The sequence below is a fragment of the Lissotriton vulgaris genome, chromosome 1_1, assembly GCF_964263255.1.
Source record: "Lissotriton vulgaris chromosome 1_1, aLisVul1.2, whole genome shotgun sequence".
In the NCBI taxonomy this organism is placed as follows: domain Eukaryota; kingdom Metazoa; phylum Chordata; class Amphibia; order Caudata; family Salamandridae; genus Lissotriton; species Lissotriton vulgaris.
The window spans coordinates 25,398,064-25,686,421 of NC_141685.1; the positions used below are offsets into that span (position 1 = coordinate 25,398,064).

At 46.7% G+C, this 288,358-nt stretch overlaps 1 protein-coding gene and 1 long non-coding RNA gene across 18 annotated transcripts; both read right to left on the bottom strand.

The window, feature by feature from the left end:
- Positions 1–89,973: 89,973 nt before the first annotated feature.
- On the bottom strand, positions 89,974–92,373 carry LOC147737024 (uncharacterized). Of its 16 annotated transcripts, none has more exons than XM_086959153.1 (4): positions 92,198–92,373; positions 91,749–92,113; positions 91,249–91,580; positions 90,211–91,077 (listed from the first exon to the last, which is right to left on the bottom strand). In XM_086959153.1, exons 1-4 carry the CDS (start codon positions 92,326–92,328, stop codon positions 90,211–90,213), a joined length of 1,695 nt encoding a protein of 564 aa, XP_086815279.1. In that variant the 5' UTR covers positions 92,329–92,373. The 16 variants fall into 16 exon arrangements, with proteins under 16 accessions (XP_086815228.1, XP_086815108.1, XP_086815279.1 ...); XM_086959119.1 differs by having other exon boundaries at positions 90,211–90,908; positions 91,161–91,851; positions 91,936–92,113; positions 92,198–92,328; XM_086959102.1 differs by having other exon boundaries at positions 89,974–90,212; positions 90,381–91,939; positions 92,198–92,328.
- Positions 92,374–92,962: 589 nt separating this feature from the next.
- Positions 92,963–199,699, bottom strand: LOC147737025 (uncharacterized). Of its 2 annotated transcripts, XR_015309172.1 has the most exons (4): positions 199,358–199,699; positions 168,667–168,845; positions 159,228–159,346; positions 92,963–93,601 (listed from the first exon to the last, which is right to left on the bottom strand). It is a non-coding gene; the product is annotated as an uncharacterized LOC147737025 (long non-coding RNA). The 2 variants fall into 2 exon arrangements; XR_015309177.1 differs by lacking the exons at positions 159,228–159,346; positions 199,358–199,699 and having other exon boundaries at positions 93,476–93,601; positions 168,667–168,815.
- Between the last annotated feature and the right edge of the window lie 88,659 nt (positions 199,700–288,358).

Below are 288,358 nucleotides of genomic sequence, written 5' to 3' on the forward strand. Positions count from 1 at the left end.
GATCATTTCTAATGCAGTGGCAGATATGAACCGCTGGAGGCAGCTCCCATTGACACTTCTGGGAAGGGCGGCCATGTACAAGATGATCATCCTGCCGAAATTCCTTTACGCCCTACAAAATGAATACTACCCAATACCGGTGGCGGTCTTCACCAGGATCCATGCGTATCTGAGATCCTTCCTTTGGCTCGGTAAACAGGCCAGGGTGGCCCTGTCCACGCTTCAGAGGCATCAATATAGTGGAGGGATCTCACTCCCAAATTTGGAGACTTACTATTGGGCGGAACATCTGATTCCGATCAATGACTGGCTCCATGCACCGGCAGATCACCCAACCTATGCGTTAGAAAGAACTAAACTGGCGGCCAACAATATATTAAGATATCTTTACGGGAGCACTGGAAGGGCCCCCCTTCTCCCGGCCACATCTATAACGCTCGTGGACGAGAGCTACGCGCTGCACGGGCTGGGAAAATAAACCCACACGGCCGACACCGTTGTGGCACTGCCAATGGTTGACTGAGTTACATAAACTACGCGGATTTCAGAGATGGGACGACATCGGCATCTCCACTATAGGAGATGTAATAGCCAGGGGAGGGTAAACAACGTTTACCACGAAGTTTTTAGCACGCGGTACCTTTACCACGCGGCCGTTACAACGCAAGTCGTTACCACGACTTGCGCTGGAGGGCGCTGTGGGATAAGGTATTTTATAAATTTATATTCCAACACCTTCCCTACTGTTACGGGGACTGGTGTTGGAATATAAAATGATAAAAACCCTAAATCCGCGCCCTCCAACGCAAGTCATGGTAACGACTTGCGTTGTAGCGGCCGCGTGGTAAAGGTACGCGTTGTTACAACCTGCGTTGTAACAACGTACATCCCAGGGGAGAGTTGAAATCGTTCCAAGTCCTCCAATCAGAGTTCGGGCTAAATAATACACAAGATTTTAAATATGTTCAACTGCGGCACGCTTGGATAGTCCAAAATATCACGCTTACGGACATCCCTGAATACGTGCCACTGGAGGGGAGGCTCCTTCAAGAACAGATGGTGGGAAAGGCGGTCTCCCTAACTTACAAAACACTGACTAACCATATGCTGGGCGACTTAACAAGACTTAGACACACCTGGGAGGCGGAGGTGGGGGAGATGGAGGACCTGGATTGGGAGATAGTCCTGATGCATCCCCGGGAGGTGGCAATCAAATCTAGACTATGTCTTATTCAATTTAACTTTCTCCATAGAACATACTTTGACAGAGTGCGTCTGTGCAAGATGGGAAAGATAGAGGACCCACGATGCCTTCGATGCCTCCAAGGGGAGGGAGATTTTTTTCACATTATATGGACTTGTGATGTAATACAGAGGTACTGGACCCAGATATTTGGGGTACTGGAGGAGGTCCTCGAGGCTCCGATCCCTCGGGACCCCAAGCTAGCACTGCTTGGGATGACGAACGAGGTTGATCTGACCCGCCCACTGCTTACTTTTTTAGTCCTTGCATTGGTGGTTGCCAAACGCGATATCGCAAAACACTAGGGAGCACCGGAACCCCCAGACCTGGAGGAGTGGAGAAGAGGTTTAGACCTATATATGGCAGCAGAGAGGGTCACGTATAAGGTTAGGGGTTGCCCAAAAAAATTCCGTAGAGTTTAGTCAAAATGGAGACATTACCATGGGTAGGACGGGGGGCTGTAGGAGGGTGTAACGGGAGGGACTGTGGGACGTAACGCTGAGACCAAAAGGGGTATGCGTTTACGATCACGACGAACAAGGCTGTTCCCGTAGGGAGCCGTGAGCCACCCGCTGCCGCGGGCCTTGAACAATTGAGTGTCCTTGGTTGGTGCCGGGAGGGAGGGAGAGGAGCGAGGAGGCGAGACTGATGCATTCTTCGTGTATGTACTCTTTGAAGGACCTTAACTTGGGTTTTCTATTGTTAACCAGGGGGGTAGGGGGGGGTGGGGGGGTTGTTTGCGTTTTAAATCAAAAAAAGCAGAAACTTGGAACGCCTATGACAGTTTGCAGCTGGGTAATTCCTGGTAATTATACTGCACTAATCATGCTTGCCGCCCGACCTCAGGGGTGTGGGCTAAATGGCTGTGTATCCATTCCTGGCAGTGAGTAGCCCCAACGGTGATGCATTACTGTAATCTCGGACAGAATGTTTATTGGCTCCTTGTGTATCTGCAATAAAAATGTATTTAAAAAAAAAAAAAGAGCATGATAAGATGTTAGGGGTTCATAAGTTAACAGTATGTGCACTTCACTTCGGGAGTGCGTGTGTCATAGGTGCAAAAAGGAGCACATGCACAATTAAGTCATTTATAGGATTGTAGGTAACCAAAGAACAATCTCTCTGAACTAGACGAGTGATGTGCTAGAATGTGGATGTTCCTAAACAAGCATTGGCAAAGGCAATAGGTCGCTCCTATGCAAGATCTATTGGCTGTGTAAATGTGTTTTAGCAATGTTGGACACCAGAGTGGGTGTTGTTCGGCATGGCTAAAAGTTAGTAGGGTAGGGGAGACGGAGCTTGCCGGCAACCAAGATGGCCGCCTGAGCCACTAGCTCTGTCTCGTTGTTGTAATCATCCTTAAATTATCCTGCATCAGCGCATAGCTTGGCCGTGATTGAAGCTCCCCTTGTGACTGTGGGCGGCTGGAGCTGGCAGCAGCGGTCCTGTGCTCGAGTTTAAACGCTGTGCACCCAAAGAAAAACGCAGCGGCGGCATTGAAGGCCTCGCACCCGGGCTGCGGTACTGTGCGTTAGGACTGTGAGTAGTGTGACCCCGGGGGACTCCTTGACACGAGGCTAGGGGACTTTGACCAATACGCGCTCCCTGGCGCCGAACCCTGAACGAGGAGCTGTGAGGCCCCGAGCGGTACCCTCCCCTCATCCCACCCTATTGCCGGCTACAGCGGAGCTGAGATGAAGTCCGCAGACCACCATTGCGGCCCTGCGCAACGAAGCTACGCACGGCGCCCGTTTTTGGCACCCGGCGATCCCGGCGCGGAGGCGCCTGAGCTCACAGGCGGACGGTGGCTGCGCCAGGCCGATCGCAGCAGTCCCCACGGAGGAGGACTTCATAGACATTGAGCGGGGGCGCCCTGTATGACGCGTGTGGCCAGTCGGGGCTGCAGCTGGGCTGTGTGAGAATCGGGGGGGCCATCGATGGCCCTACGCCGGGATTCTCCAGAATGGGGCCCTGTGCGATGCGTGAAGCCAGTTGGGGCTGCAGCTGGGCTGTGAGAGAATCAGAAGGGGAGCCGTCGCTGGACTTACGCCGAGATTCTCCAGATTGGCGTGGTGGCCACACCCCTCAGCCCTAGACTATGAGCAGCCAGGAGAGACCTCATTCTGGCCTATCAAGCCAGTGTGGAACCGAAGTTGAGTCCAAACTAACGCCGGGCGAGGCGTCTGTGCCCCCCCTCTCCCACTACCCGCGGTGCAAGCACAAACAGCACTAAAGTAGGGAGTGCCGTGGGAAACAGTGCCCTCGTCTGCAGTGCAGGTAATACTATCAATAGCCAGGAGACGTACTTCTGTCCACCCCAAACTTGAACTCTTTTGGCGCAGCTTAAAAACACTGCTGTGCCGAACCATAATATGTAAACCATTACAAAACAAACATTGGTGCATACGCCTTTGGGGGGTTGGCTGAGCATGTACCTTATCCTCATAGTCTTTCAGTTCTGCGCTGCCGGCTCAACGGGCCCGCCAGGGAAGCTTTGGTAGCATTAATACTTATCTGCCTCCGGGAGGGGGAGGAGGAGGAGAGGGGGGGCCCCACCGGCTATCATAGGGTCGCCTGAACCTACTGTAGTCCATTTTGGTAGAGTCTCAGCTCGTACCCACTCAGAGGGAGGTACATAACATTATAGCCCACGTTCGGCCACTAGGCGTCCCAGAGCAAGCAAACAGAGGGCATCTCTCAATAACTGAGAGGACTCGCACCCCCACCCCCCACACCCCAGCCACATTCAGAACACCATTAAAGGATATCAATAGGACACTGAAGCCCAGATTACTTTGTATTGGACAGTCACGCTTGGCCATTGCTCAGTAGTTCATCCGCCGCCCTCGGAGTCACAGTCGGGAATAGGACCATGCTATTTTCGGAGTCTGAGTGCATTGTGCTGTCCTCCGTGTCCGTATTGATTGTAACATGTTCGTCCTGAAGGAGCCCACCATGTCCACAGCTACCATCTGGTCCTCCTTTTGCTGCGCCGCAGAGGGCTTGCGCCGTCTCGACTGCGCAGACTGCGTAGGGGAGGTTCTGCCCGCGTGCTCTGAGTCTTTCCTGGAACTGTTGGATGTCGCTCCTTGGGTCGCCTCGACGTCCATCACCTCAAGCCATTCCTCTACGTCCATAGGACTCTAGAAAAAATGGGTCTTATTGTCATATATTATCTTGAGACGAGCCAGGAACAGCAGGGCGTACCAAAGGTTTGCCTTCTGGAGCCTCTTCTTGACCGCAAAGTAGGAGGATATCTGCCTCTGCACTTGATTAGTGTAGTCTGGGTATAGCGAGATTCGTTGATTTTCATATTCTATAAGCGATTTCTCCCGGGCCTTTTGGAGTAACATGTCTCTATCCCGATAGTTAAGGATCTTGACGATCAGCGGTCGTGGTGGTTGTCCTGGTCTAGGCCTTCCTGTGGGGATTCGGTGTGCTCTTTCAACACAAAAGAGCGGCGACAGACCCTCCGCAGTGACATGATCTCGGAACCATTGTTCCATGAACTCCGTTGCGCGGGACCCCTCACTGCGTTCCGGAAGCACAATGACGCGGATGGTATTGTGTCGATTGCGGCCTTCGGCATCCTCCATGCGCTCCATTAGGGTCGTCACCTGTACTTGTAGTTGCTTGATAGAGGTAGTCTGGTCGGCCACTTTTGGGGTTATCTCCGCCAACACCACTCCCTCATCTTTCACCTTGTCAGCCAACTTGCAGTCGTCCGCTTTTAGTAGAGAGAGGTTAGTGGTAAGGGTTCCCATTTGTTCCTCCATGGCGAGCCTGGAGTCTCTGATCTCTAGTAGGATCAAGTCTAGCTTGTCCACTGGTAGGTCCCCAGCAGGAGTTTGGTCCATTGGTTTCGGTATGGGCCCCTCCAATAGGGCCCCTGGGGCTTGTCCCGCAGCCATCAGGCCGTCTTTCCCATCTGGGATCCTAGTCCCCTTCCGGACCATGGTAGTTTCAGCCAGGCATGCCCAAGGTCTAGGTGCGGGTTTCTCCTAGGGCGGCACTCCGCGACTCTCCTCAGCTCTGCCGGCCGTTAGTCTCTGGTCAGGTCCTCAAGCTCTCTCAATGGGGCTCACCACGTGGCACAGGGGGGGACTCTTGGACCCTCTCTCGGTGGCCTCTTCCGGCCGTGCAGGCCTTCACGCAGGGGGCTGGCTGGGGAGGGGGGTGTTCCCCCTCGCAAGAGAAACGAGTTTGGTGGCGCCGTCTTAGCACTACCCCCGGAGTCCCTCCACGGGAGGCCAGGCAGATCCGATGTTTCCCGGGGCGTCCGTAAGCACCGTCTATTCCATCGGGCCCGGCCCCTTGGTGTTGTAGTGCCGCCCGCAGCGGTCGGTGGCAGCTCCGTTTCTGGGTGTCCACAGTAACGGTAAGGCCAGGATATGCTGTGAGGGGGAAAGAAAGAAGGGTGGGGGGGGAGGCCCAGGCCCAGCAGCAGGGTTCAGCTCCGGGTGTTGGCTGCTCCACCCCCCGTCCCCAGGCGTCAGGCCGCTCAGGTCCACAGGGCTCCCGGTGTCCTCACACCCCTCAGGATCTTCCGGTCTGGTTCTGGGCAGGGCAGCAGTCCCCCATCCCGCAGCCTGCAAGGTATTGTGTCCCCGGGGCCGGCCCCGTCTCCGTCGCCCCTCCTTACTGCCAGTAGCAGTGTAGGCAGGTCTCGAGCGGTCCGCTCAGGAACAGCTTCAGCGTCCCCCGTCTTAGGTGCCCTGCAGTCCGGGCGCGCCTTCTACTTTAGACCATGGTCGCCTCTCAGGGGATTCGGCCGCATTCACGGTAGGCTCCTCCTCGTGGTCCCCCGGGCCATCAGGATCGCCGAGGCCGTCCGGATTCGCCAAAGTGTGTGCTCGGGGCGTCCAGATCCGCCCTCCTCCGTATGTCGGACAGCCCCGCAGAGGCCTTCCAGGGGTGTTTTTGGTCCGGGTGCGTCTCACCCTCCAGGCCCCGGCCGTCGTCAGAGAAACAGGCCGCAGCACCGCCAGGCTTCGCTGTGCAGCCCCCTCGGCCGTCACAGAAATCTGAGCTCAACCAGAGTGGTCAGGGAGTCCAGCGTCATGAGGTCCGTCCTTTCTACGGTGTCTAGCGGTCCCGTAGAGGCTTATCCAGGATATTTGCTTCCCGGCGGCACCGGAGCTCTAGCAGACTCCGTCCGCCATCATGGCCTGCTAGCCAGACCCCTCCCCCCCCGGCTCGAGGACTCATGTCTGATTCCTCCGGTTATTGGCCCCATTGCCTTTAATGAGGCATGGATGCGATGCACGAAGAAAGATGGTGTTTTACAGTGGCCACAAAATGGTAGCTTCGAGCCTGATATATTAGATAATTTGGAAGCAATTTTGTTCAAAAGAAAAGCCCGGCCGGCAATGTTTGACTCTTTCCGCCTTTGGCGTAAAGAAGCCAAACAGAGAGAAATTAAGCAGGCAAAAAGAGATAGAAAAGCGAGGTATATGACGATCATACAGGCTGCCTAGCAGTTTAGGGACAATGAGACTGATCGAGCGATTGAAGTCTCAGACAGACAGCATCGTATGGCGATAGATAGATTCTACCCTGTGTTGCCTACTTCTCCACGGAATAAGGATCTTGACGAAGATCCCTTAATGTCCCATTTGTTGAGATTGCCTCCGCTTTATGTAGCAGGAGCTAATACACCTGTATTGTTGCCACCTGTCCAGCAACCTGTTGTTCAGCCATTTGGTCCGGCTCTTCCGCAGTTGCCCCTTCCTGCATTGCCACCTGCACCTACTTTGCCACCAACTTCTGTACCTCAGTCCCCTTCACTTTCGGTCCCTCTTGTGATGGATAGTCCTTCTCTTCCTTTGCTTAATACCGCGTCTCCAGTTTTACTGTCTGCTTCTTCCCCGACTCGTAATCGGTTGGTCGATACTGTTTCTGGTCTTTTCTCTCCCCTTTTTGGGCCTTTTAATCGGACTCCTGCTTTTTCTCGAAGGCAATCCCGTAGTCAAATCCCAGATTCTGATGAACGAGTTGCATTGGACTCTCATGCTCATAAATGGATCATGAGTGGTCCACAGTATAGTGTACCTGATATTCTGAGTACCTTTCTCCAGTGGAATGCGCCAATGCAGAGATATGTTTTTAATGTCATGTGTGACGCTCTTGTCAAAGGATGGGAGAGAATGGAGTTGTTTTTAGCCCCTCAGGGTCTGTTAGATATACAGGATAAGTTTGATAAAGGACTTATTGTGGGTTTCGAAGTTGAGGACGCTGTAAAGACACTTGTCACTTTCAGGTCTTTATTTTCTTCTCAGACTATTCTTGAACCTGATCCTGCAGTTAGACAGAAAATGAAACATTATCCTATTAGAGAAGTTCCTCCAGTATGGAGGGAAACGGTTCCACAGGCAGGCAATATTCCGGGTGTCCCTGCTCATTTCCAGCTTATTTGGGTACATGTCCCCTGGGAACGATCTGAAGTTTTGGCACTCAAACAGTCTCTACCGGACCCTCGTAAAAATCCTGCTGGGTATTATAAGGAGCTGTCCCAGACTGTTGATGCGTATATTATGAATTTGGCCGATATTGACATGCTGATGGGGAATGTAGTTCCACAAGCATTGTGGGCTCGGATTCGTAGGGAAGACCATGACCAAGCTTTAGGTGGTAATTGGGCAGCTATAGCTGCCGCAGATGCAGTACAAGTGGGTAGTGCTAAGCCAGATGATTTGATTACATAATTGCCTGGTAGAATCATCGCTTTAACGTGTTAACTGGGATAAGTTAGCTGCGTGTAAGCAGAAGAAGGATGAGAGTGTCTCCGATTTCTTTACTCGTTTTGAGGAGACGTTTATCGATCACAGTGGTCAGGATATGAGTACTGAAGTGAGGAAATATAAATTTTATGGTCGAGAAATGTTCCCTAACGTGTACCCCACCGTCTCCATGTACGAGCTTAAAGTGCATGTAACTTCCCTCCTGCACCAGTTATGAAGACGCAAATACATTTGCGTCCAACGTTAACATGTCCTCTTTCAGATCCGCCCTGAACGGGTTGAATATTCCGTTCCTAAGTATGCCTTGCCAACGTCTTTTTATGGTATACTTTACACGTTTTCCAGCCCAGGCGAAGTAGGCCCTGAATTCTGCCATTGAGCCTTTTCCTGCCTTCAGACTCTGAATGCCTCAGCCTAGGTCTGCCTCTGTACCCGTGACCTCTGCCTTACTCCCTGCGCGGCTCACGGCGCTTAGCTCAGCCTGTTGCCTGCCAAGACTGTATTCAACCTTCGAATTATCTGCTCCGCTCCTCGAAAATGCATTCCTGCCTACTAGTTCAAGTAAACATCCTTCCAGCTGCAGAGCAAAGGGCCCGGCCTTACTGTCTCCGTGCAAGTAATTCATAGCCCTGTTACCATGGTAGGCCCATGCCCCCTCGCATCTCATGCAGACACTTAGACACTTATACACGCACTCACAGTCAGTATAGAATAGCCTCTGTCCGAGAGACCTTTCCCTCTAGATAACATGGTTCCCAAACATCAGATATCAGATATGATATAGGTACGAGTTGATCTGACATGCCAGACTTCTGTCTCTTTCCTCAAGTGTAAATGTCAAGTCCCCTGCACCCTCCAGTTTCACGTCAATCACACGTCATGCAGCTGCGCGCGCATCCAGAACTCCGATTTCTGCTGACATTGCAAAGATTCTGCTATGTACCCACCCACTTGTGACACTTTCTTGTGACGTTTCTAGCACACACCCCTATGTTCACGCCTTCTGATTACGTATTGCTAACACGTGTGTGCTCTTATCTTGTTTCTCTCAGCTGTTACGCCTACTGTATTGGTTTGCATTATATGATTTAAGTATAAAAGCTATGTATTGTCAATAAAGCATTGCTCTATCCCTTCCTGACCCCCAGTGGTGTCAGGAATCCGATATCCGGTTCTAGAACCATTCCTTTAAGGAATAAACCCCTAAGAACTCTAACACCACGGACTCTGCGTCTTTCTTTCCGATTGAGTTATTTTTGTTTAAGTACTTACCTGCATAGAAATTAGGACGGTAAATCAAATATTTACCACATTATTTTGGCGCCCGAATAGGGACCCCTCCCCCACCCCACGCGCCGGATGGTGCGTTGCAGCCTTGGCCCCCTGCCATAAGTCAAGACGGACAATTACGCGTACCCGCAGGATTTCCTGTATCTCCCTCTGGCCCACGGAGGTGACGGAGACTGCGATCAGCACCCAGACGAGGCGGTGAGGAGTGCGGAGGATCCCGACCAGAGCCTAGCCGAAAGAAGCAAGGTCCGAGGTGTCAAGAGGCCCACCAGTTCCGAAGTATTCACGTGTCGAGTCCAGTCCAGTCCGGTCCAGTCCAGTCGAGTTTTCCGAGGCCTTCTGTTCCGTGCTTCCCGGTGAGTACCGTTGCTGGGGACGCATCTAGACAGGTGCATTATTATGTATCCGGTAAAGACGGGTTTGGGTACACAAACACGGTCTGCACTGTTTTAGACAGTGTATCTGTGCTGTTTAGCAGTACATCAAGCATTCAAGTTTTTGCACTGTTTTAGACAGTGTATCTGTGCTGTTGAGCAGTACATCTAGTATCAAGGGTAGTCATATGTGTTCAAACTGTTTCATGTGATTAATGTCGTGGTATGAGTGACTGTTTGATGTACATTACTGTGTTCTTGTGTACATAGCTGTGTTCAAAGTAAGTAACAAGTATCGAGTATCCAGTACTAAGTAACAAGATGCCGTTTTTCAATAAATTAAGACAGATAGGAACTAGGAAAGGGATACTAGAAGAAGAAATTCCTGTCCCCCCTAGGGACACTCCTGGAAATTTTATGTACCATAAGCATGGCTTAGACGCCATACTGTACCTAGATTTATGGGCCGATTACACCAAGCACCTAGAAGAAAGACACAGGTGGCCCGTCACAGGAACATGGGATGCCGAGTGCATTATGAGGGTAGAAGAAGCGTTATGGAAAAAGAAAGCCAGACAATCCCAGAAAGATGCCATAGAATTGTGGCGTAAAGAATCACATAAACGTGCCGAAAAGGCACTCCGAAAAGAAGATAAACGTAGAGAAGAGTCAGATGAGGTCCGAGAAAACGAATTAGTTGCTGAAGGTATCCGTGTAAAAACAGAACAAGTAGACCGTATGCGAAACACTCTTGCAAAGGGCATGTATATAGTGGCCGAGGGTTCGCCTAAAGCCACTTCAGAAATACCGAAAGATTTGCCACCACCATTGGTTCCGACTAAAGTAAGCCACAAGACCACAAAAGACATATTCCTTGCTTCCTATCTAGACGATGTAGCACCCGCTTACACCAGTCCAAGTGCCCACGTACCGCCTGCCGACGGTGACGGAGGCGGCAACCCACTCCAAGACAATGTCCCACCAGTACCGCAACAAAGTTCACCCGTTCGACAGCATGCTCCACTTTTGCCTCCACCTCCACCACTTCCCGCATCTAAGATTAATATACTAAATCCGTTTGCGCCTGATCAGAATAAGAGACAAGTTCAGGTACACATACAGACTCCACAGAGAAATAATGCTCAAGCCTCTGCCTCAGGAGGTGCGACAGGAGGTCTTCAGACCCCGCCATCGACACACAGATTAAACATTAGGGATTTAATGAGGCAACGTACACCTCAATCACCAGGTTTTGACATGCTTAAAGAACCCCTTCCAATTTGCAGATACGATCCAGTACCTGGTAAAGACGATAGAATGTTGATAGCATCACTACGCTTACGACAAGCTACAGATTACCTAGTGTTATTCCCAGGGATGGATGATCACCTAGATAGAATATATCATTTTGTCCAGACTGGGGAAGATCCTGAAAGTATTAAAGAGGCCCTGGCTCACCAGAAAGTTGACACTCAAGGTTGTATATTACGTTTTTTCATAAATTGCTTAATAAGAGACCGAGACAGGCCTGGAGCAGACAAGGAAGAGATGGAAGCACTAAACAGGTGGGGTCAAAATATAGCCGAGGGAAATCATGATAAACTGAATTGTATAGCGAGCATGTACAAGAAAACAAGAAAAGCAGTAATAGAAATACACAGAAGAGAACAAGAAAAGGAAAAAGAGAATGACAGGAACGACTCCTCCTCTGAGGAAGACGGGCCTGAAGAACCCGGAACGACTAAAGAAATGATAGCGTATGTAGGTAAGGGAAATTACCTCAAGAAAGGCATTCGTCCAAAAGTTTTTCTCTCTGGCATATCAAAGCCGAGTTCTCCCGAATATCTGTTTCAGGTTACTGATAAAAGACTTCAAGAACGAATGGGGTACCATGTACTCAATTCTATGGATGAACAAGAACTAGCCCGGTCAGCAGTACTATGGGCTGACAATCCTAACACATACAATGATGATACAGTAGCACAGACATTTCTGAACCTTTCCCCAGACGAGCAGAAATTAGCTGGTGTATACATGATTCAGCATCTCCTCACGTTATACAGAGATCAACATTCTGATCCAGGTCCCTTACCTGATACATTAGAAGCACTACTTATGAATAGATGGAGAGGCCTAAGTACCAAATTGATTCAAATAATTCTAGAACAACGGCACCGATATAACGCTTTCTTAGGCCCACATTATGTTTCAGCTCCTCCCCCAGAAAGAAAAATGTTCCATTTTGACAGGCAGAATCCTTTGCGAGAAGTACACCCAGTTATGAATGCCAATAATACCTTGGAACGTGTGTTTGTGTACACACCTTTGACAAAGTTAGAATTGTTAGAAATGAAGAAACTAGTACCCTGTCACGATAAAGACCCTGCAGGTTTTCACAGAGAACTTAAGGATATGTTACTCATGGGAGATTACACGTATACGGATATTATGAAATTGTTAAAGGTACTGCTGCCCACGGGCATTTACGAGAAACTCAAGGAAAAAGAATGGGAGGTGGGAGATAAAAAGATTATTTGGACTGAAATAGAAGACGAGGAAAAAGGTCGCACTCCAGGGCTAGGCCTTGGGGACAAAGCTAAAGCATTACCAGGTTTAATAGTACAGGTTTTGCCAAGATTATTGACAACTAAAAAGGAAGACTGGGACGCAATCTCAGCCTGTAAACAGAAACACGATGAAGATACTAGTGACTTCTATTCAAGATTCGAAAAATGTTTCATTATTAATAGTGGTCTGAAACCAGGTAGCGAGTCATACCCCCATCTTTTTGTAACAAAATTAGTAGAGAATTCCCTGACATCAGTTAAGAACCGTGTATATAAAGTTGAAAGTACATGGCAAGCAAACACGCCATCCCAGATGTTACAAATGTTACAATATCACCAGAACAGAATTAGAGAAGAACAAGATCACGAACAGAGACGTATGAAAGACACGAAAATGAAAATGTTAGTGGCCCAGTCGGTTCCAGCCGACGGTCAGAAAAAGGGTGCGACACAGACCGGTAATTCAGCAGCTCCCGTTAAAGGGACATGCAACTATTGTAAGCAGCCAGGTCACTACGTAAATGAGTGTGCAGTCCTGAAACACAATATATCAACAGGTAAAACTAAAGAAAGACCACGTCAGCCTAGACAGGACCAGGTCCAACAACAGACTTCACAGAATATGCAGCCTATGCATGCTCCACCACATACAGTACAGACCGTAGCGGTATCACAGCCACAGCCCATTGCCGCGACTCAGCAAGTTTCACAGCAAATGTACCAGTATGCCCAATCTGATTACCCCGATTATCACCGATACACATGAAACAGCCTAGAGAGGGAGGTTGGCTTGCCTCTTATTGAAATTCCTGTAGATCAAGAGGGTCCTTATGTACATAGTCAAGTATTGGGAAAAGACAGAAAGTTTTTAATTGACACAGGGGCAAGCCGCACAACAATCAGTCATGATGAAGTCCCAGGGGCACCCCTCTCAGGCTCACAGAATGTTTCGCTTGGTTTTTCAGGACAGCCTATTGTAAATGAAGTATCGAAACCTGTTCCACTAGCAGTAGGTCCATTATCACGTGTTACAGACTTGTTACTCACGAAATCATGTCCAGAAAACTTGTTAGGAATCAAGACGCTGAAGGCTCTAGGAGCTGTGATATGTTGTTCTCCGGAGGGAGTTAGACTTTTTCTACGTGACTTTAAGGGTCACTATGTCATTCGGGAGTTTGATGTCAGATTAAAAAATTTACCGAAACACCTGTGGGCACAAGGCCCAACCGATGTAGGTTGCATGCACATCACACCATACCGTGTTACACTCAAACAAGGAGTTGTTTTACCCCGAATCAGACAATACAAGTTACCACCCGATGCTGTAGTGGCTTTACTGAAAATCATTGAAGAGCTCATTGCCCAAGGAGTAGTTGTAGAAACCGACTCCAACATCTGCAATTCCCCTATCATTCCGATTCTTAAACGTACTGATCCCAATGCACCGCCAGTATATCGGCTGGTGATTGATTTACGAGAACTGAATAAATGTATTGTTCCACAGTATCCTGTGGTTCCCGATATCTCATCCTTATTGACTGCTATTGATTCAGAAGCGACGTTCTTTACTGTAATAGACCTCAAGAACGCCTTCTTCAGTGTACCCATTGATCCAGAGAGCCAATATCTCTTCGGATTCAGTTTAAATGGACGAAGTTTCAAATTTTCACGCGCACCTCAAGGATTCACAGAAAGCCCCAGCATCTATAGCCAAGCACTGAAAAGACAACTGGATTGCATCCAAATGCCAGTTAATACTGCCTTGCTACAGTACGTCGATGATCTGCTGATCACCGCACGAAGTGAACCCGAATGTGAACAAGCATCACTGACAGTTTTACATTTTCTGGCCGACAGGGGACACAAGGTGTCTCCTTCGAAATTACAATTCTGTGTTCAGCAAGTTGTGTACTTGGGTCACTTGCTGTCCAAAGTGGGGAGACAGCTCACTCCTGACCGCATCCAGTTAATTGTAAACATGCCACAGCCCCAGACACAAAAGGAAGTGCGGGCCTTTATAGGCCTCACCTCGTACTGCAGACAATGGATTCCTCAGTATGCATTTCTAGCTAAACCACTCATTCAGTTGACAACACAGGAGGCAGCGACTTCGACTGTCCTCCCTTGGACTCGGGAACATACACAGGCTTTTGAGGAATTAAAGAAAGCTTTATGTCAAGCACCAGTTTTAGCGACACCATGTTACGGCAAACCTTTTACACTTTTTGTTACAGAACGTGATGGTACAGCGTTGTCTGTCCTCACACAAGATCAAGCAGGTTCACATAAGCCTTGTGCTTATTTTTCAAGTACATTGGATTCAGTGGCCCAGGCACTCCCTGCGTGCTTAAAATCAGTTGCAGCGACAGCCCTAGCAATCAGACAGAGCGACTCAATAGTATTGGGACATCCATTGACAGTACAAGTTCCACATTCTGTAGAAGTCCTTCTAAACCGAACCCAGACTCAACACTTGACTATAGCACGACTGACAGGTTATGAATTGACGCTATTCCAGCCACACATAGAAATCAGACGCTGTAACATTCTAAATCCCGCAACATTGTTACCTTCGATTATGACAGATTCAGCCCCGCATGATTGTATAGAGATCATTAATGCAGTAACAAAGCCCCGACGAGACTTAACAGATGTTGCACTGACAAACCCAGACCTGACACTTTACGTGGACGGTTCATGCATGAGAACAAGTACAGGAGAATTAGTGGCCGCATATGCAGTGACCACTGAAACTGAAGTCAAAGAAACACACCGTATCGATACACTGTCCGCTCAAGCAGCAGAGCTTATCGCTCTGACCCGAGCCTGTATACTAGCCAAGAACAGAAATGTTAACATATACACTGATTCACGTTATGCTTTCGGAGTCGTACACGACTTCGGAGTGTTATGGCAAGAACGAGGTTTCTTGACCTCTCACGGTGCCAAGATCCAACACGGTCCTCTCATTCAAGCACTGTTAGAAGCAATACACTTGCCTTCAGGCATATCCATCATGAAGTGTAAAGCACATACTAAGGTTACAGACTCTATTTCCCAGGGTAACGACCTGGCAGACCAAACAGCAAAACATACAGCATTGACTCACACCCAGCCAACTGATGTAACAAAGATCATAGTGCCGACACATTGTATGACAGTTAAAGATCCCACACTAGATGTAATCGATATTCAGACACATGCCACCTCAGATGAAATCAAGAAATGGACTGAACTAGGAGGGATCCAGACAGATCAGGGATGGGTGACGAAGGGAAAATCTACATGGTTTCTCCCCGACTCTATGGTTCAAGTCATGATAAATACTGCACATAGTCCAGCACACCTAGGGGAAAAAGCTATGTTAGACAGTTTACAGAATCTCTGGTACAACAAACATTTACGAGCAGCAGCAAAACAGAAAGTGCGTACTTGCATGATCTGTTGTCAGTTCAATCCAGGTAAAAGCGTCCCTGTAGAGCAAGGTGGATTTCAGCCTCCCGATCACCCTTTTGAAGTTCTCCAGATGGATTATATCCAGATGGACAGATGTCGAGGATTCAAGTATGTCCTCGTAGTTGTTTGTGCACTTTCCCGTTGGACCGAAGCATATCCAGTCCCAGATTACACTGCCCCGACCACTGCCAGGCAGCTGGTTTGAGAATTCTTCCCACGGTACGGTTTGCCTCGTATCGTGTACTCAGATAACGGACAGCCCTTCTCGTCCGAGCTCATGAAGCAGGTTTCACTCCTGCTAGGCTACCAGTGGAAATTCCATTGCGTCCGACATCCCGAGGCAGCTGGCCTTGTAGAAAGACATAATCAGACACTAAAAACACGTCTAGCAAAAATATGTAAGGAGAAAGGGGTCGACTGGATAGTCGCCCTGCCCGTTGCACTATTCTATATGAGAATGGTCGCACATTCGAGATCAGGACTATCCCCGTATGAGGTGGTCTTTGGCCGACCACCAAATATGTGGGGGACGCCCATGCCTAAGAAAATAACCGATGTTGATTGTAACATGCTGACAGATTACCTTGCCTCCTTGATGTCTGCACTCCAATCATGTCGTTCACAGGTTGTCGCAGCTTTTCCCGACAACACTGATGTAAAGCCACACGATGTTCGTCCAGGTGACACTGTACTGATCCGCAACTTCGATAGGAGGAGTCCGCTGGAGCCCCGCTGGCAGGAGCCGAAGCTCGTCCTTCTAACCACGAGGACCGCAATCAAGGTGGAAGGCAGAAAGGGGTGGATTCATACGAGTCATATTAAAAGGTGTAATGAACTGTTGCCAGAAACCGACTCTTCCACCCCCTCAAAGGACTGCCCCGATTCTAGTGACTTTAAAGTTCCCAAGAGAGAGAAAACTCCGCAAGAGGAGTACAAATCCAAGTTACGGTCTAGCAAGTCAGACAGTTTAATTGTTTAAGTCCTCCCCTAGGTGAATCGGTTAAATTAGTTTCTGACATGTATCCCCTAGATCGAGATAGAGAGAGAGAGAGACAACTCAAGAAACATGCATATTGTAAATCACTTCGTAGTCACTGTATAGTGACGTTGTTGGTTATGTTTTTTCTGAGCCTTCTGATTATTGCTGCCAGTATATTGCTGCATGTATATTACCCTATCTTCAAGCATACACAATCTGCTTACAATGTCTCTACCGAACATTCTTTTAGTGAATTACCCTTACACGAGTTATCTTACAGACTTGCGCTGCGCAACAATACATTCATTAGTATGTTACATCACTCCCATCAGACCAATAATGCTACAAATTGTTGGATATGTGGCCGACTCCCTCCCTACCAGAAATACAAGGGAGTTCTGCCTCTCTTCCCATACCCGTTCACTCACAATGGCTCACGTGGTGCATGGTTTAGATTGATTAATTCCTTAGATTCTGATATTGCTGTTTTCGAAGGAAATTGGGTTTGGGGAAACCTGAACTTAGTTCTGCTTAACGCCTGTTACCCAGACAAGAAGGGACTTCCCATTAGGACAGGAACTGATCTAGAAAATGAAGTATATGGATTAGGTAATTATACAATTAACCTCATGATTCTTACTGTTGAATCCGAAGCTGCACCAGTTCTCCCTGCTATGTCAGTACTACCAGTTACTGGTGATTTATGTGTCAGAAAGAAGGGTTCCGTACACTTAGGTCATAGTAAATGTACTACTGTGGTCGAATTCAGTGATCAAGGCAAGTCTACATTTAGAGCTACTCGTCATTCCTACTTTGTTTGTGGCCATACCGCATACACACGCTTACCTCCAGATTGGGATGGTACCTGTTACATTGCATTCCTTCTGCCCCCTGTATTCCTAGCCCCTCCTGACTATCACAGAAATACAAATCTAGTAAACAATAGACTCCGAAGAGATCTCCCGATTGTCGACTACACTGAAACGGCATGGGAGCAATATACAGACTTCAATAAAGGTTTCTTCCCCTATCTAGGCACTGTATCAAATAGTAAATTGATAAGGAAACTAACTAGAACCCTCGAAGCAGTAGTGAATGAAACTACTTCCGCTCTAGGCAACTTAACAGAGGAGCAGTCCGCCATGCGGGTTGTTGTTCTTCAAAATCGTCTTGTTATTGACGTCATCCTAGCAGATCGGGGCGGAGCCTGTAAGGTCATCGGGTCAAGTTGCTGTGTTTTCATTCCAGAAAACGCGCCGACAGTATATAAAGCTATCACACGTCTTCATAAAATTGCAAGTTTGATACATCAGAATCCAGGCACCGGGACTTGGTCCGGTTGGTTCTGGACAACGTTGACCGCTTGGGGATGGAAGATCCTATCCTTCCTAGGCATTGCCCTTGTCATAGTATTTAGTTGCTGCCTGTGCCTACAATGTGGGCCAGCGATTTGTGGTCTGTGCGCCACTTCATGCATCCCGCATTCCAGTTTTCATTCAAAACGCGAAAAGAAGAAAGAAGAGCAAATGATATTACGTGAACAGACTGATCGATTCATGAGGATCGATATATCATGAAGGGTCCGTAGGGAACAAGGAGGGAATGAGGAAATATAAATTTTATGGTCGAGAAATGTTCCCTAACGTGTACCCCACCGTCTCCATGTACGAGCTTAAAGTGCATGTAACTTCCCTCCTGCACCAGTTATGAAGACGCAAATACATTTGCGTCCAACGTTAACATGTCCTCTTTCAGATCCGCCCTGAACGGGTTGAATATTCCGTTCCTAAGTATGCCTTGCCAACGTCTTTTTATGGTATACTTTACACGTTTTCCAGCCCAGGCGAAGTAGGCCCTGAATTCTGCCATCGAGCCTTTTCCTGCCTTCAGACTCTGAATGCCTCAGCCTAGGTCTGCCTCTGTACCCGTGACCTCTGCCTTACTCCCTGCGCGGCTCACGGCGCTTAGCTCAGCCTGTTGCCTGCCAAGACTGTATTCAACCTTCGAATTATCTGCTCCGCTCCTCGAAAATGCATTCCTGCCTACTAGTTCAAGTAAACATCCTTCCAGCTGCAGAGCAAAGGGCCCGGCCTTACTGTCTCCGTGCAAGTAATTCATAGCCCTGTTACCATGGTAGGCCCATGCCCCCTCGCATCTCATGCAGACACTTAGACGCTTATACACGCACTCACAGTCAGTATAGAATAGCCTCTGTCCGAGAGACCTTTCCCTCTAGATAACATGGTTCCCAAACATCAGATATCAGATATGATATAGGTACGAGTTGATCTGACATGCCAGACTTCTGTCTCTTTCCTCAAGTGTAAATGTCAAGTCCCCTGCACCCTCCAGTTTCACGTCAATCACACGTCATGCAGCTGCGCGCGCATCCAGAACTCCGATTTCTGCTGACATTGCAAAGATTCTGCTATGTACCCACCCACTTGTGACACTTTCTTGTGACGTTTCTAGCACACACCCCTATGTTCACGCCTTCTGATTACGTATTGCTAACACGTGTGTGCTCTTATCTTGTTTCTCTCAGCTGTTACGCCTACTGTATTGGTTTGCATTATATGATTTAAGTATAAAAGCTATGTATTGTCAATAAAGCATTGCTCTATCCCTTCCTGACCCCCAGTGGTGTCAGGAATCCGATATCCGGTTCTAGAACCATTCCTTTAAGGAATAAACCCCTAAGAACTCTAACACCACGGACTCTGCGTCTTTCTTTCCGATTGAGTTATTTTTGTTTAAGTACTTACCTGCATAGAAATTAGGACGGTAAATCAAATATTTACCACAGAAGGTGGACAGCGATTATTTGTGGATAAATTTGTATTTAATTTACTTCCTGAATTATTGCATGAATTGAAAGACTCCGAAGGTTCATGGGCTGTTTCTTCGTCTGCACAGATATTAGCCACTGCTCAGTATTATGAGAATCGGGATAAAGAAGAGAAAGATAAGATTGAGAAGACTAAAGAATTAAAAACGAAGGTTCTTTTGCAACAGGCTTATCCTCCTTGTTCTGCTCAGCGCCAGTTTCAACAGCCTCCCCAGCTTCAACAGCCTCCCCAGCTTCAACAGCCTCCCCAGCTTCAACAGCCTCCCCAGCTTCAGAGGTTGTTACAAAAACCTGAACCTAACCTTTTGTTCCACGACCTTTGCTTGGTCCTAATCAATGTGCCTATTGTAAAGAGGGAGGTCATTTTAAGAATAGCTGTCCAGTTTTATTGCAGCGTAATGGTGGATTCCCAGGGCCGCGAGGCCGTGGTGGGTTTCAATCAGCACCTAGAGGTAGAGGGCGAGGTGCGTTGCCTCAAGGACGGCGTTCCTTTCCCCCTCCGAATTCTTTCAATTATTTTGATCAGCAGAATACTCAGTCTGCGCAATAATATATTGACGATTATTTTGTTGAGGGTGAGGTTCGGGATTTTCATTCTAGTTAGGACAGCCATGGACAAATTAAGGGAGTCGTATCAGTTCCAGTGGATCAGAATGGGCCTTATGTTGAAGTTGTTGCATTGGGTGTTGCAGAGCCATTTCTTTTGGATACTGGTGCAATGAGAAGTTCTATCATTCATTCCAAACTCCCTGGGGCACCTTTGTCTGGCTTAACGAACGTTTCTGTAGGATTTTCTGGCGCCCCAGTTGCTAACCCGATTTCTGGTCCTTTGCCTCTTTCGATTGGTCCTTACGATTTGGAAGCTCCGCTTATTTTAACGACTGGTTGCGGAGAGAACTTGTTGGGTTTGGACTTGTTTAAACGTCTTCATGCAACGTTGTATTGTTCCCCTTCTGGTGTGCATCTTACCTTGGGTGAGAAATTGGTTTCTCCTATGTATTTATCTAAAGATCGATTCCCGCCTAAATTGCAGTCTCTTCCTGCTACACTTTGGGCTACGGGTCCGAATGATGTTGGTCTGATCCAGATTCCACCTTACGTGGTTACTATTAAGTCTAATGTTAAATTACCACGCATTCCCCAGTATAAGATTTCCAATGATGGTGAATGACCTTTGTTGGCTATTATATATGATCTGGTTCAGAAGGGTGTGGTTGAAGAGACGAGAGGTAATGTTTGCAACAGTCCTGTTCTACCTGTTCTTAAACGCACTGATCCTTCTCAGCCTCCTGTATATCGCTTTGCGATCGATATTCGGGAGGTCAACAAGATTGTTGTCCCCCAGTTTCCTGTTGTCCCAGATACCACTGCCTTGCTTACTATGATACCCGCTTCAGCAGCATGGTTCTCGGTTATTGATCTCAAAATTGCTTTCTTTAGAATTCTTATTGCTGAGGAAAGTAGGGATATTTTTGGCTTCTCTCTTGGAAGCCGAAGTTTCCGGTGTAAGCGTGTACCTCAAGGCTACTGTGAGAGTCCCTCCATTTACAATCAGGCTTTGAAATCTCAGCTTGACGCTTTCACTTTGCCCCCAGGTGCTACCCTGAATCAGTATGTGGACAATTTGTTAGTTGCTGCTGATTCAGAGGATGTTTGTAAGGATGTGACTGTTTCACTGTTGCGTCATTTGTCTGACCTGCACCACAAGGTGTCCCCCACTAAGTTGCAATATTGCCGCCAAGAGGTTACCTACTTAGGTCATATCTTATCGAAGGAGGGAAGACGATTGACCCTAGAACGAATTCAAGCAATTGCGCAAATGTCTGTACCATCCACACAAAGGGAGGTGCGTGCCTTTTTGGGCATTACCTCTTACTGTAGACAGTGGATTCTGAATTTTTCCTTGTTGGCTAAACCTCTGTTGGCACTCACATTGAAAGATACACCCCAACCTCTTCCTTGGACTGATGAATGTCAGAAGAGTTTTTCTGACTTACGTACTGCCTTGTGTTCTGCCCCCGTGTTAGGTACTCCAGATTACAGTAAGCCTTTCACACTCTACGTTCACGAAAGAGAAGGTTGCGCAATTTGGAGACAGACAACGGCCATGTGCCTATTTTTCGACTACGTTGGATCCAGTAGCCAAGGCATTGCCTAGTTGTCTCAGAGCTACAGCAGCGGCAGCGATCTCTATTCGTCAATCTGCTGGATTGGTACTAGATAACACTCGTGTTGTTATGGTACCACATGCAGTGGATACTTTTTTAAACAGAACTAAAACACAACACCTCACAAGTGCTCGCTTGTCCGGATATGAGCTGATGCTCTTGGCTAGCCATATACACATCAAGCGGTGTAATACTTTGAATCCAGCAACATTGTTCCCATCCTGGACGAGAAAGGCATTCAAGAACAGCATGATTGTTTTCTTCGAACAGAGGAGGAGACGAAAGGCAGAAAAGACTTAAAAGACACACCACTTGTGGACCCGGATGGAATCCTATGGGTGGATGGGTCTTGTTTCTAACTTCCAAATGGCGAGATGACTGCAGCTTATGCTGTTACCACCTTGTATACGGTAGTGGAGACAGCACGCATTGCACAGAATTCAGCCCCAGCAGCTGAATTAATTGCCCTGACGAGAGCGTGTGTGTTGGCTAAGCTAAAGAGAGTGAATGTTTACACTGATAGCCAATACGCCTTTGGTGTGGCTCATAGCTTCGGTCGTTTGTGGAGGGAACGAGGATTCTTTACTTCTCATGGGACTAAGATACAGCATGGTCAGTTGGTAACTGACCTTCTCGAATCACTTGCTTTGCCTACCCAAATAGCAATAGTGAAGTGTAGTGCTCATAAGAAGATTACTGATGATGTGGGTCGCGGTAATGCTTTTGCAGATGAGGTAGCGAAAGAAACAGCGAGAGATGCTACGAGTCGCATGTGTGTTGCAGACCCTGCAAGATGGGTCAGAGAGGGAGGAATGTGTGAGGACACAATAGAAAGTGTGAGAACAATTATAGAAGACGCTACTGAGAAGGAATTGAGTAAGTGGAGAGAAAGTAGGGGAATGTTGGACGCGACAGGGTGTTGGACGGAATTGTCAGAACATCAGCGTTGGCGTTACCAGACGCCTACGTACTACCTGTAGTTACTATGGCGCATGGTCCAGCCCACATTAGTGCAAAAGGCATATGTAAACTTATGGCTCCAGTATGGCAGAATGAAGGAATTCCTAAATGTGCGGAGAATGTCGCGAAGCATTGCATTGTTTGTTTAATGCATAATCCAGGAAAAGGAACCCAACTCCAGCAGGTCATTTTGCTCCCCCTACTTACCCTTTTGAGGTATTACAAATTGATTACATTCATATGGATCGTTGTAATAACCTCAAGTATGTTCTGGTGGTGGTGTGTGCCTTTTCCAGATGGATAGAGGCCTACCCCCTAAAGGACAATACTGCTTTGTCTACTGCCAAAGTCCTTTTGAATGAGTTTTTCTCGAGGTTTTTTTGCCGCGAATTGTCTGGAGGGACAATGGGAGTGAATTCGTAGGCCAAATCATGAGGAAGGTCATGGTATTAGGCAGAAATTCCATGCGGCAAACCACCCTCAGTCAGCAGGTTTGGTAGAGTGCTATAATGGCACCCTCAAGCTTAAATTGGCAAAGATTCAGGCCAGCATGGATCAAACGAACCCTGAGAAAGAAGACGACGACGTGTTGCAAGAAGCTGTACCATCACATCTGCGATTGAACACAGTGAATCCAGAGACTTTGTTTCAAGAACAAACGATCCCTAATAAGACTCGGTACAACTTAAGATCCAGATCAACGAAAGACAATTGAACTTTTTTTTCCTTTTTCTGATTACGTTTTTTTAATGAGAGACATTTCTTTTTTCCACTATCCATCAAGTTGCAGGGTCACGGTAGGAGTCATAAGCTGTGACCTGAGTAGTGACAGTAGGTCTGCAGGACTTGCAGTGTCATAGGACGGCTAATAATCACAGCTAAGTGATCTAGGAAGATTGCCGTGGGCAACGCTTTAGAGTATGGATACTAAAGTGGAAATCAGTGATAAGAACGAACTAATGAAAAGTAAATGTAAAAGATTATTGGTTAGTTCATGTGGCATAACCTTATGTATTTTAATATGTTCATATATTTTATTGGCGTGTGTAAGTTGGGTTGTTTACACTATGAAGCAAGCACCTGTTCCAACTTTTGTTTCCTTGTCTTTCCCTACTACTGCCTCCCCACATCAGTTTCATACACTCCCAGAACATGAGCAGATTAGGAGAACAGAATACTTTAATAATTCATTTATTCAGTTATTGCATCAGCATCAACTGGTAATCAACACCACTGATTGTTGGGTCTGTGGGCTTATGCCCCATAATACAGAGAGAGGGATGCCATATTTAGTCCTTCCATTTTCCTACGAAGGTTCCGCTTGGGCCTATTTGGCTATGTTTTCTAATGTATATCAGAACCAACTTCGACATCCTCCTGGTAGTCCATATGGTGGTGGAGCAGATTTTAGTCACAGTTCTTTGATAAAGGGAATAGTGGCCATGGCTAGAATTGCTGAGATTAGTAAGATTCCCGTGGATGAGAAAGGAGCATATGATGGCTGGAATGTAACCCGTTATGTTACTAGCCTTACATATAAGGCTAGGCGAATGAGATCCCCACCAATTTGGACTGTACCTCATTGAGGTAATTTCTGTCTACAGATCAATGGCCAGAATGTTAAAAATCAACAGGAGAAGAGTGTCTGTTCCCATACTTATGTCTATTCAACTCAGATTTCTTCGCCGTTAGTACCATCACAAGGCACATATTTTATCTGCCATGATAGAGCCTATACGTGGCTTCCTACCTACTTTTCAGGAACTTGCTATGTGACTTTTCTTATTCCTCCTACATACACTGCTCCTTCAGGTCATCATAGAAAGAGATGTGGCAGAGGGGTTATTGATTCGAAAGACACAGCAGGACAAGAAGGAGGTGACTTTATTAAAGGGTTACTTCCTTTCTGGGGCCCAATGGCCAACAGCAGAGACATCAGACAACTAGTTTGTGTTGTTGAGGCTACCATAAATGTAACTTCTGGAGCCTTGAGTAATCTGACAGCCGAACTTCAGGCGGATCGCCTCATGACTTTGCAGAACCGAATGGTTCTAGACATTGTCCTTGCAGATCGTGGAGGAGTCTGTAAATTGATCGGGTCTAGTTGCTGCATTTACATTCCTGATAATGCCCCTACGGTATACCAAGCCATCTCTAAGTTGCATATCATTTCCGAGTCTATACACCAGGACACAGGAGATTGGTCTGTGATGGGATGGTGTCACGAAGGCCAGAAACCACAGGAGTCGACGTAGGTCCCAACGCCCCTCCACCCCAAGGTCCACCCGAAAGATATTCAAGGTAACCCCTGAAGCAGGGGGGAAAGGGGAAGTGGATAAGAGAGAGAGAGAGCCCGCTCTAGACAGCGGGTGGCAACCTTCTGAACTTCGTCGTCGTCACCTTGGTTCTTGCGGGCGTGGTAGTAACACCTGCAGACAAACAGAACATGTAACCACAGTTCCACTAAATGCCCAGTTACTTTAACTTTAAGTTAGAAATCTCTTACCCTCTGAACCTGGGCTAAAACCTCTTCCTCGTAATATTGGTTGTAAGGTAATTCGCCTGAACCTGTATAACAAGGTATCATTAAAACACTATCCAACAGCTATAATGGACTCTTATGCATACTATGTATCTCTTGTTACCTTTTGAAATTCAACTGTTGGAAAAATTAATTCTCCTATACTTCAGATTTCTGTACACCTAACTATGTGTAAACTAAGGAGGCTTGGAAGAACACGGATAGTTACTCCACTAAGGAATTCTCCAAGTACAATAAATTAGTCTCTGAACAAGAGTGCGAGACGCACCAAAAGTCACACAGAATTCGCAACCATTGAACATTATTCAATGTCAAATCACTCATCTCAGTTAGACATCTTTTGACAAACAATGAAGTGACTCGATGGTTTCTCCGCCACTGCGGATATTTGGACTTGATTCTGAATAGTCGATTTTTCTTGCTTGATTTCCTGAATGAGCTTACAATGGAGACGGAGGTCTTGACAGTACCTCCCTCTAAAGGGGTTCCTCCCAACTTGGGCTTCTTAGGATGTACTTTATGGAAATTCGGAACCAATCTTGGGGCATGAACATGAGAGGAAGGCTCCCAAGATCTTTCCTCTGGGCCAAACCCCTTCCACTCGACCAAATAGTACAGTTTGTTTTTTGTCACTCTAGAATCCAAGATTCTACTGATCTCAAATTCCTTTCCTGACTCTACCATTCTGGTTGAGGGGTTGGCTTGAGTCTAACATTCTCTGGATTCTTCTTTAGTAGGGACACATGAAAGGTGGGATGGATTTTTAATGAGTTTGGCAAGTGGATTTTAACTACCACAGGCTTCATGATCTTCAAGATTTTAAACGGGCCAATGAATTTAGGTTGGAATTTCCTATTCCCTTTTAACCGTAAATGTTTGGTGGACAACCACACCTGCTCACCTACTTTATACTCAACCACTTTTCTTCTTTTCTTGTCTGCCTGGACCTTGTATGATGCCTTAGCCTTACTTAGATTGTTTAAATCCTTCTCATAAGACTTACTCAATTCATTTAGTTTGCTTCTAACAGCAGGTACATCGTTATTCTGGTTACCCATAATCATTTTTGGATGACGGCCTGAATTCAAATAAAAAGGGGTGTAACCAGTGGAATTATGCACCGTATTATTATAAGAAAATTCTGCGGTCCACAATAAGTCAGACCAGTTACCATCCTGTTCTAACAAATAGAGGCGCAAATATTGCTCCAACTCTTGATTCAGCCTCTCTGTCTGACCATCGGTTTCAGGATGATAAATGGTTGAATATCGCGAATCGACCCCTAAATTGTGCATGAAAGTTTGCCAAAACTTTGACATAAATTGGGTGCCACTGTCAGATATGATTACCTGAGGGATCCCATGAATCCGAATGATGTGTTGGTTAAATGCTTGTACTAACTGCATGGCTGTGGGTACTGATTTAAAAGGAATAAAATGGCCCATTTTTGAAAATGAATCCACCAGTACTAAAATCACTGTGTTACCCTGACTGGATGGCAAGTCGACAATTCAATCTAGGGATACTGTGTGCCAGGGATAAGGGGCGTTTGGCATGGGTTGTAGCAAACCTTGAGGGGCTTGACGACTCGGCTTTCCCTTAATGCATAACTCACATGTCGATACATACTGTCCTATATGAGCTGCCTGGCCAGGCCACCAAAAATGCCTCTTGATTAAATCAGTGGTTTTCTTCACTCCCTTATGACCAGCCAAACGGTCGTCATGAAAACCTCTCATTGCCTTCTCTTGCATTGCTTTAGTTGGCAGGTACAGTTTTCCTTCGTAGTAAGGCAAACCATTAACAAGAGTCTTTTCATTCCCTGAGTCCGTCCACGCCTTAAAGTCATCCGATGAACAAGTGTTTTGTATTTCTTTTGCAAATTCTTCCAAATTAATAGTTCCTATGATATTATTCAAAGGCACAATAGGCTCGGGGGCTGGTGCACGGACTTCATCAAAAGAGTTCATTCGTGACAGAGCATCGGCCCTGTCATTTTTCGCACCAGGTTTGTAGGTTATCACAAAGTCAAACTCTGAAAAGTACAGCGACCATCTTAATTGTCGTGGGGTCAGGGTTTTTGCAGATTTCAAAAATTGCAAGTTGCGATGATCCGTGAATACGGTTACTGTATGTTTCGCCCCAAGAAGATAATGTCGCCAGTCCTGAAAAGCTTCCTTGACCGCTAACAGTTCTTTGTCTGCAATGGAATAGTTGTATTTAGGGTCCGACAGTTTCCTGGACCAGTACGCGACAGGGTGGAGTTGGCCAGTTTGTTTGTCTCGCTGAGATAACACTCCACCAGTTGCAAAATCTGAGGCATCAGTTTCCACATAGAATGGTTGGTCTGGGTGCATTAGAATGGGTGCAGTGATGAAGGCCTTTTTCAAAGTTCGAAAGGACAACTCTGCTTCGAAGACCACTCAAACTTTTTCCCTTTCTTTAACAACTGAGTGATAGGCGCAACCTTGGTGGAAAAGTCAGGAATGAATCTTCGATAAAAATTGGCGAAGCCAATAAAACTTTGAATTTCACGCTTCTAGGGGACGGCCAATCCTGTATGGCTTGCACCTTAGAATTATCCATCGATACTCCATCGGCAGACAGAACGAAACCCAGAAACTCCACCTTCTCAAGCTTAACAAAAAGGTGTTTTTCCAGTAACCTCTGCAGAATGGCCCTCACATGCTCGACATGATCTTCCACGCAATCTGAATATATCAATATGTCATCGATATACACCACGGCTATGCGGTCCAGAAACTCCCGAAGGACATCGTTGACAACATTCTGGAACGCTACTGGAGCGTTGCTCAACCCATAGGGCATTACTTGATATTCAAATTAGCCATACTTTGTCCGTAAGGCTGTTTTCTACTTGTCTCCCTCTGCAACTCTTACCAAATGGTAGGCCCCGCGTAAGTCCAACTTCGTATAGATTTTGGCCCCTTTTACCTGGTCCAACAGTTGAGAGATAAGCGGCAAAGGGTACCGGTTCTTAACAGTGACCTGGTTTAATGCTCTGTAATCAATGCAGGTACGCAAGGTTCCATCCTTCTTGGGTCGGAAAAATAGAGGCGACAACTCAGGTGACTGAGACGGACATATAAATCCTATCTTCGTGTATTCATCCAAATATTCTTTCAAATATGTGTTCTCGGCCTCTGTTAGCGCATGTATGCGGCTGCAAGGTAAGACTGCTCCCGCCACCAACTCAACTGTGAGGTGGAAGCCTTTCCGCATTCTTCTTGTCGAACACACTCGCAAGGTCCTGATACTCCTCAGGAATTACCTGCGAATCGACAATGCAAATGTTTACTGGAGGCTGAGCCGATTCTGTAGCTGGAGACCCTTCAGACTTGATTTTTAACTTGGAACAACAATTCTTTCGACAGTACTCTGAGGTCATTTTAACAGTTCTTCTCTCCCAGTCAATGAAAGGATTATGTTCCGTCAACCACGGTAACCCCAAAATCAATTGGAATTGTGGTGCATCGATTAGATTAAATCTAATATATTCTCGATGTCCCTGTAGACCTTCCAATTCCAAGGTTTCAGTTTCCTCAACGATAGGGCCGGAAGTCAAATTGGTGCCATCAAGAGCCTTCACCACCTCTATGTGTTTCTTCCGAATGGCCTTGATTCCAACCTCTTGAGCGTACTTCATGTCGCAAAAGTTACCAGTAGCACCGGAGTCAATCATAACGGAGACTTCCTTGATTTCTTGCATTCCGAACCTTACAGAGAAAGAAACAGTCAAATGTGGCGCTGCTGACTGAAGTGTGTTGATCAACTGCTGTTGTCCTTGAGTAGATTCTTCAGAACATCCCATCAGGGCAACTCCGTTCACTGATGGGATCTGTCTTTTAACCCTTGATTCATCTTTGTTTTTTTCGGACATTCTCTTACAAAGTGACCAGAACCACCACAGTACAAACACAAATTGTTGGTCCTCCGCTTCTCTTTCTTTTCTTTAGAGAGTGGCCCTCGAATAGAACCAATTTGCATGGGTTCGTCCCCGGAACTAACTTCCAGTTTGCTTCCTTCAGACTTGATTCAATCAAGACGGGGTACGAATGTTCTGTATTCTTTCTTCTTCTTTGACCGCCTCTCGAACTACCGATGTTCGATCTGCAGAACCAAATCAATCAACTCTGAAATATCCTGCGGTTGCTTAGGAATCTGCTCTAATGCATCTTTTAATTCATCCTTTAAGCCCCGATAGAATATTGCAGAGCGTTTACTATTGGGCGAATCAGTCTCTACGATTAATTTATTGCATTGAGCAATGTAGGCTACTAATTCTCGGTTCCCTTGTTTAAGGTCCAATAATTCGTTATCGGTGGCTTGATTAGCGGTTCTTCTGTCAAATATTCTTAAGAACTCTTTCTTGAACAGTTCAAAATCGTACAAGGCAGCATCATTACGGGAGACTAATTGTCGGGATTGAAAGCAGCGCAAGAATACGCAAGCGCCACTAACCTCACTCTGATGGCCAGCAGAGACGATAGACGATAGTCCTCCCAACTCCGCACTGCACAAACCCCAACAATGGAATATACCCACTATTCGAGCCTGTACTGAAAGGGGCCGGGAGGTGGATTGGCATGGGGGAATGGTACTTCTGGTATCGTCTGGTCATTACACCACGAGGTTACTGGTACTGGGACACTGCAGGTAAAGAAGGGGACAGAGAGCAAGAGATTAATGCCACAACGGTAACTGTATGAACTTTGGTTCCCCCCCTTTTATTCAACACTCACCAGTTTCTAAACCCCATGTATCCGAGAAGGAATCCAAGAATACGCACTGCGCACTAGCGAAAAGATTACCAGAAGTACGGAGAAGTTAGCTTCACTTCTCGACCTACAACAAGTTATAGGTAACAAAGGTATATAAGGAGGGCTAATTGTAATAAGCGTTTAAAAGCCACGCTTTGTAAGAACCGCAATACACCTTGTGGAACGGTGTAGCCCAAGTAGCAGGTAGTGTCAGTAAAACCCGGACAGGGAAAACGGGAATCCCCAGTATATAAACAATAATGGCAGATGCACTTGAATCAAACTAAACAATAGCAAATAAACGAAAGAACAGGAGGCGAGCCCGCACTCCTCAAGTATACTTGCACGACAGGATACGGCTTGCAACAAGAATTCTACTGGAGTCCTGACCACGCTGGCTCTTCGTCGGCGTTGATTGCTCCAACGAGGACTGACCACGCTGGCTCTTCGTCGGCGTCGTGCAGATCAGATTTATGACCACGCAGGCTCTTCGTCGGCGTCGTGTTGAACAAGATTTATGACCAAGCAGGCTTTTCATCAGCGTAGTTCACGGTACATCAACTCCGAGAGAATACGGAACAAGATTGACAAGCCCCGTTGTGTTCCGGAGGTGGAGTTTATATAAGGTCCTCCCATTGATTCAACCCCCATCGCCGGATGGCCTTCTGGGACTTGTAGTATTTCCGTAAGGGACGGTCAGTACGGAATCTTTTGCTTTTGGCTGTGTCGGTGGTAGCGATCGCTACAGAACCCCCTCTCGTGGACCGCCGTCCCGGCGGACGTCCTGGCTTCCCGGGATACTGCTCATGGAATTGTTCCACCAAATCGGGACAATGTAGATGGTCCACAGGCTCCTAGGTTCTGTCTTCGGGGCCAAATCCTTTCCAATCGACCGGGTATTGAATCCTGCCACGGACCAAGCGAGAGTCCAGGATGGACAGTACCTCATATTCCTCATGTCCTTCGATTTCCACAGGACGAGGACGTTCAGGCAACCTCACGCTTGGAAGACAAGGATGTAGGAGCGATACATGAAACACAGGATGAATCGTCCACGACACTGGCAACGAGAGTTTCATGGCTACAGCATTTATTACTTCACAAATACCATAGGGACCAACATAGTTAGGTTTCATCTTCGTAAGTCCCTTAATATGCAGGTTGCACGTAGAAAGCCAGACTTTGTCTCCAGCCTTATACTCAGGTTCCGGGGTCCGTCTCTTATCAGCAAAACGCTTCTGGGCTGTTTGGGCTTTTTCCAAATTGTTCTGAGCCTCGATCAGAATAGCTCGAAGATGAGCATGATGTTCATGAATGGCAGGAACCAAGAATTCCGCCGGCCATTCAAATGGAAGCATGTTAGGGTGGAATCCATAAAGGCAAAAGAACGGAGAACAACCCAGGGTGGTATGCACCGCGTTATTGTAGGCGAATTCCGCTAACCACAAAAGGATGGTCCAATCCGTGGTGTTTTGTAATGTAAAACATCGCAGGTATTGTTCAAGCATCTGATTCAGACGTTCCGTTTTACCATCCGTTTGCGGATGGTAACTGGACGAGAGACGAGCATCTATCTGCAGAATGGTACATAGAGCTTTCCAAAAACGAGAGGTGAATTGTGTTCCCCGATCCGTAATTAACACACTCGGCAATCCGTGTGGTCGTACGATGTGTTGCAGGAAGACTTTGGCTAAGTCACTGGAGGAAGGCAGACCAGGTAAAGAGATAACATGTCCCATTTTTGTAAGATGGTCAACTACCACCAGAACGACCGTTTGTTTCTCACAAGGGGGCATTTCCATAATAAAATCCATGGACAAGGTATGCCATGGCTTGGGTGGAATCGGCAATGGCTGCAACAGTCCTGGTGGTTTGATATGACTGGCTTTTCCCTGTGCACAGATCGCACAGTTTTTTACATATTCCTTAGAATCAGCTCTGACACCAGGCCACCAAAAGGATCGCTCCACATTAGCGGTGCTCTTGTGAATGCCCATGTGTCCCCCTAAAGCAGAATCATGTGCCCATTCCAAAACTTTGCGTTGCAACATAGTTAGGGGTATATATAAGGCATGGAAATGATATGCTAACTGATCCTTTTCGCATCGATTGTCAGGCTCTTCTTGTACCCAAGCTGCTATGTCCTGGTCAGTTAGAGCGACTCTAACGTCTTCTAGGAAATCTTCGGAAGTGATTAAGGCAATGGACAGTTCCGAATGTTCGGTCCCCTTAAGAATGAAAGGGGGATTCATAGGAACTACTACTTCTTCATCTTCCAACCTGGAGAGTGCATCTGCTTTTCTGTTACGGGTCCCAGGTCTATATTTGATCACGAAATCAAAGTCTGAGAAGAAGAGGGTCCACCTCAGTTGACGAGGAGTCAAAGCCTTAGCTGTTTTCAAGAACAACAGGTTACGATGATCTGTAATGATTTCGACAGTATGTAATGCCCCTAGGAGGTAGTGTCTCCATTCTTCACACGCTCTTTTGATGGCTAAGAGCTCTTTGTCAGTGATGGTATAATTGACTTCACATGGGGTGAGCTTCTTAGAGTAATATGCCACAGGGTGAAGCTGACCTGTGGTAGGGTGGCGTTGGGACAGGACTCCCCCAAGAGCATACTGTGATGCGTCAGTTTCCAACACAAATGGCATCTTAGGGTCTGGATGTCGAAGAATGGGTGCTTGCGTAAACTTCTCTTTCAGAAGTTGAAATGAGTTCTCGGCTTCCTCTCCCCATCTGAAAGGGACATTTTTCCTCAAGAGGGCAGTGATGGGATGGATGACCTTAGAAAAATCTTGAATGAAACGCCGATAATAGTTGGCAAAACCAAGAAAGCTCTGTACTGACTTGACGTTTCGTGGCGTTTTCCACGTTAGGATGGCCTTAACCTTACTCATGTCCATTCGAAACCCTTGAGCATCGATAACATAACCTAAGAAGGCAACTTGTTGAACATGAAAAAGGCATTTTTCCAGCTTGGCATACAGTAAGTTTTGTTGTAACCGTTCCAACACAGTTCTTACATGTGTGACGTGGTCTAACAGAGATGCAGAATAGATTAAAATATCATCAATGTAAACCACACAAAATGACTCCAAACACCCCCTTAACACCTTGTCCATAAAGAACTGGAAGGCGGCTGGGGCGTTGCATAGGCCAAAAGGCATCACCCGATATTCATAGAGACCAAACTTAGTTCTAAACGCAGTCTTCCACTCGTCCCCCTTCATTACGCGTACGAGATGGTAAGCCCCGCGGAGATCGAGTTTGGTGAAATAGCGAGCTCCCTTCAACTGATCCATCAACACAGGAATTAGGGGCAGAGGATAACGGTTCTTGATAGTTACTTTGTTGATGGCTCGATAGTCAATACAAGGTCGCACCTCCTCGCAGTCCTTCTTGGGTATAAAGAACATGGGCGACGATGCAGGAGAGGTGGAGTGTCTTATGAACCCAGATGCCAGATTGTCCTCTATATAGGTTTTTAGATATAGCGTCTCCTTTTCTGTCAGGGCATACACCCTGCTGCAAGGGATATCCGCACCCGGAATGAGGTCTATCCTACAATCGTAGGTGCGATGGGGAGGCTATTGGGTGGCTTTTTGCTTGTCGAACAAGGCGTGAAAATCACTGTACTCATTGGGAAATGCTGTGGCACAGCAAAAGGAATCAACTGAACATGCACTTGCTAGGAAAGTAGCGGGTGATGGATCAGGTGGGAAGTCATGGTTTATCCCGTCCTGACAATGTTCCTTACAATACTCGGAAGTCATACAGACTGTACGAGACGCCCAGCTTACCAAAGGATTATGCAGCGTCAGCCAGGGCATACCTAGAATGAGACGGAACTGTGGGGCATCAATAAGGTCGAACTGGATGTACTCACAATGATTTTCTCCGAATCTCATTAACAAGGCAAGCGTATGGTACGTGACAGGGCCTGAAGTTAGTACAGTACCATCCACTGTTTTAACGGTTTCAGGTATATGTTTCTTTTCACAGGGGATACCCATGCGGAATGCATAGTCTTGATCGATATAGTTCCCTGTAGCCCCGAGTCTAACAAGGCATCAATCTTAAAGGGTCCTGATTAGCTACCCATAAAGAAACACTCACGTTCATATGGGCGACTGCGGGGTGTAGGGTATTTGCGACATAAGGGGAGACCCTATCAGGTGGTCGTCTCAAATCAGAGGTCTCTATCTGATCTGAGACCTTCAGTTTTCCGCCGGCTCACTTGAGCTAAGAGCAGCCTGTACTCGAGGAAGGGGATTTTTCCCTGGAACGTAATTCCTGGCTCTACATTCATTGATGAAGTGCCCTCCTTTGCCACAACATAGGCAAAGTTTGAGCCTCCGTCGCCTGTCCCTTTCCTCCCTGGTGAGAGGACCACGTATTCCCCCAATTTGCATGGGTTCCGGTCCTTCTGGTGTCTTTACTTTTTCTTCCCCCCCCCCCTGCCGGGGTTTAACCATGGGGTATGAGTATCGATTGTCTCCCCTGTTTCTGTCCCCTTTTCGTTCCAGCAACCGGTGATCTAGTTGGACGGTCAAATCTATTAATTCCTCACAGGTGGAAGGCAATTGCCCCACCTGTGCTAATACGTCCTTCAATTCTCCCCGGAGCCCCTGATAAAACAAGGAAATCCGCTTCTGAGCCGGCCAATCCGTTTCTACGATAAGGCGATTAAAGGTGGTTATGTAGGACAACAGATCCTGGGATACTTGTCTTAAGGTCATTAATTCGTGATCTAGGGACAACATATGGGATTTTCTGTCAAATAATTTACGTAGATCTAGGCAAAAATCGGAAAAATTATGCAAAACAGGGTCATTCCTTTCCAGTAAAGAAATGGTCCAACTGGACGCATTCCCTCCCATGTAGGACATCATGAAGGCTGTTTTGGAAGCCTCATCCTGAAAAACCATAGGCTTGCATAGGAAATGTAGACGGCATTGATTCAAGAACGTCTCAAATTTTCGCGGGTCTCCATAAAACCTTTCGGGGGGAGCTAGAGGTATTCCATGATTTTGGATTATATGGACCGTGGGAGTGGTCTCGGTAGAAGTGGATGGGGCTGCAAACGAACCCCCTGTTTGGAAGGAAGAAGGCGGCTGCAAGGTAGCTGGCCTAATCAACGGTTTCACCACCGGCTCTTTATGTGCAAGGTCGGACATGTCTTTGCGTAAATCAGAGACCTCTTTATATAAAGCCTGGTTCTCTGCACGGGAGGTTTGAACCTCTTGTTGAAGTTCTGTAAAGCTCTCCAACAAGGAAGTGAGAATAGTATTAGTATCCATCGTCTAGGCTGGGCTGTACTCTTGGGCTTGTCAATCTGTCGGGATTGAAAGCAGCCCAAGAATACGCAAGCACCACTAACCTCACTCTGATGGCCAGCAGAGACGATAGACAATAGTCCTCCCAACTCCGCACCGCACAAACCCCAACAATGGAATATACCCACTATTCGAGCCTGTACTGAAAGGGGCCGGGAGGTGGATTAGCATCGGGGGAATGGTACTTCTGGTATCGTCTGGTCGTTACACCACGAGGTTACTGGTACTGGGACACTGCAGGTAGAGGAGGGGACAGAGAGCAAGAGATTATTGCCACAACGGTAACTGTATGAACTTTGGTTCCCCCCCTTTGATTCAGCACTCACCTGTTTCTCAACCCCATGTATCCGAGAAGGAATCCAAGAATACGCACTGCGCACTAGCGAAAAGATTACCAGAAGTACGGAGAAGTTAGCTTCACTTCTCGACCTACAACAAGTTATAGGTAACAAAGGTATATAAGGAGGGCTAATTGTACTAAGCGTTAAAAAGCCACGCTTTGTAAGAACCACAATACACCTTGTGGAACGGTGTAGCCCAAGTAGCAGGTAGTGTCAGTAAAACCCGGACAGGGAAAACGGGAATCCCCAGTATATAAACAATAATGGCAGATGCACTTGAATCAAACTAAACAAAAGCAAATAAACGAAAGAACAGGAGGCAAGCCCGCACTCCTCAAGTATACTTGCACGACAGGATACGGCTTGCAACAAGAATTCTACTGGAGTCCTGACCACGCTGGCTCTTCGTCGGCGTTGATTGCTCCAACGAGGACTGACCACGCTGGCTCTTCGTCGGCGTCGTGCAGATCAGATTTATGACCACGCAGGCTCTTCGTCGGCGTCGTGTTGAACAAGATTTATGACCACGCAGGCTTTTCATCAGCGTAGTTCACGGTAAATCAACTCCGAGAGAGAACACCCAATACTGCTACGAGAGAATACGGAACAAGATTGACAAGCCCCGTTGTGTTCCGGAGGTGGAGTTTATATAAGGTCCTCCCATTGATTCAACCCCCATCACCGGATGGCCTTCTGGGACTTGTAGTATTTCCGTAAGGGACGGTCAGTACGGAATCTTTTGCTTTTGGCTGTGTCGATGGTAGCGATCGCTACACTAATGGCATGGACCAGGCGGCAGCATCACCACTCAAATAGGACAGCATGAATGCGACTTTGGCTTGGTCCTCCTTAAAGACCACTGGTCGACACAGAAAATGTAAAGCACACTGGGTGATAAAAATCTGAGCCTTATGAGGATCCCCATTAAATCGCTCTGGATTAGCTAAGGGAAGGATGGGAGCTACCGAAAGCACTACCTGGGTTGCTACCTTGGTAGCCGAACTAGGTGTAAGATCCTGAGCTGGCAAAGGAGTAGTTCCTGTGAGAATTTGTTCCATTTTATGTTGCAAATGTTGCGTTTGTTGCTGGGATTTTTTCACCTGGTCTCTAAGGACTCTATTCTCCTCCACTGCTTGTGTGAGTTGGTTCTGTAACCCATCTAAGATTCCCGCTAAGGATTTGAGATCTATATCCTCGGCCATGTCGACTCAGGTGGTTAAGGGCACTTCAATCTGTCACGAAGGCCAGGAACCACAGGAGTCGACGTAGGTCCCAACGCACCTCCACCCCAAGGGCCACCCGAAAGATATTCAAGGTAACCCCTGAAGCAGGGGGGAAAGGGGTAGTGGATAAGAGAGAGAGAGCCCGCTCTAGACAGCGGGTGACAACCTTCTGAACTTCGTCGTCGTCACCTTGGTTCTTGCGGACGTGGTAGTAACACCTGCAGACAAACAGAACATGTACCCACAGTTCCACTAAATGCCCAGTTATTTTAACTTTAAGTTAGAAATCTCTTACCCTCTGAACCTGGGTTAAAACTTCTCCCTCGTAATATTGGTTGTAAGGTAATTCGCCTGAACCTGTATAACAAGGTATCATTAAAACACTATCCAACAGCTATAATGGACTCTTATGCATACTATGTATCTCTTGTTACCTTTTGACTGACAGGCGATAGCTGGAATGAAATTCAACTGTTGGAAACATTAATTCTCTTATACTTCAGATTTCTGTACACCTAACTATGTGTAAACTAAGGAGGCTTGGAAGAACACTGATAGTTACTCCACTAAGGAATTCTCCAAGTACAATAAATTAGTCTCTGAACAAGAGTGCGAGACGCACCAAAAGTCACACAGAATTCGCAACCGGTGTGTCTAGCAGCCGCTAAACAGAACACCGGAATACCTCGCTTGCTTCTCCCTCGTCGCGCCTGCGTTTATTCTTCACCGGCAAGAGTCTAGAACAAGAATTTTCAGCGTGACTGAAGTCGTCAGGAAAAACGTGGCGCTCGCTGGAACTTGACAGTTGAAGTGCGCAGTTCGTTAATTGAGCGCGCGCTTTCTTACAGCCACTGTGCGCGCGATCAAAAAGACTGGACTGGCTTTTCGTTTCTAGCCGTGTCCATCTTTGACCGCCATTATTCAATGTCAAACCACTTATCTCAGTTAGACATCTTTTGACAAACAATGAAGTGACTCGATGGTTTCTCCGCCACTGCGGATATTTGGACTTGATTCTGAATAGTCAATTTTTCTTGCTTGATTTCCTGAATGAGCTTACAATGGAGACGGAGGTCTTGACAGATGGTTTTGGGGACTACTGTTCACATGGGGATGGAAGATACTAACCTTCTTTGGAATGGTCTTGGCCATTATTTTCTCTTGTTGTCTCTGTGTACAGTGTGGCCCTGCCATCTGTGGTCTTTGTGCCACTATGTGAGTCCCAAGGCCTGTGTCACAGAAAACAGAGAACATTAGAATGATGTTGCAGCAACAGCTCGATGACCTCATGGCATTTACATCGACTCAGACTAACTTGAGTCCTTTTATGTCTTGCCTGAGTAATGGCAAAAGGAGGGTCTGAGGTTCTTCGGTTTCTGACTTCGTCCCGTATTTAGCCGCCATTTTGTGTCTCGTCGCCATTCTGTGTTGCCCTCACTCAGGCAGCACGGCGAACGTAGTGTTTTTGCTTTTCTCAGCTGCTACGTGTCTTTTCTGTTAAAGAGTAACCCCCTACCCTTGCTTACGAAACCGATGTCGTCTGGCCGAGTTTGCTAATCCATGTCTGGGTTGATTGATCCCTGTCTCGACTGACTATTTGCCATCTCCTATTCTTTCCTTACATTATCTTATCCGACTGGCCTTCGCTATTCTTTCCTTGTATTCTCTTGTTACACAACTACCTTTTAAGACACACAAATACGTCCTGTCACCTACAAGTTGGATTGTCGGTACTAGCACTGATTAATTTGTTGGGAGGGGTAACACACAGGGTCTCAGAGAGGGGCGTATTTGAGACACCTGATAGCTTGTTTTCCAACTTTTCTTATTGGCTTGTTTTGTATGTGTAGGGAGTAAACTTTGTAAATATGTTTACTATAAAAGATTGTGCGCCACGGATTGAAGTGGCAGTCTCCTCAGAACCTACCTTGTATGTAACTTCTGGGATAACTGTGCTTGGCTGCAGCTAATAAACCTGGCTTTCTACGCTCAACAGAGTGTCTCGTGTCTCTGTTCGACAAGGCAGGTGAACTCGGGGATTTAAGGCGTGCCCTGCGCCTCCACGCCCATAAGGCCCGGTTCTCCAACGGTGGCCCACGTCGCCAGGTACAGCCTTGGAACCCACCGACCACGCACCCAACCTGGGGGTCATCCTCGACTCTGCCCTCTCCATGACCAAGCAAGTCAACGCCGTCTCCGCGTCCTGCTCCAACACCCTCCGAATGCTCTGAAGGATCTTCAAATGGATCCCCTCTGACACGAGAAAAACCGTCACCCAGGCCCTCATCACCAGCAGACTCAACTACAGGAACGCCCTCTACTCAGGAACAACAACCAAGCACCTGAGACGACTACAACAAATCCAACAAAACCAGAACGCCTCGGCACGACTGATCCTCAATGTCCCCCGACGCAGCCACATCACACGCCACCTGAGAGGCCTGTACTGGCTCCCTGTCAACAAGAGGATCTCCTTCAAACTCCTCATCCACGCACACAAAGCCCTTCTCAACGCCGGACCAGCATACCTCAACGACCGACTCAGCTTCTACACCCCCACCCGCAGCCTCCGCTCTGCCAACCTCGCCCTCGCCAGTTCCTCGTATCCCGAAAACCACCACCGGCAGCAGATCCTTCTCCTACCTCACTGCCAAGACATGGAATACTCTCCCTACCAACGACAGACCCAGGACCTGCTGGCCTTCAGAAGACTTCTCAAGACCAGGCTCTTCGATCAGTAGCAGCTCCCTCCGCCAGCGCCTTGAGACCTTCACAGGTATGTAGCACGTTTTAGAAATGCATTGATTGATTGATTGATTGATTGAAGCATCTAATAATTTAGACTCCTTGTCCGGAGGTGGTGCCTCACCAGAGGTCTGAGAATTAGCCTGTTTTCTAGCGTTAGCTACCAACAGGGAACCTAAAGTGAGTTGACCTTTGATGTAGGCGGGATCATTGAGAGGAGGTTTGTATTTTTGGGCAATTCTCGAATTGAGAATTCTAGCACTAACAGGGTCTTTAAATATGTCAGAGGCATGTTTAATGACACCTTTTAACATTGGCAGGGTTTGTAAAGTCTTTAGTGACTGCTCAAAAGTGTCTATTAGAAAGTCCTCCTCTGCAGGGTTTGAATGCATTGAAACACCACGGTATGTAGCTGTCCTATTTAGCAACTGACTAAAGCCAATATTGTCATCTGGGGGAGATGGCTTTGTTGGGTGTGCCTGGGGATCAGCGAGGTCTGGAGGGTCTACCGGGTCATCATAATTGTCCCAGTCGTCCTGTGGTATGTCTGTGTCGGTATCAGGGTCTATAAAAGTGTCATTGTTGCCTCCCCCATCCCCTAAATCATCATCAACATGTGGTAATGTTGAATTTGGTGAAAGTATAGGAGAGTGTGGAGGAGAGATAGGCTTAGTAGGAAGAATAGGAGAAGAGGGTTGTATAAGTTAAGTAGCAAAGTCTTTTTTCTTAATAGGCCCTGCAGGAATGCCTGGTATATCCAGTTTCCACTTCTTGGGTGGAACAGTAGACACATGTCCGGTTTTAGGGTCTATGTGGAGTGTTTTTTTATTTGGATCCATAGGATCTGGTCAAAAAAGTTCTTCCTCTTCGGTAGACGCTTTCAGTGCCGATCTGCTCGGGAGCCTTGGAAGGTGTTTTTGGATCCTTCGGCTTCCATGTGGAGGCGGAAATATTTTTCGGTTCTGAATGTGTTGGTTTCGGATCCGATGCCTTTTAATTCGGTGCCAGGGTGGTCGGTGCATATTTCTTTTTTTGGAGTAGGCTGCGCTCCCAACTTCGGTGCTGATGGCGTCTGTGGGACAATGACATGCGGCTTGCTCGGTCCCGAGCTGCCTGAAGGCTTGTCCTTTGTCTTCGGAGCCGAGCCGAGAACGGGGCTTCTAAATATTGTTTTCGGTCACGACTGAGGCCAACAGGCGAAGTCTTGACTAGGGCCTTCTTTTTTGCAGGTGGGTTTGGGGTTGGGGCAGTTGTACTCACTCATTGACCTGGAGTGATGATGGTGGTCTGAGTCGGAGTTGTCTGCTTAGAACAAGATTTACATATCCTGAGAATCTTCCCCCGGGACATCGGGACCTTCATCGAAGATACCGGTACCGGTACCGGAACTGTTTGCTGCGCCATGATGTGTCATCGGTCCCGGCGATCACGGATGGTCTTTTTGGATCAAAAGGAGGCGCAGGCCTGGCAATTATTCTCGTCGTGCTCTGTCGAGAGGTCCATGTTACAGACCATGTGGTGGTCACTGTGTGGGAATTTAGCTCCACACTGGGGGCATTTTTTAAACAGAGTCCTTTCCATGAGCCGTTGGCCCGAATGGCGTCGATAGGCCCAGAGGCCCGCGTCGACGACCGAAATTGTATATGTGAGGAGCGCGTCGAAGATCACGCGATCGAGAAACAACACCGTCGAGTTTTATGATGGTTGCCGCGTCGAAAAGGTTTGGAGACATGGTGCCGAACTGGAGCGCAGAATTTACATCCGAACCCGATGGCGAAAAAATACAAACTGAGGATGGAGTTGATGCTCATTCGCACTATCGTCCAAGGGAGGAATCACTTATCTTGTGACTACAAAAGACTTCTTCCAAGACAACAACAAGGTGCAAGCATCTAAACCCAAAACCAGATGGCAATCTATGCACAGATTGTGAATTCTGCAGCTCATATGCCTTGAACAGTGGGTTTCTGTTGCAGTAACCCCCCACTTTTTGCCAGACTACTGATGCACTTTTGGTGTGCCCTGGGTCCCTGCCAATCAGGTTCCCAGGGCCTGTGTTCTTTCCCCTAAACTAACCCAATTGACATCTCTGGCCACATGTCAGCCCGTGGTAAATGGTACCACAGGTACCCAGGGCACTGTGACCAGAGAAGGCCTCTAAGGGCTGCAGCACTTATTGTGCCACCCTAAGAGGCCCTGTACCCTGACACTCCCACACTGCCTTTGCAGGCTGCGTGTCTTGGTGCACAACAAAGTAAAGACTCAACATGGCACATCCCTGTGTGCCATGCCCACAAACCACTGCCCTGGCATACATCAGTCACCCCTCTAGCTGGGTGCCCTATGCCAGTGGTGAGGGTACAGGTGCATGAGCCCTCTATCCCTACAGTGCCAAAGTCTATTCCTGGGCACTGTGAGAGCAGTGCTGCCATTAAGAGTATATGGTGCTGTGAGTTTGTCATTACGAACTCCACAGCATCATTCTGGCTACACTGAAGACTGGGAAGTTTGGTATCAAACTTCTCAGCACATTAAACCCACACTGATGCTAGTGTGGGATTTAATGTAAAATGCATAACAGAGGGCATCTTAGAGATGCCCCTTGGAACTCGACCAACTCTTAGTGACCTGACTGAGTGGCTGCTTAGACTGCCACCACCAGACATGTTTCTGGACCTCTGCATCAAGAGCTTGCTTCTCTCGGGGGCCTGAAACAATGCACATCCTGGGAAGAGGTGCTAAGCCTCAAACCCAAGGATGGGCAACTCCACCCCTAAGGTGGGGGAGGCGAGGAGAAGCACAACTTTGAGTCCCCAACATCTTGAGGTTGGGGGACCCAGCCAACCAGGGACAGGCTCCTGCCACCCTCCTACTGGAGAGTGGCAGAATAGGGGATGTACCCACCCCAGGGAAGCGAACCATTGGTCCCTGCCCTTTACCTACCTGTAACGCCCCTAAATTTAGTATTCAGGGGCAGCCTGAACCTTCCTTCCTCAGATCCAGCAAGAACAAGAAAGGAAGAGAAGAAGGACGAGAAGCTGCGCAGAGCTAACAAGAGGACGCCGCCCACTGACTTGGCGTCAGCACTACAGGCCTGTCTCCCATCGAACGCACTCCTGGGAAACCCCGGCGCGACCAGCAGCCAGCAACCTCACAAACCCCGGAGGACCTGCCTGCCTTCACTTTCAATACTGTTTCTCCTGTGAACACCGGACGTGTTTAAACTGCAGTCTCTGGTGCCAGCCAGAATCTGAGAATCCAGCCCACTCCGCACCCACCGAACCCGGCCCGAGCTCGAGTGGAAAAACACCACAAGGTAGTCACTCGGCGATCCTGACCCGAGATCCGGCGACCCCTGACCTGCCTCAAGCCTCCAGATGACGCCTGCAGCCTCAATCCAGAAGACCCCCCCTACCGCGACCAAAGAGTGCAAGAAAATCTGACGTCCAGAGGCACCCCTACACCCGACGCCCCAGTGCCTTGTGTGCCCAACCCAGCGGTGCCTAACCAACTCTCAACATCCCAACTTACCCCTATAAGTGGTGGTCGTACCTGGAAAATCCTTGTCCACGAGCCTGCAGTTTTTCTTTGTCCTGGAGAATCTCCATTTAAATCAACAGGGCACCCGACCTCAAAACAGCACCCTGCGTCCGGCCACCCTAGTGCCGCTGAGGGTGCACCTTTGGTCCCCAACTTGCCCTGATCGAAACCATAGGAGCTTTGCTCCCACAATCCCGTGGCCTGCTTGCCAGCCGCCACCAACCGGAGCCCCCCTATCCTCTATAGGATAACATTGGGCCTCACCACTCTGCACACAGCCATCCTAGTGCCGCTGAGGGTGCAACAACAGTGCATCACTGACCCTAGTGGACATCTGAGTCTAACCCCAGAACCTTAACTCCGATAGTTGATTACTTAGCTGAGAATCGTTAACCTGTTTTCCCTCCATACCATGGACACCTTTTATCCAAAATGTTTCCAAGTGTGGAGTTTTGAAACCTAAAAATATTTGTTTAAATCGCACTAATAGCCAAAACGTGTTTACTTCCCTGTTACGAGGGAATGTCCCAGTGATGAATCTAGGTATCCAGCACGGAGTTAGAAAAGTAAGGTGAAAAGTAACTTACCTGAAATTTATTGTAGAAGCCCATTCATTTCAATGTACTGCTCCAAAAAGTTTCCAAGTGTGGAGTTTTGAAAACTGAAAATATTCTTTAAAAATCATGCGAATAACCAAATTGTAATTACTTACCTGTTTCTAAGAAGTGTACCAGTGCTGAATCTAGGTATCCAGCACTGAGTTAGAAAAGTAATGTAAAAAGTAACTTATCTGCAATTTACTGAAAAAGCCTATTCATTTCAATGTACTGTATTTGCTAACATCTGCTGGTGATTTTAACATGCTTCTTATCAACAATGAGCAAGGCACTGACCTCTCTTATGAATTAGACACAGCATGGGGCGTGCCGCCGCAAGGTCGAACAAAAAATAACAACTTAACGAAACATTCAAAAAACCTTCTTTGGCAATTGAATATCCATAACTTGAGGGCCCTAAATGGACGTTATACTGAAGACGATCCACCGGCAGCCACTTTCCACTCTAGCACACAATCCTCGCATTTGGATTAGATGTTCATGTCCTTAGACATGTTCAGCTGGATAACTTCATTCAAAATAGACGTGAATGATTTCAGCGACCACCTGCCCTTGGTGGCTGAGATAAAATCCAATTCGGCAGAGCAAAAAGAACGCTACATTGGCCCAGAAACAGAAGTCAGTGCAAACTTAAAACGGATACGGTGCAATCTTGACAACATCGACCTTATTGGTTCAAACGCGAAAACCCTCTTCCACCAAATTCATTGCTCATCTAAGTTGGCGAATGTCTGGCATGACTTCATCACCACCATCGGGGAACAACTGGGCAGTACCAGGCCTACCAATTCTCGCCTTGTGAGGGGACCCTCAAGCACGAGACAGATGCGGTTGGAAATGAAAACACAAAAACGCTTGATTAACCAAACACTGAGGCGGATACGAAAGGATCAGGGAAACCCTAGTTTGCAAGTAGTGCTGAGAGAAGCAAAAAAGCAACTCAAACGGCTGAAATGGGTAAGCCAAAAACAAAGGAACGAAGAACTTTGGGGGAAACTTGTCCACGAAGGAAAGCAGAAAAACAGTTCTAGGTTCTGGCAAATGGTGAAAAGAATCCAGAACCCTGACCATCTGGGGCAAAATTCGCACATAGCAGAGGAAGTATGGACCAAATACTTATTGTCACACTTCAATAATATAGGAGACACCACAACAAAGTCTCCCTGCATGGAAATCACAAAGCTTGGTCGTGATGGTAACCCCAGCAATCAAAGGGGGACAAGCATGCATGGATTGGGATACACCCCAGCAGACATCGAGCGGCGAATCACCAAGGGACGACCGAATGGGGCCCCGGGACTGAATGGAACCCCCCCCCATGTTTTACAAATCTGACGTAGCCTTTTGGAGTGCATCAGGTCTTTAACGAGGCCAGACTTACTTTATCCCTTCTGGACTCCTGGCATGGGTCTGTCATTAGTCCGATATATAAACATGGGAGCAAGAGCAATCCGAACAGCGACCGTCTCATTGCTTTGCTTGACATAGAAGCAAAATATTTCAGCAGGCTCATTCTGGAAGAACTATCGGCGTGGGCGTCCGAAAAAGCCATTATCCCTCCCAACCAAACAGGTTTCCGTAAAGGCCAATAGACAACAACCAACATCATGGCCCTGTCCCTACTGATGGGCGAAGCAAAAACCATCAAGCTACCGCTATTCCTCTAATTTATTGATTATACATTGGCCTTCGACCATGTGGACCGAAACAAACTTTGGGAAAAACTATTCAATTGGGGCATTCCGAAACATCTCCTAGACGTCCTAATACTGCTTCACTCTAACACCTGGGTTAAAATTAAACTTGGAACTGGCCAGCACCTCTCGAAGCAGATTAGGACAACTAAAGGTCTAAAGCAGGGTTTCTTATTAGCGCCAATTCTATTCAATCTGTTTATTTCGGACTTACTGGAAGAACTTGACAAATGCCGCAATCATGCGCCCAAGCTAGGAAAAGTCACCCTCCCTAGTCTGTTATATGCGGACGATTTAGTGCTGATAAGCCGGTCGCCAATAGGCCTTCAGCATCTTTTGAATTGTACCCATGCCTTTTCGGTAAAGAATGCCCTAGAAATAAACCTCAACAAATCTAAGGTCATGACGGTGAACTACAGGAAGAAAAGGATCCCTTGTTGGTACCTGAACGGAGTAAAGCTCGAACGAGTAGCCACATACAAGTACCTGGGCGCGGTGCTGGATTCTAAGAACACGTCTAGGCCTCAGCTCCAGTCCATCCGATGTAAGGCAACAATGACCCACCTCACACTGAAATCACTAAAGACTAAACTCCCTGACCTCACCCTTAAACCCTTCCTTGAAATCCTCCGAGCGAAACTTCAACCAACGCTCACCTATGGGAGTGAATCGCTGCATGTGAAGGACGCTGCATTGTTAGACACCATCATAGCCAATTGTTACAGGGCCATTTTCAATCTTCCCAAATACGCGTCTCCGGCCCAAATTTGTTTAGAATTTAGGGTGGTCAAACAAACACTAGAAAGACGGAGCGCATATGTAACTAACTGGCGCAAGATCCGCGATGCAGATCCTGACTCCTTAAATGCCAGCGTTTGGGAAGAGCTACTTAGATGTCGCACTACACTGCCTAGGGACTACCTATTTGGATCTCTTGATGTGCTAGGCTTATCCGATATTTGGGAAACCGCCATAGACCACCAGGCCTTCAAAAAGTTGGCAAAAAAATCTGCCCGAATAATTTCGGCAATAGAAGATAAGAAAGACCTAGCCAACAGGGCGCATGGATGGATAACGGTGGGAGATTACGGTAAAATACGGCCACAAGCATATCTTAATATCGGGATGAAAATAAAAATCAAAGAAAAGTTCCTGAAACTGCGCCTTGGAGCTATCCCGATATTACTGCACCTGCCACCATGGGAGAGAACTCACGCCTCGGCCCTATGTCGCCTGTGTGAGTCTGGCAAGCAGGACATCATTCATGTGATATGCATTTGCCCGTGACTAATGGACCTGAGGCATAAGCTGTTGCTACCATTTTTTAGATCACATGCCGTTCTGACCTGTAGGCAGGCAGTTAAACTGTGTTTTTCCTCCAGCAATATTAAACTGAATTGTCAGCTTGTAAAGTTATTTGATATAATGAAGGAAAGATTCAAGCAAACTTGAAAGACTCATTGGGACTTAATAACAACCTTGAATTGACAATAGTAACTGCTGTATTTTAAATCATTTGTACTGTCAAATGGCGTTTTATATTTTTGTAAAGATTTTAATTAATCATATACAAATAAAATATTACCTTACCGTATTTGCTAAGTGTGCATACTACTGCTCCCCTGTAAATCCAACAAAGTACAATTTCTACTGCATACTTGAACTGTGTTCATACAAGTAAATTATTACTGTAAACTATTTTTATGCTTACCTGTGCCAGGCTTGCTTGATTCTAGAAATAAAACAACAGTATATTTTTTCATACAAAAACAATTGGCCTAGAGTTCAGTTCTTGCGTGTGTGAATTCATTTGCTGACTGAGTGTGTACATCAAATGCTTAACACTGTCCTCTGATACAGCCTTACTGCTCGACCAAGCTACCACTTTAGAGAGTAAGGTTCTATCTAACGTTAACCTCTGCCTGTTTTCTATCTGGAAATAATGCTAATTTACTGGATGCCCATATCACAGAGGACGATTGGGTACATCATTTTGAGGGTATCTTCCAGTCGGATACCCCGCCAACTGAGGGGCAGGAAAGGGTGGAAGGCAAGTCGGAACTTATTTTCACCACACAAGGTCTGTCTAAGAAGAAGGCCCCCCCTGCCAAATGCGATCCCGCCAGATCTCTACATCGCACATGTAGAAACCTGGTTGCCTGTCCTCACAGCTGTTAGCAATGCTGCAGTCCAGGTTGCCGCCCAGATTCTTGAGCTTTATCGATTATAGTCCCAGTATTTAAAAAGGGAGATCGGGACAGGACCTACTGTTATAGGCTCATTTCTCTTCTGGACTCTGTGGTGAAGGTGGTGGGCCGCATGGTACTTGACACACTTGTATCCTGGGATGATGAAAACAACTTTTTATCCGATATCCAAAATGGCTTTCTTTCAGGTCGTTCCACTGTGGAACAGTGTTTAAACTTGTACATGGTTCTGAACAAATACACTGTGGCTTGTTCCAGCCCCATATACCTAGCCTTCATGGACCTGTCCTCAGCATTCCACTGGGTCAATAGGTCCAAGCTGTAGCAGTTGATGTCCTCCATTGGCATTGACAGTAATATTGTTTTATTTCTGAGGGATCTTCACCGTGATTCAACCGCGGTTGTCCGCTATTCAAAGGTTCTGAAAGTGTCCAGTCAGCTTCACTTCAAGAGAGGGGTGTGTCAGGGGTGCATTTTAGCACCCTTTTTTAACCTATATATTAATTCCTTAAAAAAAGGCCCTTTTGACCACAAATGCTGATTGTCCCCAGGTAGACGAGCGTAGCCTGCCAGTCCTATAGGAGGGCAGCTAGGGGCCTACAACTTCTTCTGAATTATTTTGCCCTTTTTATGGGGGACCTGGACCTTTCGTTTAATCATGCCAAGTTGTTCATTATGCAGGTAGGACATCGTAAAGCTAAGCAGTTCACTTTTAAACTCGGACTTTCGTCAATGCCGAAGACCAATGTTTTCGACTATTTGGGAGTTGTGTTTGACGATTCCCTCAGTTGGTGCCCTTTGCTTACTTGGAAGAAAGGGGATGTAGTGAAAGCTTTTGTAGCTGTTTTTAACTTTGCCAGCATAGTGGGAGGGAAGCCAATAGGGGCTCTTTTGAAGGTATACAAAGCCAAAAATATCTCAAAGGTTAGTTATAGGCGTGAGATATTGGGTCACATTGGGGTAGGGGCAGTGCAAAGTGCTGAAAACTCCTTCCTGCGATGGCCCTTTCTGTCCCACAAAGCACCTTGATCATAATGTAGAATATAGAATTGGGGATGTCTTTCCTCTCAGATTTACTGGCTTTCCGTCCCCTGGAATTGTGGCTTAATATTTGGGCTAAGAAAATACACTTAGCAAAGACGTCCTATGGGAATGCCTTTCACTTGACCATGTCCCAGGCATCCAATGGCTCCAGTGTGTAAGAGTTGGCCTCTCTAGGGTAGGTAGGAACTATTTGTTAACCCTAAGCGCATATGTAAGAGTTCCCTTTCTCTGGTCAAAGAGTGTTTTTTAAGAATGAGCCGCTGTGTTAGAGAGGGAAATGAGCTGTGTAAGCCTGGTGTGCATAAGTACATTATGTTAAAAACTGTACCAACCACCGAACCTTATCGTCTAGGGATTAAAAGCATCCATGATCGTTTACTATTGACCCGGTTTCGGCTCAACCTCTTCCATTACCTCTTGGCACACCCTCGAGGCTCCCACAGAGGCCTGTGCCTCATGCCCTGTGGCTGCAACGGTGAGTCTCCTCAGGACATGATGCACTTTATAATGTTTTGTAGTTTTTATGCTGTCCCTAGAAAGTTATTTATTATTCCCATTCACAAAAAAGTGGGTTTTAGGCGGGTGAGACCAGCTCTTATCTTTTTACAACTCCTCTCTAATGACATGGTTTTGCATATGCTTAACTTTTAACTTGTCGCTGTTAGACTCACGTCAAGCTGCAATTAACTTCTTATTAAATTCATGAATTTTTATCTTGTGTTTTGATTAACTTGGACATTTTATATTTGTCAATCTGTAACTTGGAAGATGTTTTATCATTTTATGTATGACTTTTAGGGTTTCCTTTTATAAAAACCGAATAAAGTCTGTTGATAATAATCACTAGGAGATTCATTTACAAGGTAGCATGATATCCGTCACAATAACTCCAGGAGTCACAGTCCACACAATGTACATGCTTTGTTCCCCCTACTCCACCCTTACATATACTCCCAATCACCTGCCAAAACCTCTTTCTGCTGATGCCAATGTGGTCCTCCGTCAACCCGCAGACCATATTTTTGGCCCCTTTGAAAGTGCCCATACAATAAAAATACTGCAGTTGTAAATAAATATCAACTACCATTTGTTGTGTTTGAAACATTTTATTGAATAATAAGACCTAATAAACAAAAGCTGATTATTAAAGCAAAACAAAACAGTTGCTATACACATAAGAGACAAAGGTTGTACATAAAAATCAACATACTGTAACACAGCAAAGTTATGTAGAGCACAAATCTTAATTTCGGGCAATCTTTAAAGTTCAACAATAGAAACGTTCATAAAGAACAGGAAAGTAAGAAAGAAGGTGGGATACAGTGATTTCATTAATGTAATGCTTCCTACATATAGAATAACAAATGCTAATTATTTTCCTTAAGCAATACAGTCCGCACATTAAAATAATAAGAGAAATATATTGAACAATGAACATTTCATGGGTAATTAGAATTCAATTTGAATATTTTAACCTCCTCAGCATTATTTGACTCATGATTACAACCTGAATGTTTTCTGGAAAGAAACCGCCTCATGGGGTTCAAAATCACATCTTTTCCAACAATAGGATTCAAATGATAAACTTGAATTTCAATTCAATTTATTGATTTAGGCCTTCTTAGAGATCAACAATTTTAAATATATACAAAATCCATACACTTTTGTGAAATTGTCACCTAAACTTTAATTCAATCCATCTTTTGATTAAACACTTTCCATTCCAGCAAGCATCACAGGATCACTTGGTGTCATCTTCCTAATTAGTGATAATTTTTCGTATGGCAACAACAATAAATATGTTTAGAATTTTACCTCCAGAAAGGCAATAACATACCATTTCTGAATCATGGTGCACAATTAAATGTAGGAACAGAAGGGCATTGTTTGATGTAACCAGGTTTGAAACTAGAATTCCTGAACTTTTGGACATTTCAATGTCATATTTTAAAAGAGTTCAAACAGACCCAGCACGAGCTCTGCGAAAAATAGAAGATGACTGAATTGTACTTAGAGAAAATGTCCTGACAAGTAATCTATTGATGTAAAATACAGTGGTCAGGCAATGCATGTGGATCTAATCTATTCAGATTTTCACTCCATAGTTTGTTCAATAAATTGTTGAGCATAATACTTGAAGGTCCATCTCTCAGATGAGTTGTATTACAGTTTTATTTGCGATAACACTAGGAGAGATCATTGATAAATAGATTTTAAAAGCCATGGGTGGAATTGATCCTTGCTCTGAATCTAGATTATTGTCTGCAATAGAAACCAGTACAAACAGATCAAATCTAAAAGGATTGAATATGTTTATTATAGTGGTTCAGAGTAAACCCAGAAGACACACATTGTTCCTGTAACTCAGAAAATGTATCTAAACATTATGATTACATCCTATTTTATGTCCAGAGACTGTTTTGGCTGCTTTCCTGTTTAAGTAACAACATTTGCAAATTTATTTAACAAAACATTAAAGCTGGATATCAGAAATTCTGTCTTTAAGTATTGTGTATGAATTATGTGTGATGGTCTTTATTTGATCTGAAGCAACATTAACACTAAATAGGTACGTGCACAGGTTATCGTTCAACTAACATTATTAGCAAACTTAATTTGGATGGAATTGAGAAAAATGGCCTCATGTACCAAGGGTTTTATTGTTTAAAAAATCCACTGGTTCGGTAATTCACAGACTTTGCAAATGCTAAACCCCTTTTTGAAATGTACTAAGCTCATTTAACAATTCAGAATTTGGAAGGGGAAAGTTAATAGTTTCCCTTCTGAATATTTAATACATCCTTAAGGTATGTATTAAGCTTTGAAACCATATGTGGGCTGAAAAACAGTGACAGGAGGTAGTAACCCAGGGGGAGATTTGTGAATCTGAAAGTAAAATGGGGTGCATTAAAAATGCCTTTATTTAAAAGCAATCACAGACACAGTAGTGTGTTGACTCGACAAGCAACCACTTTTTACCAAAAGGATTATTAGTACATGAACCTCAGTATTTCCTATATTGCTAAAATGTAGTCTCTAATATTTTTGTAATGTCCTGTAAATATTAGTTCCTGTTATTTCCCATTTCAATATTGTCATGAAATGTACCTATTCTTTTAGTCAAACATATTGAAATATCTTTATCACATTTTTTGGGAGTATTCTAAAAAGTGTTTTCACTCTTTAACTTGAAGCTTCCTAAGAAAAATACTGACGCGCAGTTCCTGGTGTCTCCAAGATCATTTAGCTTTCTCACTAAACCAAGCACAATATTGATTTGAGAGCAGTGGTTATTGTAGTCATACGCACTGGGGTTAGTTTAGAAAAGATACATATAGAACTTCCTTTATCTTTAGAAATAATAATTGCAAAAGTTTATGTTCAATAATTTCAGATAATTTACTGATAAAGATATCAGATAAAGATCCCCTAATTTCTTATACCTTGTGGTATCAAAAATCTGCTAGAATTAACACTTCTCTTCTAGATAAATCCAGGTTTGAGAAGGTATTAAATGTGATTATCAACTTTGTTATTTTAACACATTTTCTCAGTGTACAGAGTATTTTCCCTACATAGATCACAACATTTCATGCAATGGTCTGTGCTTGAACGTACAATGAAGAGGTAAAAATGTATTTTTACCACAATCAAGAAACCCTTGGGTCTCTGAGGATTACTGTTCCAAATGAAGACCTAGCTAAGATAAAATATCCCTTTAAATGGACGATTTCCGTCACCCACCATAGTTGGCATGCTTCCTTATTGGGAATCTGCTTGCACAGTGATACAACCCCCTCACGGAAAGGGAGGAGTTCAGGCATGTTTTGTTATAGAGAAAGGTATACTAAATACCACAATAATGAGCTCAGGGTAGTGGGGGCAGCAGAGTAAAAGTTAAAACTTGCTAAAGGGTATGTGGTTTCCATTATTTGTACACCCCTGGGCCAGGATTAAAAACAGGGCACTGTGGGAGAAATATATATGCACTGTTAGAGTCAATAAGAGGTCAACATGTTTCAGCCTACTAACCCTCCAAAGAGGTCTTTGCGGCATTCTTCAGGACTTAATCAAACGTTCTGCTGCTCAATGTACTCAATCACTAACAAGCATTGGCACCCCTGGGCCAGGATTAAAAACAGGGCACTGTGGGAGAAATATATATGCACTGTTAGAGTCAATAAGAGGTCAACATGTTTCAGCCTATTAACCCTCCAAAGAGGTGTTTGCGGCATTCTACAGGACTTAATCAAAGGTTCTGCTGCTCAATGTACTCAATCACTGCTCGCCACCCCCTCACTACCCTTGTGACCGCCCGGACTCGTTCCTGACCGGTTGCTCCCTCCTCGCTCCTCTCCCATTGCTGCTGCTGCCTACCTCCCATTGCTTCTGCTGCCTGCCTGCCCTGGTGATCATCGCAGCCCTCACAGCACTATACGGTATCGCCTGCGATCAGCTACATTAGCGTAGTGTCATCTCAGAAGCTGCTTATAATTACGTAGGCTCCGCAATTTATCAGACCGACTCTCATAGCGCTTGAAATTGTAGCGCCGCCCGCCCTGCGTTATATTTGAGTGTGTTTGCTCTCTTCTAACAGCAACTGCATTACACCGATTTCTCTCTCTGTGACTCAGGCTATTTACTGCCCCTGCCTCGCCTCCCCTTTGACCTCCATTTTGTATTCCGTGTTGTTGTTTCCAGGCTCGCCCCTCCTCCCCGCTACCGCCTCCCAGCTGCTGACCCTCCCACGCTCCGCCCCCCCACCATCCTTTAAATGTCAGATGTCCCAACGCGCAGCGTCCACGCGCTACGTACACGCCGAAGGTGCGCCAAAGGTAAGCCCGTCTACGCCCGTCCGCGCCCAGCGCCAGAGCCCCTGGTCCTCGCTTTGCCCAGCCCTCCCGCGTTACCTACGATGCCACCACCCTCCTAGCCCTTAACCCCGGCCGCTCCCCCAACTGCGTCCTAGCCGCTCCTGGACACACCCATGGACCTTTCTCATGCAACTCCTGCAAATTCATCGGCACCAACAACAACTCCGCTACGACCACACCACAGATTCCCGACCCCAACCACCTACAATGCATCTTGCTCAACACCCGATCGGTCCACAGACACTCCATTGACCTCTGGAATCTACTAGACACAATCTCTCCGGACGTCGCCTTCCTAACAGAAACATGGATGAACGCCTCCTCCGCCCCAGACATCACCATTGCCATCCCAGAAGATTATAAGATCATACGCAAGGACCGCACCGGCCACACAGGAGGAGGAATCGCTATCGTCCATAAGAAATCCATCCACATCTCAACCAGCTCTGACGTCAATCTCGGCAACTCTGAACACCTTCACTTCCAGATCCACATCAACCCCAAGACCACACTCAGAGGCACCCTCCTCTACAGGCCACCAGGACCCCGGGCACAATTCAGTGAGGACATCACAGACTTCATCACCCCACACGCGCTCCCCTCCAAAGACTACATCCTTCTGGGAGACCTCAATTTCCACCTTGAAAAGAACAACGACCACAACTCCACCACCCTCCTGGACAACCTCGCCAACCTCGGACTTAAACAACTGGTCACTTCCCCCACCCATATCGCAGGTCACACACTCGACCCAATCTTCACCTCCAGCAATCATGTCTCCTTCAGACACACTACGGCTCTCCTCTGGACCGACCACAGCTGCGTTCACTTCACCTACACCAAGCCCAAACCCAACAACCACCCCCAACCAACTCTGCAAAGAAACTGGAACAAAATCACCATCGACCAGATCTCCTCAACGCTTCTTCTAAACCCCCCAGCCCACTCCTCAAACGCCGACCAAGCCGCCACCAACCTCACACTATGGCTATCCAACAGCGCCGACGTCCTAGCACCACTGAAAAAACGACAAATCAAACTTGGCAGCAAGAAGGCCTCCTGGTTCAACGATGATCTTAAGAAATCCAAGAAACTCTGCCGCTCCCTAGAGAAGGCCTGGAAAAAAGACCCAACCACCAGCACCAAGGACGCCTTCAAAAACGCCACCCGCATACACCACCAACTGATCCGAAACGCCAAGAAAACCGCCTTCAAGGACCGACTAGATAGCAACGCCAACAACAGCAAGGAACTTTTCAACATCGTCAAGGAATTTACCAATCCCTCGGCCAACTCTAACGACATCACCCCCTCTCAAGCCCTCTGCGACTCCCTAGCCTCATTCTTCCACAACAAAATTGCAGACATCCACAACAGCTTCGACAACCAACCCGGAGACCAACCCACCCATCCACATGCTGGACCTTCACCCCCCTCGAACATCCTTAACGACTGGAACCCAATCTCCACTGAGGACACCATCCGCCTGATGAACTCCATCCACTCAGGATCCCCCACAGACCCATGCCCTCACCACATCTTCAACAAAGCAGACTCCATCATAGCACCGCACCTCCGAGACGCCATCAACTGCTCCCTCAACTCCGCCACCTTCCCGGAAAGCTGGAAACACGCTGAACTCAGCGCCCTTCTGAAAAAACCCACAGCGGACCCCACCGAACTCAAAAACTACCGTCCCATCTCGCTCCTTCCATTCCCGGCCAAAGTCATCGAGAAAGCTGTCAACCACCAACTCGCCGCCTTCCTCGAAGCCAACAAATCCCTCGACTCCTCACAGTCTGGCTTCCGAGCAAAACACAGCACGGAGACCGCCCTCATCGCAGCAACAGACGACATTCGAACTCTACTGGATAATGGAGACACAGTCGCCCTCATCCTCCTCGACCTCTCCGCAGCCTTCGACACAGTCTGCCACAGCACCCTTCTACAGCGCCTCAGAAACATCGGAATCCAAGGAAAAGCACTAGAATGGATAACCTCGTTCCTCACCGGAAGAACCCAGAGAGTCCGCCTTCCACCCTTCAAGTCAGAGGCCACTGAAGTCATCTGCGGCGTACCACAAGGATCTTCACTCAGCCCCACCCTTTTCAACGTATACATGAGCCCCCTCGCGGCCATCGCACGCCAACACAACCTCAACATCATCTCCTACGCGGACGACACTCAACTGATCCTATCACTCACCAATGACCCTAGCACCGCCAAAACTAACCTACACGAAGGAATGAAAGAAGTAGCCGAATGGATGAAACACAGCCGTCTGAAACTGAACTCAGATAAAACAGAAGTCCTCATCTTAGGCACCTCCCCCTCGGCATGGGACGACTCGTGGTGGCCAGAAGCCCTTGAAAAAGCACCCATCCCGACAGACCACGCACGGAACCTGGGCCTCATCCTGGATTCCTCACTTTCAATGAACAGACAAGTCAACGCCGTCTCTTCATCCTGCTTCAACATTCTTCGCATGCTCAAAAAAACATTTCGCTGGATCCCCACCGAAACTAGGAAAACGGTCACCCACGCTCTGGTCACGAGCCGACTGGACTATGGAAACACCCTCTACGCCGGTACTACTGCTAAACTACAGAAAAAACTCCAACGAATCCAAAACGCCTCAGCCAGGCTCATATTAGACATCCCACGTAAAGAACATATCTCTGGTCACCTGAAAAACCTCCACTGGGTTCCCGTCAATAGGAGGATCACTTTCCGGCTCCTAACCCACGCACACAAAGCACTCTACGAAATCGGACCAGAATGCCTCAACACACGACTGTCCTTCTATACCCCCTCCCGCCAGCTACGATCATCCAACCAAGCCCTTGCCACGATACCTCGCATCAACAAAACCACCATGGGAGGCAGATCCTTCTCCTTTCTGGCAGCCAAAACCTGGAACTCACTTCCCACTTACCTTCGCCTTACCCAGAACCACCTAGCATTCAGAAAGCAACTTAAAACGTGGATATTTGACAAGTAACTCCCCACCCCTCCTCAAGCGCCTTGAGACCCTCTGGGTATGTAGCGCGCTATAGGGCGGTGAGTGAGCAGTGGCAGGGCTCACAGCTGCTTTGCGCGCTGTTAATGTGTTTTTAATTGTGCTTACGTAGTGTTTTTACGGACTGTGCTGCACAGCATACTTCATTTTAAAACTTCTCTTCTGCATGGAAAACGGATGCACTTTTAGCGGTGTTTCCGCTGAAATCAAGCCCTTAGCGGGCTTAGGCTTCTTGAATCCCCCCCGGACTCCCTGACTCACCAGACGCATTGGGGTGCCTGTCTTGTCTTCCCTCCTCCACGCCTCGGTCCGACAGGGTGGCTAGCACCGTTGAGCGGAGGGCGTGGAGGTGAGAGACAGTCACTTCCGCTTCCGCCTGCGAGTGACCGGTTAGCGGTCTAGTCGCGGTGAGGCAGACGGGCTGAGGGCTTTAAAAGGAGCATGTCATTCCGGAAGCGCAGCGGACGAGCGCAGCGGGCGCGACGAAGGCGCGCCGAAGTGTCGCCAAAGTCGAGCCCGTCTGCGCCCGTCCGCGGCCGACAGCGGGCTAGGGCGATAACCCCTGGTCGTAAGATCCGCTGGTCTAAGGAGCTTCTCCTTGGCTTCCGTCCTCGCACTGCATCCATTTGTATGCATGGCATGACGAGTGACGATAGGGAATGTCCTCACTGCGGCTACCGTTTTACTACCCTGCTGCGGGATACCACGGAGCAAGCACTTTCCTGTGGCCTCCTCAATGTAAGATCACTACGTAAACATAGACTCGATGTTTATGAGATGATTCTAGATAAAAAGTTTGACCTACTGTTTCTTACGGAAACTTGGTTAGACCAGTTTTCCGACTCGGATATTATCGAGGCCACGCCGGAGAACTATTCTTGGGTTAGGCAGGATAGGCCTGAGGGGGTGGGAGGGGGGATTGCTATTATTTTTAGGAAAACTTTGGGCTGTTGCCTAGAGCGCACGATGATTATGGAGAGTGAGGCGGGAGTTTTCACGATTCAAATCAACGGGGGCACGACGATCAAAGGCTGTCTGGTATATCGGCCACCAGGGGCCTGCACAAAGTTCAGAGAGAGCCTGCTAGAAAGCCTTATGGAGGCTACCCTACGCAGGGATACATTTCTCCTTTTAGGAGACCTGAACCTGCATTTAAACTGCCCAGAGGATACAGGGGTTAAGGACTTCTGCCGGGATATGCTAGCTCTTCAACTGGAATTGAAGCTATCGGTCCCCACGCACCGCCAGGGACACCTTCTGGACCCGGTTTATGCTAACTGGGGGGGTGTGGAGGTGTCCGGAATAGAGCCTATCCCCTGGACAGACCACTTTCTGGTGGCATTTTCCATACAGAGCCTAAAATCCAACAAAGCCAGTCAGGCACCCCCTAACTACCTCAGGAGGAAGTGGGCTAAATTCTCGGTGGAGGATTTCAACCAAGCCTTAAGTAAGGGTGGTCAGCCTGGTGGCGAAGATATAGAAACAGCGGTCTCAAACCTGAATCAGCGCATTACTGAAGCGCTTGACCAGACAGCTCCACTCTGCCGCACATCCATAGGTGCTCGGAAAGAACGTTCTGCCCCATGGTACAGTGGTGAGCTGAGGTTAACAAAGGCAGATTGCAGGCGCGCCGAAAGAGTCTGGAGGGTGTCTTATGACAATCAGGCTAGAGAACTGTTCTTGGAAAAAAGGCGCCTACATCATAGGCTGATCAAAAAGTCTAAGGCAGCCTACTATGCAGGACAAATCCTGGGGTCGGAGAATTCGGCCAAAGAACTCTTCGGTATTTACAAGTCTCTGACCACGGTAAATTCACCTACTGAGCCGGAGAATTTCTCTACGGAGTCATGTGACCGAATTGCCGAATATTTTTCAACTAAAGTCGAGAAGATCTACTCGACTTTCCCCTATCCGCCGACAGGGATTGACTTCGAGGCAGCATTTGTGGACACGGAGTTGGCAGGGCACCTTACTAACTTCCACACCCCTCCATCTGAGGATTTAGTAGTGGTGTGTCGCTCTGTTAAATCAGGGTCCCCGTGGGACCCAGTGTCACCCAAACGCCTGGCGGACAGCCTTGAAGTTCTGGAGCCTTATATGAGGCACGTCCTAGATATCTCCTTCAGATCGGGGAAGCTGCCTGAGGGGTGGAAACAGGCGGTGGTGCTCCCGCTCCGGAAGAAACCCCACTTAGGCTTCGAGGTATTAGAGAATCTGAGGCCCATCTCCCTCCTGCCTTTTCTGTCCAAAGTGGCAGAAAAGGTGGTTAATACCCAAATCATGAAGCACGTGGAAGAGACGGGACTGCTCCACGCGACGCAGTTTGGCTTCAGGCCACGCCATTCCACCGAGTCTGCCCTCCTTATGGCTACGGAACATCTGAGGGAGGGGGTGGATGCAGGCCAAACTATGGCTCTGATCCTGTTGGACCTCAGCGCGGCGTTCGACACTGTAGCTCACAACATCTTGCTACAGTGTCTGAACAGAGGTGGCATCTCTGGCACCGCGCTGAGATGGATCCAGGACTTCCTCAAGGGGAGAAGCTTTCGAGTTAGGCAGGGAGACTGCTATTCAAAAGGGGTTCCCCTGGGCCAAGGCGTGCCGCAGGGTTCGTCATTGAGCCCGACCCTTTTTAATATGTATGTCGCGCCAGTTGCCTCGATTGTGGAGAGTCATGGTCTCCAATTGGTTTCGTACGCCGACGATACGCAGCTGGTGATCTCCCTATCGCACGCGCCCTGTCTTGCTGCCGATGGCTTCCGTTCGTGCATGAAAGATCTTGCTGAGTGGATGGCTATCAATTGTTTGAAGCTTAATGGCAGCAAGACAGAGGTGCTGGTGGTGGGGAGAGCCCAGTCTGCCTGGTCGTCGGCATGGTGGCCACCCTGTCTTGGACCAACCCCAACCCCCTGTCAAGAGGCACGCAACCTGGGGGTGTGGTTTGATGCGGGTCTTACTTTTGGCCCCCAGATCAACCGGGTGGTAGGAGTCTGCTTCGGGATTTTGAAGAAGCTGAGAAAGGTCCTTGACTTACTCCCGATCGGTGCCCGTCAAACCCTGGTCCACGCCCTGGTGACAGCTAGGTCGGACTATGGGAACCTGTTGTACCTGGGGGCTCCGGAAAAAAGCATGGCACGCCTGCAAGTGCTGCAGAATGCGGCAGCTCGTTTGATTCTCAGGCTGCCCAAAAGGGCGCCTTCCAAGGCGGCCCTCCAGAAGTTACACTGGCCCCCCGTGAGGAGAAGAGTGGAATACAAAGCCCTCTGCACCTGTCATCGAATCTTGAACGGCAGGGCGCCCGACCCTCTGAATAAATTGATCGAAGTGTATCAACCAACACGAGCGCTCCGATCCGCAGGGGGCGGTCTTCTCAAGATCCCCAGAGTTAAGAAAGCCCGCATGGGAGGCAGGTCCTTCAGATGCTTAGCGGCTAATAACTGGAACAAACTACCAGTGGACCTGCGCTTGGAACCGGAGGAAGCCAGATTCCGAGCGAGATTGAAAACTTTCCTCTACACAAAATAATTGTTCGCTCTGTCTTTGTGCTCCCTGCTCGCTGCCTCTCCCTCTTTTAGCGCGTGGACACGCCGGTGTGCGTAACGCAGCGCTCTACAAATGTCCCAATAATAATAATAATAATAATAATAATAATAATAATAATAATAATAATAATAATAATATATAAATTCTTTGACTTGACTTGACTAACAAGCATTGGCATAGCCAATAGGTCTCGCCTTTGAGACCTTATAAGTGTTTAGCTATGCAGATCCAGTAACAATGTGAAATAAATTCTATTAAAAAAAAAGAAGACTATAAACTAACTAATCTAGACTTTATAACTGGTTAATCAAACGTTTCTGGAGGTTTAGTATATATAAACAAATCCTTTTTTCTATGGTGTGTCATAAAATTGATGCTCTAAATTTTGGTAAGAGTACACAATATCCAAAAATTCAATACTGCTTTTATATCAATTTACTTTTGAAAGCTTGAAGTGAAAGACAATTCTAAGTGGCATTTGCTTATGAGTAGGCGCTAATGACTATTTCGGATGACAATGTAATTAGCATTTTTTGTATAAGATGTGTTAAAAGTATGGGTAGGGAAAATGGCTATTTTGGCCAAAGGCTCCCCTTTCTATATGCATGCTAGTTCTAATTTGTACACAGAATCACAATTTTTTATGTGGTACACTGTAATGTTAGATGAATCTATTTTATCCTTCTGATAAGCAAAGGATGACGATCAACCGTTTTTTCGTCCCTGGTTTTGAAAGGATTCAGGTTGGAACAGACGAGGTGTTGGTTGACTTTGCCTCAGAAAATGGTTGTTTCCCGCATGCTGCTTTCATGCGACTTAAATCCCTTCAGTGGAAGAGGCGGCTGCATCCCTGCAGATATGACCAGAGCAGTACTTGGTTGTTCGGTTCTCCAGTTGGGCTAGGACAGAAGCTGTTAAGGGCAGGGGCATAGCTTCCTATTGGTGCAGCAGGAGCAGTGACATCAGGTTCCAGATGCCTTAAAGGCCCACTGAACCCTGATAACTGCTGTTTGTCACAGTTCAAACAGAGGCCTGAGGGGCCGACAGAACAATGATTATTGCTGTTTTTCACAGTCCAAGCAGAGGCCAAGGGTCACATTTCCTTTCTTGCCTTCGGGCCCAGGGCACACTGGTTAGGCCACTGGTTAAGGATGCAGTGGGGAAGAGGTGGAGAGACAGATGGATTATTTAAACAGCTCGACAATGACTTCTTACCTGGGTATTAAAGTATTCATCGCAATTAAAGACTGAAGCAGGAATAGATCTCATAATATAGGAAGGCCTACTTACAAATGCCGATCAGACAGGTCAGGAACGTCTAATGGCGTTGAACTTGATAAAGCCACATTAATCACTGGTCTTGAAATGCAAATGGCAGCATTAGGCATGCAGAGGTGTAATCTACGTAATCTCATTATGTTCAGGGTACGGGAGAATGTTTAGGCCATAAAGCACTTTGACAAAAACATTTCCGCCACCTTAGAAATTCAATCTTCCTTGTCCTACCCTAGGATACAAGTAGTACCACATTCCTTGTATACCTGAATTAAATAGGCACAGAAAAGTTACCGTATTTAAAGACCCAGTTCCGAATTACATGGAAGGTGCACTGTCCCAGACTACACAATGTTGCAGTCTTCGGTGGGTGCTCTCATCCCACACAGGGGGAGTACACCAGATTATGCTGGAAAAAACATGTGGTGCCCCAACATAAGCGCAGTTGTAAACCACCAGTCTGCTTATATAGTAAAGCGTCTGGCAGCTATTAAATGAGGTGGCACGTTTCCCCTGCAGGTGGCTGGGGACTGTCACCATCCTGTCAGGTGGGGGTTATACAATCAGTGCGCCTCCTGACTGCTTGTTTGCCTTTTCGCCCCTGTCAATAATACAGTGCAGTCCTTGGAGGAGTAGTCAATTTGTATTCATGAAAGAAACTTGTGTTTCTCGGATGTGTAATTCCCAGATGATGCCTGAACTGGTCCCTAATGGGCTATTTGTACATCGTATTGAATTGTATGTTCTTACGAGCAGTTAATAATAAAAAGATAAAAACAAAAAAATACAGTGCAGTCGCAAGACAAAAGGTTTTCCCAAATTTGAATGTGGCCATGCCCAATACAAAGGAAAGCATGCCCGCTTAGAACCTCTTCTACGTGATCCACACTACATAAAGGGCTATGGAAGTGTCTGCAGCCTCTTCTGTAGAACAAAAGCCAAAAAGCCCATTGGACGCAGAAAAAGGGTGCACCCGATGCTTCATTATGTACGAGGGTCTTTGGTATTCGTCTGTACTAAGCGAGTGAGAGCGTAAGTGGAGTGTTTATTGCCCTCTATGTCACTCTACTTCTAAGCACCTAATACAGCTTGTACAGTGGTTACTGTCATCTGTTCACCTACATTATGCTTAATATAAATAGTGCATAATTTAGGCGTTTGTGTCTGCCTACAACGTGGACCTGATACAAATAGCTGTACCTACAAGGTGGATGGTACAATTCAACAAGAGTCTAAGTTATTTCAGCACAACTGACTTTGCATCAACATGACAGGGCATCAGTCTTGCTGGCAAGCCAACTTAAAACGTATCAGTATTGTATACATTATTATCAGAGACTATACTTTCGTACAGTTGTGTGTATATAATAAAACAACCTACCGACCATAATTGATCTATTTATTCATCTTTTTGGGTTCTGGAGTAGCAGGCTACTCGCCGAAAAGCACATTAACCCTTCATCTGGGGTAGCAAGCGCTATATAAAAGCAAACCCTTCCCTCTTCTATCTCTCCACTACCTTTTTCAACCGAACTAACAGACCAACATGTCCAGCTCTCAAATTAATTTTATATTTCCCTATACTAATTCATCACTAACCATTTTTGGATCCTGGAGTAGCGTGCTACTTGCCGAAAAAACGCTTCAATGTTCGTCAGGGGTAGTAAACGTTATATAAATGCCAATACATTACATTACATTGTGCTGCACTAACACGAGGATAGAAGTAAAGTGGGGGGTTAGACCTGATCTGCCCAAAACGAAGCATACTACAGAAAGTGTGTGAACAGTCTATATGTTGTTCGCCTGGCAGAGACAAACACAGCATACAATATCTATCAAAGAGTCTAATGGCTCAGTCGAGGCTTGTATTTTTAATACAATTCATGTTCGCAAGCACAAGGATAGGAAAAAAGCTTTCTAAATATACAAAAGAAAATTGGATGATTTTGAAAAACGCTCTGGCCCACACCCATCTCTAACGTAGTAGGAAGGATACACTGTGAATGCGATATCCTCTGTGGAAATGTGCGCCTCTACAGGAGTTACATTTGAATTATCAAAAACATACCTCCTCCCAAAAAGAAAATGTTACTGGGCCAACTGGAAAGTAAATGTAAAGGAATAAATAGGCACTGTATCAATACTGAAGGCATTTTTGGACGGGGTTAAATGTTTCAGAAGGCAACAATTCGATGATCCAGGCTACCAAAGCAAAGGTATGCGGCGGGAGCCTCCACCTCGGGGTCGGATTCCTGGAATGATGCCCCAGCCGCAGGGAACAGATGCAAGGGGCACGCATCGTTCTAGTAAACTACCTTGACTTATATGGTGCAAAAATCTAGGCGTTTTCATTACTTGGAATTAAAACGCATAGCTATAGAAGACAGACCCAAAGCTCTGGACCTCAAAAGAATGGATTTTAGGCATTCAGAAATTTTTTGTGCAAGGAGGGATTTAAAATTAACTACGTCTCCTGCAAAAGGTAGGAGAGCATGGCGTGCTCTGGAGTGTGCATAATTTGGTTCCCAGAACTCCTTGCAAGAAGGAGCTCGAGAATATGAGTCTCTACAGAGCTGCCGCAGGATCTCTGACAGTCAGTTCATCTCTCCAAGCTATTACGCAATTCATTTCTCCTTGGTCAATGCACAGAAACCGGCAGACGAGGTCCAGTTTTCATGGGTTTGTCGTACTCCAATCTGCCATAACTTCCAGGCACAGGGTGATAAAAAATGCCTTATTAAAAGAACAACGATCGGTCAGCAGGTTTTACAGCTTTTTGTTAAACATTGAAAAGGTCCCAAAGCAAGAGGGAAAGGCAGAAAAGGAGAAGGGGATAAAGAGAAACAGTAGGGATGAACAAGCAAGGCCGCCGCACGTGACAGGTCGGCGGCGAAAGTGAACGTGCCGCATTTGGAGCAAAAGTGCACCAGGGCCAGCGCGACCGCCATCTGTTTCCAATTAATGCGACAGCGAGACGCGGGTGCGATAATTGGAAACAGATGGCGCTGATGCTCGCTCCTAAGATCCATAGGCCAGGGGAGAGCGAAGGTCGGACAGGCACCCGCCTTTGGCCAATTGCATGCTGTCTTTATTAGAAAAACGCATGCAAAGGCCAATAGCGGGTGATGAAAAAAAAAGCACACGAACGAGCGTGCGTTCAGAGTTTAAAGCCCTTACTAAAAGCCTCGCAGGCGGGACCTAAAAATGGTGTACGAACCGATATAAGTATAAAGAAGGGTTTTAATATACAAAACCATCCAGTGATCATATTAATCGTTATATAGAGAGGTGAATTCACTGGTGGTACCTAAAAGAACACATACATAGGAAATATAAGACTGGTTTGAAAAAAATCTAGGTCATACATATGAACAACTATGATAGCGTTACATTTCAAAGCTATTCAGTCCAGGACATAAGAAACCGTCCGAACGGGACACAACCATATACTGTATAGTCAATGTCTGGTATTCTTAGTATAAGTGAAAAATAAAATAATTTTTAGACAACAAGGTTCGCTACAATAACAATATACTGTAGTACTGTAGAAAGGTTAATCCGCTGATGTAGGGAAATGTGCCTCAACTCACAGTGGCATGCGGCTATCCGCCCTATAAAAGAATTATTGGAATGGGAGCATGATAAGAAAATAAGTCTTCTGGAAGGTTGTAACAGTTCTAGGCATTTCACAAACAAGTGTAATAAAAAAGTGTGCCCATGTAGATTAAAAACCATCCAAATACTCATAGGCGGTATCTGCAATAGTGATTGAGGTATTTTTGTATGGCTGTGAAGTCCCTAATAGTTTCCCCAAGCATGTATTCAGATGTCACTAAGGTCTATTGAGACAAGCGGGCAGTGTAATGGTGTTTAACACCAGGGGGAGACACGCCAAGACCGTGGAGGCAGTTGTGTGTCTGCCTTGAAGTTTGTGTATCAATGCTTTTGATGGCTCGTGCCTCACAACAAGTGTGTGTTAAGACAGCACAGGGTGAACAAAGGCAGAACCTAGTACAGTAACTTCCATAGCAAACATGTGGTGTTATGGGGAAAAAAAAGTATCTTAGAGCTAGTTGGCCTAACACACAAGTACAGTGTGCTTAGATTTCAGAAGAAACTGCCCGATCAAAATATGCAGCGGTAAAGCCCATGATAACACTGCCTAGTTTAAACATAAATGCAGCATTCTTAAAGTTGAAAACAGCAGACGTGTTTGATGTGCACTGCAATTACAAGGCTGCGATGCAATGGAGGAAATGCGCTTAAAATAGTTGATCTCATAGTGGGTGCATCGTGCTTTTTTATCAAAACACAACACCTGACACTTTGCACTGAGAACTTTCCTACAACATGAGAGTCTGCTTTGAAACTTCCAAATCTTTAACACAAATGCAATATTCTTTACGTTTTCATAACAAAACAAAAAAGAAAAGACGCGCTTAGTGCACAAAAGATTCAAGTCAAATAAAAAGGTATGATCAGGGACCCATTCCTGTATACATAGAACACGCGGCCTCGAAACAATTACAGATATAACAAACGTAGGGTCAGAGACCCATACCTGTACATGGGGAGCCAGCAATCCGTTATACCACAGCAGATGGAGGATGGTGTCCAGAGCAATTGCTGTTGCTTGTATAGAGGATCCGGGTCTCGCTAAAGCCGAATTTGGTGTGTGTCTACTCACTCAGGTTGTATAATCGCATCACTCTGATGCAGTCACGTGACCACAAGTACTTGGGAAATGTAGTACCATGCCAGCAGCATGAATCTGAATGAACGTGCACTAAATGCTGAAGGCTTTCTTGCCTCTGTGACACACATAGCCACTTTTTCACGTGGAATAGAATCACTAAAGACGGGCCTCCATCGATGTTAAATGCAAACACCACAACGTACTGGTATGTGTTTTTAAAGGGTCAGAGGTGTATTCCCAAAGGGCAGAAGACCCATTAGGAAAATAAGCACACACCTGAAAACCAGATTGCCCATAGTAGACATGAGTGATTTGTGTGTAAACCTTGTCCCTTGTACTACGCATGTATCCTGTTGCAAGCGGTCAGCCCCATATGTCTAAGGGTATAGAGAAGTCAGTGCACCCGAATCAGAGAGCCCAATCTTGTATGGATAAGTGTAGGTTGTTTGGACCATGTCCAACGGACAGTCTGTTACAGGTATCTGGTGGTGGTAATCTACTCCTGAGCTTAAGAGAGGAAAATAAAAAAAGAGATATATTTGAAAATATAGAGAAGAACAGGCAGTGTCCCTCGCACACATTCTAAGGCACCTGGTTATCAAGAGCCATAGTTCTATATGGTTAGCCATACGTATTCTCTTGTATGTTAGGTGACTGGTGGCACTTCAACACATACCCTGAAAAATCGCTCACGTGGAAAAGGTCAAGTCTAATGGGGATCCCGTCAGAGAAGGGACAACTCCCTTGTTCCTATTGCAACCAATGGAGATTTGGGACTATCCTATATGGACAAGGGAAAATGGTGTTCAGGCCCGGTCCGATCCCAATCACTGCTTTTGTTCCCATGGTTTGTCTGTGCCAATTGGGATTTCAGTTATATGTGTGTATCAATGATATTTTAATCATCTGGCGAGGTGAAGCTCAATCTATCACTACCTTCGGGAAATCGATTTGCAAGAACTAAGAGTGTGGCATGCCAATGACTGCTTCCACAACAACTTCAAGAAAATATTGCCTTACCTTATAGTCCCTATTAACGGCCACAAACTGAATTTTCATAAAGTAAACAATTGGTGTAATAAGGAATTCAGACTTTCACATAGATATCCTTCACAAAGGACATCTCAGAAATCAGTCTGGGTGGAGAGAGGTACAAAAGGGCCCAGGATCGGGCTAAGAAAGAATGGGAGGAAGAAAGATGGCAGGAACTCAAATTGGCTTGCTCTCTTATGAACGCCACCAGGTTTTGGGCTCTTGTACAGTGGAGGGGAGAAAGGTCTCTGCTTCACCTCTGCAAAATAACATTCCTTCCCAGACCAGGGTTGATCATTTCTCCAATCTTTATTCAGTCACTCCTTTTAACGAGCCGGACACTGTGCTGGGGACTGTGTAAACAGACAACTCTATAGCTGTACTTGGCCCTTTCCTTGACCTGGCCGACATCCTCAGCTCTGGATGCAATAACCAGAGGTAGAGCTAATGCCATAATCAGTGGTGCCCCAGTACCAGACTCTTGGAAGGGAGCGGACGTCGTCCATATATATAAGAAGGGGGATAGCTTCCATCCGGCCAATTACAGGCAGATCAGCTTGATCAACTGTGCGAAGAAAATGTCTGCCGTATTGGTCTTGAGTGAAGATTGAGGAATGTACTGCTGCTAAAGCCATCGTGTCGTATCCCCCTTTCAGACAGGCTTTCGGAAGAAGATATCCACATTTTATCAGGTTTTCCGCTTCCTTTTATTCTATTGGAAGATCGTTGTGGTCGGCAGGGCAACTTGTATGTTGCCTTCACCAACCTTAAATCTGCTTTTGACCTGGTTCCACGAAGCAGGCTATGGCAGGTTTTGGGTGATATGGGCCATCCCAGGAGGCTCTTGAGCCTATAGATCCATCTACATGAGGGTAATTATGCCCAGGTTCGATGGAGAACCCAGGGCCAAGTGACTGAACGATTTCCTATCAATTAAGGTGTTCGCCAAGCTGTACACTAGCACCCACCTAGTTTTCTTTATTTCTTAATGTTGTTCATTATCTGCCCTCTTTCTCAATTGATGCACCATCCCTGGCTGGCACAAAACAAACAAGTTACTTATCTCATTTATTTATTTATGTGATTTGTAAAGCACGCCTCAGGGCTACCGACGTGGAAACCGTTGTACCCAGCGAGTCAGCGGTAACCAGCATACACCGGATGGTTAACTTTGCTGCGTCTCGACCCTCAACTGGACTGGAAACAAGCATCCTGTGATTCAAGCTAGCCTGGCTGATGAGGGGTGTTACCCCGAAACCGGTCCCAGGAGATGCTTGTTTCCGTTCCAAGGAAAACCTAGCTTGGCAGTACGGTCTGGACTGTTCCCATGAGCCACAGGGTCAAGGCTGATTTGCATATGGCTGGGTCTGAAGTGGGGTGGCGAAGTGAGGTAAAGAACGATGCTGGACCCAATCCAAGATCTGTGGCTGGGGATGAGTGTCTGAAAAGTTTCAGCACTCTGTCCATCATCTCCTTGAATTTGTTGGTAAAACTTATTTCCAAAAGCAACTAAGTCTGCTTTAAAAAAAAATAAAAAGCAACAGAAATTAAATCACAATAGAAAACTTTATATTTTTTCAAATGAGGTTGCATAAACACAGATAAATGAAAACAATGGCAAGATCAACCTACTGCAAAGAAACGGAAACCAAAAATGTTTGAAGCAAATTTGTACAAACCAAATTTAAATATAGGTGCATAGTCCAGTGCAGTCAGAAAAAAATAAACAGAATAAGATCAAGTGACAAGGGGAAGATGAATTTCAAATACAAAGTCTGCTGTACGGTAACCCAACGTGATTAGGAAAAAGTGAGAGTAAAAGTGCGTAACTAAAATCCGATTTCATACCAAAATCACCCTCAGCAAAAAAGAAAAATAAATAGGGAAACCTATGCACTATGCAACACTGGTGGTGCCAAAGAATGGAAAAAATTAAGTTTGCAAAAAATCCACAAAGGAGGGTGAAAACATATGGACTGAGAGAGAAAAAATGAAACCTCGTCAATTCAAGTTCTTAGAAAAGGTTTTTAAAAACACCAAAAAAAGGAATACAGTTTAAACAGGACTACAGTGGACGCATAAGAACTCAAGATGTAAAAAGGATGAAACATGAATGTATGGGCTAAAAATCACAACAGAGCCCTCCCCCAATACAACAAAAACTTAAATATTTGGAATGGCTTTTGGCCGAATTTTATAAAATGTAAAGAAGGTGTCTTCCACCAGTCGATCGCGAGCTACCAGCAGCTCCCAGACACCACTGGATTAACTCACAGGTTTGAATTAATTTGTAAATAAGAACAAGGTCATATTTTCCTTTTTAAGTTAGGGGAAGGCTGTGTTTATTTTATATTATTATCATCAAACTGCAGCTAGCAGAGTCTGATAATGTAAATGTTAATTTTTTTATCAAGCGCACGATTACCAAAAAGGCATCTTGGCACTAGTGTCATTTGACACCTGACATCAGGAGGTAGCAGATGCCCTATCAACGAGCAAGGGAGGGAAAGCACCGGGCCCGACGGGGTTCCGGTTGACTTGTTCAAACACAATCCGGACCTATCGTCGCCCATCTTGACCAAAGTGCTTGAAGCAGCTTGCGCCATTGGATGAGTTGACTCATGGTCAGATTCAATCCTCGTTCCCATTTTCAAAAAAGGTGACCACCACAATCCATCATGCTACTGTCCCATTTCCCTCGATTCCCTTGGTAAGGTAGCGGGCCGCATCCTCCTGGAACGAATGCAAGATTGGGCGGACACCACAACACACTTTCTGACTTACTATATGGTTTCAGGGAGGGGATGGGTACCGTGGATCAAGTACTTAACTTGTCCCTTATAATGGGGAAATATGTTGCAGCAAAAGGTGGCAAACTATATATGATGTATGTCGATTTAACAGCGGCATTCGACTGCTTAAACAATTCTAAGTTATGGATGATCCGTTTAGAAATGGGAATCGAGCTACCACTCATCAACTTTCTTCGCAAGCTCTATTCAGGGGCAAAGGCAAGAGTGAGATACAGGTTTCAGGGTGAACTCACAGCGTCGTTTGGGGTGGGCAGGGGGTTTAGGCAGGGCTGTGTCCTAGCCCCCTTCCTGTTTACCCTCTATACAAACGGGCTGGAAACAGCTATGCTGAAAGGGGGTTTGGACCTCCCCTACATTGGTTCTCGGCCAATACCAGCCCTCCTCTACGCCGACGATGCTGTGATTTTGGCCAGAACACCCTTACAGCTTCAACGCAGCGTAGAAAGATACCGCAAATTTATGGACACCCTGGACCTCAAGATTAATATTTAAAAAACATACGTGATGTATTCAGGTACGGGATCCAAGAAAACAAGGAATATTTTTATTAATAATGTAAAGCTGGAAAGGACAAGTACATACCCATATTTGGGGATTTTAATTGATAGTAAGTCTTTGTGGAAACAGGCAATTGAGGCAAGGAAACTAATGTTTTTGAGGACTACGACTGCCCTCACACCATTTGCACAAAGATTCGATAAAAGGCCAGCGCCTGAAATGATTAAGATACATAAAGCAAAGTGCATTAGTGTTGCATGTTATGGGGCAGGAGTCTGGGGGCATACAAACGCAGATGTCCTTCAGAAAATTTAAAACAGTTTTCTGAAGCATCTGCTTGCTCTTCCACAAAGCTCTTCAAACTGTTGACATTTAGAATTAGGTATGGCGTATATTTCAGATTCTATTAGACTCCAACCATTCCTTCTATGGCACCGCATTTGGACGTCCCCAAAAAGTGAATTATCTCGAAATCTTTTTCGAGACTGCCTTTTGCTTGAAAATAAGTTTAAGATTAAATGGCTCGCTTATGTTAAAAACGTCACTTCTTTTATGACCTGGGCTTGGAGAAATATTATCTGCTCCCTCTAACTTTGCTGGAAGTGTCCAGAAGCTCACTAAAAAAGATCTGCAGGTCACATTTGGAAGAGCTGAGACTAAACTTGGAGATAGGAAAAAGTTCATTACAACACATTTTAACTATTCAAACTTCCTTTTCCATGCAGCCTTGCCTAATGTATAAGCTGAGCAACTACGAGAAACTACTATTGACACATTTTAGGCTTAATATTTTTCACCGATTAGTGACATTTCCACACCCTAACGACTGGTCCAAGACTCTCCCGCCTTGCCCTTGCGATGAAGTTTTCCCTCAGTCACTGATACACACTGTTTTATTTTGTAAATTTCACACTGAGCACAGGAAAATCTGGTTATTGCCAATTTTAAAAATACTGGGCTTACGTAGGTGCCGTCCTGCTTTCCTCATTCTACAACTCTTGGAAGAGGATCTTTTTGCAAAACTTATAGCACGCTACCTTAAGTTCTGTATCAGACACCGAGCAAATCTTGGGTAAAATCACTATGGACCCTTCCTCCTTGATTATATACTTTCCTAACTTTGATTTACTGAATTTTTATTGTATTTTTATTGTATCTTATTCTGTTTTAATACTGTTTCATGTATATTGTCCTGACTTATATACTCATTTACTCTCGTGAACTTTTATGATTTTCTATGGAAACTTGGAAACCGAATAAAGGAACTTTGATTTGATTTGACACCTGACAGTACGGGATATAAAATACCTAAACATTTGCTAAGCAGTTAGATGAGAACATTAAACTATGAGCTGAAAAGAAAAGTCTTAAGTTCCTTCCTGAACTTCAATAGTTCAGGCTGACCTTAAATGATTGGATAGAGTTCCACCATCTGGAGGTGGAGTAGGAGAAACGTCTTCCTCCCCAATGGACACTTTTTATTCTGGGTACACATACCTGCCTAGTATTGCTGGACCATAAAGTACGAGAAGGGGAATATCATTTGAGCATCTTGTAGGAAGCGAGGGCCAACCTGATGCAGTGCCTTATGGGCACAGCATGAGGCTTTGAATTTAATTGGCAGCCGAAGGAGGTCTTAAATGGCTTTAAAGGCTGAGCAGAATTTGGGGATGTTCTTCAGCACTCTTGCTGCCACATTTTGGACTGTTTGCAACTTATTAAGAAGACAACTGGGAGCCCATATAAAGATCAATAAAATAATCCATTTTAAATAGGACAAGGGCCAGGATAACATTTTCCCTAAGCTCCATGTAAAGGAAGGCCAAGATTTTCTTTGAATGTTTTAACATAAGGAAACAGGAAGAGGTCACCTGATTGGAGTGGTCAATAAAAGTGAGTTTTGAGTCAAAGACGACTACCCACATTTCTAGTCTTCTGGATTGGGAGTGGAAGGGGCTCGAGACTGTGTGGCTACCAAAAGGTGTTCCAGAAGGAGGAATCCTTACCAAATAGCACTAACTCTGTTTTTTTCTGCATCCAATTTTAAGAAATTCTTCTGCATCCAATTAGCGATGCTTGACATACTCGTACTAAAATCTTTTGCCTCTTTTTCAGGTTCTGCAGTAAACAATACCACTATTTGGGTATCACTGGCATAAAAGAATGCAGAGAACTAGCATGATCAAACAAGTTCAATTAATGGTTTTAGGCATTAGGCAAAGTCAGACTTATTGAAGGTCCCCGAGACCCCACAATAAGTGAAAATGGGCAGACGTAAAATCTTCCAAAGACATCAATTGCTCTCTGTTTGATAAAAAGAACCTGGTTAGTTTGAGAACAGTACCTTTGATGCTTATACTTTCTAAACGGCTTACCAAAGAGAAATGGTAACCGTATCAAATATGGTCGAAAGATCCAATAATATCAAGGCCGCATTAATCTCCTCTATGCACAATGGATCTGATCTCTTCAGTTACTGCTGATAAGGTTGAGTCTGTACAGTAGTAGGGTCTAAACCCATGTTGAACAGGATCCAGACAGTCCGTATTTTCAAAGAAGGCGGTGATCTCCTGATTCATGGCCTTTTCAAAAATTTTAGCAGGAAGTGGAAGGACCAATTTGGATCTGTAGCTCTTTACATCTGAGGGATCGAGGGAAAGAGTCTTTAGAAGTGGCAAAATAGATGCTTTTTTCCAAGCATCTGGAAAAAAGACGGACTTGAGCACCATTGTAATAACAAAGTGAGATGAGCAGAAATGGTACCTCAAACCTGATGGAGGGCAAGAATTTGCAGGGCTCCACATTTCACAGTGTTGATAAGATTAGAGACTTTCTCTTCAGAAAGTGGGTGAATGTACTCATTACCAGGAAATGGTAAGTTAGTTTAATCACCGTACGTTACTCCACTGCATCTGTCCCTAAAGATTATCTGGTGTTATCTTAAAATCCAGGAATATTTTATTTACTTTGGAACAAAGAATTCGCCTGGTTCATTACAGCTTTTTGGCTGGGAGTTGCTAAATTTGTATTGCCAAAGGATGCAAGTGATTTAACTGTGTTGAACAATAGGCTGTAACTCTTCCTCCAAAATTGTTATTGGTGCCTACATTTTCTTTTACATTTCTTGAGATCATAGGAGTACCATGGCGCGGAAGGCGCAGACAGATGGTTAGTCTTCAATCTAACAGGCCCTACTTGACAAACTGTCTGGTAACAATGTGCAAGATGTTTAGTAAGCATGGGCGGAAAATCCGTTCCGCTCGCAGATTTTGCGGATTTTCAGTAAGTTCGCAATCTGCGAGATTCACGAATTTCCCGCAAAATCCGCGAGCAGAACGGATTGGGTCAAAAGTTCAAGCTGACTTTTTGTAACTATTTTAGAATGGCGCCGGCAAGCTGCCAGAGCCTCTAAAATAGTTACAAAAGTCAGCTTCAACAGGAAGCACTAATAGATAAAGTAAAGCAGGTGCTAGAGTTGAAGCTCAAATTCAGTTACACAATCATTAATCACCCCAAACTTGGGGTGATTAATGACTGTGTAACTTAATTTGACCTTCAACTCCAGCACCTGCTTTACTTTATCTATTAGTGCTTCATGTTGAAGCTGACTTATGGCTGAGGGCAAGAGGGCACAAAGTGGGACAGAGGGCATGAGTTAGGCAGAGGGCAGAAGGGCACAGAAACCAGTGGGGCAGAGGGCAAAAGGGCACAAACAAGAGTGGGGCAGAGGGCAGAAAGGCACAAAAACAAGTGGTACAGAGAGCAGAAGGGCATAAAAAACGAGAGGGTGGCAGTGATGAACCAGGCAAAAAAAAAACCGCGAACACTCAAAGCGCCCCGCGAACACGCAAAGCTCCCCGCGACCACGCAAAGATAAAAAATGTGCAAATTCGCACGAATTCGCAAAATTTGCAGATTGCGAATTCGCAAATCCGCAAATTTGCGGATCGCGAATTCGCAAAATTCGCCCATACTTAATGTTTAGCCTTAAGTAGTTCAAGATTATCACTGATCAGAAGTAGCTCTCACTTCAGAAAAGGTTGAAGACCCCTGTTGTAAACACTTAATGTTCCCAAAATCAAATAATTGGAAAAATGCAAAAAAAAAACAGATATGTGCTACAAAACAAAGGTTCTCCATTGGGCCAGTCCAGTGAAAGGAGGCCCGTTTTTACAATTCCAACGGTTGTCTAGGATAGATAGGACAGGCATGATGCAAATTGTGAAAGGGAGATGGACACACATGTTACCTCCACCCTTTTCAAGTGGGAGTTCAAAAATATGAATCCAGCCCACAAGGTTCTGAGTTTCCCAAAGTGTACTGAACCCCAGACCGACAGGAGCCTTGAAGCAGCAAGAGTATATTGTAGTTACCAGACAGCCCAAGAGCTCTAGAAGGATTAGTTACTTACCTGTAAACCTAGTTCTCTTCCAGGGGTATCCTCATCAAAGTCATAAGCATTAGAATATTCCCGCCCATGCGTGGGACCCCGGAAACACTATATTATATGTGCCCCACATATATATACTCATATATATATACATATATATATATATATCAACTACGCCTCCTCTTCAGGAATGAAAACGCACTCGCAGGGTCTCTTCTGTTCAAATTATTTATTTCTCCATAGTTTCCAATATAACAATACCGAAGCGTTTCGCTGCCAACAGACGGCTTGCTTACAGGGGTTGAAGAAAGTATACCCCCCTGTTAGAAACCCTTCTCCTCCGTGGGAATCAAACCTAGTGTTGTCTAAGTTGATGGGCCCCCCTTTGAACCCATCCACAGAGCTTCCTTGCAACACCTATCGTGGAAGGCCGCTTTTCTAGTTGCAATTACATCAGCGTGCAGAGTAAGTGAGATACAAGCGCTGTGTACAAATCAACCCTACACTGTTTTCCATCACAACAGAGTAGTCTTAAGGGCACATCCATCCTTTTTACCTAAGGTTGTCTCAGATTTTCATATAAATCAGTCTATTTCTCTTCCTTCTTTTTTTCCAAACCCTACGACCCCGGTTGAGCGGTTGCTGCACTCTTTAGATCTCAAAAGAGTCCTTAAATTTTATTTGGAAAAGACCAAAGAGAGTAGGAATACGGACCAATTGTTTATCAACTATGGTCCACTGAGAACGGGCTTTCCAGCTGCCAAGAGATCCATCTCCAGATGGATTGTCTCCTGTATTAAATTGGCTTATCAGCTTGCAGGCAAGCCCTTATTTTTGTCACCTAAAGCACACTCTACTACGGGGAAAGCGGCCACAGTAGCTTTCCTGCATGATGTCCCTATGTCAGAGATTTGCAAGGCTGCAACCTGGAGATCAGTTCATACCTTTACAAGGCATTACTGTCTAGAATCTAATTCCAGGGCTGATACTCAAGTAGGACAAGCCTCTTTCAGGAATCTTTTTGGGTAGCCTGCGGCCTGTACAAGCATAGTTTTTCTAGGCCTAGTAATGTTTATTACTGTATTGTTACTCCTTTGCCCGCAGGGAGATGAGGTGAGGCTCGCTATTCTATTCTAATGCTTATGACTATTGATGAGGATCCCCTGGAAGAGAAGGATTAGTTACTTACCTGTAATCCTATTTCTCTTCCAGGGGTATCCTCATCAAAGTTATAAGCAACCCTACCGCCTCCCTGGGCAAAGGGTCTTTATTAATTTGGAGATATTGTTAACCTATTTGTTTCCATGGTTTTTCAGTCTCCGAAAAGAACAACTGACCCAACTGTCACCCCTGAGGCATGATGGGATACTGGGGGTCATGAGTGCCTTAAAGGCACGGTGTCAGTTTTTTGTAGCATGCAGCTACAGGTTAGCTTTTCAGTCTTTTAAGACTGTGTGTTTGCAATGCAGCCTGTGAGCTTTCTATGCTTTCAGGATATAATAAGAATATCTACTGCTTTTTCAGCATTAAAACAGTTTCAAAACAATCTTTGGTGTTGTTTTTCTTGTTTCTAATGCATATGTTTGACACTGACGAAGCTAGAGTAGCGAAACGCGTCTGTCGGGGGTGAAGGGGGGTTTGCAAAATAAAATTTCTTAATCGGATTCCAGTGTGCTCGCCTGTTTTCTACTAGGAGAAGTGGAAAGTGACGTGATGTATATATATATATATATATATATATATAATTCGAACCACCTTTACCTAGCCGGAAAGATGAGAGGGACAACGGAGCAATTTCAAGCAGCATTTATTTTCTTACTGGCATGACGCGTTTCGGAAATCCAATTCCTTTTTCAAATGCCAATGTTCAGGAGCCAAGATGATATGCAGTCTTTACAGGTGAGCCCAGCTTCTCCTTTTAAATCCTTAACCCTCTTGACCTTTGCATAGATGACACCGCCCCTTCCGTTTGCACTTTCAAAACTGCATGTTCCACAATGCAGTGTACTTGTTGCGTGTCGGATATATATATATATATATGTATTACCTACCGGCGGTCGCCAGTAGGTAGTTATAGTTAGGATTTTTTTCAATGTTAAATCTCAAAATTCTATTTGGAATAACTTTGGCGCCGGTAACGAATCTGCCTGAAAATTTCCTCAAAATGGCCTCGTCGAGCTCCGGTCCTTCCCTGAAAGTTTGGGGGGGATGCGTCAAGCGGGGGCCGAGATAAAAGGGGGGTCCCAAAAAGCGTTTTCCCCATGTTAATTTCCATAGGGCGGTCGACCTCACTTTTAGCCCGAACGGCAGAATGGATTTACACCAAACTTGGCAAAATTGTAGGGACTGGTAGCCCGATGTGCCTTTGCTATGTCTCAAGATATGTGCTCCAGTGGATTTTGAGTAATTTAGGTTAAAAAAAAAATATATATATATCTGTAGCAGCGCTCCGGTACGCGCACCGGGGCGCGTACCAGGCGCGACACGCGACTTGCGAGCAGAAAGCTGATTGGCTCTCGGGTGTCTGTAAACATTCTAAACAGTCCGGAGCGGCCGCCATCTTGTCTCTCGGTAAAATCGAGACACAAGAGGTGGCAAAAATAAAGGGGGGAATTGACCATAAGGGGGCAGGGTAGACCCCCCCTGACCCCCTAGGTTTGATGTGGGGGCCATAAAAGGGCCTCCCGGGGCAATACATTTATTTATTTATTTTAGATTTGCGCAGGGGGAGCGCCCGGTACGCGCACCGGGGAGCGGACCGGGGAGCGTACCATGGGAAAAAAAGAATGACAGAGTTTTCAAAAAATGTAGCATTTTTTTTATAAATTGGAGGTAGTTCTAAAAAGAACTGTTTTGTTGCTTCTTTTTTAGTTTTTAAATTATTTTTTACTTTTTCCGAACGTTTTTAAATTTTTTGGGTATTTTTTTCACAACAAAAACAAAACTAGGGAATGCAAAACTGCTCAACAGGAGCAAACAAAAAAAATGGGAAAAATTAGGGCTGAGGGGCGCAGCGGTGTTCCTCCCTCTTTCGAACAATCAGGTCAACGCTCTGCTCTCCATAACATAGCATTTGGTCACACTGCTTACAACAAAATGTAATATCAGCAAAAACAGGCTGAATATTTTGGGTCATCACTGCTGGTCTTCCTCTCACCGATGATGTTGATGCTCCGGTGGAAGTGGAGGGGCAATCGGGTGGTGGATTGCGAGCCAGGGCGCTGGTTCTCTCCCGTGCAAAATTAATCGGGTGCTTCCTCTCAACATGCCTGAGTAATGTTGCATTGCCAAAACTATATTTCCGGGTGGGATTTCCACGTGAGAGAACAGTGTCACAAATTTTACACGTGACTTCGCTGCATTGCATTTTTTCTCCCCCTCCGGAAAAGAGAAAAACTTCCAAATGAAGTGGTCCTTCACTTTTCTCTGTGGGGGGACCTCAGGCAGGAATCCATCTGAAGAGTCCTGGGAAGGGTTCTGGGAAACAGACATGGTTACATTTGTTTTTTTGGAAGGAACAGACAAGAGGTGTTGTCTCAGCAAAAACAATCAGGTTGTGAGGGAAATGGGTGGGGTGTTTCCCTACTTGTGAAAAAAAACTGTTATTAACCAATGAAAAGTGTTATTTTCAGGTCACATGACCCAACGCGCTTACGCAACGCGCCCAGGGGCGCGTCGCGTAAGCGCGTTGCGCGATCGTATTCGCTCAAGTGCTTCAGGGTGCGCTTACGCCGCGATACGTCACGATCATGAGATTGGCGCTTACGGGACGCTCTCCGGTGCGCACCCCGGGGCGATTCATAGAACTACGCTTTCCGGGGCGCTCACCGGGGCATGCACCGGGAGCGCTCCAAGGCAAAAAAAAATATACAAAAAAAAATTTGGGCAAAATTGTAGGGACTGGTAGCTTGATCTGCCTTTGCTAAGTCTCAAGATATATGCACAAGTGGTTTTTACAAATGTAGCCCAATGTAGCCCAAAGATGGCCTCCAGAGACAAAAAAAATCAAATGTAGCCCAAATATCAGCCAGATGTAGCCCAAATATAGCCCAATGACAGAATGTCCCAGAGTCTTCTAAAGAACAACTAGAGCGCTAACAGTCTTACATATAAACTGAGACTTATAGTTAGGAATTAGCATTTAAAAAACCTTTGAAATTCACTGAAAAAACCATAGGTTTCACACCAGTTATAGTTAGGAATTAGCATTTAAAAAACCTATTAAATTCACAGAAAAAACCATAGGTTTCACACCAGTTATAGTTAGCTGGAAATTTTACTGACATAAAACCATTGAAATTCCCACGTTATAGTTAGTTGGACTCACTATAACTTGCGCGTGTAATGCACTGCTGATGACATCACATATTACATGAACCTATGGTTTTTTCTGTGAATTTAATAGGTTTTTTAAATGCTAATTCCTAACTATAACTGGTGTGAAACCTATGGTTTTTTCAGTGAATATATATATGAGTATATATATGTGGGGCACATATAATATAGTGTTTCCGGGGTCCCGCGCGTGGGCGGGAATATTCTAATGCTTATGACTATTGATGAGGATCGCCTGGAAGAGAACCAGCAGAATCTACCCTCCAAGACTCTACACAAGAACAAAAAGAAGTTAGAATAGCCTAGCCCGTTTCCATGTCACCCTACCCCACAGCACTGCCACCAACCCCACCACAATAACCTTGAAAACCATAGCCCCTTACCCCAAAACATTGCCATCATCCGTTCCCACAAAACACTTGCCCTTTCTGCTTGCCCTAAAACTACTCCTCCACACTGACACCTATCCTCAAAATACTACATGGCTACACTGTCTGCTTCTGCCATAACACTGCCCTCTATCCTGCCACCCCCACCCAAACTGACCCCTACCCAACCATTGTCCTTATTGCCAAATACTACCCTCTACACTCACCATTGTATCCTGAACACACTGGACCCCCAGCACCAAAACACTAGTGAAGGAGAGCTGGATGAGAAAGGGCGAGGAGCCACCAAAGAAAGGCCAGAGGGCTCAACCATATTTTTTTCTTCAAGCAGTGGACGGGGCACTGGCGCGTTTGGTGGGCACCTTTAGAAAAATATTGGCCCACTGAGCCCGGTGTTCCACTACATTTAAATCTTGCCTTGTCCAAGGTTCCACCACATCCCCCATGGGAGGTGGAACCCTGCATTGATATACTGCCCCCTTTCAGGGGCCACCATGCTGGTATGCCCATGCCCCTTCCATTTCCTTGCCTAGGGCACCCACAGCCCTGGGTGAGGATAAGGAAGAACGGGCAAGCTGTAGGAGTGGAGGTTGCTGCAGCATGCCAGTATAACCTACCTGATCTTTTTGGTGCCCCTTTCTCCGACGTACAGTCTGTTCTATCCTCTGGCTGCAGAAGAGTCCAGGCTGCAGCTAGGAAGGTCCTCCAGTCCGGCAGTAATGGTGGAGTCCGAAGCCCTCCAGATGAATGAAAAACAGCAGGCAGGCCGGTGAGGAGTAAATAAAAAAAGAACACCTCACCTGTCTGCTGCTGAGACTCCTCCTTTTATTGGCCCATTGGCAAGCGCTGGCTCAATGCAAGGACGAGGTAGCATTCACTTGCATTTTTAAGAAAAGTGCAGGCTTGTTATTAAACTGGCGATTTTTCTTGCACATCGCTAAATCCTGGAGGGTCTGAATGACAATGCTCCCGAATATAATCATACCCTGTTGGAAACAATGGCCTAAACTCTGCCGGCGAACACAAGCTATTCAGATAGATGTGTTGCAGCAAAGTTTATAATATGTTGTGACTTGGACACAGCCAATTGCTGTGGTCAGGCGATTGGCATGATTGTGGAACTTCGGTGCATTGCCTGGATTAGGTCTATATGCTTCTCTAAAGATACCCAAGCATCGTTAATGGACAAGTTATTCGATGGCTCTCGCCTTTTAAGCACGAAAGCGGACTTGGCCCCAGACAGATTCCTTGGGTCTGTCTGCCTCCGCCACGCAATTTCATCACAAATCTCGTCCCCTTTTGGCTACTGTAGGGTTTTTCAACTCTGCCAGCGCCAGACCCTGCTGCAAACCCAACAGGTCTCCCAATTCTTTCATGGCCATGGCACATAAAGGCAATGTCCAGGACATCATGCCACTGAGTGACCTACTGCTACAGCTGGCACAGCCGCAAAACCTCTTTGTGTCCTTCCAGACACTGACTATTGTAGGCAGTATCCAACATTTTCTTTAGTGAATTAGATTATGCCAGTGGCAGACCCCTCTCCCTATTCCACACAGACTTAACAGTGGTGACGGATGTATCACGTCTGGGATGGGAAGGCCATATGGGAGACAGAGATTAGGGAATCCTCGTCAGCCGCAGAGACCCAACTCCACATCAAGCTGTTGGAGTTGCGAGCATTTCACTTGGCGGTGAAGGTCTTCTGGCCCACCATCACAGGAGCTGGTGCAGCTTCTCACAGACAAGACAGTCAATGGCGGTGGTCTCACCAGGAAGTATCACACTTGAACTTGTTTGACAGCGAGCCGATGATTCACTGGCTGCAGTTGTTTGGTCCGACGAACGGGTGCTGGAACTGCTTAGTTGAATGCGAGTTCCTGGAAGGTACGCTGCCCCGAGATGCAGAAGAATCCGTACTGGGTTGTATTGAATATAGTTGAGAAGCATATTGGAGAGGCGGCGATCAACAGTCCTGATGAGACCACGGTAATTAACTGGAACTATTCGAAACGTTTGACTATACAGGGGCTATTTCATATAAAGTATGTCTCCTAAGAATTGCCTTTGCTTAATTTGTATTGTACAAAAGTATTTACAGCCCTGTTTTTGTGAACAAAATTTGGATCGCACGGTTTTATCATCATATCACTTTCAACTTGAGCACTGCGCAGTCATCACTCAACGCTTTATATATACACTTGCTGCAGAGAACACAATTAGAATTTTTGGAAATGAAAAGGCCTCATCTGAATTCTAATCATGATAAAAATGGTGAATTAATATCTGGCCAGGGCCTGAATATGTGATACAGACCTGTGAGATAATGAACTCATAGGCCTCTGTAGTTGTTCACAGTGCGCATGGGAAGTGCTTCCATGCGTCTACGCTTGTCACTTCTGTAGCAGAATGACGTCGACGCTGAGCTGCATGATGTCTCCTACTGCGTGCAGCAGGACTGCTTTAAAGTTGGAGGACCCGGTCTGGTGTGTGGGGAATATTCACAAGGTGAGGAATCTGCAGGTAAAGGAGTATCGACCAGTAAGAGCGTTACCAAAGACAAGTAACTGATTTGTTATGTTTTCCTGCTGTTGTATATTGTCTAATTCTGGGTGGTGGTCTCAGCTGGCGGAGTTTTCCGAACTCCGCTCCGTGGAGCGTAGCTAGGTTTTTTTCAATGCTCACGCTCATCAACGCCATGTGCTGGAGCGAGGAAAATCCACCTCCTGATGAGATTTTTCCTTGCTTGCACTCGCCAAGGTCTAGTTGGCGAGCAAAATCAACCTCCTGGCGATATTTCTCAAAGCGGGTCGTCAAATTTCTCAATGCAAGTGGTTGTGGCAGGTCACAACCACTCGGTTGTGAAACCTTCCTTCACATTGACAAAGCTGCCACTCGAGTAAAAGCAACTGCACCCTCTTGTGCTGAGTATGGTGCCTTTCGTGATTATTTTTAAAGGGCGGGACAAACACCAGGAGATCAAAATCACCACCAACGGCATGACCCTCATGCACTCCTCTGCTCGCGGAACTCTTAGTAGAGCGCCTGAGTTTTTTTGTCACTTCGCGGAGTTCTTCATTGAGGAACTCCACCTAGGCTTAATCTTATCATGAAAATATAGATTTCAGTCAGTTACGAAACAAGGGTGAGTAGATACCTTTTGGGAGGAGTAAAATTTAAGACATTATTATTGTGATTTTTTTGGTAATCAGTTGATTTTTGCAAGCACTAACACTTCTCTGTGTAAAGTAAAGACCTTGAGAGTTTTGTAACTTTCAGATACTCAAATTGTGGATTTTGTTGCAATTAAAAAAATTTCAAGGCCTGAAATTTCTTTGGAAGTTGCATGCGGGCAGCCTAAGTTATCCTGCAAGAGTTTCTTGATTAATCCTATTACAACTACAATATGTGCTCTCTCATGTAAAGTCAGGTTGAAAGAAGCTTTTCTGCAACTCAAGATACGCCTTACTTTTCACCGCATGTGGATGCATTTCTCATGTTTAGTGAGATCTCCTTTCTGGGTATAACGTTTCTGGCTTTCCCCAACTGTATAAGGCTTTAGTCCAGTGTGAATTCTCTCACGTGAAGAAAACAAGTTACTTACCTGTAACTTTAGTTCCCCAGTATTGGTAACTTTCATAGATTCCCATGCTTTGTATCATTCCCCGTCGTCGGAATGGGAGTCTCGGTAACAAAAATACCATAGCTGTAGGTACAAAAGACAATGGAAAAAGGCCTAGGCCTCATTTCCTTTTGTAGCATATCACCCTCTTTGTGTAAAAGAGACCAAACTTTGGCCTCAGCCAATCAGAAGTGCCTCACCACTTAGAACCTTCCTGAAGGAACCTCAGAGCCTCAGATTTTCGTAGCCGTTGTGTACTAGACACCATATCTGTTGTAGGCTGAGCTTTCCCCGGGGAGGTGGGTGGGCGCATGGGAATCTATGAAAGTTACCAATACTGGGGAACTAAAGTTACAGGTAAGTAACTTGTTTTCTTACCCCAGTATTGGAACTTTCATAGATTCCCATGCTTTGTAACAGAGTAGCAAGCAATTGGCAAGATAATCACATTTTGCATTGTAAATAATAGCAATAGACAACATGACATTAGATACAAAATGTGAAAAAATGGAAGGTGGGAAAGAAAGGAAAGCTCACCATTAGTGGAAGAGGTTCCTCAGGACAGCCTGTCCTACTGCTGCATCATCTTGTTGCAGAGCTTCCAAGCAGTAATGCTTGGTAAAGGTGTGGACGCTGCTCCAGGTAGCAGCTCTGCAGATATCCTTAATTTGCACCCCCGCGAAGAGGGCTGTTGAAGAAGCCACAGATCTTGTGGAATGCGCTCGTATCTTTCCAGTCACAGGTTTACCAGCAGCCTTGTGACAATGTAATAGAGCGCTTGTGATCCATCTTGAAACACCCTGTTTGGACAGTGGAAGGCCTTTACTCGGTCCCCCGAAGGCCACAAACAGTTGAGAAGATTTTCGAAAATCTTTAGTACGTTCCAAATAAAATTTTAAGCATCGCTGCACATCCAAAGAATGCAAAGCTTTCTCCGCTGGCGTAGAAGGTTGAGGGAAGAACGTCTTCAGAATGACCGGTTCATTCAAGTGGAAATCCGAGGGAACCTTTGGCATGAACCTAGAGTTAGTCCTCATGATGACAGTGTTCCTCTTGAATTGAAGGAAAGGTTCTTGGATGGTCAAAACGTGTAATTCTCCTACACGCCGAGCCGACGTGAGAGCAAGGAGAAGAGCCAATTTCCACGAAAGATATTTGATGTCAGAACGATGGACTGGTTCAAATGGCCCCTTCATAAGTTGAGAAAGGACCAGATTCAAATGCCATGTTGGAGGAGGCGGTCTCACCGGTGGATAGACCCTGAACAAGCCCTTAAGAAATTGCTTGATTATTCTGGAAGACCATAATGAAGGCCCAGAGTCCGTCCTTCTGAATCGTGACAAAGCAGCCAAATGGACCTTAATTGATGAATGGGCTAGACCAGATTTGGCCAAAGACAGCAGGTAAGGTAGGATCTGATGAGGCTTGGAATTGAATGGATCAATGTTTTGTTTTCGACACCAACAACAGAATCCTTTCCACTTAAGGCTGTAAGTTTTGTTAGTTGAAGGAGCCCTTGCTTGGGACAGAACTTCCCTAACCTCCCTTGACAATGGCAGGTTCATAAATTCTCGCTGTTCAGGAGCCATGCAGTCAGGTGTAACGACTGAGGGTCTGGATGCAAAATCTGTCCTTCTGATATCGTGAGAAGATCCGGCAGAATCCTTAGAGGCAAGGGAGGAGCTATCGACAACAGATGGAGCTCCATGAACCAGAACTGCCTCGGCCAAGCCGGGGCTATCAGGATCATCCTGCACTGTTCCACCTTGAGTTTCTTGATTAGTCGTGGTATCAGAGGAATGGGAGGAAAAGCGTAGACAAATGTCTTCGACCAGGCTATCGAAAGGGCATTTCCCAGTGAATCTTGATGGGGAAGCCTGCTTGCGTAAGACCGGCATTTCTTGTTGGTCGGAGTGGCAAAAAGGTCGATGTCCGGCCTGCCCCACAGGCTGAAGACTTGTTCCAAGACTTCCTGATTCAACTCCCATTCGTGGCTGACCGAGGATGATCTGCTCAGTCTGTCGGCGTTTTCGTTTAGGACGCCAGGCAAGTGTTCTGCCATCAGTGACATCTTGTGCTGGATCGCCCATTCCCAGACCTGCTGAGCTTCTTGTGACAATGGGCGCGATCTGGTCCCTCCTTCCTTGTTCACATAGTGCATGGCCGTGGTGTTGTCCGTCCTGATAAGCACTTGTGAACCTTCCCGGCGAGGAAGAAACGCTTGCAGAGCCAGTCGTATCGCCCTGAGTTCCAACAGGTTGATGTGGAGGCTTTTTTCCTGGGGTGACCAATGACCACTGACATGTAGGTCCTGCATCACTGCTCCCCAACCCTCCAATGACGCGTCCGTCATAATCACTTGTGGAGACGGGTCGCTTGCGAAGGATAGGCCTTGGGACAAGTTGTTTTGATCTGTCCACCATAAGGCCGTGTCCCTCATCTCCGGAGTGATAGTCACCCTGTCGTCGAAAGAACCGTGGACCTGCTTCCATTGATTGTCCAGTTGTTCCTGCAAGGGACGTATCCTCAGTCTGCAATGGGGGTTTAGTGGGATACACGATGATATCACTCCCAGCAGAGACTTGTAGCGGCGTACTGAAAGAGACTTTCTTGTTTGCAAGTCTTGGGCCATGGTTTGTAATTTCTGCCTCCTTTCCGGAGTAGGAAAAGCTCGTGATAGCTTCGAATCCAAGATGGCTCTCAGAAACCGAGCCCTTCTGGACGGGATCTGGCAAGATTTCTCGTTGTTTAGAGTGAGTCCCAGGTTCTGAAATAAATTGGTACATGCCTGAACCGTCTGTAGCGCTATTTTTCTGGACGGAGCTTTCAGTAACCAGTCGTCCAGATAGGGGAAGACCTGAAACTTGTGTTTTCGCAGGAAAGCTGCTACTGGCGCCAGCACCTTTGTGAATATTCTTGGGGCTGAGCGGAGTCCAAAGGGTAAAACCCTGAATTAGTAATGGCTCTTGGCTACTGTGAATCGCAGAAACCTTCTGTGCGCTGGGTGAATCGGAACGTGGAAATAGGCATCCTCGAGATCAAGTGTGGCCATGAAATCCCCGGGCTGATCAGCTTCAAGATGTCCTGGAGGGACACCATCCGGAAGGACAGAGAAATGAGATAGGTGTTTAGCCTCCTGAGGTCTAAAATGGGGCGCCACTTGTCGAGCGTCTTCTTCACCAGGAAGAACCTGGAATAAAATCCTTGACCTCTTTGGTTTGATGGAACTGGCTCTATCGCCCCTTTTCGGAGCATCTGTTGAACTTCGAGCCGAAGGAGACGCTGGTGTTTTGAAGGAGTGGCTGCCGGGGGCTTGGGTGGAGGGACTTGTGTGAATTCTAAGGTATGCCCTTTCCGAATGATGTTGAGCACCCAACGGTCCGATGTTATCTTGGACCAGTTGTGAAGGTATTTGTTGACCCTGCCTCCAACTGATGACTTCCTGAAGGAGGGTCCAGTAGTAAGAGCCAGGAGGCCGCTATTGGCGCTTGGACGAATCTCGTCCTCGTGCCCCCTGCTTTCCTTTACCGTAAGGCCTGGAGTAATTGGAAGACTGGCCCTGCCGCTGCTGCTAAGGCTGACGGTGTTGCTGGGAACCTGATCCTGTGTTGGAGTAGCGTTGTTGTTGGAAGGATCCTCTGTAATTACCACCCCTGCCTCTGGATCCCTTGAAAGGCGACTTCCTGTATTGAAGTGTCCCTAAAGACCTAGCAGTCTCTGTGTCCTTTTTTATATCTTGCAGGGTGTCGTCAATGAGTTTGCCGAACAACGCTTCCCCATCAAAGGGGAGATCCAATACTTTATTCTGGATCTCAGGCCGGAACCAGGTAGCTTTAAGCCATCCTTGGCGACGGAGTACTGCCGCTCCAGCCAGTGAACGGAATGCAGTAGTTGCAATATCCATTGCACAATCGATGATTTCCATCGACGTCGCCTCTCCCTCCTGCAAAATCTTCTTTGCCTCAGACGTAGATTCGGGAGGCAGCTGGTCAAGGTACGGGGCGACATCGCACCAGAGTTGGCGGTCGTACCTACCCAGGATCGCTATGGCATTAGCCGCTCGCACCAGCAAACTTGCCATTGATGAGAATCGCTTTCCCACGTTATCTAACCTCCGGCCTTCCTTGTCCGGAGGAGTTGTTAGTGGTGCAGAAGGGTTGCGTGATTTCCTCTGCGCCGCCTGCGAGATCACAGAGTCTGGTCTTGGATGACCTGTCAAAGCCGCAGGAGCATCATCGGTCGCTTTGTACTTTTTATCAAGACGCGGTAGCACCGGGACCACCGTCGCCGGGTGTGTCATAGCCTTTAAGCCCTCTTTCCATAGGTGATCCACAATAGGAATGGACCTGGCAGATTTCCGAAAGGGTTCCTTAAAATCATATAAGAAACAATCTGTGGTAACCTTAGGCATGGCCAATTTGAATCTCGCCGCAGCTCTCTCCATCAGCTGATGGAAGCCCCCAATGTCCGCTGGTGGGGAGTCCGCCGGGTCCGGAACTGGTGATGCGGGATTGTCAACAACATATTCATCATAATCCGTGTCGGGATTAGAGTCATGATCTGACTGCTGGTCCTCATCCGAGGATTCCTGAACATCCTGAGTCCCTGGCACTGCAGAGGAATCCTGTTGGAAGGACGCCCGAGGCTGAGGAGAAGTTGGGGCCGTTAAAGTAGGTGGCACCAAAGAAGCCGTAGTCCCTGAAGTCGTAGCCGGCGTTGACGTAACTGACAGAGGCCTACTGGCCTTGGATTTATAATCTTGGAGCATCTTATGCAGATCTTGCAGGAAAGACGTTGGCACTGAAACCATTTCCTGTTCGGGTTGCTGCTGCTGCAGCTGAAGATGAGCACTTTCCTCGTGGCCGTATTCGCCGTCCGAGTCAGTGTCCTGGCATTTGACAAATAGTTGTGAAGGACTATTGGCATAACTATATGCATCTTGGTCATCCTCTTCTGATTCTTCCTCCTGAAGGAGCATGGTAGGTAACAGAGGGGACACAGTCCTTGGAGAAGTCATCTCTGGCGTGATCTGCGTCACAGAAATGGTAATCCGCTTTTCTGTGGAAAGTATTGTAGGTTCCGTAGTCGACGGTTGTATGTACGCCGTCGAGATAGGCGTCGTGGACGTCGTCGACGATGAAACTGTCGACACGCCAGCCGTTGACATAGTCACTGTAGTAGTCGTCGACGCCCTCGTCGACGAGACCGTAGTCGTCGACATCGTCGTCATCGTCGCCGACGGTAACATTGTCGTCGGCACCATCACAGCCTTCGTCGTCGACGGGACTTTTGTCGTCGACAGGACCTTCGTCGTCGACTGGGTTTTCGACGTCGACGAAGCTCTCGACGTCGACGGGGCTCTCGACGTCGACGGGGCTTTAGTCGTCGACGGGGCTCTCGACGTCGACGGGGCTTTAGTCGTCGACGACTCCTTTGTCGTCACTCTTGTAGCTGGTACCTTTGTCGTCGGCGTCTTCGGTTTCTCAGTCGACGGCGAGGACTCAGCCGTCGACGGTAGCGTTGTGGACGAACCTGCTGTCGACAACGTCGAAACCGATTTAGTTGTCCTCGTCGACAGGCCTTCCGCTGTCGACGCCTTCGTCGTCAAGGACTTAGAGCTCCTCTCAGAAGACTGGCCTGAAGGTGTTTTGAAGGCTGTAGCAGTCTTCTCACCTGTAGAAGGCGTAGAAGGTCCATCCCTCTCCTTTACACTTCCGTGAGGAGATTTGCTGGGACCTGGGCTCTCAGACTCACTGGGGGTCTTTTTTGAGGCCTTTGAAGATCTTCCCGAAGAAGTAAAAGGGGAACCCCTACCCCTTTTCACTGACCTTCTAGTAGAAGACATCGATCCTGCATCCTCACTGTCACTGGAGACAGTGTCCTTCCTTGATTTAAGCTTTTGAAGCCATGTGAGGAGCCTACCCTCACGGTCCCGGAGGGTTTTGGTGGAAACGGTGCGACAGATCTTACAGTCAGCAGCCTGGTGGTCAGGATAGAGGCAATAAATGCAGTCCTTATGCTTATCCTCCACAAAAAGCCTTTTCTTGCCACAGGTGGAACAAGGCTTGAAAAGGGCTTTTTTCTTCTCAATTTCCGACACCTTGGAAGGCAGCAACAATCCTGAAGAGAATCTGAAAGATTCTGAAGAAAATCCTGTAGAAAAATCCTGAAGTAATCCTTTTGAAGAGTAGAAGTTGAGCAGAGCTCAAAGGAGACTCCCTAGCACAACGTGCGGTAGAAAATCTGAGGCTCTGAGGTTCCTTCAGGAAGGTTCTAAGTGGTGAGGCACTTCTGATTGGCTGAGGCCAAAGTTTGGTCTCTTTTACACAAAGAGGGTGATATGCTACAAAAGGAAATGAGGCCTAGGCCTTTTTCCATGGTCTTTTGTACCTACAGCTATGGTATTTTTGTTACCGAGACTCCCATTCCGACGACGGGGAATGATACAAAGCATGGGAATCTATGAAAGTTCCAATACTGGGTTAAGTGACATTGTATTCGTGATTAAACCTTATCTGAGATTCAGAGCACACATAAGGCTTTTTTCTCCCATGTGAGTTCGCTCATGACAAGTGAGAAGTAATTTGTAACCAAAACATTGCTTGCACTTTGAGCACTCATAAGGTTTTTCCCCAGAGTGGGATCTCTCATGAAGCATAACACTGTCTTTCAGATCCATCCTTTCATGGTATAAGGATTTTCTCCAGTGTGGGGTTTCTCATGGTGAGATAGCGTTTTTCTCTGCAGCTTTTCTGGCATTCAGAGCACTCATAAGGTTTTTCATCAGTATGGAGTCGCTTATTGTTAGTGAGGCTGTGCCAATCAAATAGGAATTTCTGGCATTCACAGCATTGGTAATGTTTTTCCACTCTGTGCGTCTGCTCGTGTCGAGTGAGATTGCGTTTAAAATTGATGCTTTTCTGGCATTCTGAGCACTGAATTATTTTGATGGTGTGTTTTCTTATGGCGCTTGTAACCATCTCTACCTCTGAATCTTTTCCGACATTTAGAGCACTGATAATTTTATTCACCAGTGTGGATTGTCACATGTTCAGTGAGATGAGATTTTTGGCTGAAACATTTTTGGCATTCAGAGCACTGATAAGGTTTTTTCCCAGTGTGGATTCTTATATGCTGAGCGAGACTGCTTTTTTCATTGAAACATTTCTGGCATTCAGAGCACTGATAAGGCTTTTCCCCAGTGTGGATTCTTATATGCTGAGTGAGACTGCTTTTTTCACTGAAACATTTGTGGCATTCAGAGCACTGATAAGGTTTTTCCCCAGTGTGGATTCTTATATGCTGAGTGAGACTGATTTTTTCACTGAAACATCTGTGGCATTCAGAGCACTGGTAAGGTTTTTCCCCAGTGTGGGTTCTTATATGTTGAGTGAGTCCGCTTTTTTCACTGAAACATTTGTGGCATTCACAGCACTGATAAGGCTTTTCCCCAGTGTGGATTCTTATATGCTGAGTGAGACTGCTTTTTTCACTGAAACATTTGTAGCATTCAGAGCACTGATAAGGTTTTTCCCCAGTGTGAGTTCTTATATGCTGAGTGAGGATGATTTTTTCACTGAAACATCTGTGGCATTCAGAGCACTGATAAGGTTTTTCCCCAGTGTGGGTTCTTATATGCTTAGTGAGATTGCTTTTTACACTGAAACATTTGTGGCATTCAGAGCACTGGTAAGGTTTTTCGCCAGTGTGGGTTGGTATATGTTGAGTGAGTCTTATTCTGTCACTGAAACATTTCTGGCATTCAGGGCACTGAAAAGGTTTTTCCCCAGTGTGGAATCTCACATGTGCAGTTAGAAGTGATTTAAGTTTGAAATCTTTTGGACATTCAGAGCACTGATAAGGTTTTTCCCCAGTGTGGGTTCTTATATGCTGAATGAGACTGCTTTTGTAACTGAAACATTTCTCACATTCAGAGCATGGATAAGGTTTTTTCCCTGTGTGGGTTATTGTATGTTGAAAAAGACTTCTTTTATTTCGGAAATTTTTCTGGCATTCAGAGCACTGAAAAGGTTTTTCCCCAGTGTGGGTTTTTATATGCACCGTGAGTAAGCGTTTTTCACTGAAACATTTCTGGCATTCAGAGCACTGATAAGGTTTTTCCCCAGTGTGGGTTCTTGTATGCCGATTGAGACAGTTTTTTTCACTGAAACTTTTGTGGCATTCAGTGCACTGATAACGTTTTTCCCCAGCGTGGATCTTTCTGTGCCGTGTGAGACTACTTTTTATACTGAAACATTTCTGGCATTCAGAGCACTGATAAGGTTGTTCCACAGAATGGGTTATTGCATGTCGAGAAAGACTTTGTTTGTTCCAAAACCTTTCCTGGCAATCAGAGCACTGATAAGGTTTTCCCCCAGTGTGGAATCTTAAATGTGCAGTTAGAAGTGATTTAAGTTTGAAATGTTTTGGGCATTCAGAGCACTGATAAGGGTTTTCCCCAGTGTGGATTCTTATATGTTCAGTGAGTCTGATTTTGTAACTGAAACATTTCTGGCATTCAGAGCACTGAAAAGGTTTATTCCCAGTGTGGATTCTTGTATGCCGAGTGAGCCTGTTTTTGTCAATGAAACATTTCTGGCATTCAGAGCATTGAAAAGGTTTATTCCCAGTGTGGGTTCTTGTATGTCGAATGAGACTACTTTGCTCACTGAAACATTTCTGGCATTCAGAGCACTGGTAAGGTTTTTCCCCAGTGTGGGTTCTTGTATGTAGAGTGAGTCCTCTTTTGTCACTAAAATATTTCTGGCATTCATCGCACTGATAAGGTTTTTCCACAGAGTGGGTTATTACATGTCGAGAAAGACTTTGTTTATTACAAAACCTTTCCTGGCATTCAGCACACTGATAAGGTTTTTCCCCAGAGTGGATTCTAATATGCTCAGTGAGATAAGATTTACGGCTGAAACTTTTTGGGCATTCAAGGCACTGGTAAGGTTTTTCCACAGAGTGGGTTAATGCATGTCGAGATAGGCTCGGTTTATTACAAAACCTTTTCTGGCATTCAGAGCACTGATAAGGTTTTTCCCCAGTGTGGCTTCTCATATGCTCAGTGAGATAAGATTTACGGCTGAAACTTTTTTGGCATACTTTGCACTGAGAGAGGTTTTTCCCAGAGTGCATTCTGTCAAATTCTGTGAGATGGGATTTATGGATGTATCTTTTTAGGCACAGGTAACTTTTTTCCCCAACTTCGGTTATTTTGCCTTGATTGAGGCGGTCTTGAACACTGAATTTGTTCTCACAGTCCGTGTTTTTGTAAGGTGTATTACTAGAGTTATTATCTCTACGTTTAGTTTTCTCATGCTTATATGCCAGGGCTTGTTTAGATAATGTTCAGCATTTATTTCTAAAAGAAATTGTGTGTAATCTTCTTAACGCTTGAATAGAGCAAAATATGTCGGGAAACAGCCCTGTAACACCTGTCGAAATGTTTCTAGCAGATAATAGTCTTTAGGTTATAGCCTATCCGGCAGCAACTTATTTTGTGACTGAAGTTTTTCTCAAATCTATTTGTATAGGTTCTTAGTAATGCATTGATAAGGTGTTAGTCTGATATTTAATGATTAAACTGATAAGTACCTTTTTGAACTGACGTAATGGCAGTAACTGAGGGTGTTCGAAAGTGCACAGTACTATTGTGGATCATCAGTCGCAGAGCATCAGTTCCTTTTACCCTTTCTATATTTGATGTAAGGTTAAGGTTTGTTGTTCTGAAGACGATGATTTATTTACATTACCTATAGCGCAACGGTGCTCATTTAATTCATTTTTATATTTAACAGTTTAACATATCACTCATGCACAGTAGATAATGTTGAGGCGATTTACATAGAATTACAGAACAGTACACAATAAAAAGGAAACAATCTGAGATGGTCATGAACACAATAAAGTGAATTTTTAAGGTTTTCGCAAGAGTGAACAGAGTGGGTCTTTGTATTCTATCCAGAGGCAGATAGTCTCAAACTTGCGTAATTGGTAAAAAAAGGTTGTTGAACAATGGCGATTTTCCAACCTTTCGGTTGTTAACGTGTCAGCTTCGGAGTCTTCTCTCAGCGAATTTTCTTTGATGGTTTGCAGAAGAAACCTTTTGTTATAACTTTATTTTATGCAGTGTGTGCTTCCTCTCTGGAATTACATGATGCGTTAGATGAACGTTATTCTGTGCACAGATATGGCTTTGCTCTGAGTTAATGAAATGCTAAATTAGAGACTTCACTTACAGGTATAGTACTTTCCTATGCTCCCACTTCCTCGCCACACCTAGATTTTGGAAATTGTTTAAACGTAGAATGCTGGATGTCCTTCAGTTTTTCAAAATAATCCTTCTTATGGCACTGACTTTAGTTGGCTGGTGCTAAATCTTGCTTTCTTCGTCAGTAATTTCAATCACCTATAGTATTAAAATTATATAGTTAACACAAAAATATAATTTACAAGCCAAATCAATGCAGAATTTTGAAAATATTGAGCTGTTTTTCAGACAGAGCAGAGTGTAGAATGGGAGCATGCGAGTACTTGGATGTAGGAGTGAGGATTTGTAGAATTTCCAACATTTCATTAAGCTCACAAAGGATACATGCACCCTATGGACTTGTAACATTGAATCCCAAAGGCAGATATTAAAGTCATATGCACTGGCACCAAACAGATATTAAAAATATATATACTATTAATTAATTGGTAATGTAGATTTCTGGAACGGGAATTTCCCCTCCATGGACAATAGGCGTTTTCCCCTGCCCTGAGTTACCACCGACTTGTATCTGGTATCCTGACTTTTGAGCTTTGGCCTCGGCCGCACACAAATCTATTATGTGCTGCGAGGACTATGCCTAGACCTATCCCTCAACTATCGTTCAGAGTATGAATCGAGGGCAATGAAATTAAGGCGTACTTTCATGTGTTCATTTTATTCCACCTGATTATCAGTTGTTAGGTTTTTCTGCATCTAGATTTACTGGGTGCAGAAAAACAGGACACAATTTTTTTCCAGACAGAAAAATTAGACTGAAAAGTCGCACTATACTCTGGGTGCAGCAGAAGCAGCAAGACTAACACACAATTTTCCCTCTGTTAGAAATTTCTTTCCCCTTCCCTCCCCTGCTTAAAACTAGTGGTAGATAAAAGCAGAAATACACTATGAAATAGTGAATGGCATGTGGTTTGACAGGCAGATGAATCTGTTCCTCGAGCAACTCCCCAGTCAATGGCGTCAAACTTGTGACTGCAAGTTACTGGGGTAAATCTACCACAAAGTAAAAAAAAACAATTACATGAGATTTTTCTGCCACACCAGACTATGCAACTTCTAACAAGGGACTATGAGAGATCTTGGACTGGTCCTGTGACCTGGAGGTTAACACCAAGTGTGCCCCTATTTAAGGCAGAGGCTGTCATTGGTTTACCAGATAGAGCGGTGGTGGCAATGCCTGATGAGATCTTTGCATCATGGTCAGTGGAGTGGCGACCTATTTCTATACCTGTGCCCAGACTTTGCACTAACATCAAGTGCATGTTTAGGGTGTTGGTGAGTGTAGCATAAAAGCAATGTGAGAGTGCGACAGAGTAAACCGCATCTCCTGCCTGCTAGTTGTGTATACAAGTGGGACAATCTATCTCTCTTTTACACCCCAGTTCAAAGTCCTCTATTACGAAGGAATAATGTGCTCTACAAAGTACTCAGGTGCCTGCTGTGCCACCAGGGACGGTGTCAGCCTGACAGTCTATCTAAGTTGAAGGGACATCACCTGCAGGCTGAATTACTTAATGGAGAAGCTGTGTACCTGTCCTGAAGACCCTAGAAGTCTGCCTAGAAGCCTGCCTGTCTGGTAAGAAAGGGAAGGGAGTTTGACTATCCAGTAGGAGGACAAGGCTGTCCTGGAAGAAGCAAGGTTCGACACATCCTCGTTATCTGTAGGGAGGGGCGGAAAGCCATCCAGCAGGACCAGCGAGTCTGAGGGACATCCCCCCACAAGACTCTCGCAACAGTTCAAGGCAGAAAATGATACTCTACGACAACGTGATTGTAGAGGCCCAGTTGGACGATCGTGTGCTGCCAACCGGCCAGTTCAAGGTTGCATTTGCCAAATTCCGAACACAACAGAGTCTAAATCTACCGACTTCCTGGAGAGCCTGAGTTGGGCTTTTAGCTGCTGAATTTCTGACTACTCTGTGTCAGAGGTCCATGAGGGACTACAACTACTCCAGTGTCGAACACCCTGTCTGAGCTTACGCCTGTGGTCCAACCGGCCACAGTGTGGGCTCAATTGCTGATGGTCGGGCCTCCAGAGGGGCTGCGCTTACAGACAGGCCAGGTGTGACTGCTATCTTGGGACTGCTGATATTCAGGCAACTGCAAAGAAAAGACAGAGTGGGTGGCCTACTGAATGCAGCCCTACACCCAGGACCAAAGCGCTCCACAAAAGCCTGCTGGTGGGTCACTGCTCTCTCGAGTGTTCGGTGTGCCATTTAAGTGCCGGGAAACAGGAAAGAGACCCAGACAAGACTGACTCATCCTGTGGAAGGATAAGACGCTTACGAACTGCACCTATACTATATTCAGATACTCCCAAATGCCCCTAGAGGGGAGGAGGGTATCGGAATCAGACGCACCTGTCTGCAGCACATGGTAGTCTGGCATGCCTGCACCATCCTTTCACCCAGACTGTCCATAAAGTTGATTTTAGAGCTGCTACGCACATAGCAGGGGAATCTCAGACCATTCACTGGTGGCGGTGCAACTCGATGGTCTGGTTTGTGGACTTCCTCCTACCCTCAAGGGTTGATCAGTGATATTTAAAAGACGCTCAAAGCTCGTATGAGAGATCGAGCAGACTTGTATTTTAAGGAGAACAGGCTGCCTGCTGAATCAGCTTGCGTGCTATAGGATGAATTCAAGCCAGTGATCCTTGAGGACACTGACAACAAGGGGATGGAAATACTGGGAGAGACTTCCTGAAAGACCTGACCCTGCCAATGCTAACGAATGAGGACCGAGACGCACTAGAGCAAGACCTGACAGTAGACTAAATAAATAAGACAATAGGAGCCTTGCAAACAGGGCAAGCAACAGGGCCTAATGAGCTTCCCTTAGAATTATATAAAAGCATGATGGATAAAATCAGGGAGTGCCTCCAGAGTAGCCTGCCTGAAAATAAGGGCGTCTCCCAGAGGTCAAAGAATGTCTGAGGTGGTGGTCATCCCAAAAAAGGACGAACCAGCAACTGAGTGTGGGTCTTATAGACCTCTCTCCCCGCTTAACTTTGAGACTAAGGTCCTTGCGTAGGCCCTGGCGATCTGCGTGCGGCCAGTAATTGCAACAATGGATCATCCTGATCAATCAGGCTTTATGCCACACCAGGGAACGCGCTTAAATCTCCGACATCTTAATGGAGTACCACATGCAATAGGGGATTCCTTTGCTGAATCAGTGCCGCTGCTGTTAACTCTTGTTTGTGGCCCCTCTAGCGCGCATGTGCGTCAATAATACAGTCTCCCGAGTCTTTGCCGTCTGACAGGGATGTTCCTTGTCTCCTATGCTCTTCACACATGTTTGGGTTTGCCAGGACCTCTCATATGGGGTATTCCAGTTGATCAGGAGTGAGAATATCCCTCTACGCTGAAGTTTTGCTATATGAGATGTAGCCAGCCTTCTCGAGTGAACGAATCCTACAAATTTTTCACACATTTGGAGATTATTCAGGATGTAGATCAACTGGAAGAAGTCCTTAATATTCCTGATGGAGGCAGGGACACTGAGGCTGCACTCTAGGTGCACAGTTCGGGTGGCAGTACATGGCTTTAAATATTTGAGCGTGTTTATTACAAGAGAGCACAGGCCGGAACATACTCCCGAAATTAGACCGGCTTCACTGGGATGCCCCACACTTGCGGGCGCTCCCGCTCTCCTTACTGGGCCGGGTGGCCCTATTTAAAGTGATGACCCTCCAGGGTCTCCGGTATATCGTGCGGAAAATGTCCTTTAAGATCCCACCAGACATGGCGGTCCGGAGCATTCGCAAGTATTACTGGGCCACGCAGCTGGTGGCAGTCAACAACTGGGTTTTTGCGGACCATGAGGATCCTGCTTACCGGGTAGATAGATTGGCCATGGACAAGAGAGATTACCCCACCCTGGTGCTGTATCGAAGAAAGTATGAGTGCACCCTACCTACTCATACCCAAACCATTGGTAAGAGTGTGGAGAGAGGCAACCAAGTATTTAGGCTGGGAAGGTAAGCTGACTGAAATTACTCCACTTGCACTGAGGAAGTTGCCGTATTTGTTTTGCCTGATCACCCTTCGCTACTGGAGTAGCTGACGGAGTTCCCTACCTGCTGCTGGACTGAATCAAAAGTCAACACCAACTCCGTGGCCGCAGAGGAGGGAGAGGCGCCGGCCCCGGGACTGCGAGGACCAGCATTCACCATCTACAGCTGGGTCCTCTTCCCACGTGAGCCGCGCCCCCTCCCAGTACCACGCCCCCAGCCAATTGCCGATAACTTCTCGCGGCCCCCGCTTCGCGGGAGCCGCTCGCACTGAGGAAGTTGCCGTATTTGTTTTGCCCTGATCACCCTTCGCTACTGGAGTAGCTGACGGAGTTCCCTACCTGCTGCTGGACTGAATCAAAAGTCAACACCAACTCCGTGGCCGCAGAGGAGGGAGAGGCGCCGGCCCCAGGACTGCGAGGACCAGCATTCACCATATACAGCTGGGTCCTCTTCCCGCGTGAGCTGCGCCCCCTCCCAGTGCCACGCCCCCAGCCAATTGCCGATAACTTCTCGCGGCCCCCGCTTCGCGGGGGCCTATCGCACTGAGGAAGTTGCCGTATTTGTTTTGCCCTGATCACCCTTTGCTACTGGAGTAGCTGACGGAGTTCCCTACCTGCTGCTGGACTGAATCAAAAGTCAACACCAACTCCGTGGCCGCAGAGGAGGGAGAGGCGCCGGCCCCGGGACTGCGAGGACCAGCATTCACCATCTACAGCTGGGTCCTCTTCCCGCGTGAGCCGCGCCCCCTCCCAGTGCCACGCCCCCAGCCAATTGCTGATAACTTCTTGCGGCCCCCGCTTCGCGGGGGCCGCTCGCACTGAGGAAGTTGCCGTATTTGTTTTGCCCTGATCACCCTTCGCTACTGGAGTAGCTGACGGAGTTCCCTACCTGCTGCTGGACTGAATCAAAAGTCAACACCAACTCCGTGGCTGCAGGGGAGGGAGAGGCGCCGGCCCCGGGACTGCGAGGACCAGCATTCACCATCTACAGCTGGGTCCTCTTCCCGCGTGAGCCGCGCCCCCTCTCAGTGCCACGCCCCTACAACTTAATACAGTATTTAAATTAACATCGTAACGCGCATCGCGGGACGCGCGCGGGCGAGCCGGGCGAAGCCCGGGCAAAGGGCGGGCCGTCTGTGACCGTCCGGGGACGTTCCAGGACGGGACGGGCCACCCTATTTTCATTTTCATCTCCAACTGTGATCTACCAGTTCTTGGTATCCAGGGGTCGAGTAACAACTTTTATCATTGTGGTAAGTGTAACATCTGATTACTCGAGTCAACAGAAGGGGAGACGACTTTATGCGTAGTTTGCTCTACAAACATCAATAGAGAAAGAAGTATTACCTATACTACGCAAGTTTCCACCAGGAAAGTAATATGGCTTTTAAAAAGCTAAGATCTCGCACAATATTTATGAAGCGAATGGGTACTGAGGAAGCAGTCAGAAAATCCTCGGATAAAGCAATCAAACATGGCCGGATAACTAGAACCCCGGCAATCAGTAATTATTTTTCAGCTGTATCACCAAAAAAGCAAGTTCCCACACATGTAGGGGAAATCCCAACAAATCTTGACATTTCCAAAACTAAGGAGGTAAAAGAGTTGCCCCTCTCGGACCATCAAACTATTCTCAATTCTAGTGTTTCGGATCTTGAATCTAATCAAAAGATATTATTTTCAACACAGGAACCACAAATCCCGAATCATGAAATCTTACACTTAACATCCTTAACACCCATCAAACGAATAGGCAGTCCTTCTCGAATTGAGGATCCTTATGGAAATGACATGATGTCGTTGGAAAATAATTTAGACCTACAGTCAAATCCAGACAAGTCATTCACTAGGTTCCAGGAAAAACCATTAGAACATGATCCTGCTCTTGATTCTTCTTTGGATCTATTTCTTCCTAAAAACATCAATTCTACAAACACTGCAACACCAATGTCAAAGGCTCTTTATTCCCTACAGGAAATTTTGGAATCGGTCCTTTCTTTTTTAGGTCACATCCTGGAAAACTCGGATCAAACTTTAGATGTCCAAATTGGCATACTAAAATTTCTCGTAGAAGAAAAAAGGAAAAAAGAACCCGCTGATGCAACAAAAAATCTACAATTATCTGATGCGATGCAGGTTAACAACAATAATTCTACAAATATCTTCAAAAGTACAGTGCCTCAAACAAAATGTGACATTAGTACTCAAACATCTGACGTAATAATACTAGAAAAACCAGATAAAAAAATCCAGAAAAATCAAAAGGATGTTAAAATATACTCTCTGAAGAAATTATTTAGAGAAGAGCCCTTACACACCGTCAAACAGTACTCCATTTTTTCGGCTCCAAATAAAATAAATATACAAAAAACTGGGACTGATAAGGAAGAACAAGGAAATCCCACCAAATCCACTCCTGACGATGATGGAGGAGAGAAGTTTCCCCAAATAAAAAGCACTCAAGAAAAAAAGGGAAAATGTAGGAGAAGGAAGCCGTTAGGAGAATCAACAAAAAGAAAAATCGTAAGCTAAAATTTAAAAATATAATCACTCCTCAAAAAAACCAAGAGGGACAAGAAGATAATATAACACCAAATATTCCCATAATAGAGGCAACAAGTGTCAGAGAAAATACACAATCAGTAAAGTTATTGAATCATAGAGCAAATGAATATATACCTGCCATATTTACCGAAAGAGCTGGACAGATAAATAAGGGATTAGGCGAAAAATATAATAAGATTTCTCTAGGTGGAGAACAAATCTCATCCAATCATTTGCTATTTGAAGATCTCTTTCCCATTGATAATATGCCTTTAAACCGAGGAAGGATAATTAACCTATTACAGCAAATACCCCCTTTACAATCTCTAACCAGCAAAGAAATAGACCTGGTGAATTTTCCCATAAAAGAAAACTGTAAAATAGCGGAGGTATCATTTTGGTCATCAGTACTCCCCGGGATTATACTAAATGAAAAAGAAACATTGCACAAATGTGGTTATGACGTTATCGAAAGAGCTGTACCAAAGAAAATTAATTGTAATAAAAGGATCACTGGACTCTTTGGCACAAATATGGATACGCCAAATGATAATTGTTACAAAAAAACCTCATTCTAGATGATTTAGGATCAACCCACTTAAGGAAGGACACGTTGATAATTCACGTGAACAAAGGTGAAAGAAAAGTCTGGAGTCAAGACCCAGTAGCAACAGAGGATAAAAAATCAAGAAAGTCTTGGGCCTGGGTCTCGGAGATATTAAACAGTAATAAATTATCTTACAATTAACAACCTACTGTTTAACAATGGTTTGGAGATCACTTCATGGAACATGGCCGGAAAAACTATAAATAAAATGATTGAAGCTATCAAAAATCAACCTGACATCCTGGCTTTGCAGGAAACCTGGGCAACAAAATCTTTCCGTCAGAAGGGCTATTATGTCTATGATATTCCTGCTAAAGCTACAAACCGGGGCCATGCAAAGGGTGGATTGGCAATCTTGTTAAGCGAGGAATACTTATGGGACCAAGAAGTTGTCGAGTCTTATTCTGAAAATTTTCAGTGTATTAAGGTTTCACTGAAAACACATAATCTGGATCCAAAAAAGGCTTTTCTACTCTTTAACATGTATGCCCCACCCGGCGCCAATCAAGATGCCATTTTTGCGGACACCATGGAACCAATTGCTCAGATAATCGAAGACCGAGCAAATATGTCTTATCTAATTATAGGTGATCTGAACGGAAAAATTTCAAACGCCGAGATCAGAAAATGGGCAAATCTATACGAAGAAGAAAAACTGGAATTGTCCATTCCAAAATTTCCCAAAGGAAAAGCTTCAGATAAGAGAGGAAAACTGTTATTATCATGTCTGCCAAATAGAAATGGGATAATTTTGAATGGCAACATGGAAGGAGACATACCGGCGTCTTATACAAGACGAGAAAACGGAACTCTATCAATAATTGACTATATAATCTGTGGCATGGAGCTGGTGGAGACAGTATCACATTTGAGTATTAACTTTTCAGATGAAAGTGATCACGCTCTCTTACACTTAAATACTGGTTGGTCGGTTTATCCCTCCTCGACAAACCATATTATGTTCCATAAAAGTACTATTGAAGTTAACAACAATCAGAGGCGGATTTTTTGGAACTCAGCAACTTTGGACAATATTACCACAATGATTACATATACTCAACTTTTAACTAGCATTCATTCTGGCGACCTAATAACAAATTTTGAATGTATTATCAATAAACTCAAGAGTGCTCTCACAGATATGTTAAGACAAAACACAAACAGAAATAACAAGAAGAACAACAATCAGGAAAAATCCGATTAGGAAAAAGCTCAACAAACTCATTCGAGCGCAATACCTGAAATTTTCTTCCATAATCCAACAAGAAATTAATAAACTAAAAAATCAATTGAGAAGAGAAAAGCACAGTCATAAAAGAATGTTGCAGGATAATAATTGGGTAGATATCCAAATTGCTGCAAAAAAATACAATCAACGAAAATACTGGTCCTTAATTGCCAAAATGACAGGAACAAAAAAGAAACTACATGCCATACCAGTCCCACCGCAGGAATGGGAAAACTATCTGACTAAACTATATAAGGCAAATTCAAATAAATCAGACAGAAAAGACCCGGACACTAGTATGGAAAAGAAAACTTCTCTGATAGCATATACCACAGCATTTTCCATAGAAATGCACATCAGAAAAGCAAGAAGTACCGCTGCGTCAGGTCCAGACCAAATACCCATCAAGGTCTTGCAAGCAAATCCTAAGGAGTGGAGCCAGATGTTACTACCTCTCTTTAATCATATCTTCAAAACCAGGAGAATACCAAAGTCATGGCAGGGGAGTATTATAATTCCTATCTACAAAAAGGGGAGCAAAACTGCTGCTTGCAATTACCGCCAAATAGCGTTGATGGACGCTACAGGGAAAATCTTTGCCGCAGAGGTACTGGATAGACTAAAAGATTGGGCCGTCTCGCAGGGTTTAATACCTATGCACCAAGCATGTTTTCGACCAAACCATTCTGTAATTGACAATATTTCAATTCTTCAGACTATTTTAGACAAATATATCGTACGAAATTCACAGCCAGTGTATGCTGCATTTATTGACTATTCTAAGGCTTTTGATCGCGTAGACAGACCTACATTGTGGAAAAAGTTAAGGAGATTGGGAATTCCTGAATATTTGCTGCAGATTATAATTAATCTCCATACCAACATTTGGTCCCAAGTGCAAATGGGTAGTAAAAAAGGATTAACTAAATCAATCGGAACGGCTAACGGGCTCAAACAGGGGTGCCTTTTAGCACCGATATTATTTTCACTATATCTTAGCGATTTACCATACCATTCGCAACAAAGTTCGAGCTTGCCTCCTAAGATTGCCTCACAAAGTGTACATGCCCTGTTATACGCAGATGACATTGTAATGCTGGACCTTACGCCCTTTGGCTTACAAAAGCTCCTAGACATTTTAAATGAATACTCAAAGGCCCACTTCCTAATTCCAAACTTAACAAAAACCAAAGTGGTAGCTTTTACTGGTAAGAAACAAAGAGTTAAATACCGTTGGAAGCTTGGCGGGGTAATAGTAGAAGAAGTAGACGAATATACCTACCTCGGCAGGATCTTCTCAAAGAACCTACAAAACACAAAACAGATAAATAACTTAATGAGAAAATCAGATATACACGCCGGGGCTCTTTCCAGATTGTACTCTGCTACAGGAAACAGGCACTTCTCTACATTGTTAAAAGTGTATAGAGTAAAAATTCCTCCGGTTTTATCTTATGCTACTGAGCACATTCCAATCAAACAATGGGCTTTTATGGACCTAAATGAAGGGAAAATTTTGAAAAAAATCCTGAAGGTCTCAAAATCAACACCAGTTCAAGCCCTAAGACTTGAATTTTCATTAACAAGCTCTTATGCTACAGCTGTCGCCAATGTCATCAGATGGGCTTATAATATTTTACATGCAAAGGAAGGAACACTGCGTTCTTTGCTAAAGACTGAGACCTTTGAACTTGATGCAACAAAGCTTAATTTTTATAGGAATATGACAGCGGCATTCGAAATTGCTAAACTTAGCAAAGATATTTTGCTCACCTGGTCTACTTCTCAATTGAAACTTTTTCTAAAATGTTTTACACCTAGATTGAGCTTTGATCTTGATTTTGCACATTGTAGTAAGTTATCTTCATATAAACTCTATACCGAAACATTGGAATACAAGCAAGTTCAGCCATATAAAGGGTTTTCCCTTACGCATGGTGCAAGAAGGGCAATATCAATGTTGCGCTTAGGTATTTTACCTGTATTATCCTTTACTTCTAGATGGTCACCAGACGGATCCCCGAAATGCAAATCCTGTCAAGGAGTCGATCAGAACATTGAGCATATTTTATTTGTATGTCCTTACCCAAACATTGTTACAGCACGGTCAAGATATCTTGACCCTATATATAGTAAATGTAGAATCACTAAAGTAAAAAATCTGTTACTAGTGTGTAAACAACCACCCAACGAATGGGTATGTTACACTTTTTATAAATTTCTAAAGTCTTTTCTAACGTTATATTAATTTCTGTTGATTTGTCTTCATGGAAACTGTTTTATATTTGTGGTCCTCAGTAGAGTACCAAAACAAATAAAATGTATTTGATTTGATTTGATTTGATTTGATTTGAAATTACTCCACTGTATGGTGGTGATCTCTTAAGTGCAGCGGGAGGATTGCGGGGCTTCACAAAATGGGGATTGATTAGCTTAGAGCGGCCGGGCAATGTGTGTAGGTGACAGGCGCTTGTGTCTTTCACGATCATACAACAAAAGTATAAATTAGGTGACTAAAACGGTTCTGACATTTGCAGGAGAATCATGCTCTGCAAAGTCACATCCGGTAAGGGGGGCAGTTGCCTGAAGCATCCCCACTGGAGGACCAGCTGCTAACTAATCCCCGACCGAAAAAGCAATCTCAACCATGTATAAGAAGTTGATTGACAATTCTCTGGATGCCTTGGGGACACGGAGAGCTGTGTGGGAGAGGGATCTAGGATCTAGGCACGCTTTGTGATGACTATTGGGTTGAGGCCATTCAGGGTGTAAGGGAGTTGACAATTAGAACTCATTTTTGTCTAATTTAACTACAGATACTGATACTGCCAAATCAATTACCCTGTTTACATAAAAGGGCAGCTTGAACTCGGAGCTCAACAACAGACTCCATTGAATAAGTGACCAGCACACTGAATCTCTTGCCAAGACACAGGTACTTTGTAAAACTCTTTTTATTGAACTAGTGCTCAATCGATAGTGTTGACACCGAAAATACAGTGCACATTAGTGAGAGTGATTAGACAAAAAACACAAAGTCTGCAAATATAGAGTGAGTAACATAGCTTGTCTTGTCCTGACACTACCTGGCCAAATCCCACTACATTAAACTAGATTGCCCTTTTGTCGACGGCAGGTAGTCCTCCCAAGGTTCTGGAGGTCGCTGGGCTGCAAGACGACTTGCCTTTTGGTTCAGGATCATCCAGGGATGCAGACAGGTCAGTAGGACTGGGATCAAGTCCATAGTTCTCCACAGATCCTCACCAGCAGAGAAGGCTGCAGTGCCCTTAGGTCGCCAAGAACTTAAATTCAGGCTCTGGGGATGCCACCTAAAATCTCGATTTAAGGGTGTTACAAGGGAGTGACAGGTAGAGGCTAATGGGCCCCTTTCCTGGGGTGTCTACACCCTCTATCATGCCCACCTCCTGTGGGAAGGGGATGTAGTCCTAGCCCTGATTGGATAAGTCCCATCATCTTCAAGATGGTGGGCACTACAAAGTGTACTTGACCTCGCCTCCAGCACAGGAGGGGTGGAGTTGACAGAGGGGGCGGGGGGCACACCTCCTGTTCTATCTAATGTTTCCCACCTGTCCTTGCACCTAAAAGGGGGTGAGGACAGGAAGATCGCTTGCTCCCTCTAACAGGAGAGGCTGGGGTCGCATTACCAAGGCGGCAAGGCCTTTGAAAATCCCTGCCAAAGATGGCTCTTCCTGACCATGGGGAGGTGCGAGCACCTCCAACCAGGAAAGGCATTGTTATCGACCTCAAAGTGCACAGGCACTCTTCCCCATGAGGACAGGGTACTGTCTGGTAGTAGAAGGCTAGCTCAGGCCAGTCGATGACCACACTAAGGATTGGTAGATCTTAGGGGACCCCTCTAAGGCGCCCTCTGTGTGCAATGTTTAATAAATCGGACACTGCAATCAGAGCAGGTTTATTATGCTGAGATGTTTGGTACCAAATATCCCATATTTCAGAGAAACCTTCATGAGGCTGGGGAACTCGTAATGTCAAGTGATCCGCCAATGTACTTACTATAGAACTTCGCTGGTCACTTACAATATCCAGGAATCGACAAGGATATTGTAGGGGCATATCTGTTCATGTAGCTATGCCCTCACAGGAGATATCCCTAAAGCAGCGTGCACTATAAGGCCTGCTAGAGGCGTGTCTTACCTATATCTCAGACAGCCCCTATGGGCATCGCATACAGGGATGTGTGGCATGTCGTCTCTTCAGTTTTCTCTGCACCAAGACACACAGGCTGCAGTGGCAGTATGTATGTATGTATGTATGTATATATGTATGTATGAATGTATGTGCTTGGTGAGGGTCCCTTAGGGTGGCATAATTTGTGCTGCAGCCTTTAGGGACCCTCTGTAACAACAAGGCCCTTGGTCCCAGAGGTATCTTTTACAAGGGACTTATATGTGAGCTAATGCGGTGCCAATCGTGGAAACGACAAGTACACTTAAGGAAAGGAGATCGGGCTCAGGGGCCCTGGTTGGCAGGGACCCTGTGCACTTCCAGTAAAAACTATATCATTTTCCAGGTAAAAAAACAAATAGAATCGCGTTGTTTGTGGTAAGTAGGAACACCCGTGAAGTGGAAACCAACACAGAAGGGGTAGGAATAGGAAAACGTTTTGGTGATTTTTAGCAGTTGCTGTAGTTTATTAACAAGGAGTAGATATAAGTGCCTAGTGTCAGGGATAGAACCAATGTGTTGTGACTTTCGGTGCAATCAGGGTAAAAGTAGGTCAATAACAAGATATACGTTACATAATTGAAAAGGTGCAATTGTGCAGTGAGGCAAATTGTTTCTGTTTTTGGCATTGAATGAGGTTTGTTAACACAATCTAATGAATCAATTAATTTGTAGCATAGGTGGTCCTATTTTGACAAATGTCTCATATTTAATACTATAGATACAGTGACATATAATAGAACTGGAAGTCAATCTATCGGTTATTAAAGGGTATCATATCCAAAATAAAAGCTTAGTTGGAGACGTGGGAGTTAATTGATAATTGCCTGTAGTCAGGTTAAAGGGTACTCATTAGAGATATAGGAGTTAATTAAACTTGTCTCTTACTTACTAACAATTGATACATATTATCCAGTTTTTTTAAATGTAAGTTTTACATTTTCACAATTTAATAAGCATCAATAATCAACTTGAAAGAACATTTTAGCTCTGCATGAATTTAGTCTATGTATTTAAACTGGAAACCAAAATACATGTTTAGACGGGAATTATCACTTAATCATTATGCACCTAAAAGTGCCCAAGTGCTCGTATAAAAAGGACCGATACTGTTGTGTCACCGCAAGAGCGAACAAGGAGAAATACGGTATTGTCAATGTACATAGAGATAATAGTTTCAAGCCTAGAAACATTACAGCACAGCCGTGTGAACAAAAGAAACATCACTATTGCGTTTAACCAAAACAGATAGAGAATACGATTTCAAAACCATTTCAAAATCATCAAAATGCCGTGTCACTAAAAGAACCAACAATTTCGGAATTATCGAGTGTCGGGGTAACTTTGGGGTTTTGAACCAATATTAACAAAAGAAATGCGCAGCCGTGAAATCGGGTGAGAAAAGGAAATTTAATAAACCGGAAAGCATGGGTAAGAAAAATTCTTTACCTGATATAAATAATCAAGGGCGGGGTCTGCAAAAAGTGAAAAGAATAAAAGGGGAACAGTGACGTTAAACTCTCTTTTTACAAGCTTATTTTAAGGACAACAATGAGAACAGTCGCTGAAAAGTAGGGAGTGAACACTCACTGGTGAACCGGTGATAATTCCAACCCGGTCCTAATCGGGTGGTTTTAAAGTTACGGGCGGCACCAATCGGATTGCCGGTGCCGATCTGTAGGTAAAGAATTTGTTAAGTATACAAATTCTGAGGAGCTGAGGCTGAAAAGTAAAATGGAATATTTATGAGGGACGTCCGTTGGATTTTTGGCAATGGGTTATGCCCGATAGTTAATGAAAACCTAGAATCCTACAGTGTTGAGCCTGAGTAGTAGAGTCAACGTCAATCGGTTTCCGAGTGCGGGAACACCGAATGCGGTTGAACCCGCCCCTTTTGAAGGAAAAATAATAAAAAAGGCTAGACCCCTCACAAAGGAGAAAGGTCAAAAAGGGAAGAGTTACTTGTAAAAAGGGAAAAGAGACTAACTCCGAATTTGATGACGTAGGTCATGTGAGGTTTACTCATTCCACAGCTGCTCATTTCAATTTTAATCATGAAGTAAAAAGTTACTGTAAAAGCGTGTCTAGTAAGGAGCAAATAATTGCGAGGGGTCAATAGTTATCCCATTAGTAAGCATTACAGTACAAAAGACCACAATGTGGTTATCCAGGCTAAGTCAAGTGAACAAGCTAGTAGGAGGAAATTGAGCACACAACCCCCTGTAATAGGAAGGAAAAGGAGGGTTCTAAATTCTCAGTATATTAAAACCCAAATTCATATGTATAGGAAGAAAATAGGCAGAAAAGTCATGTCATAACCTTAATTACGGTTGTGTATGTAACGTTATTTACACTGTATCTGCGACATGTATTAACAACACCATCGTTATGGTTACTCATTTGAACATGCAATTTAGAAAACAAAAGGTCGAAGATGCTTGTCTGAGGAGAGACACTTGATGTCCCAGTCTCCGGCCTATTATTTACAGAGTACAGTTTAGTAAAATTGTATTGGGATTGTACAGTGGGCGTCGTTCTTCAGGTATCAGGGCCCAGGAAGAAATGTAGTTTATCATCAGTGTTCTGGCCTGTCTTAGTCGTATCTAGACGCATGATCCAAAGTGCTTCCTCCCTTCTAAGGTGTAGTTCTCTATTCCCACCTCTCACAGTTGCTTGTACAACGTCAATGCCATAGAAGGTAAACGTTTTGATATTTCCTTGTGATGGACATGAAGCCATATGTATTGCCATGGGGTATCTTAGATCTTTCGTGGCATATGCTCTTGCGTGTTCCCTTATGCGCTCTGTGAGAGGTCTGATGGAACTGCCCACATATCTGCTTTTGCAGGCACATTTAATGATGTACACTGTGAATTTCGTATCACAATTGATATTCATGTTGATGTTGTGCCGTTTGGATCTATGGTCGGTAAAAGACTTGATTCCATGGTGTGCCCATCTGCACATTGAGCACATCCCACATTTGAAAAAACCTTTAGATTTTTGGGTCAACCAATCACATGTTCTTGTGCCTTTGAGCACGGTCGGACTTAGTCTGTTCTTCAAGTTCCGACCTCTGCGGAAGGTTATTTGTGGATGAGTTCCTATTATGGTGGTTAAAGTTTTTTCAGCACTTAGGATCCCCCAGTGTTTATTGAAACTTTTGCGTATCACAGGACTCAGTTCGTTGAAGTCTGTTATGAGTCTTACTGGTTGTCGTTGTTCCAACCTAGGAACTTTAGGCATTAAAGTTGACTCTCTGCTTATGTTTTTAATTCTTTTGTCTGCTTTCAAAATGATCTGAGGTTTGTAACCTCTTCTGATAAACCTGGACTGCATTTCCATAATGCAGGTTTCAAATTCTTGTTGTTCACTGCAGTTTCTTATGGCTCTGATGAATTCCCCATATGGGATTCCGTTAATCTGATGGATAGGATGAGAGCTGTTGCTATGGAGAACTGCATTGCAAGCCGTTGTTTTGCGGAACAGTTTACTGTGGAGTGTATCGTTTTTTACATATAGTTCTATGTCAAGGAAAGTTGCATTAGTGGTGCTAATATTTGAAGTAAATCGCATGTTCATGTCATTATCATTCAGATATGCACAGAAATCCACAAGTGTTTCTTCTGATCCTGACCATATTAGAAGGCAATCGTCTATATAGCGACCCCAGTAAACTATATTATCAATCCATTTGGTGCCTTTGATGCTCCAGATCATATCTGCCTCGAGAGCACACATGTAGAGGTTCGCAAATGAAGGGGAGAACCTTGAGCCCATGGCTACACCCCTTATCTGTTTATACCATCTTTTGTCAAATAGAAAAAAGTTCTGGTTTAGTATGATGTCCATCATTATCACCAGCATTTTGGTGTGTTCTAACAGTGTGATAGGTCTTGTATTCAATGCTCTGGTGACCGCTGCTAATCCCAGATCCGGTTCAATGGAGGTATATAATGATACCACATCCAGGGTCGCCATTACCAATCCAGGTTGCCAAGTGATATCCGCTAGGATACTCAGAATATGTTTAGTATCGTGTATGTATGATGGCATGTTTTTTACCATCGGATTCAGGAATTTGTCCACATATTGTGAGAGTCTCTCGGTGGGATCCCCAATCCCGGACACAATCGGTCTCCCTGGAGGGAAGACAGCAGGTTTATGGATTTTAGGAAGAGTATATAACCAGGGGTACGATGGGCGTGTCACCTTTAAGTACAGATATTCACCATCATTTATCTGGCCCGCATCCTTCCAATCCCTCAGGTGATTATTGATCAACATCGTCAGAGGACCCATGGGATTGCTTGCTATTGCTTCATAGCATGAGTTATCAGAGAGTTGCGAGAGTATTTCCGAATTGTAGTCAGTTCTGTTCATGACCACTACATTCCCTCCTTTATCGGCTTCACTGATAATTAAATCCTGGTTTTCACTCAGTGTCTTTAACGCTATTCTTTCGTCTCTGGTTAAATTGTCTTTTTTTGTATGTCTGTTGTTTGTTGATTTGGTCTCATATTTTCTTATGTCTTCTAGCACCAATTTGTAGAATGTGCCGATAGTATTGCCACTAGGTAATGTAGGAGACCATTTCGATTTGTTTTTTAAACGACAATCTATGGTACTGTTTGTTTTTATTTCTAAGTCAGTGAGTAGATCATTGAAGGAAATTGGAGGGTCATCAAAGTCCGTGATGGATAACAGCAGGTGGGAAGCCAGGACCTCTTGGATGCTGATAGGGTTAGTAGATATATCTACTTGATTGTCATTACTGGAGGTACTCTCTATGGGTGTATCCCAGAAGTGTTTTTTCAGTTTAAGGCCCCTGATAAGTTTGAAAAGATCCACCTTCATCCTGCAAGGATCTCCTTGTTCTGCAGGATTGAAGCTGAGTCATTTACTCAGTAAGGAAATCATGTGTTTGTCCAGGTTTATGGATGAGAGATTAATCACCTGTACATCTTGTTCAGTCACAGTGCTCACTTCTTGTTGCCGGACCTCAGTCTCTCTCTGTAGTCGAATTTGTCCTCCCCTCTGGCCTCTGCGGGTTTTACGTATGTTTTGTTTGTTCTTCTCATTGTCCTGATTTCCCGAAAAAAAGTATTGGTGGTTCCTGATGTTGATGGCAAGGATCTAGGATCTTGGTTACCGTTTGTAATCTCCTCTGCTTCACTCTCGGTTTCAGGAACGCTGCTCAGGGAGGTATTGCTCGAGGAAATGTTGTAGGCACTGGATTTAGTAGCTTGTTGGTTGCTGGTAGGTTTCTGGAATTGTTGATCATATTTTTTGGCAAAAGGTAACACCCTGCCTTCACGATAGTCTGCTTCGTCTCTGCGTATTTGTCTTGATTTACGATCTTTTATGTCATTCTGATGTTTACTTAGGATGTCTTCCAGGATTTTATAGTTTTTTTCTGTTGCATCTTTGAGATTGAGATTGAGGGCTTCTATCTCCTTCTCTAGTTCTGCAATTTCCACCTGCAATTTCTCCCCTTTCCGGTCTGCATTGTCTATTAGAATTCTCATCAGGTTTGTAGAGTTCATAGTTACTGATTCCTCCCATTTTGCTAAGAGGTCATCGTCCAGATCGTCAAAGGTTGGAAAAGTCTGTGATCGAAGACCTCTCGGTATTCCCTACTATCACTACTCTAAGACAAACCAGTCTATTGATACATAGTGTGTGCTCTGGCCCTTTTGCCTAAAGTGCAGGAAGCATGACGCAAGTTGCTGGAGTAAAAAAGAAGCTTCAAACTCAGAAAATCCCATCCGCCATGCTATATCCTGCCAAACTAAAAATCACACACCGTGGGAAACAACATTTTTTTAACACCCCTACATCAAACGTCATAAGTGTAGAAGTGTGGCTCACTGGTTAGAGGAGGCAGACCCTGATGCATAGGTCAGACCCGGGACCAGGGTTCAATTCCCGACGCGGCAGGGTCTTGAGCTCAAAATGTCCACGGACTCGATAATTCTTGCCTCGGTGCCTACTCGAATCATGGGTTCACACTCTGCAACTCTGGGCAATAGCTTGCCTTATCTCCACTACGGCCCTACAGCGATGGGATGCCTGGTCTTCACCTTGGGGATGCCCAGTAGGGGTTATCTCGCAGGGAAGGCCAGGACGGGTTCCCAAAGCAAGCGCTAAGAGACCTGTCGGTGATTTGGCGCTATATAAATCGAAATTAACATAACATAACATAACAAGAGAGCATCCTCCAGAGAAGAAGCCGCTCCAGATCACATTCTCTGCTATCCCAGCTGGACTGATACACAATAAAGGAGGTGACCCGGCAGAGTGACCTGACACTTCTTCCCGATGGGGTGAACTGATCCTTATTGGTGATGTATATGAATGACTTAACATGCTTAAATATGCGAACAGTACCCTGCTCGGCTAAACACCTCCGTCCCACATTCGGCTGTGAAGCTGAGGAGCCGGTGGGTGAAAGTATGGAGGTGACTGGGCGGGTCGAGTGCCCCTAGTGGTTCTTTCTCCCTACAGGGTGAACCCCCTGACCCCCCCTTTGGGGGGGAATTTACGTTCTCTGCGATGTGGTTTATTTTGAAGGGTAGGGATTTAATACCCGGCAAGTTGGGGATGCCGGAGTGGGAGGTGAGACACTGTGTTGTACAAATCCTATTTTTTTGTTGTTGTTAAATTTGTACTTTATTACACCTTTAAAATGTGCACACAGCCTTTATCGCCTACAACCCGGAGGCCGGCGGCAACAGAAGTTCACACCCAGATCCCTGAGTAGAGGCCACACACACAGCCACGACGCCAACATCCCGGAGGCCTGGCGGCGCACCAAAAGAAAAGAAAGACATGTGAGATAATATCGAATTATGAAAGCAGCTGATGCCTGACACTCCATATCGCAATTCGGTGTGCAAAGGTAATGCAGTCTGTATACATATATTAAACCAACTTCTCGAAAACCTGAGGATAAAGTCTCCTGGTGGGGAGAAATGAAAAGGTGTAGTAAACCACAAAAAAACCCACCCCAAAAAAACCAAACCCCCGCCCTACGAACTAGCCAGTCTACCTATACCCGTGTCCACTCGCCCACCCGCACCAACTACCACGTCTATAGTCGAACTCAGGATCCATAGCAACTGACCCAAGGGCCCAATAGAACGGAGCAAAGTCCTAGAGGGACTATGCGAACCACAACCCAGTACGGCCGTCATAAGTATTCACCCGGCACACTGCACAGGCAAGGCTCAGGCGGGATCCCCCACCCACCTTCGGCATGGAAACACTCAACCACAATTCTCATCAAAGTCAACCATCGCCACCCCACCTTCCTGCAGCTCATCCAACTCCTCCCCCTCAGGATCTGACTCACTGTCCCCTTGCGCGCTCTGGTATTCCTTAAATAACCCCCAGAAGTTCTTGGGGCGACTTTTTGGGGGAAGCAGTTCACTGTACACCTCCGACTGCTTGCAGCAGTAAAGCAAATCCGCCTCCCAGCGCTTCTTAGTAGGAACCGGCCCCCTCATCCAGCACAACGCAACCAGACGCTTGGCCGTCAGCAACGCCATGTCAGCAAGTCGCCTCAATGCCACTGGCAACGGTTTAGAGAAACCCAGCAAAGCCAGCGCCGGGCAGGGCAAAATCTCCACACCCAGGATAGCGCTAAGTTCCGTGAAGACCTCTCCCCAAAACTTATGGATACTAGGGCAAGTCCAGGACATATGTAGAAAATCAGCCGTAGGGAAATGGCAACGTTCGCACTCCGCTGACTCCCGCAGCCCATACCTGTGTAGCCTATCCGGCGTGTAATATACCCGCTGCAGGTACTTAAAGTGAATTAGGCGGTGCCTACTATTAAGTGAAATTTTCCTAGTGTTCGCGCAGCAATAGTGCCACATCTCGTCCGAGATGGGAGACTGAAGGTCGGCCTGCCAGGCCAATCGGGCCCTGGAGGGGGGGCACTGCCGGTGCCCATCACCAACTTTCTTAAGAGCAATGATCAATTTACGGGAAGAGGGGGTCTTAATTACATACGTGAGCTCAGGCACTTCCTGCGGCTCTGCCAATTCCGGGCCCAGTGATACCAGCGCCGCTTTACGAACCCTATGGTATTGGAAGCTATGCAATAGCGTCGCCCCAGGGTAGGACTGGAGAGCCTGCTGCGACATCTTCATAGTGCCATTTAAGAAGAGATCCCCCACCATGTCGATGCCCAACTCCCGCAACGCCTTCAGTACGCCCTTCTCCGTTAGCGGGGCCAGCCATACTGCCCACTCCACTCGCAGTAGGGGAGAGTACAACAGCTCACTCTCTCGGGACCGGACCATTGCATGCCAAGCGTGGTTTGTGGCAGCAATGGAATCCAAGTTACCGACCCTTCGATCGGCTGGATAGCATATCGTGGCCGGGAGAGGTGTAGGGTCTGCAAAGAGGCGTTCCAATTTCACATGAGGGATGCCAGGATCCCCGTGAATCCATGTGTGAAGATGTGCCCCCTGCGCAATCCTATAGTACCGTTCCAGGTCCGGGGCCCCAAGACCCCCATGTTCATAGGGTAGAAGGAGCGTTTGCCATTGAACCCTTGGCTGTTTGCCCCCCCACGCCAGTCGTATAAGCGTTTGGGTAAGCTGCCGAAAAAAGGCCTTAGAGAGGACCACAGGTATGTTTGTGAAGAGAAAGAGGAATCTGGGGAGCACCACCATTTTCATGAGCGCTATCCTACCCATAAGGGACAGCGGGAGCCTGCACCACACCTCAACATCATCCACCAGTTTGGAATAGGCAACCCCGTAGTTCTCTCGTATCACGACCTCAGGGTCAGTATGTATGCGGATCCCCAAATAGCGTATGGAGCCCGTGGTCCATTGCAATGGGTACTCCGAGTCGAATGGGAGCGTTACTAGAGTCAAAGGCAACGCCACTGATTTATTCCAATTGACCCGAAGGCCCGATAAGGCCACAACCTCACCACTTCCCGCAGTACCGCCGAAAGGTTTGCTTTCGGGTCACGGACATACAGCAGAGTGTCGTCCGCATAAGTCGAGATACCAATCTGGTATGATGGAAAGTTGATGCCCTTGAACCTGTGATATTCTCTTATAGCGCAGGCCAGGGGTTCCGCCACCATGGCATACAACAGCTGGGAGAGGGGACAGCCCTGTCGAGTGCCCCTGCTGATCTCGATTGGGGCAGTGACCAAATTCCCTATCTTTAGCCGTGCAGTGGGTTTGTAGTACAGGGCTCCCAGCATCTGCAGAAATGGTTCTCCGAGCCCATACTTACGAAGGACTCTGAGCATGAACGACCACTCTACAGAGTCAAAGGCCTTTTCCATATCTAGGAAAATGGCCACAGCCTTATTTTCTTGCCGGACATGTTGAATAGTGCCCAACACCATGCGGATGTTATAGGTTAGGTTACGCGTCGGGACAAACCCAGCTTGCTCTGGGGCGACCAAGTCCGGGACCAGAAGAGCCAAACGTGTCGCCAGAACCTTCGCATACAGCTTCGCGTCCACGTTAATCAACGAAAGCGGCCTGTAAGAGCCACATTTATTGGGGGTTTTGCCTGGCTTCGGGATGGTTATGAGCAGCGCCTCCCTCATAGATTTCGTCATGCTGCCTTGTTGACAAATATCGTCTAAAAGGAGCATCAGGTACGGGACCAGCTTATCCTGAAAGGCCTTGTAAAAGGCCACCGTGAGGCCATCCGACCCAGGAGCGCTACCCGACCTCATTCCCTCTAGAGCCTCCGTTATTTCCTCTTTCTGGAACGGGGCCATTAGAAACTCTCTCTGCCAGTTGGCCAAGAAGGGCAATTGTATGTAACTCAAGTAGTCGTCGATTTCCTCCTCAAGGTGGCCGGACTTCGACGAGTACAGTGCCGTATAATAAGTATGGAATTCCGCCAGGATATCCTGCTCCTCCGTCACCACGTCACCAGTAGCCGTCACCAACTCCCCGATCACTAAGGGCGGCCTGCTGTTGCGCATCAGTTTGGCAAGAAGGGAGCCAGGGCGGTCTCGTTCCCCATACGCGCGCGCTGTGGCATATTTACCCATGTGTTATCTCCCTGTCCGCCTCATCATGAAATTCCTCTAACAGGGGTTTAAGTTTGTCCGCGACGCCAGCAGAACCCGTACCTCCCGCCTGCCGTTCCAGATCAGCCAGCTGTGTTTCAAGCAGTTTCAACCGTTGCCTGATGGCCTTGAGCACCCCTGAGTGTTTAGCTATCGTGATCCCTCTGATATATACCTTAAATGCATCCCAGAGCACCTGGACACTATCCACCGACCCCACATTAGTTGAGAAAAACACCTCTATGTCCTCAGCCAGCTCCCCTCTGAAGGCTTCGTCTAGGAGGGAATATGGGGGGAATCTCCAGGTAAACGGGGGAATCCTCCTAGCTGGGGCTACCAGGAGCAAAAGTAGAGGGGAATGATCAGACAGTGTGCGAGGCAACACAGTGCACCCCTTCACCGAATCAAGCAGGGACCGGGAGATGAACCAATAATCAATCCTCGTATGGAGGTTATGGTAGGCTGAGTAATGGGTGAACCCGCCCTGCCCCGAGTGCCTATGGCGCCACACATCCAGCAGGTCAAGCTTCACTAGTTCCGTTAGCAGTAGCAATGCCGAGGCAGCCGGGGACCTGGGGGGACCAGCCGACCTGTCTAATTCTGGGTTCAAAACTAAATTGAAGTCCCCCCCCACAGCATCCTAGAGCCCACATATAATCTACAGCTGTCTGCTAGCGAGGCATAGAAAATAGGAGAGTCATAATTGGGGCCATACACATTCACAAGCAACAAATCATGTCCTTTCCCCACACAACGAGCAATCACATACCGACCCTCCGCGTCTACAGCTACCTGCTGAAGCGACAACTGAGACGTAGGATTAGCACAGGTGATCACCCCTCGTGCATGTGTGGTGAACCCTGCAGCAACGCATGCGTTCCCAAGACCCCTCGTCTGCAACATGGGACTGGACAAAGGCAGGTGGGTTTCCTGCAGCAAGGCGAGATCAATCTGGTGTCGCTGCAAGTAGGCCAGGACCTTCCTAAGTTTCCGAAAATCGTTGAGCCCTCTCACATTCCATGATAGCAGTCGCAGAGAGCCGGGGCCGCTCTCCGGCCCTAGAGACTCAACATTCGCCATTGTAAGACAGTGAGCTTATCAGAGTAGAGCAGACGGTACAGTAGACACACTCCAGTAGCTGGCTCAAACAGACCCACCCCCCCAACAGTCCCCGAACTTCCCACAATGCATGAGCAACAATAGCAGAATAGGACAAACGTCTACCCACCCACAGCCGACCAACCCCAACCCGGTCAGACAGAGCACGTCACCACCCACCCTGAACCCTCCCCAACACAACACACTACAAACCCAAAGACCCTCTAGAGAGTCAAGAGCCGAAAGCGTAGGGGCAGAGGTTCCCAGCCAGACAGCAATTTAATCAAGCAAGAACCAGATACCTCGGTAGCCCCCTCACCTTACCCCCCAGTATCGTTCGGCACCCCCCCCCAGCCCCAGCACAAGCAGTGTGACAAATAACAAGCCCCTCAGTCATAGGGTAGCACCCCCCAATATGAAGGTAATCAGTAAACCATAGTAATATCACATCCCTGCAGCATGTCCCAAGCAGCAAAAACCACACTCCACAAAGTCAAAGAAATAGGTTCATAGGACCTGTAGTCGTGACACGACATGCACTGGAGACCTAGCCAGGCCGAGTACAGGGTCGTAGGGTGGATCACCCCCGGCCGTCCATAGTGGCGGCCTCCTCCTCATCTTCACGTTGACCCCTCTGGCTGTTGCGTTGTTCCTTGGCCCATTCCTTGAGAGATTTTTTCAAGTCCGCTGGGTCCGTAAAAAAATGCGAGTGCCCCTGCTTATTGATCCTGAGTCTCGCTGGGTACAACATGGCGTAGTCTAGCCCCATGTCTCTCATCTGCTTTTTATACGGGGCAAAGCGCTTTCTTTCCTCCTGTACTCTCGCCGTGAAGTCAGGGTAGAGGGAGATGTTCATGCCCTCAAACTGTAGATTCCCTTTCTCCCTCGCCAGCCGCAGTGCCAAGTCACGGTCCCTGTAATTCAAGAGTTTTGCGATGATCGGCCGCGGTGGAAGGCCAGGTTGCGGCTTCGGTCCCAGGGTGCGGTGGGCCCTTTCGACGATGAACATAGGGGAGAAGACGTCCTCCCCTAGCAGCGTGTGGAGTAACTTCTCCACAAACAGCTCCATCTTGCCAGTATTGGTAGACTCCGCCACTCCCGTGATGCGGACGTTGGAGCGCCGTGAGCGTGCTTCCAGGTCCTCCGTCTTGTCTTGTATGACCTGGAGTAGGCGGCTGAACTGCTTTCGATCTTTATCCCATTCCGTCTGGGCCTCCTCCGCCTCCGTCAGCCGCCGCTCCGCCATATCCAGCCGCTCAGCATGTTTGTCCACCCTCTCAGACATGCGGTCCATCCTGAAGGACAGAGCGTCAATTTTCGAGCCGATCGCCGTGATACTGTCCTGTAAGCCCTTCTCCATGGTGCAAAGCATTTCGCGAATGTCCGCACACAGCGAGCTATCAGCAGTCGCAGGTTGCGTTGAGGTCTCCGGAGGGGCCCCTTCAGCACCCTTCGGCTTCCGCTGATCGAACGATAGTTTCGGTTGGTTCCTATCCCCCTTCCCCATAGCGTCGCTTATGGGTCGTTAGCAAGGCACCCCAGCCAGTGCCGGCGTGGTGTGATAGGGGCGCCGGGGGAGCGAACTCCGTTGAGCAGGCTGTTGCGTAGCAAAAAATGAAGCCAAAATGGCGGCCGCAGGCCGTTAGTTTCGGGCGGGCCCAGGGGACGACGAAGCCCGCCACCGGGCGCGCACAACAGTGCAGATCTCACTGATGACAAGGGAATAACACCAACTCACTCCAGCACACGTCCAGGCCACTGTGCCACGATGGCCCCTGAGTCGTCCCAGGTGGAGGTGTCCGCCGACAAATGTCTTCGGGAGGATATAGCTTCCCGCCGAGGGGTGCCCGCGCCGTGCCGACACCACCAGGCAACAGCAGTTGGGCCACGGTTAACGCACCCCCGTGAGCAGTTCGACCACGTCCACTCTCCAAAGCTCAGGTTGAAGTCACTCAGAAGAAACCACAGGATAGTCGCCAATCCGATAGACCGAGTCCACTTCGGCACCTCACGCCGCACGCAGCGTGACGCAGGCCGGGCAGCCCCTCAGGATAGTCCGTGGATTGCGGCCTGGTCCGTCACTTCGCCCTCCGTCGACCTGTGGAGCGAAACCACAACCGATTCCGACCGGGGAAGGTGCCCCCACCAGCACCGGGGGCAGCTGAAGCGATACCCACAGTGTCTAGGGCCAGCCAGGTGCCAAAAGGATAGCTTTGTCGGATATTAACGGGGCTCAGGCGAGGAGCTCAGCGCTCACACGTCTTTCATGGACGCCGGCAAGCTCCGCCCCCCCCACAAATCCTATTATTATGTGCTGAAGGGAAGACAGTTTTTAATCTACACATGATGTTTAGCATTTATTGTCATGGTATCAGTAGGTGAGGCACAAGCACTCCAAACCTTCAAAGTGTCTTCATGGAATGTCCGGGGCCTCAATGACCCTAGGAAGCGCAGACAGATCTTAGGGTACCTAGAACGACATGGGATAAACATTGCCCTCCTGCAGGAAACACATTTAGCGCCCAGTGGCACCCCTCAATTCGCGTCTCGATGGGCCTCATGTTGTAGTTTTTGGTCCTACTCTACTTACTCTAAGGGAGTGACCATCTTGATTAAACGTGGGGTGGCTTTCACGCCCAAAGGTATGGAATTTGACACAGGGGGCAGGTTTAGCCTGCTATGGGGGTGACTGTACTCTCATGAAGTTTAATGTGGCAGTTACTATCGCCCTAACACTGATATGATACTATGGGGCAAGATTCAAACACTTGGCATCACATATGTCATTCTGTGGGGGAGATTACAATACTGCCTTACAGCCTCCGATGGACAGATCCCGAACACTACCAGCACACTACACTAACACACAGCGGACACTAGGCGATATTGTAGGCACTAACTAGCTGATAGACGCTTAGAGATACATGCATCCTGAGCTCAGGGAGGGCACCTACTACTCGGCAGTTCACTCCACCTTGCCTTGACTAGATTATGTGTTTGTGTCGACAGGGATGGCGAATTGGCTGACCCAGGCAACTCATTTGCCCCGCACTTTCTCAGACCACTCCCCAGTCACTGTGGAACTTTGAATTCCCCTGGACTGCTCCCCATATTTGAGCTGGCGTCGTAACCCCTCTCACCTCTGCGACACTGTGTCTAAGGCTAAATTAGAGCAAGACATCCAGGACTTTTTTGACCGCAACTTGACTTCCGTATCTAGTATTAGAACGGTATGGGAGGCCTTTAGGTTTACTGTAAGGGGGTGGTGCATTGCCAAGGGGGGTGGAATTCTCAAGTCCCTGCGTGGTGATCTCCTCAAGTTAGAAACTGAATTGCGAGAGTTAGAACACACACTTACTCATGGTTCGAATGATGAAGTGACCAAGGCCCACATGCGGGACAAACTCACTGAATATGAGACAATTGCAGACAGGGAATGTAAATTTCGTGGAAATCTGCATGCAGCGCGCATCTATGGGGAGGGTGACCGCCCCGGGAAGGCGCTAGCGATCGTAATCAAGCCCCCTAAATTTGCTAATTATATTACCGCAATACAGGATGCCCAGGGGAACACACACAGGAATCTTCCAGACCAACTCCGAACTTTTCACAATTACTATAAGACAATATACTCCTCACAGAGGTGCGCCGCTTGACTTAACTACTTATTTTGACGACGTCGCGCTCGCCTGGTTAGGAGATATCCAACAAAAGTACCTGGACCTGGAATTGGAGCTAGATGAGATTACGGAGGCCATTATGAAGATGAATTCTGGCCGGGCCCCAGGCTCAGATGGCCTCCCGATTGAATTCTTTAAAGCCAATGCTCCCCTGCTAGCTCCCATATTAAAAAGAGTTTTTTATGCTGCATTGGGAGAAGGGCGTCTCCCCTGCACTATGCGGCAAACCCTAATAACCTCACTGCTTAAGTCTGGTAAAACTCCCACGCAGTGTGATTCTCACCGCCCTTTGTCCTTACTAAACGGTAACACAAAATATTGGTGAAAGTCTTGGCCACGCGTCTCAATCTCTTGATGGAGCGCCTGGTTCTCCCGGACCAGACCGGGTTTGTTCCAAATCGTGCAACGTCACATAACTTACGCACCCTTCATGCAGTACTGCAGGATATTGACCCAAACTGCGAAGCTGTGGCGGTATTTCTTGATGCCACAAAGGCGTTTGATTCGCTGGAGTGGGACTATTTGCTGGGCACACTAGAACGTATAGGCATGCCTTTCAGTTTCCTAAATGGGGTACAGTTATTATATAGCAAAGCGACAGCTGCGGTATTACTAAATGGATCCAGGTCTTCCCATATAATATTCATAGGGGCACAAGCCAAGGATGCCCACTATCCCCCATCCTTTTTGCGATAGCTATTGAGCCTGTAGCAGCGAAGCTACGGCAACATCATAATCACCGAGCACTCATCTACCCTGCCCGACAGTTACTCATTTCACTCTACACTGACAACATGACACTATACATTCAGAAACCCCAAGAAAATCTCAATCCCGTACTGCGTGAAATCACGACATTTGGAGGCATCATTGGGGTACAGAGTAATTGGGCCAAATCTGCAGTCTTCCCCCTTACAGAAAAAAAACGCAACCGCACCAGTTAGACTACCCCCTCGTATGGGAACTAGACAAACTGAAATACCTGGGCATACGAATTACACGCAGAGGGAAGCTTTAATGAGAGCTAACTATGGGACAACAATAGAGAAAATTACAAACCATATCATCAAATGGATACGTCGCCCACTTTCCATGGCAGGCCGCATCTCCCTCATTAAGATGGTGCTATTGCCGAAATTATTGTACCTCTTTACCAATATCCCATACAACCCTGGAAGATTCTTCTTCCGCACACTTAAGACCCAATTAACGCAACTTATTTGAGGTGGGAAACAGGCACGGCTTATTCTTAGTACAATGATGCTGCCATACCACCAGGGGGGGTTTTGAGGTCCCCAACTTCGAGCGTTAATATGATTGTGCGCAGGCCCATTTCGCTGCATATTGGTTTCACCCACACCATATATGGCACACTTGGCGGTGGAAGATGGCCACATGACCCTACAAACATATCTAGTTATATATTTACATGTGTGGGAGCAAGGGAGCGTGATCCGTCGACGGTGGATTGTACAGCTGCGGCATGGAAACGCATTGCCCAGGCTACGGGGAGTCCACTCCTATACACACCTCGGCTGCCCTTGCTCAACGATTCCCGGCTGCAGGTGACTTGTGAAGCGATTTGCCGTAAGATGTTACTAGGTCTCACATACTGCACATGGGGGGACATGTATGTACATGGCCAGTTCCGTACCATGGACCAATTCTTTGGGGAGCTTTCACCTTCAACAATGGACACCTTCTTATACACCCGGCTTCGGCAAAGTGTCTGTGCTATTGCCCCCTCCTTTCCAGATGAGCCCGACATGCACTGCTACAGACAGAGGCCCCGCATCATGTAATATCATTACTTTATAAACATGTGCAAAACACACCACAGACATCCTCCTTACGTGCTCGGCTTAAATGGGATAAAGACTTCGAAATACCATTAACGGACGAGCAATGGGAAGCTAGCTCAACACAAACAAATGCCATCACAAGCAATAATACATTGCGCTTCATACATTTCAAATTCTTACATCGCCTCTACCATACCCTTGTTAGATTACATAGGTTCCGCCTGCGGGAAACCGATCGCTGTGCCCGGTGTGGCGCAGGAGGAGCGGATTTCGCACACCTGGCGAGGACATGCCCCAAGGTTGCAGAGCACTGGACGCTAGTCTTTACAGGACTTTCTGATATGTTAGGAATTACAATAGTTCCATGTCCACTCCTGGCCCTGCTGGGTCTGACGCAGAGCATTTTAACTGTACATAAAGAGTTTTGGGCAATGAGTTTATTATTGGCTAAACGACAAGTGGCATGCAGGTGGGGGAGGGGACGTGCCCCCAAGTTCAAAGCCTGGATCTTGACCATGTCCACATGGAGGGACCAGCTACATTCATATGCGGAGCTACTGCCACTCAGATCACGCCCGAAAAACCTATGGAGCCGGCTAACGTCCTATCTCCTCCGGCAACAAGCAAACAAGGAGGAGGAACTGGAAGGTGTAGGGAGTACACACGGCGGGAACCCCCAGATAATGACTTAATGCTGCAACATTACGACTAAACGTACGCAAGCATATATCGCAGGTGACCTGATTATACTAAACATGCTAAAGATGTCCCCCTCTGAATCTATAGACCTGAGATAAGGCTGGACGTTATAGCCCCACTGAGTTGTAATATGAATCTCCAAAATGCTATTGTAATCTCATATATTCTGGATTATGCGTGCTCTACATGGTGAAGGGACTATGTTACAACAGGATCACTGAAATAATATAGACTGCCAAAATATCGACCTGCAAAAATATCGTTGACAAAATATCGACAGACAAAATATCGACTTTCTATCTACAAACAGGTAAGTACAAAAATATCGAGTACAAAATATCGTTAACAATAATATAGATGTAAAAAATATCGACTTTATTAAAAACAGTGTTAAATTAAATTAATATTAAATTTTAATGACTAAAATATACTTAAAAATACTTAAATTAAATTATAATAATTAAATAATAAATGAAAATAATAAAATAAAAATTTACAATCTTATTTGTTGACCCTGAACCCTAAAATATACCCCTTTACCCAAAAACCCAAAACTGACCCTGAACCCTAAAAATACCCCTTTACCCAAAAACTAAAAACTGACCCTGAACCCTAAAAATGCCCCTTTACCCAAAAACTGAAAACTGACCCTGAACCCTAAAAATGCCCCTTTACCCAAAAACTGAAAACTGACCCTGAACCCTAAAAATGCCCCTTTACCCAAAAACTGAAAACTGACCTTGAACCCTAAAAATGCCCCTTTACCCAAAAAACTGAAAACTGACCCTGAACCCTAAAAATGCCCCTTTACCCAAAAACTAAAAACTGACCCTGAACCCCAAAAATACTCCTTTACCCAAAAACTGAAAACTGACCGTGAACCCTAAAAATGCCCCTTTACCCAAAAACTGAAAACTGACCCTGAACCCTAAAAATGCCCCTTTACCCAAAAACTAAAAACTGACCCTGAACCCTAAAAATACTCCTTTACCCAAAATTTATCAATATTATTTAATTACCAATTAATTATTAATTAACAATAACAATAAAGTAAATATATTAGCACATTAGCTGTAATTATTTAATTAATAAATATTATTTTTCCCAATTAATTACTTAACAATAACACAAAATTATATATATTAAAATGTACTCTAATTAATGTAATTAACTAATTACAATTAATCAATTACCAATTAATTACTAATTCAAAATATGTACACAATTATATTAATTAATTAACTAATTATTATTAATTATCAATTGATTATTAATTATAAATATTTACAAACATATATTAATTAATTAATTATTATTAAATTACTTCCCACCCTATTCCCCTATAAACCCACAACCCGCTACAGAATTACATAACGCAATTATTAAAAAAACAAATTCCATTTAATAAAATATTTTATTACATTAATACACACTTTTCACACATATTATTACATAAAAATACACTATAAAATATTATATATTATTAAAAATTCGATATTTTTGCTATCTATATTTTAAACAGTCGATATTACTTCACTTACCTGAAAAACGATATTTTTGTAGTCGATATTATGTCCAGTCGATATTTTGTCCAGTCTATATTTAAAACTCGATATTATGTCCAGTCGATATTTTGGAGTCGATATTTTGTCTGTTCACCGTTACAACAAACTTATTTTTATTTCTCTATTGACATCTGATGTCTTCAATTACCTTCAGCACTGTGCGCACATTTGTTTATGGGGAGGGAGTTCGGGAGTTCTTTTACAGATTGATTCCTAACTGACGAATTGCTTGTTGATATGCACGGGAAGGTGCTGTATATGTGCATGATCATTTGACATTGTATTGGTCGATTTCATTGTGCTTCTATACAATAAAGGTTTTTGAAAAATCTAAAAAAAATGCTTAAACTGGAATACTGTGGATTTGCTTCCAAGAGAAGGAGACAATAATACACTTTTACGGGAACTAGCCGTGGAGCAGGAGACACAGACCTGATCTAGTCTGGGCTATATAAACAACTGTAGCCAAATACATCTCCCTTCTGGCACGCGATGAGTGGGTTTCATACACACGACAATAATGAATGAAAAATACACAGCAGCATAGACAAGGTTTGCTATTTAACCTCTGGACTCCTGTAAACCTAAACAAACACCTGTAATCAGACACTAGGGACATCACCTGAAGCTCCTAAGAATCTCCTTTTGTTTGGTATCTTGTTTTTGGAAGGTGTGTTTTTAGGATTAGCTATTTTTGGTGTCTTCTTTTATTCCAGGATGGGCACTAGTTTTAGCATTGTCAGCTTTTATACTCTTCATATCAGTACATAAAAAACAGCCTGTATACCACAATCCATGGCAGTATCCCATAAAACATCTTTACCTTTTAACAACAAGGACCCAAGACCTTCGGGACTTTATTCAGTTAACCAGACGCATCTCCCAGTCGATTGACATTAGTTATAGGACTCAGTGTGAAGGAACAATTGGTCAAATGCCTCACAGTAGCCAACAATCTAGCACCTAAAAAAAGAGCGCAACAAAGGTGTCTGGTCTCTGTCGCAAGGGTTGGTAGTTAAATGCCACTCTAGATTTTTACATAGTGACTTTTCCGGGCTCAGCTCTGTAGGATACGAAAGGGCGCGAGTCCTGTGTTTATTATTAGAATGCGTTCTAAAAGGAGCAATGTTTTCAAAGGCAGAATTTAAAGCCTTACACTAGTCCGCCAAGGTGTGGTTTATGTCGTGTTCCTTTGAGGTTACAGAGAAATCCAATTTTTCAGCGATAGGAGTAATGCGCTGCCATTGACAAGAGACTCTTTTGCTCAGGTCTTGTTTCTCAGGCAACCCAGGTTTAGGTATTTGAAAGAAGAGTAATGAGTGGTCAGTCCACGTCAAAGGCATGGGCTTCACAAGTCAGTGCAGTAGAGGTGGTGAAGAGTAATGAGTGGTCAGTCCACGTCAAAGGCATGGGCTTCACAAGTCAGTGCAGTAGAGGTGGTGAAGATTAATGAGTGGTCAGTCCACGTCAAGACATGGGCTTCACAAGTCAGTGCAGTAGAGGTGGTGAAGATTAATGAGAGGTCAGTCCAAGTCAAAGGCGTGGGCTTCACAAGTCAGTGCAGTAGAGGTGGTGAAGAGTAATGAGTGGTCAGTCCACGTCAAAGGCATGGGCTTCACAAGTTAGTGCAATAGAGGTGAAGATTAATGAGTGGTCAGTCCACGTCAAAGGCATGGGCTTCACAAGTCAGTGCAGTAGAGGTGGTGAAGATTAACGAGAGGTCAGTCCACGTCAAAGGCATGGGCTTCACAAGTCAGTGCAGTAGAGGTGGTGAAGAGTAATGAGTGGTCAGTCCAGGTCAAAGGCATGGGCTTCACAAGTCAGTGCAGTAGAGGTGGTGAAGATTAATGAGTGGTCAGTCCACGTCAAAGGCATGGGCTTCACAAGTCAGTGCAGTAGAGGTGGTGAAGAGTAATGAGTGGTCAGTCCACGTCAAAGGCATGGGCTTCACAAGTTAGTGCAATAGAGGTGAAGATTAATGAGTGGTCAGTCCACGTCAAAGGCATGGGCTTCACAAGTCAGTGCAGTAGAGGTGGTGAAGAGTAATGAGTGGTCAGTCCACGTCAAAGGCATGGGCTTCACAAGTCAGTGCAGTAGAGGTGGTGAAGAGTAATGAGTGGTCAGTCCACGTCAAAGGCATGGGCTTCACAAGTTAGTGCAATAGAGGTGAAGATTAACGAGAGGTCAGTCCACGTCAAAGGCATGGGCTACACAAGTCAGTGTAGTAGACGGGGTGAAGATTAATGAGAGGTCAGTCCACGTCAAAGGCATGGGCTTCACAAGTCAGTGCAGTAGAGGTGTTAAAGATTAACGAGAGGTCAGTCCATGTCAAAGGCATGGGCTTCACAAGTCAGTGCAGTAGAGGTGGTGAAGAGTAATGAGAGGTCAGTCCACGTCAAAGGCATGGGCTTCACAAGTCAGTGCAGTAGAGGAGGTGAAGATTAATGAGTGGTCAGCAGGCCCGGACTGGCCGTTGCCGGCCCCCACCCCGGTGCGCCGCAAGGGTGGGGGCCGGTTTTGGGCCGTGGGGGCCGTTTTTGTTACAGGGTCGTTTTTGCAGCATAGCTGCAAAATCGTCCCTGTAACAAAAACGGCCGAAAACCGGCCCCGGCAAAGAGCTCGGTCGCACCCCCAGGGGACTGGCGAGCACTTTGCCAGGGCCAGTTTTGGTTCTCAGTCTGACCCTGGAGGTCAGTCCACGTCAAAGGCATGGGCTTCACAAGTCAGTGCAGTAGAGGTGGTGAAGAGTAATGAGTGGTCAGTCCACGTCAAAGGCATGGGCTTCACAAGTTAGTGCAGTAGAGGTGGTGAAGATTAAGTCCAAGATTATGGCCGACCGAGTGAGTAGGGCCTGTAATCTTTTGTTGAGTCCTCAAGTCTTTAAGTCTGATAACAGTTTTGCTACTTTCATGTCTAAAAAATATTTTAAAATCCCCAAGCAGGAGAAATGTTTGTGATGACAACACATAAGTCGCTAAATATTCAGTCGGGCTCGGACTAAAATCTTTTTTTGGGCCTGGAGTCCGATAAATCAGGGCACCCTTCCACCAATCTTTAGAATTAAATTCCAATGTTAAAAAACAGATTCCTATCCATAGAACACTCGAGTCTATAATAGAGGCCTTGATTGATTGTTGAAAGACGATAGGAACGTCTCCCCTGACTTTACCTAATCTGTCTACTTTCAGCAGTCCATATTTTTCGGGGAGAGGCAATGTTATGGCTGGTAATAAGGTAGGACATAGCCAAGTTTCTGTTATAAAGCCTATTTCTGGTAAGAGAGAACCAAAAAGATCCCAACACTCCAATGACTGTTCATGTAGGGATCTAATATTACATTAAAAACTATTAAATAAGTGTGTGCTTTGGAAGGGCATCCGCACTATGGTTACTGGAAAACGAGACTATAGTGGGGGCACACACCTTAGTTCTTAACAAATTATTCCCTTTAACATCTTTACAATAGTCAACTATACAATTGAATTTGCAGTTTATACAGCTTACAGGGCCCATCAAAACTTCTGACAAGCTATGCATACAACATTGCTTCAGGGACGAAGAGCAATGACGCTGCTCGTAAATGTTGTGAAGAGTTGCAAAAGATTATGCGAGTATAATACAACTTACATCTGGTGGAGTCTGAGCAGGGCTCTTGGCATCTGTGTGGTACTGAAAATTCTGGACCCGTGTCATATACATCGTCGTATCATGACGATTTTGGTATCGGCAGACCGGTAATGGTTCGAATACTATGCACAAGCATTTCCGTCATGTTCGAGTGACGGAATCACCCTAAAATCGTCTTTTTCGTCCGGAACCCACGGGTTCCATTTTGTGATCGGCAGCCATTTTGTGATTGCCCTCACATAAGGCAATGACTAAGGGCCGAAACCAACCTGAAGGACACGTACACCTTTGCTGACTCCGCTGTGACCTGGGCAGGCCGACTCCACTGACTGAAGCCAAACCTGTTCGGGCAGTTCCTTTCCCAGTGGCCGAGCGAGATCAGAATCAAGGCACAACATGTCATAAACCGATCACCGCACACAAACCATGCCTAATCTCACACACACCTGTCCCTGTTTCTTCTTTATGACCTGTTTTACGAGGAGGAGGTGCACGTTTTTATTGGGGGTCCGTCAATATCTGATGAAAGTTCTGGGCCTTGCCGGGTAATTGATTATGGACTGGACAAACTGAAATGTGGGCTTGTCATCATGACTCTGCTTTTCCTTTGTGGCGAAAATATGTGAATGGTTTACCGTAAAATAAGGAATGTTTGCCTGAAGCATATTATTTTGTATATAAGGAGAAGTCTGGCTTTGTAATTTTGAGCAGTCTCCTGAGAACATACATGCTGTTGTACTTCTAGGATACCTGTTACTGGTTGCAGCCAATAAATACGATCTTTGACTTCACCAAGAAGACTCTGTGTTTCTGTAGTCTGAAACAGGAAGGACTCGAAGTCTTTGAGTGTTCTCCCTGGCACCGCTGGCTTCTTAAAAACCCGGTACTTCATCTGGCGGACAGGTACGGACAGGCGCAGAGAAGGTTGCCTTAGGTGCGCCCACTGCGCATCTGTGCAGGCATCTGTTTAAATAGTCAGGTTCCGGGGGCGTGGCCAAGATGGCGGCGGAGTAGGATGTGCCTTTTAGTCCCTCCGGCGCCGCATGTGCTATAGCTTTGTATATCGCCCTTAAAGGCGCCCATCCTCGCAAGAATCAAAGGTGCCTGTGCCCTGGAGCTGTCCGGCAGTGGTTAGCAACCCGATTTTACAAATCAGAGCTGGAAAGTAGAGGTGTGGCAAAGTGCGGCCCAGGCGAGCGGTGAGCTAGGAGGGCCTCGTGGCCAGCGGAGCGTGGCGGCCTGTAAACCCCAGAGCAGAACGGCCTGCCTTGCAGAGGCGGTGTGGCTGGGGAGGACGTTGCTGGAGACAGCATCTGGGCGTCCCTAGCCAAGAGCAGAGAGGGGGACTGTCGCGGGCAAAGTGCGGAGGAGCCCCGCTGAGACCCCGAGGCAGAGGTGGCAGCGGTGACCGGGACTGCTGAGAAGCGAGCACGGGCCCCAGAGCTGTCTGGCACCCATCGGAGGCACTGATTCCCTCTTCCTCGCACCAGTACGGCCTTCAGAGGTGAGGAGTGGGAGAGGGACTCCTCGGGTCGCCTGAGATTCAGTCCACAGACCGGCAGACAGCATCGGAGGTCGGCAGCCAGCCAGCATTGGAGGGCGGAGCGGTGTTCCTGGCCCGGAGGGGGGCTGTGCGGCTGAGACTGGCGCGTGATCCCTCGACTGCAGCCTGGGGATTTCAGTGGGCCCGCGGCCCGGGGAGCAAGGAGGAAGCCTAGAGTTGGTGGCAGGGCCATTTCCCGACCCCAAGCACTGATCACAGCGGCGCGCGGCGCCCAGAGGAGAGACAGTGGGCCCTCAGTAATCTCACTGCTTCCCGCCTAGACCGCAGTCTTTTCCCGCTTGGGGTGCAGAGGTGATTGTGCTGGACTTTGCTCACTGGGGCCTAGTGACTAGGCTGTGGAGAGCGCTTTGGCCGGCCCTCGCTGTCTTGAGTAACCATCTGAACGACAGTGGGGCTGCTGATGGAGGGTGCCTCTTGTCCCCGTCTGGACTTAGTGAGGTGGGGGCCACGGGAGTCTATGGGTCCCTGGCTGGCCCCTTGAAGCGCGAGGAAGTTTGCGGACTGCTTTCTGAGGCCTACCACCTGTGCACCTGGGACGAGACAACCTGGCCCTCTCTGGCTCCTGAGTGAGTGCATCTTAAGTGGCGGTGGGTCTGAACGTGGGGATAAGACTTTGGCTGGCGCTCCCCCCATAGCTTTTGCACCTTACTTGTGGGCCCCCTCAGGAGAGGAAATGGCGGCGGCCAGGCTCAAGAAGGACAAACCCTCGAAAGACGGAATCCAGAAAGTAGCCCTACAGCCTGCCTCGCCGACTGCTGACAAGTCTCCGCGGCGCGATGACAACGATGTGCCAGCAACCAAGGCTTTCATGCTAGAGTTGTTTTCTGCTATTAAGGAGGACATTGCAGAGCTGCGTTCCCAGCTAGCGTCGGATTTGAGAGAGGCGGGACGTGTGGGAGAGCGAGTTGCAACGCTGGAGGAGCATAATGTGGGGACGGCGGAGGACATACATCGGCTTCCACAAGACATGATACGCCTATTGGAGCAGAAATTAGACCTACAAGCCCATGCCGAAGATTTGGAGAACAGATCTTTGCGAAATAACATTAGGATTCGGGTGGTCCCGTGGAAAGGTGAGGGAGCGGACATGAGGGAGTATGTGGAAGCTCTTTTTTGGCACATCCTAAACGAGGAGGACCTGCAAGAGATTCAGTTGGATCGAGTGCACTGTGTGGGTCTTTCGTGGGGGCCCAAGGCCCAAGGCCCCGCCTCGTGACATATTAGTGTGTGTGCATGATTTTCAGCTCAAAGAAAGGATTCAGAGGAAGGCACGCGACCTCACACTCCTTCAATTTTGCAACCACTGCCCTATTCTGTTTCAGGACCTTGCGGCCTTTACCCTGATCAAACGGAGGGAATTTAAGCCTGTCACTAACTACCAGAGGGAGCAGGGTGTTCCCTATTCCGGGGACACCCATTTAGGCTTATTTTCAAATGGAAGACCAAGCTGATCCAGGTCCGGTCGCTGGACGCAGCCCTCGACATCTTAGGATTGGAACGACACACTACCCCGTCTGAAGCCGGCGACTCTCCCAACAGACGACAGTGGCGCTCCGCAGATTGGCAGAGGGTCGGCAGGCCGGCTCCCGCGGCGAAACCTGACTTGTCAGTAAGCTTGCTGGAAAAGGGAGCTGCAGTTGCATCTGTGGCTCTGGTGACGGATGCTTCAGCGGGCACATGAGGCACAGATCTTTAGTTAGGCCCTGCCAGGGCCTGTAGCTGGCGCCGGAGGAGACTGTTCACATGAGTAGCATTTCTGTGTCCTTGTCTGGGGAGGAGTCCTGTTTCAGGAAATGGGTAAAGGGTTGGTTGGCGCAATATTCCCCTGCTTTTGGGGCCTGTTTAACGGACTATCGTTTACTCCCTTTCGCTGTATTGTTGGGTCCTGTGTTTTTGGGGTTTTCCTTGTCTGGGGGAGGGGGGGTGAGGGAGGGTGGGGGAGTTGGGGGTGGTTTTGGGGGCTCCGCATCAGCTAGGGGTGGTGTCAGGGGTCTTGGGGGTTCCGCATCAGTCCCCAGCGGTGCTGGGGGAGATTCCCGGAAGTTTGGCTCCATCCTGTTGTGCTTTGTTGGCCTAGATGCAGCAATGGGTGTTAGCTCTGTCCTTTTTCCTAGTGAAGGATGGCCAGGGATCTGAAAGTGGTGAGCCTTAATGTTTGAGGGCTAAATAGCCCGGTGAAGCGTGCTGCAATCCTGTCCCTCTTGGAGAATGTGGATGGTGATGTGTGCCTATTACAAGAAATGCATCTCCTTTCTAAAGATGTCCGGCGCATGACGGACAAGCGCTTTCCAATGCAGCTTTGGTCCTCGGGCCCCAATAAGAAGCATGGGGTTGCGCTGCTGTTTAGTGCCCGTATGCATTCTAAAGTGCTCTCCTAGGTAGTGGACATCAGAGGGAGGTTCCTGGCTGTGCGGTTTCAATGGGGCAAGTCGCTATTCACAATAGGGTCTATTTATGCCCCCAATGTACAGCAGAAATCCTTTCTGCGTGCAGTCCTTGCGCATATACTGGTGTCTCCAGATGCACTGATTCTGGTGGGTGGGGATCTCAATCTTGTGATGGAGGGAGGGATAGATAGGTCGGAGCAGCGGTCAAACCAAACTGGCGCATGGTCGCAAGGAGGAAAACAGTGGCTTGCAGAGGGTGGGTTGCATGATGTGTGGCGCGTCCAGCACCCCCAAGAGCGCGATTACACCTACTTTTCAGCTGCTCACAAGACGTATGCGCGCCTCGATCACTTCCTGGCCTCCTCCTCCTTTCTGCCTCACTTATCTGCTGCGGATATCACGCCGCGCTCCCTTTCTGATCATGCGCTCATATCTGTAGTTGTTTCGTTCAGTGGTGCCCGGCAGCCTCCGACCGGTTGGCGCCTTGGAGACTCCATGATGCACTCCGACTCTGTGGTGGCGAAGATTCGGGACACTATCACTCATTACCTAGCAGACAATATGGTGGAGGACACTCCGCTGACCTCGATCTGGGAAGCTCTGAAGTTAGTTGTAAGGGGAGATTTTATAGCGCTCGCTGCAACGTATTCTAGGCTGCGCAGAGAGAAACGTGCGGAGTTGGAGGGGGTCCACAAGAGAACGGGAGCTCCAAGGGTGTGGAGAGAACTGGAGACGAAGAGACATATGCTCAAGCACCTTGACCTCGATAGAGTGGCACAAGCCCTACTGCGCTTGCGACACAAATTCTACCTATGCGGGGATAAAGGGTGTAGGATACTGGCGCACAGGCTGCGCGCGCGTATGCAGTTACACACTATTCAAGCTATCAAGGATCCGCAGGCGACGGTCCACACCACTGACGCTGCCATTGTTGGCACCTTTCACCACTTTTATCAATCGCTCTATCGGAAGGAGGAGACGGCGCCTGAGAGCATAAGGGAGTATCTTGCATTGTCTGGTATCACACCCCTCTATCGGGAATCGGCGGAAGAGCTGGACTCGGAGATAAGAGTAGAAGAGGTTATATCCGCCATCGCGCGGCTGAAGTTAGCTAAATCACCTGGACCAGACGGATTTTCTGCTATCTTTTATAAAACATATTGTAAGGAGCCGGCTCCCCTTTTGACTCACCTTTTTAATTCCTTCCTCGACACTGGTGTGGTGACTCCCTCTATGACTGAAGCAGCCATAACGGTCATTCTCAAACCAGGGAAGGACCCTATGGAATGCGGCTCTTATAGGCCGATATCACTCCTCAACATTGATGCTAAGTTATTTGCGGGAGTGTTAGCGGCGAGGCTTAGCCCTCTCATGGACGGAGTGATCAACCAAGCAGGGGTCATGTCGACTAGGCAGGGGGTGATAACACTAAAAGACTGCTTCATCTCTTGGACCTGGTACACCGCTCTAAGACGCAGGCCTTTCTGCTTTCTATCGACGCGGAGAAGGCATTCAACCGTGTTGACTGGGGCTATATGTTTGAGGTGCTGAGGGCTTTCGGTATAGACGCTAACTTCTTGCGGTGGATTCAGTGCCTCTATATAGCTCCCCCAGCGGTGGTGCGGGTGATTGGGTGTCGGTCTGCCTCCTTTCCCATTACAAGGGGGACGCGGCAGGGGTGTCCCCTCTCCCCGTTACTTTTTGCGCTCTATATGGAGCCTTTCGCCCAGCGCGTTGGGTCTCATGCCGATATATCAGGGATCCGTTTCGGAGCTGATGTCCATAAAGTTAGTCTGTATGCAGACGATGTCATCTTGGCTCTGACTAACCCCCACTCCTCTTTGCGGTGTCTGTCCGCGGAACTCCTTGCCTTCTAAAGAGCGGCAGGGTTTAGAGTTAATTTTTCTAAATCGCAAATTCTCAACATCTCGGTCCCGGACAGTAATATCGTGGACCTGCAGAGGGACTTTACCTTCCAATGGGTACAATCAGATATCACTTACTTGGGCATACGACTAGCCCTGACCCTAGCTAAAACCCTATCCATAAACTATGCCTTCCTAACTGAGCATGTTACCAAGGCCCTCTCCGACTGGTCCCGCCTTAAATTGGCTTGGTTTGGGAGATTGGCTGCAATTAAAATGACTGTGCTTCCCCGTATACTCTATCTTTTTCAGATGTTACCCTAGAGACCGCCGCCGGGCATGCTGCTGAGACTTCAGGGTCTGCTCAACAAGTTCTTTTGGAACAACAAGAGACTGCGCTTTGCGTTTACAGTGACTCCTACCCCGAAGGCGGCTGGTAGCCTGGGCTTCCCTCTGCTTGCTGCGTATTTCCAGGCGTCCTGTCTTCGGTACATAGTAGAGTGGAATAGGCCTCAGTCCAGTAAACACTGGAACTTTATGGACCAGACGGTGGCCGGATGTAATATTTGGCGAGAGTTATAGCTGCCGCGCAAGCGTAGAGCATGGGGACTGTATTCCTCCCCAGTGACCTCTCCGACGTTAAAAGCTTGGGACCAGTTGGCACTGCGTAAAGGCTGGACTTCCTTCCCCTCCCCAATGACACCCATAGTAGACAATCCCGTCTTCCCGCCGGGCTGCGCATCACCGGTCTTCCATCGCTGGCGAGAGGAAGGCTGCAAAAGGGTGGGCTCGCTCTTCGACCTGGACGGTCTGATCCCGTTTACCACATTGCGTACAGAGTATTTTCAGTTGCACGAAGGAGACGCGTTCCACCACTCGCAAGTAGCGCACTGGGTGACCCAACCGGTCAACGTAGCCCTCATGTCACGGCCGCTAACGACCTTTGAACGTTGGCTGGTATGCAAATAAGATGACCGGAGCCTCATTTCAGAGCTTTACGCAATGATTCTGCGTTGCTCACGGAAGCAACGTACAAAAGCTCAAGTCCGTTGAGAAGCGGAGTTAGGGCGTCCTCTGATGGCCAAAGAATGGGAGCAGGTGTTCTTTAGGGCGCACCACAAGACTTCTAACACTGCAGGCACTGAATTAGCCTACAAAACAGCGACATATTGGTATTATACCCCTGCGCGCATCAAGGTGTGGGAAACTGCAAAGTCAGGCCTCTGTTGGAGGGGATGTGGGATGTTGGGGACTCTGATCCACTTGCTATAGCGCTGCCCGAAGTTGGAACGTTACTGGGCCGCAGTCCTTGACGAGATAGCTACTGCTTTTCAGATTACACTTCCACGGCTACCTGAACATACGTTGCTGGGGCTTCCCCATCTTAATTTTTTCCCTTTGCGCTCACTCAAGGGCAGACAAATTGCATTGGCTTTGCTAGCTGCGAGGCAGGTTCTTTTGGCACAGTGGGGTTCTCTGGCAATATCTGACCCCCGGGATTGGATCCAACGATTGTGGCACACCCTCGCTATGGAGCGACTCTCTCTGGGTATAGATGGGAATGGCTCTGAGAATGCTAAGCTCTGGGATCTGTTTTTGCAGCTATTGTCCAAGGACCTTCGGGAAGTGACATGCCCGAAATATTTGCAAATCTTACAACTCATACCTTTGGAGCCTGTAGGTGCCACGCTGATTATTTGAAGGGCCGTTGATTGCAGGTAGTCAGAGTGAGCGGATCCTTAGGGGAAAGTGGTGTTTAGAGAAGCTGATGCGGAGCGGGGTGGGTGTGGGAGGGTGGGTGGAGGGGTGTTTCGGGAGGGTGCAGGGCTAGGGAGGGGCGGGTCTTTTTTCTCTTGTTACTTTTTTTGACTTTTCCTTTATAAAAGCGGTGGGTGCAACTCAGGTGGGGTGACGGAGCCTCTTCATTTACGCGGGGTCGCCCTTCGGGGTGTAGACCCAAACGCTGTGTCTTTACTGTGTGAATTCGCCCTGCCGGCAAGTTGATGTAGGTAGCTGGGCTGTGTTCTGTGATGTCCTATCCGCATAATAAAAATGATTGATTCTAAATAGTCAGGTTCCAAACAATTAGTCTGCTGATTTGCCCCTACAGCTCTGGATGTGGGGCTTGAAAGACTTGCTCTGCTCAATCAGTGAAGTCCTGCTGCAGACCGGGATGTCAAAAAGATACAGCACAGTCTATAAAAAAACATAAAGGTGGTGTATACAATAAAAACAGAAGCAGCCACGTTTTTGTCTTTAGGAGTATTAAGAAGTACTAATGCTCTGTTTTCACTTGCCTGCAAGGTCCGCTGTGTATTCCTTATATATTTCTCTGAGAGAAAGCACGAGTGACTGAGCGAAAGGGCTATAGATTTGTTACCACAATTCCTGGAGGGAGACGAGGTAGTCATGTTTGGTGGCTGCCAAAACCATTTTCTACCTTTCTAGGTTTAGGGATGCTTATAGTTTTGTTGCTTGCTGTTGCATTATTTTTCTGCTTTACTGAGTGTGTTATACTCATTTTTTTCCTGCACTTGTAGTTTGCGGACCTGTTCCTGCCCGGGTGGCCATTTTGTTCGGCCACACTCTCCATCCGGGCAGCGCTCTAGTCGCTGCAAGCGTCCTGCCTAACCCCTACTCAATGGCCCCAGATCGGACGCGTGCACCTTGCTTAATCTTCCCAATGGCCCCCAGCGCCGGGATGCCTCCAGGTAGCTGTGCGCTTTACAAATACTGGATTTACTAGATACTATTTATTTTACACAATGTTTCTTACTGAAACATGGCTGCACATGAGCTCTGGCCCTGATGTGGCTGCAGCTTTACTGTTTAACTATGCTATAGCCAGGAAAGACAGGGACTCCAAGACAGGTGGTGATATTGCTATAATTTATAAAAATTCCTACATGTGCAAATTTGAAGACCTGCCATTTACGAGCTGTGAGGCAGCTTTATTTAAGCTTGCCCTGACCCCTAAGTTCACCTTCTCAGGCATACTAGTTTATCGTACGACCGGGCCATCAGGGCCATGGGCTTCATCCTTTCCTGACCTAATAACCCCTTTTCTCTTAAATGCCGCCAACTTCTTCATCTTGGGCGACCTTAACTTACGCTTGGATGACTCCGCATGTACTAATAGTGCTACTTTTATCTGGCAGCATTGAATATTGCACTTTGCAACTCCGGTCCCATTCATGTGGCGGCCACCTACTGGACCCTATTTTCTCCAGTTTATCCAACATTCAAAGTCCACCAGCTCTTCCCTTATGTTGGTCTGATCACTTTGCGATCGGCTTGCGTTTCGAGATCTCCGTGAATTCACCTGTAGCCGCACCTAGCATCAGGAAACCAACTATGAACTGGGGAAAACTGGACATTGAAGCTCTCAATAAGATTCTGTCTTCCAACGCTGCTATCACAAAACAAATATCTGTCTCTCTTTCTGGTGTCGTCCAAAAGTGGCTTTTACATGCCATTGATATCTGTCTTCCACCCTCTATTAAGAAGGTGAACAACCACCGCCCCCCTGCCCCTTGGTTCACTGAGAATTTAAAAACAGAGAAAATCAAATGCAAAGCTTTGGAAGGATGCTGAAGGAGGAACTATGCACCTGACAACAAACTCGCATATAAAAGGGAAAAAAGAGAATACCACACTCTCTATAAGTCAGCTCGTGCTGAATATGTCTCCTCGACCATCTCTAGTGCGCTGAATTGTTCCAAGACATTATTTAAAATGGTCAAAGAACTTTCTGGATCTGAAATTCAATCTACTTCCCCTTCCCTGAATGGTTTACAATGTGAAGACGTGGAGAAATTCTTCCTCCATAAAGTGGAGAAAATATACTCTGAAATGAAGGGCATAAAAGCAGGTCCCCCCTTCAGCAAGCACCTACATCCCCTCAAGCAGCCAGAACCATCTCTCACAGAGACAACAGGATCACTGAATCCATGAATAAACTGGAAATGTGGGCTCCATTCGATATGAACTCCCTTATACGACTCATAGCCAGTATTAAATCTGGCTCACCCTGTGACCCTCTTCCGATCTCGGTGCTCCAGCAGCTTGAGACGCTTTCACTCACAATAATCATGGAACTCTTGAATGCCTCCTTACAGGAGGCAATGGTTCCCTCAGAGTGGAAACACGCAATGGTGCTTCCTCTTCTGAAGAAGGTTAACTACCTGCCTATTTCATTGTTCCCTGCAAAAAGAACAATGGATGGACAGAATGCAGAACAATGTCATACATTCACCCCAGTACAGCGATCAGATAGTTTTTTTGCTCACCATGCCATTCCAGTTTGGACACAGCCATATGCAAATCCGTCTTGACCATGCAACCAATGGGAACAGTCCAGCCCGAACTGCCAGGCCAGGTCCTCCCTTTGCCCTTCTTGCACCGCCACAGCCATTAAATAGCCACACCGTAGTAGACTCAAGCACACACAGCGGGAGTCAGCATCACAACCAGGTAACATAAGATATGATTTGTCATAGCTTTCACTTTTAGATGGTGGAATTATTTTAAATATAGAGTGCCTCTGCTTTGTCATTTGAATAATCACATTTGAATTTATAATTATGTTTTGTGCAAGACATCCTTGCAGGGTCTGTGTATTGGTGGCCTAAAGACCGTGAGAGAGTGGATGCGACTTGGCGGGCACATGGTCTAGGAGGGGGAGAAGGACTGACATTGGCGTCTGTTAAGGGGAGCTTTAGTTTATCAGCATGTCAGAAGTGGTGGGATAGCTTGCGTACAGGTAATAGAATGTGGATACTGATGAGGCTGCATTTTAGTCAAACATCTGTTTTGTACAGAGGCAAACACTTGATGGAACAACACATGTTTAGGTTTGTCTCGATTTGTAGTGGTTATGTTCTCTGTTGGCTTTGGCCAGATAATTACTCGCTTTGTGAAGTGTATTGCATTCCATGTTCCTCTCAGACTTCAGTTTTGGAGATTTTGTTGATTATGAGTAGAATTATGTGGCAGGAGACAACCAAATTATGCAGCATGGTTGACTAAATTAGCCGGCAAGAAAAGACAACTATGGATAGTATTACTTCATTTTGTCACACTTGTTAACAATTTCTGATCACAGGTGAGAAGTATGAAAGATTGTCACCGACACTGCCCAAGTTCATACGATTAAGCAGTAGAGAGTGGACCCACTATCAATAATTCTTCTCTCACTAAGTCCCAAAGTCTTTTTTTTCTGGTGCTCTAGTCCGATAAAGTTGCCAGTGGCATACTTCATCATCAAATCTTCGTCCATTCACCAACTGTATTTGAAGAGGCTCAATCTGGAGACTCAAGGGAACACGTTGATTTGGGGAATGTAGTAAGCTGGACAAAAACGAGACACTGCAAAATATTAATTTTTACAGGTATGTAAATAGTCTCCTTAAATGCGTCTTTACGCATCAAAGCTTCCCTATGGGACTTCTTCCTGCCAAAATGCCCTGGTTTACCTCCATCATTTCATTGTATCCCTTTCTCAGAGCCGGTCTCAGTTATTTATGCACAAACATGTGCTTGTGGTCACTGTCAGCATCATTTAAGGTGAAGTGCATGCCTGGTCGGGCTGCTGCGCTTCAACGGAAACACCTTCTAAAATCTTTATCAAATCATCTACAACAAATACCTTCTGCGCCATAGGATCTTGCCACCACACGTAGAAGTAACATTTATGGGAGCAGGGGAAAAAATTAAAATAGGAGACCAAATGGGAAACAAGAAAATAAAAGCTTGTGGGCAGCCACAGCATTGGTTGGGGCTTCAATAGCTGGTCCTAGACTGCTTTGGATGAAGTCATGAAAACTAGACTCCACTCAGAGAGATCTACTTAAAAAATTACATTTTTGAGGATCAAAACTATTTGGGAATGAACTTGATGACATGGTGCAAGAAGGAGCTGAGGAGTAAAACATTCTTAAACCTTTTACGCTGGGGTCTAGAAAATAATCCTTTATCTTCAAGCGTTCTCTCCAAAGTCTTCAGGACAAGATTGCCTTGCTATGTTGGCTCAAGTCGACCTATGAGGACTGGACCAGGTAGGTAAGAGCTGACCGCCCTATGCAGTCTGTCTGACTTATTTGGATCAGTCACTACGATCACTACAAGCATGCACCTAGCGTGAGTGAGGAAGAGGTGTCCTGCCTCGCGGATCCAGGAGGCAGTGGTGCATACATCGGCACTAGAACACCCCAAGGGGATAGCTCCCTCCTATGAGGTTAGGGCTGGAGCTGTGCTTCTGTAGAGCTACAAACACTTTAAACATCCCTATTTCTAAGTGGAATACTCTGCTAAAACAGTTGCCATTGATTTCAGGCTACAAACAAATGATTATGAACCACATAAAGTACCGCAAAATTGCCGCTAAATTTCCATATTTGTGCCGCTAAATTTGCTAATCGATTCCACAATATCCTGGGAGGTCTGCATAATGACTGATATGTTATAGAAGTGAAAAGTTTTCTATCTATAAAAACTCTTTGTTTTTTTCTTTCTTGTGTATTATATATATATATATATATATATTCACTGAAAAAACCATAGGTTATAGACCATATTTAGTTAGGAATTAACATTTACAAAACCTTATTTTACTCACACAAAACCATTGGAATTCGCATATATAGTTAGTTGCACTAACTATATATCGCGCACCCGCAATCCACTGCTGATCATGTCACATATTACATCATTCATGACATGGTCAGGGACATCACTGATGACATCTCAAATGACATCACTGATGACATCACTGATGACATCTCAAATGACATTACGGATTACATCACTGATGACATCATTCATGTGATAATACGATGAACCTCTTCAGACTCTAATATAACCTTAACCGCTTAAGTGCTGCTGACGGCCAACGGTTGCAGCAGCGCTACCTCCCCAGTGCTGCGCACGACCATTGGACGTCCATTCAGCACTGGTTCCAATGGACAGCGCAGCACTGGGGAGGGATGTTTACACGCAGCTAAGGTGTTAAATACACTCAGTGTAAACAGACACTCACAGACTGTCACTCATCCATGGAGTTACTCACACACCTAGTCAGTCATCCAAAGAATCAATCACACCTCCATTTCTTCAACTATACAGTTATACACGCTTTACTTTTTCAAACATATACTAACACATATTTACTCTCTTATACAATCCCTGATACAAGTTCACAATGATCCATACAGCCACTCACACATTCACTGGCTCTTATACACAGTTATTTATATATGTCAACTCTCACATGTACTGTGTTTTACATATGTACTTACTTTGACATGTAGCACTGAGATATCCATTCACTCACCAATACACTCATGCACACAGTCAACCGCCCATACAGCTGTTTCCACATGCACTTTTGAACCCATACATCTAGTGAATCAACTGCTCACACATCTATGCACAGAGTCATACACCTCTCAGCCACCCACACACACACTCAGTCTCCCATACAAATACTTGGGCAACCAATCACTAACCCATATAGTTACTCATATAGCTACTGATCAACACATGCAGCAGTTTACAGAACAACAGACATAATGATGCACAAATTAAGACAGTTTAGTCACTAACCCATGCACTCAGTGAGACACATTTAATCACTCACTCATACAGTCAGTCATGCACCTACTAAATCCTTCATCCAGACACTTATACATCCACTCATTCTTCAATATGTAAGACTTATTTTAACTTTACAGAAACATACAGTCACTGGATGTTGACATCAGTGATGTCATCAGTGATGTCACTGACCATGTCATGAATGATGTAATATGTGACATGATCAGCAGTGGATTGCGGGTGCGCGATATATAGTTAGTGCAACTAACTATATATGCGAATTTCAATGGTTTTGTGTGAGTAAAATAAGGTTTTGTAAATGCTAATTCCTAACTATGTATAGTCTATAACCTATGGTTTTTTCAGTGAATTTCAATGTTTTTTTATAGCAAATATCAAAAGCTGTAAAATGTATTCTTCTTTTAAAGGAAAAATATATTTTATATGTATTTAATATAATTTTTTTATGTATATAAATTTTTTGAGGGAACGAATTTATCAACTATCATGCTGAAGAAGAGTGTGGGGAAAAAAAAACAAAGAGGAGGACTAAGAGGAAAGAACAATCAGTTCAAAAATACAATTGCTTTAAAGCATGAAGTGCTTTTCCACACATTTACATTTAAATAACCCGTATTAGAACATACAAAATATCTACAGAGGAGACGGTGTACATTGAATTTTAGACTCTTCATTGGTACCTACATGTTGGTACTTACATCACCCACACAACACAACAGCTCTATTCAGAGCTACCCTACCTCAAAGCACTCTAAAATATTATTTTACTATTTCCCTTGGTTTTCCCCTTGTTACGCTTTCCGGAACGCTACCCGGTGCGCAGACCGGGCGCTAACCGTGCGAAAATTTGAAAAAAAAGGTTTTTTTTTTACATATATGGGCCTCCTCAGCCACCCTCAGAAAACCTAGGGGGTCAGGATATGTCTCCCGTGCCCCCTTATACCCATTCCCAACATTTTTTATCCTCCATCTTGTGACTAAATTCGTCCGAAACACCAGATGGCGGACTCCCGTTACGCTACCGGTGAGCTACCCGGTTCGCGTACCGAGTAGCGCTTCCACCGCGAAAAATCGAAAAAAATGTATTTTATTTTTTTGCCCCGCGGGGCCCTTTAATAGTCCCCACATCAATCCTAGGGGGTCAGGAGGGGTCTACCTTGCCCCTTTCATTCATTTCCCCCTTCGTTTATTTCCACCTCTTGTCTCTCGATCCTACCGAGAGACAAGATGGCGGCTGCTCCGGACTGTTTAGAATGTTGAGAGTCACCGGAGAGCCAATCCGCTTCTCCTCGCGAAGTTCCGTTATGTGTCTGGTACGCAAACCGGGGCGCTAACCAGGACACTGTCACAGATATATATATTTTTTTGAAAGTTAATTTCTCAAAATCCACTGGAGCACATATCTTGAGACCTAGCAAAGGCACATCGGGCAAACAGTCTCTACAATTTTGCCAAGTTTCATAGAAATCCATTCAGCCGTTCGAGCTAAAAGTGAGTCCAACCGCCCTATGGAAAACTCAATGTTAAAAACACGTTTTGGGACTCCCCTTTTTTCTCGGCCCCTGCTTGACGAAACCCCCCCCCAAACTCTCAGGGGACGCTCAGAAACAAAATGTGCCATTTTCCTGAAAATTTCAGCCAATTCCGTCCATCAACGCCAAAGTTATTCAACATAGAATTTTCAGAAATCCCTATTCAAAAAAATCCTAACTATATATACCTACTGGCGACCGCCAGTAGGTAATATATATATATATATACATATATAACATTTCTATGGCAAAAGGAAACCCTCATTTTGTTCCTTTGCAAATTAAATGTTTTAAGTGTTAACACTTTATTCCAATCAAGATGACTTCAGGTTGCCATACTTTTGGCATAAGTAAGACTGTTAGCGCTCTAGTTGTTCTTTAGAACACTCTGGGACATTTTGTCACTGGGCTATAGTTGGGCTACATCTGGCTGATATTTGGGCTACATTTATTTTTTTTTGTCTCTGGTGGCCATCTTTGAGCTACATTGGGCTACATTGGGCTACATTGGGCTACATTTGGGCTCCTACATATATATAGCCCAATGTAGCCCAATATATATTTTTCAAAGTTAATTGTCGTAAAAACCACTGGAGCATATATCTTGAGACCTAGCAAAGGCACATCGGGCTACCAGTCCCTACAATTTTGCCAAGTTTTGTGGAAATCCATTCAGCCGTTCGAGCTAAAAGTGAGTCCAACCGCCCTATGGAAAACTCAATGTTAAAAACACGTTTTGGGACCCCCCTTTTTTATCGGCCCCCGCTTGACGAAACCCCCCCAAACTTTCAGGGGACACTCAAACACAAAATGTGCCATTTTCCTGAAAATTTCAGCCAATTCCGTCCATCAACGCCAAAGTTATTCAACATAGCATTTTCAGAAATCCCTATTCAAAAAAATCCTAACTATATATACCTACTGGCGACCGCCAGTAGGTAATATATATATATACTTATCAGGAATATTCAAGCATGTGAATCTATGAAAGTCACCCCAATACTGGAGAAGATTGTATCTGTGAAGACTCAGGGTAAGACTTTGGAAAGCTGACCGTGAAACCCAATTGCTGGAGTAGGTGTAGTGTGGTCTGAGTGTTTTGTAAACACATGTGGTGTGTGCTTGGATTTGATGAGCCAGTCATCTAGGTAAGGGAAGACATGAATTTGTCTTCTTCTGAGATGAGCTGTTACTACTGCAAAGCATTTAGTAAATACGCTGGGACCAGTAGTTACTCCAAATGAAAGTAATTTGAACTGATCAGGTTTGCCTGCTATCACAAATCTAAAATATCTGCGATGAGCTGGATGAAGGGGAATGTGAAAATATGCGTCTTTTAAGTCCAGTGTTGACAAAAAAAAATTGCCTTGCTATAGGAGAGGAAGAACCTGCTGAAGCATTCCCATAGGGAAATGTTCTGACAGTATGTACTGGTTTAACTCTCTGAGATCCAAAATTGGTCTTAAGGAATCGTCCTTTTTGGGAATTAGAAAATAAAGAGAGTAAACCCTTAAAACTGAACTGGTTCTAAGGCTCCCTTTAGTAAGAGAGATTGCACCTCTTGTTTGAGTAACTGCAAATGGTCTGACGACAGTTTGTGAACTCGAGGTGGAATGTCTGGTGGATTGGAGTTGAGCTCCAGTCAATAACCATGTTCGATAAGGTCTCGTACCCATTTGTCGGATTTTATAGATTACCAGATGGGGAGAAACTGTTGAAGGCTTCCCCCAACAGGTGTTGATTGATCTGGGGGTGTTGGCAAGTCACTGTTTATTAGGGGAAGGGGTGTTACGTGGTGTGGCGCCTTTACCCCTGCCTTTGGAATTGTTTCATCTATAGCCTCCTCTGTAGAAACCTCTAGAGGAAAAGGATTCAATGTTACCTTTGTAAGAGGAAGCATTTGAGTCGGAGGATGTTGTTTTGGACCCTCTATGTAAAAGGAGCGGTGAAAAGAGCCTCTATTGGATGGGGACTGGACTGCTTCAATGGATTTTGCTACTTCAGTATCCTTCTTAGGTCTCGCATTGTGATGCAAACCATGAGCTGCTCGCCTTAGCGAGATCTATTGTTGTGGGTTTTGCGTCCGAAGGGGGGCAGGAGATGTGCACTTGGCCGGACAGCCAATGTGCACGTTCACGGCGTGTCTTCTCTGGCGATCTCCGGACAGCAAATGTGCATGCTCACGGCGTGTTCTGATGGGCGCTTGCCCGGACAACCGATGTGCACGCTCACAACGTGTCTGTCTTTGGCTACTGTAACACGTGCTCTGCGCTGGGGAGAAGGCTTTGCCTCGCTTCAAAGGTGCAGATGTCTCTCCTCTGCACCGTGCGAAGGATCCCTCTAGCTTGCCTCCCCAGGGCCCAAAAGAGGCAGCGTCAACTCGGCCTTAAGGAGAGGATCTCTCCTTAGCTAGTCGCATCAGGGGGACCTGCTATGATTTGGAGTACGGAGTAGGGGGGAGGCACAGACTGTCTTTCGCTACTGTAATGCCTGCTCTGCACTGGGGAGATGGCCTTGCCTCGCTTCAAAGGTGCAGATGTCTCTCCTCGGCACCAGAGCGAGGGATCACTCTAGCTTTATCCACAGCTCACAATGACTCTGGTTAAAGGCAAATACAGAACTGTGACGGGCGCCTAGACTCCGAAAGTGCCACAGAACGCTGCATGTGGTAGAAATATGCTCTGTCTACTGAAATAACTCAATGGACTGAGAGCACCTGGGCACGAGAGACCCCCGGTAGTGGCAGGGCTCACCTTTGGAAGGCAGTGAGTAGGGGAGAGAATTATCCAAACCCTGACTAACACCGAGGCATGCACCCCTCTACCCATGAAGCTGAGCCGGGTTACAAGGTGCCAAGTGCTCCGATAAGGCGATGTGTTAGACATAAGTCGCGAAGTCCCTCCTCCCCCACGTCTCGGCCTCCCTTCCCTTGGTGATACAGAGACAGGCTTGTCCTATTTAAACCCCAAATATACTCCTTTTTACCTACTTATATTTTCATTTTATACAATGAAAACATAGCTGAAATAACACCTGTACTTCACTTGATGACTTATACCTGATTCTTCAGCACGTAGAAGCATGATCACAGAGCACGCGCTCTTCAGCCGTCACCATCACTGTGCAGAGATCGGCTCAACCAATCAGCATGGTTAGAATGCTGCCACTAATAGTGTTATTTGCCTGCATTGTAGGCCCTGTGAGAGTGAGAAGCATGGACATCGACCGGAAAGTAAGAGTGTGCCTATCTAGGTGTGGTATGAGGAGGGAGAAAGGATATACACTTGTTTTTAACATGCTGTCTGGCATTAACAGTTATTAATTGTCTGTTCCCTCGCTGCATTCCCTCGCCTTTGGCTCTTTCACTTAACAGCAGTTAACATCCTTTGCAGGGAGTTAATCTTGTATGTTAACGCCCTCAGAAGCAGGCGATAAGGCGTAAGGGATAAACTGTGATAAAAGCAAATCGAAAGTCCCCCCAAGAGGCTTGATACTATAGTCGGTTCTTTTCTGCCGTACGGCATATTCATTCACACATTCAATGTACACTTACATCACTCGAGCCTTCAGTCATTCCAAGGGGCCCTCGAAGGTAAGCTTTGTATCGCTTCTACATGGTACAGGAATGTATGCCAATAATTTCTTGGATATTTAAAAGGGCCAAAGTATCAGAGGGTTAGGTGATTCTTGTCACACCTACACACCCATATCTAGGTGCTTCCAGGCACTACAGCAGGGTCCAGTTATTTTATTTAGCCCTTAATACTGGCCTTCAGACAACAGTTCTCTGCATTCTGACAAATAAAGATGCTAAGACACAGGGAATAAATGCCAATTGCACGATATTCACAAGATATTCATCAAGTTATAGTAACAACTGATCTTTAAACAGCGCTTCACAGCACATCAGTCGTTGCTAAGCACTGCCAAGAACAGGTATAACCACTACCACATGTACACAATTTACCAACATGGGAATGATAAAATCCTAAATTGACCTTGCCCACGTTCAAACTTTTGGCCTACAGATCACAGTAGATCTCAGAGTCAATCGCTCCGGCTGGCTTAGGAGGGGGAAGAGAATTGGTCAAAGGAAGCCCATCTTCACTGCTTAATTTGAACTGTGGTTTCCTGTGCATGGCACCAGCACTTAAAGGTCAGCACCTACTCTACAACCACGTTTTCTTGGTTAAAAAATCCTGTGAAAACTGAATAATGGAAAGCTGGACCCCGTTGCTGTCGGTCTGTAAACCAATGAAAACAAAACAAGACCTATATCAAGTAGGCATAGGGATTTCAATATATTAATGGTTTACCATCAACAGCAAAAACTTTTTTTTTGCACAATACTCCTCTCTTTTGATTATTGAGGTAGGAGGTACAACCAAAATATGCCAAACAATAAAACCTTGCCCAACCCTTGAAGAAACAAAAGACAGTTGTGAGACAACCAATAAGACACACCGATGTGTCCAAATAGACCCACATGTGTCTATTTGGACACATCGGTGTGTGTTATTGGTTGTCTCACAACTGTCTTTTGTTTCTTCAAGGGTTGGGCAAGGTTTTTATTGTTTGGCATATTTTGGTTGTACCTCCTACCTCAATAATCAAAAGAGAGGAGTATTGTGCAAAAAGTTTTTGCTGTTGATGGTAAATCATTAATATATTGAAATCCCTATGCCTATTTGATCTAGGTCTTGTTTTGTATTCATATAACTGAGTGGAGGGTGACCTATGATCAATTCTTTTTCCCTCTAAGCTCCTCTTTGTTTACTACTGGTCTGTAAACCAAGCCAACTGTTCACCATCTTTAATGAGAGCTCACTACAGTACTTTTTAGGTCGAGGACCAAAGGCTGCGCTTGTGCAGTCTGCAGGAGAAGATTTAATGTTTTGGAGTATGGGGGCTTGAACCCGCCTCTCTCCTCCATTGGCTGGCTTCCTAAACGGAGGCCAGCCATTGGATGAGAGAGGCATCACTCAGTTCAAGCCCCGTCTCTTTCAGATTCAGGGGCGTGTTTTTTTGCGTTCTTTCGACTGTGACGTCATCTGTCATTCAGAACGCCAAAAACATGACCCCGAACCCGAAATTTTCGGAGGTTTGTGGCCGCCATTTTTGTTGTTGTTGTTGTGCCGGCCCGCAGCTCTCCTTCGTCTCTCCTCGCCCCCCCTTCCCTCTGCCCGCAGCTCTCCTTTGTCCCGCTCTGCCCCCCCCCCCCTCTGCCCGCAGCTCTCCTTCGTCTCTCCTCGCCTGTGCTGGTTCTCCAGTAAACCCAGGCTCAGTTGTGGACTTCACTTCAAGAGAATGGGGCAAAAAAACGGAGTGCCATTTCCAAGGGCGGGGTCCATTTAAAAAAAAAAAAAAAGAATAACTTACACCAGGGTGGCGACATCCCTACCAACGCAGGTGGTCATGGTTTCATTCTTAACTAACAATGGAGTCGAAAAGAAACAAGATTAAAATGCTGCTTTTTGGGCCAGGAGATGTAGTGCTTTCCACGCTGTGTGATCCTGGGCGAATCGCTTAACCGCCCACTTCCTCAGTGCCCTCCTCTGCTAAAACCGGGAATGTTAAAAATGAGACAATACGAGGTGTTGAGCAATATCTGAAAATAATTAACATTTACAGAGACTTGTCTCCAAACTCCTTTCTAACAACATACCATGCGAAAATGAAGTTTTCCCTTAGAGGGCGCAAGCAGTGTTTGAACACCACACGCAGTGCTTTATAATGAACAATTCCCTGCAAGGGGGGTGGTCCTCCTAATGCAGTCTGAGTGGTTATAAAATAGCTTTATTATCACCTGACAAGTGTTGACATTTTAGACGGAGGGCAGACATATGGGGAAAGTGTGAGATTTCGAAACAGGAGCGAATGACAAAATCCTGCTGGAGGGGGGTAGTCCGACTAACCAACCCCCGGCCCTCCCGGCGTATCAGAAGCTCATTCCAATAGGGACTCCCCCATGATGCGTCAACCCATTTTAAGAACATTTCTCAGAAAGTGCGCCAAGTGTGAAGTGGTGGGCGCCTGCCAGGCGAGGCGTGAGGCACCAACAGTCAGTGCAGTTAATTGGCGTGTACACACCGTGGACCCAAACACCCGGCTGGGCCCTGTGGGGCAGAGTGGCCTGTGCCATATGTTCTAAACCCGCAAGGGGTAACGCATTCCCATGCTCGTTCACGGGATGGAAATCTCCCCCCTGCTAGACTTAGTGGTAAATTGTATTTTTCGATTGAGGCCAAACAACAACAGCAGCTTTTCCTGGTATGGGAGAGGATGCGGAGACGACTCGCGCTGGTCCCAGCCCCAAACTTGCAAATGCTCACTTTAGCGCTTTGAAGTGGATCATTAAGCGCTTTACGGGTGTGCCATGAGGCACGCTAAGGCGAGTGGGGACCGCCTGGCGGTATAGGAGAGTGGCCGTGTCCTCTTGTGTAGGGTGTACCCTCTTGAAGCCAATCCACCAGGTAGAAGCCCAAACTTCTCTTTGGCAGAGGCACGCTCCAGCTACCAAGAGACAGGCTTCTATAATAGAAGTTCTATTTGAACTCGGATCGGGAACATTGGCATGGATTGGGTGAGAGTTCATGGAAATTCCCCAAGATGATAAGCCACGCCCTGAAAACGACCCAACAATCTGGAATTATATATCCCTGTTATAAGTCCCTTCAGGAATCCGGATGAATCACGACCACAGGCTGACGTCATCACAAAGCTCCGCGGGGTCAGTCACGGTTGGCAACTCTCTTGGACAAAATACAGACCATGTTTCGTCCTTGCAGATTCAGGGTACCCGCGGCCACACTCTCTCCCTTGATTACTCAACTATTTAATAAATCCCTAAAAACTGCAGCCTTCCCGGACACTTGGAAACACGCGTCAGTGGTACTCCTCCTAAAGAAAGCTGGGTCGGACATTTCAAACCCTGAAAACTATCGACCCATCTCCCAGCACCCCTACCTTTCCAAAGTTCTAGAGAAGCTGGTCAATGGACAACTGACCAGATATCTAGAAACAAACCTCCTCCTAGACCCTTCACAGACAGGTTTCAGGGCCAATAATAGCACGGAGGCAACGCTGCTGGCAGTGTCGGACAGTATCAGATCTTCCACCGACCAAGGTGGGGCGGTGGCGCTGATACCGCTTGACCTGTCAGCGGCGTTCGACATGGTCTCCCATAACTGCCTGCTGAACATTCTTCGCAGCAAGGGAGTCAAATCCATTGCATTAAACTGGCTACAATCTTTTCTGAGCAATCGTACCCAGGCAGTACACATGGGATAATTCCAATCCAATTCGAGCCCCATCAGTTGCGGAGTGCCCCAAGGTGTCTCATTAAGCCCCACTCTCTTCAATGTCTATATGTCATCTCTTGCCAATATTGGAAGGAAGTGGGGCATTGGCATCTGCTCTTACGCAGACGACACGCAACTGATGGTGGCTCTGGATGAAAAACCGGAGATTATTAAATTCAAATTGCACAATTGTCTCTCAGAAATGGCCCAGTGGATGCACTCACACTGCCTAAAACTAAACAACAGGAAATCCGAGATCCTACTGTTTGGCGGCGCCAAACGTGTGTGGGATATTACATGTTGGCCAGCCTCATTAGGAACGCCACCCACTCCGAAACAACACTCAAGGAACCTAGGCGTCATTATGGATGACGCCCTGTCCATGAAAGAGCATGTGCGAGTCCTCTGCGGGAAAGGTTTCGCAATCTTGAAACTCCTAGCCAGACTGTTTCCCTGGATCCCCCTGGACTGCAGACGCGCTGTCACACAGGCTTTGCTGATCAGTCGTCTGGACTATGGTAATGCGCTCTTCGTGGGGATGAATGAGCACCTGTTTACACGTCTGCAAGTACTGCAAAACTCTGCAGCTAAACTCATATGCAATAAAGGCAAGCTCGATTCCGCCTCGGACTGCCTGAGAAAACTTCACTGGTTACCTATGCGCCAAAGGGCGGTCTTTAAGCTGCTCTGTCATACCCACAAGGCCCTCTATAAAACTGGTCCCATTATCCTCCAGGGAGGAAAGATTGAATTCTACGTCCCCACTCGGAACCTACGCTCTCTCTAGTCCGCCCTGGCAAGAACCAAGCGCATATATAAAGCTAGGACTGGTGGACGCTCATTCTCCCATTTGGCTGCAAAGAAATGGAATGAGCTCCCCCCTGACTTAAGGCTTACCACTAAACACCTCCTGTTTCGAAAGAAATTAAAGACCCTCCTCTTCTCTAAACTTTAATGTTCACCTTAGTACAGCTCGCAGTAGCCTCAGTACTGGTATAAGCGCCTTGATATCCCTTGGGATGAGTGTTGCGCTCTACAAATACAACAAATAAAATTAAAATAAATAGATTGAGAACTGTGAAGTTGAGGCCGAAGGCACTTTGATTTTCTCAGTGTCGTATAATTCAGGGGTTCAGTATGCGTGCTCATCCAGTCCTTGACCTCTCTGCAGAGCGCACAGAGCACTAACCGGGTATGCCAGTTGTGATTCTGTGTGCGAGAGTGTGAATGAGGCATACAGCTGCGGCAATAGTGTGCGTGTGTGAGGGGGCAGTGAAGGGAAAGAGAGGCAATTGAGTGAAAGGAGGCAAGGGATGAAGTGTGGGATATGCAGGTGGAAGATTCCAGAAAGAAGGCCAGTGGAAAAGATTGTAAGCATCTAACCGGAGGGCTGCAGGAGAGAGCGGTGTGAGGAGGAGGAGAAAGGGGGTTGATGGACTGCTTAAAATATTTGTAACTCTGTATGTGCGTGTGTGTACACTTGCTACACGCGTGTGCACAACCTGGCCCCTTGTGTGCTCCCCTTCCCTAAAAACACTTCTAGAGATACCACCGGTCACACGGCGACCCTGGGTCCAAGTGATCGGTGAGCGCTGCACCATACGAACACAGGGTAACGCGTCACTTTCACACTTCTCACAAGCGCACCGAATGCTGTGCACTGCCCGCTTGTGAATGTAGTGCCCCTCCTACAGCCCCATGGGCATGGGCCCAGCGCACAGCGGGCCAGGGCCACGCCTCGGGTCGCATCTGCATCAGATTTAGTGTGGGTAAAAGGGGCTGCCGGGTGGCGCGGAGATGTGAAGCCCTTGATGTGGAACATGCACACCGCCCAGACAGTGTGGGCTTCTTGGCACTGAAAGGACAGACACGGCGCATGCGCAGCTCACCGCCTGGCACAGTATGGATGCGAGCGTAGGCGCCGGTGCCAAGGTAAAGGCAGTTCTGCCGCACACATACAAACAACTTTTGAGTACACTTTAAACATTTTACCCACGAGCACACGTGTTGCACATGTAAGACACATAGGAGCAATTAAACATCCTTGCATACATGCGCTGGATGTTTCCTCCCATTGTCTGCTAGACAAATAGCAGCGCCAGATTCTCACACCAACCACGCACGAGGCAGCGCGAGAGGTGCAAGCTTCCCTTGCACACTTACAACATGAAGTGCAGCAGTGCAAGCTTCTACCACCTTGAAGAGACACAGCATACAAGGTGCAGGCTTCTTTTGAACAGAGCACACATGCAGGGTGGACAGCAGCAGCGCAAGCTTCACTCACTTGCAAGAGGCACAGCATGAGAGGTGCAAGCTTCTGTTACATGGAGCACGTGTACAGCACGGACTGTAGAAGTGTAAGCTTCACTCACTTGCAAGAGCACACAGTGTGGGATGGTGAGAGCACAGCATGAGATGTCGGGGCTTCACACACACACGTGCAACTTGAAGTTTAGTAGTGCACGCTTCTATCACCTGCAAGAGGCAGACGTCGGTTCAGCAAGCACATGAGCTGTAACAGTGCAAGCTTACATCACTTGCAAGAGCACAGCATAGGATCGGGCGAGCACATCATAGGTTGTGGAGAGCACAGCATAGGTTGAGGCAAGCACAACATAGTATGTGGAGGCTTCTCTCACACGTACACCATGAAGTGCAGCAGTGCTTCCACAGCACCATCCTTCTACAGCACCACTGCGCCATCCTTCTATAGCACCACAGCGCCATCCTTCTACAGCACCACCGCGCCAGCCTGCTACAGCACCACTGCGCCATCCTTCTACAGCACCACTCCCCCATGCATCCACAGCACCACTCCCCCATAATTCCACAGCACCACCACTCCATGCTTCAATAGCACCACCACTCTATCCTTCCACAGCACCATCCTTCCACAGCACCACCTCTTCATCCGTCCACAGCACCACCTCTTCATCCTTCCACAGCATCACCTCTCCATCCTTCCACAGCACCACTGCGCCATCCTTCCACAGCACCACCTTGCCATCCTTCCACAGCACCACCGCGCCATCCTTCCACAGCACCACTTCTCCATCCTTCCACAGCACCGCTGTGCCATCCTTCCACAGCACCACCGCGCCATCCTTCCACAGCACCACCACGCCATCCTTCTACAGCACCACTGCGCCATCCTTCCACAGCACCACTGCGCCATCCTTCCACAGCACCACCGCGCCATCCTTCCACAGCACCACCACGCCATCCTTCTACAGCACCACTGCGCCATCCTTCTACAGCACCACTGCGCCATCCTGCTACAGCACAACTGCACCATCCTTCTACAGCACCACTCCCCCATGCATCCACAGCACCACTCCCCCATAATTCCACAGCACCACCACTCCATGCTTCCATAGCACCACCACTCTATCCTTCCACAGCACCATCCTTCCACAGCACCACCTCTCCATCCTTCCACAGCCCCACCACTCCATCCTTCCACAGCACCACCACACCATCCTTCCACAGCACCACCTCTCCATCCTTCCACAGCCCCACCACTCTATCCTTCCACAGCACCATCCTTCCACAGCACCACCTCTCTATCCTTCCACAGCCCCACCACTCTATCCTTCCACAGCACCACCTCTCCATCCTTCCACAGCACCACTACGCCATCCTTCCACAGCACCACCGCGCCATCCTTCCACAGCACCACCACGCCATCCTTCCACAGCACCACTGCGCCATCCTTCCACAGCACCACCGCGCCATCCTACCACAGCACCACTGCGCCGTCCTACCACAGTCTGTGTGTGTGCATGGCTCTGTGTGTGTGCGTGGCTCTGTCTGTGTGTGTGCGTGGCTCTGTCTGTGTGTGTGCATGGCTCTGTCTGTGTGTGTGTGGGGCTCTGTGTGTGTGTGGGGCTCTGTGTGCGTGGGTAGGGCTCTGTGTGCGTGGGTAGGGCTCTGTGTGCGTGGGTAGGGCTCTGTGTGTGTGGGTAGGGCTCTGTGTGTGGGTAGGGCTCTGTGTGTGGGTGGGTGGCTCTGTGTGTGTGTGGGTGACTGTGTGCGTTTGTGGGTGACTTTCTGTGTGTGGTTCTGTGCCCGCGAATAATCTCTACTCTTCTCTAATGCTCACCTATTGCCATTGTAAATGACAATACCATTTATTTATGTTTAAAAAAATGTCATGATCAATGCCAATAGCTCTACCTTTAATAATGCAGAGACCATTGCATTGTAAATGCTTGTTAAAACCTTTGCCCAGCAAAACACTCCAGCATCCTTCAAAATCTTTATTAGCATGTTTCTTTCTTATCTCTAGCCAAATGCTTCACTGTTTTATTTCACACCTCGCCTCACACCCTCATTTGGTGTGGATGCAGCTCTGAGTGGGTGTTTACAAATTCACCGCCCCCTCTGATGTTTCTTTGCTGTCTTTTTGTAATAAAGTTTTAAGAAGTCTTTTTTGTAACCAGAAACGGCGAGTCTATACCCACTGGTCAGTGAAGATATCTGGTGGCAGGCTCTGGTAAGGCCCTTTAAGAAACCCATCCGCTCACTGAAGCTTTGGGAACCTGAAAGTTGGGTCATTTAAATTAGTGGTAAGTGTTGACAAATTGTACAGAATTTCACTTTTCTTTATAGTTGTCTTGGTTAATCAGGTTAAAAATAATTCGAGTTTACAGCCCTCTTGATCCAGCTAGACCAGTCTTGTAGTGAACAGACTTGCCTACTCACATGCTGCCACCGCGTGACACATGATTAGAGCCCCCTTCACACATTCACCCAGTGTGGAGCTGAGATCACACGGTGGTATGGAAGAAAAAGCACTGCACGAAGTAGTTTTCCAGCTCGTCTTTGGAGGTTTTAAGCAGCCGATGTTCGTTAAGGGGAGTGAAAACAACCAAGGACATTTGGGACACCCTCAGGTACCCTTTGTTTTTAGTTCGAGCCTAGCGGCAGTGCACAAGCACTGCTCGCTCTGCCAGGCATGCAGTAGTCGAGTATGCTGTGTGAACCTCGCCTTCTCTCCACCGATATTTTTGAGTGACTGGTGTCATTGTCCTAGGTAAATGCTGGCTTCCGATTCATTATGAGGCTTATTAGTCCCTCCTTGTAAACTATCTCCATTTGTGACCGCCCATGATGACTGGATATTTTACTTGACTCCGTACACTGTCTTTATCCAGGGGTGAGCACTCTTTTGTGTATGGCCACTTTTGGGGACAACTACAGCTGCTACTTATTTTTAATTTGTATCCTGAACGTGGGCCTGCTTTAAGTACACTGCGCTCAGTTTATTTATTTTATTATAATACGGAGTGTGACTTCCACTTCTGAGACACTGCGCTCTGTTTAATTATTTTTTTGACTGTATAACTGAGTGCGCCGCAACTGCAAGGACACCGCGCTCGGTTTCTTTATTTATTTTTTTCACTTTAACACTGAGCGTGGTGCCCGCTTCAAGAACACGCGCTCAGCGTTAAGAGTTAAAAAAAAAAAAAAAAAAACGAAACCGAGCGCGGTGTCTTTGCAGCGGTGCTGCGCTCAGTTTTACACAAAAACAAGTATTTACAATGCAATAGGTCTCGCATTTACGCAAGTTTAAGGTATTTGCATTGTAACAAATGGATGCCCAACTGTAGACCCCCACGTGGGCACAGCTGGACCCGGTCTTTTGTTGACTCTGTGACTCTGCTATTAGAGGAACGGCATAACTCTACTTCTTGGATACTTGGCGTGGCACCAAGGACAGAAATGGAATGGAGCCCATTCCATTTGCAGGTGGCTGGCCCTATGCGACATGGCCCGACGGTTGCCCACAAGGTTTTCTATAAAAAATGGAGAGTTTGTTGATCGATCTGAAATGCTGAGAACAGGGAAACGAGCACTAAAACAATACCGTCGAGGGTAGAGTGGACTGCGCAGTGAGGGGAACCAGAAGAACGGTTTCCGAGCACAGCAATACATGTCCAAACCTGTTGGGGATGGAGAACAATCTAACAATGGAATCGATGCCCATGCGCACTATCACGAAAGGAGGAGTCACCTTACCTTGTGACTGGAAAGACTTCTTCGAAGAAAAACAACTTGCAATCATCCGGACCCAACACAAGATGCCAGGAGTATGCAAAGCATGTGCATCTACAGCACACATGCCTCGAACAGAGGATTAATAGCCCCAAATCCCTGCTGTGGTATCTTGTCATGTTGTCGCTGAGTGTGTCATGTGATGTGGCAGGGCATAGTGCTTGGTGTGATTTGGTCATTTTTGACAAGGTGGAGTGCTAAATGGTTAGGCAATTTTTGATTTTCTTTGCTTTTGGGATTGTGTGATTAATTGCGGTACCTACCGTATGATGTAAGTAAATAAATTACATTGCTAATATACCATAAGGATATGGAGTGAGTGTTATTAAGGCCGAAGCCTTGCTGATTATATGCAGAATAACAGGTCTGGGAGGTCACTACTGACTAGAGGAGGTTAGCAGCTGCACAGGCCTTGGGCATTGATCCTATTGAGGATAATATGTGACGGGCACTGGTGACTGGAGCTGGCTAGCAACAACGCTGGCCTCTGGTATTCATTACAGGCAGGGTAACAATACATGTCAATATTGACTGGAACTGGTTGGCAGTAGAGTTTACCTCTGGTTTTGAATATTTGCAGGATTTAAGGTACAGGGGTCACTACTGACTGGAGTTACTTAGCAGGATAATAGGTCTCAGGGAGCCAATACTGACTGAAGCTGGTTAGTATGATCACTAGTCCCAAGGTGCTACTAATGACTCAAGTTGGCTAGAATGATAACAGGTCCCAGGGGCCAGTACTAACAGGAGCTGGCTAGTAGGCTTTCATACAGGTCCAAGGGGCCACTACTGACTGGAGCTGGCTAAAAAAATAACAGGCCCAAGGGTGGTGGGGGTGCGAGTGGCACCAGTGACCGGAGTTGGCTAGAAGCTTTGATAACCTTTGGTATTGATTAAATGCAGGATTCCAGGTCACAGGAGGCACCGTGAATACAGCTGGATAGCAGCAGTGGTGGCCTCTAGGAAGAAGGAATTGAGAAAGCATAACTGAATATAATGGATATTTAATACCGATAATTGGTTACACATGAATTTTATAACATGCATTGATATATTTTATTACCAAATTACAATATTCTTATATTAATTTGATGTGCCTGTTCGCCTTAATTTGCCTGCAAAGTTATATGATTCTATTAGGGCCCAGAACTATTTTATTTAGTGATATCCATCTGCACACTGTCCTGCATCTCGTAGTAAATTGAATATTGACAAACAGAAGTGTTATTTCCAGAAACAGTGAATTCTGCAGCTTGTCTGTGTATCTTTTATCTGCACCTCACGGGCTCCTCACATTCCTCTCGAGAGAAGATCCTGCCTCCTACTCATTAGTGTCGTTTCAGTAACTGTTTCTATCACGTGTTCATGTTTCATTGACTTGTATTAGGAGAAAAGTGTATAAAAATACATTGTGTAGCATTAGCTTTATATACTCCAACTTGCTTTAGGGTGGATGCTCTCGTCCATTGCAAAGACAATCGTCACTTGTCAGTTTGCTTGGCCTTTTGCTATTTTTGCATTAAATGTATGATAGGTGTGTTGGCCTCCCGGTGTGATGTGTTTTATTTTACATATCATAAGAAATGCTGAGGAAAATGACAGTCCGGTATACACATTCTTCATATAAATCAACTCACAGTATACTGTTCTGGAGGTTCAGTCCCACAGACATTATCTCTAACTGAACACCCTAGGAAGCATGTGCTTTTCAAACCAGTTGCCCTCTGATGCGGCGTCCTCGCTATTGGATAAGTCAATATGTCCTGAATTTTTGGAGGGTTACCGTAACTAGTGTACTATGTTAGAGAGTGCTCACCTGTGGTAGTAAGATGTTAATAGGCACCTTATCACCTATGCACGGTGCAGGGCTTTGAGTTACAGAGCTCCTCACGCTGTACCGCCGACCTGGTGGAGTATAGCCCAATGATGAAGCATGTTTTAAAACCACCTCTTTACCGTGCAACTCGTTTTTATCCCTCCCTCAGGATTGCAGATAGCGCCAGGACACCCACGGGTAACAGATGCGCTCTATAAATTAATTAACATAACATTAACATGTCACCTTCAGGTGAGTGAACGCAACTTGACTTAAAAGCACATGCTTCCTAGGGTGACTGTGTTCAGTTACAGATAATGTCTCTGGGACGAACCTCCGGAACAGTATACTGTGATTTGACTGTTTTATTTTAACAAATGTACAAAGCAGATATTGTCCCTTCCTTGTTTCACAAAAATGATGGGATACCTGCCTCGGAGCGCACTTCTTACAGACGAGTATGGGGTTATCATGTTGCTGCTACAAGGTCCTTACCTGTGCGAGTTATCGGGAACGACGCAGGGGCAGACCCAAACCAGCCACACGTGGAGATCAATGACAAATACTGAAGAATTAGCTGAGCTTCCAAGCTGGTGACTATTACTTAATTGACCCTGAAAATAAAAGACACATTTTTAGTATTCTGGTGACTCATGACCATAAAAAACAAAAGTTATAAATTCAATATTGTGTCAAATTCTTAAAAAATGGAACTGGATGTGCTGAATCAGATGTTGCCCCAGGTCATGCGTGACACCTTTCACCACTATTGCTTATGGGGCTTGTAGTTTTGTTTTTCTCATTAAAAGGATGGGCTCTAAAGGCCCAGTGTTCTAAGCGATGTTGGTCAAAATCAGAGGCCTGACGGAGGATGAAGCATGACATGGCTCTGCTTAGCAGTGAGATGAATGACAGTTCCCCAGCCCTTCCATTCTTTGACCTACAGAGGCTCGTCGGCCATTCATATTTTTTTGCAATGACTCAGAAACTTTTATTGCACCTTGTGTCATTGAAGAGATAAACCGCTAGAAGTGTTTAATTAACTGCTGACAAACATGAATAATCAAGAACATGAGTTTCTGGAAAACTATCAAGCACCCAATCAGAATCAGCCGCCCTTCACACTCAGGAATTCTTGAGGCTTTGGAGAGGATGAATTGCACGTGGTATAAGAGGAACACTACATCGACTCAAAGCTCACTTCTCAGGGATGTACTGAACTGCCAGCCTTATGGCACACTTAGCCAGCTCTTCACCTCCTCCTCCTCAAACTGTTGACCAGCTATCAGGGGAAATGAGCCTGTAGCAAAGCATCGCTGGCTTGGTTCCACACCGGACCAGGCAAGGTGGTCAACTCCATACTCCTCCAAGTCAGCAAGCACTCTGGTCGAGCTAGTCCTAACCCCATATGAATGTTCCCCATCACAACTATTTTAATGGTAATAAGTTATGTTTCTGCTAAATGTAGGAGTCAAAAAGTAAAATATTTTACTAGGAAATGCTGAAAGAGAAATCATGAAGTTTTTCAATATTTCTGAGTCTGCCACAGTACACAGGAACATTATTTCTCTACAGCAGCAAATCATGTATGTGCCCTGTAGAAAGCATGTTTGAACGAAACATGGAATGCATTGCAGCCAACAATCTATGCAACATCATAGCAGAGTGCAAGATAACTTGTGCTATTATTCCAGCAGAACGAAATGCCATTCCTAATGTGTACGTAATTTTAAAGACAAACCCAGAAAAATGTATGGTCAGTGTTGTGCTTCTGCCAGTTAAAAGACTAGCACTATTAATATACCAGGAAATAGAATACTATGAGAAATCCTACTTGTTGGCAGGGTGCTGCCTGCCACTATATTGCAGTTTACTTCCAGCATAATCTGATGTATACATACATACTCCAGGGTGCTGCCAGCTATCGGGTCTGCACACAGCAGCCTTTGTAGTGTAGTTCCTATATCCCTAATAGGCTCAGCGCATTGGAATAATATACACTATAGTTTTGACATAGGACTGAGGTTAGTATGTCTTTATCAAGTACATTAAAATTAATTACTTGTGTGTGCTAGCTAACTCAGAGGTCACTAGAAACTTTCTTGAATGAACATGACAACTTTGTTTCCCTTAGAGTCGGAACAATATCTTCAGAGTCGTGGAAACAATAGATAACCGTTTCACTCAGTCAATCGTGCATGCTTCGTTTCTACAGAGTTGCACAGAAATAGAGAGACAGGCGTTTCAATAATAAGGGTTTATTGAATAGTCTTCTTTCTCATGCAAGAGATATGAACTGCTACAATCGTAAGACAGAATGCGAAGCATAATGCGTACAGCGTACAGCGTAAACAGTAATATAAAATAATACTGTAATAGCATGGTCTGTTGCTGTGACATATATAAAAATAAATACATAAATAACATAGGCTAAAATACTCAACGGGTGCTTCTAAAATAATCCTACTCCAGCGTACCTAACCTAAGTCTAGTACGAGGGAAGAAGTAGGTACTGTTTTAGCTATAGTTTAGTTTAGTTTTGCCAATAATTGCCAAAGTTTTCTCTAGGTTCTAATCAGCTCCATTCCTTAGAATGAAAGAGGTTGGTATATCTTTACCGACACTTGATTCTCTAACACCCCGCAAGAGGAATCAGAAACACTGAAGCTGGATTCTCGGAGAGGAGAATGACAGCGTCTGGTCAGTGGGTCAGTTCGGGAGATGACTTCCTTCGGGACTTGCTGTGGTAAGCCGCGCCGTGCAAGTAGGTAGCCGAACCTCACCCAACAGTGCCTTGCCATAGAAAGTGATGGTATATTTATACCTTGAAGGTTTTTAGGAATGCCAGTATTGACGTAGAAGTCGGCATCTGAACGTCATGAGTGAACCCCTAAGGAATAGATGTTCATGCATAATAAATGAGTTCTTGGAGAAATCAATATCCAAGCAAGGGGAAGTCTTAAAGGCTTAATAGTCTGGTTTTCCAGGAACTCGTTGTGACGTAGATGAACGGATGTAAGTAGCCATGCCTGTATTTGGGTAGCATGGACTATGCCTAAATAAGGACTGGATTTCTATGCCTAAATAAGGGCAATATGAAATGTACCTGTATAAGGGCATGAATCGAGAAATTCATACAGAATCTAAATCAATACAGAACACCCACTACACTTTCGTATGTACTAAATTCTAAACATGTTTCTCCCCTAGAAAGGTCCCAGATGTTGCAAGCTACACTGAGCAATATTTACGCAAATATTCAGCGCCGAGACGCCTGCGGGTATTTGTCGCGCTTTATAAATGGCAACAAATAAATAAATAAATGTTAACATATATAAAATATATCTATACATGAAGTGCTAAAAACATGTCCAAAATACATTGAAAAAATCCATTAGATAAAAATGCATTGGTGCTGTACACATTAAAGCAATGTTTTGTTCTAAGTATATGTTTACATTTGAATGCTAAATGAATGAATCAAGAAAATATACATTTATAAAATGGCTCGTAAATACAGAAGAAAAGGGCCAAAATCATTTCATGCCAGATTACATAAAACTGTTTGTTTCTGTACAAGGTCATATATTGTCTCTGAAAGTATTCTAAGAATTATTGTTGTCTATGAATAGTTCTACTATAAGCTGATTACTTGTGCCAAAAAGTGAAAAATACAAATTTGGAAAAAAAATAATCATAGAAAAAGTTTCCAAAGTTAGTTTCTTGTTTTGAAAAATGAAGGTCACATTCAAAGTCTCTCAGAACACTGTGTGCCAAAATCAAAGTCAGTGTTAGGGCTGGGAGAAAACATGAAATCTTCTATGTCTGGCGAAAGTTTGATTACCTCATTTAGAAGATTAACTGCACATAGTTATGAAGCATCGCAATCAGCATTGGTCGCATCAGAATGTTCGAATTAGTTGTTACCTGTGCGCCTGTTGTTTCCTCTCGTACCTCATCCTCAGCATTTTGCGTCTGTGAGATCTTAATGAATGCTGTCATCAGAATTGGTAGCCACTGGGGAAAACACAGAGCATAGGCCATTACGGGGTCCAGCAAAGTATCAATAGCCGTTGGCATGACTGATGGGAATGTTATACAGATGTCTAGCATGCATTCTTCACCGCATAGCAGGCAGCGTAGAAAAGGTAAGATGCAATCTTGCCAGATTGGTGTGAATGATAGAAACCATGTGGTATTTAATTCTCGTAAACGAGGTTATACCTAGAATTCGGATGATGCGCTCTCAACACTTCATCGCCAGTAGAGTTGTCTCCATGGAGAACTGGGTGTTGCTGGTGATTTGGCTTGCCATATCGTAGCAGAAGGTGCAAGAACAGTATCCCTGCAACGAGTCTCAAAAGGAGGGACAGTCCACCAAACACAGAGTGCACGAAGTTTGGAATGATTCCGAGGACTGCTTGAAAAGGTGCTAACAGTCCGAAAAACACGGTCTTAAACACATGTACAATACCGCTAGTATCAGACATGTTTAAGATACGACTTAACATTTCTGAGAAAATGTATAGGACAGTTTGTATTCAAAAGGGCATTTATCTCGGCAGAAGTCCTTGCGACTTGTAGATCATAGGTTTCTCTGGCCGAGGTCAGTGGCACAGTTTTGTGCAAAAGAATGGCTTTCATTCTGCTTAGAGTATCAAATCGTATCGAAGAGATGTTCAGTGAAGGCCATAGAGGCGACTCCCTGGCTGTCATGGCTGTCTTGGTTTGTGGAAACAATACTTGCATACATCAAGTGACCCTGGATGACTCAGTTACTAGATATGGAATACTTGGCAACATGCCACAGCAGCTGTGAGCGTTCAACATGGGGTAACTTCCATTTGAAAGTTGTCCAAAAATTGGATCAATCACTACAGCTGGTGAACCTTGCAGGTGACAGGATAAGTTGTTAGAGGAACCATCGCAGGCCCGTGTAAATTAATACCCTGGCCAAGGAGAGAACCGCTTAGTGCGTTTTCACAGTTTGAACCAATAAGAAACACTTCACGTCCCCCACTCCATCTGCGTGTGTATGGTAAATCCCAGGATGTCTCGATGTATTCTTTACCCAACCTTTCATATTTGGCTGCTGGTATGTGTTTTAGGCAATACTGAAAATGGAAAATTGTAACTGGCAGAGTGATCCATGTATTATCAATTCAGTAGCCGGATTCTGCCACTGTAAATTGTAATCTTTCCAGTTTTTCAATGTTCATCACTGTATAGTCTACTCCCCTTTGTGCCGGTTTGATCAGTGAGATTGAATTCTGAAAACAGTGAAGTAGTATTGATTGAACGCCATGGTACATAGCCTGAACGCAAATTTTGCAGTGTCCAACCCAATAGCATGATAGAACGTAGTTGAGACTGACCATGTTGCAACATGACCAAGTCTTATTACATAATGTCTATGGCAAAAGACACTATGCTGTCCAATGAATATATCCTGAACTACAGTCGTTAACCCATTGTCAACTACAGAGAGAGATTTCTTTAAATAAATACGATCAATTTCTCGTATTGGTTCTGCAGTCTCTGCTTGCGTGATCTTCCATATTTCATTATATGCAGCATATATACCTGCATATATGAAACGTTTTTGACGTTATAGTTAGTATAATGGTGAATTTCAATGGTTTTGTACGAGTGAAATGTCCAACTAACTATAACACCCCTAAAACCTATGTTTTTTCAGTGAATTTCTAAGGTTTTTTAAATGCAAATTCCTAACTATAACATGTCTGAAACCTATAGTTTTTTCAGTGAATTTCAAAGGTTTTTAAATGCTAATTCCTAACTATAACATGTCTGAAACCTATGTATTTTTCAGTGAATTTCAAAGGTTTTGTAAATGACAATTTTAAAATGTATTAATTCTTATATTTATTTTTTTGATACAGATTTGCTACATTTTTTTAACTATTTAGTTTTAGATATTTTATTTTTTAAACGACATTATAATTACATTAGACGTTACATTAGAAAATATACTTTCTCAGAATGAATTACTTTAGTTTAAATACTTTGCAAATAGGCAATAGAGTTTTAAGTACAGTAGTTACAGTTGGTACAATGGGCAACAACAAATTTGGATCCTAGATTCAGTCCTGGGACATCTCCTGTAAACAGTTGACTAAAAATTTTTTGGTCACAGTAGTGATTTTTAAGGAATATTATTGTATTTTAAAAGTTGACACTTAGAAACTTTTTAACATAGAATCACCAATGTTATCCTATAGGAGGAAATTCATTTAGCAAGTAAGTAGTGTTATTGTTACTTTTTCTTACTCAGTGGTGGATCCTGGATCCAGCACTGGTGCATCTCCTGTAAACAGTTGAAAGAATGCGTTTAAGTCATACGAGCGATTTTTAAGAAATATTTGTAGTTTGTGAAAATAGTCACTTAAAAACTTTTCTAGTGAAACCAGTCAATGTTAGCCTATTGAAGGAAATTCAAGTTACTGGTAAGTATGGTTAGAATTACTTTTCAGGATCAGTACTGGGCTCAAAGATGCAGCACTGATGTCTCTCCTGATAACAGGTTAGTAAATCGGAATTCGTTGTTCGGCTGATTTTAGGTGAATATTTTAAAGTTCCAAAACTCCACACTAAGAAGAATTTCCAAGTGAAATCAGTCAATGTTAGCCTATGGAAGGAAATTCAAGTTAATGGTAAGTATGGTTAGAATTACTTTTTAGGATCAGCACTGGGCTCAAAGATGCTGCACTGAGGTCTCTCCTGATAACAGGTGAGTAAATCAGAACTTGTAGTACATCCAGTAAGCGCCACAGAGCTGCATAGCAGAAACATGTTAAAAGGGGCAGGGCCTGCACCACCTCTCTGCAACATACCCCATGGTCCCTCAGGTTTGAAGTGGAATTTTTTCGCCAACTTAAAATGCGCCACAGGGCATGTTTGCACACATCACGTCAGGCTTCTCCCCTCCTTTCACCACTGTGTAAACGTGCCCTGTCACCGTTCTAAGTTGAGAGAGTAAGTCCTCTTCAATCCTAAGGGTCTGTAGGGTCAAACTAGCCCACTAGGTACCTCCAGTAAGCGCCACAGAGCTGCGTTGCAACAAGATGTAAAAATGGAAGTGGCCTCTGCATAGCCCCCCTCCGCAGGCCACTTCAAGGCCCAGGGAACCCCATCCCCCGGGCAGGGCTTTTTAAAAAAAATGTATTTCTAAATGGGGAGGGGGGCCACTGGTAGCCCCGGGGACCCCATCCCCCGGGGCTTGCCCTCACCATTGGGGACAGTGAGGGGTCCCCAATTCCCCCACGGTCCCGCCGGCTCCCCGCCTCCTGCGGGAGCCGGCATTGCTTTTCCATATGGGGAGCAGCTAACATGCTGCTCCCCATATGGAAAAGCAATCTGTTTTGCTTCAATGAAGCAAAGCAGTTTGCAATAGCACGACGGGAGCCGCGAGGCTCCCGCCTGCCATTGCAAACAGCAGTGTCCCAGGGGTGGGCACCCCGGGACACTGCAGGAGCCAGCCCTGGGGGGTGACGGTCCCCTGGGCCATCGAGGGCTCCAGGAGGGGGGCCAATCAGCACACCTCCTACATTTTTCAGAAGCCCCGGGGATGGCGGTCCCCAGGGCTGGTTTCAAATGTTTTTAAGCCCCGGGGGTGGCCCCCCACATACATTAAATTCGAGCCCTGGGGGGTGGCAGTCCTCTGGGCTGGGGGGAGCCTGAGAGCCCCCCATCCATTTCTAAGAAGCCCTAGGGGGTGGCGGTTCTCGGGGCTGCGGGGGGCCCATGAGTTCCCCGCATACATTAAATTCGAGCCCCGGGAGTGGCGGTCCCCGGGGCCGGGGGGCTTGAGAGCCCCCCACCCATTTCAGAGAAGCCCCGGGGGGTGGCGGTCCCCGGGGCTTCCGGGTTCCCGTGAGCCCCCTGCATACATTAAATGCGAGCCCCAGAGGTGGCGGTCCCCGGGGCTGGGGGGGATGTGAGAGCCCCCCGCATACATTAAATTGAACCCCCAGGGTGTGGTGGTCCGCGGGGCTGAGGGGGCCCCGTGAGCCCCCCGCATACATTAAATTTGAGGCCCGGGGTGGTGGTTCCCAGGGCTGGGGGGCTTAGAGCCCCCCACCCATTTCTGAGAAGCCCCAGGGGGTGGCGGTCCCCAGGGCTGGGGGGGCCTTAGAGCCCCCACACCCATTTCTAAGATACCCAGGGGTGGCGGTCCCCAGGGCTGCAGGGGGGGTCCCGTGAGCCTCCCGCATACATTAAATTAGAGCCCCAGGGGTGGCGGTCCCTGGGGCTGGGGGGGCCTCAGAGCCCCCCCCAGCTAATGTAGTAAAGCCCTGGGGAGTGGTGGTCGCTGGGGGGCCTGAGAGCCCCCTCACCCATTTTGAACAAGCCCCGGGGTGGCGGTCCCCGGGGTAGTGTGGGGGGGATTGGGACCCCCCCTACACTATTTTTAATAATGCCCCCGGGAATTGGCCCCCCCCTGGGGCAAATTACAATATTTAGCAAGGGAGACCGTGTTTCTTTTTTTTATCAGTAGGATGCGCGGATCCTACGCGCATCCGTGGGTTACGAACCCACGCGAGCACCGTCCCCAGATGTTCTTACGGCTGTACTTTGGGCACCGCAGGTTCTGTAGCCCTTCTGTGCTCTTCAGCGCTATTTGCTGGCTTTTGCTCTGATGGGCTGTCCCCATGTGCATCTTGGATGCTCTGTCGCTCTAATATATGCCCAGTGGGTCAAGTCTCTCATAAAAAGTCAATTAAGTCCTTTCCCCGCACCGCTGTTTGCACAATATTGTAATGCTTAGTAATCCGTAGTGACCTGTACCCTTTACATTGCAGCTTCCTCTTGGATTTGTAGGTGGGTCCCAGGTGATGCTCATTCTCTCCTGCCTCCGATAGACGACCTAGGCCGCAGCAATGATGCTGGTCTTAATCAAAGTTGGGTTCCTGGTAGGTGTAGACTTCCTCCTCCGCACGAGTGCCCTGGCTGCAGCTATCAGACTAGTCTTTATTCGCAGACGGGTGCCGCCCATAGTCTCATGAAGGTCCAGGGCAGCAGCAGTGATGCCAGCCTTCACACTCGATGGGTGGGCCCCTTGGGTAACGCTCACCCGCCTTTCATCTCAGGTCAGTGGTCAGGGCCCACATTAATGATTTCAATCCACTGCCTCTCTTGACACGATCACCCCTTGCCCAACCATTTGCTCAAGCCAGATGCTCCATGAGTACTCTCCTTAAGCTGCCCTGGGTTGCGGCAGCGACTCTGTTGATCTTCTTCTTTGACAAAGGAACGGCTTCACTCTGATTGGCTGCCAACACTCCAAACCAGAAAGTTTGGCAGCCGGAAAAAGGGTGAAAAAAAGATGAACAACAAGAAAATGGGGCAGAGTAGAAACACCCTGACCCCCTATGCCTGCTCAGGGGTCCCACAGAGACCTCTCCGGGGCTTCAATAATTAAAATTTGTGTGGTGGGGATCCTCCACCTGCCCACACTGCCCCGGGGACCACCACCTCCCCAGGCAAAGTTTAATTACTGATGGGGGTTCATTGCGGACCCCTGTGTTACGAGAAAACTAAATGCAGCCATGATTGAATCAAAGGAATATGCTCTTTTGAGTTAAGAATGTAATACTCAACTTCTGTCTCAACTTCTGTCTCATCCGTAGTATGCCAAGATTGCAGGAGTTGTTACTGTGTTTAATATATGTTTACTGTTTATGTGCCATAAAGTAGTAAGAATTGTTGAAGCCAATGCTTGTTTAGTTTTGGTGCTCATTTATTAACAGAACTGGCTTTCTAGACATTAGGCAAATGAGCAAATATTTCCTTCAGGCATTTCCAGCATGTGTAAATCACCTTCACATGCACACGTGAGAAAACCTGAGACCCAAAGCTATTTAAACCCCACCCACTTGGTTCCCGATGCTTCGCTTCGTGCCTAAACACTTACCTGACTCCGGACCTGGGTGGCAGATCATCCGAAGCTCTTCAGCGCTCCACCCTGCTTCCTTCCCTGTCTTCACTCGGTGTCTTCGGCTGTGTTCTTTCTGCCCGGAGCACATTTCAGATGTCCCTTCCTGTTTCTGAATTTCTGGCTCCAAATCCTCTCCCGGCACGGTTTCCGATTTCCTGCAAAAGAGAAAAGAAAAGAGAATCAACAAAGGGTTGCCAAGCAACACCTGGCTCTGAATGGTAAAGCGTTAGCAGGCTTGAACACATACCGGTAAGAATGTAAAATTTATGAAAACTGGGGCAGACCTCTTGACCTTCTATAAATCAAGAGAACACAATCCAAGGACTGTAAGGACACTGAGTAAGTGAAGAATGTTAAAGTAAAACTGGCATTTGTGTCAATACCTTGAGTCTGATTAGAAGACTGAAAGGGAACAAAGAGCTTGATTGTTATTATTATTTATATATATTTAATGTAAAATTACGGAGCAAATATTGCAAAGGAAATCAGTAACTCTTGGAATAATTTGAGCAATCACAGATTATTAGTGCACTTTTAGTGTTTTTTTGGTTTATTCTTTCTTTTAGTTTTAAGAATCCTTTTGAGGAAAGGTCAAAGGTAATTCAGGTATACCCAATGAAGAGTTCCAAAGCAGATGTTTGACCGAAAGAAGTGATTTAGGGTGTTCAGAATAATTGGGTACATTTATCAGAATATATACGAGCTGAAAATTGAAACCCAATAACACTTTGCCTTTCTCGAGAGACATTCTACATGACTGAATAGTCAAGTCGGTCTATTGAATCCAGTGTGTCTTCTCTTGTCTCTTGTCTCTATTACCCCTTCACCCGAGGTTCGATCAGGGTGGCAAGTGAATCCTATCCTTACCTCTCTGCTGGAGTTCAGAGGGAGTTGGGTAATACCAGCATCAAGGAGGGAACAAACCGGAGTACAGGTGGGTGAATTTGTGATAGAAAGCGAAGCTTCACTACACCTTTTGTTCCTTCTTTTATTCTGAAATAATGGACTTGGGGCCGAACTGTTGTGTGGCGTTTTAGGCTCCAATTGAATTTTCCTTATTCATGCCCTTATATAGGTACAATTCATATTGCCCTTATATAGGCATAGAAATCAAGCCCTTATTTAGGCATAGCCCAAGCTACCCAAATACAGGCATGGCTACTTCCACCCGTACCAAACGTCACAACGATTTCTTGGAAAACCGGCTTAGGGAGTTAGTGAACTTCCCCTTGCTTGAATATTGATTTCTCCAAGAACTCAGTTACTTACAATGAACAACTATTCCCCAGGGGTTCATTATGACCCCCTGGGGAGACGCCTTGAGACCCTCACGGGTGAGTAGCGCGCTCTATAAATGTACTGATTGATTGATTGACAGATGACGTTCATATGCCAGACTTTACGTCAAACTATGGCATTCCTAAACACCTTCAAGGTATAAATATACCTTCACTTGCTGTGGCAAACTACAGTGGTTCGGAGCAGTTTGACTATCTACTTTCCCGACGCAGCTCGCTACAGCAAGGGCCGAAGGAAGCCCACTCTCCAGCTGACGCACTGATTAGGACTCTGCCCTTCTCCTGCCGAGAATCCAGTTCTAGTGTTTCCGGCTCCCCTTGCGGGGTGTTGGGAAAGCGAGTCCCGAGACTGAGATACCAGACCTCCTTCATTCTAACCAAGGTATGGAGCTGATTAAAACCTAGAGAAAACTTTGGTAGATTCTTGGCAAAGAAAACCTATGCTACACAATACTTATTACTTCCCGCGTACTAGACTTAGGTTAGGTACATTGGGGTAGGCGTATTTTAGAAGCACCAGTTGAGTATTTTAGCCTGTGTATTTATGTATGTATTTTTATATGGCTTGGAAACCATATAATGCCCTATTATTTCATATTACTGTTTACACTGTACAAATTATATTTTGCAGTCTGCCTAACGATTGTAGCCGTTCACTTATCTTGCCTGAGAAATAAGACTGTTCAATAAACCTTTTATTGAAAACCCCTGTCTCTCTATTTCTCTGCAGCTCTGTAGAAACTAAGCATGCACGATTGACTGAGTGAAATACTTATCATTTGTTTCCGCGTCTCTGAGAGATATATTGTTATTCTTGGGAAACAAAGTTGTCATGTTTATGCGGTTTTCAGAAACTAACCCCTTCTTGTGTATTTGAGAAAGTTTCAAGTGACCTCTGAGCTAGCTGGCACACACACAATTAAGTTTAGTATATTCGATAGAGACCCAGTTGACCTCAGTCCTACGTCAAATCTATAGGATATATTATTTCAATGCGCAGAGCCTTTTGGGAATATAGGAACTAAGCTACATGGCGCCCAATGTTTGGAAAGGCACTAATTTAATGCTGGATACTAAAGTAACTTAGTCGTGCTTTTCTCAGAGACCCTTTTTTCCGTAATACTCCAATAGACGACTGGAGTGGGTAAAGGGATAAAATATCCGTCATAGCTGAGTAGGACGAAAAACTCCTATGTATTAGTTTTTGGTTTGTTCAACGTTGAAGGAAACAGTGTTCCAAAATATTGTGCACCTTATCTTTGTTTCTTTGAAACTTGCTCTGCAAACTTTCATTAAACAGTGTCGAATAACAGCGACAACACCGTAAACGGTGGAGCTGCTGCCGATCCAGTAGTTGCAGCTTTAATGAAGCCGACGATGATGCTGTAAGCATTCCTGAAAACTTAAGGAAAGCCATCACTATAAAACTTATACGAAATGGTCTATCTTCAAGGGGTGGTAGGGTAGTTTTTGTGATAGAGGCACATGAAGATCACCAGATAGAGGTATTCTATTCATGGATTATCTTCCTTGAAGCAAACCCAGTAACTAAAGTGTTTCACTTCTACAAAGAAAATGATCCACCAACGGAATACATTCCTTTCGAGGAATTCCATTAACATACCAAGAGCATGCGATTTGGTTTAAAGGCGCCCTAAAACATATAAGGTACACAAAAGTGAGCAACCCAATATACTCTTGAGGGTTTGGGCAATAGATATGTTATGGTAATTGAACCTTCAAGGGTTTTAATTGTCTTAATGTTTCAAATATTATTTTAAATATCTACAATTGTACGACCTGATATACTTGATGCCGTTAATGCAAAACAACTGTGACAAATGTCTTTTTAAGTTAATTTCTGTTTGTCACTGAACAGTGATCTTTTTGAGACAAAAGAGAGCAAAAGAAAGGGTGTATATGAAAGAGTATTCGGATGTAATGTTTGTTACAAGGGTACATGATAGATATACAACGTTGTAAGAGAACATACAAATAAATTGATCTACAAAAATTCTCTATACAACAATTGCAGAAGCTTTTCTACCTATTTACAATCTAATTTATTATCCGGTAGAAAGCAATCGTCGACGTTTCGGTCTCTATTCTTGCGTTTCCAAGACCATCCTCAGGACATAAAAAATTATATCTTGGGAGACCCTCAATCACGAAAATTCTGAATATAGTGGTAATGTGCGACACAGCATGAATCAAAATGATTGTATCTCTCTAAGTAGAATAACCTACAACCTACCCTAACCTACAATTGTAGATATTTAAAATAATATTTGAAACATTAAGACAATTAAAACCCTTGAAGGTTCAATTACCATAACCTAAAACATATAAATCACATTACCAGGCTCAGTCCACTAGGTTGACCAGGAGCAACATGGCTAGCTTTAGCCAATTACAGACCTGACCCTGACATTGAAGCAATGTCGGATGAATAATTACTTAGTAATATACAAAATTTAATTGAATTACACAGTTGAAGGTTTTTATTAAAAACACTCCTGCTCCTCCTAAAAAGAAGTGGGAGAACACTAAACAAACTTCTAAAGAGAAGCGTTCTCAATCCAGAGGTAGGTCTCCTCACAAGGAGCCCTCTGAAAGGAGATATAACCTCAGGAACAGGGATAATTTGAGAAAACCGGATAGATATCAAGATACTGATACATGTTCCTCTCGTACCTTTCAGACTTCGTCACAGAAATCCAAAAGAAGAGGGCGGTCAGAACACAGGGAAGAACGCATGAAGTGCAAAGACGAGCAACACGTTCAGAAAAATAGGAAAACTCAATTCAACAAAAAGAAGGTAGCAGGTCTAAAAATCAGACATGCCGAGGATCTTGAGGATACAACTCAAGAATGGGGAATGGGCTCAAATGATGTTGGACAGCGCAGCAGAAGTCACCATATTGTGCAAGAACTTGAAGGATCATCTGGAGACAGTGGACTTGAATGAGAATATCCAGGTTGAAACTGCAGATACCGGGGTAAGTGTCCCACACAAGTTACATGAAGCAACAGTCCGGATGGAGGGGGACATAACAAGAAAAATAAGAGCACTCATTTGGGAACGACTCTCTCAGGGTTATGACATTCTTCTAGCTGAACAAGACTGGCCACCTGAATTTGTCAGGGAATGCCTACATGGCAAATAAATCATTATGCCTATCATATACCAATTCATTTAAAATATACTTATGCCAGGAAATGGGTAGTAGCCCAGGCTCCTGCATTATACAAAAATCATGTAGGATGGGATGAGGATTGTTCTCGCTATAAAATCCAACTGAAAACTCAACCAACTGCACCAAGGCAGTATCCAGTTAAGCAAGAAGTTAAAAAACAGGTCAGGGATATCTTAGATCAACTTGAATACCAAGGGGTGATTGAAACATGCACTTCGTCCATGAACAATCTTTTGTTTCCTGTCTCCAAACCAGACAATACAGATCGTCTAGTATTGGATTACAGACATTTAAACTCTTGTTGCAAAACATGTGCTGTACAAAATGCACACAGTGCAGCACTAATGAATAACAATGTGCGTAAAAAATATAAAATCACATTAGATATTTCTAACGGTTTCTTTTGCCAAAACACTGCATATGAAAGCAGGTATCTGACCGCTTTCTCAATTATGGGGACACAGCGTCACTTCTGTTGTTTCCCACAGGGATTCAAGAATAGTCCAGGGTTATTTTCGGCCAGGGTAACAGAGTTACTACAAACATATGATGACGAAGCTTTACCATATGTGGATGACATCTATCTAACAGATAATGACTTGGACGGGCACTTGAACAGAGTGAATACCATTATACCTGGCTTCGCCTCTGAAGGGTATAAATTCAATTTTAAGAAATTGAGAATTGCCCACCTCAACATCCTGTTTCTGGGATACGAGTTATCAAGTTAAGGCAAAAGCCTGGCAGCAAACTTTTTAGAAAAATGTGCGCTGCTCCAACCACCAAAAACGCTAAAAAACTTACAGTTGATTCTAGGTTTCCTGAACTTCGGAAGAACTTACATTCTAAATTACTCAGAAAGGGTTAAACCTCTCTACAAACTAATCAAACCTGATTTTAAAACGGTTAATTAGACACAAAAACATACAGAAATTGTGCGTTCTTTGCAAACAGACATGTTTGCAACAAAACATTTACAGGCACGCTTAAACGTACACAACTTAGTGATCCGAATCATTCCAGGAAGATGTGGATACAAGTACTTAACCTTTAATGATGGAGAAAAAGTACCAATAGCTTACAAATCACACTTGTACACACAAGCAGAAATGAAATTCACTTCTACAGAAAAAATTCTGACAGCAGTTCGAACAGCAGTAGCAAAAGAGAGAGCCCTCACACAAGATAAACGCATTATGATCATTACACCTGTACCTGCCCTAGAGGCAGTGACAAAAGCAAGCATTCAGAATGCTAAAGCTTTACATCCAAGATGGATACAAAGGGGTTAATTCTCTTGCTGCAACAGACGTTGAATACGTTTTTTTTTTAAACCTTTAGTTTAGCATTCAGTAGAAATACAAGCATGGGCCTACAACCGCGGGGGCCGGCCGCTAGACAAATTAAAATCGCTGATATCACAATACGACATAGCTCATCAGCCGACAACCCAGAGGTCCGGCAGCGATTCAGGATAAAACTTGTATTAGAATGCATAACTGGATTTCAGGATGAGACAGAGGTTTCATTTTATAGTATATAAGAGAGGATCAGGTGCCATACAATCAAACAGGAGAATGCGGGGGACAGGGTAAGAAACAGGATATGCGTGTAATGACCACTATAACAGAGAATTGGCGCCAGAGCATATAGGTCAGTTCAAAAGAACACACAATATACATTCCATGTTGCGCCAATACTCAGGGCCTGCCCACCCAGAAATCAGGATATCATAAAACCATAAGCACGAAATACAAGCATACGATAAGAATAAGAATGATTCGTAGCTATACTGATCTTTTGAGAAAAGAAAGAGAAGGAAAGAAAGGCCATAGAAAATAAAAAAGGCAAAATTAAAAAACAAAACTCCAGCCCTCCACCCTGCACCCCTGCAAATGGCTACAGCCTAACCCCACTAGCAGCGTGCCTGTCGCCCCTAATAACTAAAACCCCAAAGGTAGGAAAAAGAACGGAGCAGGGCATATCCATGTGGGCTCCCAGCCCTTTAGACCCCCCGCCGGAAACAGCCACCCCCTAACACTAAAAGACAAACTTATGACAGCAATATGGAGAAATTAGAGGGTACCGTGAGACACCGCCCTGCCTCTTAGAGCAAACAGTTGCCGGTCCAACACTTGTGAAAGCCACGCCAACCCTTCCCGACCCAGTCGATCTTAACCTTGGCCCTTCCGAACAAGAACACAAACCCCTCCCAGCGAGACCCAAAGGCACACAAAGAAGCAATAAAGAAGAAGAGAGCCATCAGAAATCAGCCCATGGCTACCAGCAGGCAGTGAGTCCTCAGGAACTGTAGATGCAAACAAACTCTCCCTCCTAGATGAACAGTCCCAATGTGTCTTGCACAGGAGTCGTAGCGTCACCAGGAAAGGAGAAGATGACCACAAAATGGATGGAAAGTCACAAACAAAAGTCTCCGGGAGGGGAACGCCTGACGATATCTCCAAAGCTGGTAGTGGTGGAAGGTTCAGTAATACCATGACATCCTCGGGCACACCGTCTACCAGGGCACCATCCGATGGTTCCAATACTTGTTTCCTCACGGGGTTCTCGCACGGAGTCAAAATGGCCATGGGTTGAATGGCTGCAAATTCCTGTTCCAACAATAAGGCCGGGCCCAGTTCCACCAGGAGCATTTCAGATAGGCGCGTGTCCAATTTGCTCAACAAAGTATCCACATGTGAGCGAAATGCCCAAAGTTCTGCCAGTATTAACCTCAGAGATGGCTCATGCACTGTTCGATCCATATTCTCATGCTCGATATCAATCACTATCACCTCCCCGGGTGAATCTGGCATCCTCGGGGGCGACAGACAGGATCACGAACTTGCAAATGCGAAGGGTGACCAGTCTTTGTTCGCAGCCACGGTCAACCCAGTTAAGGCCGCAGGCCAGAGACCCCGAACCACCGAACCCCGGCAGGCGCAAACCGGGTCCGCGGGACGGGGGCCCCCGCCCGCAGCCAGCAGCAAGCAGACTCACTCCTCCGTCGATACTGAGCAATGAAAACGATCGCCGCCAAAATTCGGGCTGAAACAAAGCCTCCACTCCGGTCGACTGGACCCAGCCTGATTCTCCTGGCCGATGTTTTTGCACTACAGCCCGGCTGTGAAAGTACTCCAGGCCCCGGCTTCACCGCTGGAGTAGGCCGCAAACTTAAACTCGATGGAACTTCGTCAAACAAGCCGATAAAAGTTTCCGGATTTCACCATCGGAGTGCGGAACAGTTCATACACACAGAGACTAGGCATAAAGTCAGGATAACGTGCAGGATATTGTGGCGGGTTACGGAGGTCGGCGGAGCCGGGAGCCTAAGCAGCCATCTTGCTTGCTGACGAAGCTCCTCCTCTGTTGAATACGTTTTTTTTTTTTTTTTTAAATTTTGAAAACCTTTATTGTGCATGAAGTAAATAACAAATACGGGCCTACAACCTTCCGGCCGGCCACGAACTCTCATATAGCACTATAGCATGCAATATGGCGACACAGTAATGCAGCAGAACAGGTTATTAAGCAGAAACCAAACTGGAGAACGCCGCAATACCGTGACACAGGAGGAATGAAGGTTAAATTTTAATTTTTTTTTGTGCAACTATTGAGTTCAGGTCGTGGTGTTCCGTACTCATAAAATAGGAAGTAAGAGCAAGGCCCATGCAGGTGGGACACAACATAGTCTACAGTGTCTAATCAATTCACTTATCGATAAGCAAGTCCCGACCAGGCAGGATGGCCTCACATTATCCACGCTACCGGGTAGCACTCTACATCCCCTTCGTATCTCCGCAGCCACCCATCACCCAGTATGCCTGAACATGGGCCAAGAGAGGTAAAATTATAAAAGAAACAAAAAATAGGTCCCATAGAAACTAACAAAAATGAAATATAACCCCCCCTCCTACACACATGCAGAGGCTATGGCCTACCCCCCCCCCCCTTAGCAGTGTGCCTGTCGCCCTATAAACCCGAAATACAGCAAGAGAAGAGAAGACGGAAGAAAAAGGGAAGAAACAGCAAGAGAAATGTAGAAAAAGGAAAAAAGAAAGCGATGAGAAATGAAATTTTCACTCTTGAGTATAGGGAGGAAGAAAAGAACAAGCTGATCTACCACTCCTCAAAGAAGGAGGCGGGGAGGAGCCCACACAGTAACCGATCTCCCGGACTCCCAGCCACTTGCAACCCCTACGCCGTGCGAAACAATTGGTCAGCGCCATGCGGAAGGGGAGGAACAATTCTAATGGAACAAGCAGAGAAAGCCAGGAGCAGTCCCAACCTAGTCCCCACCCGCCCAAGCATCCATCACACTAAGTAAGACCTAGCCCTGGCCCGATCTGGGACGTCCCCCTGCGCCCGCCCCTCCAGGGAAGCCAGCAATTACGAGAAGAAAGGGAGAGCCCACCCCCACAAGAACAAAGGGACAAAATGGCCACACTCGGCAATAGAGAAAAGACCGAGGACTGAGTAAAAGTCGCCAGTCCCAACCAGAGTCAACACTTAAAGAAATCAGCATGACGAAAGCCACAGTACCACATATCACGGAAGATAGCAATGTCCCCAAAAGATAGGCACAGTCAGGCAGGATAGGCAAATACTGCATCATCAGCCCCTGGAACTCCGTGGGCGAGGTTGCGCTCCGTGTTGGGGAGAGAGACATTGTAGCAGTACACAGGCGGGAATAATGCAGCTCGCTCTTCCTGACACCGCGAAGCTGCTGATTAGTTCCACACGGATCACTGAAATAATATCGAGGGACAAAATATCGACTTGCCAAAATATCGTGGACAAAATATCGACAGTCAAAATATCGAGTTTGTATCTACAAACAGGTAAGTACAAAAATATTGAGTACAAAATATCGTTAACAATAATATAGATGTAAAAAATATCGACTTTATTAAAAACAGTGTTAAATTAAATTAATATTAAATGTTAATTACTAAAATATACTTAAAAATACTTAAATTAAATTATAATAATTAAATAATACATGAAAATAATAAAAATAATTTTTTACAATCTTATTTGTTGACCCTGAACCCTAAAAATACCCCTTTACCCAAAAACCCAAAACTGACCCTTAACCCTAAAAATACCCCTTTACCCAAAAACTGAAAACTGACCCTGAACCCTAAAAATGCCCCTTTACCCAAAAACTGAAAACTGACCCTGAACCCTAAAAATACCCCTTTACCCAAGAACTGAAAACTGACCCTGAACCCTAAAAATACCCCTTTACCCATGAACTGAAAACTGACCCTGAACCCTAAAAATACCCCTTTACCCATGAACTGAAAACTGACCCTGAACCCTAAAAATACCCCTTTACACAAGAACTGAAAACTGACCCTGAACCCTAAAAATACCCCTTTACCCATGAACTGAAAACTGACCCTGAACCCTAAAAATACCCCTTTACCCTAAAACTGAAAACTGACCCTGAACCCTAAAAATGCCCCTTTACCCAAAAACTGAAAACTGACCCTGAACCCCAAAAATACCCCTTTACCCTAAAACTGAAAACTGACCCTGAACCCTAAAAATGCTCCTTCACCCAAAATGTATCAATATTATTTAATTACCAATTAATTATTAATTAACAATAACAATAAAGTAAATATATTAGCACATTAGCTGTAATTATTTTAATAATTAATAATATTTTTTCCCAATTAATTACTTAAAAATAACACAAAATTATATATATTAACAATTTACTCTAATTAATGTAATTAACTAATTACAATTAATTAATTACCAATTAATTACTAATACAAAATATGTTCAAAATTATATTAATTAATTAACTAATTAATATTAATTAATTATCAATTAATTATTAATTAAAAATATTAACAAACATATATTAATTAATTAATTATTATTAAATTACTTCCCACCCTATTCCCCTATAAACCCACAACCCGCTACAGAATTACATTACGCAATTATTATAAAAACAAAATTCATTTAATAAAATATTTTATAACATTAATACACACTTTTCACACATATTATTACATAAAAATACACTATAAAATATTATATATTATTAAAAATTCGATATTTTTGCTATCTATATTTTATACAGTCGATATTACTTCACTTACCTGAAAAACGATATTTTTGTAGTCGATATTATGTCCAGTCGATATTTTGTCCAGTCTATATTTAAAACTCGATATTATGTCCAGTTGATATTTTGGAGTCGATATTTTGTCTGTATACCGCTCCACACGTCCCCGGCAACAATGTTTCACTGACCGGGATTAGCGGAGGCTGTTTAGTAGAGCAGGGAGAGAGGATGGGCAGAGTGTATTCCGAACCAGACAGGCAGCCATCAATCTTCTCCTCCAGCTGCAGCAAACACGAGCGCCATTCACCCCGCAGTCTAGTTAGAGCCAGGAAGACAGAGGCAAGGGTAATTTGAGCTTGTTCCTCCAGTACCTCCGTGGTATGAGACGTTTCAGTCAAGTCAGCTCCCCAACTAGGCGCAAGCCGGAGAGTTCGAGCAGGAGCCAGGGCGCCATCCGCCATTATCACAGACGAGCCGGCCGTCATGGACCCACCACCAGAGCAAACAGTGATTCCAGGCAGAGCCGGCGCCAGGAGGAAATGGTCCGCTCTCTCGAAGCAGGATAGGTCCGCAGTCGCAGGCGGCATGCAGTGGGGGGGGCTCTCCGCCGATCGGCACAGGAGAGGCGAGGCAGTGAGGGAGTCACGGCTGCTGAGGCGCCCCCGGCATACGATAAACAATGGGTGGTTACCCTGCCGCGTTTCGCCGTGGAAAGGAGCAAGTCAGGCTTACAATCGGCCGGCAGTCCCAGTCACCCGAGTGCCCAACGTAGTGGCCAGTTTTCCAGTCGGTCAGCCCAGGATGACGGCGCCGCTCCGAGGTAATCGGCCCCTGTAGCCACGGCAGTCCCAGGCGGCGCTGTGTGTAGCAGGTCCCGGGTCCAGGGCTAGGGTCGTCCCCTGCGTGGCTCTCGACATTTCTCAGGCTGCCGGGCAGGTAGAGACACCGGAGGGACACCTCCGGAATCAGGAAACTTCCCCAGTCACTCCGCCGGTACGCAGGTACAGGATAGGAAGCAGGATTATTGTGCGGGAGACAAGGGCTCAGGGAGCCGGGAGATCACACGTCCGTCTCCGCGGCCATCTTGGCTCCTCCCCTGTTGAATACGTTTTTGACCCTTATTTGAAAACACAAGAATTTCTACAATATGAACACGACTGTCCTCTGCCTACTGAAATTCTGCCTCTAGAGAAGTATGAATGTATAATTTATACTGACGGATCAGCACAGCCAGCAATTGGGGGTAAAGAAGCTTATAGTGCTACGCCGGCGATCGTTAAGGGTCACTGGCACAATGGTAAATTCCAACCGATGGTCACTAAAACTCAATCTCTAGGAGATTGTACAGCTCAGCGAGCTGAATTACAAGCATTCAAGATGGCGCTTGAAAATACTGATTGCGAATTCCACACACTTATAGTGTGCGATTCGTATTATTGTGTTCAATCTTACAATGAATACTTGCAGAACTGGATTCAAAACGGTTTCAAAGATGCAAAAGGTGGCACAATCAAGCATAAGTTGCTTTGGGAACAAGTAGTTCAGTTACGACAAGAACTACAAAAGGCTCACGTGATACATACACTGAGTCATCAACGTGGTGGCGTTCACGTTGCTGGGAATTCATTGGCCGATGAAGCCGCAAAAGGCAGCTGTGCAAACGGCTTCCGTAGCTGCAATCACTTGTTCAAAAACGAAAAAAGACAGTGAAATAATGCTAGCTGTCAATGCTTCATACAAAGGCAGCGGTGCAGCGTTACCTTATAAATTTCCACTCAAATACTCATACATAATTGATGCAAACACTGTTCCTTTTGCTCGAATCCCTGGAGTGGGGGGTAGTGTGATTCCAAACAGGAAACGTAAAGTGGGATTGATATACGAAGCACATTTTGGAGAGGGTCCGATACATCAAGGGATCTCTAAAACAATAGTAAAGGTAAAAGAGACGTACTGGTGGCCAGGAATGAATGCTCACATTCATATGTTTGTAATTGACTGCATAGGCTGCAATAGAGATCACAGCACAGATACCGGACTATAGCATAGCCAGCCCAGTACAGACACCATTGTTAGACAGCATTAGACTTTCAACACGCAGACGTCCCTGTGGACAAATGCGATCCCGCAAATATAAAGACAAGATTAATTTGGATGTAGGTTCAGCGCTCGGCTGACGCTCGAACTGGTATAAAAGATTTGCGAGTCTTTATCAGCCCATACGCAGTCGGCACGCTACATTCTGACCAGGGTCCTGCGTTTAGCTCTGAAGCTTACAAGGAGGCCATGGCCAATCTGAGCGTTGCATTGTGGTACTCTAGCCCCTTCCATCCTGAGGGAAATTCGGTATGTGGAGAGAAAAAAACGGGACATAACGTAATCTATTACAGCTAGGGTATTAGGTTCGGGTGACTGGTGGGTCAAACATCTAATAAATGTCCAACGTTGTCTTAACAATCTGCCAAGAAGTTCTCTAGGGGGTATCACTCCATACGAAATCCTTTTTGGAACAAGAATGAATATTTTGGATTTCGATTGTCACACTTCAGTGGTAGAACAAAAACCCTTTGATATCAAAGATCATTTGGCTGTTTGGCAGGACTTAAATGAAATAAGATCAAGCCAAAGTAACGTACTCCTGAAGACAACACTCACTGAAGAGAAACCGATCATCCCAGCAAGGCCTGTCTGGATTCCAAAGATTGGGGATCCAGTCAGAGAAAAGATCGCAGACAAGAAGGAATTTGGGCCTTCCTACAGACAACCAGTACCTGTCCTAGCCATCCACGGACCAAGAACAGTATTACTGCCGCCCCTTGCTGGTAAAAAGGAGAACAGGTTTGTGTATACCGACCTGGTCAAACTACATCATTTGGCCGATCATAAGCAGTAGGCCAAGTGGACTCCAAAGATGTAGCATACACCCTAATCTGGCTACTATCCAAGAGGTTCAAACTAAGAGACTCATCACCTTTGAAGAATCTGCAGTGCGAATTGAAGGACTAAGCAACAAAGCTATGGAACTTGTACCTCTTGAAATCCAAATAACAGTTTGTCAAGAAACACCTGTCTACAATGAAATAGCATCTGACTATACAAATGTAACAAGTGATCAAGTGGTTACAGCAATTTAAACGAATCCTGATGCAATCCCAACAATTGACAGAACTGCCTCTGGCTATTTCATCAACTTTGATACGTTTTCCGAGGTGCCCAGCGAACCTGAAACAACGCCAGCTAAAAAACTTTTAAAGAACAAGCAACATAACTTTTTTATACATGGAAAAGACTTATCTGGTTTCACCATGGATTGAACTTTGGATTGTATTGGGTGTACTTTTTCTTGTACTTTGGTTGACTCTGGTGATAACTTTGGAAATGCTGATAAATGGAAAATATGTTAAAAAGGACACAGCAAAGAAGATCATCAACTTATTCCTCAAGCTACACAAATCATCTCATCGTGAACAAGGAGACTTGTCATCAGTGAACATCACAGCCGTTCCTATAACAGGGGGTATAGTTTGGGACAGAACTGATTATGACATTTTTGGACCGTCGGAGCTGTTGAAGATTCCACACCAGTTCAAGATTTCCTTGGGTGACTTTGTTTCATCTGGTACCTTTTCTGATGATTGGGACTTCGAGACTGTTAATAATATGATGTCAGATGTAGAAATGTCTGCAAAATTCACAAATCATAAATATTTAGAAGGTTCATCGGATTATCAACAAATGTATTGTTATAATCACTATAGTCATCATTTCTTGCATAAATCTGCAAATCCTAGAAATGTATTAACTTATAACCAATGGGAACATTGTCCTACGCCACCAAAGGGTAGCTCAAAAACATTTAATGGAAAATTTCCATACTTTTCAGGTTTTAATGTTTCAAATCCCGAATCATTTTACTTTAAAAATGTTAATAAGACAGGAATGAAAAGTATGTTGACAAATACCAAGCAAATGTATTCTGCAGCCTTTTATGCTCAACTGTCTTCACTAGGTTTTGACTTTTGGAAAGACAACATTGAGACAAAAACTGTCTGGGTCACAAAAGACTGGCAAAAGCAGGGATTGGAAGCCTTATTTAGAGCCTGCATCATCCCAGAGCAAATAATGTTTTTGAATGACACTGTCCAACAAACGTCTTGTCTTGGGTTAGCCAAGATTTGAACAAACCGTCCATACCTACACCTACACCTGATAGTAACAACACTACAGTGGGGGAGGTCGACGTACATACTATTTTGCTTCAAGACAGAACAGATCCTGATTGGAAAAAAGGGTTAACCTGGCCCACAGACACAAACACCTGTCAAGATAGATTCCTGAAAAAGACACAAGGGTTCACATTCACTAGGCAAGATCTGAGATATGTGAAGAAGGTGGTTGTAATCATTTAAAACCGCCGAAACACGTCAACGCTTTGATACAAGTTTAAATTTGGATTTGTCAACATTAATGAGGGGACAAGGAATGAATCCCAACTCCATGTTGTACCAAATGTTTCTGAATTAACAACCATAAGACAGAGTTGATTATCTTTGCTCGCTTTTTCTCCTGTACAACTGTATGAATTGTAATGTTTTTTAAGATGAGATATTGATTTTATGCATATGTATATTTTACTACAGATTCAATAGAGTGTTTTTAAATTTATAATAAACAGTCTATTTTTTTATATAGTTTGGTATACTTTTTCCTTTGCAAGTGTTTCACTATAGTTTGACAAGTGTGTTTCAGAAGTTGAATGGGTGATGAATCCGTATGTTGGTTGTTTTTAAAGATACACCATTTACCCTAAGGGAAAAATCTTGTTTTTACTGATTCTTGGCAAAGATAACTAAAACCTATGCTACACAATAGTTATTACTTACCTCATACTAGTTAGTAAATTCTCTCTCTCTCAATCTATGCAGCCTTCATTTGTAACTGCTTCGCCTGCCTACTCTTTGGAGTGTAGCAAGTTTGCAAATTCTTGTATAGATCATGATTACTGGACTTTTTATACTTCACAGATGTGCATGCAATTACTCTGTGGCATACTTTTTCCCTAAAACAGCTGTCAACAGACAGTATTTCCTTGTGAGAACTAGTTGGCACTGAAAGTCGATGCACCATTCTATTATGAGTTAACTTCAAAACTGTTTATCCTGAATTTTTTTAATGGATCAATATTGCTGATTTTTCTTTATTCCCACCACCTACAAGTGGTGTCATTGTTTTGATTTTCATTAGTAAATCCCCTTACAAAGACATTGCTACCTGCGCCTTGTTATAGTATTTATGAAAAGTACGGGCAATTTATGAGAAAAAACATTTACCGTCACAAATTTCTTCTCTGCTGCCTTTCTTCTCAGTCAACTTTACTTTTTCTCCTTACATGTCTCTCCCAAATGTGGTCCCTCTTCTATGCTTTTTAGCCTCTCATCCCCTCACTCAAGTGGACCTTCATGGTCTTTATCTCTTACTGTCTCTTTCTAGCTTCTCACTTTCTTTTTCCTGTATTATCTCACTATTTTCTTTTAACTCTCTTCCTCTTTTTTAACAGCCTTTTTTTCTTTCAATTTTGTTTTTTTCTCACTCATTTGAATCTTGCTTTTACTTTTTATGTCTCACTGTCTGTTGTATGTTCGCTCCCTTGATCTTGTTCTCTTCTGCTAGCTCTGCTGCTCTTTTTCTCCCTCTGTTCTTCTCTCATCCTCATCTTTGCCTCCTTTTATCTCTCTCTTTATTTTTGCCTTATTTGCTCTTCTCAACCATTGTCTGCATCACCCTCTTTCTTTCCTCTTTTTCACTCTGTTCTCTGATACCTTTGGGTTTCCTCTTGATTTCCATTCACATCTTTCTCACTCTCCACCCTACTTGCAGAGTGTGCACCTTTAAGCACTCTGAATAAGGGGGACATCATATCTGACAATCTCTAGCTGATATCCATCATCTCACAAATTCTAAATGCTAGCCTTTGACTTTTTCACTCTATTCTATAATTCCCTTGATTTTGCAGTCACTTTCATGTTAATTTGTTTCTCTTTTGCTCTGGTTCTTACCCTTTTTCATTCTCTCATGCTATTTCTCACTTAGTTTTCACATTCTCTTAGTCTATCTTTCGGTCTCTTTTGCTATTTTGGTCACACATAAGACTACCAGATTTTGAAAACAACAAAACAACTGTACATTTCAAAAACTAAAAGAAGGACGACTATTTTACATCAACTGAGGGGTGTGGGATGACAGTGCTTATCAACATCGAAATGCCAAGGAAATAAATAAAATGCCATTTTAAACACCGCTTCATACCTGCTAATTAAATTGCTTTCTGATGACAGAAACTAGTCAGTCCTCTTTTGGAATACATAAACATGTGCCTCTTTCAGTTAGCCCTCTACGGAAACAGGGACACAAGACACATTTCTTGAAATTTGAAAAACTGGGGTTGTCCTGGTAAATCCGGGGCACCTGGTCACCTGGTTACCCTATTCACACACGCCCTTCATAACCTTTGTTTCTCCTTTGCTGTTTCTCGTTCTGTTTTTCTACAACATTCACTATTTTTTATATCCCCATTTTCTCTCTTGCTTTGTTTTCTTCTATCTATTCTCTGCATATCAGGTTTCAGAGAGGCCCTTCCGGATCGCAGAGTTGAAAGGGTCTTATCTAATGTATGGCTCATATGAGGGGTGCAGTCCAGCAGATGGAGTCCCATCAGGGCACAAAAATGTAAACAGCCCGGTGCAACCAACTCCCAGGGCACCGAAGGTTAGGGGTCAAAATGCTAAATTCTCCTAGGACAGAGCACATGGGCACAACGATTGTTAGTGCAGCAGGCAAAGTGGCACCAGGGCTGGAGAAGGGGTAAGAGCTGGGAGCGTGGCCAAGCCGCAGACCAAGATGGTCGATCGGCTTTGAAGCTCCACCGGCAGTCGTTACAACAACTTGATTTCCCGCTATCTAGCGAGGCTACCATGCAGGGAAAAGACGCCTAAATGCAACTGAAGGGATGTGATAAAAAGCCTCCCTGCGGCGCTGCGAGAAAACCACCGTAACAGCAGAAATCGCCGACTCCAGGCGGACGGACGATTTTCAAGATGGCGGCATTGACAATATGAGGAGACTCCGGGTGCTGCGGCAGAGGGAATGAGCCAGCAGCTGGGGTGCTGTGAGTCACTGGGCCGCCGGGCCGGAGCGTTGAGTGGCCACATTCTGGGCAAAGTGGCGCTCAGTACTGGCGGGAGGTCCGTTTGACCTCCGGAGGTCCGAGCGAGGCACTCTTATGTCTGCGCTGATCGCGGGGGCACACAGGGACGGTGCCTGTGATTGCTCCCCCGTCGACACCTGGTACAGCATTTCCAAAGCGCCCTTGGGGATCTCCTCCCCGCATATGCATTTGCTCGGCCGCGGCCCACACTGTTCTCGCCACCACTTCCCCCGCAAGGTTCCATTGTTGTAACGCTGCCTGGCGTGGCTGCGCTGCTCCCAGAGCGATTAACGGAATACAAATCTCAGCAGTGTCTCCGCCCCAGCCACCAATATATGCTGCAGTAAACTTGAAACATTAACTGCCCACTGCACATTGCCTTGTCTCCAAACAACCTGCTCCGTGGAAGTACTGTGTCTGGACCACTGCTGCGCCAAACGCTCCATTGTGGGAAACAATAGTGAAATACCCAAAACCTCCCCTGTTGCCAGGAAAATACAAACACAGTTGGATGCCCATTCCTTGCTGATCAGTTCTGCTTGCCTTATCTTTCTTCGCCAGATACTTGCACCTGCTCTGCGGCCATAACCAGAAGACTCTGGCATTGGGCCTAATCAACACTAGGCGGGTGGAACTGCAGTATGGGCCACAAAGACCCCAAACAGCGCCTTCTCCCCTTCAAAAAGGTCACCGAAGTAGCCCAAGAAGCCCCTGACAGCATGGCGGAAGGTAGCCAGAAAGACATAACACCAGAGGGTGATACCAACCAATTAGGCTCCCTGCTACAAGAGATGAGAGCGGGGTTCAGAGCCCTAGATGTGCGCTTTGATGCCTTAGATAAGCACATGGCGGATCTGGGATCGAAGGTCCAAGTTCACGACAGACGTCTGGACGTGGTGGAATCGCATACATCAGATCTAGAAGATGGAACGGCGCAATCCTTGAAAAGGCTCACCCGAATGGAATGTTACCTCAAAGACCTCGCGGTCAAGAAAGAGGACTTGGAAGCGTGCAGTCGCCTAAATAACGTGCGCATTTTGGGCATTCCAGAATCGACAGCAGCTGGTCGCATGAACACCTTGGTAGAAACAATCCTGATAGACTTGTTTAGTAGAGAAGTCTTCACTAAGGGCGTTGTGATAGGACGCGCTCATAGATCACTATGTCCAAGGCCCAATCTTGGATGCCCGCCCAGACCCATCATTGCCCGTGTCATGAACTTTAGGGATCGAGACACGGCCCTGCGCCTGGCACGAGAACAGGGTGAAACGGTATGGCAGGGCTCCAAGCTGTCCCTATGCCCACACTTTACAATCATGGTACAGGAGGCCAGGCGGAAATACACTGGGCAACACTCCGAAATCTAGGACTGAAATATGGTATGCTCTATCCAGCTCAGTTACGTGTTGAGATCAATGGGAGAGCCCGTGTCTTTGACAATCCTACAGAGGTGCAGGAGTTCTGTCACACTTACAAACTTAACATCAAACGCCAAGCTGAGGACAACAAACTTTCCCCTCTGCAGAGTGGTTCAGACGCCAGCATGGAACTATTCTCAGGATCTGGGCACGGCTGAACTGTTAATATGGCCTTCCTTTACACGGAGACTTTAATAAGCTGGGATTTCATTCAATCACTTTATAGTATCATTTTCTTATTGCCACGTAGCCGTAGGGGCGCTGCCACCACACCTAATGGTGTTCACCTTACAATTGTTGTGTGAATTTAGTAAGTACTATTTATGGTTGTTTATCAGCGATGCAGAGGAACTATTGGTACTGCACTGTTTTTGGATAGTAATGGTTTTGCCTCTCTAGTTGGGTTGGGAGGCTGGGTGGAGGGAGAGGCTGGGACATTATTTAGCTACACTGGGACGTTCTTAGGTACACACGTGGATGTAACTGGCAAGTACGCACGGTTGATTTTCATTAAGCACTCATTTTTACCACTGCCATGGCGCAGTAGGGGCGTAATTCTGGCCCCTCGGAGGTGGTTTTGGCGACATGGAACGTCCGCGGCCTGAACAACACTCATAATAATAAGTATTTACTATGTCACAGGGTAGATGTAGCTTTCTTACAGGAAACTCATCTGCCTCCTAGTGATCAGGCCCGCTTTGCCGCAAATTGGGGAACACAGATATTGCGAACTTCAGCAATTTCGCAAGGGGCACTGCCATTCTTATACATAAACGACTCCCCTTCCATTTGCATTCTGTAATACGTGACAGCAAAGGCAGGTATACCATTGTCCTGGGCACGTTAATGGGTCACAGGGTGGCATTGGTCTGTGTGTATGGCCCCAATAGCGACTCCCTGGACTTTATTATACCCTACTCTCTAAACTGGTGCAGCTATGCCCGGTTCCCCTTTTACTGGGGGGTGATTTTAAAATAGTCCAGGACCAGTCACTTGACACCACTTCAAGAGCACCAGATCCTAAACCGTGAGCGCGAAAGGCATTGAGCTCTCTTTGAGATCAATTTTTCTTAATTGACATAGGTCGTACGCAAAACCCGCATAGCACTGACTATACTCACTACACTGGCAGTCATAACACATTGACGAGGCTCGACTATTGGCTGGCATCCCCAGAACTTATCAGCTGGTGTCATGTGATCCAGAGGCTTCCTCGCACATATTCTGCTCACTCCCCGGTATTATTAACATTGAAGGTCCCGCGACCCGACGGTTTTGAACGGCAGTGGCGATTCCCCAGCCGCACATTAGATGATGACGTTTTTAGACAGGAATTACAAGAAGTGATAGAGGACTACGTTAGCCCGCCTGGAAAGGACCGAGGGCCGTTAGACTCTGAACAACGCCAGGCAACAGGTCCTGAATTAGACAAGCGACGGTTGTCCCTGCTCACAGAATTCAAAGATACCGCTGGAGAAATACTACAACGCCCGGAAATACGGCGAAGGCAAGCGTCCGGGACGAGTCGAGTCCTAGCACAGATGATTAGACCTCCATATTGTAAGGCATACATCCCGAGTTGAGACCTTTGTCGGGACAGCAGATCACTGACCCACTGGATATCCAGGGGAAATTTATGTCCTATTTAAAAACATTATACACCACTAGATTGGGTCAAGACAGGGCGGAGCAGGAGAGTTATTTGTCTGAGTTCGCTTTAGTGTATCTCGAGAAGTTTATGCAGGACTTACTCGCTGAGCCTATCTCCGAGGAGAGCATGTTCCTCGGCCCCAGGGCTCGACGGTTTCACAGCGGATTTTTATAAGGCCTATAAAGATTTATTGATTCCCCATCTCCTTAAAGTATATACAGAAGCTCTGGAGAGGCAGATAATACCTCCCACCCTGCGTGAGGCAGTCATCATTCTTCTCCCCAAACCTGGCAAGGACCTCCTGCTGTGCGGTTCCTATCGACCATTATCACTCTTAAACCTAGACTACAAAATACTGGCAAAGGCTCTGGCATGTCGCCTGTCTCTCTTAATAGAATCTATCATTTCCCCGGCCCAGTCTGGTTTTATACCCCATCGCTCGACAGCCTTCATTATTTAACCCTCTGCATAGAATTAACCCGGAAATCCCTGCTGCGGCAATCGTATTGGATACAGAAAAGGCATTTGACTCCCTTGAATGGCCTTTTATTTTACCCATCATGGAGCGCATTGGGATGATGTTTGGTTTTGTTGCCACGACTGCCCTGCTATACAGTCAACCGATGGCCCGACTCCAACTAAATGGTACATTGATGGCTCCCTTCTCACTTTCACGCAGCACGAGACAGGGCTGCCTGTTGTTGCCTCTGTTGTTCATTTTAGCCACGGACCCACTAATACGGCACTTCCAAGAGAAACACCTTCATAAGTGTTTACAGTTCACCACCGGCCTATTGTTAGTATCATTGTATGCAGATGACACAATTTTATTTGTACGGAACCCCCAGACTAATTTGGATCCCCTTATCCGGAAAATTCTGTGCTTCGGCAGACATTCCGGACTGAGAATCAATTGGAACAAATCTGTAATTTTTCCACTCACTGCCAGCACAGACAAGTGGGACTTGGAGTTCCCCCTGGAATGGAATACTGACTCGGATGAATACCTGGGCATACATATACACTTAGAAACAGAGCAGATCATCCGCCGCAATTACGGGAAAGCTATTTCCAAATTAGAGACTCAAATAGAGAAATGGCTAAAGCTCCCACTATCCATGGCTGGACGAGTTTCCCTCATTAAGATAGTCGTGCTTCCTAAATTTTTATATCTATTTCAAAACATCTGTATCCTTCTCACGAATAAATTATTTTCGACCCTTCGATCACACTTAATAAGATTAGTATGGGGTGGCGGAAACGCCAGGGTAAACTGGCGGGTTATGAAACTCCCCTGCGATTGAGGTGGGTTCGGGGTCCCTGATTTACCACTGCACTATTTAGCTGCACAGTGCAGTTTTTCAGACATGGTACCACCCTGACGCCAGAATTCTATACCTCCGACCAGTGTCTGACTTAGTCCTCCCGGGCATTTTAGCGGCGATATTACCGAAGGGTTTCCCCAAAGATATCCAACGCCCACTAGTTGGGCATGGGAGAAATTGTGTTGCATAATACACACACAATTGCTTTATTCTTCTGATCTCCCACTCCCCAACCCTAAATGGATACCTATAACTAGCAAAAAGCTCATACAGAAGACATGCGCTAAATTTGACATTGCTAAGATAGGCGATCTATTTCCAGACATATTTTTGATCCCGATGATGAGTCCTTGTTCGCTCGCTCCACATTTATGGACAGATTTGTCCTTCTACGAATCTGTTCTGCCTGAAAGCTACTTTCCCGGACTACCCTCTGGAACCTCCTTCCTTCCCCCCCACGCACAACAGTGCTAGGCAGTGAGAGAGGGGTACATCTAATATCCCAGCCCTATAAGGCATGGGCTGCCATCATACCGTTCTATGATGACAGAGTACGTACTGCCTGGGAGACCGACTTGGGTATTCCGATCAGAGACGAATAGTGGGCTGCCTGCTGTGCAGTTACGAAAAATGTCTCCCTTAGTAGCTGACACAAACTAATACACTAAGTTTCTTTGTAGGATATACATTACCCCCTCCAGACTTCACAGGATAGACCCTGCCAGACCGCACCATTGTGCAAGATGCAACGCTTCAAAGGCAGACTTCGCCCACCTCGCCTGGACCTGTCCACGCAAACACTCATACTGGGTAGGAATACATAAGATAGTGAGTGGCTTGGTTAAGGTACCGATGACCCCCTTGCCCTAGATTGCCCTGTTGGGATATGTAAAGCAGTTCCCACCGGCAATTTGCAATTTTGTTGCCATCAGCTTACTACTGGCCAAAAGGGAGGTATCCATTCATTGGGGTGGCAGAACAGCACCCTCGGTGAAGACATGGCTGAAGAGCATGGCATCCTGTTCCACAAACAGCGACCTATACACAATAACGGTCCCCTCCCACCTCCAGGCCCAGAGATATCTGGGGAACTTTCAGAACATACCTAGAGGCGCAGCGACAAGACCTCCCCTACCCAGAAAGAACAGGGCATAGTCCCAACAGGAGTGGGTTAGACTGTCCCGAGATACATGTCAATAATCAACTACACCGGATGCTAAACTCCTTTTTTGATGTCGGTACAGTTGATGTATTCCCATGCCATGATTGTAAACACCGTTTATGTGAATCAGAGTCAAGAACCATTGTAACAGAAAATATGTTAGCAGCCGAGGGACTTGCTTATGTAACATATCATCACTCTGCGGCATTGATTGAGCCCTTGACAGTGTGTATTATGTCTACCTGTACTTGTAAAGGATTTTACTTGTCCTAGTGTACTTTTTTACTCATACATAAATGCAAAATAAAGTTTTTAAAAAAATAAGGGGTAAGAGCTCACTGAAGCCTACCCTACGCCCACACAGGAGCAACAATCATTAGTGAAGCAGGTGCAAGGAAGCTCACCAAGGTGCAATTTCTGTAATCAGATGTAGGATAGATATATAGCCAATCACCGTTGCATGCAAGACGGTCTGTCTATCAGATCGGATAGATGGCTTTGCATACCCGACGAGACCACACGCTAGTACTTATCAAAGGCAATAATCCTTTCATGATTTTATCTGACTGGATGCAATGGTGATTACCAGCTTATTGATATTGCATCTCTTAATAAGAATAAGCGACTTGGTGTTCTTCAATAAGACTATTTCAATATGGATCGAAGGCATTAAATCAATCATAAATGTACCAAACTGATGCTACGGTGATTGCCTATATATCTATACTACATCTGATTACAGAAATAGCACCTTGGTGAGCTTCTATAAAAGACTATTCCAACCCTGATGAAGTCCATGTTGGACGAAACGCGATGGCTGGGCTGATGCATTTGAGTACAAATTAAGACTACATTGAAAAAAGAAATCTCAAAACTATGCGCTGCATTTTCTGATTTGGTGGATCTTATAATATTTTGTATAGTTTGCAAATTAAATGAGGTTTAATTACATGCTTTTGTATAATTGATGAAAGAATCTAGTTATAACTGTATGCTCCTTTTCAGAATTTGACAATCCTAGTCAGGATAAGGCACAAGCAAACCCTAAATTAAACTGTGGTCAACCCCCGGTAGCTTGGCACAGAGCTGTCAGGCTTAATTTAGAGGCAATATGTAAATATTTGTGCAACACTTCAAACAGTAAAACAGCATAAACAGGACACAAAATCAACACCATGTTAGAAAAATAGAGCTCAGTTTAATTAACAAATTGAAACCCAAAAGACAAAAATCCAATCAGTAGAACCGGAGATATGAATTTTTAAAGTATAAACCTCTATATAGCACCTAAAAACATAAAGCGCCAACAAGGCAATCTGTTCATGCTGGACCAGGTCAAAGTAAAACGTTCAAGCTGATCACGATCGAGCGCGAATTAGATATAGCCCCAGATTAGTTCAGCTGAAGGTTTACCTTCTCAAGTTTTGAGCCAAGAGCCCCGTTCGCATTGCAGAGGGTCGCAGGGTCTAAGGAGAGAGTTGATGGCAGTGGTGGACGTGGAACAAAGAGCAGGCCGGGTGTCGCAGACGGTCGGGCTGGAGCTTTGCGTTGGTGGTCTTCCAAATCGATTGATGCTTTCCGTGCAAGAAGATAGGAGGCAGGGGCTCGCGCTGAAATTCCGTGCAAGCAGTGGGATTCCGGAGCAAATGCGCAAATTTGTACTCATGAAGAGTTCCAAAGCTTGATTGTTGATTGTAAATGCAAGAGCATGGCTTTAACCTGTTTACGTACGGGCGTTCGAATGCGCGAGCGGAACTGTGTCGGCCAACGGACGTGCAAGCCCATCGAGGTTGTGATCGCGACGGCCTTTGGCACTTACGCAACGGGTTAAAAAAAAATATTTGCTGCAAGTCCCAGATCAGCCAAATTAAAAGATGCTCATGTGGACACACTCGTGTCAAAAATATCATTCATAGATGCGGTCAGCAAATGGGGAAACTCTGTGGTTGCAGTGGCCAAGGAGAAAGGTAATAATGTGCAACTTGAGATTCGGCGACTGCGGAGGCATTCAGAATCATGCCTGAAGCCTCCAAAAGCAACCAGCCGGGGCCTGAGGAATCGACAGTTCTGAGTTGCAAGCTGCAACCGTCTTTAGTCTACAGATTTGAGGACTTGTGACTGGGAGCCCCAAGGCCACGACGAGTCTCCAACAACCAGGTCGCAGCGCATTGGATTTATTTAAGCATTTTTCGATAGCGCATATTTACCCAGAGGTGTCAGAGCGCTTTAAAATAGAGCAAAGTATATAGGATTAGATATTATGGTAACATATTTGCAGAGTATAAATCTGCTAAAAATTATACCATCAAACTAAAGATGGAGCGATTAGGATTCCAGAAGAACATATTCCATAGTTGGAGTGTAAGAACAAAATAGTTCTCCAGTGAGGAACACGAAACAGTCAGAGTTATTGGTCGCCGTGTCTTTGGAAGAGAAGAGTTTTAAGGTCCTTTCGGAAGATGTTGAAAGAGGTGGCGGTGCGGAGGTACGGAGGGGGCGAGCTCCAAACTCTGGCCGCACAGGCACAGGCGGCGTGCACGAGAACCATACGCCCAGTGGTCGAAGTGGGGAAAAAAAAGTAGGGGAACTGTGGGTGGAGAATCAGGGGGCGGGAACAACCGAAGATTGAATCAGTGGGCGGAGTCAGGGGTGTGGCTAGAAATAGCAAAACATACCAATTTTTAGTACGTTTAGCATTTCACTGACCAGTTACAGCTTATAACGTTATTTAATTAAAAGAATGGATATGTTTATTTGAGGTTTAATTCAGGAAAAAGCAAACACTCATAGGGAATACAGGTTTATGTAAAGCTTGCGAAATATAAGCAGGAACAACATGTTACCTTAATGCTTTTACTCTCATTGTTCAGAAATCCATGATTATTTTTTGTCTCAAACATTGAGGTCATGAATGCAGGGCTCCTCCTATACACATGTGTTAAGCAGGGCTCAGAAGAGAAAGGGACTCTTCAGGAGAATCTAGACTCACAGAAACCCACAAAGGCTCCTTCATATTCATGTCAGCCAGCTGGCTGCTCAATCATAATATAGTAAAAAGAACAACTGGCGGGCAGAATGCAGAGCTATATCATACATTCACCCCAGTGAAGAGAGATGGGACTAAATCCATTGTTTCTTTGCTCACATGCGATTTCAGTTTGGACCCAGCCATATGCAAATCAGTCTTGATCCTGTGCCCAATGAGAACAGTGTAGCCCGAACTGCCAGGCCAGGTCCTCCCTGAACTGGAAACAAGCATCCTAGGACCGGTTTCGGGCTTTCAGCCCTCATCAGCCAGGATAGCTTGATTCCATTGGCATGGAGAGCACAGGACTCATGTCTGAGCATACCTGTCCCACTAGGGGTGACAAATGCAAAAAGAACAATTGATGGACAGAATGCAGAACAAGGTCATACATTCACCCCAGTTCAGAGAGCGGGGCTTAAATCCATAGTTTTTTGCTCACCATGCCATTCCAGTTTGGACCCAGCCATATGCAAATCAGTCTTGATCCTGCGCCCAATGTGAACAGTCCAGCCCGAACTGCCAGGCCATATGTATTCAAGTGTCCTTTCATTCGGGAAGTGAACACAAAGCAGTACCCACTGAACTATACACATAATATATTGCTCTTTGATATGCATGGTACATGTTCTTTGCAGCAGGCATATTACCCCTCTGCACTACCTTAGATGAGTAAAATAGCCACTAGACAAAACATGCTCCCATCTCCCTCCAGCAGGTACATTGATCACCAAAGTTATCTTGGCACTTGTATTGTTGACCGAAACCTGCTGAATATACAAATAACTTTGCAGTGTTTTTAAAACTCCTGCACTTGTACAAAACCGGTCCCCCCAAACTAAACTGGCCCCCTACCCTTCCAGTCGCCCTGGGAAACGCCTACTCCTGCCCTTTCACTGCTCCTGTCCAGTCAGTACTCCTGCTCATGCTCGATCAACACTCCTGCTTCGTCAATTCCCCCGACCCCTCCCTTCTCCTGGCCCGTCACTTCTACTGGCCCGTCACTTCTCCTGCCCGTCACTGCTCCTGCCCTGTTCACCGCTCCTGCCCTGTTCACCGCTCCTGCCCTGTTAACCGCTCCTGCCCCGCTCACCTCTCCTGCCCCGTTCACTGCTCCTGTCCTGTTCACTGCTCCTGTCCTGTTCACTGTTCCTGCCCCGTCACCTCTCCTGCCCCGTCACCTCTCCTGCCCCGTCACCTCTCCTGCCCCGTCACCTCTCCTGCCCATCACCTCACCTGCCCGTCGCATCCCCTGCCTGTCATGTCACCTGCCTGTCACTTCTTGTCCCCGGTCACCTCTCCTGCCCTGTTGCCTCTCCTTCCACGTCTCCTCTCCTGCCCTGTCGCCTCTCCTGCCCCATCACTGCTCCTGCTCCGACACTGCTCCTGCCCCCCTCACTGCTCCTGCCCCGTTTGCTGCTCCTGCCCCGTTCGCACCACCTGCCTCGTTCACTGCTCCTGCCTCGTTCACTGCTCCTGTCCTTTCATTGCTCCTGTCCTTTCTCCGCTCCTGTCTTTTCACCGCTCACACCCGGTTACTGCTCTAGCTCATGCCCCATCACCTCTCCTGCCCCGTCACCTCTCCTGCCCCGTCACCTCTCCTGCCCAGTCACCTCTCCTGCCCGTCACCTCTCCTGCCCCGTCACCTCTCCTGCCCCGTCACCTCTTCTGCCCCGTCACCTCTCATGCCCCGTCACCTCTCCTGCCCATCACCGCACCTGCCCATCCCATCACCTGCCTGTCATGTCACCTGCCCGTGACTTCTTGTGCCCGGTCACCACTCCTGCCCTGTTGCCTCTCCTTCCACGTCTCCTCTCCTGCCCTGTCACTTCTCCTGCCCTGTCGCTGCTCCTGCCCTATCACTGCTCCTGCCTCGTTCACTGCTCCTGCCCTGTTTACTGCTCCTGCCCCGTTCACTGCTCCTGCCCCGTTCATTTCTGCTGCCCCGTTCATTTCTGCTACCCCGTTCACTGCTCCTGCCCCGTTCACTGCTCCTGCCCCGTTCACTTCTCCTGTCCTTTCACCGCTCACACCTGGTTACTGCTCTAGCTCATGCCCCGTCACCTCTCCTGCCCTGTTCACCGCTCCTGCCCTGTTCACCGCTCCTGCCCCGCTCACCGCTCCTGCCCTGTTCTACGCTCCTGCCCCGCTCACCGCTCCTGCCCCGTTCACTGCTCCTGCCCCGTTCACTGCTCCTGTCCTGTTCACTGCTCCTGTCCTGTTCACTGCTCCTGTCCCGTCACCTCTCCTGCCCCGTCACCTCTCCTGCCCCGTCACCTCTCCTGCCCGTCACCTCACCTGCCCGTCACCTCACCTGCCCGTCACATCACCTGCCTGTCATGTCACCTGCCCGTCACTTCTTGTGCCCGGTCACCTCTCCTGCCCTGTTGCCTCTCCTTCCACGTCTCCTCTCCTGCCCTGTTGCTTCTCCTGCCCTGTCGCTGCTCCTGCCCTATCACTGCTCCTGCCCCGTTCACTGCTCCTGCCCCGTTTACTGCTCCTGCCCCGTTCACTGCTCCTGCCCCGTTAATTTCTGCTGCCCTGTTCATTTCTGCTGCCCCGTTCACTGCTCCTGCCCCGTTCACTGCTCCTGCCCCGTTCACTTCTCCTGTCCTTTCCCCGCTGCTGTCCTTTCACCGCTCACACCCGGTTACTGCTCTAGCTCAAGCCCCGTCACCTCTCCTGCCCCGTCACCTCTCCTGCCCATCACCTCACCTGCCCGTCACATCACCTGCCTGTCATGTCACCTGCCCGTCACTTCTTGTGCCCGGTCACCTCTCCTGCCCTATTGCCTCTTCTTCCACGTCTCCTCTCCTGCCCTGTCGCCTCTCCTGCCCCATCACTGCTCCTGCCCCATCACTGCTCCTGCCCTTCATCATCCCCATAAGGTCACCAATCATAGACTTCAGAACATTGGAATATTTTCTTAAATCACTAACAGACTCCTAAATACTGGGGTCAAACGCCGGGGCTGTCATTGCTTGAGTTGGAAAAGATTTGTCTGCACAGATGGCATCATTATCAATGGGGCTTTGCAGGGGGGCGAAACTGTTAGTACATGCAATTATTAAATCTGCCAAATCATGTGCACATGGGTCAGGAGGTGGTGTAAATACTGCTTCCAAATATGAGCTTACTCGTTTGGTTATGGGTGCAAAACCACTCTTGCCCTTGGGTTTCTCAAACATCTTTGGAATGGTGTGTGTTACACCGGGGCCTGTATGGGGAGGACAACTGTCAACAGAACTAGAAGTGGCGTGAAAACGGCCCCGGTGCACCTCCGGACCGAGATTGCCGGGAAACAGTCTGGTAGGCATTGATGAACGTTGCTTCAGCAGGTAAACACTGTGAATATCACTGCCACAAAACCCAACTAATAGCAGCTTTAAATTGGCATGTAAATTTGCTGGCAGCGTCCTCACAAATGAGGTGTGATCACTGGCTCACAGCAGCTGCAGGGCCATCAGAGTAGCCGTTTTCGCACTATGCTACACGGATGGCCCTTTCAGTCTCACTTTGCAGGCCCATTAGACCCAGCGGGGAAGGGGAGGAAGTAGGGCGCAGTGCAGAGGCCTTCTGAATATTCACGTTGCACCACTCATGCGTGAAAAAGAAAAAAAGGTGTACTTTAAGGTATGGCATTTTTACAGTCCCCGGCACGCTCTTTCAAAACTAAGAAGTAGGGGAACGGACTGACATAATTTTAAGAAGTAAGGGCACGCCGTGCCCTTCCGTCCCCGCCCACTTCTAACGCTGCATACGCCGCCCGCTCACAACCTAACTGTCGTGGGTAGTAAGAATGCCGCCGCGGACCCGCCCCCGGCAGAGGAGGAGCATTCACACCACAGGCCCCGCCCCACCCACAGGACCCACCCCTGGCAGAGGAGCATTCACACACACAGGCCACGCCCACACACACAGGCCCCGCCCCACCCACAGGACCCACCCCGGCAGAGGAGGAGCATTCAAACCCACAGGCCCCGCCCACACCCACAGGCCCCGCCCCACAGGCCCCGCCTCTGGCAGAGGAGGATCATTCACACCACAAGCCCCGCCCCCACCCACAGGCCCACCCCACAGGCCCCGCCCCCACATTCACTGACCCCGCCCCCGGCAAAGGAGGGCATTCACACCACAGGCCCCGCCCCCACAGACCCCGCCCCCGGCAGGGGAGGGACATTCACATGCACCCTGGAAAGAATCACTCAATGCCCCCAGACTGGGCCCTCATATCCAGAGACCCCGCCCACTGACTCCGCCCCCACATTCACTGGCCCCGCCCTCGAGGCCATGTCGTACCTTCGCTGTGAGAGGCGGGGGAGACCGAGAGCAGCACGAGAGCCACGCTGAGATCCACCGCTGCGCATGCGCAGCACACACGGGCTGACAAGGGCGCATGCGCAGGATTCCCTTCCTTTATGACTTCGCACGCGCGGAGTGCGTGACACGCATGAAACAGTGAGAGAGTGTCACTGAGCATTGCGCAGCCTCGCAGGGAGAGCACGGCCTGTACAGAGCCCAACCGAGCGGGGACACAACAGGGACCGTCCACACTGTCTTCCAAGACACACAAGCAAGCCCCAGGAATAAACTACGAGCCCGGGTTAAAGAGGGCACGATGGGTTACAACTGCGCATGCGCGGACGGCAGACACTGCATCCTGCACGGAGCGCGGGTCAAAGACGGCCCTGTATGAATAACTGCGCATGCGCGGAGGACAGACACTGCATCTTGCATGGAGCGCGGTCAAAGACGGCCCTGTATGAATAACTGCGCATGCGCGGAGGACAGACACTGCATCTTGCATGGAGCGCGGTCAAAGACGGCCCTGTATGAATAACTGCGCATGCGCGGAGGACAGACACTGCCTCCCCAAAGGAGTACGAGGCGCCTCGCGCTTCATCAATCAGTGGCGGCTTGTATCCGAGGGCGTCGGCGCTCTGCCTTACTTACACTCAACAATAAGGGCTCAGCTCATATAAAGAAACAAAACCTTCATTGCAGTCTAGTACTACTCCTCTCATTATGTATCATGCTGCTAGAAGGACAGGGGCGCTGTCTGCCCCACGCACGTCACGTCACAGGCTCTCTCTTTGTTTGCACCCCGGGTGGGCCCAAAGAAGCCGATATGTTTGCCAGTCTAACAACCTTGCAGCGCCGGTTCTAGCGGGTGGCCAGACCCACCCAAACATGAACCGTGGCCCTGACGTCAGGGGGGCAAAAGCAAATAGCCACGGCAATTAAAACGTTTATTTTTCTAGGAGTTGCGCGATTGGGCCTGGGCTTTTTCTCACAGGCACCCCCAATCACGCATCTCCTTTTAGGAAGGTGGGTTGTGTCCCCGCCCACTTGGGCAGGTACAGGGGCATGGCGAAGGGGAGATATGTATGTATGTATGTATGTATGTATAGGCATTTATATAGTGCACTACTTACCCGTAGGGTCCCAAGGCGCTTCGACCGCTGCGAAACCCTTCCTGGCTTCCCTGAGAGATGGTCCCTTAATGGGTATCTCCAGGGTGAGACCAGGCATCCCCGGCGGTCTGGTGGGGCCGTTAGTGAAGATGAGGCAAGCTAATGCCCAGAGTTGCCGAGTGTGATTGCTGATCAGAGTGGGCACCTCTTTGGCACCGGGTAATGTGTGCGCACGGTCCTACTGCGTGGATATTTCAGCGCTGGAGAACGGAGTTTGTTGATCCAGATTCACCTTTCCTGACTCCTTCAGCTGTTTGAGATCCAGCTGTGACACAGAGTTTGAACGGAGCAGTTAAGAGAATGCGTGGCTATTGTTCCGTTTTTTTTTTTTATCTGCCAAAGGCCCAGCTAGATACATACTTTGTGTATGCTTCCAGGAGGTGTGTATATTTTAATTTTTGATATCTATGAGGGCCCAGCATGACACATGCTTCGTGTAGGCTGTGTATATTTTATATTGTTGTATCATTATCATGACAAATGCAAGACACAACTACTAAAATGTCCAGAAAACTCTGGTGATTAATGATCCTGCTGGAGAGCAATATTTTGTCTGGTACTAATTTTTAAATGCAGATGAACTGTATTTATGTGGATAGCTCAGTGGGTTACTTGCAGTACAGAAGTTACAATCCTAAAATAGGACTGCGACCTATGAACTGACATCAAAGAGCTGCATACAAACCTGAATGGTATAATTAGAACTTATTTTTGGGGTGTTACAATAAGGTTAGAATTTACCCCGTCTTTCATTACTCTAATGTTGCTATAAAGAGTTTGTTTTGGCAGATATACATTTTAATCAGTAAAGCCAACCCCGCAACCGCTGGGGTATGCTTTAAGTCCTGTGTTTGTGCTTCTCCAGACCAAACCCTCTTAAAACATGCTGCACACCAGTATGGATGACATGTAATACCTACACCTTGCAATCCTCATAGACTTATGTGGCATTCCCTATAGAATGATTTACATACTTGTATGATTCAATGTCTCTGCATGATGTAAGTACTGTGACACCCTACACTATGAGTAGCGCTATACAACAAATGAAATCGAATATGAGAGAGGGGCTACAGAGAGATTAAGGACACTGTTTAAGGGTGACAATTAGGGAATCCGAGGAGGAGGTCATGGGGGGCTACTGAAAGATGAAGTGTACTGTTGGAGGGTGGTAGTGAGGACGTCTGAGGAGGAGGTGATGAGGGGGAGAGGCTATGGAGCTATGAGGGGCACTGGTGGAGGGTGGCAGTGAGGGAATCCAAGGAGTATGTCATGGGGGGCTACGGAGAGGTAAAGTGCACTGTTAGAGGGTGGTAGTGAGGACGTCTGAGGAGGAGGTGATGAGGGGGAGAGGCTATGGCACTATGAGGGGCACTGGTGGAGGGTGGCAGTGAGGGAATCCAAGGAGTATGTCATGGGGGGCTACGGAGAGGTAAAGTGCACTGTTAGAGGGTGGTAGTGAGGAAGTCTGAGGAGGATGTGATGAGGGGGAGAGGCTATGGAGAGATTGTGAGGGGCACTGTTGGAGGGTGGCAGTGAAGGCATAGGAGGAGGTCATGAGGGGGAGGGTCTTTGGGCCAATAAGGGTCACTGTTGGAGGGTGGAAGTGAGGGAGTCAGAGTAGGAAGTCATTGGGGGAGGGGCTACGGAGGGATGAGGGGCACTGTTGAAGGGTGGCACTGAGGGAATCCATGGAGGAGGTCATAAGGAGGAGGGCCTTTGGAGAGAGGAGGGTGCAGTTGGAGGGTGGTACTGAGGGGATTCGAGGACAAAGTCATGAGGGGGAAGGGCTTTAGAGAGATGAAGGGCACTGTTGGAGGGTAGCAGTGAGGGAATCCGAGGAGGAGGTCATTGGGGGAGGGTGGGAGATATAGAGAGATGAGGGGCACTGGTGGAGGGTGGTAGTGAGGGAGTCTGAGGAGGAGGTCATGAGGGGGAGGGGCTACAGAGAGATGGAGTGCACTGTTGGAGTATGGTAGTAAAGGTATCTACAGAGAAAGAGGTTAGTGGTGTAGCGCCAATAAATAACTCTCCACATGCTCTGTATACACACAGAAGCAATCCTTGTATCTTGGTGACTGTTTGCAAGTATATATGATGCAAGGGCGGCTCTAGGCTCATGGCGGCCCTGGGCAGGGAGCGTAGGTAGGGGGCCCCGGAAGAGGGGGGTCCTAGTGGGGCGGAGCTCATAGGCCAGTGAAGAGGGGGGGGGGGGGTCAGGGTGTTTGGAAGTGGAACAGAGCCGGAGGCCGCCAAATCCCTGCCAGGGGCCGTCACGCAAATATGTATCCATCCTCGGAGGATTATTATATTAAGGATATATATTGGCATGGTGGCCCCTCGGGTTTGGCGGCCCTGTGCAGATGCACAGCTTGCACATGCCTAAGGCCGCCCCTGTATGATGTAATCTATGGCTTGTAGACTACCTCCAGAAGCGACAAATTGGGCCGGTAGTGGCCCACCCGAAAGCACCCTTGGCCCACCCAAATAAAAATTCCTGGAGCCGGGCCCGTTTGCGGTGAATTGTGTTTTGGGATGTCTACTTATTTGTAGTTTGCATATATGTTTGTATGTCCAAAAAGATTATATAAAAATGAAAAAGATAATATCGAAATATTGATGACTAAAAAATCATTACGATAACTAAAAAAGATAACAAAAAGTTCGTAACAAATATGTCTGGTATGTCATTTAAAAAAAAAATAAGAAATATGAACTAACAACAGGACTATGTACTGTTAATAGGGCAATAATAAGGTCCCTATGTTTAAGTAGCTTTACACATATCTTTTCCTCCTTGCCGGACGTTTTCTCTTTTCCTTTGTGCAGTACTTTGCCCACGTAGAGGAGGGTCATTTGGGTAAACCCCTACATATGTTCTGAATAATGTAATAAAGCCATTGGATCCTACTAACTTTCTCCAGAGTGACGCAGTCCCTAATCTGATGGTTCAATGTTAAGTCTAGATTAAGCCAGGTCTTGAGACAACAGACTACCAGGGCCAACCTCATCAAATCTGACACATAACTAAACCCCAATTATTGATGGATAACAAAAATTGAAGTTAATTGGGGGACCGATAAGAGGGTATGCAAAAATGTATTTTCAACTTTCTGGACCCCCTCCATATACTTATAACTCCAGATCGGTAATGTGACTGCTATAAAAAACGTGTGCCATGCAGACAGTGGCGCCTCCCCCATTGGGGCGTGGGGGCGTTGCCCCCCTGCTTTCTCGCCGTGCGAGAAGGCAGAAACATAATGGTATTAACTATCGTTTTATGTTTCTGCCTTATGGTTGTATAAATCAATAATATAGATGAACACACTTCCAAAGGGTCAGGAATGGGGGCTGCAGCTTCTTGGCCTTGACAGGCGTAGTAATGCTTTCCTTTTTCTCTCCACAGGTTTCTCGAGGGATGGTGCCACTGGCAGTCTCCTCCCAAAAAAATAGGGGCAATGCGAGGTGTAAGCTACACTATTATATTACTATTTTCTCCCGTCACCAGGTCACCCACGATGAAGGATTCTAAACACTCTGTGTCTCTTTTCTCTCTGGTAGGAGTGTCATGGTGGACCGGAGGGAGTGCCCAAGGTTATTAAGAAGTTCACAGATAAGAGCAAAAGGAGAAGGTAGGGAAGGAAATAAAGAGAAAAGAAATGGAAGCTTTGGATCGCTCAGTTTCTGTGCCCAACTTAAGGGAGAGTTTCATATTATCCTCCCCCTACTTGTATACTGGCACTTTCTAAGACACATGCATGGGCCGCCAGTGTTTCTCCTTTCCCCTTCATGCAGGTACTGCCCCTACTCACAATGATTCGCCACACCTTGCTCAGAGCTCTCCTGAGCTGCTGCGGGCTGCAGCAGTATCTCTGGCAATGTCTACCATTCGGTGCCGAACCACACATAGTGGATCTCTTCTGCCTTGCTGCGGTCCTGACGATTCTTCTCCTCCAGTGTGGCGATGACTCGAGGCTTCTTTTCTGAAGTCTCTTTGTTTTGCTGGTCTCGTTCCTGTCTCTCCTCCATGCTGGCGTCTTTCTCTTGTTCTCCCCCTTCTCTTACGGTGTTGCGTTTTAAAATAGAAAGGCTGAAGGGCCAGGAACCATCTTAGTATGCGAGGGTTTCTACCCTTGTTATGAGCCAGCCATTCAAGAGGAGCATGGTATGTATATAGGGCAATTTCCTGTCCTTCCAAGTAGTATCGAAGTCCATTTATTAGCTAAGGCTTCTTTCTCCACTGTAGCATCGTTCTTTTCTTGGGGAAATAGCATGCAGCCATATATAGGATGGGGTTTTCCTCTCCTCTTTCATCTTTTTTGGACAGTGCAGTACCTAAGCCAACTCCCAAAGCTTCTGTCTGTTTAGGGAATAAAAGATTTTGTAAAATCGTAACTGCGAAGGATCGGTTCTGAGGTGAGAATGTTTTGTAAGGTATAGAAATCCAATAGGACCACTTAGGAGGGATGATATAACCTTAATTCTGCTTCTTTATTCTTTTTTAGACGATCTGTTAGGGCAGAGCTTTCCAAAGTGTGTGTCGCGACACAGTACTGTGTCGCCTCCCATGTTTGGGTGTGTCACGCGACGATGACTTAACGTCACTGCCATATTAGGACAAATGCTTGCATTCAGTGACACAGTACAGTACAGCGACGTACACAGAGGAAGGAGACGCTGAGCGCGCAGCCTTGTTCTCCTTCAGACACAGAGACCACGGAGCCGCCTCTGCTTTCCAGGCGCTCGGTAAGCTAAATCTTCGAAATTTTAAATCTCTGTTTAGGCCGCACAGGGATTGCATTTACAAGTGGGTCGGATTTCAACAAACCCTGTAAGTACCGATTGGTTTAAAGACCAAACTACCCCTCCCCTAGCCCCAACCCCCTCCAGTATAGATTTCAGCAGGTCAAAGCTGCTGGGCTCCTGGGTATCAGATTTGAACGGGTGTGATAAATACCATCTATCCACCAAGGTAGGGTTGCTTCCCGACAAGTATTTTACCATTCTGGCTAGTATAGAAAAAAACCTCGAGATAACCATCAAAATCAGGTCCCTTGCCTGCCTGAAAAAGTCCAAAAGGAAGTGGTAGGCTGCTGGGAAATAGGGCATGCTATCATGGCAAGGCCGGTGAGTGAAAATAAAAACTTGTGATCCTGGGCTTATTTTTACCTCTGCTGCGTGTGCCAAAGATGAGCAGAAGCACTGTTTCCTACATTTGTGCCTTGCGAGGAGTTGGAGCAGGGGGGCTTTTGTTCTCTATCTTAGAGTGCTGGGAGAGGGAAGGTAAGTGTGCTCAAATAGTGTACTTGAGGGGTTGAGTGAAAGTGCCTGTGTGCTTTGTGTGTCTAAGAGAGAAAGAGCTGTACGTCATCTCTGAGTGTCTAAACCTGTGTTCTGTGCGAGAATAGAAAAAGGATGTACTGTGTGCTTGCGCGCGCTATGTCTGTGCAGAAGTGGTTTGTTTGGGATACATGCTATGCTTTCGTGTGTGTGTGTGTGTGTGTGCGGTTCTTTGAGCAGTGTGTATGTCTGAGTGCAGGGGTACTGGGTTCGGGGTCAGCAGGCCCTTTGTCTGCTTGAAAAAGTCCGAAAGGAAGTGGTAGGCTGCTGGGAAGTGGGGCATGCAATCATTGCAAGGTCGGTGAGTGAAAAGAAAAACCTGAACACTGCATACATGATTTGAAACACTTGGAGGTATGAGGTCCCCCACACAAACCTAAGAGACCTTCTATATTTTATAAAACATAGTTCCTCGCTAGGGGGGGGTGGCATACAAGATACTATAGGACCTGTTCCCACCATCATTATAATATGATTTCCCCTTTTCTGTTTTATGGAATTGTAACAATGCTGCTTATATTATTTTTAATCATATCCCTGCTAATGCTCGCAACCATACTGCATCTTAGAGCACATTGTTAAAATAAACATAAACTTTACTGTGCCTCTTTTTAGGTCTCGCCTAGTGTTGCAGTGCGAAATCACTTTGCGAGGCATGCAGTATACACTATAGTGGGGTAAGCTTTGTTTAAGCTCTGCCCACTCTCTGCCCATCTTTTTAATTGGCTTGCAACATAGATACTGCAGTCTCATTGGTTTTCTGATTCTTAGTTCCTCCTCCTGATGGCCATGTCCTCATTTGTGTCCTTCCACGGCTATCAGCCCCTTTACTTGAAAAACTATTTTGTTCCCCTGCCTCCCCCATTCCTTTCGGCAGTCTGTGACTTCTCACCCCCCGCACGCTCCCCCCCCACTCCTGTTCATGCCATTTCACCCCTGCACTCCAGTTTCCAATGAATAAGTCTCGACTAAATACGAGTCCTATTGCATTGCAAATGCTTGTTTAAATTGTGAGCACTAGCACTATTTTCTCCCTGTGCCTCCCACAACTCCTCCCACCCCTCACAGCTTCTTTTCTTAGCCCTCTGCTCCTTGAAACCTTTGGTTTTACAGTACGGGCTTAAATATTTTTTAATATTTTTTAATATTGTTTAATATTTACATAATTATTTTAATTAAGCAGCTAATATTAGCTATTGTCTAGTTAAGCCAAAAAAATCCCCCTGTTATAAGCAGACAATAGCAGAGAGATCATTTTTTATTTTGAAATATATTCCTGTCAAATATGCAGATTATAATTCCGGTACATATTACCAGAAGCTTACCTTTTATAAATGGCCGTTGCTTTAACTTTGCCCAGTTACGTCCTCCGTCTGTTTCTCTGACAGGAAGCTGGGTGTCTGGTCAGGCATTCACATATACGCATATCCTCCTGTTGCGAGTAGGGACCAGAGTGGCTGCAGCAACAGTGGTGAATCTACATTTGTGTGTGTATAACTCTAGAAACCAGGTGCTATGTAATGGAAGCCGGCACGATTGGGGCACAACATAGGCTATCACACGAGACACTTATGTGTGATATGCCTGCCGTAAACTTCATCATTGTGTCCCTGCTACAGCAGCACAAGCGATGTGACAGGCGCACCCTCAGGCACCCGGTGTGACGGCTAGCATTCGCCAGGTTTAACACCCTGTGTGCTGGTGACGGAACCACTCTGTCACCAGCCAAGGTAGGGCACCAGACCGCACACCTCTATAAACTCCTATGCCCCAACAAGTCTAACCTAAACACCAAAACAATAGATTTCTGGGAAACACTGCACAACAGACACTTCAGTGAGAAGGAAAAGACCCGCCTCTGGGCCTCAGCCTCCAAGAACAAAGTTTCCCCCCAACTAGTGCAAACAAAATACTGGCTTCTGCACACGGCGTTCTGGACACCAGCCCGCCTAGCAGAAGTCGGTATCAGAGAGAACGACACATGCTGGAACTGCCACATAGCAAAAGGGTATATTTACAACAAGGGGTGGTGAGGGACAGAGTCTCTGAATTAAGCAGAAAGCTCTCACCCAGTCAAGAGATCAGGGCTAGATCCAACACCGTTTTTTAGCTCACTGCACCATCCCAGTTTCAGAACCTGGCTGTATGCAAATTAGTCTGTTCCTGTCCCAGTGCATGATGGGAACAGGGCAAACCAAACTACAAAAGCCAATTCTTACACTGGGAAGGAAACAAGCTCCCGCGGACCGGTTTCTGGCATTACAGCCGTCTTCGGCCCGGTTTGCTTGAATCCTGATGGTGCAATGAGCAAGGGTCTCACATCTGAGAATACCCTTCCACGCTTAGGGTGGACAAAAATATTTACAACAAGGGGTGGTGAGGGACAGAGTCTCTGAATTAAGCAGAAAGCTCTCACCCAGTCAAGAGATCAGGGCTAGATCCAACACCGTTTTTTAGCTCACTGCACCATCCCAGTTTCAGAACCTGGCTGTATGCAAATTAGTCTGTTCCCGTCCCAGCAGACACTCTGTTCATCACCACCCCCTTTTCTGAATCGTTTTTGGCCATTTTAGGTGTGGCAGGGTATACTCAGACATGAGTCCCTTTCTCACTGCACCATCAGGATTCAAGCAAGCCGGGCCGAAGACGGCTGAAATGCCAGAAACCGGTCCCCGGTAGCTTGTCTCCTTTCTGGTGAAGAATTGGCTTGGTAGTTTAGTCTGCCCTGTTCCCATGATGCACTGGGCCAGGGACAGACTGATTTGCATATAGCCAGGTTCTGAGCTGGGATGGTGCAGTGAGATAAAAAATGGTGATGGATCAAGCCCTGATCTTTGGACTGGGTAAGAGTGGTCTGCTTAATTCAGACACTCTGTTCATCACCACCCCTTTTCTGAATCGTTTTTGGCCACTATAGGTGTGGCAGGGTATACTCAGACATGAGTCCCTTTCTCACTGCACCATCAGGATTCAAGCAAGCCGGGCCGAAGACGGCTGAAATGCCAGAAACCGGTCCCCGGTAGCTTGTCTCCTTTCTGGTGAAGAATTGGCTTGGTAGTTTAGTCTGCCCTGTTCCCATGATGCACTGGGCCAGGGACAGACTGATTTGCATATAGCCAGGTTCTGAGCTGGGATGGTGCAGTGAGATAAATAACGGTGATGGATCAAGCCCTGATCTTTGGACTGGGTAAGAGTGGTCTGCTTAATTCAGACACTCTGTTCATCACCACCCCCTTTTCTGAATCGTTTTTGGCCACTATAGGTGTGGCAGGGTATACTCAGACATGAGTCCCTTTCTCACTGCACCATCAGGATTCAAGCAAGCCGGGCCGAAGACGGCTGAAATGCCAGAAACCGGTCCCCGGTAGCTTGTCTCCTTTCTGGTGAAGAATTGGCTTGGTAGTTTAGTCTGCCCTGTTCCCATGATGCACTGGGCCAGGGACAGACTGATTTGCATATAGCCAGGTTCTGAGCTGGGATGGTGCAGTGAGATAAATAACGGTGATGGATCAAGCCCTGATCTTTGGACTGGGTAAGAGTGGTCTGCTTAATTCAGACACTCTGTTCATCACCACCCCCTTTTCTGAATCGTTTTTGGCCACTATAGGTGTGGCAGGGTATACTCAGACATGAGTCCCTTTCTCACTGCACCATCAGGATTCAAGCAAGCCGGGCCGAAGACGGCTGAAATGCCAGAAACCGGTCCCCGGTAGCTTGTCTCCTTTCTGGTGAAGAATTGGCTTGGTAGTTTAGTCTGCCCTGTTCCCATGATGCACTGGGCCAGGGACAGACTGATTTGCATATATCCAGGTTCTGAGCTGGGATGGTGCAGTGAGATAAATAACGGTGATGGATCAAGCCCTGATCTTTGGACTGGGTAAGAGTGGTCTGCTTAATTCAGACACTCTGTTCATCACCACCCCCTTTTCGACATAGCAAAAGGGGACTTGGCACACCTCATCTTCGACTGCCCGAAAGTAAAGACATTCTGGACGAAAGTGACTGAACTCATCAACACAGTAGTGGGGAAAAACATACAGCCTGGTTTCAGAGGGCTAGCCACCGCATTCATGGCCCCAGACCTAGAGCGCAAAGAGGACAGAGAACTGGTGGACCTCTTACTCACGGCAGCAGTCAAAACCATATTAGCGAACTGGAAGAACACAGCCAAGGCAACTTTTAAGGGCTGGGTCAATAAGGTCACCTTCCTCAGGGGAGCGGACAACATCACAGCAAAAAACTCGCCCAACCACATGGCAAGAAGTGAGATGTGGGCAGCTCTAGACGTACACCTGGGGTCACATAAACCTCCGTAGACGCACAGCCACACAGCCCCCACCACTAGAAGCAGACCGGCGAGAGGTGTACAACCAACGTATTACCAACGTATTGGCATGTCCCCCCTAACCCTCTCTCTCCCCCTTTCTCTTCACTCTTTTCCTCTTCTACCTTGGGGCCTTACAGAAACTCCTAACCACCAAGACCAGCTTACCCAGACGTACGCCTAATGTAACCACAAAGGCACCAACTATTATACCTGTATCGCCCTTGCATTACCACTATACTGTATTATAACATTTCTAAATAAAAATCTTTGAAATAAAACAAAAAATTATTAGATTTGGAGCTTCATCGATCAATACTTCAAAGTTTAAATTGTTTAAAACTGTTCAGAGATTTGGCTGCCAAGGGAAATGATGCACTTAAAAGTAAAGTAATGTGCCCAGGGTCACGGAATGTGGTCAAGTGTCGGAGCTAGGATGTGAGACTAGGTTCCCTGGTTACTCATAGTGGCATGCAGCCAAAAGGTCTTAAAATCCTTCATTCTACTGTTCTAAACCAGGTCCTCGCTGGGGGCAAATCCTTGTTCTGTACTTCACCATCGGACGTGCAGGATTGGATTGACCGGGAGTCATCAAAAGCTCGGGACCGGGCTGGTGGTGAGAGCTGGAGAGATAACCAGACTGCGTCGCCGGAGTCGACGGCCAAGAGATCAGATGTGGATGGATAGAGTCAACGCTCCTGGAGGTCAAGCTCTGTAAGTCCTCGTTGGGGGACTCGTCGATAGGCGGCTGAACATTGAGGCTGACGGACCTGCTGATGTGGACCTCTACATACTGTAACATACTGCGGGAGTTGATGCTTGGGTGTGGGTCATGCTCTCTCTAGTGAATCCTGGGTGGTGGGGGGGGGAGATATTGCCTCCTGCATGGATGGGGGCCATGTTCCGACTGGCAGACATTGTTGATGGCCCACCCCTCTCTCTTCTTTGACTCTGTGGCCCATATAGTCCCACGATTGGCTGGAACATTGACTAACTGGGTGAGGTTCAGACCTCAAAATAGATGAAACTTAATCTCTATGGAGTGTAGGCTTTAATGGTACACTGTAATTATCTATGGGGTGGGCATGAGCGGCGGTTGGAGCTGGAGCCGGCCCACGCTCCTCTTGGAGAAGGTTCATCTGGAAGGGAAGAAGGTTTTTTTTTTGTTTCTTCCACTTCCAGGTTGGGTACCGGGCGAAAGGCGCTCTGCTAATTGGTAATGTGGGTACTTCGAAGCCTACGGAGCAGGGAAGGGTGGTTTATTGCAGTTGGGGGGATTAAGAGGGGGGATGAGGGGGTAGGCAGGGAAGGTCACACAAAGGAGGGTTGGGGGTTAGGCTGTTATGGTCCCACCGAGGTAGGGCACATATTCTGGAACAGCAAAGCAGGAAGCACAGGAATGAACTGGCAAGCAACAGTGTCCATGGCTACGAAGTGGGATAAAGGTCTTAAATTGATTAGCTGGAACGTCAATGGTCTGGGGGACAAACTTAAACGGAGTATTGTGCTACAGTATGAGCAATGAGCTAAAAAACGGTGTTGGATCTAGCCCTGATCTCTTGACTGGGTGAGAGCTTTCTGCTTAATTCAGAGACTCTGTCCCTCACCACCCCTTGTTGTAAATATTTGTGTCCACCCTAAGCGTGGAAGGGTATTCTCAGATGTGAGACCCTTGCTCATTGCACCATCAGGATTCAAGCAAACCGGGCCGAAGACGGCTGTAATGCCAGAAACCGGTCCCCGGGAGCTTGTTTCCTTCCCAGTGTAAGAATTGGCTTTTGTAGTTTGGTTTGCCCTGTTCCCATCATGCACTGGGACAGGAACAGACTAATTTGCATACAGCCAGGTTCTGGAACTGGGATGGTGCAGTGAGCTAAAAAACGGTGTTGGATCTAGCCCTGATCTCTTGACTGGGTGAGAGCTTTCTGCTTAATTCAGAGACTCTGTCCCTCACCACCCCTTGTTGTAAATACAGTTTGTGAAGAGACATCTCCCGGAAGTAGTCTTACTGTAAGAGACACCCTTGAGGGGTAACATGTGTCAGGCGCTAAACAGATGGGGGTACACCTTGGCGGCGCATGCCGGTTTTACTTCAGGGTCTCGAGGGGTAGGCATACTGATGCGACGGAACTTTCCCATGGTGGTAGACCGTACAGAAGTAGATCCCCTATGGCGCTTTGTGGCCATTTCGGGGAAATGGGAGGGTCGTAGACTCATTTAGTGACGGTCTATATTCCACCGGGTCTCCAAACGCAATCCTATCATGATCTGGGAGAGATTCTACTGTCCCTCCCGGAAGGGCTCCTCCTGGTAGGTGGTGACTTCAATGCGGTTGTCTCTGAGCAGATAGACAGGCAGCCAGCTAGAGACATCGGGGCAGGACAAAGGTGGCTTCCCAACCTTCTGGAGGCGTTCGGACTTGTCGATCTCTGACGCCTCCTGCACCCAACACAAAAACAATACACTTTCCTATCAGGTCAACACCGTACTTTCTCACGCCTAGATTACCTCCTTGCGCCAATGCACCAAGAAGCGACGATCCATGAGGTCACCCACCTGGCGTGAGGCATTTCAGATCACTCCTTTCTCTGGGCATATATAATGCTGGGCAACCGGAAGGATGGGTGTGTGGCTCCTATTGCCGCCTGGCATATAAAGGGCGAGGCTACCAAAAAGAAACGTACTCAGTCGATCGATCGCTACTTTGAAGAAAATGTGGGCACCGTAGATTCAGGGGTGGTCCTGTGGGAGGCCTTCAAGATGGTGTTGCGGGGAGAATCACTCTCGGTATAGCGGGGCGCCGCAAAGAACGTGAGGCACAAATGCTGACTCTAGAAACTGATCTGCAGGTACTTGAAGGGAGCAATGGGAGCGCTGACACAATACACCAGCTCCAATTGAAGGCTGCAGAGTATAAGGACCTTGCTACTGACGCTGCCAAGACACTGGCGAGGGACATAGAGGGTAGGCTATATGATCAGGGAGACAAGGTAGGCAAATTGATAGTTAGATAAGAAGCAGCAGGCTCAGAAGGTGGTGGCTGAACTCAGGACGGACGCAGGAATGGTTGTAACGAAACCACACAAAATTGTCCAGGAGTTTGCATCACATTATAAACGGGTCTACACTAGGAGATCTGAAAAGTCGGAAAGCGAGTTGGCGGCCTTCTTGGACAACATTGTCCTTCCCTCCCTCTCCGAGGATGAGCATGAGACTCTAGAAGCACCCCTGACCGTGGAAGAGATAGTGAAGGCCATTCATGACCTTCGCCCCGGAAAGGCTCTTGGGCCCAATGGTCTACTTGTGGAGCACTATAAGCTCAAACCTAACAGTCTTGGTACGCATCTGAAACGGATGTTCGAGGAGAGTAGGGAGCTAGGTAGCCTGCCTCGGGATCAGCGGATAGCTACCATTGTTGCTATCCCCAACATGGGGAAACCTAAAGAGTCCTGCGCCTCATATAGGCCGATATCATTGCTCAATGTAGAGGCAAAACTCCTGGCCAAGGTCCTGGCCAACAGGATCAAACTGGTCCTTCATATCCTAGTACACCGGGACCAATTGGGCTTAATGCCTCACCGCAATACGGCATTGAACCTAAGACGTCTCCATGGGGAGCTGGGCTGCTGCCACCAGTTACGCATGGATGCAGTGGTGGTGTCCTTAGACGCAATGATGGCTTTCGACACACTAGAATGGTCGCACAAGATGGCAGTACTGCGAAAGTTGGGGTTCGGCCCTAACTTTGTTAGCTGGGTGAAACTCCTGTATTCAGAACCATTGGCTCATGTCGTTGTCAATAATAAATTCTCAGAGGCCTTCACATTGGAGAGGGGAACGAGGCAGGGATGCCCCCTCTCACCCCTGCTCTTTGCTCTGACTCTCGAACCACTGGCAGCGTGGGTTAGGCAGACCCCCTCTCTGCAGGGGATATGGTGGACTGACGGTTGGGAGGACAGAATTTTGCTATATGCGGATGACATCCTCCTGTACCTTACGGCGCCGCACAAGTCCCTAACGGCAGCACTAGATATCTTTCGGAGTTTTGGAGATTACTCCAGCTACAGTATTAACTGGGGGAAATCTCTCATCTATGTCTTGCACGGAGCCCCCCCATGGACACTGGCTGATTGCCGATCCAAATAGTCAGCGACGGCTTTACTTATCTAGGTATATACATCTCTAAAGACCGTGCCGTAAGATACGAGCGGAACCTCCTGCCACCCTTACAGCAGCTCCAAAGAGATGCCGCCGACTGGAAGAACCTACCGTTATCGATGCTTGGCTGAGCTGTCCTATTTAAAATGATGACGCTGCCACGATTCCTAAAAGCCCTCCAAAATCACCCGGACCTAGTCCCTCAAAAGTATTTCGCTGCTATTGAGGCAACCCAGAGGGGCCTTCTCTGGACTGGTACGCCTTGTATTTCCCTCCAGAAGCTCACGTTGGGTTGGTTTGATGGGGGAATAGCACTCCCGGATATCAGGAAACACTACTGGGCGGCGCATTTGTCGGCCAATAATCAGGGTACATACTGTGCAGGGAATGAACCATGGTACAAGATTGACAAATGGCTTCTTCCAGGAGGAAACTTCGAGGCGGCTCTCTACTCCAGATTGGGAAGGTACCGACTGACGGGGCCAACCAAACACTCTGTTCAGCTGTGGCATATAGTCCACAAGAAACTGGGCTGGGCTGGCAGACTTACCCAGGCAACCCCACTGTGGGCTTCAGAGAAGCTAGGCACTCATAGCCGCATGAAAGGATTTAGAAACTGGGATCTCATAGACATTTCTCGTATCAAGGATTTATGGGGCCAAGAGGGAGTACTCACATTTGAGACCCTTCAGCACACATATGATCTAGCCCGGAAGGAACACTTCCGTTACATGCAGGTCCGACATGCTCTACAGGCCAATATTCCTCCTGGGACGCAACTCCCGGAGTCCTCGCCACTGGAGGATAGATTACTGGATGGCCACCTCCCAGAGAAGGCCATATCGCACACATATAAAAAGGTCATTAATCATACCCTGGATCCATTACTAGCTCGTGGAGCGGCAGATGGGCTCGAGATTGACGATGAAGAATGGCGCGAGGCGCTAGCGTCCCCAAGGAAATAGCAAAACCAGCGAAATTGCGTTTTGATTCAGTTGAAGATCCTGCACAGAGTGTACATCTCTGGTACCAGGCTAGTCTTGATGGGGCGCAGCGATGAAAGACTCTGTCGTAGGGGGTGCGGGGAGGATGGAACCTTTCTGCACATATTGTGGGAATGCCGGGAGGTACATGCCTATTGGACACGGGTACCTAACTGTATGAGGGCCGTGTGGGGGGTGGAATTGTGACCTGGGGCGAAGAGGTGCCTCCTTAACATATGGGAACCCTCAGACCTCCCAGCGAAGGGCAAACTATGGGCCACACTGGGCCTGGCGATAGCGAAGAGAAACATCGCGAGGATGTGGGGGCTGCCACACCACCAACACTGGGGGCCTGGCAGAAAGATATGGACTGGAGCACGGTTCAGGAAAAGACGGTGTATGTTGCTAGGGGGTGCCCGAGGAAGTGGGTAGCTGTGTGGTCTAAATGGAATGAATACAGGGGAAACATATGTGAGCCCCCCGCGATTATGACTGTTGGCGAGCTGATTGATCGATGATTATGGTAATGTAAGAAATTGACTTGGACTTTGAGAGATGTTGAATCGCCAAATTTTTAATTCATGTGTATTCCTGAATATGTATAACTTATAATGCTGCTATGCCCTGTGTGTGACCCACATTTGTAGGGAACTGAGAGCAGGTGTGAAATGAGCAGTTGTCTACCAGCTGCACTTTGGATTTGGATAAACTCCACAGCATAATGCACATTTTTAAGTCCGCACTTACCATCCGGTCTTTTCGAAGAATTGAATGTTATTTCCATTTCTTTGTATTGCAGTACAGTGCTGCTGCTGCTGCTCCTGCAATGCATGTTCATATTTTGGGTTCTGTGAGTTTGTTTTTGCACTGATTGCGTGCATGAGATGTTATGTACTCTTTGCTAGACTTCACTCGGTTTCTGTTTTGCAGCAGTAGTGTAGCAGCACATCTAGTTTCTTCTGTACACTTGTCCATGGTTGAGGTCTCTGTATCTGCAGATTGCAGTATTCTGAAATGCCCCACTGGGCTCCATCTTTGTGAAGCTCCCTGAAGGGGTACTGAGTTGAGATACTGTGGTACTATCATCACAGAATACCTTGGATTTGGCAGAGACCTCTTCAGCTACTTGCCATTCTCATTGGTTTCCATAAAATAGTAATGAAATACTCAAATATACATAGAGTGGTTTCCATTCAGCCCCTCACTCCACTGGTCCGTGTAGATGGTATTCACATTTGCCACAGCATGGAGCATGGAGCATGAGATCATGAGTGAGTAACCTTCAGCCATCGCCTCCTTCTGCTGTGAGTAGTGGCTGATCCTCTACCCTGTGCTGTGGTGATACTGTCTCTAGCCCAGACCTAAAATGAGACCGAAAGAAGGACTCAACATCCTCTCCAGGAATAGAGGCGTCAGTGTAATGCAGAATCGTTTATAAAAAACGAATATGGAGTCCCACAGGGACTATTTAACGTGTACCTGCCACCGCTGCTGGGAATCATCAACATGTATAACATCAGCGTGGTCAACTACGCCGATGATACCCAGCTCATTGTGTCCCTGGACGGCGATCAAGCAGACTCGCTGGAAAGCTTTCATGCCTGTTTGTCTGAAATGGCCAACTGGCTAAAAGGCAACTCGCTCCAATTCAACGGGGAAAAGACAGTGATTCTTCATTGTAAAGTGGGTAAGATCTCTCGAAGACTGCCGAATTACTTTTGGCCAAATAATGGAAATGGCCCACTGGCACCAGTTAGCACTGTACGCAATCTGGGGGTCAGCCTTAATGAAAAAATTAACTTGGAGACACACGTTAATAAAGTAGTGGGAGTCTGTTTCAGTCTTATCCGAGGATTGCGCAAAATACTACCTTTGCTGCCGGTCCAGGCAAGAACGACAGTGGTCAGGAGCATTATTTTAAGCCGTCTTGACTACTGTAATGCTCTACTTCTGGAATACCCGGGATACCTGATTGCCAGACTGCAGAGTGTTCAGAAAACTGCAGCCAAGATCACGCTGACCTGCTCACCCCGCTCCTCGACAACACAGGCCTTGGCGGAGCTTCATTGGCTTCCGGTAGCACAGAGGATTTTGTTCAAATCCTTGTGCATTCCGTTTAAGGCACTCCATGGGCAAGGACCAAAGCCAGTCCAAGACAGTTTTCAATGGTACACACCTAATCGTAACCTGCGGTCCACATCCGCCCATCCGGTCAGAATACCAAGGACAAAGAGGGCAACCATAGGAGGCAGAGCCTTTAGTGTGGCAGCTGCCCGCCTCTGGAACAGCCTGCCCTTGGATATTAGGAACATGCGGAATTTGATGCCGTTTCGCAAGAAAGTAAAAACCTGGCTCTTCCCCAAAGACCGTTCTCTGAGGCCTTAACCTGTGTACCAGCAATGCCCTGCTAGCCACCTGTCTAGTGTTCCGGTTCGGATGTTCTCTTAGCGCCAGTATGCCCGTGGGGTTACAGCGCGCTCTACAAATGGCAAAAATAAAAAATAAATAAATCCATTTAGGATTAATTTATATTCAAGTGTAGGGAATGTTTGTAGAAAGAGTGTTTAGAGGCGGATTTAAAATTGTCTCAAGGTGAGCTAAGGATACTTTGATTATGTCTCTTGGGCACACATTAACAAGCATTTGCAAAACCACTCAGTCTCTACTCTAAAATGCAGAGCTATTGGCTTTGTTTATGCTTGTTTTCCAGTTCCACATATGTACATGTGTCAAGAAGACCAAAGAACTAATGGGAACAGATGCACTTTAGTGGAGGGTGCCATGCCAAAGATAGTCTCCTCATGTACAAAGTGGAAAGATATGCCATCCATTCATAACAATAAAAGACTGAAATGTATTGGGCCTATATTCACCATAAGAAATGTTTCCACAGCCAGGCATATAACATAACAGTGCAGATACCAAAAGGTTATGTGACTGTATCATCAATATAATGATGATACCTTGCTAAGGGCAGCCGACGCACACTATTTAATGACATACATATTATCTTATGACCAGATGACAACTGTAGACATGTGCCCTATTGCTTATAACTACAACTATATACATGCACTTGTAAATACATGTTGCCTCTAGATGCCCTTTACCACCAATGTAGTAGTCCACCTATTCTCACACACATAGGATTATTGACCTGGTGATCGCTATAGCTTTCAGATTATGTTTTTTTTTAAACATAACTTAAACACAGTGGCAGAGCCAATAGCTCTGGCTAAACACTTACACGGTCCGTCCCAAAAGAGAGACTGATTGCATTGCAAATGCTTGTTTACCCATGTTGTGGACTGGTATGAGAATAACAAACAAAAGAGTGTTTTTGATTCCCACCATTCCTGAGAGTAACATAGGTCGCATGTTCTGGGTTGTCTAATCATTGGTTACTTTGCTGTAGGACGGAGAGCTAATGGGACACTGATGCTAGTCGGTTAGGGGTTCTAGGTACTCAGGTGAGTTTTTTGGTCCACCACACTTCACTGATGTTCGGGTCTCTGTGCACAGTTCTGTGTCTGAGCAAAATCCCTGCAACAGAGTGAGAAGGATAGTAGAGGGATAGAAGGGCAAGAAAGGTTTGCATTCATATAGCGCCTGTTACCCCTGATGGGTGTTGAAGAGCTTTTCTGGTGAATGGCACGCTATTCTGGAACCCATAAAGGATTAGTGGTGAAAATTAGTATAGTGAAATATGAAGTAATTTGAGTGGTGCATACATTATTCAGTTATTTGGATACAGGAGGGTAGGTGGGGGATAGAAGAGGGAAAGAGGTTTGAATTTATATAGTTCTTGCTACCCCTAATGAGGGTTTAAAGCACTTTTTTGGCGAGTAGCACACTAGTCTGGAACCCATAAGGATTAGCATTGAATTAGTATGGTAAAACAGGAAATTAATTTGAGTGGTGGATATGTTAGTCAGTTATTTGGATTGAGAAGGGTTGAGGAGGAGTAGAAAAGGGAAAAAGGTTTGCATTTATATAGCACTTCTAACCCTGATGGGGTGTTGAAACGCTTCATTGGCAAGTAGCACGCTACTCTGGAACCCATAAAGGATTAGTTGTGAATTAGTATAGTGGAATATGGAATATGAGAAGTGAACATGTTAGTCTGTTATTTTGATTGAAAAGGATAGTGGTGGGATAGTCAAGGATTTCTTTTTTAGGTCATAGCAGTAGAAGGAGGATTTTGGATGAGTAAAAGGGTTTTGGAGGGGAAGAGTCAGAGGGAAGAGTTTAGAAAGGTTTGCTTTGGGGATCGGTATAGTAAAAGATGTCGGATGATGCGAGGAGGGTTAGAGTAGGAGAGAGTCTAGAAAGGGTTATTTTGGGGATCATAGTAGTGGTATGGGGTTTGGTATAAACAAGAGAGTGGATGTAGAGGATATATTGATAGCAGTATAGGGTGAGAGATAGGGTAGCGCATTGGAAATAGTAGTCGAGAGGAGACAGATAGTTGGGCTAGAAGATATATTGAGAGAGGTATATGCTAAGAAATAGGGTAGTGCATTGGAAATACTAAATTATAAAAAAAAGTGATAAATGTATAGATCCATAAGTACATTGAAAGTATATAGATGCATAAAGGAGGTAAGTATATATAGATTAAAGATATTGATAGAGGTACATGATGAGAAATAGGGTAGTGCATTGGATATGCTTTTTCAGGAGAAAAGTAAATAGCACACAGATCCAAGAACATGGAAGGTAGATAGATGCACAATGGAAGCAAGTACATGTAGACCAAAGATGATTTTTACATTTTTTATTAACAACATAATTATTGTACATGTTTATACAGAGCAATACACAAAGATAGGTACATATCTATGGTGAAATAAATGCTTACTTACAGTGAGATGCTGTAAATTTCTGTTTGTGTATGCTGCTCTTTTGTAGAAGAGCCACTTCTTGAGTAGTTTTCTGAAGATAAGGTGGTTGTCAGTGGATCTTATGTTGGGGGGTAAAGAGTTCCATAGTTTGGCTGCTTGAACAGAGAAGGATGTGCCACCCATGTTTTTTTCTGGTATCTTAAGATTTTGAGGCAAGATGCTCCTTTAGAGTAGAGGTTCCTTTGTTGAATGTGTTTGGTGATTTTATTCCTGATGAAGGGCAGTTCCATTCCATGTAGTGCTTTGTGGGTGATATAAAGTAGCTTGAACGTGGATCTTCTGGCAACCGGTAACCAATGCAGGGCTTTCAAGACAGGCGAGATGTGGTCTCCCGGTTTGATATGCAAGAGTAGTCTGGCAGCCGAGTTCTGAATCCGTTGTAGTCTTTTCATGGTCGTTAAATGTGATCCATGGTAGAGGCTATTGTTGTAATTGAGTTTGGACAGAACAAGGGAGATGATAGCTTGGACCTTGTGTGGAAATCCCAAAAGAGGGAATTCGTTGCAGTGTTGTTATTGTGACAAAGCTTGATCTTGCTAGTTTCTCCACTTGGGCATTCATTGATAGCTTGGAGTCCATGGTCATTCCGAGGTTTCTAACTTCCTTCAATACTTTAGGCGGTGTTCCCAGTTCTCTAATAAAAGAGAGAGGGACCCTCTACCAAAGGGATGGGGTACCAACTATTGACTTTGTCAAGAAAGCAATTCCCTCTGGCCACATTAATCAAAACAGCATAACATATAACACAAAATACAGGCAAACTTAAGAGCAGTGCAGTAGTGATCCAAATTCTGAAACAACAAACAAATTACCAAATGCATAAGTTTATTTAAAATATTTGTTAAAAAACCAAAGTAAAATTATACTAATCACAATCAAGGGAAAACAGACAATATAGGGAACAAATAATCTTTACAGTTCATCACACAAGTTCCTAAAGTTCAAAAAAAGGAGGAAATCAGTAAGGTTATATTCAGCATCAGTCAGAATAGTCCTTAGTTAGTGATTTGAATTCTCTCCCCCACTTCTCAACGCGTTTCGACGGGCCAGAAAAAATGCAGCCGTCTTCTTCAGGAAAATTATTAGCTGTCTTCCCAAGAAATACTCTAATTTAAAAGAGAAACAGGTCTCATCATCAAATTCAAGATTAGAAACTAAAATTATACACAAGGCTAAAATCCATCTGCTAACCAGAATTTGAAAAAATTATTTCACCACTGCTCAATACAATGCAACACCTTTCATCAACGTATACATAATTAACATTACAGAATATGACTTCTGGGTGGCTGTGACTGAGGCACTGACTAAGATGGTGACTACGGAGGTTGCGTTGGATATACGCCTTTGCTCGCTGGGGCTCGCCTCTGGTGTGCCTAGTGGGGAGCGGAGGTTGGTTCTTCTGGCGTTACAACTGGCCAAGCGGAGGGTGGCTATGGTGTGGGGTGGAAGACGAGCGCCTGATGTCCAGTTGTGGCTAAGAGATATGGCCTACTGCAGGGACCAATTGACTTGCTATGCTGAATCTCTGCCGATGAGGTCGCGTCCGCGCGACATATGGGCTCCATACACTGCGTATATGTTATCTCTGGAGAATGATGATACTTCCAACGATGAGGGTGAGGGTCTGTTGCCGGGAGATAGAGAGCCTGAGTGTTTACCTACCTGAATGGATGTGCTGTGACGTTGCCGGGGATGAGTTGCTCCTCCCATTTGCTGTAGGAGAACCGTGCAGAGGGGCTGTCTGGTTCAGTGGGGTTGATGGTACTCAACCACTGACTGGACTCCTGCGAGGTTTTGAGTCCGAGATTGCACAGCTTGCTTGACCACTGAGGATGTCTTCAGTACCTTCTGGATTAATAAGTTATTCTGTACTACTTAACTGGACTTTCACTGCGACTGGGACCGGGAATGTTTGGGATGGGGGGTTGGGGGTTGTTCAAGTTGGGTTTAAAAACTGTAAAATAAGACTATATGTGAAGAGCGAGATGCGACTGCGGAGGACGGCCTGGGTTTGCATTATGACATATTATTATCCTCTGCGATCTTTGTATGCGCTCGCACGATGTCATTTGATATGTGCTTTCTAATTGCTAATTGTTGATCTGGTAGCGGCCGGCCCTGTATAGGGTTGTGGGCACACTGCTGTGTATAAGCACGTATTTGCAATAAAGGTCTTACAAAAAAAAAAAAAAAAAAAAAAAAAAAAAATTAACATTACAGAACATATACAAATTCAAAACATTTGCTATCCTTCAATTGTTTCCAGTTCATCACAATTTGAATAATACCCACATGTAAACGCTACTAAGAGTGTCTTACAATCCACACTTTTGTTCAGTCAGTTACAACATAGGAATCATATCAATGTGTCCGTTTACATCACTTGTTTGTTGGAAATGCTCTATATTACCACATCGAACCAGATTATTTAAAATGGTGATTGTGATTCCAACTTGGCTTAAGTTGTTTCTGTCATAGGGTTTCAAATCCCTTGGCAATCCTTGGCTATACCCCAAACCTAGGCTATACCGCAAATATTTCTAAATGAGGAGTTTTTACTAACCTTTATAGCGGACTGAATAGTCTGAAAAGGTACAAGTGTCGCCAGCTGAATTAAAAGCAAAGATTCGTCTATTCGGTGCCATGAATACGTGCCGACTGAAAGAAATGTATAAACATATACATTTTGAGGAACCCATAGTTTCAAAAATAGTCAGCCAAGAGATCTAATTTTACTGCCTAGACAAATCTTTATAGATCAGGAAGTGCACGAATTAGATACTCACATATAGTTTATGTCATGTGTTCCTCTCAATAGGAAGGCGCATACATTCCTTACAGCTTAACTTAACGACTAGTTCTTCATTGTGTCCTAGAATTAAGCAGATGTGTCACTATACGTATGTTTTAGACACAACTTTTAAAAGAAATAAGCTAGATATTCAACTTACTAATGAAAGTCTGGAAATCTTATATTCACGCGGTAGTATGGTTATATCGATAAAAACATCCCAGTATGGAAGCGCTAGGAAAAAAGTTAAATGGGACATATTTAGTTCCCATATTGCATACATGTTAGGCGATAGTTAGCTCAACCAAGCAGATACTCACATAATATAATCTTAACGCCAACTCAAAATTGAAATGGGGCTGCCTTCGTCTTCCCATTCAATGGTGGCTACTCCTCCTACAAAATATACAAAGCGTAAACACGCCTAAGTATCGGGATAGAGTGACCAAAGGAATTAATCTAAACGCGGTTCCTACACTCCGAGTTGTCACATACCTTTAAAGCGGAACCGGTAAACTTCCCGCGTGTCTTCTCCGTGAAATGCTATCCGACTCAAATGATATACGCCATTTAAATACTTTCTCCTGGCGTCCGAATGCGGAAGTACAAAAATTTTTATGTTGGTGAAACTGGTAGAGAAGCTAGAATCAGAATGCAGGAACATAGATCAGCTATTAGGACTAAAAAGATTACCGCCCCAATTGTTTCACATTTTCTGGAAAAGAATCATGGTGAATGTGATTTCAAGTGGTTCATCTTGGAAAGAGTTAAAATAGGAAAGAGAGGTGGGAATATTACAAACAAACGTAAACAGAGAGAACAATGGTACATTTCCTACTTTGACACGGTAAGAAATGGACTCAATTCCCGGGAAGAATGGGACAGGCTGATCGGGTGATGATGAGGGGACCTGCATAGTATAATCAACACTGCATCCCAAGAATCCGCATTGAGTTGTCTTATACATGCTTGTACTGATACTAGCTCTATTTTATGGAACAGGTAGAACCAGGTCTACAGATAGTCTTAAGAATGTTCTTAAATAGGGAGTTATCAACAATTATATAGCTCTATGGACAAGTTTATAGCAATTTACTTAATGGTCCTGGAAGCTGATGCGTATGAACATACATATATGATAGGCTGACTGGTCTAGAATTGGGGGATCTGTACTTTTGTATTTTAAGAAATAAGTATAGAGATACCTTACATATTCATGTGCTTACATTAGTTCATTAAAATGAGTAGGTAAGATCACTTCTAGGGTCAGCCCTCTATCTTGTGCTTATATTGGCACATAAGCGACCTAAGTAACATATCACCAAAAAACAGGGCTTTATATCCCAGGGATACATCTACAATAATCGATTGATATGTCCTGGAAGCACTAGGGTTCCTAGACGCATGTATGCGCATGCGCGGTCTAATTAATCTATTGTCGATATTCCAGGTATAATTTGCTAGATTACGGAAATGATAAATGTTGGTTGCACTGTAAATATAAATCCGCGTGAATATCACTGTGCACTTTTCCGCGCAACTGAGGCGGCTATTTATCGGCGAGCATTTTAGCTTTCTACAAGCTTCTTTCTATGTCAATGCTCCACTCTGGCGGTAAAAAAAGTTTTGTACTTCCGCATTCGGACGCCAGGAGAAAGTATTTAAATGGCGTATATCATTTGAGTCGGATAGCATTTCACGGAGAAGACACGCGGGAAGTTTACCGGTTCCGCTCTAAAGGTATGTGACAACTCGGAGTGTAGGAACCGCGTTTAGATTAATTCCTTTGGTCACTCTATCCCGATACTTAGGCGTGTTTACGCTTTGTATATTTTGTAGGAGGAGTAGCCACCATTGAATGGGAAGACTAAGGCAGCCCCATTTCAATTTTGAGTTGGCGTTAAGATTATATTATGTGAGTATCTGCTTGGTTGAGCTAACTATCGCCTAACATGTATGCAATATGGGAACTAAATATGTCCCATTTAACTTTTTTCCTAGCGCTTCCATACTGGGATGTTTTTATCGATATAACCATACTACCGCGTGAATATAAGATTTCCAGACTTTCATTAGTAAGTTGAATATCTAGCTTATTTCTTTTAAAAGTTGTGTCTAAAACAATACGTATAGTGACACATCTGCTTAATTCTAGGACACAATGAAGAACTAGTCGTTAAGTTAAGCTGTAAGGAATGTATGCGCCTTCCTATTGAGAGGAACACATGACATAAACTATATGTGAGTATCTAATTCGTGCACTTCCTGATCTATAAAGATTTGTCTAGGCAGTAAAATTAGATCTCTTGGCTGACTATTTTTGGAACTATGGGTTCCTCAAAATGTATATGTTTATACATTTCTTTCAGTCGGCACGTATTCACGGCACCGAATAGACGAATCTTTGCTTTTAATTCAGCTGGCGACACTGGTACCTTTTCAGACTATTCAGTCCGCTATAAAGGTTAGTAAAAACTCCTCATTTAGAAATATTTGCGGTATAGCCTAGGTTTGGGGTATAGCCAAGGATTGCCAAGGGATTTGAAACCTTATGACAGAAACAACTTAAGCCAAGTTGGAATCACAATCACCATTTTAAATAATCTGGTTCGATGTGGTAATATAGAGCATTTCCAACAAACAAGTGATGTAAACGCACACATTGATATGATTCCTATGTTGTAACTGACTGAACAAAAGTGTGGATTGTAAGACACTCTTAGTAGCGTTTACATGTGGGTATTATTCAAATTGTGATGAACTGGAAACAATTGAAGGATAGCAAATGTTTTGAATTTGTATATGTTCTGTAATGTTAATTATGTATACGTTGATGAAAGGTGTTGCATTGTATTGAGCAGTGGTGAAATAATTTTTTCAAATTCTGGTTAGCAGATGGATTTTAGCCTTGTGTATAATTTTAGTTTCTAATCTTGAATTTGATGATGAGACCTGTTTCTCTTTTAAATTAGAGTATTTCTTGGGAAGACAGCTAATAATTTTCCTGAAGAAGACGGCTGCATTTTTTCTGGCCCGTCGAAACGCGTTGAGAAGTGGGGGAGAGAATTCAAATCACTAACTAAGGACTATTCTGACTGATGCTGAATATAACCTTACTGATTTCCTCCTTTTTTTGAACTTTAGGAACTTGTGTGATGAACTGTAAAGATTATTTGTTCCCTATATTGTCTGTTTTCCCTTGATTGTGATTAGTATAATTTTACTTTGGTTTTTTAACAAATATTTTAAATAAACTTATGCATTTGGTAATTTGTTTGTTGTTTCAGAATTTGGATCACTACTGCACTGCTCTTAAGTTTGCCTGTATTTTGTGTTATATGTTATGCTGTTTTGATTAATGTGGCCAGAGGGAATTGCTTTCTTGACAAAGTCAATAGTTGGTACCCCATCCCTTTGGTAGAGGGTCCCTCTCTCTTTTATTAGAGATTTAGTGCACAGTCCCTGGTGGACTGGAGAGCTATTGAGTCTATAAGACTTCATTATTATTGTATTTTGTTGCTAGTGTGATGGATCAAATTAAGACCTTTGGGTTTAGTGATGACCAATTACACCAGATTATGAGTACGAAAAGAGGAAATAAAATCACCTTAGTATCAGGCAAGGGTGAGAACTGGGGTAAATTACTAAACCTGAAAAAGAAATTAATCCACACTGAAGCACATGCGGATTTTCTAGCCGAATATGTAAAATCGGGTATTATTCCGATCGGCTTACAAGTTCGCAATGAACCAGGTCTATTCACAGACAATAAGAAGTTTCCAGAAACTTGGACACTGATCTCTAACCGGTGTAGTAGAGATTGGATGCTCCTTATTATAGAAACTGCTCAAGGACTCATTATACTGGAGCAGGAAGAAATAGAAAAATTAGAAACAGAACTTAAAGGATGTCCTGCGTTGGAGGAAGCTAAAAAGAAACTAGCTGATATAAATAGAGATGTTGAGGGATATAGTGAATATCTGATTAACAAAAAAACAAATAAACTGAAAAAAGACAACGAACGCTTCTCTGTTGAGAATGTATATCCCTTTCTCAGAGAAAATTACTATCAAAACAAGAACGATGGAAATTGGGATAGACCATATACTTATCAAACCTACTCCAGAGGTGGCAATAGACGTGTCACATTTTCGGAAACCTCAGGTTCTGGTAGTGAGGAGGAGGATTGTAATACAAATGAAACCGGTAGGAATGTCCGAGAACAGGAAGATTTTTTAGAATCCCGCCCAAGGAGAACCCAGCGATTCAATGGGAACCGAGGGCGAGGACAGTTCAATGGGAACCAAGGACAAGGACGAGGACAATTCAACCGGGGCAACTCCCAGTACAACCGTGTACCTCAACAGCAGGAATACATGAGCACACGGAACAAACAGTACTGGAGACCTGCAAACTACCAGTGATAAATCTATCTAGCAGAGAATTGAGTAACATAGAACTCAACATTTTAAGCAAAGGCTTTAGATTTGTCCCTACAACCACCATAGACAGGTTCCAATTAGAGAAAGACCTGAAGACTTTTTTTAGAAAGATAAGACTGAAGCGCTTTTTTGAGAATAGAGAGAGTAGAGTCACTGAGAATATCACAGGATTTAAACCAAAATCTACCTTTACACCTACTGCGGGCATGATAGGAAAGAACATTGAGGCCTTCGAGATAGCAGTAGAGAGTGGAGTCTTTAAAATTCTTGACAAGGAAAAGAAAGTACCCTCACATAATATATCTAAGACTGAGAAGGAGGCACTAGAAAATCTTAAGAATGACAACTCAATAACGGTGAAACCAGCCGATAAAGGCGGTGGAGTTGTCATCTTCGACACCCCAGACTATGAAATGAGAATTAGGATGATGATCGAAGTGAAGGAACATTATGCTCCAACGAATATTTCATGCTTACTAGGGATCTCTAGGGAATGCCTACAGTTACTAACCAACGCTAGAGAGGAAGGCCATATTAGCGAAGAGGAATTCAAATTTCTAAATAACACTGAACCTAAAACCCCAGCTATTTATGGCCTACTAAAGGTTCATAAACACAGATTGGATCCGCCTATGCGGCCCATCGTGAGCAGTATAAACTCTCTGCTTGAACCTATTAGCAAATATGTGGATCACTTTCTGAGGCCATTAGTTTGTGGACTGAGATCCTATGTGAGAGATTCCGCACACATTATTTCCCTGGTAGAGGGATTGCCCTTCTGTGAAGGGACTCAGTGTCTGGTTACTCTAGACATTGAGTCTCTTTATACTAACATCCCCCAAATTGACACAATTGAAGTCATTGATGAACTATTGTCTCATCATGATCTAAATGGGGCAAGTAAGGAATTCCTTGTGGACTGTGTCCGTCTAATTCTAACGAATAATGTTTTCCTGTTTAAAAATGAATATTTTAAACAATTGAAGGGGACCAGCATGGGGGCCACATGTGCCCCTAGTCTGGCTTGTCTTTATGTTGGCCACTTTGAAAGTAAGCACATTTATAACGAAATGGCACCGTTTTTCGAGAATGTAGCGGGCTGGTACCGCTACATCGACGATATTTTTTTCATTTGGGAAGGTACCACTGCTGTTCTGGAAGAATTCCTCCAGTGGATTAACTTGGGTGACCCAAATCTGAGGTTCACCTCTACCTATAGCACAACCAAGGTTGATTTTTTAGACATCTCTATCAAGAGCGTGGATGGTGCACTGGCGGTTGAGCTGTTTACTAAGCCTATGGCTAAAAACACGCTCCTCCACTTTTCCAGCTTCCACCCTAAATCACAGAGGGAAAGTATTCCCTTTAGTCAATTCCTCCGGCTCAGGAGGAATTGCTCAGATGTAAATGACTATTACAAGCATGCTGCAGTTTTAAAGAAAAAGTTTCTTGATCGAGGCTATCCAAAAAAACTTCTGTCTAGCTCCCTGAAGAGGGCCAGATTTTATGATCGTGAAGCCTTAATCAATAAGTCTGACACTCAGAAGAGTCCCTTAAATAGAATAGTTTTTGCGACGAAATTCTCCCACATTAGTAATCAGATTAAGAATGTAGTCAACAAACATTGGCACATTCTTAACCATGAGGACGACACAGCATTGGACAAACCCCTCTTTGCTTTTAAGAAGAATAACAACCTGCGAGATCTTCTAGTCCATACCTACAAAGAGGAAGGAAGAGATAACCAAAGAACTCTGGATAACACCACAGTTGTTGGTACCTCTAGGTGTGGTAGCTGCAATATCTGTGATCAGTGTATGGCAGCCACTGAAATCACATGTAATAACAAAACTATTAGATGCAAAACTCACAATAACTGTAAAAGCAAGAATATAATCTACATACTGAAGTGTCCTTGTGGGCTGTTTTATGTCGGTGAAACTGGTAGAGAAGCTAGAATCAGACTGCAGGAACATAGATCAGCTATTAGGACTAAAAAGATTACCGCCCCAATTGTTTCACATTTTCTGGAAAAGAATCATGGTGAATGTGATTTCAAGTGGTTCATCTTGGAAAGAGTTAAAATAGGAAAGAGAGGTGGGAATATTACAAACAAACGTAAACAGAGAGAACAATGGTACATTTCCTACTTTGACACGGTAAGAAATGGACTCAATTCCCGGGAAGAATGGGACAAGCTGATCGGGTGATGATGAGGGGACCTGCATAGTATAATCAACACTGCATCCCAAGAATCGGTATTGAGTTGTCTTATACATGCTTGTACTGATACTAGCTCTATTTTATGGAACAGGTAGAACCAGGTCTACAGATAGTCTTAAGCATGTTCTTAAATAGGGAGTTATCAACAATTATATAGCTCTATGGACAAGTTTATAGCAATTTACTTAATGGTCCTGGAAGCTGATGCGTATGAACATACATATATGATAGGCTGACTGGTCTAGAATTGGGGGATCTGTACTTTTGTATTTTAAGAAATAAGTATAGAGATACCTTACATATTCATGTGCTTACATTAGTTCATTAAAATGAGTAGGTAAGATCACTTCTAGGGTCAGCCCTCTATCTTGTGCTTATATTGGCACATAAGCGACCTAAGTAACATATCACCAAAAAACAGGGCTTTATATCCCAGGGATACATCTACAATAATCGATTGATATGTCCTGGAAGCACTAGGGTTCCTAGACGCATGTATGCGCATGCGCGGTCTAATTAATCTATTGTCGATATTCCAGGTATAATTTGCTAGATTACGGAAATGATAAATGTTGGTTGCACTGTAAATATAAATCCGCGTGAATATCACTGTGCACTTTTCCGCGCAACTGAGGCGGCTATTTATCGGCGAGCATTTTAGCTTTCTACAAGCTTCTTTCTATGTCAATGCTCCACTCTGGCGGTAAAAAATTTTTTGTACTTCCGCATTCGGACGCCAGGAGAAAGTATTTAAATGGCGTATATCATTTGAGTCGGATAGCATTTCACGGAGAAGACACGCGGGAAGTTTACCGGTTCCGCTCTAAAGGTATGTGACAACTCGGAGTGTAGGAACCGCGTTTAGATTAATTCCTTTGGTCACTCTATCCCGATACTTAGGCGTGTTTACGCTTTGTATATTTTGTAGGAGGAGTAGCCACCATTGAATGGGAAGACTAAGGCAGCCCCATTTCAATTTTGAGTTGGCGTTAAGATTATATTATGTGAGTATCTGCTTGGTTGAGCTAACTATCGCCTAACATGTATGCAATATGGGAACTAAATATGTCCCATTTAACTTTTTTCCTAGCGCTTCCATACTGGGATGTTTTTATCGATATAACCATACTACCGCGTGAATATAAGATTTCCAGACTTTCATTAGTAAGTTGAATATCTAGCTTATTTCTTTTAAAAGTTGTGTCTAAAACAATACGTATAGTGACACATCTGCTTAATTCTAGGACACAATGAAGAACTAGTCGTTAAGTTAAGCTGTAAGGAATGTATGCGCCTTCCTATTGAGAGGAACACATGACATAAACTATATGTGAGTATCTAATTCGTGCACTTCCTGATCTATAAAGATTTGTCTAGGCAGTAAAATTAGATCTCTTGGCTGACTATTTTTGGAACTATGGGTTCCTCAAAATGTATATGTTTATACATTTCTTTCAGTCGGCACGTATTCACGGCACCGAATAGACGAATCTTTGCTTTTAATTCAGCTGGCGACACTGGTACCTTTTCAGACTATTCAGTCCGCTATAAAGGTTAGTAAAAACTCCTCATTTAGAAATATTTGCGGTATAGCCTAGGTTTGGGGTATAGCCAAGGATTGCCAAGGGATTTGAAACCCTATGACAGAAACAACTTAAGCCAAGTTGGAATCACAATCACCATTTTAAATAATCTGGTTCGATGTGGTAATATAGAGCATTTCCAACAAACAAGTGATGTAAACGCACACATTGATATGATTCCTATGTTGTAACTGACTGAACAAAAGTGTGGATTGTAAGACACTCTTAGTAGCGTTTACATGTGGGTATTATTCAAATTGTGATGAACTGGAAACAATTGAAGGATAGCAAATGTTTTGAATTTGTATATGTTCTGTAATGTTAATTATGTATACGTTGATGAAAGGTGTTGCATTGTATTGAGCAGTGGTGAAATAATTTTTTCAAATTCTGGTTAGCAGATGGATTTTAGCCTTGTGTATAATTTTAGTTTCTAATCTTGAATTTGATGATGAGACCTGTTTCTCTTTTAAATTAGAGTATTTCTTGGGAAGACAGCTAATAATTTTCCTGAAGAAGACGGCTGCATTTTTTCTGGCCCGTCGAAACGCGTTGAGAAGTGGGGGAGAGAATTCAAATCACTAACTAAGGACTATTCTGACTGATGCTGAATATAACCTTACTGATTTCCTCCTTTTTTTGAACTTTAGGAACTTGTGTGATGAACTGTAAAGATTATTTGTTCCCTATATTGTCTGTTTTCCCTTGATTGTGATTAGTATAATTTTACTTTGGTTTTTTAACAAATATTTTAAATAAACTTATGCATTTGGTAATTTGTTTGTTGTTTCAGAATTTGGATCACTACTGCACTGCTCTTAAGTTTGCCTGTATTTTGTGTTATATGTTATGCTGTTTTGATTAATGTGGCCAGAGGGAATTGCTTTCTTGACAAAGGTGTTCCCAGTTCATCAGGCCAGGCGGCAAGGGGTCATAATGTTTCCAATCGCCTCATTTGCGTATTTCCATTTTGGAATCATTCAATTTAAGATGGCTCCAAGTCATCCACTGATCCACAGCTCTGAGACAACTGAAAATTTCCAATGTCTTTGGGGCGTTCCAGTTGGAGTATTTGTGTGTCGTCGGCATACTTATAGCACGTGAGGTGAAATTGAATGATCAGTATAAGCTGCTTAACACTCCTTCAGGATAAGCCTGAAGGCTGCTCCCCACAGCTTTCAGCGCGAGCAATGATATTCATTTTATTTATTTATTTACATTACTCCGGTCGGCCATGAGCCGGAGTTCACTACGCCCACCCAGCCGCTCCTCTGCCCGACCTACCGCCCCGCGGTACTCCCTCCACGAGCCGCTACTGCTAGCGTTGATACAACCTGGACTGTAAACACTGTTTTCTTCCAGACATGAGAATTCTATGGCAGGACAGCAGGTGAGGATTATGCATATCTTTCTTTACTCTTTATTAACAGCAATAAAAGATAAGAGTAAAAACAACACAGCAACAATATTACAACTCACATGAACCACAGGGAGTCACCAATAGTCCAATCCATTAACAGTCCAACAGTCACTGCACGACGTCAGTTAAGTCACCTTTAGATTCCTTCCTGACTATAGTTAGAGGTATAGTGGGCATTTCTGGTGTAGCGTTATTGATTTTACTGCTTATTTAAAAAAATTGTTGCCTTTCTACATGAGCTTTCGCTCCACTTTGTTTTGTTTTAGTTACAGCCTCCTTGCTTTAGGCTCCACAAGCAGTAAGCAAATCGCCCAAGCGTGTCTACCTAGTACTGCGCTGGTGCACTACATGGCACTCTTTCGTGCCTCCCAAACCACTCATCACACCGCGGAGCAGCTCTGTCAGTTCTCCGGCAGCACGTACCGCTGAACAGAAGTGAAGCGTACTCCCGCTGTGTGCCTCCTCTCTCCAACCCTCACCCGACACCACAGAGGCGGTAAGACAAACAGCGCTAAGCCCAATTCAAACTTTTGTGTGGTGATACACAGCAAGTGCGGCAAGCAGGCAGCGTACAACCCTGAAATTGGTTACTGCCTGGTACACCACTTCAGAGCACCAGCAAGAGGGCTGCCCATTTATATACCTTAGGACATTTTGGTGCTCTCGCCCTTAAAGAAGATGCAATCCCAGAGAGAACACGACTATGCACCCTCATGTGCCTATGAGGAGGTTTGGCCCCCCAACGACGCCTTCCTGCAGAGATGGATAAGTTCCTTACCTAAGCCATATCTCAGGCGCTTGCCCCTCTGCAGAAGAGTGTCGCCAAACTATCGGCCCTTGAATACAGGGGCATACTGGGGGACGGGGAGGCTGGGCCTAGTAGGGTGACCTCAGTCCCCAGATGCAAGGCTGGCAAGCGTAACACAGGGTACCTGGAAGGCTTTAGCCGTTTGACTGAAGTCTTCCACAAGAGTGTGCACCCTACCTGGAGGAAGAAATACTCAGAGTAATGGGCGATGACGTCGCAATGGCCTTCGATCCTAAAGAGGGGTTTCCCGATATGGGTGAGGGTGATGTTGAGGATGACTAAGCCTCCTCCGATGAGGCACAAGACTCTGGCAGATTCTGGCACCCACATTTAACCTGTTCAGACTCTGCCAAGGGAGACAATGCCCCTAGTGACATGTTCAACCCAGACAGGATCTATTCACCATGCTCCGCAGAGTGAGTCCCGAGGAATAAAGTGGCAGTGTATGAGGCGAGCAAGAGCCGCCAGCCTCTCAGTAAAGAAGTTAGGGCAAGCCTAAGGGTGGAATGTCCCAGACCTTCCCTTCGCGATAAGGTGACAGCGACCCCAGAGATCAATCCCAAATGATACCCCTTCTTCGCCAAGTACATGAGGCATCCTAATAAAGGGATAGACAGGTCATGGCAAGCCTACTAGGATAAGCTCCTGGACGTGGTGGGCCCTTAAACAAGATCATCAAACTAGTGGAACAGGCTAGACAGTCAGGGAATCCTCTCCCCACAGAGGACATTCCATGCTGGGCGCAGAGAGCGAGCTGCCTCCTGGGCAATGCCAACTGCGCCCTCTCAGCAGAACAACGCTGCTCCCTTCTGATCAAAATCGACCCCAAGCTGGGAGAACTGTCAACCTTAAAGTAGGCCCGATAGCACAGGGTACACTGTTCGGCGACCCTTTCGTCAAAGAAGTAGGAAAGTTTGTTGCCATGTTCTCAGCCCTCAATACAGCTCAGTCTTCAATAAAAAAGATCTTCCTGGTGAGGGTTTTTGGAGGGGCAAGAAGAGGCAGGGGTTGCTCCTCCAGAAGCCAATCATACCAAGGCCCTAACAGTGCTCATGCGAAGAGGAACTATAGATATGGCTCGATGGCCGTCAAAGAACCTTCTTTCCCCCCGTGGTGGCAGTCGAGAGAAACATAATCAACCTTGAGGAGGATCCAACAACAATGGATACAACGGTAAGCCCTGTTCTGTTATCTCCTCTCTGTTGGGGGGGGGGGGGTTACGCCTTTTCGCTCACAAATGGACAGAGATAACGGCGGGCCCGTGGGTACTGGAGACTGTTCAAGGGTACCATATATAATTCGATGGACCCCCCGTCACAAACAGTGAGACCCCGCACCCTGGCCTTTTTCACACAGGAGATGTCCTAATAGACCAAGAGGTACAGGACCTTCTGGCCAAGAGTGCAATATGCTTCTCCCACCTTCATCGCAGTGGCTTCCTCAGTATCTTGCTTCTGGTAGAGAAGAGGAATGGGGAGTTCCTCCTGGGGATCAACCTCAGTTCTTTCAACGAGTGGCTGGTTTATCGCCACTTCTAGATGGGGGGTATTCACCTCATCAGGGACATGGTGCTTCAAGATGACTGTTTGGCACGTCTGGATCTAAAAGACTCCTACCTGGAGTGGCATGGCTAACCGCCGACGGGAATGGCCGCTCCGTAGCTCAGCTTCGGAGTGCCAACCTTCCGATTAAATTGAAATCCCAAGGCCGGATCCTCGCCCGAGGGACTCCCTGTTAGCTTTGGCAGCCAGCAAGGTGTGGGCAAAATCTGGGGCCGATCAAGGCTGTAATCCGGAGAACGCTCCACGCACCGGATCACCAGGAGACGACTTCACCGGCGGAGGTGTGACCAGACTGCGGGAGCGCACTACTTGAGACCGCTGCTGAGGCCTGGCTTTTGTGAAGGCCGAAAGTATAACTGGCACATAGCCCGTTGCCACTCTGCACCCTACTGCCCTGAATCTGGTTGTGGGGAAAAATAAACAGCCCTGAGGGCACGGAGGTGCCGGAGTGGAGACACTGATCCAGGAGGCCCCACGACGTGACCATGTGTCTACGCCACCGTGAGTAGAATACACCCGGGTGGAAGCCGCACGTAGCTCCGGTGCCTGAACTATTTGGACCGTACATGCCGCATAATTGAACAGGGTACTACAGTGAGAATCGTGGTGGCTGTGGGCGATAGTGACCTTGTACTTCCTTAGGTCTGACTGAGCCGGGTGAGCTGCCCAAGTATAGCCCTGAATGCCCGGCATAGGCACTACTGCGCAGTATTGCTCCCACTTGAGTGCTGGGGCTCGGAGGTGTTTAGCGGCAGGAGCCTTGTGGGGTGTGTGCTCTGCTTGGAGACAGCGAGGAAGGAGATAACGGCGCCCGCACACCGCTGGGAGGGAAGGAGTGATCGGCCACTACTGTACTCATAGCTGGTTGTGGAGCTGGTGTGACCTCGCAGATTCGGCGGGAGTAAAGGGGGTTGGTGGCAGCTTCCTCCTGAACTCGTTTGTTGGCCTAAGGTGATCCTACTTTACTTTGCTTTTACTCGGATGCAATTTTAGTTATTTGTGCACTTTATGTTTTATGCATGAAGGGGACACTGACAGTTGAAGGGGAAAACTTAGCCTGTTGCACACCCGCTTACTGGGCTTTTAGCCTTACCTGGAATGAACGAAGACCTAATCTCGGTGACCTGTCCTACCTGCCCTGTTCCGACGCGGTAGCTAGTACCCTTGCGCGGAAGGCATGGTAGGTAGAGTCAGGCACGTCTGGTTTTGCGGGTTAGCGCTCTAGTTGCAGGGGAGAATCCGGCGTAAATTCCGCTTGGACCGGCGGCGGCGCTGCGAGCAAAGGGGGTTGGTAGCAGCTTCCTCCTGAACTCGTTTATTGGCCTAAGGTGATCCCACTTTACATTGCTTTTACTCGGATGCAATTTTAGTGATTTGTGCACTTTATGTTTTATGTGGGAAGGCGACACTCTGACAGTTGAAGGGGAAAACATGGCCTGTTGCACACGCGCTTACTATGCGCTTTAGACTTACCTGGAAGGAACGAAGGCCTGATCTCTGTGACCGGTCCTACCCGCCCTGGTCCGACGCGGTAGTACCGTTGCGCGGAGGACGTGGGAGGTAGAGTCAGGAACTTCCGGTTTTGCGAGTTAGCGCTCTAGTTGCAGGGGAGAATCCTGCTTAAATTCCGCTTGGACCGGCGGCTGTGCTGCGAGCAAAGAGGGTTGGTGGCAGCTTCCTCCTGAACTCGTTTGTTGGCCTAAGGTGATCCCACTTTACATTGCTTTTACTCGGATGCAATTTTAGTGATTTTTGCACTTTATGTTTTATGCGTGAAGGGGACACTCTGACAGTTGAAGGGGAAAACTTAGCCTGTTGCACACGCGCTTACTGGGCGCTTTAGCCTTACCTGGAAGGAACGAAGGCATGATCTCGGTGACCTGTCCTACCCGCCCTGGTCCGACGCGGTAACTAGTACCGTTGCGCGGAGGGCAGGGTAGGTAGAGTCAGGCACTTCCGGTTTTGCGGGTTAACGCTCTAGTTGCAGGGGGAAATCCTGCTTAAATTCCGGTTGGACAGGCGGCGCTGCGAGCAAAGGGGGTTGGTGGCAGCTTCCTCCTGAACTCGTTTGTTGGCCTAAGGTGATCCCACTCTACATTGCTTTTACTCGGATGCAATTTTAGTGATTTGTGCACTTTATGTTTTATGCGTGAAGGGGACACTCTGACAGTTGAAGGGGAAAACTTAGCCTGTTGCACACGCGCTTACTGGGAGCTTTAGCCTTACCTGGAAGGAACGAAGGCCTAATCTCGGTGACCTGTCCTACCCGCCCTGGTTCGACGCGGTAGCTAGTACCGTTGCGCGGAGGGCGTGGTAGGTAGAGTAAGGCACTTCCGGTTTTGCGGGTTAGCACTCTAGTTGCAGGGGAGAATCCTGCTTAAATTCTGCTTGGACCAGCGGCGGCGCTGCGAGCAAAGGGGGTTGGTGGCAGCTTCCTCCTGAACTCGTTTGTTGGCCTAAGGTGATCCCACTTTACATTGCTTTTACTCGGATGCAATTTTAGTGATTTGTGCACTTTATGTTTTATGCGTGATGGGGACACTCTGACAGTTGAAGGGGAAAACTTAGCCTGTTGCACACGCGCTTACTGGGCGCTTTAGCCTTACCTGGAAGGAACGAAAGCCTAATCTCGGTGACCTGTCCTACCCGCCCTGGTTCGACGCGGTAGCTAGTACCGTTGCGCGGCGGGCGTGGTAGGTATAGTAAGGCACTTCCGGTTTTGCGGGTTAGCGCTCTAGTTGCAGGGGAGAATCCTGCTTAAATTCCGCTAAGATCGGCGGCGGCGCTGCGAGCAAAGGGGGTTGGTGGCAGCTTCCTCCTGAACTCGTTTGTTGGCCTAAGGTGATCCCACTTTACATTGCTTTTACTCGGATGCAATTTTAGTGATTTGTGCAATTTATGTTTTATGCGTGAAGGGGACACTCTGACAGTTGAAGGGGAAAACTTAGCCTGTTGGACACGCGCTTACTGGGCGCTTTAGCCTTACCTGGAAGGAACGAAGGCCTGATCTCGGTGACCTGTCCTACCAGCCTTGGTCCGACGCGGTAGCTACTACCGTTGCGCGGAGGGCGTGGTAGGTAGAGTCAGGCACTTCCGGTTTTGCGGGTTAGCGCTCTAGTTGCAGCGGAGAATCCCGCTTAAATTTCACATGCCCCAGCAACCCCGCCGCTGGCGCGCCAAAGGCAAGCCCGTCTGCGCCCGTCCGCGGCCGGACGGGGCCCAGGGCCAGGACCCCTGGAGGAGTTCAGGTAGGCCTTACCTACTCGCGACAGGAGCTGTGGGCTCTTCGCAGCAGTACGATGGTTAATTGCAGACACAGTATGGACCCTAATTGGGGAGGCCGCACTAAGGATTGTAGGCACTGTGGGTTCTCTACTAATCCTTTTGTACGGACAGGAGGGACTGATAAGGAGCTCAGATGTGCCCTAATCAACAGTAGGTCTCTTAAGAAGCATAGTATGGAAACACGTGACCTTCTGGCTGATAGTCAGTTGGACATTCTTTTTATAACGGAAACCTGGTTGGATGAGGATTCGACCCCTGAAATACTGGATGCTCTGCCCCTGGATATAGGATATGCAGGTTGGATAGACCATGCGGGAGAGGGGGGGATCGCTGTGATCCACAAGGGCAATATTAAATGTATTTCGGAGCCAGTGACTATATCTGATAGTGAAGGTGGCGCCTTTTCTATAACAGTGTCGAATAATTATATAATCAAGGGACTTTTAGTTTACAGACCGCCGGGTGGCAGCACTCAATTCTCTGCGAGCCTCGTACATAACCTATTGGCCCCCGCTATGCGATATGAGAAGCTCATTCTGTTAGGGGATCTGAACCTGCACTTCGAGGATGCCTCTAATGCTCCGGCCCAAGAGCTTCAACAGGATGTATTAACTCTGCAATTAGTATTAAAATCTGAGCTTCCCACACACCGGTCGGGACATCTTCTGGATTCTATCTTTTGCAACTGGAAAGCTCTTAAAATTGATCCTCCTATGAAATTGAAATTAAAATATTTATAAAGCGCACGACTACCAAGCGGTTTCTTGGCGCTAGGGATGCAACCATAGGACAGTGGGAGGGACAAACTACTGGTGTGGGAAGGCTTGGGCAAAGAGAAATGTTTTCAAAGCTTTCCGAAACTCCAGATAGTGGGGGGAGGACCTGAGGAGTGGGGGGAGGGTATTCCAGAAAGTGGGCGCTAGCGTAGAAAATTTAACGCCTCCTGACCTCTTCTTCTTAAAATGAGGGACAACCAAAAGAGATTGTGAAGAAGAGCGCAACTCTCTGCTAGGACAGTATGCCTTGATCTCAGAAGAAATAAAGCTGGGGGCTGTCCCCGCCCTGGCCTGGAAGGTGATACAGCCCATCTTAAACAGGGCACGTTCCCGGATAGGCAACCAATGCAGAGCTTTGAGCAGCGGGGTGACATGATGAGACTTGGGCAGGTTGTAAGCAAGTCGGGCTACCTGGTTCCTATGCCGAGGGTTTGGACGGACCATTTTCTGGTACCATTCCAAATTAATTATATCACGGGCAATACCTCTGGGAAATTGGGAGGTACTAATAAAAGGCATAGAAAATGGGCTAAGTTCTCTTCTGAGAACTTTTGTATCACCTTGGCTCAGGGTGGGCCCCCAGAAGGATTAGGCTCGGTGATTGATGGTGCTTGTGAAGCCCTGGACCATCGTATTCAGCTCGCTCTGGAAAAGACAGCTCCCTGGTCCAGCACGGGTCCCATGCGGCGAACTAAATCCTCTGCATAGTTTAATGCTGAATTAAGGGAGGCTAAGACTGTGTGTAAGCGTATTGAAAGAAGCTGGAGAAATGGTTACCTGCCATCCCTGTAGAAGGTATATAAATCTAGCCTTAAGAGGTACCATGCCTTGATAAGGAAAACCCGCTCTGCCTACTACACTGAGCCGATTGACAAGGCGGACTGTTCCGCCAAGGAACTGTTCTTGGTATACAAAGAGTTATCCTCACTGGCCTCTATTGGGGAACCGGAGGCTGGCTCTGCGGAATCATGCAATCAGATAGCTAGATTTTTTTCAAACAAAGTGAAGGATATTTATTCTACCTTCCCGAAGGAGGCTAGGGCTTGCTCCGGTAGCGAGGAGACACCTTTGGATGGATTAATGGAAAAAGAATGCCTAAAGGCGTTCATGGTTCCAGATGAGGATCTGCTGCTTAAAGTAGCTAGAGGTGTGAAATCTGGCTCACCTAAAGACCCTGCTCCAGCTAAAATCCTGAGAGGAAATATTGAGGCCTTAGCACCTTATATTAGTTACCTGCTAGAGCTGTCATTTGGATCTGGCAAGGTGCCGATAACCTGGAAAGAAGCAGTGGTCCTTCCACTAAAGAAAAAGCTACAGATCAGTATGGACCAGCTGAGTAATCTGCGGCCCATATCACTCCTCCCCTATTTTGCTAAAATAGCTGAAAAGCTGGTTAATCAGCAACTTACAGCTCACATTGAAGCTCATAGGCTCTTACATCCATCTCAGGCGGGTTTTCGCGCCTGCCACTCTACGGAGTCTGCCTTGCTCTTCTCCACAGAGGCCTTGCGCAGACATGTGGATGATGGTCAGACCGCAGCACTGATTCTTCTAGATCTCAGTGCCGCGTTCGACACTGTGGCGCATCACACCTTGCTGCAGTGTCTGAGGAAGGGTGGAGTTGTAGGGAAGGCATGGGACTGGCTGGATTCTTTTCTTCACGAACGTAGTTTTCGTGTTGAGCAAGGGCCCCACAGGTCTAAGGCTTTTAACCTGGATCAATGGGTTCACAGGGCTCCAGCCTGAGCCCTACCCTTTTCAATCTTTATGTGGCGCCTGTGGCGCTAATGACTGAGCAATATGGAGTGGAAGTGGTGACGTATGTAGATGATATGCAGCTGGTTGAGGCTTTGACCCAGCCGGCTGAGCGTGCAGCCAGCAAGTTTGCATCTTGTCTCCAAGACTTAGCCGGATGGATGGCCGATAACTGTCTCAGACTGAACGGCGACAAAATTGAGGTGCTGATTGTGGGCAAGTCTCCGTCAGTCTGGACATCGGCCTGGTGTCCCAGCCATTGGGTCCTTTACCTGTACCCAAGGATCAAGTTAAAAATCTTGGAATTGAGATTTATTCTAAAATCTTCTATGAATATCACACCAAAAGCGTGGCCGGAACTTGCTTTGGCATTCTGCGTAGTCTTAGAAAGACACTCGATCTGCTCCCTGTGACATCTAGGAAAGCCCTGGTCCATGCCCTGGTTACTTCCAGGCTGGACTATGGGAACGTCCTTTATTTGGGAGCTAATGTGAAGTGTCTTCAGAGACTACAGCATATTCAGAATGCTGCCGCCCGCTTGGTGTTGATGTTACCCAAGAGAGCCGTCTCAAAAAAAGCCCTGGAATCGCTCCATTGGTTGCCCATTAGGGAGCGTATCCTGTTTAAAGCCCTTTGCGTCAGCCATAGGATTGCGCAGGGAAGAGGCCCTTGCTTCCTGCGCAATTTGCTTACATTGTACACTCCTACTCGAATGTTGCGATTGCAGGGGGCTGGCATGATGCAGATTCAAAAGTGAGAAGGGCCAGAATGGAAGGAAGATCCTTCAGTTTTTTGGCTGCCCGTCGTTGGAATACCCTACCCCTTAGGCTCCGTGTGCAAACATCTGAGGTGGTTTTCCGTAAAGAATTAAAAACATACTTATTCCCTAGGGACTAGTTACATTGGGCAGGCTTGTGGAGGCTGTAACTGTGGGATGCTGGGGCCAATGACTAGCGCGGGGAAACACTGGTTAGTGTAACCAGGCGCTGTATAAGCTCAGGATTATTATTATTATTATAATACTGACCCCCCGCCCGGTGGCCTAGCTGAATGAGGCGCAACTGGTGAAACGGGCGGTTGAGGAACCTTGGCAGCTTGACAGCGGAGGTTTCACCTGGTCCCAGTTGCGCGGCTAGCCCTGGAGGCACTTGAGAACAGGGCGGATCTGCACTGTGTGGGTTCCACTGAGAAGTGGTGGTCGCAGTGAATCTGAGCCAGTGTCTTGCGAACAGGAGGCCCCACACCAAAACCAACAGGCCGAGTGGAAGATTGCACTGCAGGCGGCGGGGAGTAACTGTCAAACCCCGCACCGTGTGGTGACTACTTGGACGAATACAACATGACGTCTGGACGCAACAACCGGACGGCGACGCAGGCCAAGTTGGATGAATTTGCATGGCATATGCAACAGAGTGAAGATCGGATAGAGACGGTAGCCCCAAACAAGGCCATGGACCCCACGAACAAAGTTATCCTCGAGGCCATCACGATGGTAAGGACCTCCCTCGAGGTGCGGATAGATACAGTGGTAACAAAGGTGGCTCTGATTCGGGAAGATATGAAGAAAATGGCGGCCCGATTGGGCACAGTGGAGAGTACTGCCAAGTACCTTCTCACGGATACCACCCGTCTTAAACGACAGGTGACCAAATTGCGAACCTCCCATGAGGCAATGGGTCTGCAGCTGGATGACTACAAAGGAAGAATGCGGCACAACAACGTCCACATTCTTGCCGTGCCGGAATGCACAGAGGGGTAGGCCGCTGATCTTTTTGTTGAGGACCTAGTTCTTAAACATTTCCATCCACGAGGACTTTCCAAATGCTTTTCAATTGAACGGGCTCACCGCGTGCCAGGGGGCCGTCCGAAGCCGAGTGTGCCCCAGCGACCGCTCCTGGCTCAGGTGTTTAATTTCCGAGACCGCAATGTCATCCTTCAGACGGCGAGAGCGGCCCCCCCACTTAACTTTGAGAACAATAAGATCACATTCTTTCCGGACTTTACTTTGAGGGTGCAGAAACAACTCTGCAGTTTCCTGGAGTTAAAGCGGGCCCTCCGAGACTAAGAGGTTAAATACGCTATGATGTTCCCTGCCAAATTGAGAGTGGAAGCCAATGGCAAGCTGTTGTTTTTCACTCAACCGGAAGAAGCCTGGGACTGGTTAGAAGGCTGGCGCACGGTCGGAAAGAAATCGCAAAAAGTGTCCTCCGCTGCTGATGGAGCTGAAGACTGGCGCCAACAGAGACGATCTCCTCCGAATCCTGATTCCAATTCCCTGAGACACACAGGGGGGCGCTGAATTTGAGTTCTGGTAGACTATGTCGGATTCACTCCGGACTATAGAAGCCCTCTCGAGTAATTTAGTACCAGAGCACAAGTACTGTTGCTCAATTGAAGTTGTTCAAGGTCTTGTGGTTTAGCTGGGTGGGCCAAAGGGTCCCGGTATCTATTCAAGAATTGGGCCCAAGTTTAATGTGTAAGCCCACTGCCCTAATGGGTCATTTAATGTCATGATTACCGTACGGTTTTTCACTTTAATTTGACCTAGAGTTTCTATTTGACCTGGGTGGGCCAAAGGTGTACCCAAAGGTGTACCAGTGATTGTTTGAAAACACTACTATATAGGCATAGTGGGTCCACCAATCTGTGTTTTACCTCGGGGAGTGGTTGGGCCGGGGTGGATACTGTGTAATGCATACATTTGTGGTTGGGAGTGGGGTTGCTCACGTTCCCTGAAGTTGTTTTAGGGTGGCCCACAGGCAGTCTGCATGTTCGGGGTGGTGGGCAGTTTTAGTCCAGTTGAGTAGGGAGGCAGGAGGGGAGACTTCAATTGGGATTGACTGGAGTGGGTTGGATCTTTTGTTTTTTGTTCTGCAGCGGTGAGTGATGATTATTGAAATGTTAGCATCTTATTTGGCATCAAAGTCTTTAATATTGGCTTGGTGTTTCACGGCATTGTAATGCAAATTGGCAGCCTTGGAGTCACTCTGAAGGGAGACTCTGGGGTGACAGGGTGTGACGGACTATCCGATGTAGTAGTTGTACTGTTGGCATATTATGATGGCGCCTGGTCAAGGACTTGGAGTGTCCACCTGGAATGTAAATGGACTGGGGACAAAATTAAAAGGGGCATTGTTCTACAATATATACATCGGTATGAGCTTGACATAATACTGTTACAGGAGACCCATCTGATAGGGAATTCGTGCATGGCCCTGAACAGGAAGGGATACCGCATGATAGCACATTCCGGTTTTAAAAACAGGGTCTAGAGGGGTTGGGGTTCTCCCACGCAAAGGCTGCCCCTATGTGATACATAACACCTGGACAGATGCACAGGGTAGGTACACAGCATGCACAGGTATGTGGGAGGGTAGGGTCATTAATGTGGTTTCAGTGTACGCCCGCCAGGATTACAGCATCTAACACTGAAGGATGTTGGGGCATTGATGATGGAATTGCCCATGGGATTGCTGGTAATGGGGGGGGTGACTTTAATTTGACCATAGACGGCCGACACGACCAGCTCCCGCCCATACATGAGCTGGCACAAGGCTCACAACTCCAAGATTTCGCTAATGCTCTGGGGATGGTAGATGTATGGAGGTGGTCACACCCACACTACACGCACTTCACGTTTCAGTCAGGTGTACATGGTAGTCAATCATGTATCGACTATCTGTTCACTCATGTCCAAGACATAAATGATTTCACGGACTCAACTTGCTTGGCATGAGGAATATTAGATCACTCCCTCGGTTTGAGGGTCTTTGGCACACAATGCACTAGGCGTCCCGGCCCAATCATGATACAGCCATCGGCATTGAAGATACCTCACATTAAGGAAAACCCTCGGCAAGATACAGACTATTACTTTGATGAAAATTTGGGATTGGTCAAGTCGGCAGTGACTCTTTGGGGTGCTTATGCGTTGTCTTTGATCATGGGCCACAGAACCGAGCGTAACCGGAGATTGGTCGAATTGGAAAGGGATATTTTGCAAATGGAGGAGGCCATCTGTCAGGCCCCTGATCCCGACATTCAGCACCGTATTAAAATTAAAAGACAGGATTACAGACAGCTCCTTCTGGAGGATGCCACTATGCATTCCCTGGCTACTCATCACCGGATTTATGAACAAGGTGAGCGTACGGGTAAACTTCTGGCGTGGCTGGAACACAAGGAACAAAAAACACAGTTGATGGACAGAATGCGGAACAATGTCTTACATTAACCCCAGTACAAGGATCTGGGCCTAAATCCATCGTTTTTTTGCACTCCACACCACCCTAGGTCAGACACTGGCTATATGTAAATCAGTCTCACCCTGTGCCTCATGGGAACAGTCCAGCCCGAACTACCAAGCCATGTCTTTCCTAGACCGGAATCAAGCATCCAAGGACCGGTTTCTGGCTATCAGCCTTCTTCAGCCTGGATAGCTTGACTCCAGTCAGGGTTGCCTACTGTCACCGCTCCTCTTTGTCATGTTGCTGGAGCCACTCACTGTTTAATAAGGGGAGATCCGGGCATAAGGGGCATCCAATGGACGAGTGACCATGAGGACCGGATATTGCTCTATGCGGACGATATTTTGCTCTATTTGGCCTCTCCAGCGCGCTCACTACGACGGGTGTTACACATTTTTCATATATTTGGAGCGCATTCAGGGTTTCAGATAAATTGGTCCAAATCCCAGATGTACACACTCTGTGGAGAGCCCCCATATAGTCCTCGAGGTTATGACATTCCAGTAGCGAGTCAGGGTTTCCGATATCTGGGCATTTTGATTACATCCGACACTACACTCTCCTTCGAACGGAATCTGCTGGGGCCCCTGCAGTAGTTTAGATCGGATGTTATGCATTGGAGATCTCTGCCCCTTACTCTCTTGGGAAGTGCATCCTTGTTTAAAATGCTTGCCCTGCCGCGCTTACTCTACGCCATGCAAAACTATCCTGTTCCTGATTCCAAATTGAAGGGGTGGTGCGTGGATTACTGTGGGAGGACCGACCTCCCCGGATTGCCATAAACAAACCTAACTATGGGATGGTACAATGGAGGTATAGGGTTGCCGGACATGCCCCTCTACTATCCGGCAACGCATTTGACTGCCATTAACAGATGGGTGTTCGGACATCATGATGATCCTAGTTTTCGCACAGAACATTGGCTGATGGGTAAGGGGGGCTATAATAGGGCACTATATATAAATTATCAGAATCTACAATTGACTGGCCCCCTGTTCGTACGGTAGAAGTGTGGCATGGAGTCTAGCGTAAGTTAGGGTGGCATCGGCGCCTGACAAGGGCAACCCCTTTGTGGAAACCCGACATTTTGGGCCGCCTCAGTACCTGTCCAGGTTTTGATAAATGGGACATGATTGGGATATCTACAGAGGGGGACATGTGGGTGAAAGGGAGGAAGGCAACGTTTGCGGATCTTCAAACTAAGTATCAACTTGCATCTTCAGAGACTTTTTGATATCTCCAAATTAGCCATGCTATTGATTTGGCCCTCCCGAAGGATACCCCCTTTCCGGATTCCTCCCCGTTGGAGGACAGACTATTGCTAGACCCAATGAACCGCAAAGCCATTCCCCTCACGTATAAGAAATTAGTGCACAACTGAACTGACCCAATGCTGAAACTATGGTCAAGCTGGGAGACTGATCTGGGGGAGATAGCCGAAGAGGACTGTTGAGAGGCACTGGCCTCGCCTCGAGAGGTGGCGATTCCTATGCGACTTTGGCTGGTCCTACTCAGGATTCTTAACAGGGTTTATTTTGACACCAAATTGTTATTCAGGTTGTGTAGGAGACCTGATCTGCTCTGCCTCCGACGGTGCAATCAGATTGGCACATTCACACATATTCTCTGGGACTGCCCTCACATACAACAGTATTGGAAGGACTTTACCCGACAACTGGCTATGACATGTGACAAACCCATTCAACCATCTCTCAAACTTTGCCTCCTCAATATCTGGGAAGCCACTGACCTCCCACAGGCAGAGCAGTCGTGGGCCACGATGGGTTGGACTATCGGCAAACATAATATTGCCCAGAAATGGGGGGTGGACATACACCACCCGTAAGGGACTGGGCGAAAGACACGGACTATGCCAGGATTGCTGAAAAAACAGTGTTTAAGGGGGAGGGTTGCCCTCGAAAATGGGACCATAAGGGGTGAAATTTGCATTTCTCCTACGGTGGAATTGAGGAGGGAGAGACGCACATTGTTGAATAGAGTGGATGAGTCGATGGTAGCCCCCACACCGGGCAGCCGAGGATAAGATGCTATAGCAAATGGATCAGTTGCTGGTTTTCTCACAGTTTTGACCCAGGTACACTTCTGTAACTATTGAGGAAGGAACAACCTTTGAAGATAGCGGCTTTATGTATTCCTGATATTGAAAATGTTGTGGAACAATGCTGAGATCTCGTGTAGCCTTGCCAAAGATGATTGTATAATGCCTTGCACCGCTGCATTTTGTTATTAATAAAAAGTTTAAAAAATAAAAGACACCTACCTGACCGTCTACCCACCTCACCGCAGATATCTCCAATTTGAATGGAGAGGGCAAATATTCGAGTTCGAGCTGGAGAGGGCAAATATTCGAGTTCGAGCTCCTCAAGCCAGTAGTGGAGTACCTCCGGACTCTGGGTATCAGGTTAATCATATACCTGGACGACATCCTGCTGATGAACCAATCACTGAACTGCCTACTAGCCCACCTGAACACCACCATACATTTCCTGCAAGAACTGGGATTTTACGTAAACCAGTAGAAGTCGGATCTGATGCCTCAACAGACCATGACCTTTCTAGGATTCTGTATAGACTCCAGGTTGGCGGCCCGGAGCTTACCGGGCCAGAAGATAAACAAGTTCAAAAAAGAACTGAGGAAGGTCCTCCGGAGGGACAGGATTTCGCGGCATCAACAGGCCAGGATTGTTGGCTGATTATCGTCCTCGATACAAGCTATCTTCCCGGTCCCATTACAATATTGGGTGTGAGAAGTTGGCCTGATATGCAGTGTTCACTATTCTAGTGATCACTATGTATCAGTCCAAACAACCCTTATGGTGATTGGTTGTAAGTCAACCTTATAGACCAGCTATCCTAGTAGCGTGGATACGAGCAGTCTTCGGGCTAAACTCTAGAGGGCGTGTTAAGCCAGCTGTTATACCATCACATATACCCCCTGAATACCAAGTGAAAGGACACCACACAAGTGTTATGAAAATAAACAGTGTATTTATTTAGATCACAACAGCCCTGTACTCTTTATGAGGACAGGGTACTAAGCACACAACAAAACTCTTACGAAAATACTTCAAGTTGCACAAATTACACAAATGCCCGAGGGGCACGGAAAACCATATACTATGGAAGTGGAATGCGAAATTACTAGCAGGTAAGTACTGTACTAATAGGCTTTGGAATCGCTAGGACTACGTTACTGAACCTTCAGATTACTAGTAGGAGGCCTAGGGGACTCGGGTGCAGAGTGTGCACTCTCACGCGGGATGCGGGACAAAGTCTATGGGAGCTAGTAAAAGCAAAGTTAGTGTTCTCGGGCGAACCCGATAAGGTAGGTCGAAAACGACAGTGGATCTGGACCCTTGGATAGTGAGGCTATGCTGGGGCACCGAAATGCCGAAGTTACCTAGCCCAGGGGCTGCAGCTGCATAGGTCTGAAAAGACGTCGGGAATCCTCGTTGACGGACCAGGAGCCTGAAGAAAGAAGTTGCTGGTGACCAGTGAAGATTGTTCGAAGTGATCCAAGCCTGGATCGAAGATGGATGACACCTGAAAGCAGAGGGGACCAAGTTCGTGACCACTAGCCAGTGATCAGATGGCACCAGGAGGGCACCGGATGGTAGTCACCTCGACCAGGTGAGTGGGCGACGCTGGGCTCTGCAGTCTCACGGACCAGGAGGCGTTGTCGGCGACCAGGATGGAGGTGCGAGCTGTGCCACGATGGTTGATGCTGTCGACGTCGCTGGACCCAGGATTGGGGCAACAAGTCTTGGCAAATTCAAGCCCACGCGGTGGACCTAAAATGGCGTCTGGAGTGGACCAGGAGGGTCCGGGGTGCTCCTCTTTTGGAAGGGAGCAAGGGCCAGTCTGGAGCAACCAGACCAGCAGTGGTGATGTCGTCGGGCGTCGTCGGGAAGGCCACAAGCCAGCAGGTTGTAGCCAGACAACGCGGTGAGCAGCCAAAAGGCAGAAGGGCCCCACGCAGATCTCGTGGATGCTGGGGGGCTGGTCTTCGGTGCTGGAGCTGCTCAGGGTCAGGGCTTCTCGGACCCCAAAGCACTCACCAGAGGATCCCTCGGCGGTCGTGCTGGATAGAAGTCGTGCAGTTCTGATGATGACCGGTCCCTCGAGGTCTCGTCGCACCTACGGTTCTCAGCTTAGCTGTAGAGGTAGGTAGAGGTCAGAGGTGCCAGGGAAGCAGGTTTTCGTCGTGCTGGTCGGTCGGATTCCGGAGGAAGGACGTGCAGCAAACCGCAGAGTTCTTAGATGGTGCCTGCGGATGCAGGGTGACTACTCCTTAGCCACAAGGGAGAAATCTTGAGAAGAAGTCGAGAGTTCCTTTCGTAGAAAGTAGTTTCTTGATTCAAAGATGATCTAATTTGGAAGGGTCCCCGCTCCTGCCTTTATCCTAAAGAAAGGGGTGGGTACGCGACTAGGTCCTGCCCTAGGGGTGGGACCAGGAAGGGGGGTGGTTACACCCCTCTCCCATGCCGGACTTTCCCCAGGCCAGGGGCTGGTGTGCCCCTGGAACTGGTTCTAGCAGGCAGATGCGTAGTGAGCACCGGGGTGCCACTTGCAGTCACCTTCCTGTAAAGCCCTGCCTACCCAGGATACACAAAACCCTGTCTGGGATGGTGCTAGCACCGCCCCTGACAAGAAACCCTTTGTCCAAGCTCCACTCGCTGGAAGGACTCCCAGCTGCAGGGGGTCAGACTCGTGTCTGTGGTGGCAGCATCCATTTTGTGATGCTGAGGCTTGAGTTAACTTTAACCGGGGTTCACAGTTACATACATGTCGTGTCCCTCTAGAAGGGTGGAATGCTAACCCCGTCGGCAGCATTGGCGAGGGGTTAGTATTCCAATTCGTATGACACCTTACTCGACATGTTTTGATAAAGCGATACCAAAGATAGCATTTAACCGCGAGGATTATAATGCACTTAAGAGTATATGGTATGCGTTATCATGGAACAGCTATTAGGACTTGGTTCCGCAAGCTGCAAACGGACTCAGCTCATGCCAGAGCACCATCTCACACGATTCCAAGCACTCTGCCTTCAGGATTGTTAAGGCCTGCCATAGGAGTGACTGATAGGAATCTGTGTGTCCATTTTTAGGGTTAGATATAGGTATACTATATCTAAAGCAAAGGGTGATTACACCACCTTGCCCCAGCTGTCGTGCAGCCAGTTGTGTCAGATTTAGATGGCCATCCAGGGGTGGCATAATACATGCTTCAGCCCCTGGTAGGCCCTGGGTACACCTATGCCCTGAGTTACAGGGTCTGATAAGATGGCCCAGTACCAATTGGAAATGTACCTAAGGTACATGGAATCCATTTTAGAGAGAGAGCAGTAGGCCTGGGGTCCTGATTGGCAGGTTCCCAGGCCAACTAAGTCGGAAAACCAGCAAAACACCAGGCAAAAAGTTGGGGGCAACCATAGTCAGGTATCCACCTTCCTACACTGAGCAGCTCACCTTTCGGAGGGGACTTACCTATTCAGAGATGGTGACTTTGACAATGGAAGTCAGGACGGAGATGCAGTGGTGGATAGACCACATGGAAGCCTGGAACAGGTGGGCAATCTTTGGATCTCGTCCAGACCTGGTGATAGAGTAAGACGCCCGCCGTCTGGGTTGGGGAACCAGATGCTGCTCGATCTTCATGGGAGACAGATAAACGGAGGAGGAACTCATCCTCCACAACAATTGCCTCGAGCTTCTGGCAGGCTCGTTTGCTATTCAATCCCTCACGAGGGACAGGATATCCTGCTGCATACTGTTGAAGATGGACAACACGACCACATCAATCGGTTAGGTGGTACCTGTTCACGGGCTCTGGCAGAATTAGCCAAGGCCTTCTGGCATTACTGCCTCCAACGACAGATCTCGGTGATGGAGGAATACCTCCCAGGAGCAATGAACTTGGTGGCAGACTGGAACTTCAGATACCTCAGGGACGCCAGCGATAGAAGGCTCTGCTATAGAGTATTTCAATCAATCAATCAACATTTATAAAGCGCTCTACACACCAGTGAGGGTCTCAAGGATCTGGGGAGGGGGGCGGGTACTGCTGCTGCTACTGCTCTAAGAGCCAGGTCTTGAGAAGTCTTCTGAAGGCTAGCAGGTTCTGGGTCTGACGTAGGTTTGTAGGGAGGGTGTTCCAGGTCTTGGCGGCGAGGTAGGAGAAGGATCTGCCACCGGCGGTGACTTTCCGGATGCGTGGGACTATAGCGAGGGAGAGGTCGGCAGAGCGGAGGTTGCAGGTGGGGGTGTAGAAGCTGAGTCAGTCGTTGAGATATGCTGGTTCGGTGTTGTGTAGGGCTTTGTGTGCATGGATGAGGATTTTGAAGGTGATCCTCTTGCTGACGGGGAGCCAGTGCCGGCCTCTCAGGTGGGGGGGTGATGTGGCTATGTCGGGCGACGTCGAGGATCAGTCGTGCCGAGGCCTTCTGGATGCGTTGTAGCCGTCTCAGGAGCTGGGTTGTTGTTCCTGTGTAGAGGGTGTTCCTGTAGTCCAGTCTGCTGGTGACAAGGGCATGGGTGACGGTTTTTCTCGTGTTGGAGGGGATCCATTTGAAGATTCTGCGGAGCATCAAGAGGATGTTGAAGCAGGACGCGGAGATGGCATTGACTTGTTGGTCATGGAGAGGGCGGGGTCGAGGATGACCCTCAGGTTGCGTGCGTGATTGGTGGGTTCTGGGGCTGTTCCTAGCGAAGTGGGCCACCAGGAGTTGTCCCAGGCTGATGGGGTTGGGCCAAGAATGAGGACCTCCTTTTTGTCTGAGTTCAGCTTCAGCCTGCTGTCCTTCATCCATTCGGCGATGGCCATCATTCTTTTGTGGAGTTTGGCTTTGGCGGTGTGGGGGTCTTCGGTGAGGGATATGATCAGCTGGGTGTCGTCGACGTAGGAGATGATGTTGAGGCAGTCTTGTCGTGCGCGCGGGCGAGCGGGGCCATGTAGATGTTGAACAGCGTCGGGCTTAAGGAAGAACCCTGAGGGACGCCGCAGATGATCTAGGTGGTCTGGGATCGGAAGGGAGGGAGGCGGACGCTCTGGGTTCTGCCGGAGAGGAAGGATGTGGTCCAGGCCAGGGCCTTCTCCTGGATTCCAGCGTTGTGGAGGCGTGTTGCTAGGGTGCAGTGGCAGACCGTGTCAAAGGCTGCGGATTGGTCCAGGAGGATGAGGGCGGCTGTTTCTCCTTTGTCCATCAGGGTCCTGATGTCATCAGTGGCAGCGACGAGGGCGGTCTCGGTGCTGTGGTTGCTCCGGAAGTCGGACTGGGAAGGGTCCAGGATGTTGTTCTCATCAAGGTAGCGGGTCAGCTGTCTGTTGGCAATCTTTTCTGTGACTTTGGCCGGGAAGGGGAGCAGGGAGATGGGCCGGACGTTTTTGAGGTCCTTGGGGTCCGCCTTGGGTTTCTTCCGAAGGGCGTTGATCTCAGCGTGCTTCCAGCTCTTCGGGAAGGTTGCTGTCTCGAAGGAGATGTTGATTTTCTTCCGGAGGTGGGGTGCGATGGCTTTGCTGGCTGTGTTGAAGATGTGGTGAGGGCATGGGTCAGAAGGTGCTCCGGAGTGTATGGAGCTCATGGTCTTGATTGTTTCTTCGATGCTGACGTTGGTCCAGGAGGTCAGGCGACTGGTGCGTGTGGGGGTCTGTGAGCATGTGGTCTTGGGGGCTGATGTGGGGGTGTAGGAGTTGAAGCTGTTGTGGATGTCGGTGATCTTGCGGTGGAAGAAGGTGGCCAGAGAGTCGCAGAGGTCTTGTGACGGCAGGATGTTGTTTGTGTTGGAGCTGGGGTTGGAGAGTTATTTCACGATGCTGAAGAGCTCTTTGGAGTTGTGTGCGTTGTTGTCAAGGCGGTCCTTGAAGGCAGTCCTCTTGGCGGTCCTGATGAGTTCGTGTTGTCTGCGGGTGGCGTTCTTGTGGGCGGTGTAGCTGTCTGGTGTTTGGTCTCAGAGCCAGTTCTTCTCCAGCTTCCGGCAGGTGCGCTTGGAGGTCATCGGTGAACCATGCGGCTTTCTTGTTGGTGTGGTTGGCTGTGGAGGCCTTGAGTGGGGCGAGGGTGTTGGTGCAGTTGCTGATCCATTGTTTGAGGTTGATGGCGGCGGTGTTAGGGTTTGTGGGGTCGGCGGGTGGTCCTAGGGCAAGTGTGGTGGTCAGTTGGTCCTTGGTGACCTTGCCCTAGCAGCGGTGTGGCAGCCATTGGGTGCAGTGGTGTGTGGCGGGTTTCCTGAAGGTGAAGTGGACACATCTGTGGTCGGTCCAGTGGGGTTCGGTGGTGTGGTTGAAGGAGATGTGGGGGCTTGCAGAGAAGATGGGGTCCCGTGTGTGTCCGGCGGCGTGGGTGGAAGTTGTCACGAGCTGTTTGAGTCCGAGGTTGGCGAGGTTGTCGATCAGGGTGGTGGAGTTGGCGTCGTTGTTGTTCTCGAGGTGGAAGTTCAGGTCTCCGAGGAGGATGTAGTCTGTTGAGGCGAGGGAGTGGGTGCTGATGAGGTTGGCAAGGGTGTCGCTGAACTGCTGTTGGGGCCAGGTGGTCTGTAGACGAGTGTTCCTCTGAGGGTGGTGTTAGGGTCGGTGTGGATCTGGAAGTGCATGTGCTCAGCCGTGGTAAGGGTGTTGTCGGTGCTGGTTGATACTCTGAAGGTGTCCTTGTGGATGATGGTGATTCCTCCTCCCACTCCGTTAGTGCGGTCTCCGCGGGAGATCTTGTAACCTCCTGGGATTGCTATGGCGATGTCTGGCGCCGAGGTGGTGTTCAGCCAGGTCTCCGTCAGGAAGGCGATGTCGGGGGCAGTGGAGTCTATGAGGTCCCAGAGTTCGATGGCGTGCTTGCGAGCAGAGCGAGTGTTGAGGAGGATGCAGGGGAGGTGGTTGGGTTCTCTGGTGGACGGTTCGGCGTGCCGGATGCTGGTGAAGCAGCAGTTCCGACAGGTGAAGGGCCCTTGGGTGCGCTTCGGGGTGGCCAGGAAGCAGGGGTGATTTCGTCTGGAGTTGAGGACGTAGAGGGTGCTGGAGTCGCAGAGCAGTCTGGTGTTGTGGCGGCCTCGGGGTCCTGGCACAGGGCGCAGTCCAGGCGCGGACAGGCTTGCCTTTGGCGCGCCCGCTGCGCGCGTCCGCTACGCTTCCGCGCGGTGTCCTCCATAAATGGCGAAGTGGGAGGGAGGAGCAGCTGGGAGGCGGGAGCGGGTCAGAAAAGGGGGTGGTGATGAACAGAGTGTCTGAATTAAGCAGACCACTCTTACCCAGTCCAAAGATCAGGGCTTGATCCATCACCGATTTTTAGCTCACTGCACCATCCCAGCTCAGAACTTGGCTATATGCAAATTAGTCTGACCCTGGCCCAGTGCATCATGGGAACAGGGCAGACCAAACTACCAAGCCAATTCTTATACTGGGAAGGAAACAAGCTACCAGGGCTTCATCCATCACTGTTTTTTAGCTCACTGCAACATCCGGAGGCGGGAGCGGGGCGGCCAATGGGCGGGAAACAGAAAGCAAGGGGGCGGGGCCGCAGGGGAGCAGCGGTGGGAAGCGAGAATCAGGGGGCATAGAAGCGGGGGGAACCAATACAGGCACAGGGGGAACAATAGGGCTAGAAAAAGTGCACTAAATAATACAGAAGAAAAAAAGGCAGAACACAGATCAGGCAGCACAGGGCTCACCAGCGGCGAACTCGCGGCAGCAGCGGTGAGGGGCAGAAGACACAGGCGCGCGCGAGGAGCCGTGCGGCATGTGGAGCGACCGGCCCTGCGAGCAGATTCAAGGGTCACACCTCACTGCCGCGCGGTGTCCTCCATAAATGGCCAAGTGGGAGGGAGGAGCAGCTGGGAGGCGGGAGCAGGGCGGCCAATGGGCGGGAAACAGAAAGCAAGGGGGCGGGGCCGCAGGGGAGCAGCGTCAGGAAGCGAGAATCGGGGCGCACAGAAGCGGGGGGAACAAATACAGGCGCAGGGGGAACAATAGGGCTGGAAAAAAACACACTAAATAATACAGAAGAAAAAAAGGCAGAACACAGATCAGGCAGCACAGGGCTCACGTGCGTCGAACTCGCGGCAGCAGAGGTGAGGGGCAGAAGACACAGGCGCACACGAGGAGCCGTGGGGCGTGTGGAGCAGGGTCAAGGCTCTCATGCCACTTTGGTGTCCTTACCAGCTGGACATCTTTGCCTCCAGATGGAACACCCAACTTGTGCGCTATGACAGCTGGAGACCGGATCCGGAGGCGGTGGATGTCTTTCTGCAAGACTGGTCGACATGGCGTCAGACTTTCGCAAGGGGCTGAATTCCTCATCCAGCAGGCGTGGGCCCCAGGAACTACCATGAGGTATCAATTGGCTTGGAGATGATGGGTTCATTGGTGTGTGGAGAATCACCTGAATTCCGTGGGCACCAGCGTTATGAACGTTGTGATCTTCCTGGCAGAACTCTTTCAAGAGGGTTTGGCATACTGCACCGTCAACTAATTCAGGTCGACTATCTCAGCAGGTCATATTCCAGTGAACAATGTTCCAGTGGGTGAGAACCCATGAGTAAGTAAACTCCTCAAGGGTATCAGTACTTCCCGACCCCCGGAACCCTGATATGTAGGCTTGTGGGACGTCAACCTGGTCCTACGTTTGCTGACATCCTGGCAAGACAATCAATATCTCTCCAGGAAAGAGATATAAGCGAAGCTGGCAATGTTGCTCTGTCTCATCTCGTGTAGGAGAGGTTTGGATGTGCGGGTGCTAGATCTGTCGGCTAGAATTTTTACCACCGAAGGGGTCACCTTGAACATCTCCAGGAGAACAAACAAGAGTACCAGGTCGGTATCTTATCCAGCTTTCCCTGGATAAGCCCCTATCTGTGGTTAGATGCCTTAAGGCATACTAGGACATGACTCTGGAGGTTTGCCCCCCAGGAGAACGGCAACTCTTGATTGCCATAAAAAAACCTAAGAAGGCCATGTCCTCTCTGACCATTGCTAGATGGGTGAGGTGGATCATGGCAAAGGCCAGCATTGATGACACTGGTTTTGGAGCTCACTCCACCAGGGGAGCTATGGCCTCCAAAGCTATCCGGATAGGAGGCAGACTAGAGGATAGCATGATTGTGGCAGATTGGTCCTCGGACTCCACCTTCAAGGGGTTCTATTTTAAACCAATCTACGACGCAGACACACTGGTGGTAAGCTTTAAACATGCATAATCCTCGTCTCCGGTACTAACATGGAATGAAACATTTCCAAGTTAGCATGAAGGAAAGATTCAATGCTATTAAGGACACGGACACGAGGATTATCCCCCCAGGCATGCACTCCCATGCTACCCGCCCTTGGAGGAAAAGGGGGACTAACTCTACACTATGCTGGAACTTAGTGAACTGAACTCAGTGTCTAATGGAAGTATTCTGTATCTTACTCAACTTCAATGCAATGCTATGTACTGTGGTGACGAGTGCAATGTTCTCTTCCTGACAAACAGACACTTTATATAAATTTGACTAGGGTAGTTGGACTTAGGAATTGATAAACTAACGGTGGGGTTACTGTAGTTATGCTCAGATGCTTTGTTGCATTGTGAACTGTTATACCATGCCTGTTATATGGTGTATGTTCTTGGGAGGTTTTTTCACCATATCCTCCTATGTTCAGAATCAAAGACGGAACGAGGAACATCGTGCTTCACTTCCTTCAGTGAAGAAGAGGAAGGACTGCGATGTGTTATGTGTTATATAGATTATCGGACTGTTACTGGATTGAACTATTGGTGACCATGGTTACTCCCTGTGGTTCATGGGAGTTGTAGTATTGTTGCTCTGTTGTTTTTACTTTTACCTTTGAACTTGCTATTAATAAAGAGTGAAGAAAGATTTGCATAATCCTCGCCTCCGCGTCCTTAATAGAATTGAAACTTTCCTTCATGCTAACTAGGACATTTTTCAATCCTCAACACTGAACCATATTCTCGGGTTAAGGGGGAACTCGATCGTTAACTGTGAATGGGCAGATTTCACTCATCCTCACTACGAATGCGCAGGAGATTCACCCCCGATTGCGCATGCGTAGTAGATTCTTCTTGCCTCACTACACAGGCGCGTCTGAGGAAAGACACACCCTCCCATAGCGGCGCACGCAGGGTCTTGCGCTTCATTAAATCCCTGATTCAGCCGCAGCTTGTGTGTGTGATTTGTGGCATTAATACAGCAGTGATGAGCGGGGTCGCCCCGTGCATGGGCTCAGATGAGGGGCCCACACTCTTCTTGCGGCCCTTCCGCAGAGGCGGCTTTCCTCTTGTGTTATCGTGCTTAGGAAGGAGGAGAGATGCGTCATCTGGGTTCAAGAAAGGCTCCGGTACAAGAGACGTGCTGCTGGATCCCGGATAAATGTGAAAGCAGCAGCACTCATTTTCATCTTTTAGGGGTACAGGTGGTGGGGCTTAGAAATTCCAAAACAACCTTGGCAACATTCCTGGTAAAATGACAGACTGAAAACGCTGTGGAACTGATTTTGTGTTTCCTGGAATAGATGGGGATTAAGCGGAACTGCATTTTGAAAATAATGATGAGGCTGACGTACACAGTTGAATTAAATTTGGTTAGTGCTTTATATTAAATCTTGAATAATTAGCACTTAATCCGAAGAACTGGTGAAGGGTTCCCAGTATTTGAATGACTTTAAAATGTCACATCGATGGCAAAGTTCCTTGGAGTTAGGGGTGGCCAGATGTTCTAACTGAAAACCGGGGCAGGCACTGACTTGGAAAGAGTAAAATTCTGGTGGGCACCAGGCAGTATAAGTCACACAGTCCTGGTCTTTCAGGAACTGGTCCTTCTTGGTCTGGTCCCACAGGCTCTCCTTCTCCTTGTCCTCCAGGGCGCTGGTACTTGTACACTTGGCCGTCCTGGTCTTCTTTATTTACTGTATTTATAGAGCGCAACACTCATCTCTAGAGGGAGATCACAACACTAGTCACCCAGCTGGACCTCATTCTAGTTTCACTAATCCAGATCCCTAGTTTTCCTAGATCTGGTCCTCAAGGCCTGATGACAACCATCAACATCTGGCTATCCAGGTCTTGATCCATATCTTCTTCCTTCTTCTCCTGTTCCTAGTCCTCAAGTTCCCACTGGTCCTGCTGTCTCTTCAGCTCGTTCACGAGATCAAAGTGCTTCTAGGCCATGTCCTAGAATTATTTGTCCTTGTAGTTGAGACTCCTGGTTCTTGTCTTCATGGGTTATGGCTCCCTTCGTCTTCTCAGTCCTGCACATCCTGGTTGTCCTGTTCCCTTACCCTCCTGGTCTTAGTCATTGGCCACCTGTCTCTGGTCCTCATGGTCCTTGCCCACCTGGTCCTAGACCACCTGGTCCTAGACCTCCTGGTCCTCTTAATCCCGCACCATGGCTCCATCGTGTCCTGGAATTCCTGCGCCCTGTTCTGATCGTTCTTGTAGCGATCTTTATGACTCTGATCCTTAGGGACCTGCAGGATTTCCTCCTGCTTCTTTTCCACCTGGTCCTGGTTCTCCCGGTGCTCCTCCTCCATAACTAGGCCCACAATGACTGGTCTTGGTTGTCCTTGTCCATTTACCCTAGTGCACCTGCTCCTGATTTTGTTGTACTTGTTCTGGACTCCCATGCACCCCCTAGAATGCAAGGCCGGAGCAAACCTCTTTGTATAGTCCCTGGACCTCCCTGATCTCACGCTCTAGTTAATGCAGGTCCTAGTGATGTGACTGCGGTCTTCCTGGACCTTGGTCAGCTTGGCCCATCTCCACCTAGCACTGGGCCTCATGTTCATTGTCCACTTGGTCATAGTTCTTGTTATCTAGTTCTATTTTTCCTGCCGCCTTGTTTTTGGTTTTCCTTACCCTTTGAGACCTGGTCCTTGTCTACCTGTCCCTGGTTTCCTTGGTCAACTAGTTCTGGTTTCCTTAGTTCTCTGGTTGGTTTTCTCCTCCTAGTCCACGTCCTCCTTTCCTTTACCCCCTAACATGAGCCAGATTTGCCCCCAAGCCTGTCACCAAAGTATTTCATTTGGTTCTAGATTTTTATACTGAAGGGGAGCCGTCTACTACACAAAAGAGGGACCGGCAGAGACCTCTGTCAAAGCCTGTTCTTTTGCTTTTGGCAGTGGTCTATACTAGCATGACCTGGTCCACTGCTAGGATGTAATGTGGTGGTCACAGGGTCAATCAAACCAACATGCCTGATATCCTTATGAGATAGCCAGGCTGCAGTCTATTGGCTGGCACCTCGTTATCCCTGTACATCTTCCAGCTAAATAAACATGACCTGCACGAAGTTGCAGTACCATGAGATCTGCATCTCATTAGCGATCTCCAAACACTGACTGAAATCAATAGACGTATATAATGAAAGACATCAACACTGCGAGCTGTTCTCTTACCAGACTGCTGGATTATCTAGCACAAGCCAGGATACAGATGTTTGTGCCAAGTCTGTCAGCATACTGCAATTGGCAAATGTGAAGCTGGCATCAGACTACGGATTGGCATAATTTTTCATTTGGTTGCAATTTTGTGTTCGTTTCATTTGCTTGCATTTTACATTGTTTGCATTTTTGCTTCATCGCTTGCTCCTCCCTATGTTGACACTAAGGAATAGCTTTCTTTATTGCAGCTTGTTCAGTGGTACCAGGGCCGAGGCTGTGAGGGACCCACTGCAACCCAACTGTGGCCATCTTTTACTACCATACACTCCAGCAGCAGTTTCTAATTTACTTTCTTGCTTTAAGCTCATAATATGCAACGGCCGCTTGTACTGATGACTGACAGGAGATAAGTGCCTTTACATCCACCTTGGATGTAACCCAACTCCTGAATGGGCTACCCTTTGCCCCAGAGGCTCCTGACTTGTTTGTCTGCTGTTTACTCAGAGTTTTGCCACTTTGATGTATTCTTTGCGGATCCATAGACTACTCTTTACTGTTACCCCTGCCCATCAGGGCAGGCTGGTCCCCTTCCTCACGGCTGCCCTTATAGGAGCCCACCCAAACCTCGGTGCGAGGGGCAACCACAAAAGATCAGGGGAGGGGCTCATGGCCACATATCTGCATATCTAGGTCGCCAGACTGCCGCCGAAGCCCTAGCCCTGACCCATGGCAGTTTAAACCCCCAAACATCACATCCTGGTCTGAATTTGAAACAGTACTCCCAGGTTTGGTGATACATTCCAATGCCTGGTGATCTGCCAAAAGAATAGCATTTTCGTTTGTGTGCAGGGGCGTAGAACACATCATGCTGTGCGATCATGATGGGGCTGGGAGCTGTTAGCTTGACAAACCGAGGATAACTCCAGAGGCTCTGTCCCTTGACCACTGCTTTTATTGATAACTAAGGGACTGGAAGAGGAGACAGCATTCCCTCTGGCCAAAGCTGCTGCCATCAACGCATCAACTAATAGGGAGTTGCCGACAGCTGGCTGTTCTTTGGTACATGCTGTAGATAGTCCTTCGCTGCACCGGATTGCAACACTTTGAGAATTTAGCGCCCTACATGCGATTTCTCATGACCTGTTACCTTTGAGTAGACTTCTTCCTCCTTATTGCTCTCCTGCTCTGGGGCATCCATATTGCTCCCCTTAGTAGCTCCGCGGACTCATCGCCCCCCACGTAGCACAGTTCCCTTTTTGGTGAAATAACGTTAGATAAACTTGAGCCACTCTGGAGCTGAAGATAGCAGGCAGCAGATCATCATGAACAGTCAGTCTCCAACCGCGCGAGCTGGGCCTGCAGCGGGCTGGAGCGCAGCGAAGTGCACACCCCTGCGGGATCATGCAGCCATCCGCAACAAAGTAGATACAGAGAAGGGGCCGGGCACCCACACAAATTCACATGCTTAAGTCTCCCAGCTGGATGACTAGGCTGAGCCAAGGGCTGGTAAGAACAGCGGTGGTGAGGTGCACGGCAGAGAACACACCCCCATCGGTGCGGTTCAACCCGCCATCTTCCTCCCCACGCCCACCATCTTCCACAACTATCAAACACTCTGGCAGCAGTTTCTAATTTCCTTGCCTGCTTTACGCTCGTAATATAAGCTTCATAATATGTAGCTACAACAGTTGTCAGAAGGATGGAAATGTTGTTTACAACTATTTATATTCTGCTTCACAACTTTGACCTTTCACTAAATGATTTCAAACACACAGGAGTGTAGTTTCCTACGTATATTGTTATTCATATGCAGAGGTTTACAGGAAAATAATTAATTTGATATAGTGCCTGTTTTGTTCCTTAAATCTATGAATAAACACGGATAGTTTCAGAGTGAATACTTTGTGTTGTGTTTAGAGTAAATACGGGGCACAACATATGTATATAGTTGAAGTTTTGACCCTTGCTAGTAGTGTTTTCTTAAAACATCAGAATGGGTTTTCCTCAGTTCTAAAAACAAGTGCAGCCTGTGCGATACAAAAGATACATATTTTAAGACCTGTGTTCGACATGATCGTAATTAAATATTGTAGTGAATGAATCACGACTGATCTGGAGACACAGGAAGCTTGCCTGTCCAATGTGAATTCTGGATCAAGGATCACAAGAAATGTGCATAGAAGTATAACAAGAATTTGCAATGCAATAGGTCTCGCATTTTTTGAGAGTTAGAGCTTTTGGCAATGTAAATGACAATATCTTTACCTAGGTGTTTTGGTTTGGAGTGTAGTGGGAGTATTAAGAGAGACACAGCTGCATCGCAGCCTAGAGGACTTAGAATGAGGAATTACCGATGGGACCAGACAAACAGCTAACAGCACTGTCTAGAAGACTGAGAATGAGGAATTACCACTGTGACCAGAGAGACAGCTACAGCACTGCCTAGAGGACTAAGAATGAGGAATTACCACTGTGACCGGAGAGACAGCTACAGCACTGCCTAGAGGACTAAGAATGAGGAATTACCACTGTGACCAGAGAGACAGCTGCAGCACTGCCTAGAGGACTAAGAATGAGGAATTACCTGTGTGACCAAAGACACAGCCGCAGCACTGTCTAGAGGACTTAAAATGGGGGAGTTACTGACAAAGCAGGCTTTAACTGTCTGTCCTGAAAATGATGGTGCTGCAAAGGATTTAACACAAAAAAGGTGGGTCGTGCAGAAAATATTGTGCAAGCACAGTGCTGTAGTTGTTCACAGTTGCACGCCTGAGTAAATATTGCTGAGTCTGACCCTAAGATGAAGATGCAATGCAACCTCATGAGTGGCAAATTGAAACTAAATTACGGGTTTCAAGAACAAGTATTACAGGACTAACGTGCTATTATAGCTGATGCGCCCAACATGCCAAAATCTACCCGAGCACTTAAAAACACAACTATTTATTAACAAAATGGAAAACAGCGCCTGGCCCTAAAATGGCTGCCACTTGCTAATTAAACAGTGGCGTTTCTTGATACTTCCCGAGCAGCAGATTTTACAGATCAGAAGAATGGAAAGCACACCAACTACAACCAACCAATCCCTATTTCTGCCAGCAACAACCTAATATGCAACCTGCCAGCAGCTGCATCGTTGTCTCCAATGAGCCAACTCGCATCTCCCCTTCTACAGTGAGGGTCCTCTCTTCCAGCTCGACTGTCCCTAAAACGGTGTACATAAGTGTGCCCTTGTCCAAAGCACTCCTACTCCCCTTCCTGGGGATGGATCCAGCATTATGTCCTAGAATCTCAGAGACCCCACTGAGAGAGTCCACAGCGCCTTTGGGAGTCACACACCACGGAGGACTGGGAAAGATCCCCTTACCGCTGGGAGCCGTCTCCTACTCAACCGGACGTTGGACACTGTATTTCTGTTGGGTTCCCTACCACCTCCCCCACCTCTTCCCTCCTTCATCCTTCAGAGTGTGCCCATGGCCAAATCACTCCTCTCCCCTTGTCGGGGAGGGATACAGCATTTTTACCTTGAAGTCTCAGTGACCCCGCTGAGAGAGTCCAACGCGACAAGGGAATCTCACATAACGGAGGTCTGGGACTGATCCATTTTCCAGTTACTTCCTCGTCTCCACACTGTGTCTCCTACCCCTCCCACACCTCTTCCCTCCTCAATTCTTTGTCTACCTCCCCTATTCATTCATCTCTCGCCTGAATCTCTCTCCCCCTGCCTGCTTTGTTGATCCTTATGCCTATGGTCTGACTAATCTCCCTCCCCATTTCACATTACCCCCTTACACTACTACACGCCATGAACCAACGGATGTAACTTGTAACTGGTGTACCTTCTGTAACAATGTGTAATTTGTAACCTATGTAACTTTCCTCATGTAGAGCGCTCTTATACCTCCGGGTCTATCCAGCGCTATATAAAACTAAAGTAAATAGATAAATAATAATAAATACGTATATATGCATAGTCTGTAAGGCACAGAACAATGCACCATATGTAAAAGGGCTTCTAGTGCAGACAAAAACACACAGCCCTCGATCCCCAGTCCGCAATCTAAAACAAGCACCAACAACAGACATAGGAGAATTATTTTGTGATGTCTGCTGCAGCTTTGAAATGTTCAGTGAAATATTTCACTGGGTGGCCCTTTAGGCAGGTCACTAAACCTACAAAAAGTGCTCCTTGAAATGGGCTGTAATTTATATGTGTGCATTCAGCTGAAGGGCACTGTCCATGACAGTATGCAATAGTTTATTATATGCAGTATATCACTGACATTTCACCACTGTTTTGATGGCTATAAGCAGGGAATGACGATGGCTTCTAAACTTCCAAGTGTGGTGCACAGAGATAACTCTTCCTATATTGACGAGATCCCATCTCCACGGAGCACTGATGATGCTCAGGGGGCTGACTGATGGAGGGCACCCTTCCACTTCAACTCTGCCCGCCACGCCCAACCCTTGCAACGAGGATGGAAGTGCCTAAAGAGATGCCTCACCAAGGGCTATAGTGCACCGTTAACAAGTGTCTCAAGTCAGAACATTGGGCTTCACATACATGCAGCCTGGCAAGTAACACCAAAACAAAATGTATAGTGGGGACATATAGTTTTTTAGCCTCTGGACAAAAGCAAGATATCAAGAGTTTGCGTGCACAGATTTCCTTTATTGTGAAATCTATTAGTTGGATGATGTTCCTTTTCGCATGCACTTCCCCCTCAACTGTTCCTCAGCCTCTTCTGGGTGCTGCCTGTGTATCGCAAGCCTGCCGCCCTCTGACACCAGTAGAGATGCGCTGCCTGTGAGATTCTTCACTTTCGGTTTGAGCCTGATCTGGAAATAGTGGCCTTTCAATCCCCCATTACCTCCTTTTTTGAAGAAGTCACTCAGATACCTCAGTGAGTTAAGCGCTTGCTCCCTAGATCTGCTTGTACTGTACAACCACCGGCTCAGTATTCGACAGATCTGGTTCAGCCTTTAGTCATTCAGGGCAATATATATTGAGTGCCACTGAAAGGTGCGATTCGAACACTTGCTAATTACAGTGCTGTGAAACCATTAATTGTGGTATCGAGCTCTATTTATAAAAAAAAAAATTATGCTGTAAGGTGCACTTTCATTCATTTTCACACACATCATTTTCATACAAAACTGATGGAACTGACCTACAGGCAGGGCCGGCTGAGTCAAGGCCTCCGTGCAGCTGAGGCAGGGTAAGCAGAATGTCCCTAGCCAAACTACTTGAGATGTGTGTTCACACACAACTATGTAATCACATTGAACTATTTCAACTCCTCGACCTTCACCAATCAGGATTCCGATCAGGACACAGCACTGAAACTGCTCTGATTCACATTGTCGACAACACCTTGAGACTTCTGAACCAGAATGAAAGCTGCCTCCTTATACTTCTAGATCTCTACTCTGCGTTTGACGTGGTCACACATGACCACTTGATTGCTCTGTTGGAAAAAAGGATGGGGTTAGCAGGCCCAATCCTCAATTGGTTTTCTTCATTTCTACACAATAGAAGTCAAAGAATCAAAATCAAGCATTCCCTTTCTAACAGTTCCCAAGTCTCTGTAGGAGTGCCTCAAGGTTCAGTTTTTCACCCACGCTCTTCAGCCTATTCATGGAACCTAACACTGAAATTCTGAATCATATCATTCAAACTTACATTACCACATGTGTGCAGACAATACTCAACTGTACTTGAAAATCTCTACTCCAGAGGACATCAAAACACTTAATGCTGCCCTTGCGAAAACGCAAAACTGGTTAACCCACGATCATCTCATGCTAAATAGTCTGAAAACCGAATACCTCCTGATCTCCCCTCGCCATCACTCTACCCCCATTCATGTCTGGCTCAATCACCTTACGACCCTCAATTGCACTCCTCATATTGGGGCCTCAACTAAGTCATTTAGGCATAATTCTGGACAAACACCTGACTATGTAAGACCACATTAGGGCAACAACCAGAGGTGCTAATCACCAACTCAATACCTTAAGGAAAATCAAACCCTTCCTTCCTCCTCTTGACATGAAACAAGCAGTCTAATCAATAACTCTCTCGCTTAGATTACGGAATTGTGGCCCTAGCTGGATTTCTCAAAGCCATATTGGCCCCTTTAAGGTCTACCCTGAATTCTGCTGCCAGGCTCATTACTGGTTTAGGAAAACGTGAACATATCACACCAGACTTAACTCAACTCAAGTGGCTCCCCTTCGAAGCAAGGATTTGTTTCAAGATTGCCTGTCTGACACATAAAGCGCTTCACTAGAACACTCCAGTTTACCCGGCAAACAAACAAACTGTCTGGCTTGAATCGATCCCTAAGAAGCTCTAAGAATCTACTGTTTAAACCACAAAAATTCAATAAGAAGAAAACATATATCCAAATTACTGTAACATTTGTAGAACATTCTATAGGCCCCAAGAAGAAGGAAATTCATTTGAATTAAATCATGCATTTCGGAAATATTGAGCCCCATATCTATTGCAATAAAGTCTACGATTTTCTCTAATCCGGCCTCAGCCCATTTTTGAATAATTTCGGATGATTCTCGAATCCTGAATACCAAAGCGAGTTCGGATAAGGGGGTTGAAGTATTAATAACTAGGATTGTATATCTTCTATAAAAATCCTGACGTTTTATGAAAGAACTACTGCATGCACTTATAACAAACTAGTTTTGGTAATTTTGTGGATCTGACGCAGATTAATAAATGTAAAAATCTGAGCTCGCGCTATTTGAAGAAGGTGTGAATAGGAAACCTGGGGAGTGGGAAAAAATGTTTGGCCCCTATCAAAGGTGCAGATCTTGCCTAGAAGGCAATTATAAAATGGGAAAAACATGAAGAGTTGGAGGTAACAGTGAGAATGTAATTTTAGTACGTTATGTGGAGCCAATTGGCCCCAGAAGCTATTTTTTAGCAAATGCTGCTATATAGAACCCCACAGTTCCTATCCCAGGTTTATCCTAAACAATCTAGGCAGTGCTTTCTCAGTTCAAACCAGGCAACAGCTAACTGGACACATATTATTGAATAGTGTCCTTTAATTCAGGGGTTCTGGAATTATATTTTCGGGGAACATTTGGAGACCAAATGTCTAATTAAACTGGACTCTAGCATTTGGCTGATAGTTTTGTGTTAAGATTCTTCCCTGTGTCTATTAGAAAAATGGGTTAAATTAATATATATTGTGATGGCGGTCGCCAGGTCACTGTTTCAAAGATGGCAATTATGTCAGGTACCAACAAAGAGTGAGTGGATAAGGAAAATGAAGCAGGATAGAAATAGTGAACGTTTATTGGCAATGCGAAATGGGGGGATTAGGATATGTGAAAAAATATGGGAATCATATTTCGACTAAATACTAGAGTGAGCTCAAAATTTCAATGTACTGGTAATCTGATGGACTATCAGAAGCCTCATATGCTGTTATAGTTTTATACTTCATTGCATTTCTATGCACAACAGACACCTTAGTCATTAAAAAAAAGAAAAGAAAGTCGGTAATGTATTGGGTCTTTTATGATGAAATATTATCAGATGTTCTTCTTGTTGATATATCAGTATATTTTATCCTGATTTGCACTTTAATGCATTATTGACACTTTAATTGCTCTTAAAATGAGAAATTGGTAATGTATTGGGTCTCTTACGATTTTTAGTCCAAAGTTATTATGGATGGATTTTTAATATGATGAAACATCATTAGAAGCTCCATATGTCGATATATTTGCATAATTTACTGCACTTTTATGCTCTACAGACACTTTAGTCACTTTATAAAAAAAACTAATTTGGTACTGTATTTATTCTTTTATGATGAAAATCCATCAAAAGCTCTTTCTACTGATATATCTCTATACTTTAATCCGATTTTCACTTTATTGCATTATAGATATTTTAACTGCTCTTAAAATGAGGATTGGTAATGTATCGGGTCTCTTACGATCTTTAGTCCAAAGTTACTCTGGCTTTTATTTGAATTATGTATTCCTTTATTAATCCTGAACATGTATGATGTATTTATTGATTGGAAGTGTATTAGTCAATATTGACACTGTGATATAAAGTTGATTTTAAAATTGTTATGGATCTCAATAAAAAAATAAGAAGAAAACCTATAACCGAGCGTTCACTGGTTTGGTGCCAAGAATTTGGATCACTCTTCCTGCCGAAATCAGATCCAACCCTTCGATTGCTACATTAAAAAAAGAAGTCAAAGGGTTGCTTCCGAATAGTTACTTGCAAAAATAGACATGAAACCATCCGAAGAAACTAAGGAGTTGATATTGGAGGCTCGCTACCTGACCATGACATGAGTATCGAGTACATTTATCAACATTACATTATTATTTATATACATAGTTCAAATGTACAGCTCTTCAGTCTGATGTAAATTCAAATAATCTCTGTAGGAACTGGGGTCACCAGTTCCCCGGGGGTAGCCTGGCACGAGCAGGTAGGCACCGGAAGCTTAGGTGTTAAGTGACTACACAGCACACGCATCCACTGAGACAATAAGTGCACGCAAGGACTTAGACCACACCAGTGAGTTGGATTAAAACATTACCTTTTATCTAGAATAAAATGCAGGGTACTCAATAATCAAGGCATCAAGCATTCAATAGGGCATTTCATCATGACTGCAGCCCATTTCAAGAACCATTTCATTGCAGTAGTAAAGGGTGTTAATCAACAATCAGAATAGCAGGTCTCCATAAGTATTTCAGGACGCCCGTCCCTGCAAGGAATCCATTACAAAGACATTCAATTATCCGTCTAGATAGCGTGATAAAACATTTCCTTATATCACTGTAGGCATCCCGGAACCCCTACCCTAGACAGGATTTAAACAGGTCAGTTGAACATCGGGCAACATCTCCTAATAAGAGAACAAGCATCTCTCTCAAGATTAAAACATTTCATTAGGCAAGGCAACAATCATCACCATAGGGCCAATCAGCATTTCATTAAGGTAGCACCTCAGGAGGTACTGCGGGCCAATCTGCAACAGGTCAGTAATCAGAGTAAACAGTTTCACTTTGTCACTAAACAGTATGCAGACTCATTGAGCAGGGATGGAGGTTTCAGCACGCTAGGGTAACCGTGCTGTTATGCCCAATACTTGGCTTCCTGCATAAAGGCCAGTAGGGGGAAGTCAGTTCTTGAATCAGGGCCTTGCGCGCGGTTTGGGGGCCAACGGGACCCAACTTCAGCTCTGCCCGGGGGAGGGGCGAACTCCGGGCCTCTTCCAGCCCTCCGCCCTCCTCCCCAGGGGTTTACCTCTTCCTTAGGCCCTTCAGGGCGCTTGCGGCGTCTCTCAGGAATAGCGGAGGGCCCTCACTCTTCTAGGGGCCCTCCGGTGTGTTTCCGGCACTGCGGGGACCGGCTATGGGGCACAGTGGGGCTCCCCTGGGCCCTCGTTGACGGAAGGGACGGCCCGAGGATGCAGCTGGACGGAGGGGGGGCTTCTGCTTCTCCAGGCCCCCTCCCTGATTTTCTCTGCTGGTCTGGGGCTTGTCACGCAGGTCCCGGCCCCTCTCGGCCTTACAGAGCCCCGGGGACCAATGAGGAGCAAGGGTGCGCCCGCAGCCGCCAATAGTAGCGCGGCTTGCGGGGCTCGGCGCTGGGAGCCAATGGGTGCGCGGCGGGGGCGGGATTTCCACTGACGCCCCCGTCACGTGCTGCTGGTTGCTGGCTTCGAGGCCTACCACGGCCTGAGGGAATGCAGCGGCGGCCCTCTCCTGGCTCTGAGGGCCGCCGGGAGAATACAGACGTCAGCCGAGGCCTCCGCACGCGTTCACGGGCCTAACAGCAGCGGCCACAGCGGAGCCAAACAGTTCGGCGAGGGCTGCCGCGGTGAGTTGCTGGCCAGCGCTCCTCTTTCTCACAGCGCTTCACAGGGGGCTGTCAGGGACCGCCTCGCAGGATCCGGCTGATGAACAAATGGCTCCACCTCCAGATGTTACCAACACCCTGAATATAAACGCAGGGTGTTCGAACCATCAGGCGAGGGATAAATGGAGAAGAAAAGACCGGGGAAGGGAAAGGGTCAGCAGGGACAAGGGATCTGAAATGACAAAGCACAGAACAGATATAAATACTAAGCAGTATTCAACACTACTCTCGATAATTCTCGCTAGAATCTCTAATACCTTATCAAGCTGTAATCATTCTTCCAGCAGTAATAAGAAAGTCCTAGTCCATTCTCCTGCAAACAAACATACAGGTTAGTATCATAACCAGTATTCTGTATACCACACTCACAGACCAAGACCCCTGTAAGTACACACCATATTATGTGGAGGTGAACTTCGAAATGACCCTTGTGGATTAACCTCGTATTGAGACCCCTGAATGTCCGCTTCCCCAGAAGAATCTACGACCTTGGTAGAGTTAGAGAGAACAGTCTCTGAGAGCACTCTAATCAGGTATTATCCAATGTACACTCCCAGACTGGAAGGAAATCAATACCACAACATTATAAGGCAACTTGAACTTGACCACCTCTAAGCTCCTTATACTGTGAGTTTCTAATGTATACATGGTTGAAACAGTAACATGTGGTTGTGACCACCACTATGCTCCGCTTCTTCGTGAAGTAAATGTAACGAACCACCAATCCGGCAGCGGGTAGTTTCGACCATCACTCTGTTCTGGATCTATTATTACCACTAGCACACGGTAACGTGTAGAACCCCACTACGCTCCGCTGCTCAGAAAATACAGAAAACTCCTTCTTAACGCACAACACCATTCACAGCAACGCGCAGCGACTTGCCACTACGTTCCGCGGAACAATCCAATTACCAGAACCGGCACGCATCAGCCGATGCACTTCCTCCGGTTGGAATACAGGAAACAAAACGAGCAGGATTATACGCGAGCAATGTCTCCCAGCGTATACATGAAACAGTACCTTTAGACGGACCTTGGATCTACAACCGCATCGCTCCGAACCAAGAGCAGCAGCTCCTGAAGCAAACAACGGTTGGAATTCCACAACACAACTGACAACGGACTCAGAATTACGCGCACCTTCCACCGGTTCCACCAGCCCTTATACTTCCTGTAGCAAAGGCTCATGGAAGATGTAGTTTTAACAGTTTAGGCAGGCGCGTCAAGGTGAAACCTGACAGAATGCCCTAGTGCTCCTAGGCCCAGGTTTAGCAGGGAACCTCCGATGAAATGTCCGGACTGCAGCAGGCGCATGCACATTCAGGGACGGCTCCCACGAGTCGTCCTCCGCCGTGTATCCTTTCCAGGCCACCAAATACCACAGGGCTCCCCTACAACGCTTGGAGTCTTTAATGCAGCGCACCACGTACTCCAACCCACCATCACACAGCTCCGGCGGAGGTGTTCTCAGCTGAGCAGACAAAGCAGGCTTTAACAAGCTACAGTGAAAAACAGGATGAATGCGAAGGGAAGCTGGAAGCTTCAGTTTGTAGGCCACAGGATTGATTTGTTTAAGTACAACATACGGACCAATGTATCTAGGGTGAAACACCGAACGCAACTTAAAACGGATGTTTCTTGTGGACAGCCACACTCTGTCGCCCACATGATAGATCGGACTCTCCCCCCGATGTTTGTCAGCCCACTTCTTGTAGACCGCCTTGGCTTTGATCAAATGCTTAGACACTTTCCTTTGTACCGAATGCAAATGACGGATCTGACTCAACACAGAAGGCTGATTACCCACCTCGCCAGGGATGGTAACAGGTAACACTCGAGCGCCAAACCCATAGTTGGCAAAAAAGGGGGACACCCCCACAGAACTGTGCCAAGCGTTATTATAAGCCAATTCAGCATGCCATAAAAATGACACCCAAGAGTCTTGTGCCTCCGCTGCATAACATCTGAGGTATTTTTTGAGTGTTTGATTCAAACGTTCGGTTTGACCATCTGTTTGGGGATGGAAACTAGTTGACAGCGTGGATTTAATGTGTAGAGCCATGCACCAGGATTTCCAAAAGCTGGCAATGAATTGCGGACCTCTGTCTGAGATCATAACCTCCGGGATCCCATGGTAACGAAAAACATTGGTTAATAGAAGCTGGGCTGTCTGACCTGCTGTGGGAAGGTTTCTGCATGGAATGAAATGACCCATTTTCGTGAGACTATCCACCACTACCAGCACTGCAGTGTGTCCGTGATCTGAAGGCAACCCTGTAATAAAATCCATGCTAATGCTTTCCCATGGCTTCTTGGGTGTAGGCATGGGTATAAGTTTTCCTTTGCTCCGTCTTTGTAGGGTCTTAGCTCGAGCACGAAGCTCACACTTTCCCACCCACCATGTCACATCTCTGGACAATGTTTCCCACCAGAACTGTCTCTGTAGAAGAAGCACCGTCTTCCTAACACCTTGATGACCAGACACCGGTGAAGAGTGACACCAGTCAAAAGCCTTTTTCCTACTTTCCACCGTGGGTAGAAACAATTTGTTATGTACAAAAGGCAGACCTTGTTTCAGAGAACGATTAGTACCTTTGCTACTCCAAGATCTCCATGCAGTATCAGTTTTTTGACCCTGGATTGCCCTGAGGAACGTATCAGCATTAAGCACACAAATCACCTTGCTTGGTTCCACTATGGCCTCCATCGGTGGATCTGCCTTTACTGACTCCGTGTCTTCTAGACGAGACAAGGTGTCCGCCTTTCTGTTCTCAATGCCTGGACGGAAGGTGATGATAAAATTGTACCCAGCAAAAAACAACATCCACCTCATTTGTCTCGGAGTCAAATGTCGGGCGGTTCTCATATATTGCAAATTACGGTGATCGGAATATACAGTCACAGGGTAAGAGGGCCCCCATAGATGTTGTCTCCACTCTTGGAAGGCTTTCTTTATAGAAAGAAGTTCTTTTTCTGCTATTGTATAGTTCTTTTCGGCCTGACTTAACTTCCTAGACAGATAGGCCACCGGATGCAATTGACCTGTTTGTGGATCCCTTTGGGACAAGATAGCCCCTATAGCCTCATCCGAGGCATCGGCTTCCACAATGAATGGTAGTTCCGGTTGAGGATGCGCCAGTATGGGAGCTGAGACAAACGCCTTTTTGAGATAACAAAAGGCGGTGTCAGCTTCTAGCGACCAATGAAACCCCACCCCTTTTCTGAGAAGGCGAGAGAGGGGGGCAGAAATTTGCGAGAAACCGATTATGAATCTCCTATAGTAGTTAGCAAAGCCCAAAAAACACTGGACCTCTCTCACTGTCTTTGGTGTAGGCCAGGACTGAACCGCTTGCACTTTTCTTTCAGCCATCTGCAACCCTTCAGAGCAAAGCATGACTCCTAGAAATTCCACAGTCTCCACTCCGAACTCACATTTACTGAGTTTACACTACAGTCTATTCTCTCTCAGACGATGTAAGACCTGTATGACATGTTCCTGATGGGTATCGACATTTTCAGAGTAAATCAGAATGTCGTCAATATATACCACAACACTGGTATCCACTAGATCTCTCAGCACATCATTTAGGAAATATTGGAACGCTGCCGAGCGTTACACAGCCCAAAGGGCATGACTGTGTATTCATATAGCCCATAATGAGTTTTAAAGGCAGTCCTCCACTCGTCCCCCTCTCTCATTCTCACCAAGTGGTAGGCCCCTCTGAGGTCCAGTTTGGTATAAATTCTGGCATTCCTGACTTGGTCCAGCAGGACGGAGATGAGGGGGAGAGGGTATCTATTACGAATGGTGATTTTGTTTAACATTCTATAATCCACACATACCCTTAGTTCCCCGTTAGCCTTTGCTATGAAAAATAACGGAGAGGCAGCAGGAGATTTGGAAGGCCGAATAAAACCTATAGATTGATAATGGTCCAGGTATTCCTTTAGATGTTTCGTTTCAGGCACTGACAATGCGTACACTCGACAAGTGGGCATAAGCGCCCCTTCCACTAGATCAATACAACAGTCATAGGTTCTGTGTGGGGGTAACCTGTTTGCCAGTTGTCCATTAAACACATCCTCATAAAATTGATACTCAAAGGGCAACAGCACCTCCTTCTCTGCCGCCGTAGCTACTTGGAATGGAGCAGACAACACTGCAGCCTGAGTAACAGAGCGTAATATAATATGTGCCTGACATTCTTCTGACTGGAACTGTATCTTTTTCTCTCTCCAATTAATATCTGGGTTATGATAGGTAAGCCAGGGCATACCCAAAATGACCTCATATTGAGGGGCCTCGATTATATTCAGGGTCAAACTGTCTCGGTGTTTCCCCTCCGGTACCTCAACTATGAGCAACACTTCTTCTGTTTGTTCTGTGATTAACCCTGACTTCAGTGGTTTACCGTCCACAGCCCATACTTCCTTCGGGTGTTGCCGTGGAATGCGTTTTAACGAGAGTAAGGACACCAACCCACTATCTATGAAATTGCCGGTGGCTCCTGAGTCAATCATCACCAATACCTGATGCATCACTTGATGGCTCTCTAAACACATTGATAACACTATGTGTGATACAGAATCCTGAAGAACTTCACAGACCAGTGAAGGAAGTTTCAAAGAAGTCTTATCGCTCGTTTCTCCAGATGTCTCCCCATCGGGACCGGTATTAGACACTACCAATCTTTTCTTGACCCACCCTCCTGTGGTTTTGGGCTTAGAAGGACATTCCCGTACATAATGTCCTTTTTTCCCACAGTACATACACAGACCCTGTGTTCTGCGAGCTTCTCTCTCCTCTCTGGTCAAAGGAGCCCTCACAGCCCCTATCTCCATGGGTTCAGTACTTTCAACAGACCCCTGTGGCCCTTTCCTGACCGAGTATTCTGGCCTAGAATAACCTCTATCCCACTTCTTCCTATCCCCACTACGCTCTGACATTCTGCCATCCAACCTCAAAGAAAGGCTGATCATTCCTGCACAGGTAGTGGGTTGTGGATCGATCAGGGCGATAATGTCCTTTAGGCCTTCTCTAAGTCCCTGATAGAATATGGACATCTGCTTTTCCTCTGGCCATGACGATTCCGCCAACAACCTGTTAAAAGTAGTTAAATATGTGACCAGCTCATTCCGCCCCTGTCTCAGTTCCAAAAGTTCTTTATCAGCACTAAAGGTGGTTGCATGCCTGTCAATACCCTCTCGAACTCGGCTCGAAACGCCCCCCAGTCTGATAAAATGGCATCATCCTTCCTTACTAGAGGTACTGCCTAATTTGCGGCATCGCCTATCATGTACGAGATGGCAAACGCCACCCTTGAATGGTGATCAGGAAAAGACGCAGGTTTACACGAAAAATGTAGCATTATTTGCGTAAGGAATACCTGCGTCTTGGAAGGATCCCCAGAATACCTTTCGGGACTCACCAATGGTATAGGCGGAGGCACTGTAACCTGTATCCTGGGGTTCTGTGTTGCAGCATCGCACAAGTTACTACTTGTGTAACGATATATCTGTAAGAGACATTAGTTAGTGATAGATTCCTTACCTTAGAATATCCCCAGGCGTCAGACTGGATCCGGAAACTTTTGCGTAGCAATACCCCTGCGCGCTGGTAGGCGTCGTCTGCGGCTCCGCGTCCGTCGTCGGCGTCGTGAGCGCCGGGATGACGTCATCGGAGTATATAGACGGCGCCCATGCGCGCTGACGTCAGTTCTGATAACACAGCTTTTCCGCGCCAGATACGCAGAGCCATGATAGAACTAACACTGGTGCCATGAAACTAGGGCCCTGAAAGGGGATGACCTTAACCCTAAATATCAGTTCGCAGAACGGGGAGGACGGGAGGGCGGTAAGGAATCTATCACTAACTAATGTCTCTTACAGATATATCGTTACACAAGTAGTAACTTGTGCATCTGAAAGAGACACGTTAGTGATAGATTCCTTACCTTAGAATAGATACCCCAGCAATACCAACCCCGGTGGTGGGTCTGCGAACCAATATCACACCAGAAAGTCCTGGAGGACGGAACGGCCAAAGAAGCCATCCCTCCGGACTTGACTGTCCAGGCAGTAGTGTCTTGCGAACGTGTGCAGCGAGGCCCACGTGGCTGCCTGACAGATGTCCTGCAGGGGGACACCGCGGCCCAGGGCAGTTGTTGTCGCCGTGGCCCGAGTGGAGTGAGCCCGCAATCCAGCTGGGGGCTCCTTCCTCGCCATGGAGTAGCATGCTTGGATGCACAAGACGATCCACCTGGAGATGGTCCTCTTGTGCACAGCCTTTCCCTTCTTCGCGCCCACGTAACCAACGAAGAGTTGGTCATCCACCCGGAATTGGCGAGTGCGATCCAGGTAGTAGGAGAGCGCACGTTTTGGATCCAGACGGTGGAGCCTCTCCTCCTCTTTCGAGGGATGCGGAGGCGGAAAGAAGGTGGGCAAAGTGATGGACTGCCCGATGTGGAAGGCCGTGACAACCTTGGGCAGGAAGGAAGGTCGTGTACGTAACACCACCTTATCACGATGAACAGACAGGAAAGGTGGAGAAGAAGAAAGAGCCTGGAGCTCACTCACCCTCCTGGCAGAGGTGATGGCAACCAGGAAAGCCGTCTTTAGAGTAAGGAGACGAAGAGGGCAGTTATGAAGTGGCTCGAAGGGAGCACACATCAGATAGGTAAGAACCAGATTCAAGTCCCACTGGGGCATCACGAAGGGGACAGGAGGAAACATGTGCGTGATGCCCTTCAGAAATCTACTCACAATAGGGGACTTGAATAAAGAAGGCTGATCTGGTAGCCTCAAGAAGGCTGAAAGAGCAGAAAGGTACCCTTTAAGAGTGCCCAGAGCAGAGCCCTGCTGGGCAAGGGAAAGAAGAAAGAGCAGCACTTCCGAAAGGGGTGCAGAGAGAGGATCCACAGCCTTTGCTGTGCACCATGCCACAAATCTGTTCCACCGGCAGGCGTATACCGACTTTGTGGAGGGACGCCTGGCTGCCAGAATGATATCGCAGACTTCGGGAGGCAAGTCAAATGGCCTCAACTGTCGCCGCTCAATCTCCAAGCTTGTAGGTGGAGACTGGACAGGTTCGGGTGCAGGACCGTCCCCTGCTGCTGCGACAGAAGGTCCTCCCGAAGAGGCAGACGAATCGGGGGATCGACCGACATGCTGAGTAGCTCGGGATACCAGTATCTTCGTGCCCAGTCCGGAGCCACAAGGACGACCTGGGCCCGGTCGCGCCTGATCTTCTTCAGCACTCTGGGCAGAAGTGGTATAGGCGGAAAGGCGTACAACAGACCGCAGCTCCACTCGCGACGAAAAGCGTCTCCGAGCGAGTGCCGCCTTGGAAACTCCAACGCGCAAAACTGCTGACATTGCGCGTTCTCTTCTGTGGCGAATAGATCTAACCAAGGCTCTCCCCACTGTCGAAAGAGACCTTGCGCCACGTCCGAGTTCAGACGCCATTCGTGATCCATCATGCACCGGCGGCTGAGTTCGTCCGCCCTGGCATTCAGAGAGCCTGCCAGGTGTTGAACCACCAGGGTCATGCCCTGATGTTCCAGCCACTGCCAGAGGCGCAGAGCCTCCTGGCAAAGGGTCCACGACCCCACACCGCCCTGTTTGTTGCAGTACCACATGGCGGTGGTGTTGTCGGTGAACACTTGCACCACGCTCCCCCTGACAGAGGGGAGGAATGCCTTCAGTGCAAGACGAATCGCCCGTAGCTCCAGGATGTTGATGTGGAGCCGGGACTCCGCCGGAGACCAGAGGCCTCTGATCTCCGCCTCTCCCATGTGGCCTCCCCAGCCCTGGAGGGACGCGTCCGTCACAACTACGTGCTCTGGCTGGGGTAGGGAGAGGGGTCTGCCACTGACCCAGTCGCGGTCCGTGAGCCACCACTGCAGTTCCTTCGCAGTGCCCTCCGAGATCAGGACATGATCGGACAGGTTGCCCTGATGCTGGGCCCACTGAAACTTCAGGTCCCACTGCAGAGCCCGCATCCGCCACCTGGCGTGACGCACCAGAAGGATGCAGGAGGCCATCAGTCCCAGAAGCCGCAGCGTCAACCTGACCGAGACCCGGGATAACGGTCTGAAGACAGGAATCAGAGCCTGAATATCCCGAACCCGCTGCTCGGGTGGGTAAACCCGAAACTGCGCCGAGTCGAGAACCGCTCCGATGAAAAGGAGCTTCTGAGAGGGACACAGGTGCGACTTCGGCACATTGATGGAGAACCCCAGCAAGTGCAGGAGGTCGGCCGTAGTCTGGAGGTGGCTGACGACTGTCTGGGGCGAGCCCGCCTTCAACAACCAGTCGTCGAGGTAGGGGAAGACTGACACCCCTTGCCTGCGCAGATGGGCTGCGACCACCGCCATCACCTTCGTGAACACCCGTGGGGCGCTGGTAAGGCCGAAGGGGAGCACAGTAAACTGAAAGTGCTCTAGGCCTACCGTGAACCGCAGGTAACGCCGGTGGGCCGGCAGGACGGGGATGTGGAAATAGGCGTCCTGCAAGTCCAACGCTACCATCCAGTCTCCTGGGTCCAGGGCAGCCAGGACCTGAGCCAAAGTGAGCATCTTGAACTTCTCCGTCCGGAGGAAGCCGTTGACGTTCCGCAGATCCAAGATAGGGCGTAGGCCCCCTTTGCCCTTCTTGGGTACCAGAAAGTAGTGGGAGTAACATCCACGTCCTACTTCTGGCCCAGGAACGCGCTCGATGGCCCCCTTGGCCAAGAGGGCCGAAACTTCCTCTCGCAGAAGTTGCAAGTGATCCCCCGACACACGGTGGTATTGAGGTGGCATGGATGGAGGGGAAGACTCGAAGGGGAGGGAGAAACCCCTTCGGACAATTTGCAGCACCCACCTGTCCGAAGTGACTGTATGCCAGTGGGAGAGGTGATGGCGAACCCTGCCTCCCACAGGCGTCACATGGGCCTGAAAACTCGGACTAGGAAGGTTTTGAGGCGGGGGCTGCTGAGGGAGGTGTGGACTGGCCTCGCCGCTGACCCCGACCACCGCCGCGGCGGTTCCCACGTCCGCCACCGCGCTGTTGGACATTTTGCGGCGTGTGGCTGGCGGTCCGTGGTGGGGCGCCCCTTCCGTGGCCACGAAAGGAGCGAAAGGCACCCGATTGCTCGCGTGGGGCCGTAAGGCCCAAGGACTTGGCCGTAGCCCTGGAGTCCTTGAAACGCACCAGCGCATGGTCTGCCTTGTCGCCGAAGAGGCGACGGCCATCAAACGGCATGTCCAGGAGTGTGGCCTGGACATCGGCCGAGAAGTTGGCGGACCTCAACCAGGCGTGGCGTCGATCCGCCACCGTCGTTGCCATCGCCCTGCCCAGTGAGTCCGTGGTATCCAGCCCACACCGGATAGAAAAGCGTGCTGCATCTCGGCCGTCCGCAAGGGTTTGGCTGAGTTTAGCCCTGACCTCCTCAGGGCATTGTGGCAGCACCTCCGCAACCGTGTCCCACAGAGTGTGGGTGTAGCGGCCCAAGAGACAGTTGGTGTTCACTGACCGTAGCCCTAGGCTCACAGACGAGAAGACCTTCTTCCCGAACTGCTCGTATCTCTTGGATTCCCTGTCGGGCGGGGCCGACGGGAATGCGGTCTGGGAGTTGGAGGCCTGGATGACCAGACTCTCGGGGGTGGGGTGGGTGGACAAAAAGCAAGGGTCGCCCGGGGCCGGGCGGTAGCGTCTGGCCACGTTCCTGTCCACAGGGGGGCCTGTGGCGGGCTTGGACCAAGTGCCCAGAAGAACGTCACACAAGGCCTCATTGAACGGCAGAAGGGGCTCCGCGGAGCCGGACTGCTGTTTGAGGACCTCAGTGAGGAGATTAGTCCTCACGGCCGCGACGGGGAGCTCAAGGTTCAGGGCCTTAGCTGCCTTCGTCAACACTACACTGTAAGCAGAACCCGCCTCCGAAGCCACAGTCGGGGGCGAGGTAAATCCAGTGTCTGGCGAGGTGTCAATACCACTGGCCTCCCCAAGCTCATATGTCCAGTCCTGATGAGACTGGCAATCACATGCCAGAGGGTCCTCGGACCCCTCCCATTGCTCCTCGTCACCCGGCTCCCGGAGACCGGGATGAACAGCCAGGGCCTCCTCGTGGAGATAGAATTCTCCGAAGGCCGACGGAATCGGCGCCCAGCGGCGCCCCTCCGACACCTGAGTAGGACCGTAGGAAGCATTGGGGTCGGCAACCACTTCAGCTGCCGGGGACGACACCTGGAGGGACGTCGCCGGTGAGGTCGTAAGGTCGACCGGCGAGGCCCCGGATCCGGAGCCGGATCCGGCGAGGTCGCGCGGCGCCGGGACCGAAGTCGCCAGCGGCGCCGGGGCCGAAGCACCCGACGTCGTCGGGGCCGAAGCGCCCGACCCGGAAGGACCTCCAGACGGAGCCGATCGGTCCGAAGGCGCCACGGGAACCGACTGAGGAGGGAGGGCCCTCATGGCCATGAGGTACCTCTCGACCTCCTCCTGCGACGCGCCGTGCCCAGGGACCCGAAGGTGTGGGGCAGGCGGCGACGCTTGCGACTCCCGCGGAGCCGCGTGGGCGGTGTCGCCCGAGTCCCCGGTCGCATCGTGCGAGCGACGGGGCGGGCCGGAGGAACGATGGCGTCGCTCCGACCTCTCATGCCTCTTACCTGAGGACTTGGATCCGGACGATCGGTGACCACTCCCGGAACGTCGATGACTCCGACCTCGCGACCTGTCCCTCGACCTCCCGTGGGACCGGGACCGGGACCTGGAGCGGCGCGGGGCCGACTGCCTCAGCTCGAGACGCTTGCGGGACCGCTCCCGCCTAGCCTTCGACGTTAGGGCCCGGCAGTCGTCACAGGTCCGATCGTCGTGGTCGAGGCCTAAGCACTTCAGGCACCGGCGATGGGGGTCCGTGACCGACATGAGTCGGCCGCACTTCGAGCAAGGCTTGAACCCGGGCATCCCTGGCACCGATAGTCGAGAATCGACTAAATAGAGGATCAAAAAGATCAAAAAAGTTTTCAGTCAAAAAGTGACTGGGGGTAGAGCTTCTTCCGGATCTGCGCTAGCTGGCGCGGAAAAAAGAAGAACTGACGTCAGCGCGCATGGGCGCCGTCTATATACTCCGATGACGTCATCCTGGCGCTCACGACGCCGACGACGGACGCGGAGCCGCAGACGACGCCTACCAGCGCGCAGGGGTATTGCTACGCAAAAGTTTCCGGATCCAGTCTGACGCCTGGGGATATTCTAAGGTAAGGAATCTATCACTAACGTGTCTCTTTCAGATAAATGGTTTACCTGCCAACCTATCTACCCTATCCCTTAACGCAGTGGCCTCAGCTCTAGAAGCAATCAACTCCTGTTGTACTAGCACAAGAGCCTGTTGCACCTCCTCAAGAGTAGCCATAATTTGTTCAACAACCGAATCGGGCGAAGTATTTAACTTGGGCGCGTAATTCTGTCAGGGCCCGCCTCGCAGGATCCGGCTGATGAACAAATGGCTCCACCTCCAGATGTTACCAACACCCTGAATATAAACACAGGGTGTTCGAACCATCAGGCGAGGGATAAATGGAGAAGAAAAGACCGAGGAAGGGAAAGGGTCAGCAGGGACAAGGGATCTGAAATGACAAAGCACAGAACAGATATAAATACTAAGCAGTATTCAACACTACTCTCGATAATTCTCGCTAGAATCTCTAATACCTTATCAAGCTGTAATCATTCTTCCAGCAGTAATAAGAAAGTCTTAGTCCATTCTCCTGCAAACAAACATACGGGTTAGTATCATAACCAGTATTCTGTATACCACACTCACAGACCAAGACCCCTGTAAGTACACACCATATTATGTGGAGGTGAACTTCGTAAATGACCCTTGTGGATTAACCCCGTATTGAGACCCCTGAATGTCCGCTTCCCCAGAAGAATTTACGACCTTGGTAGAGTTAGAGAGAACAGTCTCTGAGAGCACTCTAATCAGGTATTATCCAATGTACAATCCCAGACTGGAAGGAAATCAATACCACAACATTGTAAGGCAACTTGAAGTAGTGACCACCTCTAAGCTCCTTATACTGTGAGTTTCTAATGTATACATGGTTGATACGGTAACATGTGGTTGTGACCACCACTATGCTCCGCTTCTTCGTGAAGTAAATGTAACGAACCACCAATCCGGCAGCTGGTAGTTTCGACCACCACTCTGTTCCGGATCTATTATTACCACTAGCACACGGTAACGTGTAGAACCCCACTACGCTCCGCTGCTCAGAAAATACAGAAAACTACTTTTTAACGCACAACACCATTCACGGCAACGCGCAGCGACTTGCCACTACGTTCCGCGGAACAATCCAATTACCAGAACCGGCACGCATTAGCCGATGCACTTCCTCCGGTTGGAATACAGGAAACAAAACAAGCAGGATTATACGCGAACAATGTCTCCCAGCGTATACATGAAACAGTACCTTTAGACGGACCTTGGATCTACAACCGCATCCCTCCGAACCAAGAGCAGCAGCTCCTGAAGCAAACAACGGTTGGAATTCCACAACACAACTGTCAACGGACTCAGAACTACGCGCACCTTCCCCCGGTTCCACCAGCCCTTATACTTCCTGTAGCAAAGGCTCATGGAAGATGTAGTTTAAACAGTTTAGGCAGGCGCGGCAAGGTGAAACCTGACAGGGGGCAGCCAAGGGGGAACAGGCGGTGCTTCGGCGCCAACAGGCTCGGCCACACAGCACTTCAGGCGCGGGGAGCAGCCCGGCGCCCAGGGCGAAAGACAGCGCTGGTAGGGCACCGCAGTTCGTGGGGGTCACAGCGCTCCCTCAGAGTCAAAGCGGGGGAGCGCTCGAGGCAGTGCAGTCGGCTGTGGTGACTTAAGCAGGGTTATGGGCTAGCGCTGCAATCGCCCCCTCCGTGATTTTCTCGGCTGGTCTGGGGCTTTTCACGCAGGTCCAGGGCCCCTCTCAGCCTTACAGAGCCCCGGTGACCAATGAGGAGCAAGGTTGCGCCCGCAGCCGCCAATAGCAGCGCGGTTTGCGGGCCGCGGCGCTGGGAGCCACTGGGTGTGCGGCGGGGGCGGGATTTCCACTGACTCCCCCGTCACGTGCTGCTGGTTGCCGGCTTCGAGGCCTACCACGGCCTGAGGGAATGCAGCGGTGGCCCTCTCCTGGCTCTGAGGGCCGCCGGGGGAAAACCGACATAAGCCGAGGCCTCCGCACGCGTTCACGGACCCAACAGCAGCGGCCACAGCGGAGCCAAACAGTTCGGCGAGGGCTGTGGCGGTGAGTTGCTGGCCAGCTCTCCTCTTCCTCACAGCGCTTCACAGGGGGCAGCCACGGGGGAACAGGCGGCGCTTCGGGGCCAACAGCCGCGGCCACGCAGCACTTCAGGTGCGGGGAGCAGCCCGGCGCCCGGGGCGAAAGACAGCGCTGGTAGGGCACTGCAGTTCGTGGGGGTCACAGCGCTCCCTCAGAGTCAAAGCGGGGGAGCGCTCGAGGCATTGCAGTCGGCTGTGGTGACTTAAGCAGGGTTATGGGCTAGCGCTGCGATCGCAGTAGCGCTGCAGCAGTCAGCAGGAGGCAGAGGCCCGGTGCCTAACAGGGTCAGCGCTCGGGGGCAGTTCTACAGCGCTGGAATCTCAGGCAGTTCAGTCAAGGTAGGACAGCCAGCTAGCTGGTGCGGGACAGCGCCGGGGCCCAATACCTGGTCGATCCTCCAGCAGTCCTGCAGGTGGTGAAGTTTCTTCTTGGCGCGGGGTGTCTCTGGCGCCCTTCTGTTACAGCAGAATCTTGGTTGCTTGAGGGGAGGGGGGGTGAGTTGAAGGCTTGTCAGTAGGTCACTTCAGGTGGTCCCTGGGTTCCCCTCCCGCCGGGCCAGATCAGTGGGCTAGTTCAGGGTTTCTCACTCTACTTGGAAGGCAGCACCTAAGCCCGGTCACTCCCAGTGGCATAGGTCCCTGATTAGGCCCTACCGCCTAAGTCTCCTGCGTGGGTCCCCCAGGTCAGTGATGCCCCAACTGACTGGAAAGTTTCCCTCCCTTTCCTTATATAGCGACAGTTGGCAGTTTGCAGTGGCAGTTGGTGTCACCTCCCCTGTTCTAGAAGGCTCCAGGAGCTTCCCTCATTCTAGCTATGGGCAGGCTGGCAGGCTAGTATTGCAACATTGTTTAAGGGTTCCAGCCAGCTCCTGGCTACTAGAGTGCGTCTACAAAGACCGTTCTGCAGTAGCAGAGGTCAGTGGCAGCCATCTTAGGTGAAGGGAGCACCTGCACCTATCATTGATTTTAATATTACACAGGGCATCTCAACTACACAGGGCCTATACAACTTTATTACGAGGGGGGGGGGACATCCAGAATTAGGGGAGCGAAAAGCGAAAAATTTCAGGAAAAAGGGCCAAGTCCAACAATCTCAATATCATTATTTCAGCCGAATTACTATTAGATCCATATATTCCAATTCTGTCCTAGTGGGATAATGAATTATCAGCATTACACCATTAATTCTAAGCATGTTTCAAATATACCGCTTGTTCTGCCTATTTTTAATTCATGGACACGATTTCATCACAGTCACACCCAAGTGGGTTAATCTTTACATCAATATTTCTAACCGAATTGATATTCATGTCCAATGCCACAGGTGTTTTCGCTGTGTAAAATAAAAAAACATCCACGCTTAAAGGAATTGGGCTCGGCATTTGTTTTTGCACAAAGAAACTACGGAGTTGATATTGGAGGTTCACTACCTCGCCATGAGCCCGTCGCCGTCAGAGGCAGGAGAACTCGCAGAATTGCGTGGACACATGTTAATAAAGTATCCTGTCCGCCACTGCGACATTTTAAATAACAAAAGGATTATAAAGAAACCGTGAAGTGCTAACGGCTGTGAGGCGAGTGGCGGAGTCGGAGGACATCCGTTGTTCAGCTGATTCACCCGGCCAGTAAGAGGTGTCCCAAGTCCGTGTATTGCAAAAGAACACAGACAAGCTGGCGGAATCAGCACGGCTGAACGAGTTCAGCTACAGCCGAATAAAGCGTGTTACGTGCTTGTGAATAGGAGCAGAGGGTTGTGTTTGGGATAACAAACCCCAAATTAGAAAATCATTATGGCCTTGAATACAGATGCGAAGAGACGATACGCGGCTGAGATGCTGGTTGTCCCCATGTCTAAGGATAGGACCAAGAGTAAGAAGACAAGTGGCAGTGTTGGAAGTGAGTTCCTTCCAAACAAAACAAGCATTTACAATGCAATAGGTCTCGCAATTACATTGTTTTGAGCTATTGGCATTGGAAATGTTATTGTTTTTCCCCTCTTTCTGAAACATCAAGTAATGGCATTGTACATGACAATGCCTTTTATTTATGTTTTAAAAACAAAAACAAAAATAAAAGGTATTGTTATTTGTAATGTTAATAGCTCAAACCCGTGTAAATGCGAGACCTATTGCATTGTAAATGCTAGTTTCTTTGAGTAGTTTACTCTTGCTCCAGAGACAATCGTCACTTACTCTGGGATTTTCGGACCAAGAAATACTTTTCAAAATACATTTTAAAAGTCAGAGCCAGTGAGAGAGACAGAGAAACTCTGTTTATTTAGACCGTAGTCTTTAAACAACGAGATCTTATAAAATACAACACTGTACATACTTATTAAAACAAACGTATACACAAATAACGTTTTAAAATCACACCATAACTTTTCAGACCGCTCTGCTTAGTACCTCTATAGTAGAACAGTAGCTGCCGTCGCTCTTGCAACCTCTAAATTTCTAATTTTCCATCAAATCTATTAAAAAGATAAGAACCTCATAAAACCTTAGTAAAACAGAAGTAACAAAAACTCCTAAAGTTAAAAGCTCTTTACTTTTATCAATCTTCATTAGTAACAATAGATTAAACAGTTTGGAATAACATTTCTTCGGTCTTAAGCCTATAGCTAATAAGTAAGGGGCGTTAATAGTTAATTTCATCCCTAACATTGCTTAAGTTTTTCCCTAGCAAAACAATTTACCCCTCTCATATAATTTCCTAGTGCAATTGCAGTATCCAGGTGAGGTAATTTGAATTTTATGGTCAAGAAATGTCCCCTACCGTGTACCCCACCGTCTCCATGTATGTGCTTCAAGTACATGTAATTTCCCTCCATGACCAGATATGAAGACGCAAATGTATTTGCGTCCAACGTTAACCTGTCCTCTTTCAGATCCACCATGAATGGATCGATAATTCAGTTCCTAAGTATGCCTTGCCAACGTCTTTACATGGTGCACTTTCACGTTTTCCTGGCTCTGTTGAGCTAGGCCCTGATTTCTGCCATCGAATCCTTTCTGCTCTCTGCCTCCTGAAAGCTGCAGCCTGAATCTGCATCCCTGACCTTTACTTTACTCCCTGCGTGGCGAGCGGTGCCCGGCTCGGCCTGCTTGCCTGCCAAAGACAGTATTTTGCCTTCAAGTTATCTGCTCCGCTCCTCGAAAATACATTCCTGTCTAGTGACATAGGTAAACATATCCTCAGCTGCAGAGCAAAGGGCCCGGCCTTTCTGTCTCCTTACAAGTAATTCATTGCTTCCGTTACCATGGTAGGCCCATGGCCCCTCGCATTACACGTAGACACGTAGTCACATATGCACGCACTAGCAGTCAGTATAGAATAGCCTCTGCCCGAGAGACCTTTCCTTCTAGATAATCTCCAAACACAAGATATCAGATATGATTGGGTTTAGGTTGTTCTGACATCCCAGACTTCTGTCTCCCCTTGTAATGTTAAATGTCAAGTCCCCTGCACTCTCCAGTTCCACGTCAATCACACATCATGTTGCCTGCGCGCGCATCCCAGCCATATATTTCTGCTGACACTGCAGGATTCCTCTATGGATCCACCCACCTGTGACACTTTCATGTGACGTTTCTAAACACACCTCTATGTACGCCCTCGTGCACGCCTTCTGTTACAGCACATGTGTTCTTATCTCGTTTCTTTCAGCTGTTACGCCTTCTGTATCCATCACCATTGTATGCATTTACTATATATATTGTGCACCGTTAATAAAGAACTGTCTATCCCTTCCTGAACCTTCGTGGTGATGGAACATGATACCATGGTTCGAACCATTCCATTACATGGAATAAAACCCTTATAACTCAGACTCCACGGACTCTGCCTCTCATTTTGATTGAGCTATTTTATTGAACTTATACCGCATAGAAATTAAGTATACGGTAAATATTTATTTACCACATAATTTGGCGCCCGAATAGGGACCCCTCCCCCACCCCACGCGCCGGCGATGCGTCGCAGGCCTTGCCCCCTGCCACAGCCGTGACGGATAACTACGCGTACCCGCAGGTTTTCCTGTATCTCCCTCAGGCCTACGGAGGTGACGGAGACTGCGATCGACATCCAGACGAGGCGGTGAGGAGTGCGGAGGATCCCGACCAGAGCCCAGCCGAGAGAGCAAGGTCCGAGGTGTCTAGAGGCCCACCAGTTCCGAAGTACCTACGTCACGAGTCGAGTCCAGTCCAGTCCGGTCCAGTCCAGTGTCGAGTTCCGAGGCCTTCCGTTACGTGCTTCCCGGTGAGTACCGTTGCTGGGGACGCATCTAGACGGGTGCATTAATTTGTGTCCGGTCAAGACGGGTTTGGGTACACAGACCCGGTCTGCACTGTTTTAGCAGTGTATCTGTGCTGTTTAGCAGTACATCAAGTTGTTATAGAATTTCGTTCATATTCAGTATTTGTTCAAAATGTTTAAATGTGTTTTAATGTCGTGGTATGAGTGATTGTTTGATCTTCATTACTGTGTTTAGTGTATATATTGTGTTCGAGTTCGAGTAAGTATCAAGGATCGAGTTTCAGAATGCCACTGTTCACTAAACTACGTCAGATAGGAACCAGAAAAGGGATATTAGAAGAAGCGATTCCTGTCCCACCTAGGGACACTCCAGGACATTTTATGTATCATAAACATGGCTTAGATGCCATACTGTATCTAGACTTATGGGTTGATTATACTAAGAACTTAGACGAGAAATATAGATGGCCTGTTTCAGGAACATGGGATGCCGAGTGCATCATGAGAATAGAAGAAGCGCTCTGGAAAAAGAAAGCCAGACAGTCACAGAAAGATGCCATAGAACTGTGGCGCAAAGAATCGCATAGACGCACAGAGAAAGAATTCAGAAAAGCAGAGAAACATAGAGAAGATTCAGAAAAAGACAGAGAAAAAGAATTAATAGCAGAAGCTGAACGTGTTAAAGCCGAACAATTAGACCGACAACGAAATACCCTTATGAATGGCATGTATCCTCTTCTGGCCGAGGGCCTACCTAAGGCCACCCCGGAAGTGCCAAGTAATTTACCGCCACCATTAGTTCCGATTAAAGTAGGCCATAAGAAAACTGCAGCAGATATTTTTCTTTCTTCCTATTTAGATGATGTAGCTCCAGCATATACTAACGTACCCGTACCACCCGTTAATAATGCACCTCTGCCCGCTCCGGCTGATCAACCTGCTGTTCATGTTATGACACCCCCCCATGCCCATGTCACGCTTCCCCCTACTGTTCCCCCTGCAACTGTTCCTGGGGTTGGGCCTGGGAATCCTTTTCCCCGGGGCCCATCTACTGTACATACTTTACCAGCTACGATGGCTGACGGTCAAGCTGACGGTCACGCTTCAGGTGGTGCAGCAGGAGGTCACTTTCGGACCCCGCCACCAGTACAGCGATTAACAGTAAGAGAATTAGCAATGCAACGCACTCCGAAACCAGCAACAACTGAAAAACTTAAAGAGTATCTCACAGACTGTAGATATGATCCAGTACCAGGTAAAGACGGTCGCATGATGCTAGCATCGCTACGTATACGACGAGCTTCAGACTATTTAGTGTTATTGCCAGAAATGACGAACCA

Excerpts from the sequence above, each read along its gene's own strand:
- LOC147737024 (XM_086958941.1), bottom strand. The coding sequence starts at position 92,328 with ATGCACTCTGGGAAAAACCTCTCTCAGTGCAAAGTATGCCAAAAAAGT.